Source organism: Lepisosteus platostomus, chromosome 2, assembly GCF_059453375.1.
Source record: "Lepisosteus platostomus isolate fLepPlt1 chromosome 2, fLepPlt1.hap1, whole genome shotgun sequence".
Taxonomy (NCBI): domain Eukaryota; kingdom Metazoa; phylum Chordata; class Actinopteri; order Semionotiformes; family Lepisosteidae; genus Lepisosteus; species Lepisosteus platostomus.
The window spans coordinates 66,802,319-67,030,512 of NC_142612.1; the positions used below are offsets into that span (position 1 = coordinate 66,802,319).

General features: G+C 39.0%; 5 protein-coding genes and 1 long non-coding RNA gene across 14 annotated transcripts; 5 read left to right on the top strand and 1 right to left on the bottom strand.

Annotated features, from left to right (window-relative positions):
• The first annotated feature begins 370 nt into the window (after positions 1–370).
• On the top strand, positions 371–115,447 carry LOC148676840 (TRAF2 and NCK-interacting protein kinase-like). Of its 8 annotated transcripts, XM_088614120.1 has the most exons (35): positions 376–446; positions 638–704; positions 15,498–15,563; positions 53,686–53,742; positions 56,877–57,002; positions 63,838–63,948; positions 64,088–64,178; positions 65,728–65,858; positions 69,417–69,471; positions 72,160–72,238; positions 72,941–73,116; positions 75,134–75,200; positions 76,639–76,837; positions 84,001–84,117; positions 86,667–86,753; positions 89,741–89,941; positions 90,473–90,811; positions 96,517–96,681; positions 97,578–97,823; positions 98,276–98,379; positions 98,696–98,847; positions 100,161–100,255; positions 101,718–101,741; positions 103,597–103,775; positions 104,111–104,222; positions 105,920–106,087; positions 106,645–106,747; positions 107,190–107,360; positions 107,893–108,036; positions 108,383–108,517; positions 108,775–108,875; positions 109,535–109,684; positions 110,211–110,370; positions 112,939–113,078; positions 114,828–115,447. In XM_088614120.1, the coding sequence occupies exons 1-35, from the start codon at positions 424–426 to the stop codon at positions 114,909–114,911; spliced, it is 4,425 nt and encodes a 1,474-aa protein (XP_088470246.1). In that variant the 5' UTR covers positions 376–423; the 3' UTR covers positions 114,912–115,447. The 8 variants fall into 8 exon arrangements, with proteins under 8 accessions (XP_088470256.1, XP_088470278.1, XP_088470264.1 ...); XM_088614130.1 differs by lacking the exon at positions 101,718–101,741 and having other exon boundaries at positions 371–446; XM_088614152.1 differs by lacking the exon at positions 90,473–90,811 and having other exon boundaries at positions 371–446.
• Positions 115,448–120,589: 5,142 nt separating this feature from the next.
• On the top strand, positions 120,590–130,921 carry slc2a2 (solute carrier family 2 member 2). Its single transcript, XM_088614191.1, has 11 exons — positions 120,590–120,828; positions 122,332–122,427; positions 122,942–123,129; positions 123,449–123,573; positions 124,066–124,181; positions 125,270–125,432; positions 126,266–126,453; positions 126,564–126,668; positions 127,677–127,778; positions 128,025–128,228; positions 129,427–130,921. Exons 1-11 carry the CDS (start codon positions 120,814–120,816, stop codon positions 129,628–129,630), a joined length of 1,506 nt encoding a protein of 501 aa, XP_088470317.1. The 5' UTR covers positions 120,590–120,813; the 3' UTR covers positions 129,631–130,921.
• Positions 130,922–136,825: 5,904 nt separating this feature from the next.
• Positions 136,826–144,220, top strand: LOC148676842 (eukaryotic translation initiation factor 5A-1). 2 transcript variants are annotated; one of them, XM_088614205.1, is made up of 5 exons: positions 136,826–136,847; positions 140,201–140,389; positions 141,024–141,128; positions 141,997–142,128; positions 143,265–144,220. In XM_088614205.1, exons 2-5 carry the CDS (start codon positions 140,222–140,224, stop codon positions 143,325–143,327), a joined length of 468 nt encoding a protein of 155 aa, XP_088470331.1. In that variant the 5' UTR covers positions 136,826–136,847; positions 140,201–140,221; the 3' UTR covers positions 143,328–144,220. The 2 variants fall into 2 exon arrangements, with proteins under 2 accessions (XP_088470331.1, XP_088470341.1); XM_088614215.1 differs by lacking the exon at positions 136,826–136,847 and adding an exon at positions 138,430–138,451.
• A 13,104-nt stretch (positions 144,221–157,324) lies between these two features.
• On the top strand, positions 157,325–160,808 carry rpl22l1 (ribosomal protein L22-like 1). Its single transcript, XM_088614254.1, has 4 exons — positions 157,325–157,416; positions 159,226–159,330; positions 160,067–160,188; positions 160,556–160,808. The coding sequence occupies exons 1-4, from the start codon at positions 157,408–157,410 to the stop codon at positions 160,698–160,700; spliced, it is 381 nt and encodes a 126-aa protein (XP_088470380.1). The 5' UTR covers positions 157,325–157,407; the 3' UTR covers positions 160,701–160,808.
• A 1,013-nt stretch (positions 160,809–161,821) lies between these two features.
• LOC148676844 (uncharacterized) lies at positions 161,822–165,730 on the top strand. Its single transcript, XM_088614240.1, has one exon. It carries the CDS (start codon positions 163,408–163,410, stop codon positions 165,226–165,228), a length of 1,821 nt encoding a protein of 606 aa, XP_088470366.1. The 5' UTR covers positions 161,822–163,407; the 3' UTR covers positions 165,229–165,730.
• Positions 165,731–177,405: 11,675 nt separating this feature from the next.
• LOC148676845 (uncharacterized) lies at positions 177,406–205,800 on the bottom strand. Its single transcript, XR_015928731.1, has 3 exons — positions 205,610–205,800; positions 179,408–179,483; positions 177,406–177,719 (listed from the first exon to the last, which is right to left on the bottom strand). It is a non-coding gene; the product is annotated as an uncharacterized LOC148676845 (long non-coding RNA).
• Positions 205,801–228,194: the final 22,394 nt, after the last annotated feature.

Here is a 228,194-nt window from a genome sequence, read left to right on the forward strand (position 1 = left end):
AAGACTATGTTTGAATGCAAGAATCGTTTCATTAAGGCGGTGCGGTTTACAGTCCAACTGAAATATTTTAGCGCTCAATTCAGTCTTTTAGTTAGCACATCAGCGGCATATAGAAAGGAGTTAGACCCTGACAGATCAGTTAATAATATTTAACAGCATCCCGGACTGTTTCGTTATTGTATGCTTGCAGCTCTGCAGTTACCTGTTATCAGAAAATCTTGCTTGTTAAAACAGTGCCCTGCTTTGAAAATACTCGCTCAGAAGGAAAGAATGGGCGGCTGGAAACAATCCGACCGCCCCTTCTCTCTGACCACTCCCGGGAAGCCTCTGATTGACAGTATTTTGCAGATCTGCTATCTGTGCGTTCGCTCTGTTTTGTTGTAGCTTACGGTTCGTGTGGACGCCGTGTATACGGTGCTAAGCATGTCCTCATTACATTCATCAAGGTATCACCTCTAGCACTGTGCTGCTTGTACATATTATCCGTATTTCCTGATATCAGCAGGGATTTTTATTTTACATTTTTTTTTTTTTAAGGAAAACGGTCGGGACCTTGCGTTTGCCACAAACTTAGCAGGACACCGCACAGAAAGGATTTTGTCTCCTTTCATTTATCTTTCTTGTTTAATTTCATTAGTGAAATAAACATGGCGAGCGATTCTCCAGCCAGAAGCTTGGATGAAATAGACCTTTCAGCTTTGAGGGTAAGTTTGTATAAGTATTGGATGTTAATTGTCAGTGAATTTTTTGCTATCGAGACGGCGAAGAAAATGGGGTTGATGAGAACGCTTTGCACCTGATCAAGCTCTTGTGAATAATACGCACAGCCAGAGATGACACCAACTTGAACTGATGTAACGGGCGACGATGTCCTCACAATTTATCACAATTGCACCTTTGCTTTTAATGTAGTACGAGCTTGGAGTAAAATGAAACATATTTCTCGCTGAATTAATATTTAAATGCTGCTGAGTACCTTTTATACAATAGGGTTTTCAGACTGCTGGATTGTACTCGTCCACATAAAGAAACACACACCCCAGAAATGCTGTGCTTGTGTTTTCTCCCTATATAGCCCTATTTGACAGACATTACAAAAAAAAAAACAGCCAAGTGCAGTACATTCAAGCGGATCACGGAGAGTTGTGAAAATCCTTTTTAAAAACAATTTTCTGAATTCTAGTCAGAGTGGACATAGAATAAAAATCCAAAATTCTTATGTAATCCGGGGTTTTTATTTGCTGTAACACTGCAGAACATTTAACAGAAAACCACGGCTAATAAAAGACAAGAAAATCCCACCTTTTTTATGTCACAATTGTGATTTGTGGTGATGTCAAATTATAATGCCTTTACGAAGGGAAATTATAAAATGTTTAACACCCAATAATAGCGGCATGAGATGTAGTTTAGAGCCTCTCAGTTTTACAGCGGATCACCTAATATACCATATTTGTTTGCCAACCAAACATATACAGTATATCTTCATGTACTGTACGATGTTTTTAGTATTTCACGGTTTGGAGCGTTTTTCAGTTTAATACCCAGCTTCATGCTGCCAGCATTAGAGCGAAAATGATAACTGAATATGGCTCGGTTTGTGCACAATGCTAGATGTTTGGTGGCGATTCTTTTGTCTCAATTTTTCTATTAATATACTGTATGGTAACGCTGTGGGCTTTGCTGCTAGCTTCTGTTTTTGCCTATCGCGAGGTGTATTTGTTACCTTATTGTCACCATTTGTGTCAAGTTGAACGTGTCCAACTAAATCCTGTGGAGTGCTCATTTTCAAAATGAGTTATTATGCGATGTAACCTTACCTGCTTTAATGTGGTTTTGATTCGTTAGTGCCTTAAGTTAATTTATGCAAAATATCATCATTATAAACAGTGCTAAAACAGATCATCTTAACAATGTTAATCCTGCAGCATTTTTTAAATTTAATTTAAGGGCACATAAAGACATGGGACATATCTTTGAGATATATACTGTAACATATTGTGGGATATTGCCTCCCATTTTAATTTTCACGAGTTTTTTAATTCTCTGTAAAATGCTGATAGATTCATCCGTATTACCTACAATGCTTACTCACTGAAAAAATATTTTTTCCATTTATGATTTAGACGTTTCCCTTATTTCATGGTTCATAATCAAATACATATATTTAAGATTACCCGGAATGTAGAGTTTCAACAATGTTATGTATTTTGATATTGGAATGTCTATTAGCAGCTTTGCAGAGATGGACTACATTTTGAATTTTGAGTTCTACTTGAACCATACAGCCTAAAATCCAGGGAACAGAATGGTTATTTATAATAGGCAAATCATTTAGCAATCACGTGTCCTACATATACACGAATGAAGATGTAATTGAGTGTAACTTGCATAAGTGTGTTTTCTGTTATTCAAGAAGGCAGTCCTCCTGTGTGCAGTACTGTATGTAACAATGTATTTCTACACCATGTGAGCTACATATGTGATACCTCTGCACAAGCAAAAAATTCACTTTTGATTGCTGCAGAATATTTGTTTCACAAAGTCTTCATTTGTAATAGTGCTACAGGTCTGAACTCACTTTGGTATGGGAAATGTAGGAAACCTTTTTTTAAATAAAAACAAAAAACAGGACCAGTGATGTGTGTTGAGTTGTTTAGGGGATTTAAGATGCTGTACAGGAGGTAATGGCTGGATGCAATAGCTGCCTGTGTGCACTTGTACAAATGTTGTAGATTTTTTTGCTTCTTATCTGTTATAGCTTCACTGCAAATGGCACTCAGTTATTGTCTATTGGCACTGCACCTATACCGTGAACAGTATATGTTTTATATTCCCACAGCAATAGGGAGGTGTAACTGGTAGGGCTCAATAAAACTTTGCTCACTGCAAAATAGACCAGGGATACATTGTAAAAACAGATAACACTGATAACCATTAATGACTTTACTCTGATACTTGGAGGCCTTTTCAGAAACACAATCCAAATAATATATCATTGGAAATACAAGTCTTGCCTTTTATGGAAAATGAAGCACGCTATTAAGAGTTGTAATTAGCCAATTAGCTGTGATATGAAAAACTGTCTTTGAATTATACAGATGGCTAGCTGTTCATATGTCTCTCCCATGAGATTTCATACCCAAGCCTATTAAGGGTGTAAGATGATTTTCTTGTACTTTAACACTGTGGTATGGATTTCATGCTTTTTTAGCTGATTTATAGAGTATTTGCCAAATTAAACAGTAAAAAATGCTTCAAGGAGGGAATGTTTGACAAAGTAAAAGTCATTCATTTCTTGTTCCTATTGTTGTGGTTCCACTTATTTGTTTCTCCATGTAAATATTCCCCAATATCATAATACTGCACATATACTGGACTGATAGATGAGGCTTTGAGGATGGAGCGCTAGATGTCAATGTTCCTATTATGTGTAGAACACAGGTCTAACCTTTTCTTGCTAGATATCCACAAATCTAAAACAACTGAGAAGGCTGGATTGTGGAAGAAAGAGTTAACAGAATGCACTGTAGTAGGGCAAGTAGGGGTTGCCATTATTCTGGAGATTTCAATTATTCTGGAGATTTTGTCTCTGCAAGTGCCTCTTCTACAGTGTTATTTCTACTGAAGGCCAGTCATTCTCCCCTTCCACCTCCTTAATCATGCTGCTGACTCTGCTCTGCACCTGGCACTTCTTTGTGAGAACCAATTAAAATTGCTGGTGTCTTATTTGAGGGGCAGGAACAATTTCCAAGTTGTATTTGGCTGTGTTTTTGAATAGTTTAGATATGAAGAGTTTGTTTGTTGAATATTATAAAAGCACAATTAAAACAAGTGCAAGTTTTGTTAAACACGCAGGTGTTTTGGACATTTATCTGAAACGGTTGACCACAATTTCCAAGCAGTTGCATTTCATGATCTCTTGGTGTTGGGTTGTTTTGCTGCCATTTTTTTCCATGGGTTCTGTTTTAGCCTCAAGTGCCCATAAGGCATCCTGATGGGGGGGGGGGGGAAAACCAAATTGTCTCTGCAATGTGTAATGGCATATCGTATGTTGAATTGTATATACTGTAGGTTATTTTGTAAATGTGTGGGCTGTGTTTTTTGTCTGAATGTAACCAGCTTCCATTTATCAATCTTGGTAACTAATGAACCAAACAGTTCAGCTGTTTTACTTTTTATCTTTGTTTACTTAAACTGTTTACTGTACAACTGTTGGGAAAAACACTGAGTAGCCTAACTACACCACAGAAGTGTGGAGTCTGTTGCAATAGTCCTTAACACAAGACTGAGCGTTTCAGGAATCCTGAAAAGTAAATTATCGCCCCTTGTTTTGGGCCAGATTAGTGGCTTTATGGTAGTTCACTTTGTTCAGTGCGTGTGAACAGAGTTTCCACCTTCATTTAATACTGTAGTCTCATAAAACCTTTATTTAGCAATGAGTCTATAAAATGTACTTAAGTCACAACATTTGATTTGAGCCAAGGCTTCATTCTGTATAGGTTTCCAGACAGGTTTTACGTAGTACAGCTGATCCTTAAATTGCTTAGTTTTATAAAATGTTTTTGCCCTTACTTCCAAAAGAGAAGGTCAATTACTAGTGTTATCTGCTCAAATATTAGAAATGAATTAATCGATTTTCTCCAGTTACTTGCTGAGTTATTGGAAGGACTTTGTGGGAAGACAGTGGCTAGCAATATCTTTTGTTCACACGGAGATTAATGAAGAAAAGCAGTCGCCTTTTATTTGTGGTTGTTTCTCATTAATTTTGAGTTGGTATATTTTGCATTCTTTCTGTGTTTAACTAGGTGACTAGAGAACTCTGCTCCCAGAAACCTCAGTCCAGCCAGTCTCTGAAAATAGGTCACCCAGAAGCTGAACGCTTGCACATGCTCAGACGATGAGCTGCCTGAGCATCCCACATTTACAACCATGAGCAGTGCATGTGCCTATCTGATGGTTGTGCCATTCCTTTTGAAGGATGAGCCAGATCACGAAGAGATCAAATTTGTTTAACCCAGTGGGATCTGGGAAAAGAGACAATCATTCTGTTCTGCCTTGGAGCTCCAACAGTAATGACCTGGAAGGTGCCCATTTATGCATAAGGGCATTTTGCTGGAGGAAATACAGTGAATGTGTTAAATTTAATAATAAATGTTGCATTCAGGAGGAAATAAATAGTGTTTTAAGTTTTTGAATGCTATGTGTATTGTATATAGTTCTGTAATTGTTCACTGGGTGTTTTGGGGACTGTTTAATTCCAGGGTGATATTTTGGCTACATTCAAATGTTTGGGCTTTTAGGAAATCTGAAGTGATAAACCTTTGCTTTAATATATAGAGGTTCTAACACTTTAGTATTTGACCATAGATAACCACTGCCTGTAATTCAAACATTGGCTTCAAAATAGGCATCTAGATGACAAATGACAAGTCTAGATGAACTTTACATGTCATCTCTAGTGTTTGGCCAGCTCAAGACAATACAAACTATAATGATAAATAACAGTAATAACACGACAATCAATCACATGGCTCCTCTCAGATATTCATGAATGGTTTTTGTAAACCATTTTCTTGCTTATGCAAACTACCCTGAGAGATTTGAATTCAGCATTCGCTGTGGCACTGTGGAAGAGAGGGAGGATGGACAGCAGTGTGTGTGGTGACCTGTTTACGTCTTGGACAAAACAAATCTTCCTTTCTGGTTTCTTTTTCTTTAGGTAAGATGACAAGAAGTCAGCCAGGCCTCTCAGATACTGCTGTTACATACTAAGTGGTGGAAAAGGTCAAAATATGAAGGCCTGGGTTCATGCAAAACAGGAAGAGAGACTGCCACAGAACAACTGATGTTAATAAGCTGAACAAGGGCTTTTATTCCCCTTTGAAATAAATTGGCACTTTCATTACTAAAGATGATGGTGATTTGGAATGAGATTGTGTACAGTGCATGACAAGGCAGCTAATCTACATTGCTTCATGAGGGAACTGAAAAATGAGCAAGAGAGGTTATACAGCGGCACCGAAGACCCTGCAGATGCACATCCATTCATTATTATCTTTACACCAATACTGACGGTACTCTATAGCTTTTTACATTCATTGGTACATAAGAAGGAGTAATGTCTTTAGCTGTGTAACTTAAATAAAATCCATGAATCACATCGTCACGTGAGAAACCGTTGCTATAGTATGAATATTCTGGCTGTTCGTGGTCTCATGTAAATTTGCATTAACTTTGCTGATGGCAGTCCTTTATAGTTCAGCTCCAGCTTGGTTTTTGCAGAGTTTCTTCAGAGGTTTGTGAACTGTGGTTTAGCAACTAGCTAGGCTTGCTAGGCTGCATGTTTTTTTTTTACTGCCGTTGAGAATAGGTGGGAGAAATGGCGAGCCACGACATAAGAGTCTGTGTGCCCAGTTTGTCTTGGAGCCCTTTGTTGTGAAGAGAGAGAATCTGAGAGCTATCGCTGAAGACTGAATGGAGTTTATACACAATAACGTTCATTAGCCATTCAAGACTTTTCGGGAGGAAGCGGTTGGTTGAGCTGTGGTAGAGACAAGCGGATTCTTTGCCCATCTTCCCCGTTCAGTTTGCAAAGCTTGAATTCTGCTTGTTCTCGCCTGAAGCACATTTTAATTGGCCCATTTTCTGCATGTAAATGGAAGAGTTTATTTAAATTGTGTATTTATTATTTGTTTCATTAGCAGTATCATCAGCAAAACTGTGCTTAGTTACAATCCAAGAACATTAGTTCACATTAAATCAAAAACACTTAGGTATAGTCTTTGTTTAAGTAGGAAGGATTACATATGAAATATGTACCTGCAATACATCTCTCACTTTTTAGTTTTAATCTTTCTGTCTGTACTGTGGAGAACTGCCTGAAAAATAGTTCTAAAGGCACATCTTGCTGTGCCAAACACTGTGTATAGTTCTAATCTGCAATTTGTTGGATGGTGATATTTTCACTGGGACTTTACTGCTGAAGGATTATTATTTTTTTGTGTGACCTAGAATGAAAAGGCCAGTCAGTTTGAGTAAATCTCTGAGCCACGTGACTGCTAAAACTCTGTTTTTGACATTTTAAAATACAACTATATATTCATGCAGTTATTTTACTATGGTGAGAGATCCATCTCCTCTTATTTCATAGGAATACAATTCTTAATGGTTCTTCCCTATGTAGGCCAGTGTTACAGAAGGATTGATTTTTCATAGGTCTGTTTGCAGTCAGACTCCTCATCAAACTGAGATAAATAATACTGTGCATTGATGTAAGGAGACCTATAGTAGCTAACAGTCACAAAAGGCTACGCTGTCATTTGGGTTTTGTAAAGTGATTGATTTCAGAATAGTGGCCTAGGATGGAATTTAGCCTTATTTTAATGTATGATGCTTTAATTTTTTGAACAAGGTTAGAATTGTTTCTAGATGCATTACAATTTAAGACAGTGGAATGATTGCTAATCTTAAAAAGATAGACACAGAACATAGTTGAAAATCTGGTGAAGGTGACTTTAACATGTATTTGGCTGTTTGTTGCATAGGAAGATGATATGGTATATGTTTCCGTTGAGAAATGATTCCATGCTGTCTTTTCCATGCTTTCCAATGGTGTTTGGTGACTTGTAATGAGCAAAGTTGACATTAACTGCCAGACAGGGAAAAAAGATGCATGACAGTTGAAATACTGTCATTTTGGGTTATTTTTCACAATATATATGGACAACATAGTGCACTAATAGGGAACCAAGCTGTGTTGAGTGGCTGAAGTTATACATTCTGCGTCTGTGTATGTGTATTCCTGGATGACGTTGGCTGTCAGGCAATTAGAGGCAAGGGAGAGAGGATTAATTCCAGCTGGAAAGAGCAGGCCATGCAGACGGAAATCCCTGTAGATATTAAGAGTGTTCTTTACTAATTCTGTCGGCCCCTTTCAGAATTAGGGCCTGGACAGGTGTTTGCACTGATTTATGCTTAAGTAATATTATATAATTATGTGACAACACGACAGTATTGTGTGGAAGTAAATCCTTGCATGTCTTTCATTGACTGATTTGTATTGAAAAAAGGATTTAGGACTTGAATTCAGATCCAAGCAATCTTTGTCATAATTTTAGGACCAAAAAAATTAGGACTCATGATATGTGTATAGTATACTTTAAATATCTGTATGGAAAAACCATATATCCATTATCAGAAAGCTTAATCCTGGAAAAGGGCTACAGACACCTAGGGCACACTTCATGGCTATATCCTGGACAATGTGACAGTCTATTGTAGGGCACACACATGCAGGAATGCTTCGGACCTGTCAACATAGCCAGCATGTATTTGGAAAGCTGAGGAAACTGGATTACCTGGGAGGGAGGAGTCATCATTTAAAAATATTAATTTCTTAAAAACTTTAACGAGACCCGTGAGAAATGACATTTCATATAGTCTGTCAGCACAGCAGCATCTGCTGTGGTACTGTCTGGGGCAGTGCATTATGGGATCCGAAATAAGTGTTGTTGTTGAATCCTGCCTCTGAAACAGGCCACTGGGCCACCTCCTCACCAGGAGGAACAGGCCTCCTGTACATCCAGTGCTCCAACTTAGACTTTCTAGGCCAATTTCTAAAGCTCTGATAGCAAGCCCAGTTTTCACACCCTAATGTCTGTCCATAAATTGCTCCACCTTAATCTTTTCTTTTATTTATGGCATTGGTATATTGGCAAAAGAGTTATTTAAAAAAAGTCCACAAGCAAGGCCTGTCTTTTGCAGAAAGTGCATCTGCGACTTTTTTTATTCTGGCATGGAAGCGAGAGAAATGCAGTGGGTATGACTGACCAGGCACAGCCCTCAAGGCAATACAGTATAAATTTCATATCGTCTTCGACCCTAAGGCTGTGCTTTATAATCTAAACTCTTACTCTCTGTCTAGTCTTCTGTTTGATCTGATGCTCTCTGTGGACCTTTTTATTTTCTTTTTGTCCAACTGGAATTTGGAATTTGTGAAATAAATGATTCTCATGAAGATAGAAAAAGGTAATTAATTCAATTAGCAGTGACATCATTTCTTCTCTAGTGAGGCAACAATTTATCTGTGCATGTCTTTATTTATTTTTCTAGCCTTGATCAACTAAAGAATAGTAGGAGTTTTTTTAATGAAGAGGTTGTGAATTTTTAGAGCTCCAGTTTTTGTTGTCTTAATTGAAAGTTTCCCTTTTTAGCTAGTTTTCTTTCACTGGTAGGTTGTTTTTAAAACTTCATATAACATTTTTCAGTCTCTTTATGTCAAGGCATAGAAGAACTGCGTCGTTATGTATGGATTTTTTTCTTGGCTTGTTTTGAAATTACACCCTTTATTCTCTCCAGACATTTTCCTTTCTGTTGTTTTGAAAATGGCCAATGCAAAGATGATTTGGCAGTCAGCATCGATACATTCTAAGGACCACCCCATGGGGTTTTCAGCTTTGAGGATAATAAAATATTGATCTCCTGAAACTGACACTTTCCTTGGCATCGGTTTCTGAACTTGTTGGATAAATAAGATAAATTGAGATAAATGAGAGATCAATCATAATTTTACCATATTGGGACGAATATTTGTGGTTTTAAAGTTGCTAAATCCTGTCATGGGAAATGAGGCACATTTGATTGGAAAAAATGATACAAAGGTGTATTACTGTACTTAATCTATTGCTCTATACAGTATATTTGTGTGGTTAGTAAACATTTTTGAAAGGAGGAGAGGAGCCTGTGAATGTGAAAAGTATTAGTGGTCTCTAGCAGTGAATGATTGTACAGAGCTTCCAATCATCAGCAGGACAGAGAATAAATTTAAGTTTTGTCCAAGTCTGTTAGGGATCAGGTGAATCCCTAAAGATGCACTTAATTCGGGAGGATTAAGAAGAATTCTTATTTATCAAAAAAATTTAAAAAATTAAGTCTGTCTTCTAATCTGTAACATTTATGAGCCATTGGTGATTTGCAGTGTGGCAGAGAACATGTTTTGGCCTTACCGTATTTCAAGCACTACAGTACATGGCTGCCATAAAGTAGATATCCTGTTGATGTAGGCCTTAGTAAGTGCAAGCTATTGTGGCTATAAAATAGAACAGCCTCAGGTGAAACCGAAACATTCTGTTCCCTGTGTCACCTCAGATACTCTACAATATATTGATATGCATGTTAAAACAAGCCATGAAGAGGTATAAATAGAAGGATGAAGTACTGTAGGTCAGGTGGGTAGCTGCGTCAGCATGCGTAGGCTGCAAATGAACAAGTACAGTAATAGGTTTATTCCATGCTGAAAAGAGAAGAAAGAAAACACAACGTTTCGGCTGTAGAGCCTTCTTTGGGTGTGACACCACAGCAGAAACGTTGTTTTCTTTCTTCTCTTTTCAGCATATTATAAACCTACTACTTGTTCCTAAATAGAAGGATATTTGTGAGGAGCATTTACATTATGCTACAGGGAAACATGATGTATTGTCAATCTGCCAACCTCCCTTATATAAGTCACTGTTTCATTTCTTGTCCAGAACAACATTTTACCATCTTGGATACATTCTTAAAGCTACCAGGAACTGGATGATAAAGTATTTATACTTCTCAAATTATTTATTGGTACACATTGTTCTAATTGAAAGCCTGACCAAGAACATGATGACTGAGGACAAGATGTGTAGCTCTTTTGTTTAAAAAATGTAAGTTTATTAATTTGTTTATCTTATATTCTGTCACTACTGGACACTTTTGTGAATGATATTGGTGTGGTCCCTTAACAGAAAGTAGTGGGAAATATCTGCTGTTGGTCTATTGGTATTCTCTTATAACTTTTGCAAACTGTGTTGGTTGTATTTTTGAGTAAACTGAAGGCATGTGGCCTCCTTTGGTTTGTAATTTAACCATTTTGTAGTGGATGAAATCTGCTCTGATTTTAACGTGGGTATCAGTTTTTTTATGCCTATTTAGCGAAGTCGTATAGTTCTGAGATGCTGATCTATTTGAATAGATTCAAATTTCACTAAATCTGTCTCTGTGTGTTGTTAAATGGTATTCCATTCTATCCAAAACAACGTGTTTCAAATGCCAGCTTCAGTCAGTCAAACAAAGATTTAAGTAGTAATGAAGGTATTGAGCACTAAGCTGTTTCACAGATATTACACAGACATGACACATCAGATGGGATGTCTTTGACTCCAGAAGTGCTTTAAGTCATCCAAAATGTTACATCAGTCTTTCACACCCTTCAGGATCCCCTTTTTCCAAAGTTTGCGGGTTCTTCTTGTCCTGTTCAGTGACAGCTGTTGCAGACCACCTACAAAGGGAACTGTTTTCAGACATACATCACTCTCTAACAATGAAAAAAATTAACATCTTGCTTAATGCTGAACCATCCACAGGATCGGAGAGAGAGAGCTGGGATTCTCCACCCATTAATTTGTAAAATGTAGGAAGGAGGAATGAGATGCCAATAAATGGGATTTTTCCCCACAACAACTGAAGTTCCTATGTAAATCAATCATGACAGATTCATAATCATGTAGCAACTGACCTATTAGACGAAATGACACCCAAGCCTATTTACATACCGAATATCTGTATTGGGACGGTTTTTCTCAAGTCTTTCAATTAAAATGATTGTGTCCTACAGAGTGAGTTTTCAGAATACGTCAACAAACTGTTTCTGAAGGATTTACCTGGTTCTCGCTAGTGGTTTTTGTGGAATTCATGCTGGAAAATCTCCTTGCTCATTTGAAATGTCAGGGGTCAAAGAATCACAAGCATAATATGACATTTTGAGAGTAGTAATGCAAACTGGTCTGTCTGGATTTTGATTTGGACCTTGATAGACAATTCAGAACATGATCTTGTAATTTAATATACAGCCCTGTTCAGTGAGAGATGATATAAAATGTAATTTTATAAAATCTATTGAGCGGAGAGGTGCAGTACACTGCTCCTTCTAGAAATGTTTCAGTATGGTTTCTGATGGAAACTTAAAAACACTTTGCAACATGGTGCTGAAATCTCAGTGGCTGCACTTTTTATGTTCCCTGGTGCTTTGTAAGCAGTAAAAGCATTAATTTGTTTCTGTCATGGGTCATTATTCATATATTCTGATTTTCATTTTATACACCTACTCTAATGTTGGTTTTCTTATTTTGAGACAGAACAATACACTTTTGACTCAAAAATTGAATAAAAAACATTGCTATAAAAGCATGAAAATCACATTTTCTAAGGAGAAGGGCTAATTTAAAGTGATTTTTAAAGTAAATCCACAAAACTTACATAATACGTTATATCTATAATGAACCATGCAGATTGCTCACCTGATGTTCTGTTTTTTAGTGAGATATGCAAACTTCTTTGTGATTTGTAGTGATTATAGACTTTGATTTTGAAAATAGGCAAGCATTGAGTGAAAAGGTTGTATGCGTGTTACTTGAATGCCAACTATTATTCAAATAGCTTAGCAACTGCAGGCAGAGGAATCCAGAGTCATTTTTGTGGTTTTTCTCCAAACCCCTGTGTTCAGTCTTGCATTTATGATGGCACCATGATGGCATGTAGATTAGACACCCTGGATCTCTGGCACAGAACAATAATAGCTCGGGCTCTGTTACTCATCTCCAAAATTACGGGGGTGCAGGAGACATTTCATTTTGTTGTAGGGCCTTATTGAATTTTCTTTAAAAAAAACGTTGCTAGCTTTTCATTCAGTTTAAACTGTTCCGCAAAACGCAGTGTCTGCTTCATGAATGGATGTGTTCACATCCGAGAAATGACACTTGTAATCTTCATTATTTGGATGTAGATAGCAGGGAATTTTGGGGCAATAACTTCACAGCTCGTTTGCATTATTTTCATCTACTTCCTACTGTCACTGCTTGAGATGCCTTGCCATTTTTCTTCTCTCTTTGAAACTTAACCTGCATTAGAGGCTACACCCTGACAAAGCAGTCTCTTTGAATTTTCTGGTTTATTTTTAATTGGAGTGATCATCTTCCTTCCAAAGTACAGGCGGGGATTGTCTGTCTCTTCAATCCTCCCTCAAAAATGTAGTGTGAACGAGTGCGACCGCGTGCTGTTACTGGTCACTTCTGCCCTTGCTAAATCTGATCTAAGAAATTCCCGCTGTCATAAGAGAGCAAAGTTCCCTTTCAACTGTGGTTAGTGTTTGGAGTGTTTATTTTTCACAGTATTTCCAGATGCATTTGTGCTTACCGTATTTTTTGTCTTATGTGGGATTACAGTACTGTGCATGGTGTACACTCCACCTAGATGGGCAGAATTCAGAACGTGCGGCTGACACCCAGGTTATTGTGATCAGATCGGTGTTGTCCAACTGTAGGGAAGAACCTGCTTTTAATCTAAGAAAAGAATATACTTGGTTATCTGTGAGGGTGTTGTGTTAAATTTTTTCAAAGAATTCCTGGGATGGTCACCTTATAGGTGCATAGTGTTTTATTTTTTCCTCAAGTCAGGCTCCCCTCCCTGTGGATGTTGGATTACTCTGTGTGCAGTAGTGCACGGCGGGGGTACAGTGTCCTTCTGAGTGGTGGAAGCTGGCTGGCTGGGCATTAATTGACCACAAACCCCCTCGCTGTTGCTGTGATTTCTGTGCATCATTGTTCAACTCCCGGCTTCTCGCACTCCCTGAGAAGTGTTCCCCCAGCCAATCAGCGGTGCTCAGGGGATGCTCGCTGATATCGCACATCCTCACATGCTGATATGGGGGTGGTTTGTCATGGATGTTACTGTCACAGCCTCCAGAAGATCACATGGTGCAAGAGCAGTTTTCAATAAAATAACGTATTAAATCCTTCTTATATGCTACTATAATATACTGCTAGTATATTGTACTTCTAAAGGCCAATGAGGACATTGCATTTTCAGTTCTACCTGAAATGTCAAGTAAAGGTGTGTTTTTCTTATGCTTTAATTTTAGATGGCATGGTGCTTTCATGTTTGATATGACACTGGGGCTTTGCATTCCTAGTTTGTGCATTTTTAAATATAGCTACCTGAACACAAGTTTTCATGCTTTTTGAAAGTTGTTTATTTCCATTTCCTATACAAAATAACTCTACACAGATACATTAAGTAAGATCAGATTTATTGTCCCCTGAGAATTTTTTGTGTGGACACACTGCACTTCTGTACATTTTAATGTAAAGCACCTCCCCCCCCCCCAAAAAAAAAAAAGTGTGAGCTCTGTAATGAATGTGTGGTTTAACAAAGTTTAAACGAAAGCCTCAGTTTCCTTTCATTTTCTCTTTTTTTCCATTGTGTTCTGTTTTGTGATGCATTTTTGGAAATGCTCCAGCTTGCTCAATAGAAGTGTGCCTTTCTAGTTGTCTTATAATATGAAATAAACTGTATAGCAGAACTTGAATACATGCACTCACAAAACCTTGTCTTCTGTTCGGACTCACCAAAAGAGTCAAACAATGTTAGTGCATTTAATTAAAACAATAGAATTAACAAAAGGAAGTTATATTAAACCTAGTACAAATACCCTAGTAATTGTACATGAGACAATTGAAATAATATTGAGTGTAGTTTTGATCTTAAAGTTAAGAAAAATTAAATTGTTGCTCTGGAATTTGAACCAGATATTGTATATACCCATGCTTAAAGCAACTTTAACCAGTGTCCTACACTGACAGACTAACAGAACTGAATCTGTTTTGGTTTTGGTTATGAACAGAGAGGATTATGGATAGGATCTGATTCAAGTTTCTTCAGAATCAAAAGCTGAGATTCTTGTGTCACTATTTGCTTCTGCCAGCCAAAGAAGCTGGATGATCTGAATGGCCCGTTTTGTTTACAACCTATCTTATCTGCTAACAACAATCCCTGGTTGTGTGCAAATGGAGAATTAAGTAGGATTCCTGGAGGATTCTATCCTGTGGAACATGGACAAGACTGTGCTTGTATGAAGTGTGATATGTAACCTGGTTTTACCTGTTTGTGGCTCTCCGATATACCTGTAGAGCAGATGTTAGTTTTCATGTTCTATTTTTGAGTAACATGGCAAATGAGGTTAACTTTGCTCAAGCCACAGGACGTTACTGTCTGCATGGTCTGCATTTTGTAATTCACTTCCTCTAACGTAATGCTGCAAGAGCTGTAAGTGATGTCTAAGATAAATATTCTCTTTCAAATTTATGTAAAGAAGCAAATTGCCATATAAAGTTTACAGTAAAAAAAAAGAAATAAAGAAACACTCACGTGGAGATGCTCATAGATGACAATAAAAACAGAATCCGATTTCTAAAATTTCTGTTTCATTGCTGTAATACTATACTACTGTAGACTTATTACAGACTTTCTTAAGACAATTATAAATCAAAGATCTGCTGGTTATTTTGAAAAGATATTTATAATATTTCTTCCCAATGATGAAAAAATTAGCAAGAACATTCTACACTATTTCACTTTTTTTAATTCAGTGCTTTCCTTCTTATCCTAATTTTTCATTTTTTTTTTTTTTACAGGACCCTGCAGGAATTTTTGAACTGGTTGAACTCGTTGGAAATGGCACATATGGGCAGGTGTACAAGGTAAAGCCTCTGATCTTTGCTCCTTTATGCTTTGGAATGCCGTCATGAAAATTTAATGTAGTGTGAACAAATGTTCACTTCTGATCTTACCTTTCCTGGATCTATCCAGGGCCAGAATGTCCAGATTTCAATAGGGAACAGCAGCCAGACAGACAATTTTGTATTTCAAAAGGAAACTTTTCTCCTGAGTGCTGCCGAGTTCTTCAAAGAGTTCCCATCCCATAGGGGTCATCTTAAACATTTACCACTCAGTGCTGGAGGTGCTGAGCTGTGGAAAAATAGATTCAAAGTGAAAAGGTTGGTGTTTGTCAGTTCTGGAAATGAATAGCCACTGTTAGACTGCCTGTGGTTTAGCTGTAGAAAACCGAGATCACTATGTTTGAATGGTTTACATTTCATTCATCACACCATTTTAGTTTTAATAAGTTTTACAGACTTGGAGCCATATAAGAAACGTAGAATAACTGCTTCCTTTGAGCCTCCAGGGTTTAGATGGTTGTCTCTTTTGGGGAAAAAACAGTTTTTGTGTGCTTATGTTTCTTGAATACTTCACGATTTGTTGCAGTTGCTTTTTTAATGTGTTGTATCTCAATATAGACTGATTTCTTAAATTCTTTTACATATTCTTTTAATTTGATATATTTTAAGAGTATTCGATTTCAGTGTCTCTTCTTGGAAGATTGGAATCCTTTTGCGTTTATAAACTGGACCTTATTGATTTAAAATCCATCCCATTATCTGAAAACAAAACACACAGTCATAACGCATGATCTTACCAGAGTATGTAAAAGGCAAGAAACAGATGTGGCATTAAACATTACTCTTCCTGCTTTCTTGGTGTATTAATAATTTAGCTTCACAAATTTACAGAAGCATTCAGCTGAGAAGATGGGTTTTAGCACTATCTCTTAGGGAGCTGACACTTTGAAAGCATAAGCTGCTTTTTTTTACAACCCTGTGGGAATTGTCCACTGGAATGGAAATCCATGGCTTTCAATCTTGTATTTGAATGGAGACTGAGGGGTGGAAGAAATGAACAACTGAGACTTGTCATAGCTAAGTCCAAAAGATCGGTCTTTTTGTGCATATTACTTGAAACCTGCTTCTCTCCTGTGTGCGCGTGTTCCTTCAAATCAAATATATTGGCAGACTAATGAAATTGGCTGCTTTCTCTTTTTTGCTCAGTCCAAGTGCATGTCAAAAGAGAAACATACACTCTGCCCTCTGGACCAGAGTTTTCAAGTAAGTGTCTTAGTAATGTGACCAGGGACACTGTCCTGTTGGAGGTGAGGCAAGGCCCTGACTTAACTTGGTTATGGGAGATCATGTGGAACTTTTCAAAAGAAAACGGTGTTAACCCCACTGTCCTGGTTCAAATGCACTTCTGAGCTTGAACAATCTGGCTTTCCTTAAATTCTCCATTCATTCAATTGGAGAAGCAATTTCTCTCTTCTCTACCTGGTGTGGTGTGGTAGAGCTCTTGGCACTTAATGGCTTCATTTCAGTGGGGGATGACTTGCATTCCCTCTCGTGTGTAAAGTACTTTGGCTTGGAAATCACTGCACAAATGCAAGCAATTCCTAATAATAATTATTAATTTAACAAGCTACGCAGTGCAACTAGACTGAAAGACAGTCATGTTTTTTTCGTACTTTTTAGTAACAGTTTGACAAATTTTGAAAGATTATAGATGTTGCACATATCAACATAAAGGGATAAACTTTGGAATAGGAAAGCAGACAGAATCTGGGTGTCCAGGTCCCTTAATTCCTACTGGGCCAGATGCCGTCCAATTATTAAGGGTTATAAATGTTTGCAGTCTCAGTGGCTTAGGATGTACTTCTACTGTACAGGATATAACAGATTAGGATGTTTCTTTTTATGAATGCAGAAATTCCGAGTTGTTATTCCTCCCACTTTAATTAAGTGCATTTACAACTTGGGTTAGTACATTATCCATGATCAATTTTAATGCATTTCTAGTGTTTGAGGGAGTGAACTAAAGGATTTTACAAACTGATATTGAGATATTATATACTGATTGTTTGCAGTTCCTGGAATAATTAAAATTCACACACATAGTGACAAGTTGACATCCGTTATTATAAATCAGGAAATGTAGTCAGGAAGAAGGGCATTAGTGCTCTCTACAAATGGATCCACAATTCATCTCGTTCTTGACAGTTTTGTTACTGAAAACCACCCTGTACTTTTTTTGTAAAACCAGTAGGCAAGAGAAGCATGCTATTCTTTTAGGTACATTAACAGGAAGGCAAACGCTGTGTCTCAAAGATGACAGTATCTTATTCGATTTCATTTGCAAGTCAGTAGTGCTGCAGGTGTCTGGAACAAAAAAGCAGCTTCTCTGTCACTTGCAACGGCAGCGTCTCAATGAGTGATTTGCATAGGGAGCACATTCGATTTCAGAGCAATTTGTTATGGGAATCCAACTAATTCACTCCTTGAAATAACTCTTCCCAACCTCCAGTGTTTTTTTTTAATTCATTCTTTTCAGTCTTAGCTAGCAGTGCTAGAGCTCTCTCCTTTTATGTGGAGAGCAAAAAAAAAAACTGGAAAAGAGGACCAGCATGGGGACAGGCTGTGAGACCGAATGCTTTACATTAGTGGTAACGTTGTTTAAATCCATTTACCTCTTCAAGAGTGTGTGTAAAAGCTGCACTCGGCTTATCCCACAGACCATTTTTCCACGAGGAGAAAACAGGCCAGCTTCTCTGACAGGTAAAATTATAATTGGGTCACTGGAACAAATAATGTCAATTTCTTCACTCCCATTTGGCATTATAGCTGGAATGTGTCCCATCAGTGCCCACGCATATCCCAACATTATGCACGTCTTAGTAGTTGCTGCGCTCTGCATTTAGGATTTGACTCAATTTCCTGTGCTGTAACAATGTTAGAGGTTGTGCACACAAAACGGAAAACTTCATTTGCTTGATATTGATTTTTTTTTTCTGAGAATCAAACCTGTAAATTTACCCCCATATAAAACATTAAAATCAGGAGCTCCGTGTAAATAAAATATTTGTAATGGCTACTTCAAATCATGTCTAGGTGTGAACAGATAAACTGTTTTTTTTTTTTAACACAGGGAGTAACTACTGTACGTACTGTAACTGTTACTTTTCGCTCAAATATTATTATTTATACATTTATCCAGAATTGATTAAACTATGTTGTGAACCTTCAGATTTCTCTGTCCAGTCCATCCCTGTCTCCCTAATTTATTTTAGGATGCAGAGTTGAAAGAAGAAGATACTCTTAGTAAAAAAATAAAAAGCTTAGGAGCCTCTGTCAAGCTCACTCAGGATAACACAGAGTAAATAATCTGCAACAGTAGCGTGCTTTCCATTCACCGTTTTAAATTTGCCAGGCCTGTAAACAGAGTAATTCCATGGATTTTTAACAAGATGTGCTTTTAAAATAGTCAAAGGGAGCAGGGTGACCTCACACCGTCTTGTGAAGACGAGGGCCGATGTGTTGTCCACAGTCAAGTGTCACTGGAAATCGCACAACCTGGGATGTTGGAGTCGTCCACACTGTCGTCAGCGTCAGGGGGAGGGGAGCAGTATTCCCCCGGTGTGACCTGGCAGAAATAATTTGGTCTTTTATCACTTGTCTTCAGCACAGAAATGAGAACTGAGGCGCATAATTATATCAGACAATTAGCTAGTTAACCCCTGAGTTAAATCAAAAACCCAGGAGGGCAACCTCTCTTTCAGTCTTTGAGTATATTGGCTTTTGACTTCGATCATCAGGAAGCCAAGTTACTTTGCCAAGCCAGGATTTGATTTTTGACGATCTGTGGTGTCTTACAAAGTGACGTACACAAAGAACAAGGAAAGTTTTGAACCTGTTTCTGCATGAAAAGAAATGTCTAGTTCTGTGCTATTGCATGAATTACACAAAAGAAGGCAGATTAATGGAAATATGTTTGTGTAATTAAGTTTAGGTTAATTGTTCTTGCTCTTGCTCGTTTCTGTTCAAAGGCCTTTATCATAAGATATGCGCTTGCCTACTTCAGGAGAAATGTTTTGCCACACACTTTCAAGAGATTGAACTTGGACTTGTCTTGATCGTAGCAGAATTCTCAACTTTGTCAAAACAGAGAAGCTATTGTGTTTCCATAGATTATTAGAGCTTTAAGATAATTGAAGACAACTTTGCCAGTCACACAATACAGTATATACTGTAGATGGATGAGAGGAAGCCTGTATGGTTGTAGGCTGGGTTAGCTCAGTGGCTCAGTCATTTTTCTGTGAGCCCTCTAGTATGTTTGCTCAAAGTGGTGAAACTGGGTAAGGCTGTACTGTACAGGACACGCAGGTGGCAGAATGTGACGGGCACTAGAAACTTTCTTTCTAGTGAAGAGTGGCCAAGTTCTGCTATCAGGGTAGCGTGTGGCAACACAGAAATAGTGAATTTTGTCAAAACATTTTTCTCAAGATGTCAGCCTCATAACAAAACCTTACAGAACAACATTGTGCGCCTAAAATCAAAAGTTGCTTTTCAGTCTCCTGTATCTGAAATCATTCTCTTCCCACACTTTACCATGTAAAACATACAATTTCTATTCATGCCTCCTGAGAACATTTTCTGCACTTGTGTATAAAAAAAAATACACGTTTGGATGTCGTTTGTGTAGAAACCCAAAACTGTGTTTTGTTCCAATTCTGTTTTCAGTTAACCAGTAAAATAAGTGTGATTTTTGAAGCTATATTAGAACACACTGACCTATTTTTTGTTGTGCTATTTTTTAAAACCACGTGCCTTTCACCATGTACGTGTGGATGAGATGCAGATGTTTTAAACTTAAATAACATTGAACCTCTTTTTTCCATTTGTAATGTTTTAAAAAATAGGCCTTGTAGGACTATTAAGAAATTAATCTTTTAAACAGACACTTTTCTTGGTTCGTGAAGGCAAACATCAGCCTTCACAAGGTTTTTAGTTATTTGTAGATTAGTATTAATGAAATATTAAATTGAAATATATCTTTTGAATTTGGTATTAGTTTTGTACAAGGATAGGTCTAAATTGTACAGTCCAGTAAACATTTTAACAACGAACATGGGGTTCACAATCAGTTGTGGAAAAAACAGTATTTAATATTGGTTTATCTTTTAGAAGATCTTTCACCTTATAACTATCCATTGTAAATTCAATTGCTCTACATCTTTTCAATACATACTACATGTTGAAAATGTGACTATTATTTGATTCTTTGTTTTGTTGTTTGTAAAACACTTCATTTGGACCTTATTAATTAAATGTGCAGAAAAGAGTTTAAAATGCAGGACAGGGTAAATGGTCTTGAGCTGCTTGTCAGTTACAGTAGGTAAGAGATTGTGCTGGTCGAGATGGGTGTTGTTCTCTGGGAATTTGACTTTGTGAATCTGGTGTTGTGCTAGTTGAAAGGAACACCCATGAAGCACGTTGGAGATAAGATGATGTATGGAACAAGGTATTGATCTCAACTGTAATTCTGTTTATTACACCATTAGGAAGAAAGTTGTTTTGGAATGTGAGGGATATTTTTTCATCTTGACAACTTTATAATAATTCTCCTAGTGCAAGGACCTGTATTGTTTGGCAAGGGAGCAGATAAAAGGGAGTGTGAGATACATACATAGTGCAAGAAATTAAACCAGTGGTAAAAAAAAAACAAGAATGATGTAGGGTCCATATAAGCAAGTAAACCGGACTTGCTCAAAACCTATTCTCTGGAGTTAAACTTCAATCTTCAGTATAATAAAATACATACAGTAATACTGACAAGTTTTAAAAGCGTTTACTTTGTATTATGCTTTTACAAAAGCCTTGTAAAATCAGTATATAAGCAATAATAAAACAGGTGTAGTTGAAATTAGTCCCAAAGACCCTGGTTTTGGAAGCCAGATTACTTGGTTTGATTAGGATTTCCTTTGGATTACTTTTGGAAACTCTTGAAAACGCAATTCATGTACGTACCTCAGGCCCGATACGGTAAGTTGCTTACAGATACCCAAGCTGTATGCTGATATTTTCACCACAGTGAAGGCATAATAATGATAATTATCAATTATCAATATTTATCAATTATTAAAAATGAAATGAAGTAAACACAATTTTAGTAAAAAGGTCTTTCCATCACTTGAAATGGGCTGGATGTCTGGCTTCAAACAGGCTCAGTGTAATTGTGGCTAAAGTAGTTGAATTCTCTTTACTTCTTTATTGTTTAGTAGATGACGAACTAATAATCTAAAACCTAATGCTAACAACCACCTGCATGTGGATAGAATTGGAAATACCTAATTTTTATTATCCCTGTGGAACTGGACATTTTTATTATCCCTGCTGAACTTTGAATTGAAAACCATATCACACTTGACTCTTAGGTTTTATCAAACTTGCCCCATACCTTCACAGAATAACATGTGCAGGAGATGAACCATGACTGACCAGAACTGCAGGCAATTTTTGATTGCATAAACAGAGGAGAAACTACACAAGGTCAACCTATGGAAGCATGTTGGTGCAGTGACTGCTCTTTCCAGGATTGCAGATTGGCATTCCCACACTGGAACACAGTGATGTGTATGTGATAGTACGGTACATGTCAGGTTTTGTCATCTGAAATCTAAAGAAAAGGCAAGTAACAAATTTCAAGCAGTATTCTTGTGTTCTGGCTGATTTCTTGTAGTGTCATACCAATCAATGTAAAGTCCACTCATCTTTAAGGGGTGGTGGGTGCAGGCTGAGGTTGTATGAAATATGAAGCTGAAAGGGTGTAAAAACTGATAAGAGTAGGTGTGTTTGTGTGACTGCTTGTCCCTGGAGAATATGGCGTCTGCAGATTTATTTCTCCATTTTGTTCTCCTCAGATACTGCAGACTGTAACTTTTCCAGTCTGATTATAATCTAACCGCAGAGCTCTGAACCTAATATTCCACAGTCACATTTGTCATTTTGCCTTATGAATCTGTTCTATGGGTTTAAAAAGCTCAGTATATCACCACGGTTGAAAACATTGGGAGGGACTATGTTAAATTATGTATGTTCTCCTTCTGGGTGTTCGGTACATGAAGAGCTAGTTTTGCATGCAAAGGAGGAAATGTTTTACACCTGATGATTCCAGGATGTACATGAACTTAAAAGAATGTCTTAATTTGTTTCCTGAGTATTTGAAAACAATTACCCCATGTACACCAAAAGCACTTTGGAGGAATGAGGTTTCTGTACAGTTTTTATTTTCTTGTTTCATAACTAATTGTCTGAGAAAAAACATTTATTTCATTCCCTTAATTACCTATTCATAAGATTCTGATGAAGAAAATAATTACAATGTATGCAAAGTCCAATATATTCTTGTGTAATTTATGCATTTTTCAACTTTTCATTTTCATCATATCTGCAACACATGAGCGAAGAAGCATTTCATTTTCTGTTACACACTGAGAATACTTTTGGGGTTTTGGAGTATCCTGCTTTCTAGGCTTAGAATTGTACAGTCTTTCTGGACGGAAAGCAGCAACACTTAAGAATGCAGTACAAAATATTGCACAGTGAAAAATTTTACTTTAATAAAGTCAAGGACATTTCTAGAAAGACATGCAAAAGTAGTTTGAGATTTATTGCACCTTAAATATACTTTAGTTCCCGATAGAATGAAACATTTTCATACCTTGACTACATTTGATTTTTGTATTCAATTAGTAGCCTGGAGGTCATACCACATTTGCCCAGTTGCGTTTTGAAGTTAACTTGGTCTATTAGAATCCAATATTGTTAAAGGGGACCTGCAATGCTATTCTTATAATTCAGGGTTATACAAGAATCAGCATTGAGTGCATTTCAAAGAACAATAAAAGTAAAATGCACACAAGAACGTGTAAAATCTACAATTAACATCACAAAATAGACTAAATATCCAAGTTTGCGATTCAGAACAAGGCAACAAAATTTCCACTGACGTGTTGTGGTCCAATGACATTGTAAAGAAGCAGGCTTGTGAAGACATCTTTTAATACAATAGTAATATTGCTCTCGACGAGGTTTTGCCAACACATACAAATTACCTGTTAACTTTGCATGCAGATCACATTGGAACATTTCTGTGGTGAAATGTCTGCTGCACAACCTGTCCTTACTCACTCGTATATCACATTACTTTAGTCATTACAGTGACTAGTGAGCAGGAAGGGCCCCATCACATTGCAGTTTGCTCAAACGCTTGCTCTCGTCCATGGTGAGACCAGGGGTTTGCGACAACATGCCGACTTACAGTTCTTTTTACAAAGTTAATGATTTTGTGCTTAATTCCGAATTTTTAACATTTTTGTATAATTTCTATAAAGTCAGTGAATTTATTTTGTTACTTTGATTTAATAACCGGTCTGAGAAATTGGGACTGCAGATCCCCTTTAAACTACAAAGGTTAAAGATTAACTGAAGCATTAGAGCAGCATTTGGCCATTGTCATGTGCACTGGAGGTACACTTATATTAGGTACTGTATATGTAGGTTGAAGTGTTGCCTGTTGATTTTTAAGCAGTGTTGGCAGCTGATAGAAATATTATCAGAATGTTAGATGACTTCATGTTAGCCATTATTGGTGGGGAAAAATACCTTCAGAATTTCAGGAAACAAATATGCAATGGAACCAATAGGATCTTAAATACTAATGCTGGAAAATGTTAGTATCAACAATTCAGGGGTATGGCTGACGATTTTTGTACTGCTTAGAAGAACAGTGTCCCATTGGAGCTACTTCACAAAGAAGGCAGACAAGTGAAATTCTCAATTAAAACCTCTTACCCGGCTGGTATTATCATTACATCTACCTCTGTTCTGCTTGGGACTCTTTTCTGAATTTCTGAGATTCCAGCAGGGAGATAAAAATCAATACGTGGCTGTTTTTCCTCCTGGCAGTTTAAAGATATTCAAGCCCGTACATGTACAGCTCACTTCGCAGTAATAGCAGATGGTATTAACAAGAAGGGGGGAAAACTAAGCAACTGCATTTAACTGGCTGATTTGTTGCTGTTTTTTGTTTTGAATTGTAAGAGAAGATTTCCAGGAAGTCTTCAAGCCACTTCTACCTATCCTACCTGTTTACGATCAAGGAAAATCAACCAACTTTCGATACGTCAACAGAAAATTCCTCATTTTTTCAGTTTCATTTAATCCAGAATTTGAAATGTTTTCATTTTGCTCAAATCTGCCATTTAAACAATGAAGGTTATTTGAACTTTATAATACAAAACAAATTGTGACTTTAGTCAGATGTGAGCTTATGGTCTTTATAATGAGTCACATTGCATCCTCAAGCAAATAAGTGCTGAGCAAGAACTTTTAGAGCTTTAAAATAGGTTCGGATTCTTGGATAGACTTGCGAAAGAGGAGCGGAGTCATTTTACACAGTCATTTTACACTCCATAAATCTACAAAATATTTTAGAATCAATACGAAAAGCAGTGTTTTCTTTTCATCCTTTATGCAAGCAATAAAACAGCAGAATTATGAACTGCTATTTATAGATTACAAATCCAGGCGGACCACTTCAGGGGGATGTTATAGTCACTTTGTAAGGACTTTATAAAAATTAAGGTTTGTGTGCTGGGTTCCTCACACTAAAATATTAACTTCTGAATTGAGCAAATTTTATTTAGGAAGAATCCAACTACGGCCTCTCCAGATATATCAGGTTTAAACTGGGAAATCTGAAATGGATTAGAAACGTCAGCCTTGAGGTCTAGTTACCATTGTTAATTAGTTTTGAATAAAAATAGTTCTGCTTAGTTTTCAGTTGTTTTTATGCAGTAAATCTTTCCAAACTTCTTTATATCATATAAGTCAGATTTTCTCCAAGTCCTCTTTGGTGTCCTGCCTTTCCTTATTAAAATCCTAAATTCCTGTATAAGCCAAGTCTTTTTGTGAGCAGTGGAGTCTTTAAAAAGACTGTCCATTTACATTGGAGTCTCCTGTTGTAATGCCTTATGATGTGTGCTACTGTAAATGCTCAATTTCAGTTCCTCTCGCATCATGTTTTGTGAGATGATCTCGTCCTATCCTGCCTCTGGTTCAGTTGTTCCTGTGTTGTCTTGCTTGTTTACTGAAATTATTTTTCCACCTGAGCCCAAGTCCTGCTCCTCTCATTATCATCAGCGAGTTTCATTGCGTCCACTTGAATAAAACAAATATCCTGGGCACAGATTCCTTTAAAAAACTATTAAGGTTTCATACAAGCTCTTAAAATAGAAAATACTGTTATAACATGAATTATTTAAACGTCTCCCTCTGAATATTTGATAGGTTTCTGTGTTGGAGCTCTCTTTTGTAAGCTTCAAGACAGAGCTAGGGTGGGCTGTCTTAAAAGCAATAGATCCAGGACAGTTGACAAGTGATGTCAAGGTGTTCAATCAAGGGTGAGCTGCTATGATACAGAACATGTACTGTATCTGAAGAAACTGTAGCATTACATAAGAGGTGCCTTTCTTCAGTTTGTCGTCTCATTTCCCAAGAATCATCTTGCCATTTCTGCATTCTTGGCTTCCTGTGAGTCTGATTGATTTGTACTCTCATTTAGGACAGTATCTTTAATCAAGGTGTTTCAAAGCAAGTGATCAGAGGGTTAATTCATTGCCACATGTCTTATGATAGCAGTGCACATCCCAAGCACTTCTTTAATGTTCCCAGGGTACATGCTGTACAGTAGATGTTGCAAATTGTTTCCAACACGACCTAGTCTCTTCTTTAAAAGGGTGCTATTTGAGACTTATAAACCTTATTTGACCTCTTCCGTTTTATGTCCATGCATATTTGCATATTTGTTGGTCTAATTCAAACAAACCTGTCTGGACCAAGATTTTACCAGTACTGCGAAGGTTTAGCTGTTTCAACCTGTCATCATAAGTCCTGCACCTCCAGAATGCTGTGAGAAAGCCTAGTAGGCATGTACTGTACCTTATAGCAATTTTTCCATTAACAAAAGGAACAGAAGGCTTTTTTAAGGTGTGGTTTTACTAGTTAACTGCACAATTTATTAACCACTTGCCTTGTATCTGAACATTCCTGTTTACCGTGTCTGCATGGAAAGACCTGCCTGCTCCACTTCCTTTAGTTAGACATGGTGAAGTGGTATTGGGTAGCACACCAGCTAGCACCAGATGCCAGTAGGAGAAATTGAGTGTGCTTTGGGTGAGCTTGCGAACTGCTCTTCTTGGTGCATATTTCTTTTGCTCCAGTGTGTTCTGTTGTTACTTCATGTTTAATAGTAGTCAAATGACAGATTGACTACAAATGAAAACCGAGAGAGAGACATCTCCTGAATAATTACAATTACAATGTACAGTAGGTTCCCTTGTTTCATGTGGGTACCCTGAAGGCTCAGTGAACACCAGCAGCAGATATTTAAAACATTGGAGACAATGGAGCTTGGTAAAATGCCACTGCTAAATAAATGTTTTTATTCTTCTGATAACTTTGTGTGGTCTTTCAGAAATTGCCTGAACCCAGGAGTGAGGAATTGTGACAAGGAAACAAGCCAAAATTAAACAATTTCTCTCTTTTGCCACCAAAGCAATGAAAATGTGTTTACTGGCCCATTTACTCTATCTTCCCTTGTATTTTGTACATTTCAGTATATGAAAATGGTCAATTCAGTGTACATAAAACACCATATAAGACATTGCCTAAATATAAAAAATCTGCAAACCTCTGTTTTTCCCCAAAAAGGTTCTGCAGCAGATGGTATATATTCTGAAAATACATTTTAACTAACCGTTCACAATTTTTCTGTAATTGCAGCCTATTTTAGGTTTCATTTTGCTATGTAAAATTACCATTTGTGCCTCCAAAAAAAAGCTTCAATAAGTTTGCTTGTTTCTGTTCAATGTTTGTTGTTTCATATAAACCTATGACTAACACTATAACTTGTGAAATTACATCTGTGAGTAATACATCTGAGGAATTCTTATAATCAAGTTCAAACATGCAAATCATGTAAGATCATGCTAATGTTAAATCCTAACTTTGTGTTGTTGGGAAGAAGTGTGTCGCGTTTTCTTGAACATTGAACACAAAACAGTGCAATTTTTAATGTGACTTATCCAGTTTAAATCCATTGCAAAAACTAGTGCTTGGAGAAAACAATTCATGAAACAGTGTACATCATAGACTGAAAGTATTAGACAAAAGATGCTTGAGAAAAAATGTGACAGATTTTGGATTGTTACAAGCACTGATCTGTTTATTATTCTGAAGCCTTTAAGTTTAAATTCAGAATTTCAGCATGATAAACCATTTAAGAGATATTGGACATCACAGGTATAATTAAAATTGATAACTCTAATATGTTTTTTGTTTTGTCTGGTGTCCGAAAACTCCCAACAATGCAGATTTCAAAGAAGAATGGATCCAGGCTTTTGTGTGGTACTGTATGTTTATAACATTGTAATACAAATTGAAAATGTGAAAAAAGTATAAAAATGGAAGTCTTAAAAAATAAATGTGTATGGTATTTGCATGGGTATTTGAAAGCATACTGTACTTATATTGTTATGCAATTGCATAATTATTGCAAAACATTTTAAATAAAGTGCTTAAAGTAAATTTACCTTTTTCTGCACTGTTGTTACTTTCTCTGCTATTTCCCCAATAACACTACTTCTAGATTCCACAAAGTCTGCAGGATAATTATACCTGTGCAACATTTCTGTAATAACTTACAGTAGCTGCTCAAGATTTACAATATAACAAATACTTTAGGTTGTTTATAGTGTTTGTGCACAACAATGGCCTCTGTGCAAGCAATATCAATGTGGTATGAAACAGTGAAACCATTCTGTAAATAGTTTTGGAATGCCATTGGTGTCTGAAGCAAACCATTTTGTGTGTGATGGATGTTTTTTTGGATGATTATGTTCTTGACTTTTTGGAGGTACTTTCTATTTATATGGGTTTTTTTCATTCGGGGGAAATGCAGTACAATATTAACATATTCTATCAAATACAGAAAATACTGAATGTTTCAAATTTTGACTTGAGTTCTAATGTGACATGCTTCTGCATATCCTGTAGATAAGATTTAAAGAAAAGCTTGAAGTGTTTGAAATGTTGCTTGTCACAGATGCTTACAGACCTAAAAAGCCTTCTACTATAGTTTCTGTTTTTTGTATCCTATAGTGCATGGTCCATCATGAGCTTTGAGAATCACCTGTTGAATTATGATAACGTCTATCACATCTTCTCTTGTTTAAACTGAAAAATGTTTATTACTATACGACAAATCTTTCAGACCTGCTGCCATTTGGTTTTTTGTTCTTCTTGACTAGAGTGGTCTTTTTCTTTAAGATTTTCAGCATACGGATTGTACTGTATCTACTGTATCTCTTGTGCTGGGGATGTGAGAGAAGGGCAGGAGTGTCTCAACTGGTTCTGCTGTAGGGCTTGTCTCTTTAGGGGTCTCATCTGTGTCTCATGTCTTTCCTTTGTAGTGCTCATAATGGATTAGGGGTAGAATTAGGAATTGTTTTGAGACTGCAACTGTTTTTTGAAAGAAATGTCAGCAGTTACATCCAATGCCTTTTCCTGATTTTTCAAACAAAGACAGTGGTTTTACTGCCTTGCTTGGATTTTACTTGGTTATCTGCAGTTCATAGGCCCCCATAGGCCTGTGTTTTTTTTGTGCTGGAGATTTCTTATGAGACGGAACAGGAGACAAGCAGTCAGGTTCCCTGCTGTTCTTTCAAATGTAATTTTGCCGAATGAGTCACAAGCTTCTTGGCTTGTGTCGCTTTTAATCGCCTTTATTTGTTTTTCTCTTTGTAATTCAGTGCCACCTTTGAAATGAATATCAAAACTGCTGTTGTGCTTTCTGTGGTAAAAAGGGGGAATGAAACGTAAAAACAATATAAGGACATAGTAAAGCTATGGCCTTAAAGCTGAATGAAGTACTACGCACTTAATAGAATGTTGTTCACTGAGCAAACTCCTTATGTTTGCTAGAATGTCCTTCACTGTTAAACTGTATGCACTGTATGCTGCATTTTAGTTTTCTTGCATGGAAATAAATGCTTAGGTCCATTACAAGGATATAAATGGAAGATTTGATTTGTTTCTCATGCCATCTGTTTCGTGGTTTTCCATTAAGTTGAGAACATTTTCCTCACAATTCTATCTAGTGACGGGGACAGAACAAAAAGTGGTTTATCCTGCGCAAAAAGATAATGTTGAATGCTGAACTTTGTCCTAACAGTCTGTCCTTTCCACAAAGTAATCCTGTTAATCTCTGCACTTGAGGAGACCGTTAACAAAACTGAGGGTTTTACTTGCACTGAAAGTTTGCTTTAACTGTGACTGCAGAGGACATTATTTCTTGTTCTCCATCAAGCCCTCTTTTCATTTGAAGGTTCAATAACATTTTCAGATTTGGGACTGAGGATGTGTTCAAGGGGAACAGATGAGTTTCCTTGCTTCTGGGTTTTATGCAGTACAGCGTCTATTGAACACAGTACATGCTGTTTGCTCCACTAATCATGTGTATTTTGAGGACAAATGGGCTCTCTTAATTCTTGGTGTGATTTTCTTTATTTAAAAGGCAAGGAGGTTTTAAGAATATTATTATTTTGGATACAGAGACTTTTTGGAGTGGCGGCAGGAATTTGTATGGAAATATGTACTGTATGTTTGCAACTAAATTATCCAAATTTGACATTTTTATATCTATGTCCTGATGCTCCTATCTAAATTTAATGACCCAATAATAAAAGCTCAGTATTACAGGACACACTGCACAGATGAAGTCAAAACTGGTCTATAGTTGCTTAAGATTTTTAAGATCGTATTTCTGAGACTACCATAAAAGATGATAGCATGTCATTTTGTGATTTCGTTTCATACCATTATGCTCCAGAAATATTTAACTCTTGTCTTGTTTTTACTTTACATATAGGATCAAAGTTTGGATATAATGAAAAAAATAAAGATTTGGTGGCCAGCTTAGATGAGTCTTGGATACAAATCGGATGCCATGTTTACTGTAAAATGTCAATGTGTTACATAACCTGCCTTCTACCCAAGTCTTCATTCTTCCCAAATGTTCACTGGTAGTGGCCAATCTAATTGCTTAAGCAGTAAAATGTCAATCTTTGTCACGTATTGCAGCGTATTTTCATTTCTTTACTGTTTTGTTATGAATATCTACCGCTTTTATTGGGTTTTTTGCCTGTCAGCAGTTACCCAATAGAGAACAGGAAGGAGTGAGTGGGGGTGCATGTTGGCAGGAAAAAGTATAAAGGCAGGTTGTGCATGAATATGAAACATGGGAAGTAATTGGATAATGAGCTGAATGGATTAGAGAAAACAGATAAGCTTACTGTAGATCAGCTCCTGATTCCCAGGGGTTCCTTTCACTGATGTTGTAGTCCTCATCTGCTATTTCTTCTCTTTATTGAAAGTTTTGCTTTGGATGCAATATCTGAACTGCTCTGCATGTCTGTGTTTTTAATGGACTACATGCTTAATTTACTAAGTCTAAATGGTAATAAAGCAAGCCCCCAGTGTGCTCTTCCCTAACAGATGATAAACGCTGATGTTTACTCCAGCACAACCTTGAGCTAACAGCCTTTTTTGCATCCTTTTGCTATTAGCCTTTGAGATGTTCACGTATTAAGAACAACTGAGATATGTAGGTCTTAAAGATTGCATTTTAAAGTAGAGCATATGTTTATTAAAAAAAACATTTTGGTATGGTTTTTGTCCGTGTAGAAAATGCCACTGTGCACCGGACACATGATTCTAAATACTGTAGTTAATGTAAAGATTAAGTTGTGGTTACGAACAGGTCAAGGATGAAGTTTTTTTTTAAATGCTTAAACATAGCTGGTTAGTCATTCCAGTGCTGATAGGCATTGGGAACTCTGGTGGTCCAGTGGTTAAATGATACCATCAAGAGCAAACATGGGACACTGCTGTCTGTCTCACTTTGGGGTGACTATTCTTAACCTGGCTGTACTCTGCACTTCAGGTGGTAAGTAACACTGAGGATTATGAGGCTCTTAAACGAAGTAACTATTTCATTATTCATGCATAAATATATTCATTTTGTATTAAAAACAGTAGTTTCATAAAAATGAAGTTTGCAGTTAGGAGAAAAAAATCAGAACAGCTTGCTGGAAAACTGAGCTCCTTCATCTGCTTTGCCAGTATCTTTGTGTCTTCCCACGTGTTTATTACCTTTTTTTGTCATGGCATTTTAAAAAAATGTTTTTCATTCATCTGGTTTTAAATTGAAACATTTTTTTGAGTTCTTTGTTTATTGTTAAAACCGTGCCTTAGATAAGGTTAATTGCTGTAGTAATTCAATAAATTAAACATTCAGGGCTCGAGGAAAAAAATGGAAGGCTAATATTGCTGAAATGAAACACAGCGACTCATTAAAAAAAATAAATGTCGTGAATTGGATTCATTTGGAATAATTCTCCTTGATTTTCTGCCTAATGTTTTTCAATTTTTCCTTTTCCAATAGATTTGTAGTTTTGTTGCCAAGCAGTTGGCATTTATGCTGCTGTAATATATTTTTCAAAGTGTCTGAATTGTTTCATTTTTGCTTTATAAATTTGTGGAAGAGCAACAGTCTTGGTCCTGAACTCTTATGCTTACTAGATAAAGGAAATGATCTATAGAGTATTAATGATTAGATGAGTATTTTTGATTTCTCATGAACAATTCTTTCATGCCTAGAAACTGTGACTTTATTGTAGTCCTGATTAGAAGGTATTTGCTGAGCTGTCCTACAGTAGGTTCACAATACTCTATTGAATTAGAAGCCGTTGTTAAAAATCACTTAAATCTAAACATAAATCTAAAATTTCCTTGACCCTGTTCTGTTCTTGTATTTGATGGTATTACAGTATACAGTATATTAAGTAGAAGCTAATTTTATAGATGCTGTACTTTTATTGACAACATGAAATGGAGATGTATATTCTTGTCTCTCCTTTGTCTTGTGTAAGATAGATTTTAGATTAAGCACCGAGTCAAGTTAAGACAGTGCTGATCAGTCAACAGCTGGTGAAAGAAAAACACACCCAAATTCACAGTCATACTTCTGAGGAGTCCTCTTCTTCGCTACCTATCCTACTGACCCGTGAACTGTGTTATGTGGTACAAGATCAGCAGCAGCTGTGCCCAGTCCCATTCATCAGCCAGCTGTACATTTGGCAGCTATGAATCTGTGAACACCTACCCATTAACCCATTTCTTTACCCCCTCCCCTGGGGCATAATATTCTGGTTTACCTCCCAGCGGAGTGGGGAGAGGAACCTTGCCCTAGTTTGGGCATGAATGCATTCCCACGTGTCAATAATGGATTTAATGTGATGTGTAATACATAATATCTAATCAACAAGTGGCTGCAAGGTTTCGAAATAAGTCTGATTGTGTTTTCCTCTTATCTCTGAGACCACAGCTCGGAGATAATTGCAGCTCCCAAGACTGAGCTGCTTTGTATCTTCTGTGCAGCCTGTGAACAGTACCCACCTGCAGCATTGAAAAAAAAAGCACCCTGGTTCAGTTTTCTTTTTTTTTTTAGTTCTTCAATCATGTGCACTGAAATAGACATTTGCAGCCAGTTAATGCTGTGTCATTTATCTCTAGGATCCTGGGCAGACTGTGCATGTACTGTAATATGTGTAAAACTATTTTTTACTCTACCAGAAGCTTATCAGTGAAGGAAGCAGGGTATTACAACACCAATCCGTCTTTGCAGATGGGAGAGTGTGGTTTGGGGTCCTGTTCTTAGAGAAAGCGAAAGAGAGGGGGAGGGAGAGTGGAGAAACAAATGTAAAGAAAAAGTTGATGGTTAGGAACTGTGCTTTAAATAGCACACAGATAATATTAAGCAGCTGGGGCTCAATAAGACTTTGAAATCCTTAGACGCCTTGTTCGGTGGTTCCACCTTCCTGTTTTTTTTTTCCTTCCCCCTCAAACCTTCTCTTCTCATTACCAAGTGATGGGCTGGATCTTTTTAATTGGAATTGCCCCACTTCCAGATGCCACAGCCTCTGGGTGTCTGGCCTACCATCTGATGCCCCACGTCCTCGCTAATGCCCGCCACCGGATTATGACGCACTCCGCATGCAGCCTCCCGTTGTTCGGGCAGACTGTGAGCCGAGTCTGTCTCCCGCGTTACCCAGAGCAGGCCAGCTGGAGGTGGAGCAGCCTGCGAGTCTGTGTGCCGCTGCTGTCCTTTCATTTCCTTCTGCCGTGGGATTAGGAGAGAGGCAGTTCTCGGGGTGAAAGCATGCGAGCTTACAACTAGATCTACCGGAGTAGATCAAAGGTTACGGGGCCCCGGTGCTTTTGTGTTTAATACTGCAGAATGAACTCGTTTGGTTTTTAATTGCTGCTTTTCTGTGTAAAGTACATCCTTATATGGTTCTGTCCAAGGATGTGCTGAAATCTGCCTATTGATTTTATGTAGCTGCAGTACTCGGTCATTACTGTACAAAACATTGCCTGCTTGACAGCTGGTGTTGTGTACAGGAAGCGGAAGTGATCTTTGAGAACAGTTGGGAAAAGTAGGATTGGGTTTGGGAATTAAATTCTTGGAGCTTCATGCTGTAAGTACCAAAGGAGGGTTATAGAGCTTTCAATTTTCTTGAACCCTCTGTGCAGCAAAGCAATAAAACAAGATTTGTCATTTTGTTTCGTGCAAGAGAGATCTGAGAAGGCATGAACACTAAGTCTCAAGTTAACAAAGCAGTCGTGAACATCAGTTCATGAACCCTTGTCGTGTTTCACGGTGATGTCATTTTTAAGCACCTGTATCCATTTCACATGCTAGTTCAAAGTTAGTTCAAAGGCTTGCAACTCTGGTCTATATGTCTTTATCATTGTGAAATTAACAAGCTGCGATGAAGATGAATATTAAATTATGTGAACTCTCATGTGAAACCTCAGTACAATTATTTTTATTCAACCTTGAACCCATCTCTTGTAGAGACATAATTCACTGTTTATGCTTTAATAACTTCTGTTAGAAGCAAATGAAGCCAGGTGCAGTTTAAGTTAATGTGATATTGTTAGACTATTTACCGGTTGAGCTCTGGGAATAAAGCACTGAATTAGAAATGACTTTCCTTTGTTAACAAGCAGTTTTGATGAGATGGTTATAAGCTGCTTTGCTACTTGGTCATTCACACCAAACAATGTAAAGAAAAATCACAACCCTGAAGAAAGCTTAATTCTTTACCCTAAACTGAAAGAAAGTTGAGGAGCATGTTTTCACTTAGTTCTGCAATACTTTATAACTGTTTTGTATAGAAAATATCTTACTATGGTATGTTCTACAAAGAAGTCTTTTTGTTTCATATATCAACCTAGAAAAAGTAAAACTTAGCTGTTTGAAAACTAGTTTTTGCAAACAATTGTCTTATTTAGAATAATGAGCACTAATGTAAAAAGGTGTTCTCTGTTTTCTCTTTACACAGATTTCTTTTACACATTCTGACATACTGTAAGAACAAGAGTTATGGATTGGATAATGTCTTAAAAATAAAGAAATATAACTGTAATACCATGGTACAGAGCAAAATCATGTATACATATATAACTGAATTCCAAAAAACAAGGGTCAAATGTATTCATACAATACCTATAAGTATTCCATCATATTAAATAAAAAATTCTGTACTAACATTCTGCTTTTTGGAAGTACAGTAGTAGCGTCCGGAACTATACAGAGGCCTCCAAAGATTTCCTGTTTCCCTAGGGTATAAAAGGAAGTAACACGCACACACAAGACATTCTGCAGCATGTTAAGGTCAGAGAGCTCCCTGAAGACTGCAGGTGAATGGTCATGGACCTCTACAAATTAGAATGCACAGAAAGCTGAATCTGCCACTTCCGGGCACAGTGTCCATTATTAGAAAGTTGAAGCTGATCTGAAAATGATCATTCCCACCATGACAGTGATCCAAAGCATACTGCAGATCCTAATGCCTGACAGCAGGAGGCATCTTGTTTGAATTCTCCCTCAGAGGAGGGTGTATAAACTACTAATTACAGGAGGCTAAACAAAAGTGATCCTTGTGTTTTCTGGACTTGAGTTAATTAGTTATGACAATTATGATTTGTGCAGTGCTATGAATGTTAAAGTAACAGTAAATTAATTTTAGATTTCTTTAAAGCAATACATTATTCACTAATACAAATCTTTCAATGTTTTTTTGTCTGATTATGAATAATTTCTTGCGTGATTTGTTACCCTTCAGAAATGCATGAGCAGTTTACACACGTCTTAAATTAAGTGTATTTATATATATATTAATTATTTTGTAGAGTATTTGTTAATTGTAATGTTGGCTACTTTTTCGTTGACCTACATTTTCTTATTCACCTCAAGGAAAGACACTTAATGGCCTGTGTGCTTAACTCTGCCATTAAGTGTATTATTTAATTATGTCCTTTTGTTATTAAGTCATAATATATTTAATCATGAACATGTAAAAACATGAATTTGGTACTTGCAATGAAATAAGGTGTGTATGTTTCTGATTGAATCAGATGTATGTTTGGTAAATCTCCAGCAGTCACCTGAATAAATAGGTCACAGCCTTAGGGAAATTACTGCGAGCGCTATACTGTACCTGCCTCTGCTGAGGATCTGAACAAACACACAAGAATGCTGGGCAAAGTGGTACAAATGGCACAAATTCTAAACTAGCGATAAAAGGGGAAAATGTAATGGTATCCTTGAGTTCTTTGTAAGATTTGGGTCTGTCCTCAAACCACAGGATTTAGGAAATAGCTGTAGCTGCTCAAGTCCAGTTGGTTTGGATTACGGATGTTAAGCCATGCACTCTACTTACCCACGCGGGGGTGGGGTTAATATCATTAACAGATTAACTGTGCAACCAAAGTTTAAAGCAATCAAATTTGTCTCATGACAACCTCCTTGGCTTTTACAGCTCCCAACAGTGAATTTCATGGCTGACCATGGTTAGTTTGTGAAACTGTTGGTATCATTACAGTACTGGTCTACTACAGCATGCTTGGATGTTGCCACTTTCTCAAAGGATTTTCATCCCAAGGTTTTAATTTCTGATTTTATTAGTCAGAATGTTTCAACATTTCCATGTTTTTTTTTCCTAACATTACCTGAAGAGAGAGGTGCTAAAAATCTAAATGGCTTTGTGATTGCAGACTTAAACAGACTCTTGCTGTTTTGTGCCAAAGCCATTTTGTTGGTGCTGAGGAATTCGGTGTTAGTGATGAAATTGAACAGGCCAGACTTCAGAGCCTCTGAATCTCTGCTGTGCAGTAAATCCCCCCCCCAAATTATTGATCCCACCTTGTAAATAAAGTGACAGCATCTTTCCAGTGGCCTTGACTGTGTGAGAAGTGTGAGTGCTTGTGCTTATAATTCTGCAGTCTCGTGGGCGCATTTCTCTCCATCATGACTAAAACCAGGCATTTATTTAATTGTTACCCTTCAGAAATGCAGGACAAGAGGTTATAGTAATTAAAGCTGCCATTGTGTGTAGGCTTTATTCTGACACTGACATGAGCTTGTTTGGGTTCTATTTATAATTGTGCTTAAATACAGTTGCTGCCTCCTTTGAATATACAAAGAATCAGGGCTTATCAGGAATGTCTTAATCAGTGTGAAATGCAGGTACTATCTGTTCACAGCAACTTTACATATTTGAGCATTTTCAAATACATTTTGAAGCAACAAAAATAGTTCAAGTGATGAGTTTTATTTCCCAGATGTTTTCTGTAATAAATCCCATTTATGAAAATTTTTTAGCTGTTTTTGTGAAGAAAACATTACTTTCCACCATTGTTTTTTGAATAATCTGAAAGAAAAGAGGTGACAACTTGATTTTTACAGACTGCTAATATTTTTCATGGTATGACAACTGAAGCAAATGGTATTGTATTGGCCCATCTAAGCCTGAGGCAGTTAATTTAGAGATGACATCAAGAATCAAGCATACCTCTTTGTCATTCCTGTTTCCTGCATCAGTAACTTCAAAATTACCATGATTCATCTAAGATTTTACAATCGGGTTATCTTAAGTTTCCTGATCTTGGTTAAAATCTAATCGGACGGTAAGCACTTTTCTGGCTACCAATGTTGTATTGCATGACTGCTCGGCCTAAACATTTAACTTTTCAGACATTTTCTTCAAAATATGACGTGGAACTTAAAACAGTAAATGAGAAACATGCAGGTTAGAGATGTTAGTGTAGTAGGACATCTCTACCTATGTCTGCTGTTGGAGGAAACGTCTCCTACTGTACTTCTGATGGCCATGGATTTCATTGTGTGTCCTGTTGGATGCACCTGGAAAATAAAAGTGGACAAAAGAAACAGTGAGGAGGTCACTTATTTGGGTGCTGTTTTCTGTGGTACCTTACTGGCATTAATCAGTGGTCATCATTCAGAGACTGATGCAATCCTGCCATCCAGCAATAATATTTCTGTCTTAAAGGTGTATAAAGTAAAGAACCAGATCTTCCTGGGTTTTCCTCCGTGAGCACTGTGACGATCCAGCCTCCAAACGTTTAATTTCTCTAGCCGTTAACCATCCTATGTGACAAACATGCGCGCACACAGTGCGGGGGAGAGTCCTGTTGGCAACGTAAATTCCTGATTCTACATTTAATCAAATACCTGAAGGTTTGATATCTAATAAGTAAAAAAGCCAGCAGAGCAATTTTGTTCATTCTAATTTAGGGGGATTGTTGTCTGCATCACCAGCTTTGATCCCAAGAGGAGAGATTGACAGATACCTCACAGTGAATTGAAAGCACTTACAGGCCTCTGTTGAGGTTGTCATGGCAGGTGCTGTACTGCATGTGAGCGACCCCGAATTACAAACCTAGATGGAAGAGAAAGTCCTCAACCAGATCATTGTGAAGTGCGGTTCAGATTCTAGTATTTGGGTGAATCTGTTGGATGGGTGGGGTGTAGTTTTTTTAAGCACCAACAAGTTGGAACACTAATCTTGGTCCAGCAGTTACCTTAGAACGACATGCCTTGTTTTGTATTAGTTTGCAGCTCGTAACCTATTAGAAGCCTACATGCAGTGTCATTTAAAAGCCCCCTTTTATTTTTTTTCTCCTCCTGCATGGTAATTGCTTTGTAAGCTCGGCTGCCTTTTTCTATTAAAGACATTAAAGATTTTCAGCGAGTTGTGAATTCTTCTATCGATTCTTTTTTTTACCTTACTACTTCAGACACCCCCCCCCCCCCCCCAAACATAAGAGAGATTTATAAATCTTCCATTTTGCATTATGATAAACTGATTTAATTGTCATTGCATTTTTTGTTTCTTTACTTCTTTACCTTAAGCTTGTTTTGTGCCTTTTAATGTGTTCAAATATCATCCATATTACAGCTGAAAGGCATTATTGAATTTGCAAAAGCCATTTTTTTTGCTGATTTTAGCACTAATTTTCCACAGATTATTTTTTTAAAATAGCCAGGAATATCCTTTTTTTGTTAAAAGTCAGTGCAAGGCCGCCTTTTCTTTTTTGATTGGTGATTCTTAATGAAGAATCATTGTGGCCATAGTGTGATTAATCACACCCATTTGCCAGTTAGAATTGAATGCAGTGTACAGCAAAGAGAAATTATATTTATATGCTTGTGCATCTCTCCGCTTGGAAATAGAGTTAACAGGGAGGATTTTAACACCAGACTGAAAGGACTACAAGAAATGAAAATGCAGCTAATTTTTTTTACAGGTCTGAGCTCGGTTCAATTCAGTGCTACATGCATTTGCACGAACAGGGACGAATTGTGTGAGGAACATTTTATCACTTCTCCAAACTGTGGGAAAGTGAGAATGTGATTTTGAATTCCCTGTTGAAAATATTGAAGATCTACAGTGATTCTCTTTGTTCAAGACCAATGTACATTACAAACAGCTTTGCTCAGATGGAATCCAGTGTTGTAAGATAATACTGGAGTGTAGCCTTTTATGTCAGGATGTAATGCAAAATATGGTAATTAAAAAAAAAAATTCTTTGTCAGGAAACGGTTACATTTCTCAATTTCTTCACAGGCATAGTTTATCATGTGCTGTCTGGATTTCTATTGCAGAAAAATAATCTGGCAAAACAAGACATGTTTTTCTCTGGATTGGGTTGTTTTCTAAACAATTATGACAAGATCTACTTTACTTACTACATTAAAATTTCAGAGCCAAAATAATACCCCTTATTGAAATAGATTAGATACATTACTCTTAAAATATCAATATTTTTAATTGTTTAAAAAGTCTTGACAACTTGGTGTTCACCTTCAATCATTTTCAGTACTATTAATTAAAATTAAAAACAAACTGATATATTACCACAACTGTTGAACTATTTGCTTTCAGACTTGTCTATAAAAAACATAAACAGCATTATCTGAGCAAGTTTATACGGGAAATACTGGCATGATCACAGTATTGCAACCACAAACTCTAAAACTCCATACTCTCTGGCAGTAAGATTCATGAGCCAGGACTTAAGCCAAGATGTTAAGGTGTGCATACTGTATTTTTAGACATCTGCTAAATATAATTAAAAGGTAAGAATCTGTTCATAGAGTACTTACAGTAAGGGTTGTTTGCACTATACTGATTTTCATCTTGATTTTGGTAGACTCTTGCTTCACTTGCTTTGTCTTGATGTTTGTAGCCAGTTCCCATGATTTACTCTCTTGATATTTTCACTTGACCTTTTGTTGTATGGTTTGTGTTAGATGTCATGTTTGCATTTGATTCCCCCCCCCAAGGATAGTAATATCGTACACCCAGTTTGATTTATATCTCGGGTTTTAGGGTTAAGGTGTGACCTATTGGTTGCTCAGGGAGAGCATGACCCATGAATTCCAAAATGGTTGTATACCTCTTTAAAAAGCTATTTAAAAAAGACAATCCCCAGTGCTCCCATTTGGAGTGAACACTCTCATCAGATCATATTATATTGCTGTGCCTGTGTAGTACCGTGTGCTTCTAAGACATTCTGTAACCTCTCCTCTGGCAAGAGCCTGACAGTGCCAAGGTCTTAAACCATGAAGATCCCTCGTGAACATTCCCTGTGTTTCAGGAGGTTTTTAAACCTACTGTTCGGTATTTTCTTCCAAATAGTAAGAATTCAGTTTCATTAGGTAAAAAATAGCTGAAAATAGTGGGACTGCCAGAGTTACAGTTCTTCTACGTACATCACCTATGCTTAAAGAAGCTATAATCTGGTTGTTAGGTCATTTTGTTAATATCTATTTGTTAGGTCATTCTGATGCAGCTCCTTGAAACAAATCAGCTAATGTCATTTCGGCATTCAAAGTTGTTTGCTTGTTGTTTTTTTTTAAAGCATAAGCCTTTAAAGCAGTGTTTCCCAATCTAGGTCCTGGTGACCCTGTATCTGCTGATTTTCAGTCCTGCTGTAACTCCAGTTTTGCAATTGAACCCTTAATTTAACTCACAATTGATTTCTCTTCTTAAAGTTATTGTGTTAGGAATTTTTGCAGGTAAACTAAAAACATTTCCATCCCAAAAGGGTAAAAACAACTCAAAAGGGTCTCACTGGTATTTATGATTCATTGCTTTTATTTAGCTCTCTGTATGTCAAAAGCGCTTCACGTATGGGGGAGGGACCTGTTTCATCTACCACTGAAGTTTCTTGCCTAGCTGAGGGAGACATGGCACCCATTATATACCAGCAGCACCAGTTACACCACAGATCTGGTGGGGAAGTGAGGAAGTGCTTCATCAACTAAATTAAGGCAGAATGCAGTCAGATAGATACAGTACGTTTGTGATTGCTTTAAAGAAATTAAGAGTTAAATGAAATGGATACCAGCAGACACTGAGATCACAACAACCAGGATTGGAAAGCCCTGCTTGATCACATTCATTTTTTTGCCTTTTCAAACAATTGATTTTTTTTTTCAGCAGCCACCTTTTCTATTTGAGACACCTACAATGATTCTGTAACTTTCCTGTTTTTTGTTTTACTTCTTTACTGACGTGGTGGTTTTTTTGCATGTATGTGGAGGAGTTGCTTTGCTCATATATTGAATTTTCTGTGCAGCTCTGCAGGAAATCATGATTCATACTTAAGAGACTGCGTGGACATGGATGTACTATATTTTTTGTACCTTGTGTCTGCGAGGTAAATGCTGGCCTCGCTGGTGTTTCAGAAGCCCTGCAAATCTCTGAATTTATTTTCTGATCTCCTGGTTCTGGCTGTGTGCAGGATTGAACAACAGACCTTCAGCAGATCACGACAAAGCACCGTAGTCAATTAACCTATTGCCATGATTGTGGTCAACCATTGACACCTCATAATTTTAGCTTTTAACACCATCCTGAATTCTTTTTTTTTTCCAGGTGTTTTGACTAAGAAAACAATCTCTTTTACAGGATTGTCTCTGAGAAGCAGCTGAAGGGATTCTTATTTTTAACAGGAAGCTTTTCTCTTTAGATTGAGATAGCTAATTTTAATAAAACAAGTATATTAGTGTGAAAAATACCAAATTATGATTTATGATTATAAGACATACAGAGCTCCTAAAATCAATGCCATTATTACACTTATCCCATTTAGATTATATAACTGTGGTCAAAATCTTTCAAGAACTTTTGTACAAGTACCTTGTGAAGGTATAATTTTGATGACCACCATAAACATTTTACATGTGTCTTATATCTTGGGCCAACATATATACAGTATGTACTGTAAATTTGCCCAGAATATTATGCTTTGTGTACATTGTAATTTTTGTATCATCCGATCACCTCGGGTAATGAGTAGGCAAGACATTAATAACATACTGAAATATTACTGTACTTGATGCTTACAGTACATGTTCTCATACTGTACATCACTCAGGTTTGCAAAAATTATTTTGAAAATGCTCTGGGGAAAGTTTGCAAATATAGTTTTTTTTTAAATTTCAGTATATACAGTAGTGTGGTTTGAAGAAAAAAAAGTAATTTGCTTTTTGCCCATTACTTAAATTACCATGTGGAGCAGATTAAAATTTACAGCAGTCAGGAGTTACAAACAATGGAAGGAATGCAGGCTTCAGAGCTGCCTATTGAGAATTAAGATGATTGTCCCAGTTTTCCCAAAATGTTATATTGCTGTAATTTCCCTTTACATACAGTACATAGTCTGCTACTGGATTGTCAACAAAAAAGTCCCAGCTGTAGTACATTTCCATTTTATGTTCTTAGTTTTGTCTTGAAAGACCTACCAGTGAACACAATGAATGTTTCTTGTAAAACTGTAACGGAAAGTTGGTGGAAGAGTATTTGTATTAGCATTTTGAACTGGTATACGACCTACAAAAAATTGTGAGCTACTGTATGTAATAATCTGTACGCTGGTTACTCTTTACAGACAGTGAAATAATCGTTGCTAAGATACAGTACGGAACTGCCATTCATTTTAATTTTGTTCTATCCTCTACCTAATTGAATTGGTATGCAGACTGATAGGGACCAAACAGATTTCTTGATTGTGACGGTCATTGGGTAACATACTTTAGTTTGTTTGACGCATTTTTGTCTTTCTTCAAGGGGAAGAGTTTTTTCTGAAGCATTTTAAACATCACTTGATTACTCGTTAGATTTCTTTTACACATTAAAACAGTGTCTGTGTTGGCTCAGTGTCTTCCAGATTTATGTACTGTATATCTAATGAAACAGGAGCTCAAAATCATCATACAGCAAAATGAGCTACAGATTGTAGGAATTTTGTAAATGAGAAATTCCCCTTTTTTGTCATAATAGTGTACCCATAATAGCAAATTCATACTTGCCATAAATCACTGAATTTCAGAAAACAAGAAGGTCACATTTATTCACATCCCCCTTAAATAGCATTTAACAAAAACAAATGTTTTTTATAAGATTGACAAATGCTATGAAGATCACTGTATTACAACTTTAGAATTTTTCAAGACATCCAATCTGTACATTTTTCTGTTATGTGATGTTTATTGTTCATATTTCATCAGCAATATGAATTAATGTGGAGGGCTATGTGCTTCAAAACAGTTTCTTTGTCAGATCTCATTTAAATTTAATTGGATAGAAGCTGGAGACTTCTACCAAAATAAGGTATGAGTTTGCCGATATCCAGCATGCCTCTTTTTGTTATCCCTGTTATCTCCGTAAAAGTATTAATTAGCAGAAACATGCGATGGAAGGGTGACCTATTTGCTTGCCCTGGAAAACGGTTCTGTTTTTATCTCGTTACCACCAGTACAACCCATTTAAATCCTGCGGGTCTGTGAATTATGAATGAAGAGCTCAGAAATGGTTCTTTTTTACAGATGACAAATGGTCTTGGACCAAATAAAAAAGCTCTCTGACCCTCACTTTCCTCTCACGGCCAGTTGCACCTGCGTGTCGAGAAGTGCAGAAAGTTCTGGATACTGACATGCTCCTTTGATAAAGACACCTGGGCCGCGAGGTTACCTCCACATAAATAGGGGGGATATTTGGGTTTCAGGTTCCATTTGTAATGCGCACGTTCTGACAGCCTCACCATGCAGCACAAACGGGAAAAGCACACATGCAATTATAGATAAACACTGCACTGCCATGCAGAAATTGTGGATGGTGTAAGCTGGCGCTAGGCGTCGGTGGTGCGTCTTTCTGTTGAGTTGTGAATGGAATCGTGTGGCCGGGAGCCGTGCTTGCAGAGGAGTGACTAATGGAGACATCAGTTGAGTTTGTGCTGGCAATTAGGTCAAAGGGATGGACCTCCGATTTGCTCTGGGGCTTTATGCGCGACGCTCGGTTTTCAGTACGGCGCTCATTGCTGTGGTTAATATTGATGGCTTGTAAACACTCTCTCAGCTGCTTTTTAATTCTGCTTTGTGCTCTCTAGAGTTATCCACAAGGGTCCCTCTTCACAAAATAAAAAGCCCTTGTGCATGTCTCTTCAGAGCTGCCTGCTCAATTTGGAATACTTAAATGTATGCATTTATTTCAAGAGCACACCAGTGCATGACACTGTAACAAAAATACTTAAATGGTGATACTAGTAGACAAAGGCAGTCTTTTATTAGTATTAGAAATTGATTGCTTGTATATATTTTTATTCAATTTTTCAACTTACTATCATTTGTGGAGTCCTTATTGTAAAAAACTTTTAACTGGTATCAGTAGAGCATATTAACAGCTCAAAGACATTTCTTTAAAGATGAGTAATTCATTGTCCACTTAGTGTTCCTTGCCTTTATTCTTATTTTTTAATTTAGAAATTTACAAAACATTATTTCTGTATTATACAGCATGCACACATTAAATTGCATTGAACCCATTTTGATAAAACACATTCCGTTGAAGCAGTGATTGTGGGTTGTGGCAATGATACATTTCTGTTACCGTTTTCCAAATAAAGCAGAGACTCATTGAATAATTTGACAGAGGTGGGCAATAACAGGGTGCCTGAGGTTCTTGTTGATGTGCCCAGCAGTCTATATGGCTGAACAAGCTTGCCCTGTTCCTACCCCAGTGGTGGGTGTGTCCCCTTTGACAGAGATGCATTCTGGGTGTCCATCGATATGTAGGTCAAGCTGACATTTTTACTCCGATCCCAGGAAAAGCTTGTTTTAAAGTGTGGTGGATAATTCCATTTGGCCAGACATTCTTTCAGGAATGAGAATCCAGCCTGTGCTGACCTACTTTGTACTGAGATCCTGTTCCTGATGGGCTGGACTAATATGTTCTGGCTCCGTTTTAATTATCCAAATAGCAATGTCTTGATGCTTAAACCCTTTGGGTGGTAAATCTGCTTTAGTGGTGTGCAGTTAATGGTCTATAACACAATATATCCTGTTTTCTTCTTTGTATGTTGTATATTTGGAGAAAAAAAATCAAAAACCTACATGCACTTCTATATTTTTATTTGTATTTCAAAAAACGTTTGATATCTTGAACACTGCATATTAAGTGTTCAATTTTCATGGGTTTTTGTTGATGGATAATGCAGTTCACGTGGTTTTCTTTGTGTAAATAGCTGTGTACTGTACACTTCCAAACTAATTAAACTTCTGGGTTTATGTAACTGTCTTCTAAAGGCAATGGATTAAAATGGCATTTTTCCCCGATGACAAACGGTCCCTGCGAAGTGTAGTTTGTATCCTTGGTTGAGCACATGCATGTCATTGACGCAACAAATTTTTGTTTCTTTGTCACATGGCCACTGTTTACAGCCAGGAAACAGCAATGTTTAACACTGGAGGTGGTTCCCGATTTCTTTTGAGTCATTGCCACTGCGACAGGAAACGGAGATGTTTCTGGGGTATAACTGTGAGCAGCATTGCTAGATGGCACTTTAACAGGTGCATGCCTCAATCTTCCATTCAGCATGTTATATCTGTAGCTTCTCAAACCTGGCTTCCCATGCCCGTACTACTGTATCTCCTTAATTGTGATTTTGGAAGCATTGGTGGTGGTGGAGGGGATCCCCATTACCTGTAAAGCGCTTTGAGTGGAGTGTCCAGAAAAGCGCTATATAAGTGTAAGCAATTATTATTATTATTATTATTATTATTATTATTATTATTATTATTATTATTATTGACTCCTGGAAAGTCTTGAATAAAGTTCTTAATTTTCGAATGTTAAAAAGTACACTGTATGAGGCCTCAGTGCATGCTGATTGAACTGGAAATTCAGTCTTGACAACAAAGGGATGTCTTTTCATTTCCTGATACTGGGTATTTCAAGTTCCTTTCTGGTGAAATTAAGTTGCTATTATTAATCACCGCCTTGGGACTGGGGCACCACAGTTAAAAAAAAATCTAAAATGCAGTGTCTGTTAGTACAGCCCCCAGTATTTTCTGCCTGTTCATTTTCATCATGACTTCTGAATAGACACGCAGTGAATTGCTTGATATTTTATTACTTAAATAGACAGCCTCAAATGTCTAATTCCTCTGCTTTGTTCATTGTAAACTTGTCCTAGGTCACACTGTAACAGTTACTGTCACTCTAGTAGTCCATGCATTTCACTTAAATCACAGTTTATGAGACTGGGCTTTTGAAGTGGAGCACGTTCCTTTCTATGCAGTGGTTGTCTTACGTGTGAACACAAGTGTTCAGGGTAGTTACTCAGTACACACTGCATTTGAAGTCAGAGGTGCATAGCAATCTTCGTGGGCTACAGACCAGGACGATGGAATGAAGATCCTTCAAGAGCTACTGCAGAGCTAGGGAAAATGTAAAATTGAATGAATGAATTGGGTAACTAAAAGCTCAAAAACAAAAAATATTCTGCAGTCCTCCAGGATTGGTGATCATAAGCAGAGCAGCCTTGCATTCTTAAGGTGAATCTATAAGGTGTTAATAGACCACGGAGTCTGAAATAAGGTTCAACAGCCTGTATAATCCATTATCTACCAAGAAGCGTTTCCTGTAGATGTAGCTGATTTAATTACTGTATCAACAGAACTGTGTTAGTGTTCAAACCCACTAAGACAATTCTGTCAGTGCACACTGCTCAAGAATGAATCTGGACTTTTTTGGCTATCAGACCCCAGTGTTTTTCCATCCTTTCTGTTCTGTCTTGTAGTGTTGCCAGACCCATTACAGGTTTTATGCGAGTGGCGGGGTTTTTTATCAACCGTCTCTAGCACTTTAATAAGCTATGTTAATATCTACAACACAAAGCCGTAATGCATTGCAGTAAAACCACCAAACGAATCCTACATCGCTTGCAGTTTGGATACAATAGCAAAACATTCAGCTTGATAAGATCACTGCTTCTATTTTACCGGTTGCTGTAACACATGGAAAGAACGTAAAACTACCATACTGTCACTCATAAAAATGCTGCAGCTTGTGAGTTAGAGGAATGTGTGTCACACATGTAACGGCTCAACCCTTTTAAATTCAACTGTAGTAGAGAGTTAAAAGGAAATTAATGGGAATCATGGGACTCGTGATACTTGTGTGTAGGCAAGGACTACAGTCTCTTGCATTTCAAAGAATAAAATCATACGTGTTTTATCTAGCACCCTTAAGTAAAGAATGCTATGGTATTTAGGTCCTACAGCTGCGCTTATGGTTCTAAAAATGCTTTTTTTGAAGCTCTGCACATTAACTTTAGATAGGATTTTATGTACTAGACTATATACAGTAGGGAATAGTGATGAAAAGAGCCAGCAAGGGCCCATTACTGAGGGGAGATCCATTTATCTCATTATTAATACATTTTCTCATACTGATGTACTGCCATGGAGCAGAGCTAATCCTCTTTATCATGTCAGCCACATACACCCACTGTCATATTCCATTTTCACTGCAGCCTACTGGTTGGGCTAGTTATTCATTAACTCTGTAATGGCCTATTTAGCTTATCTTTTTTTAAAAACTGTGTTGCCCTCACAGTTGAGATTTCAGAACATGGAAACACGTCTCTCTACTCAGTGAGCTGCTGTGTGGGAGGTGGCTGTTGAAGAGGAGGAAAAAAGAAGAATCTAGCATCTGAACATGCCTGTGTTTCTTCCCCTTTCAAATGTGTGCCATTCAAGTGTCTTCCATACTTTCATTTTGTGTGTTTATGGTCTTTCTTTTTGGAATTTTATATAGAAAAGAAGGCAGTGTTGTCAATGGAATCTGCCTGTCTAACATTTCTGCACCAGAGGAGAAAAGCCACCTGTACATTAATTGTTGACAGTATTTACTTCAAAATAAGAGTTAAGCAAATCTTTAAATCTTTTTCTCCTGTTCATTCGTTTAAAAATGAGTAACAAAATTAATTAGGCAACAACTAAAGCATCTGTCTGAGCCAAGGTTAGATCCAAGGCATCTGTGTTGTACTGTGAGAATGCATTAATCCCTCAAAGACTCCCATCTGCACTGTGTTAAATATATGAATGGAGTTTGCAGGCCACACTCAGCTTTTCACTGGGTTGGTTTGTTAAGGATAAATGGTTTAGAGAGCCTCTCATTCATTTTGTGCATGAGTTGTGTACACCTCTCCTGTTTTGAGGTATTTATCTCAGGCAATATTTAAACAACTCCGAAATTCGAGGTTGTGCTTTCAGTCACCTCATCAGGTGTCTTACACTGCCCTGACCTTGTGTTGAATGTTGTTCTCCTACCCACCAACGTGACATACTGTAGACATGCAAGATCTATTGTTTGTTTCTGTTTCCGGTTCGGCGCGGTACCCCTGTGATGTAGTATGCATAGCCTATTTGTGACTGCTCTGCTAACCTGCAATAGCAGCTACAGTACCATTAGTTTCTTTTTAGAGGACAGCTGTATTGAGAAGTGTACAGTAAATGTTCTCTTAGATACATGTATGTGACTGGTCATTTACAGGGATGACTCTTAAATATGAAGCAGCCTTTTCATCAGTGTCACTTGCTGCATTTTTCCTGGTTTGTTGGGAAGTGGTTGGATCACACCTGTTATTGCTAAAAAAAAATGGTTAACACTGTGGATCACTATGGATGTGTTCAATGTTTAATTTTCAGTCTTGTGTTAAATCACTTCCTCTTAGCTCAGCTGAAGACGGTACAATGTTAGTCAAGAATCTACACACTAGGTAAATACATTTTAAAGAGCAGAATTTTACAGGTGTACACTGTTTTCAGAGGAGTTACGGTCTGCACTAGTTTTGGTTCCTCTTGGAAGGTAAAGTTGACCTATGATTACCTTTAGAAAAGTGCTATATTTTACCAGCTTCCTGTGTGTGTGAAGTTCTCATTTGCTAATTGTTTTGATCTATGCATGCTCAACTAATGCTTATGTCAAAAGCATTAATAGCACAAGCTTATTTTCCTATATTCCAGACTAGTTGTAGACGTCATTAGTTTGTGAGATCTATTGCAAAATCTGGTAAGTCTTAAAATGCAACCGCAAAACCCAAACTGCATCATCTTTTAGCTACTGTTTTCAGCAGCCAAAGAGCTGTCATCCAAGATGCCCAGACACTGCTGTTTTACACCATTTACAGACTCAGGAGTGTGAGGAAACTGTGGTTAGGCCTCTGTAACTGTGGTCTCTGTCTCTTGCACACTGTTCACATGCTTCTGTGTTTATTACTTGTCCCTGACTGCCACAGTGCATTGTGTCATTTGTTGCTCAGCTTTGTGAGTCAAGAGTGCCTATTGTTCAGGGAATTGCACAGTTTTTTTTAAATGGTTTTACAGTGTTTGTGCTCTAATTCTCCTATTGCAACAGAGGTCTTGTGACTTTAAGTCCTAATGGTCAGCAGATTGATCCTTGCAAAATGTTTTAAAGACCCGTGAAAAGTTTTTGGACAGGGGCCCAAGAGAAATTAGGGTCTGTTGTCTGAGTTGCTCTTTTGTGATCCTTTGAAATTGATCAGATTTCTGATAAGGCATTAGAATTAATTCAAGTTTTTATGTTAACCTAAGCCTTTAACAAAATCAAGAAAATAGTACAAAATTCATGCATGGGTGTTTTTACAACCAATCATAAAGCAACCAAACTTGGTCTTTTAATTACATTTTAGGGTTTTCTTTGTCTTACAGGAAGTGATAGCACTATATCATACACGCCATAGTGCTATAAATATTCATTTGACAAGATCTGCAAAGGTCATAAACTATGGTTTATGGTCCACTATGGTTTAGGACTGTATTAATGATAACCACCATTTAGTAAAAGCGCTGCTCTCTGCAGCGACATCACAAGTGAAGTTGCAGATAATATGTTTAATATGTATGGCACAGGAACACTGTCATAAACTCATAAAAGTCACGAACCAGTCTGCTCGGAAATGTGAACAACTTGTGTGTACTGTAGATGCAAATTAAAGAGGTTAAATGCACCGTAGGTTCGTGCTCTGACTTCTTTCATCTCAGTAAACCCTGGTATTGTAGATTTAGATGTGTTCCTAATTTTTTTCCGTTTTGGAGCCTGCTCTGAGAATACTAATCCTATTAAAACAGCATGTGAAATGAACAAATGTTCCAAGTTGTACTGAACTGCGTGGTTCAATGTACTTGAAATCTTGAAAGCTGCAAAAATCCTTATGGCCCTTTTTGCCGTTAGTTCCCGATATGTTTACATTAAGACAACAGTCAGTGCAGGCGACATTTGAGAGATACCAAAAGTACAGCAACAATTGCCCTAAAGCAAAAGGAATCATCACCAAAATAATGGAATTTATAGATAACCAACCATTTTCGGTTTTTGGAGATGTAGGATTCTGCCCCTTGATATCTCACCTATGCCTTTCCTGGTCGGAAATACTTTTCAGGTTATGGCATTTGGTCATCTTAGATAAAAGAACTGTTAGACTGCAGCTTGTTACTTCACGTGAGTTGGCTGCAACAGTTGTGGTCTTACTTGTTCATAAAACAATTTTAGCCGTTACCATCTTTTGCGTCTTTGGCTGAATAGTAACACCCTAACCACCCACCCCCGGATCGTATCAGTATCGGCCGATCCTGCTGACAGAAAAGCAGAGATCAATATGGGACTCACAAAACATTGATAGGTCCATCTCGACATATAAGTGTAATTCTCCTTTTCATCACAGCCGAGTTTGATAATGTGTTTCTCTTTTATAAATATATGCATGTATAAGTAACAATTACACATACTCAAGGAGTTGAATTAGCACCATGCCAAATTTGATCTGTCTTTACCGGTTATCTGTGTCTTGTTTTGTATCCACAAAGTCTCACTTAACCTTATGATTTTTTTCCTTTTTATTTTGAATTAATTGAATCCATTGATGGTTATTAATTTATGAAATGCCCCATTAGCCTGGTAAATGAGGTATGAAAGCACATTTTTTACAGCTAATATAGTTCTTACTTTTACATAGGTACTGTACACCCAGTGAAATTGTAATTTAAGTTGAGGACTGCTTTAAAAAAATGAGTCATATGGAGCTACAGTAGATGAGGGAATTTAGGTTTATGATAATATTAATTTGCTACTATTAATTTTAATTTTGTCACAGTAGTGAAACGTGGCCATACGAGAACAAAGTAAAAAATCATCTAAGTTGTACAGATCGTTAATTAGCTGTGGAGTTTTAGCAAAATACCCAGACTGAACTGGAAGCTGTTCTAAAGTGTAGTGTCCTTCAAGGATGTTTTGGACATGTAGCACTGCTATAGTGTCTTACAGATTACAACTTTCATGCATTAGGAATGGCTTTCTTTCACTTTTGACATTTATCAGATGTGTTCCTTAATATAATAAGTTTTGGAGGCTTTGTAAAAAGTTCTGTAGTGTGTTTTTTCCAGGTAGTTATTACCTTCATTGCAAAAGCAAAAAACTGGAAATGTCATTCATCAAGTGCTTTGTAATCAATTAGTTTGAACTGAGTTCAGAGAAACTTACCACAATGCTCAGCAATACTGAAATGCTATGGTATTTCCATTGGATACAATATTTTTAGGTTAAGGCTCCTATCACATACACCAGCACTCAGTGGCAAACTAAGACACTGAGGCCTAATTCAAGCAGTATTGTGTGCATACACAGTGCTGAAAACAGGACTGCAATGTTTGAGAGAGCTACCTGAATTCTGTGTACTTTCACTTTAAATCTTGAGGTAAAAATAATGTATATAAATACTTTTTATTGTGCAAATCCATTTTCACCATGAGAAGGTGTTTTATATAATCAAAAAATGTAAATACCAGGCAATTATTTTGTCCAATTGTATTAATTGATACAGCACCTCTTTAATGTACTGCAGTATATATATATAAGCCCTAGGTGGTAATATGCAAACAGAGTTGACAAAATAATTATCTTATCTGCAGTGCTTAATATGCTGTCATGATCCCATAAAAAATGTTTCTTAAACAAACTTGTTTACTTGACTTGCTTGAGGGAGACTTTTTTTAAATTCCTAGAGTTTGATTGAGATGTATTTAACCTGTGGCTTTTGTTCTCTGCTCCAGTCTTGCCAGCGTATTAAGAATTCTTTATTACTCATTGCATTGAACCAAGTGGTAAAATAATTGAATGATGAACAGAATCGCACAGTAACGTCCTGTAGTTCATAATTGTTCTGTTAATGCGAGAAAGATTCTCTAGAACATGTCCAGATTTTGGAGGTAGTTGTATAACTATATCATTTAGGTGGGTAGCTGCGTCAGCATGCGTAGGCTGCAAAGGAACAAGTAATAGGTTTATTCCATGCTGAAAAAAAGAAGAAAGAGAACTCAACGTTTCGGCCGTGGAGCCTTCTTCAGGTGTCACACACGGCCGAAACGTTGTGTTCTCTTTCTTCTTTTTTTCAGCATGGAATAAACCTACTATATAATTTATATATTTAGGTCACGTTAAGTGCAGATTGTTGAATTGTTTTTGGAATTATTGTTAATAACTAATAACAATGCAGCCATTTTATGCTGGTAAAAAGAGAGTTGAAAAGAATACTGTACTGTAGAATATATTTACACCCCAGCGGCCCCTAATAGCCCTATTTCTTAACCACTGATTTTCATACTACTGTAACGCCTTACCAGGGTATCACCTAAGATTAATATTGGCTTCATTAAACTAATATTGCCACAGAAGTCTGTGGTTCATGTGCTGACTAAAACATATTATGACCTATGTAAATAGAATTGGCTCCCTGTGAAATCTGAAATTTTAATTTTTAAGTTTTCCTAGGTACATAGCAGATAGTAAACAGTCCAGTTCCAGGTCAGACTCTTAATCTGAAATTCTTCTGATTCGTGTCTTCCTGTCCTATGTAAGACTAACCTCCACAGAGTGGAAATCTTTTTTTAGTGTAGCATTTAATTTTCTTTTAGTGTTGTTTTTCTTCAGTCATTTTATTGTGCTTTATTTTCCTTCAATGTTGTTTTACACGTAGTACAGCACTTTTGAATTTTCCAAAAATCGCACGTATATATTTATGTTTTAGAGGAATCAAATGGAAAAAGAGTTTTCCATATTAAAAAAAAAAGTCCAGAATGAAGAGAGCAATTACAGTAGCAGTGAATGCTCAATAGAAACAGGAGGTTCCCTATATCAGGACAATAGCAGTGTGCACATGAGTGAAATAATTGTTTAGATGGCTGAATCATTTTCTGTGTTTTTAATGGATGCTTTCAATAACTCTGTCCCTTCTCCTGCCCCTGCAGGGTCGTCATGTCAAGACCGGCCAGCTTGCTGCTATCAAGGTCATGGACGTCACAGGGGTAAGGCTGCTTTCCTCTCCTCCACAGTCAGGCTCCTTATCATTTAAGTCGTGCTGATTATTAAAAGGATTGTTTTCTGTAATGGAGGAAAGTCTTGATTATACAGAGCCAGAGAGCTACATTAACTATACACCATGTCTTACACATTTGGTTCATTTTTCAAAGGTTTAGTGCATTGCAGCAAAAATGAGTTACCAGCTAATTTCACCATTATTATTTGAAATCCTGTTTATTATTGTACATGGTCTAACTTAGATTTCAGGATTCACCCATAGTAGGGGAAAAAAACTATCACATGAATACAGGGAAGAGGCAAAAAACAAAACCAACATGGTTTTAATTGAAACTAAGCCATGATTCAACAGAATACCTTCATGTTTTTGAGCCTGTAACATTTGTGGAACATTATTGCCTTTCTTGTGTGCTCTGAATGAACAGAGTTATGGCAAAGTATGAGGGGTTTTCACCTTCCCTTGTATACTTTCCTCAATGTCACACAAAGCAATTCCTAATTTAAATAGCGCTTTGTGGATGAATGATGAACCCCTGCTGATTTCTGCCTTTTTTTTCTGCCTTGCATTTAGGGAAAAAAACACCATGTTTTATTTATATGTGAATCTTCTTCCTTGAATACACAAGCATGCCAAATTTAAAACATTCTATATGGTGTGTCCCCCAGTCTCCTTCATGAAATCCCCTCTATTCTAGACAAGGTTATTGCCCAGCAATGCTTTTTCACAGCCTTGTTAATAACTGCCATAATTTTAATTTGAGAATACCTCAAAAAATAAAGGTTAAAGAAGTCTCACATGTTACCCTTTTCAAAATATTTATCTGGTATTCAGTTACATGTTTGGTTGCATAGGTTATATAGTAGTTTTCCATTTTCAGTTGCCTGAGTTAAATTGGTGTCTGTAATCAGATCTTGACTACTGCTCAGATTTTGACCACCATCAGTTTCTTTTAGACATTTCTTCACTGACACTTTCTTTTTTACCTGTCTAATAAACAAAATGTGAAGAAAGCTCCGATATCTCCTACAGAATGTCTCTACAGTGAGCAGGAGCCATTATGGAGCCCTGATAATAACCTCTTTCACTCGCATTTTTCACATCATGTGATGATGGCAAGTTGTGACCATTTCAAGCATTCAACCCGCCAGATGGGTTTTCTCTCTTCTGCAGACACTTTTCAATAATTTATGTCTTTTTCATGAGTGCCTCTTTAGAATATCATTTCTGAGTGACAAGTTTGAGCTCCTTTTTCCTTTCTGTCATATTAGTTTAAATGCCACGAGCCGTTCTTAAGCTCATTGTAGAGTCAGCTACGTCCTCAGACTTGGACACTTACTTGCATCCCGGCTTCTATTGGTGCTTTCACACTTGCCAGTAATTTTCCATGACATTTAACGTGCCAGCACATCACGACCATTCTTACAGTCTATATTCTGATAGTGGTTTTATGAAAGAGCTGTCATGATGTTTTAATGGGGCAATGTGGATGTATCTATTTTTATTCCCCCTCCCCCGATATTTTCTTTTTACTGCTTTTTTAAAACTTTTTCACAGATTGCTGGATCCAGCAGCTAGCTTTTTGTAGCTTATTGGAAGTGACTCTTATTATTCTTATGGTCTAGTAGGCATGCAGTGATTAATATGTTTGATTTCCTTCTAGCTTCTCTCCCTGCTAATTAGCTCCATTGAATTTTTAGAGAGGTGTAAGTCTTTCATGTAATTTTCTTTGGTTTTGTTTTTCCCCTCCACTAATGCCATTTTAAAATTTTAAATGCTGCTGGTCATCTACAATCAGCCATTTCTTCACTGTTGAGTCTGCGCTGTTCTGTGTGCTGTTCAGCAAAATGTGTCTAGTCTGTAGAAATGACAAGAAATACTGTGTAGTATGTGACCTGCCAGCTGCCCGTGATCTTACTGTTAAAGCAAATCTAGACTGTTATTTATTGGGTTTTTAAAGATCCTTCCCGATTTCTGTCTGGGTGGCAGGTTTTGCTAATTAGATCTGTAAGCTCTCCTTTGGTTACTGGCCCCTTTTATAAACACTGCTGCTTGGGAAGGAGGAAAGATTTGCAGTATTCTTTTTTTCCAGTATCGAGTAGTTAAAACAAGCTGCAGACTGCCAGCAATAGAATGGATTTGTTCATAGGAATGGCTATTTTCTATCCAGTCACCTATGCCACGTGTAGGGAAAGAGGCAGTCATGCAGTTTCCTTAATTGCTGTAAAGCAGAAAATGAAAGCTTCAGATGTAGTTAAGCCCTGCATTTAATCTGTATCAAGGGACAGTCTTGTGTGACTGGAGACCACAAGAGCAAAATATGCCAAGGCTAATGGCTGTGTAATTTAGAAATGCTGCACTTTAACCCCCAGGACAAATACAGACACTGTCTCAAGATTGTAAACATCAGCTTTGTGAAATTTATAAAACGGAGCCAATGAAATTTATTTGAAAGCACGATTTCAGAAAACCATAGCACATTATTTCTTTACTCTCTTACCTGGCGTTGTGCCATGTCTCTTCTCCACATTATTTTAGTGTTACCTTTGATGTACTCCAAAATGCATTCTAATATCAGTAAACCAGTTTTCCCTCCCATTACATTACATTTCAGTGGCTCACACTTCAGAAAAATCTAACTGACCATCATGACACTTTGTGCCTTGACCTCAATATATATTCGCCTCATGATACTGGAAGTGTAGTGTTTCATTGGCTGCATTGCGCATGAAGACTTGGTGTCATTTCAAGTCTATACAGCCAGCATATCTTTCAATATTAAATGTGTTACCAATATTAGTTATTAAAACATTCCATTTGGTTTGTCAATGTTTTAGTCGTTGAATGGTATCTTTTACCGGTTTTTAAGCAATTAAAGCAAGGTGACACTCCCTAAAGCAATGCTTTCAATCACATTTCCCAGTTTTGATATTTTGTAAGAGTAATCCATTTTCCTGAGTTTTAAAAAAGATGGAAGATTTAAAGAATTTGGCAGCAGGTATGCTTCATGCGAAAAACAAGAATCTGCCCAAATCTGATGCAAATGTACAGCTGCAATCTGTTTAGCTCAGAAGAGAAATTGCTATAGGAGCCCCCATACTAATCTCACTTTTCTACTGGCAGGATGAAGAGGAGGAGATCAAACAAGAAATTAACATGCTTAAAAAATATTCACATCATCGGAACATCGCCACCTACTATGGTGCTTTTATCAAGAAGAACCCTCCAGGAATTGATGACCAGCTTTGGGTATGTACAGTTTTTTTTAAGTGGCTGATTTTATTCTTTTAATTTCTCTGAATACCAGTGTAAATCGACAAAAAAAAAGGTGAAAGTAATTTGTTGGCTATGGCTGAACCTTGTGTAGTTACTGAAGCACAGAGAGAAGGGGGAGAGGATTATGCGTATTTAGATAACGCAAGCCATACCATTTCAAATCTTCCCTGATATCCCTTAATGGTATCTTTTTAAGAAAAAGGACGTGGCTGATTACAAATAACAAGCAGCTTGATCTGGGAATCGGCGAAAGGAGTTACAGTGTGCTGTTATGAACTAACATGAGCCCGCCACGCAGAGGAGATGAATGATTCAGCCCCAGTTAAACGTGAGGATTAGATGTGATTCAAGCAAATAAATGAACAGCTTTGTTTCGGACACATCTGCAGTGAGAAACACGCGAGATCACGCATTGTAGTAAGCATCAACATCAGTCATTGTATGATAGATATTTTTGATATTGTTAAAAACCTATTATAAGCTCTTGAAACCCTCTGCTTTTTCCCTCCTCTGCTTGGGTTACAACATCAAATTCCAACTGTGCACAAGAGAACCGAATGACAAGAAATGATGATTCTTAAACCCTCCCAAGCGTGTATGAGTGATGTAGGCTTTTAAAACCATACAAGCTGCATCTTCAGGTCACAGTGAATGAGAATCACAAATCTGAAATAAAAGAAGGAGGTTTGTAGTGTCTGGGTATGTGGTAGATATCCATTGTTTGCCTTGTTCACTGGACAGAGAGGAGTTTTGGGGGAGGGAATGGCTGATTTGTGTTAGGTAGCAAATGCATTTTGCTGTGATGAGGTTGTGCAAGGTCTTCGGCATGGAATTTATTTGGAATGTTACTAAATATTGATCCAATAATCTGCTCAGACTAGGAACCCATCAATTTTAAAAGAGCTGCATGGTGTGCTTTCAATTACATTTCACATAGTTAATGCAAATGCACAGAATCCTTCCTGGATATACTCCTGCACTGGCTTACAGGATTTAAAACTTCTGTCCCAGAGAAGAAGCAAGTTGATGTATTCTAAGGCTCCCATATATACACCTGCCTGTTGTAAGTGCTGTCATATCCCTATCCGGAGATAAACCCAGAGCTATTCATTGTACTTTTCACTGGCTGTCGGTAGAAATTGAGGGCAGTCCTGATAATCGGCAAGTAATTCCTTTTTTGTTTATCAGCGGTCAGAGCTGGGCTGATAGCAAGGTGAAGAGAAAAGGAGCTCCTTCAATATAGATAAGGATCAAGGGGAAATAAAGCTCACTTGTGACACATGTCAGTGCCAAAAGGCTTCCACTGAATGGAGAGACCTTTCAGATGAAGGGCGATGTTTCATTCAGAGTACAGGCCAGCAGACTTCAACTTCTTGTCTCTTGGTGCATCCATTTTTCTTTCAGTCCATTACAGACATTTGTTGTAGTGTAAAACCGGGATAGTGTTAGAAAAAAAATCATACTGATACACTAGAGGTCCTTAGTAAAGTTTGGTATGTGGGTTTGCAGTATTTCAAAAGAAGATATGTTTGCCTTTCCTAATCATTTCTGTGCCATACAGTTTTCCTTCCTCTGAGCCCATTATTTAAAGAAGTGTAAAATCTGAAAAATGCTGGGTGAAAAATATAAAATACAACTTAAGATTCTAAAGTAACTTTGTAGCTCTTTGCTTTTTCAATCCTGTTTTTTAGGCATACTGTTGTAGTTTAATGGTTCTACAGTATTGCTTGTTACTGAGTTCTGGGTGTAAGTTCTCTGAAAAGAAAACACTTAAATATATTCTCTTGTGTGTTTGGAGTCCTCAGAAACATTGATATCTTGCTCTGTGTTAAGACTAGTTTGCAGTTGAACTACTTCAGTGCCTACATCTCTAATTGTTTTTTTAAAGTTACAGAAATAGTTGTGATGCATTGTAACACATGAAATGTTATGTTTGTTTTAAACTTGTTCAATATCATGTGTACATTTATGACTTCACTTCGCTCACTCATTGTGGCCCAGGAGACTTTGCTATTTGCCAATTTCTGAACTTAGCTGACGGTAAGAGCAGAACAGCTATGATCTGAAGGAAGAAATGCACAAATTATTACACATTTACAAATGCACATTTTTTCATGACACAATTAAGCTGTTTCCCAAAATAGTCCCCAAGTGAGGAATAAAAGATGTGTAATAGTCAGCAGTCTTCTCTAATATCACAGTTGATCTTTTGTGCTTATTACAGCTCGAATTGTGTTATGTTATGAGTAATGTGTAGGGTAGTCTGGACAGACAATATGACCTGTGTCTCATTTTTTTTTCCTCTTCTGGTAAAGGTTCAGAACAGTGCTCTGCATTCAGATGTCGTAAATTTGAACTTTGACACTTTCTTTTATGGACTTGCTTGAAGGCACAAAATAATGACAGACTTTTAGCTTTCAAATAGTTCGTGCTTATCTATCAGGAAGGACCGCGGAAGGAGTATGTCTGATAATTGCTAAATAATCTGAGTTTTGTCCCCAGTAGTATGCTGACCTATTCGTTTTCCTAATTTATATGATAAGCAATACTGTATGTGGACATTGTATTGAAATGATCAAATAGACATTTCTTTCAGCTGTTATCAGTGTTGGTGAGCATAATTCGGTGCAATAACAATGATGATCAGCCCACTCAAAGACGTACTGTAAAATCAATATTGTGATTTTTAAGTTTCATTGTGTATTATCTTTACAAAAGCATCTCTTACAGTGTGCAGTCCCAAGAACTAAGTGTTGTAACTTCTGAGCCAAGTTTTAGCGTTTGTATTTGGATTTCCCTATGTGAAATTTACTAAAAGTAAAGATTAAATGGAGGTGTACCCCTGCAATGTTACTAATGATGGGAGATTCAGCCGAAAAAATGTTATGGTTCAAGACACCTGCCAACAGCTCTTTTCAGCAAACCCTTTAGAAGTTTTGAATGTTTTGTGTGGGTTTACTGAAAAACTTTGGCTAGCCATTGAGATCAAGACTAAAACCAGTAAAGTAAAACATCTCAATCCACCACTGTAGTCCTTCAGGTTATCAAATGTAGCAGTTTGTTGTTTTCAATGAGAGACACCTATGATTCTATTAGTACTATTATCACTTCCGTGAGACACACAGAGCGTCCTAAATTGGAAAAAGTATATTCTTTTGAGACGTGTTGTCTGAGTTAGTTCATATAGTTGATGAAAAACTGAGACTTGAGCAGGTTTTTTTTTTAAAAAGGAAAGTTCTTGAACCAATACAGTAGTTAAGAACGCATTTTCCCATATAAAAACATTGCTAATTAGAAACCAGGCAATTAGCATGACTGGATTTCTTACCGATTTATATAGCATGGAAATTTGATCAAAAGCCTAAATCGTAGTCCTGTAGTAATTGTATGTTGTCTGCTAGTTTATGCACAAAATAAGGTGTGTTCAGTAAGTGGTTGTTTTCTTTTTCTGTGAGCTACAGTATACTGTATTGTCAGCTTTCACATTCCTAAGGACCTTGTTTTCTGTTTCCTGGTAGCAATAATTCCTGTCTCTCTACAGAGTTTCAGTTTGCATCTCAGAACAATGCTAATAAAGGTTAGTTTGGAATGTGTGCTCTTTTAGCACACCACTTCGCCCCAGGACATTATCTAATCATTCTGTTTTTGTCAGAGAACCGGTTTTAGCAGCAACATCCATACTAACGGTGTTCCAAAATAAAGGTACTAAACTGACTAATTATCTTTTAGAGCACTGGAAATTCAAAACTAATAGCTCTATTGGTCTGTTTTGGAATATAAATGAGCATGTCCCCCTCCCTCAAATTAAAAAGCTTTGTTTTTCTCTTTTGAGATCAGAGGATCTGGCATTCCAAATAGCCTACAGTATGCAATTTTTTTGTTAAATTTGTTTAATTTTGTTAAATTAAAGGCATTTGGATTTTCAAGTAACTGTTAGTACAAGCATTGCTAGTGTATATATGGTGGAAAGTGTTGTTCTGTATTGCCTGGACTCTCTGTATGTGTTGGATTAATTCAAAATCTTTTTTTTTTCTTTTCGTTTCTCATTTTTCCATCTTCAAAGCAGCTTATATTGCTAATGCAAACTTCAGTATACAAAGCAGCATATTCAAGCGTTTGCAACATATTGCCTTTTCTGCCTCTCTTAAATTTATTTACATGTAGACACCAAGTGCTGCTACGTGTGCCCTGCTTATAAATTTTGAATGCCAGATTTTTTTAAGTACATCCTGTGACTCCTAAGCAAATGGAATTTAATAATGAAATATCCATGAGTTATTTATCAGGGCCCGTTGTCACAGTTAGTTTCTTGGGCTGACAAAAAAAAACAATTGCTCAATTGTCTGATTACCACTTGGAAAAATGCATAAAATTCTCTCCGAAAATATTTCCCAGTATCTAATCTGACCTCACTAAAAAGAAATGAAAAGAAGCTTTTTAAAAAAAATCCAGTTGGGTTAGTTAGTGGTGTTGACATTGTGGTCCAGTACATGAATTAACCTACAGTGAATATTATGAAATCAAACTTAAGTATATGAAGACCAGAACTATTTGTCATTTGGGGAGGGGAATGTAGTAGCTCTGCACTGCATAGAATAGTTTTCCCAAGCTATACAAAATGGGCTTTGTGATTGCCTAGCAATGCATATTAAGAAAGGCAGTTGGCCCCTGTGACTCAGTAAATCATTGAGAGTCTTAAAGAAGTCTGGTACTCTTCCATTTAAATGAAAAAAGAAAGACTGTAGATTGTGATATTGGGGAAAAAATAGCAGCATTGTGTCAGCCACTGCACTGAGGAGAAGAATCTGCCAAATGATTATGAAATGTTTTCAAGGCTTTTAGTTCCAGCTGCTGGTCAGAGGTGTGGATATAAAAGCAGGATTAAGGTTTGATTATAATGTATCTTCAACAGAAACACTCCAGTGATTGGTACATTTCACAACTTTAAAAAAAAAAACAGATAAGTTTCTACAAAAACAATTCCTCGTCACCACACAGCAGCAACCCTGTTTTTAATGTTTTATACAGATCAGACTGACCCACAATTTGCATATATGTGATATAATTTAATTGAAATTAACAATTTCTACAAACATTTGCATTTAGTTTTAATCATCTTGCTGATTGTTTGGAAACAAATACCTGTAGGTTTACTGGCATTTTGCTGTGAATATATATATATATCGGAGAGACATTACACATACTCAAATACAACTTTTCCTCTAAGGCCACATGATAGCATTTTAATGTATAAAAAAGGTGAACTAAATTCTTGGAATAAAACCTTAAACCATTGCAGTTCTGGTTCAAATCTGAGATTACTGTATCATGCAGTGAATCTGAACAGTTCGCTATCTTTCCATACACAGAAAAGTAGCCCATTTATTAAATGGGATTAAACCAATTTATAAATAACTGTCAGGGCAGTACGACTGTGCCATCTCTGGCTCCTCTTTAATTGATGTCCTCTTTCAGTCTCGTTGAGAATAATACAATTCTTGTCATGTGTGACCTTTTAAGGATGAAATAAACGTGGTAATCTTTTTTTTTAGAGATTGATGTGTGGCCCTCTGTCAGATTTATTCAATTTTGCCTGATCAAAGGTGACTTCGAGTTCCTGGCAAGTTGCATGTGGGAAGACAGAAGAAAATTGTGCAAATGGATGCACATTGTTGGGTCAGAATGCTGTTAGGCTAGTGAACTGTAGGTCAGTCCTGTGATTTGAAATCCATGAATTATAAGGGGTACTGTGAACAGTGTGGATTAGGAGCACGTTCTACTGCTGTTTTAGTTTGGGAGGCCTTTGCTTTCTAACCTCTTTATTAATCTCCGAAAGAACAACGGAACTGTGGCATCTTGATTACAGGGATCACCAGCTGGTATTTACTGTACTGAGAAAGAATAGTATCTGGAGGTTAGCCAAGAGAGTGGGAATACAGTCGAGAAAGATTGTCAGAGCAGCAGGATTCCATCTTGTTGCTTTTTCCTTCTTTGCCCAAAGACTGTGGCCTTGGCTACGAGTTATTCTTGAGGAAACAAACGATGAGATGTGTGGGATTGTTTCTGACTGTTTGTGGGACAGGTCATTAGAGTTCACCTTTACTAACCAGGCATAGCCCAACTAAATGTTTTAGGACTGACATCCATTTTCTGACGGCCTTACCCTGTACAGGGCTGCGGGGAGTCACAACCGCTAAGCAATGGGTGCAAGGCAGATCACACTCAGTGCATTGCAGGGCATACAGAGACAGATGTACAGCAGTGCACACTCACACCAGGGCCAATCTTCCCAGAAGCCAGCAAGTCATATCTGTGTGTCTTTGGACTGTGGGAGGAAAGCAGAGCACTCGGAGGAAACCCACACGAACATGAGGAAAACATACACATTCCTTGCAGAAAGCTAAACACTGCCCTTAAACAGATCTGTCAGGTTAGAATGAGTACAGTGTATTTTAGCTTACTCATTTTCTTATAAAATTTGGATTGTAACAATTTCAGGTACCAGCAGTGTTTTTGTTTCCTTTTCAGGCTGCTCAAGCTGTGTTTACAAATCTTCATTTCATGGGACCCTGAGTTTTAAGTCTTATCATTAACATTTCTTTCTTCTGATACGTTTCAGTCTTGGAATTCTACTTAAGTCTTGCTGTTTGTCATGGCTCTCAGTATTCTGCTTGTATCTGTTTTTAAACACCATGGTGTGAGGTTATTGTGACATACCGTTTGAGACTATCTACTGTACTGGTCGCCCCAGTATTCTACAGATGCATTTGAGTAGTAATGCTCTTCCTGTTGTGTTTACCGTGTACAGCTCGTGATGGAGTTCTGTGGTGCGGGCTCTGTAACCGATCTCATCAAGAACACCAAGGGGAACTCTCTAAAGGAGGAATGGACCGCCTACATTTGCAGAGAAATCCTGAGGGTAAGGAAAGGCAAAGGGACGTATTCAAGTTGCAGTCTTTCAAGATACTTGTAATTTAAAGAAAATATCCCCACCTCCCATCCTGTTCCCCCTTCTGTCTGTGCTCACTGACGCATCGCTACTCATCTCTCTCTTATAGGGTCTGACTCACCTTCACCAGCACAAAGTCATCCATCGGGATATAAAAGGGCAGAACGTCCTGTTGACGGAAAACGCAGAGGTGAAACTAGGTGAGAGGCCGGCTTTCTCTGAAATGAGCTGCCAGTAAATGTAAACCGCTTTCATTAAATTGTTGGAATGTCAAATCTGAATGGTCTCGTGAGGTACTCTGCTGTATATCTCTTTGAGGGAAGGGTTTACTCCTGAAGACAAAAAAGAACTTTGAGAACAAATGTCCATTGAAGCTTTCCAAGATGATGTCCTCATGACATTGTTGAAATGAAACGCGCCCAATAAACGAACTCTTGGTTTAACACCTGATTAAAAAGCGTGCCTTATTAATGTATTAACTGGGTAGCTCAGCATGACTCAGAATTTTGTCAGTGGCCTTGCTGGTAAATACTGTACATTAAACTTTCCAGCTAAACAAGAATGTTTGTCTTGTGTTGTTACTGTATTTAAGATCAGATACCTTCTCATCTTCGTCTTCAAGGCTGTTGCACTATTTCTATTTCTCTCCAACTGTTGTCTGTGGCTTCTAAATTCCAAATGCTTTAAAAGCAGCTTCTTAATATTTCTGCGAATTAATTTTTAACCTTTTTTGGAATGAGATTAAACTGGAATTTATATTACTAATAAAGATACTATAGAGAATTGTACTTATTTTCGCATCAGAATAACATTTCTGACGTACATACTAATGCTTATCATTTTCACTAGTCTGTAAAACACACAGAGTGAAACTGTGTTATAAAAAATATGTAAAAATATCGGAGGTCAGTATGAGTGCAGTATGAATGTTATTGTCAGGATGCAAATTTAAGAAATTTAAGTATTTTTTTTAAAAAAACACCTTTTTCATTTTAATATAGCAGTTTACCTACTAGGCAGTGCAATTCCTGATGTTAATAAACATTAGTTATTGTGGTATTTAAAACATCTGTCACAGTTTTAACAGAAAATGTTGTGTACTACTTAAGTAAAATATCTGATTGGCTTCGCATTTTAGGTCAGAAATGAGTCTGTCTCGGTGCAAGACTGATAGCAGTGCTTTATAATCTGTAATCAGTTTTAATGGAAAAGGCTGTTATGTTTGCAACTTAATTTTTTGCTTACAACTGTCAGACCATCGTTTTTTTGTATCATTACACAGGAAATGTGATGACTGCAAAACAGTGTTGTTCGACAGGAAACACGACAGCTCAATGAAGCTCGTTAATTCTGCAGAGCAAGTTGATGGAGCTGATGCTTGACAGCGTAATCAGTTGCAGAATTCTTTTTAAGCCTGGAAAAGTCAGTTTTAGTTTAGTTTCTTCTTGAAAAATACAAACAGCAAAAGTAATTGGGCCATTCAGTTTTCATTGCCCTGCCTAAAGCTGAGACTTCAGTTGTTTTTAGGTATGGGAACTGCAGCTATCTGACATACTTGAGTTACCATGGAAACATAGCCTTCAGTCACAAACTATTGGCTACAACTAGGCCTTGTTAGATGTAATGCCTCCACTTTGCCTGTGGCTGTTGAAAATAAAAGGTTGATATCTTCCTGTCCTGTTACTATTCTGGACCATTGTGGTGTTTTCAGAGCTTTTTTTACATTATCTGCACTGATTTTGTCTCCAGTTGATTTTGGGGTCAGTGCACAGCTGGACAGAACAGTTGGTCGGAGAAACACTTTCATCGGGACCCCATACTGGATGGCTCCTGAAGTCATTGCATGTGATGAAAACCCTGACGCCACTTATGATTTTAAGGTAACTTTTAATTCAGCTAGACGTTGTTTACGTCATCTGTTTCAGAAGAAAGACGTCTGTAGAATTTTGAGGGACCTTCTCAGAAAGCCACAAACAAATTGTACATATTGCCATGAATCATTCGTTTTTATAAGGAAAGGCCTCACAAGATCATGACCACACTTTTTCAACATCCCAAATGGTAACATCAAAAATGCAATCGTAAGGTACACAAATCTCCTTTTTCCCATCACATATCACAGCAGTGGTGTGTCAGTGTGAAAGAGGAAGCATGGCTTTTGAACAATTTCACAGCTGACCCTGGCTACATTTCAAGTGCATTTTTCCAAAAGAGGTCTTTACCAGTACTTGAGAACTGCAGTCTGAGTGCCTGCTAATAGATAAGTGACACTTCAGACCTCACTTTGAATATTTTGATAACTCTCCCTGCTTTCATATTTCCTCAATGAGCATATTGCTGATGAGCTGATAAATAGAAGCTTTTGCATATACCAGGCTTAAAGTTGGAGTTGGGTGCCCATTATTAGTCTCCCATATTGTCTGGGGGGAAGGTCATAGGTCCATTTCCTTCATTCCAACCGTGGAGCAAAGTATGTGTAAAAGAGCTTGAGGGATGTGATTATCAGTACAAAGGGGTCTTTTTCTTTTAATGTTTCTGAGCAATTTTGAACCTTAATTCCATCTAAATTAATGTGTTCTTTCCATTGTTTCTTTCATGCGTTGTTATATAATATTTAATTCATATCCCTGATGCTAATATCACTGCTATGAACTGACTGGAAAATTTAACCTTGAGGGTGCTCAATTGAATATACTTTCAGCTTTTTGTCAGGGTTTGTTGAACTGCTGAAAATGTTAATGTCTGGTAAAAGACAGGTATTATAATATCAGAGCCTACAGTCACAAAGGTCATAAATGAAATGCATGTGTGTGTTCAGGAGGGAAGAAAAGTTCATTAGGTGTTTGCAGGGGTTTCACATCACACTCGGCTCAGAACTTAATGCAGTCATACTCTTGGATGTCTAAAACTGACATCAGCCATAGAAATCTTAAGAGTTATGCTACCTTAGATACTCTTTTTAAAGGTAATATAAGTGCCTTATTAAATGTAAAATGCCATTTTCAAATTCACTTTCTGCATATATTACCCCACACACATACTCCCAGCTCTTTAATTTATTCATACCAAATGAGATCAGATCCCAGAATTAAATGTTTAATGGCTTGGACTGCCATTAATTGAAATTAAAAAAAAGTCAAAGCAGGCCTTCTGTCTGCTTATCTGGTCAGGTTTTATTTGATTTTTCTGTTGTGGAAATGTAGAGGTTTTCCACTCCCTGATACCCAGCTGTGTGTTGCTGTCTGAAAACTGGGATTTCAATCCACTGTGAACAATCATCGAATATGTGTTGTGTCCTGTTGCAACACTGGTGTTAAAATTCTTTTTTTCTGTTGACTGACGTCCACTGCCAACCACATTGTACGAGCGTGTTTGTGCTCAGCCTTCAGAAAACTTGAAAGAGACGTTCCTTTTTCCCTTGGACAAGCCGCTAAAGAGCTATTTTAACAGGTCTCACAGCTGGAAGCGGGAACCTACCATATTCCTGTGGTCTGTTATCTGTAATAGAGTGTCTTCCATACTGCTACTGATCTCACTGACCATTTTAATAAGACAGCCCAACAGGGAAGCTCAGGGCTTAGACACATGACAGGTCCACTTCTTGAGCTGCCATGAATCACCCTTCACTTCCACCAGCCCAGCTGCAGAAATTGCACGAGCTGCAAATTTCTGAAGTTACCAAGTGAATCACTGTGGGCTGAGATTACCTGAGTTTCTGTTCACCAAACTATAAAATCCTTGGGGTTCATTTACACTGAATGATGCCATGAACAACAATAGATGATCATTATTTCTGTCTTACACATAGCGACGGCTAGTACAACTTCCCAAGGAAGATTTTTGTATTGATATTGAGTTGGTTTGGTTGTTTTGCCTGTGTTTGCTTCCATATTTATATTTAATGTGCTGGACAACATGTGCTTTTGCTCGAGAAACATTGGAAGCTGGAACACTAAAATTTAGTCCTGGTTTGTCACCAGTAAAATTCGAATTCACAGCCTGGAGAATTAACAACTGCGAAAACTTTGAAATAAATTTGAATATGTATTCACGGTTTACGTCAAGCACATTTAATCTAGTGCAGGTGTTCTAAAATTGTTTTACTGTATCAGCCAGATAAATACAACTCGATAAACCTGTTACTAATTGCTGCTAGAAAATGCTGTGCAAAATGGTGATCAGTACTTCTTTCTTTTTTACCAGTGAAGGTATTTATGGAAACAAATTCCATTGCTCCAGTTGAGGATTTTTACGCCCTCATGAGTAATTTTTTAAACCTGCTTCTAAGCAGAAAGTTTCCTTATTCCTCCCTATTTTTTTTATTATCTTTGAAAGATTCACATTTTTCTTGTTTGATACAGATTAACAGAATTCTTCACTGCTCGGTTTGTCTTATTTTCCACATTCCGTAATGCAGTTATTTAATAGGTCATACAGTAGGTCTAAAGGGAATAAAACAAGTCCTTAATGGAGATGTTTAGACACTTGGAAACCATTGGCATCAATCTTGCACTGCATACTGTATGTATCTAATTGATATGCAGGTCCTGTGTATATGATTCATTAAAATTATCCCCGAGAGAGATCGTATGTGCTCAGACCCTACAAGTTGTTGAAGATGGCCTAGCAATCACAGCGTGAAAGAGTGTTAAATTACTGAATGGTCTCAAACAAATAAATAGTGAAGCCCAGCTGGAGTAAACAGACAATATACTCTTCTGGGGTGCTACGTGTTGGACACTTGATTTTAATGCTAATAAATTACTCAATGGAGACTCGGCCGTGGTTACACTTGAGCAGACGTTTCCTTCTCTAGCAAGCTTTCTGTAGGGCATCTAGCTGTCATCTGTTGAGAATCAAATTAGTAAAGCAGTGCCTTCCTATTTAGTTGATTGTTAAGGTGAAAAGCAATTGAATTTAGCAAAGACATAGGTTTTTTGAGGTGGTATCCAATTTAAAACAAGACCAATTTTTCATTGAGTGCAATGAAGGTTAGATGAATGAAATACAGTAACACTCCTCTAAATGTCAAAATTGAACTTTGAAATTTGAAAAAATACACTTCTTTGATCGCACAGGCTGCCCAGGAGGTTAATCTTGTACAGAAAAGATTAAATTATCTGCAGTGTCAGAAATATGCCTGTTAAATACAGAAACATTCTCTGTTCCTTTTTTACCCTGTTGATATGGGGGTGGGTTTAAACTTGGCAGTTCTTGTAGTTCTTGGTTAGTAGCATGATGAATGTTTGTACAGGCTCTAAACAATATTTAATGTCATCGCACCTCGCACATCAGTGAAGTCACTGAAGGCCAAGCGAAAAGATCTGCAAACCTTACTTCTTTCTGTTTATAAAAACACATTGAAACAGCTAGTAGTATGATTAACTGCCAGGAATAAACACACCCTTAAAGAGTGCTCTTTTCTGTTTCCCTTCCAGAGTGACCTGTGGTCGTTAGGAATTACAGCCATAGAGATGGCAGAAGGAGCCCCACGTGAGTACATTCTCACAGTTTTTAGACTTTTACTTTTTTATACCTTTATTCGGGTATGTGAAAGAAAGGGGCAGTCCTACCTCGCATAACGGAGAGCAGTAAGAAATAAATATATTACTGAGAGATCGGCAGTTACAAAGATGATAGATCTGCTTGAGTAATTTTATCCATGCTAAAACAGTCACAAATTAATGTCTAGATCCTGGTATTTCTTGACTTAGTACCTGCTTTGCTACTAATAAAGAAACAGGGTTGCAGAGGCTGGTTGTAGAATTCTGGTGGAGTGAGAGGCAGCCCTGACAGCTACTCAGTGTAAAAGTTGATTGGGTGATCTCGATAACGTGGGGCTTCTTTGAGTAGGCTGACAAGGAAATGTGTAAGTGTCTCAGGCGGTGAGGTACAGAACCAGACCATCCAGCACTATTGATACTGAAAAGAAAAAACAGTGTCTTAGCTTGACTGACAGCTACCGATTTGCTATGGGGTTTTTTCCCTTGAGTTCCCCTGTGTGAATTTCTCAACAGCTTTACTTTCCAGTGCACATACTGTAGCTAAAGGACTGTTTGCCTGTGCTGCCAAAGGAAGTGCACAGGCTGAGATATCTTGCGTTCTAGTGTTGGGGTCTCTTGGTCCGGTGTTGAAAAATGGCAGCATGCAGGAACAGCAGTTATAAGTGGGCCTGCATAAAGGGGGACAGTTGTATCATTATGTCGAGGAGTTATAGAAAGCTACAAAATATGCTGAACAGTTACCCCAAAGGATGTGTTTTGAGCGGGCTTTAATGTCTCTTATTCAGAAACCTGTACCATTGAAAAATAAGTGTAGGACCTCTGTCTGAAACCAGGGCAATTATTTGTAGTTTTGTTTTCGACAGTTACATTAAGTATTAGTTCTAGACTGACCACATTGTGAATATCACTGGTGTTATGTAATATTTTTTTCCTAAGAAAAGCTTATGTCTTTCTCCCTTACCCGTTCTATAGTCTTAGTGAATGGTCTGAGGGGTATTGTACAGCTCACTGTCTTGCCAGCTGGAGATGAATTTGTTTCATATTCAGAAAGCTTGGTTAGTTATTATTCTTAAAGTTAGTTTGTCATGCTTTAATTTAAACTTGAATCCATTTATAGCACTTTAGAGAAACTTATTGGAACATCCTGAAGGGAGCCTCCTGTTTAAGGGCACGACAGTGCCTCACTGGGAATTTGAATCTACAGCCGTTCAGTTAAAATCCAGAGCCCTGTCCAAAATGACTGTGGTTACTTGCAGATGGGAAGATTTCTGTTAATTAACTCAGTGCAGCTCAGAAACAAACGTGTTTTTGCATTAGCACAGCCAGATAGATGCTCTCAATGTGGTATCATCTTTGGAACTGTTACCTTCTGTCACACCAAGAACTCCTGTTCCATTAGGCGAATGGTGATACCTGTTGATCCTAAAAGCTGACACCTTTGCAAGAACTCTGGAAACGCTTAATAAGCAACCTCAGCTTTCACTGTAGACCAGTTGATTTTCGCTGAATAAATACCTGCAAATTAAAAATCTAAATTTAGACCTACTTTCTTAAACCTAAAAATGGTTGAGATTCGAAATGAAAGTTTTTGAAATGGCAAAAGCAGTGTTGGGGAACAGTTAAAAAGATGTGCATTTGTCGATCCTGAAATAGCAGATAGAAGCTTTGTTAGATATTGAAATTTGTCTATAATTACAGCTGCAAATTGATTTAATTAGGCTGTCTGTGTTTGGTCTACACTCTGTAAGCCCTGTTATTTTTTTCATCACTTAGAATTTAAAGAAAAAAGAGTCAGTGGAAGCCTATTGTCTTGAAGTAGGACGAGCTGTGTTTTATGTGAATATTATTTCAGTAATGTGTCCTTAAAATAAATGTAGGAAGGTAATAAGTGCAAAAAGAGCATAATATGACCATGAGTCATCGTGGTATCCTGTGGCCCCCAGAAGTGAGGAGAATGCTAAACTAGTACAGCCGAACCTATGGTCCAGAAATAATCACTCTTCTCTGCAGAGTAGTCCCTCAGGCAGTTTTTTTCTTTTGTTCTTTCTTCATAATTTCTTTTTCTGATATTTCTATAGTACTATCTCCAGGAGGTTAGACAGTAGGCAATAGGAGATAAGGGGGAACTGTGGCTGAAACAAAGTGTGTTTTGTTTGTAGAAGAAGGTGATTAAAGGGGCTGGATCTGGGGACGTGCTGAATACACATCTTTCAGGAATGCTAGCTGGTGAACTTTTTGCAGGACTAGTTCATAATGTCAGATCATCAGGATGACTGCAAATGAGAGGAGGTCATTCAGGACATCATGCTAGGCTCTGTATTAGTCATATCACCAGTATTGGTCATCCGCTCTCCCCTAGAACAGAACAATATAGAATAGATTGCATGTCTTTGGGGGATCTGAGAAAATTAGAGCACAGAGTACACATGAGGAGAGAATACAGTGCCTTCACATCACACATCACAATGTTCCCCCAACAAAAATGCATTAAAATGCAGCATCATTTGAGGTGTACTTGTAATGGGCTTATTTATTAATACGTCTGCCATATTAATAAGTGGTGGATTTTGTATAGTTGGAGATGGCAAGATTTGATTATTGGGTTGAATTTTGAAAATCTCTCTATGCAAAACTGTAGGGTGCTCTTTTCAATGTTTCTGATTTTTTTCCCCAACAGCTCTGTGTGACATGCATCCGATGAGAGCTTTATTCCTTATCCCAAGGAACCCCGCCCCAAGGCTGAAATCAAAGAAGTGGTGAGTTTCTACCACTTCTACACCTCTTCTCACCAAACAGACTGAATGAATCAAGATGAATGAGTTCACCAGCCATTCATTGTGTTAAATTGCTCCTTGATTTGTGTTTTTTTTGTATCAGTCTCCAGTACCTCAAACAGTCCTGCTGTGGCGGCTGGGATGATTCTGAATTTTATAGAGTTGCGATTTTGATGAAAGAAAAGGACCCCAGAATTCAAGTCCTACATTGAAGTGATTGTCAGTACTGCCAGTGCACTTTCTGTTTGGAAAGGTCTTGTGTAGAAGATGACATACTGTACATCTGCAATGTTTTGAGATTTGCAGAGTCTAAATGTACATTTAATAATAGTTGGTAGTGTGTCTTTGTTTTGATACCTTCCAAAAGAATAGAAAAGAAATCAGTTAAAGTAGAAACCATGCTGGTGTGCTTCTGAATATATCGGGAAAACTTAAAATGTTCAAGCGCACAAGATAACTGGGTGTCCGTTTTATGTTTTTTTTTTTAACAGATAAGTCTCCGACTGCATGTTAAACAGTCAAGATTAATCGAAACACTGCCATTTAATGAACCAGAAATCTCCACTGCGCAGTATCTTAACCGTTACCTAAAAAATAGAAAGAGGGCAGGCAGACCAAGGAACAGGGAAGGCTAATTGAAGACGCAGAGGCGCTCGTTTTTAACTAGCGTTGCTCCTGGTCCAGGTCGAAGAAGTTCCAGTCGTTCATCGAGAGCTGTCTGGTGAAGAACCACGGGCAGAGGCCCAGCACAGAGCAGCTGCTGAAACACCCCTTCATCCGCGACCAGACCAACGAGAGGCAGGTCCGCATCCAGCTGAAGGACCACATCGACCGCACCAAGAAAAAACGGGGGGAGAAGGGTGAGCCCCCGAATCCTAGCCTCATCACCCCGTTCTCTTGCAGGGGCTGTGGCCAGTGGCTCAGCCAAAGCACCCAAACTGGGCCCTCCTTTCATTTCACGATGACTAGCACCATAATCGTCAGCCGGAGCTGAAATGATCAAATTGATCTGTGTGGGTAATGCAGGAAGACGTTATTACGAACTGTGATATTCTTGGTGGGGCAGGTTTCAGTGTTTATGCCAGTCTTGCACTATTTTAAGTGCTTAACACCATGTCTTTGTTAATAGACTTCTTACAAAAGAGATTTAGCTTTTTTGTGGATGTAGCAGATAGTATAATTGCTTTGCACACCTGTTGATCGCAGAGTTCCTGGGAACTAGCTCTAAAGCTATATTTGGGCTTCATCGTGATTTTGGCAAGACTTTACGAATTGAAAATGGATTGTGTGAAGGGAAAACGTAATTTACATGTCAGAAATGTGCAGGACTTTCTGCATTCCTGCAATAAATTGAAACCGCACGTAAAATTACTTTTTTGGCAACTACTTGAGTGCACTCAGAGTAGTCTAATTAAAAATGGTGGCCCCAATTTATTTTTTTTAATGATGCATTCAACACGTCAGGCTCGCATGTTCCAGAAACATTGAATCATATGTGGTGTGCTCCTTAAATACTTACTCTTCTGTTGTATTTATTTCAGCCATTTTTGACACTGCAGATCTCGGTTCTCTTGTAAACAGTAGCTGACTTTGGAATTTCTGGTATAGACAGGTGTGCTTTCTGCTCCATACCGTTTCCTCACTGGTCTCCTCCTAGGTAAACTGCTGTTTTCTCAGTAGGACAAACTACAAAACCAACATAAGATTATTCTTGTTGGGTTTCACAGTTAAATCAAAAAGGGTGTGAAATTCGCAGTCTTTTTCCATTTAAGTTGCTAGCTTCCATGTTTGGGAATATCAGACAATTTGTGTTATTGTCTATTCTTTGCTAGTTTATTTCTAAATTATTTCTTCTAAAATTTAAAGACTGAAAAAGCAGTTGCTCCTTGTAAAATTAAAATTATGGTTATTGATGGTTAAAATTCAGATGGCTTAGGTATAAACTAGGCTTAACTGAATTTTAAACTAATTTTGAACATGAAGCCAATATTACCACAGTGCAATGAGTTTTTGGTTATGTGTTGATTTACAGTAGGTCAAAGTCCAGAAACATTTACTGTTTTGTGTCATGAAATGCAGAATTAAAGCAAGGTCTCATTAATACCAATTTTAATTGACATCCTGATTAATGCGTTATATTCTTACAGATTATTTGAGATATAGAGGGAATCTTGTAAGCAGTCATTCTTATCCTGAAATATCTTTATATATTTTTTTGCAAAACAATTTGTGGTACTGCACATCTAGGAACCTGGGTCATTTGCAGCTTATAAAACTTTTAATCCATTATACAAATCCAGAAAGACTCAAAAGAAATGTGTTGTTACACTGCCACAGTTCTGTTAAAGCTAAATTTAGCTACTTCAATTGATATTGAGTTAAAGTAAGTTGAATCTTAAAACAGGACAAGATAAATACTGTTAAATGGTTTGATTATACATTTTAGTGTTCTCTGTGGCAGTAATGGACAATTGGAACACTTCCAAAGAAGGGCTTGCTTGAGTCTGACATTTTTCTAGCTTTGTGTTGCTTTTTTAAGCAATAGTTATGGTGAAGGCTGAAATCCCCCTAAAAATTGAAGAAATTCAGTGAGTGTTTCTTTTTTCCTTATACGTTTGATTTGTGAAGTAGCTTATATGCATTTCATTTCTTTGTATGTAAATACTCCTTGGAGTTGTATTGTTTGCTTTAAAAATTGCACTTTTTTCCTTTTGAAAAACATGGCATCAAAGACTTTGAGTCTGCATGTAGCCCAAGCCCGTTGACTACTGCTCACTGGATTTCACCATAAGAGTCTACAACAGTCTCCTTTTGTCCAGAGACTAAAAAATGTAATATAATGCTCAAGGTGTGCGTTTCCTTCTGCCTTTGTTTCAGATGAGACTGAGTATGAGTACAGTGGGAGCGAGGAAGAGGAGGAGGAGAATGAAATGGGAGAACCCAGGTAAGGTCGTCTGTACACCTTCACTTTCCTCACATCTTAAATTGGCGAATCAAGATGACAAGACTGTATACTTAGCTAATTGTGACAGGGTAGGTAATGATGAACCTAAAAAGTCCACAATCATTACAGCTTCTATAAATTGTTATTGTATTTTTCATCTGGCTTGCTCACAGTGCTGAAGGAACCTACTTCATGGGTGGTCAAGATAATTGGGGTGGCCTCCAATGCAAAAAAGAATAATAATACTTCATGCCTAAACTCAACCTTAATATTCCATTGTTTGCATTTGCTGGGTATTGGTAGGTTTGATGTGTCTTAACACTGAAACGTTTTCCATATTGTCTTTACACAGATAATAGCTAGAGGTTCAGTGTGTTGGCTTCTGTGGCAGGGTCTGTTTCCATATTTGGAAAAATGTGTGCATCTTAAGCAGTTAACACCTCTGCCAAGGAAGGAGGACAATATTGGGTATAAACAAGGGTAATTGCTGTCTCCTGCTTTTGAACATGAAGGGAAACAGGAAATGACAGGGTGCGTTCAGGTCAGGCTCTCGTTGTACATCCACCAATAATATCACATTGCTGTAAGGAGACAACAAGCCAAGCTTGTGGCTGCAATTCTTTGTTGTTTGTTTTTTACTCTGGAAACACTTTGGTCCAGACATGACTCTCATGATTTTCTTCTTTGAAAAAGATCTGAATTGGCATCACTGTGGATAGTTGTCTCTTGGACAATCTCTGTAGACAATCCAGGTACTGTTTCAGAAGGCAGAGCGAGAGAATTGGAGTATAAATCTTGCAAGCTGAGTCTTTATTTAATATTCGTTGCTTTTGCCCACGGGACATCACTGAGCTAGTAAACCTGAGAAGATCAATTTCGCCTTGACAATTTTTCATTATTATTACCACTGCTATTATTTTCTGTTTGAAGAGAAGAGAGTTGGTTAAGTGTGGAGTTAGAGGTATTATCTTAGTGTGGAGCAGTGGTGAGAGCTCTGGATTTCACTCAGAATTTAAATCCACAATCCTGCTATATGAACTGCTGCTATTACACCTTTGAGTAAGGTATTTCATGAACATTACTGCAGTAAATGCCCCGCTGTGCAAATTAGTACTCTCTAGGTCATCATTGTAAAGGAGTGTTTATTCTCAATTGATGCATCTTGTTAAATAATAGAGGATTAAAAATATCACAGAGCAATAGACATGAGTTTTTTATGTCAGCAGTAGCTCCACAAAGGACAATGCAAACTTGAATAATCTGAGTTTCTTAAGGCAGGTAGTTTGTGTAAGGGTAAACTGAGTCACCTTTTAAAACCCCTATGGTTTCGAAGCTAGGTGCACTCTTCGCACAGCTAAGCTTGGCACTAACTGGAGAGCCCACATGGAGGCCTCCATCACAACAGGCGAGTTGAGACCATTTTCCTCCCTCTTTGTAGCTCCCTCATCAACATCCCTGGTGAATCCACATTGAGGAGGGACTTCCTGCGCCTTCAGCTAGCCAATAAGGAGCGCTCAGAGGCCCTGCGAAGACAGCAGCTGGAGCAGCAGCAGAATGAGGAGCACAAGCGCCAACTGCTGGCTGAAAGACAGAAGCGCATTGAGGAGCAGAAGGAACAGAGGCGAAGGCTGGAAGAGGTAAGGAGTCACTTTACTATACAATAGCTGGTACAGTCTTGCTGTGCATCATAATCATTTTTCCAGGGTCTGAAAAGGAAACATAGTTTTACCCAGTATAATTTAACTTTTATTGCATCTGGGAACACTATACTGTAAAACAGGCGCTTTCCTTCAGATGAGACATAAAACTGAGGTCCCCACAACTATGTGGTCACTAAAAATCCCAGGGTGATTCTCAAAAAGAGTAAAGGTGTTCCCCCGGCATCCTGGCCAAATTTCCCATCCGCCCTAATCATGGCCTCCTAATAATCCCCATCTATGAGTTGGCTTCATCACTCTGCTCTCCTCCCCACTGATAGCTGGTCTGTGGTGAGCATTCTGGCACACTATGGCTGCCGTCACATCATCCAGGTGGGGCTGCACACTGGTGGTGGTGAAGGGGAGTCCCCATTACCTGTAAGGCACTTTGAGTGGAGTGTCCAGAAAAGCACAGTTCTAAGTGTAAGCAGTTATTTTTATTAGGCCCAATTTCTATAATCATGCAAAGCATAGTGCTGATGTTAAGTCATTATATCCAACACATTTCAGGACCATGCTCAGATGCTTGATGTGGGCAAAAGAATGGCTTTACTGTACAGAAGCCTATGTAAATATTAACACTGCCTTCAAAGGCCATGTAAAAGTCTATACAAAAGTTGATACAACAAAGGACAATAGTTCATCATAGTTTTTTGTAATGATAGACAATTATCATCCTTTTGAACATATTTTACCAAGGTTATGACTGCATTCACAGTTTTTGTCGAGAAGCAATTTTATTCAAAATCTCTAGTAACTCCAGCGAGTGGATCGCTCAGACAGATAATATGGGCTATTTGATTTGATTTGATTCTCTGTGTTTTGTTTTCTTTGAACTTAGTTCAAATTCAAACAGGAATTATAAACAGGATTTCACAGCAATTATGAAATCACTATTTACACTTGTAGGATCCATAATAATAAATAAATCCATAATAAAGTAATGAAATATTTACTGGATTTAATGGATACCTTTTTATTGTATTATTTGAAGTATGCTACTTCAGGGCATCAATATAACCCTTCAGAAGGTGAAGATCGAGTTGCCATCTCGCAGCATTTCAGTCAGAGCGGCAGAAATCTTTCCCCGTCGTGTCTTGGCTGTCTGCAGTAATAAATTACTGTTGAGAAAATGATTAATTCGTAAACTGTTATCATCTGTAGTTTCTTGATCATTGTAAAAATAATCCTATCACCCAGGAAGAAATTGAACTTCATAAAACGAGTAGCACTGACAACACGCCTACTGAACCACTGCAGTTGGCTGAAATTCCATTCACGAGAGAGATATGTTCTCTCTTCGTCTTGTACCCTAGCCTGCTGAGATTGACTCCAGCTTCACTGTGCCTTTTCACTGGGATGAAGTGGCTTTAGGATAATGTATGTACATACCATAGTGCTCCAACATTAATGAATACAAATACCTCAGCCCCCCCCCCAAAAAAAAAACACACATTTGATTAACATAGTCAAGAACATATGCACTGCCAGCTCTTACAATATGTGCTGGACAGTTTTTCATTTTCTTTTATGTTTTTTTTTGCCTTTTGTAGTCTTTTATGTTGCACTTCAAGGCAGCATTAATATTTCAGGAAGGCTCTGTGAGGTCAGGCCAGATTTTACCCACATCAGCAACAGCATCTGAGCTTTGCAACTAATCAGTGATGACGTAACGTTTGTGCTTCAGTTTGTGCTATGAAGGAAATGTCCCCATGTCACACCCCCCACCTTAATTCTTAGGAGGTAACTCTTGGTGGTAAAGGTGCATTGCTGATGTGCTTGAGAGGTTGTACACTGACCACAGTGTACAGAAGGTTCTTCGTTTTTAGGTGTTTTTTTTTTTTTAGGAGAAAGGTGTCTTTTGAATAGTAAATGCCAGTAGTTTCAAAATCTGGAGCGCAATATCTCTGGCCAGAGCATGGGCAATTTGCCACTTGTTCCACAAAGAGTGACGTCTGTTTGCACTGTGATGAAGTCCCTCCTGGCAGTGGAAGCCAGGATTAAGTAAACCCAGCCAACTATATGGGGTCAGCAATACAGCTTTGCTCCGATTACCAACTGTGCTTTCATAGTAACTTTCCCATACTTGCATACTTCTGAATGGATTGATTTTGTCTCATTCTGAGAGCAGAGAGTGCAGAAAATGTCATAAATTGTACACTGCTGTGTCATTGTTTTGAACTGAAGTGTAAAACCCGATTACATGTTTAGTTTTGTTTCAGGGGGAAGGAAAGAGGAAATTATTTTTTTTTTCAATTAGTTCTTAGCAGAGCCCCAGTTTCTATAGTAAAATGCCTCCTGCTGTAGTTTGTACATGAACGTAATGGAAACCTGCCTTAAATGGGAACTTTTAAACAGCTGTTTTTTTACAAATGAAAGCAGCGTAAGTGAAGCTAATTTGAAATTTAAAAATGAGAAACAGTGGAAGTGGAAAAAGTTAGTAACATTTCTTTTATGTATTTTTACACAGTATCTCAATATCACAGTGTAAATTTTCATGCTCAAAATGTAATATTAGGAATGTTCTTCAGAACTTCAGGCTTCCCTGTTGCAATATGCAAAAACATGTTCTAACTGTTACTTTCTAATTAAAACGTGTATTATTAACTTTTATTAAAACTGTTCAAGTACAAAGCTCTTGTTTTGTTGAAACATGCATGCAATTGTGTGAGAGCTTGGCAAACCTGGAGTTTGTCTGTGTTTCTTACTTATTAAAATAAGTGTGCATGTAAATATGTGGGCGAAATGTGTCAAGGATGACTAAGTACATCTCCCAGCTATTGTGAAGAGGCAGCCATTTGCTCTAATACAGAAGTGTTTGACTCTTGGTTTACTCCTAACATTGGCACTGTGTTTTTCTGTGTCTTGCTGTGCTTTGTGGTTAGAACACTCTGTACTGACATGACAGCTTCAAAACAATTATTTTTTTAGCCAAAGCACTGATTTCTAAATTTAAACTCTTTCTGGTTTCAATTATAGAATTTTATCTACTGGACTAACAGCCCATGCAGGCTGTAGTTTTGTCTTGATTCCAGGATAGGCTCCAAGTTGCTATGATTTTGTGCAGGACTGAGCTTTTTTTCATTTTGGGTGGAATGTTATGTACTTAGTAAAAATGCTGCATGAAAGAAAAAATGTGGTACTATCTGCTTTTAGATTGGCATAAATGCATTTGTCAAATTACTGTATTCAGGCCCTTGCACAGTTTTCACGTTTTGTTGCTCTAAATCTTGTAATCATGACACTTTGAAATAGCAATTATTGTTATATTGTTACATACACAGTCTAGTCTACACGTTCAAAGCAAAAAGCAAAAATGAAATCTAAATAGATCATATGAAAGGAAAGTGGATTTCTTTAAACAAACCCTGTGGTATGGCAAACCTATAAAGTTACCTTAAGAAGCCTTACAGGTGAGTCACCCCCGTTTTGTGGCATAATAGTGGTTCATGTGATTTCACACTAGAAATACCTGTTTTAGGTTCTGTGAGGTTCCTTGGACAGATAGTGAACTTCAGGGAAGGCTTCAACCATGAAGACTAAGGAGTTTTCGAAGCAAGTCAGGGATGAAGAAATTAAAGTGCGAAAATATCAAAGTCTCTGCATATCTCTATGAGCACAGTCTACTCAGTTGTCAATAAATGGAAGGTGTATCGTACCCCCTTAAAACTGCCTAGATCAGGCTCTCTCTCCAAACTGAGCAGCCAAGCTAGGAGGAAGCTGGTTTGGGATGCCAATGACAGATCTGAGCCACAGAGTTCAATGGCTGAGACAGCGCAAAATGTGCAACAGACGACAATATCCCGACCACTTCAAAAATCTTGCCACTGTAGCAAGGGGGCAAACTCGCTTTGTATCCCACATTGTTTAAGTGTTACTGCAGTGCATGGCCGAGGACTTGTAGTCGGATAAGATCAAATTAGAACTTCTGGTATAATTGCAAAGCTTTTCGTCTGATGCAAGACAAACACAGCACAACACCCAACCAATGTCATCCCTACGGCTGAGCATTGTAGTGACAGCATCAAGGCATCAGGGGTACGCTTCTCCTCAGAAGGGGTTGAAAATCTTGTTAGAACTGAAGGAAAAAATAACGGAACAAAGCGCAGGCAAATACTAGAAGAAAACCTGTTTCAGCGTGGTAGACTTCAAACTGGCCCAGTCAAAGTCCTCACTTGAATCCTTCTTAGAATTTGTGGAAAGACTTGAAAACTGCTATTCATAAGCGATTACCAAGCAGCCTGAGAGAGCTTGAGCAAATCTGCTAAGAAGACTGGGCAACAATTGCTCTAAGTTAGTGTGCAAAGAAGGTAGGGAGTACTGCTAACTGTGCTTCCACTAAATACAGAGTTCTTGGATCTGAATACTTATGCCATCAATGCATTTAGGGTATATATGTGTATATATTTTTTTCTTTAAGAAATGCCTTGATTTACCTTGAATTACCTTGCTTTTGATTAACTTTTCTTGGGTTCCAAGATTCATGATGTTGCTCCATACGCGGAGATTTTACTTTCCTTTTTGTACTGTAGCAGATGTGATGTTAATGTTATACATTAACATAACTTATTATATGAGACGATGAATAATTCAGTTCATTGCCTAATAAAATTAAGCCAAAACATGCTAGAAACGGTCCGCTCAACCATAAATAAAAAGATAAATAAAATATTTAAAGCCTGAAAATTAATCTGTATAAATTGTATGTGACACTTTTATTGAGATATTGTTTTATTAATTTGTTCAGTTGTGTTCTTTTATGTAAGTATTTTTTCAGCAGAATGTATGTTTCAAGCTTTCCAATGTGCTTAGTTCACAACAGAAATCCGTACACCCTGTGGTATAGGATGTGCTTTCATAGGAAACCTGTGGCTTTTCTCACCTGATCAACTAACGTCGCTGCAGACAGAACGAACCTTCTGTCATAGATTTATACTGCGTGACACTTTCATTCTGTCGTGTCACGCCAGCAGAGGGACCGAAACAAAGGTCTTCAGCTATGCAAATAAAAAAAAAATGCTTCCTGCAAAAGCGCTCCTTTTTGATTCATAATTGCAGAATAATTTGACTCCTGAAGTGCAATAATGAACGTTCCGGACAGGAATTACATTTTGTATAGATACTGTAAATGCAAGGCTTTAAAAGGCTTTAATTACTTAAGCTGTTGGTTTCTATAATCATCAAACTGTCATGTGGAAATCACTACACAAGATTTGCAATATTAGATGCTTTAAAACACTGCAGAACAAAATACAAAAACTCCCGGACGTCTTATGGGTATTGATCACAAATGGGGAAAATGTGAAATGGGTGATTTAAAGAAATGGTGCTTATGAATTTGTTTTCAGAATTTGTAACTCGTCACTTGTCACTTGTGCCATCGACTTAGCCCAGTGCGACACCAAGATGATTGCAGTCCATTAAAATGTGATGGAATTACAAAGGAAAAGGCTGTCCTGAACCTCCCAATCCAAGAAAAAAAAATGTACCTATATTTGCTCTCAATGAAGATTTTGAGTTCACCATTTCGTTTTTGTACCCTAACATTTCCAAATCTTTTTTTAATGAAGGATCAGCTTTTCATTTTTATTATTAAAATTATTGTTGTCCTCAATGAAGTATGTTTATTATTATTATTATTATTATTATTATTATTATTATTATTATTATTAATAATAATGATAATGATAATGATAATAATAATATTATCATTATCATTAGTGAAAAGGCTTTGCATGATAAGAGGCAGTTTTATTATTGCTTTTAATCTTTGGTCCATCTTTTAAGAGCCAACAAGAAGGTCCCCCAGTATGTTATACTCTTGTACTTCCATGCTGTTGTGTTGGGCATTGTATGGGTGACACCTCTTTGTTACTGTCAAGGCAGTCAGTTACCCTTTCAAAACTTTGCTCAGCTGTTTAGTCTCAGAGCTCGGGCACCTGCTTTGCCAGTGCTGTTGCAGCTGGAATTCTTTGCATAGGGAAGGTGCATGATAAGAATTGGCTGTGTTCCCAGCTGAATGCACCACCTGGAACAACACATTTCATATTCTCTAGTTCCTTTGTATTCAAGGTTCCTCCGATTTCTTTATGTCGGGGGTATCATCATTTATGTTAGTAAACCCAGCACCAAAAAAGCCAGCTATCAGTCATACAATGCAGAAAACTATCATATACAATACTGCCATCTAGTGGAAAACAATCACAGCGTAGTTGTGTAGTCGTTCGAATTATGCACCTGCTAAACAGTGTGCCCAACGTGGTGTAAACATTTACCTTGAAAGCAAAATATTTAAAAAAAAACATTGTTTTACATGTTTCGCTACTTAAGTATTGGAATGTTTAGACACAGTATACTGTTCCTTAATTACAGCTACCATTCCTTGAAATTTTTATCATCTGACAGCACATCAGCCTCATAAAAAACACACTGTAAAGTACTTCTATTGTAAAACCGAGAGTTCACTTCATTGTTTTGTTCGGTATCTTCTGTGTGGAGGGAGACAAGGCAGATGAATTCGTAAAGATTTTCTATGAACACAAAGTAGAATACTGTTCCACAATCCTGCTTGTTTTTTTTTTAGTTTTCTCATGTTTTTTTTGTTGTTGTTGATGCGGTATACCAAGGGATTGGAAAATCAAGGGCTTTGACTTTAAAAAAACTTGTTAAATACATTATTATATAAATCTTCAGCATTAGGAATGGTTGATATGTACATTTTTAAGTGTCAGAATTCTGGCTCAAGCACAGCTAGTGAAATATCTCTTGGCAAAGTCTGCTTGAATTCATAACTCTTCATTTTTTTTAACCACGTTCCAAACATTTTTTAATAGTTTAAAAATCTGTTTGGGAGTTTCACCTTTAACTGAGGCCTAGTGCCTGCGTGACGTGAGCATTTTATTAATTGGACACCCTTTTTTCCCCAACATTAACGCTTTTCACATTTTTATACAATCACGTGAAAAGAGAATTGAAACAGAGAATTTAGTTGCCGAAAGCGGCTAGGCGGATACAGTACGTTTTACGGCTCAAGAGAGGGGACATGTCGATGGACCGACGGGTGTGTTGTGTTGCGCGCTGACCTTTGACCTGTCGTTGGGCAGCAACAACGCCGGGAGCGCGAGATCCGCAAACAGCAGGAGCGGGAGCAGCGGCGGCGGTACGAGGAGATGGAGCAGCTGCGACGGGAGGAGGAGAGGAGGCAGGCGGAGAGGGAGCAGGTAACGCCCAGCTCGCCCCCCCCCCCCCCCAGGAGCCCGCGCGCGCGCTCCGTGTGGGCGCGCGACCCCTGCCGTTGACTTACCCCGGCTTTCTTTCACGTGCCAGTCACGTGCAGGCTGAGGCGAGGCGAGTGATCAGAAGCCGGAGTTGACCTTTTAGTGGCGAAGACACTTTTAGCCAATGTCCGCCTGGAATTTCCTCCCCTTAAACATTTTGTTATATCTCAGTTTGAACTGCTCCACGTTTTGAAAATACCTATATCCTAAAAAATACCTAGGTCCTGACGTTGGGCATTTTTGTTGGTGAGCAACGTATTACTGCGCGAAGGCAAACACATCAGTAGACTGAGGAGAATGTCATTTTAACACATCTGAACTCATTTTAAGGGAAAGAAACTTCGCTTCTGTCCAGGTGTGGCAGCGTCTGAGTGACGGGTGAAATTTAGTTTTGACCCCTTGCTCCGGGTGCCGCAGAAGAGAAGCAATCTCTATCTTATGAAAATGAAAAGGCGAAACAACATGTCTAATCTCTTGTAAAAGACCTCTAAAAGGTCTCTCTAGCCCATCCCACACAATCCTCTTCTCTAGCTCCTTATGTTACAGTAATACTTCATGATCTGCTCCCTTTAGCTGTAGGGTTTTAAGAGTTTGTGCCAGCTTTCTATAAATAGCCAGCCAACATCCACCGACTCAAGATCTCAGAAGACAGGGTTTCTTACACATTTATGTGATGTGTTAGTGTGCTTTTAATTCTTCTTGTGTGTCCAAAAACAACACAACAATGTTGTGTTTTAAATTCCTAACAACAAAATACAGACTTAAAAGTGAAGACATTTAGGGTTTTCATTAAGAATGATTTTTTTTTTGTCATTAGGTGTTCCTAGAGCAGGCAATAGGGAAGAAATATTTGTACGCTTTAGGAATAGTGTGGAGTTTGCCCGAGGAAATGTACTGTATTATTTTTTGTTCTGGACTCAGTTTAAATGATAAGTTGGAAGACAAAAAAAAAACAGAATTCATCTTCCCTTCTCGTGTATTTGACTTGATAAGCCCCTTTTTGGGTTTTTTTATTCTTAGCTTTGAGTTCCTGTCCTGCACTGCACTGTATATTGAAGAAAACCATTTCTGGGCTGGAGCTGGGGACTGCTTTAATAATCTCTCTTCAGGCAGTGAGGGCATGGAGGTCATGTTGCCTAGGCCAGTGAGCAGTGCTGCAGGAGCGAGGGAGGGTTGTGGACACTGAGGATCAGTGATTACCAAGTGTCCAGGAAGGCCCACGCATTCACAGCTCAGTTTATTACTTTCTCCAGAGGTGAACAGGTTGAGAAAGCCGTCTGTCACAGTCAGCTCAAGCTATCTCATTCTCGCAGAGAGCAGGTCCATATCCCTGAATGCTAAAAATGTAGCAGATGTGATGAGCACTTCAAATGCTTCAGCTCCTTGTCAAAGCGTAATGTGTTGTGTGTGCTAGTGCTTCACATATATTTGTTTAAATACATGTTACTGGGAATCAGAAAGTTGAGATAACTTGTTCGGTTTCTGCTTGTTATTGTTTTGCTTTAGTTACTGTGAATACAGTACATTTTGGTCTGTATCTTCACTGTCTATTGCTAATTAGATTTCCAGCACTACAGCTGCACATGTAAGTGCTATAATGAATCGGAGGACAGGAAGGAATGCAAATTCGATCAGTGGTATCACTTTCTCGGTCAGTAAGTCAGTACAAGGGATAGAACTGCTGCTATCTAATATCTCCACCATCTCCTCTGTTACTTTGCATGAATTTGATGGATAAGATGGAATCTGTGAATTATTAGCACATCACACACTGAAAAAGGAGCTAAGGGCATTGAATTAGTACTTTATTGGCAGGGAGAAAAAAAGACTAAATAAATCCTGATAATATCATGTAAAATGTTGTGAAGTCAGCATCATAGTGAATAATTGAAGCAATTCCAGTTAAAACTTGATAAAGCAACTAGAGCTCTGGATATTTTGCAGTGTGGTGTATTTTCTTCCCTTTCCAGGGCTACTGTACATTAGTATAATGTGTGCTGTGACAGGGCTAGTAAGGACTGGCAATGTAGGCAGAACTACAAAGGTCAGTGAAACAAATAAGATTCGAGCAGTCCAGTTAATCATAAAGAGGAAATACTACAGCCGTGTTATAATGTGTGAGAAAGCGTTGGTAGTCTATGATTATAACTGTATGTCATATATTTGTTTAGTGGTGGTCTTTGTACATTTTTCTTCTTTTAAGTTTTTTTTTTAAATTGAAATTGCTCCTTATTGGTTTATAAAAGATGTTCAAACTGTTCCCGCTTCCCTTCCCAAACACTGGCAAGAGGCCCGTTGCTGTGTTATTCAACATTTCTCTCTCTCTCTCCCTTTCTCACTGTCTCTCCCCGGCTTCCAAGATACATCACGGAACAAATTAAAAGTACTCAACGTGGCCATTTTTTTTCCTCTTTCCACCTGGGTCGGTCTTACGTGTGTGAATCACTGCCTCTCTTTCTTTCCCTTCTCCTGCTTGCTGACTGCGCCTCCAGGAGTATATCAGGCGTCAGCTGGAGGAGGAGCAGAGGCAGTTAGAGATCCTGCAGCAGCAGCTACTGCAGGAACAGGCTCTTCTTCTGGTAAAGGAGTGGGCTCTGGCCTTTCCCCAGCTCCCTTGCTCTGCTGTGTGTCGTGCTGTGCTGTCCCGTGGTCTGCATGCCTCTTCATGTTCCAGTGATGTTTCCACTGTGGTAGGACCAGAGACAGCAAAGGCTGATTGGATAATTGATCAGTTATTGGATTGATCGGTGACTGGCCTAAAGGTTACGAAAGACTTAGGAAAATTTCTTGGAAGTAGATAATTGTGTAGGCGATTAAGATTATTTATTCCTTCATGAGAGGTGAAAACTATTTAGGGGGGCTGAAACAGTGTCTCTCTCATCCATTGCATGCTGTTGAAAGAATGTTAGTTTAGAAATTACTTTTACAGAACAAATGTAACTCTTTAATTATAACTTGTTTGTCTAACTCTATATATTGTAAATGTACAAATTGAGTTCAGTATACAGCGTACAAATGTGTACTCTGTATTTGTAGGATATATATACTGTACTTGGCTAGTTGTGCAAGAGTATGTGTGGATGGTAAACTTTCTTTTAAGTAAAATGAGCCTTTGCTGTTGCAACTGCTTCTAGATATAGTTCCATAAGAAACTGTATGGCTAGAGTTTGTAACAATTTTTGAATGCATGACCTTTTATATACAAATGCAACCATTTTTAATTCTGAAATCACTATATAAATTAAGAGTTCTCCATGCAGTGCTCGAGAGTCAAAATCACTCCTCACCTACCCATCCATGAGATGATATAGTGTTGCATTCTCTAATAGCATTGTGGTACTTTGACCTACTGTACAGTGAGTCTTCATGATAAGACTAAACTGTATATAGACCCAGTTTTGGAAGGAGTGTCTAATTGTTTCCTTCAGCCTACAAGGTTTTTTATAACTTTAGTACTCCAGTTACTTACCTGTAATACCTTTTGTTTTGCATCAATTTTGTTCCGAATAACCTAGCGCCATGTTATGAATAAGATATTACCTTTCTTTTAATTATTTCCTGTGTTAATTCTAGAATCAGTCTATGACTTGGAGATACATAAAAATGACTTGGAATGCAAATATTCCAGACTTAATTCTGCTTGTCTGTGTTTGAGTCAGCAGCATGCAGTCAGCTGCCTAAAGGACCCATCAGATTTATTTTTCATCCCCTCTATAAATGATTCTGTTGGGTCACAGTACTGTATAAATACAAATTGATACAGATTTAGGATTAAGCTCTTTTTCTATGCTAAAGTTTTCAATTCATGAGCTTTCCCACCCTGTGAATCAGGGGCCAGTTTCTCTTACGTGTCATTTTTGCAGCTTTTTCCTGAACTCTTTACGGCTTCTTATCCTTTGTCAGAATACGAATAGTAAAAATAAGTCTCTGAAATGAGTTTTCATAAATAGTTAAGATCAAATTTGCTTACTTGATTCCTGGTTTCTACTTCTTTCTAAAAGGAACACCTTCACTGGAATTCTTGAAATCTTTTTCATTGACGTTATTCGTTTTTTCTTTCAGACAATATTGGGTTTATCTCAGTGAAACACATTGCGCTACATTTATCAGGGCAAATGTGGCCGATTGTGAGTAATTGCTTTCAGGGTCACAGTGAACATAAGAAAGGTTACAAATGAGGAAAGGCCATTTGGCCCCAGTTGCTTGTCTCATTGCTAGCAGCTAATTGATCCAAAGTTCTCATCCATTCTTTCTCTCTTGAAAGAAGTCAGGATATCGGCTTCAACAACATGGCTGGGTGCGCGATGGCACCATTAACTGTGCTGAGACACTTGCATGTGCTAAGAGCCTTCAGAGCCTCCAGTCTTTTTTGTCCCGATTCTCTTTACATTCTGGTCCATTTTAAAGCTGTGCTATCCATTTATATATTCTGAGAGGCATTAGAAATGCCACATGAGTATTAGAATGCCTGTCGGTGAGTACTGACAGTATCATTTAGTTTTTGAAAAGCTAAGAGATTATCATACTGTTTGGGGAAAAACACACTTTGTATTTATTAAACAAGACAACTGCAATATGATTTAGGGTGGAAGCAGTCAGTACTCCAACCATCTCGGGTCAACTCCGTTTTTAACAGGAATTACCGCCGTTACCCGGTCACGTTTCCCCCACTGCTCTTCAGATATCTTGATCCTTTCCAGGTAGCAGACTGTTCACTCACAGCGACAAGTGGTGGTAAAATTGTGTTTTAATTAACAGAGTAGCAGCACAATGAACAAGAGACATGCTAAATTATTATTCTTCAGAGGTATTAATTGTACTGCTGTTTAGGTTCACTAAATATAACGCAGATTCTGACAAAATGTTGCGTTTTAGTCATCTGCTGGCAGCAGAGCTATTAAAGATGCACCATTAAGGATAATATGGTTATGTGGAGTATATGTCTGTGCTGGATTTTATTTTTACTTTTTGAGCTATATACACATATTTGCCAATATCTTTACTAGCGCTGTCTAGAGTTTGTGTGCAAAATATCTATATTCTACTGTAGTCCATTCAAGAAGTAACAGTGACTTTTATCCTTCTGAAAATGACAGTGTAACCTGCTGGTATTATGCTATGAGAATCACACTCCCTCCAATTGCCCATATGCTACAACCATTATCCACCCCTAGCTCCAACGCTACTTATTTAATTATCAGATTGCTGAGGTCAGAAGATACTCAAGTCTAATTACAATTGTGATCAATTTTGCTTTAGTGATAATATAGTTTGACATTTCACTGATCCCTTATTCATTTGCTTCCACAGTTTAAAAATGCAGCTTTTCTTACACAAGACTTCTTTATAGTATAGTTGGATAAACAAAAGGAGGAGCAGGTCTGTAATGAAGGTTAGAGCCAAGTGCACGAGTAGTTCGTTTCCACTCTGGAATGCGCCATCATCATCCTTACTTGACTTCCTGGGCTGACTCCCTCATTTGTAAATCTTTTCACTGTGTTGCTGCGGCTCTACGTTTTTGTCGGGGGTGTAGTAGTACTACTGCTTCTCTCCCTCCTCTCCGCAGGAGTACAAACGGAAGCAGCTTGAGGAACAGAGGCAGGCGGAGCGCTTGCAGAGGCAGCTCCAGCAGGAGAGGGCTTACCTGGTTTCTCTGCAGCAGCAGCAACAGCAGCAACAGCAGGAGGCTAGGGCTGGAGAGAAGAAACAGCTCTACCACTACAAGGACTCTGTGAACCCCTCGGACAAACCAGCATGGGCCAAAGAGGTAGGGAGAGGAGTAGAAACCTTAGTTTCTTACAGTAATGGCACAAAATTTCTCTCTCAGGATTTGTGTGAAGACCCATTGGGATGGGGAAATCTTGTATATTTTAACCCCCACCTAGACGCTACCTGTTGCTGGTTCTTCTCAGAACAACTTCTCAGATTAGCCAAAGCCGTCACTTGTTAAAGCGTTCTGTGTGGGCTACACTGCTTCTGGACAGAGTTTGGGTACCTTTTGGAAACGACGAGGATCGTGGCGTTCAACACGATCCAACTGGAGCAAATAGCGCAAAGATTAATGAAAGGTTTAGATGGATCTTTTCAAGTATTGAACTTTTATTCTTCCTCACAAATGTGTAAATTGATTACATGTGCACAGATAGAGACGGTTGATGGGTACAGTCATTTCAGTGGACGTGGAAGCTGTATGCCGTACAATCTGTGTTCAGTCGGAGCACGGTGCAATGGTGCTTGTTTGCTGTAATCTGCTTTGACATTAACCTTTTCGTAACTGCTTTTGTAATCCCATTTCCAGGTTATGAAACGGTCTCAAAGTCACTCCCCTCGCCTCCCATCTAAGACCCATCAAACTCCCAACCTCCGCCAAGTGCAAGATGCTCATGCACCTCCACTCCATCCACCTAACCCGATTTCCTCCAGCAGATCTGAGGCGGTTAAGCAAGCGAGCTGCCTGCCCCAGAACATACCCAAAATTCAGATCTCGGTCATGACAACCGAAGAGGAGAGACTTAAACAACAGGTTGACTTACATGTCAAAGAGCTGAAAGAACAAAGAGCTGAGGCCAGAGGACGGAGCCCCAGCAGGAAAGCTGCAAGTCAGGTCTTTCCCCAGGACTTCAAGCCTTGCAGAAGGGTAAATTCTAACTCCCCTTGTAAAAGAATAGAGGTTGAGATTGATGGTGAAGATGAAAACTGGAGAGAGGAGTTAAGTAAGCCTCAGAAGTGTCCGAGTCTCGGCAACCTAGAAGAACCGTGGGACCTGGGGCCCTTTGGCTCATGGCAATTTAAGCTCTCGAGCTCAGCCCCTGAAAACTCATTAAGGCACATGTTTACCCCAAGAGAAAGGCGTTCTTATTCAGAGTCTTCCAATAAGTTTTTAAAGGTGCCTGTGGGACTCCTTCCCAGAAAGAGGAATTCCTTTTCTTCACTGGAAAACTGTAATGCTGGTTCCCCGGAGGCTTTTCTCTCTGCTTCTGCCCAAGAGCACACCTTAAAAGGTTTGCTGAGCCATCTGCCAAAGCAGAGCTTGTTGGCCCAGGGTGGTAGCAGTGCATTAAACGTACGCCAAAAGTGGGCCGCAGAGTTAAAAAACATGGGAAGAAAAACGTATGATGTTTCCATGCAGCACTTGCAGTGGATGGGTCTGTCTCCTAGGTCGTCCCCTGCACCTTCCCCCGAGTCTTCTCATTCCAGTTCTCCCCGCAGCTCCCGATCTTGTTCTCCAGGAAACTCTCCTTTCAAATCCCCGCACCTTCTGCCAGCTATTGACATCGGGCAATAGGCAGCAGTCACTGGCCTACTGTGAAGTCTTTAACTTCACGTCTTCCGTTTTTTTTTTAAGTCACTTCCATTTCCTTATAGATAGAAAACCATGTATTGCTATCGTACGTGCGACAAGATCTTGATGAGGTATTTTACCCATTTTACGTTGTGTATGTAACCTACACATAAATCGATAGATATGCATCTTTTATGGAGTAAGTTCACACATATGCATGTATAGTATTTCTACACAGTGTCTTCCATTGAACGCTTAAGCAGTGTACCAAAATGTCACTGCAATCCAGTGGTGCTGCCTCTCAGACCCTCAGTCTGTGTGCACATCCTGGTATGAACGAATGTCCTGTCCAGTGTGTAGTTCCCCTTTGATGCTCTGCGCCTCTGGGATGGGGTGCTGGTTACCACAGCCCTTAACAGGATCAAGCAGCTTTCTGGTAAAGGACTGCTTAAATTTGTTCTATAAATATTAAAAAGACAAGAAATAGTAATATTCAGTAAGTCTTTATTCTGCACACAGTTCATGTTTGTTATTACAAATAAAAAGAGCCTCTAATGTAGCTATTGTGTTGTTAATGGAACTGTGTTACTTTGGCTGGAATAAATCTTAATTGAAAAGCCAAGTTAACCAATTGAAATTTCAGGAATATAATATTGCACTGTCCAATGAAATGAATTGTTTTAACTGTTGTCTTTTGATAGTCAAAGATAACGGTTTCATGTCAGATATCTTTAAACAATAGTGTTTTCCTTCATCTTTCTCATTGACAACAAAAACATTGTTGCCAGCCATTCTTTGATGAGGCATAGTTTGAGTTATCTGCCTAATTCACTGAGAATTACTGCTCAAAACACTCTATAGGGGGAAATATGTATCAGTAACATTTTGTGGAAAAGTTGAAACCATTGCCCTTTCTGAAAATGTACTCCAGTTATTTCTCTTGTCCAAGACTTGAAATTAATGAGTGACAAAAATATATGTGAAGATTTTAATCTAAGAACACGTTGAGGTAAATCAGATGTAGCATAGCAGACATAGTGCGGGCACTGTAGTCATATGTGTGAACTTGCTACATTGTAGTATTTAGCATTTAGAAGTAACTGCATACACTTTAATGTTGCAATTGTAAATACATTAAGGATTCAGAACTGATTTAAGTGAACTTTATCTTAAATAGTTTTTTATTCTTGTAAAGACTCATTTAGCCTGCAGTATACCAACAGAAGCTTTCTTCACTCAGGATGCAAAGTTTTGCTAGTGTTATACAGTATGTTCCTGACTGGAGTGCAGCACTCTGCAAATTTCTCCGTTTCAGTGGACCACTTTTACATCATCTCCAAAGCCCTTAAGTGTCAGTAAAGCAACTCCCCCTTTCCTTTTTGCCAAGTGTTTCTCATTGCTTTATTTGAGAAGCTTAAAAATGAACATCCACAAATGCCCTGAATTCATTCTCAGCTGGCCAGTTTGATCATTTTTGCTGAGCCTGTCCCGTTTTTAAGACTTTTCAAGGCCCTGATTGAATAGCATTTTCTCCTCATCCATCTCCAATGTCCTGGCCTACCATTCCAACTTTTCCGGCTTGTAATTGTACTCAACCTATTAGTCACGGCCCACTTAAACGGAGTTCTCCCATTCACTGGCTGTGAACATCCTGCCTTAAATCTTGGAGAAGCTGTCGATCTTCCAGCCAGCCCATCCAGAAAATTCAGCCTGAGAAGTCGGTGACCGGATTACAGCGACATGTTGGATGGCAAAAGGTTTTGTCATTTATCCACAGCAATGCTGTACCGCAAAATCTTCAAACTGGTGGGGAATTGGCCTTTCTGGAAATGCGAGGCAGCAAGCAGGCAGTTGAACACAAGGCTTTAGGGTTTGCGAAGCATGTAAAAAGTTCAAACTACGTGTTATACAAAACTAACATAGAATTAACCCTGAATGCATTTAGTGTCTTGATGCAATTATAAGGGTTCAGCAAACAGAAGGATTACGAACAAAGTGGTAGACGTCCTCTGTGCTTTTAATTACAGGGGTTTTAATACTTCACTTGTAGCATACAGAGAGAATGGGCAGAGTGGAGTCATTTCAGAATCCCGTGTGCCAGTGGCAGAATTGAACTTCCCTTACAGACCGTTTAGGGACAAGTCTGCTGTATTTTATTCCCAGGCTTGTCCTACTGGCCTATTCCAGGCCAGCACAGCAATAGCTGCACATTCTGCACCGCTCCATGCAAATAGTGCCGTTGGAAATGCTGGGTTGCAGGCTCAAAGACAGTCAGCCACCTGCTGATAATGTCTGCTTTTGGCCTGTGATGTCCATCCATGTGATTTCTATCACCTGGTTTTATTGGCTGAAGGGTGATGTCACCTGCATTTGTTTTCTACCCATAAGAAATTATCACTGTCCTTTCCTCTCCAGTCCCTTCCTCCACTCAAACTCTCTGTCAGCTGTGCACTGGAGCACATGTAAATCAGTTTGCTAGAACCTGGAAAGAATTGCATTGTTTAAATAGATTTTAACTAACCGTAGAAGTGCATGTGGCATGATACTGTTCATGCTATACAGCATAAAGTAACCAAGAAGATTCTGCTTTTGTTTTAGTCTTTATGATATGTGGATCATAGAACAATGATGATTGGTATTGTCATCAATTATCCCAGTTGATGGACTTTCCCTTAACCCATGACCCCTGATCACAATAGGTGTAGAATATAATTCTATAAAAGACAACACCTGATATATTTATATACCACATACACCAGGAGACTCCAGTCTCTGACAGGTGTTAAATAGGGTAGCTTCGTTTTTATTTCCAATATAAACGTTTTGAGTTTAGAGAATGTAGTGCCATCTTGTCGCTGCATCCCTCATGAGTTGGCCTGTATTATAAAATTGCTTATAAAGCAACAGTGGTTGCACTTCCACAAAAACCAAAGCAGAACTAGAAGCCCATTAATTCTTTAAGACCAAGAAGACATTTCAGTCATGAAATCCTCACATGCTCGATCAGTTGCCTCCTTGCTGTCACGTCCCCGCTGCTCACAAAACTCCACGGTTCACTCAGATCGTCTATATAATGTATTGTTCTTGGATGGGGAAAATGCATTGATTCCTGCTTAACAGCCAACAATAACCCACGCCACAATCAATTTGTGAAGAAATACCATTTTAACTCTTGGCCCGGTTTCCTTTTTTCCCCCCTCTGAAAATCTTTCTTTCAGATCTTGCTGTCCGGTAATTCCTCTGGTGGGGCAATAACAGTCTTTTCTTTTCCCGGAGCAGGCTCTTGAGGAAGTTTCTCCGGATGTGACCTGATACAGGAGTATTACGGTTCCACTGACTTTATAACTGCAACGAAAGGGTTAAGGTTAAAGTTGGGAGTGTAGGAAGGCATTGGGATGTCAGCTTAATCTAGTCAGGTACATGGTTAAAATCTGATGTTTTGGTTTGAGCATTAGTTCAGCCCAACAGCATCGTGTACTCCTGTATCTTGTACCTTTCCAGAAGGAGATACTTGCTCATGTGAATTACTAATGGCAGCCTTTTTCTTTCAGTAGGTAATGGGCTTTTCTTTGTAAACTGCGGGTGCATTTCAATGATTGCTTTTCTTTAAGGGTGGTGTTTTGCTCTAGCTTAGTTGTTGCATAAACCTATTTGATCATCGTGCAATTACCAACCAACTGGGTGGCTTGCTAGAAAAAGGGGTTGATAGTGTTGTGACTTTCTTATTTTGTCTTAACATAGGACTTTTTTTCTGTATTCACTGACTTTCACTGTGTCATTAACGTTTCCCTGTGAATTTTAGATTTCTAATTTAGATAGTCTGACATGTAAACAGAAAGAACATTTTCCTAAGGCATGACTGAGTTCCCGAGGTTGTGTTTTCTAGGGTGCATATGAGAAGGTGTTTCTATCCAAGGTCCTTTTTTTGAACCTGGCAATTTGTAGAGTAAAAGGAAAAGGTTTTTCAGGCTGCCCATTCCAAGGTTGCTCTTTAGCACTGACATACTGTATAGATTCATTTCAAATCTCTAAGGAGTGCAGTTTATAGTCCTAACTTATTCCTGGGGGCAATATGTAGATGATAGAAAAGATATGAGGTGAAGTCACTAAGGACTTCCTCAGATGTTTCCTTCCCTTTTTCTACCTAGCCTTGGGAATACTAAGAGAAAGATGGTGGCAAGAAAAGCAGCATTTTTATCCCATCACTTTCTTCTAGTCTTCTGAAAGGTGTTTTGACTGAGTGATTCAATCTATAGATGGGCTGACTTAAGAGTTTGCTCTTCTTTATTTGGTTTGTGGGGCTTCTGCGGGTACTTACAAGTGAACAAGGTGGCTGGCCCTTGGCTGGTTTCTGTACAGACTGCTCTTCCAGCACAATGAGGGACACAATGCTCAAAAACTGCATAAAACATTTCTATTGAGAGGAAATACTCATTGAACATAAAAGGGACCTGCTTTGCCTTCAAAGCCTTGATTTATGTTTGGCTAACTTTGAAAATGGAAGCAGCTCTGTTGAAGTCAAAAGGCAGTAATTGAAGATTAGAGCTGCTTTCTTTTCCTTTTCATCTGTAATAGGGTATCACAGCTTTTACTTTGCAAAGAAGTTCAATAATGTTACAGACTGAAAATGTCCTGCAAATAATGTATTGATAGTGTAACAATAAGAAATGTGGGAAACTAACTTTCTTTGCCAAGATTTGCAAATGTTTATTTTAGAAATCCACTCATGCTTTTACAATAACCCTCTAATATTTGAAAAGCATTTTAAAAATCTCTTTCATATCTTTCCTTATATAAGGCATATATTTTTCTAATACGTTAGCAGACATTTTCATTTCACATAGAAATTACTTTTTATAGTACCTGCAGGCACTTAAGAATTTCCAGATGTCAAACAGATGTTGGTTCAGTTTGCTGTGCATTAGGCACTCTGATGGTCACTGTTGTACTGGGAAAGCTGTCTGTCTGGAAGGAGGGGGGGGCAGGTCAATGGGGGTGGGAATGGGTGAGGTTTGTGTCATGCACCTGGTCTAATAGGCTTCCTGACTGGGAATTTGCAGGTGGAAGAACGCTCAAAGCTGAACCGGCAGAGCTCTCCAGGGATGCAGCACAAAGTAACCAACAGGATCTCTGACCCCTCTCTGCCACCCCGCTCTGAATCTTTCAGCAGCAGTGGAATCCAGCCTGCCAGAACCCCACCTATGCATCGTCCGGTGGAGCCTCAGGTACCCCAGGATTGTGCACTGTGGAGAAAGCTAAGCTTCCTTATCTGTGCAAATCTCTGCCTTCTTACCTTGAAGAATTTGCAAATGCATTTCAAATCACAATGAACGTAAAATGTCAGAGTAACATGTAAAAATCTCCAATTTACAAGACAAAATAGACAATTTCCAGGTATGTACAGCGCCATGTTCTGCGATTCAGAAGGAGGCAACAGGACTTCCAGTGACTTGTTGCTGCCTTATTACATTGTAAAAAGGCATTGTGAATACATCTCTTTTAATCCAATAGAAATATTGCTCTCGACTTTGAGACGGTTTAGCAGACAAGTACTACTTGTTAACTCTGCATGCTGATCAGATTGGAACATTACTGAGGTGAAATATCTGCTGCACAACTTGTACTTATTTCCCGGTACATCACATTACATTAGTCATCACAGTGACTAGTGAGCAGGAAGGGCCAGTTTAAGTCACAATTCGTGCAATCCTCGCTTTCACTCGTGGTAACATGGTGACCATACAGGACTTTCACAAAGGTCATGATTTGGTGCTTAACTCCAAATTAAGACAATTTAGTTACCAAGATATGATTACCAGTCCTTGAAATTGGGACTGCAGTTGCCCTTTAATGGATGTGAATTCTATAATGCAACACATATTGGTAAAAAAAAATTATCAGTAATATAGAAAAAAAACTTTCATAACTACAACACTTGCACACGTTTTTCTCTGTTGTCATTCCTTGGGTGCATCTCATGTCATGGAAAGTTCAGTCCCAGGAGGTCAGAAGCTGATTAGAACAGCATATTGTACTGTAGGTCATTTACTTGCCATGTGACTGTGATTGATGTGCTCCAGGACATTGTCAGTTTTATTCAGTTTCTCCCTCCCTGGTGCAGATGGCACACCTGGTCCCCGTGAAATCCCACGGATCGTCCATGACAGGCTCCCAGTCCCTGCACGACCAGTCAGCTAAGGGCGTCTCCGCCTTCCAGGAGGGTATAGTCTCCCACCGGCCAGAGATGCCTCGGCAGAACTCGGACCCCACCTCTGAGACACCCCCCCTGCCTCCACGCATCGCCAGCCGGGAAGACAAGTTCGACCGCAGCTCCTGGCTCAGGCAGGAGGAAGACATTCCACCGAAGGTCAGAGGGCAGGGGACTGCGCAGGCTTAAGCTTTCTTGTAGTCAGCGTTCTTAAAAAAATCTATGATAAAACAGGTATGTGTAAAGTGCAGTAGTCATGTGGTACTATGTACCCGAGTGTGGATGTGAACGCAGAGATGAACTGCTGAGGGCAGTCGGGCAGTACCCAGCAGCCCATATACTGTATGAGTTTAAGATCACATGTAACGGCATATAAACATTAATGAAACCCCAAAAGAATACAGGTTATCTTTAAACAAAAATGAAAAGTGAATGTGTGCACTGAACCAGCAGATGTGTATTAACTATTTAAATACTTAGGTCAGCCACCTGAAACACTGAAAAGAGCCATGAAGGGCTGTATTAATTTGCAAGACAGTTTCTAAAAAAACGTATCAGTTTGTGCCTGCGCTTCAGATTTGTTCTTCTGTCTTTATGGGGGGTGTTTGCAGGTGCCCCAGAGAACAACATCCATCTCTCCGGCGCTGGTGAGGAAGAACTCTCCTGGTAACGGAGGTAGCCAGGGAACCAGAGCCGGGTCACTCATCCATGCCAGGTAACGGAAAAAAGGGGCAGACTGGTTACTTAAATTACAGAACAAAAGAGGTGAAAAACCCAGTTTAAAAAAAAAAAAGAATTTAGAAAGAGCTAATGTACTGTACAATAATGCTCTGCAAGCAGATTCGTTATTAATATTTGAAACTATTCATAAATATTCATCACTTCTTTTCTGAGGCTGACCGAACAGCTGTTGTTTTCGTAACCTTCAATCTGGCGTATGGAAAATCTCAATAAAAAGAAGGCGGGCGTGCTGTGAGGCTTTTTGTTTGCCCCGTTATTAAGCCACAGCCCGTGCGCGTGTGTTTATTCAGTAACCCGGACTTGCGGAAGGCCGAGGTTGCCCTGGAGACAGTGCTGCAGAGAACCAGCAGCGGCAGCTCCTCCAGCTCCAGCACCCCCAGCTCCCAGGGGGGCTCACAGCCGGGGTCCCAGGCTGGCTCCAGCGAGAGGAACCGCATCGGAGGTAAGGGGTCCCCGCACAGACGGGCCTGCGCGGGGGGGCACTGCTGCCAGGGGTGTCCGCTGGGGCAGTTTCTTGTTTGACGTGCTAATGTTGGGCCCGTAAGATAACTGTACTGAGGCCTTTTCCGTTCCACCCCTTCCGGTGCATAGTTACATCCCAGCGTTTACGAAAAGAAAGGCAATGTTGCACATCTCTAAAGTTTCTTATTAATTTATCTGCTGAAATACATATACACATTTTCCAGCAGTATCCTTTCTAAATGTATAGAACACTTGTCAAGTTCAATATGTAGTTAGTTTACTTTCAAGAGGGAAGAAATAAATGTTTCTCATCAACTCCATAGGCCTCTGTGGAGTGTTTTTTTTTAAATAATTGTCTAAGAACTCACAGTTCTTCACAGTTCCTTGGGAACTACGCTACAGCTTCTCACAACTGACGATAGTGTTACATCAGTATTTTTTTTCTAATGTGGATTTGAATCTTTGTGATGCGGTGACTGCAAAAGACCTGATGAAAACAAGACTCTTGAGCTCCAGCTGGCTTGAGCCCCTCCCTTTCTCGTCGCACGATCGTGTGGCTGTCAAGTGCACCCCGAACATCACCTCTGAGGCGTCAGCATACAGATGTCTTGATTTTGGTGTCTGCTTTCCATCAAACCACTCAATTTTTTTCAGTGACAAACTGGCACGAAGTCTTCTCAGCAGGCAGTGTGAAATCTAGGTCGTTGCACATTGGGTGGCGACATGAATGGCAGTGTACCCTGTATATTTCTGTTGTGTTATCAAAGGAAAAAGCTCAACTGTTCTGTTCTCCCCTTGAGCTCAATGGGATGCTCTTGTGGGAAAAGGGATGGATAAAGGAATATATTTATAATATTATAAGCTTTCTTCCCTAAGCATGAAATATTACCTGGGGAAGCTTTCCTTTAAATTTTGTGATGGAGCGTGTGAGAAATTGCCGGTGTAGATCATAGTTTTTCACAGATTCAGTGATCCATACAAAACGGTTGCTAGCTTCTGATCTGCCTCTATGGCAACCTTTGTAGCAGCTGCCTAAGTAAACATGGCGGCTCTGCATCATTGGCTGCTCGGAGGGATATAAGCACATTTTTTAATGGCTATATTTAATTTTTGCTGAAACAAGGTGCTGGAAAAAAGCAACAAGAAAGAACCAGTATGTTGATGAGTAGGACTCACAAACCACCCACTTTCTAAAGGCCTGGATAACAGTCCGAGGGCATACTGTACCAGAGTTCTGTAAAATCAGGAACTTTTTTCATTTTTTCATTCTTCCTGTCGTTGTTTCTTTGACAGGATCAAATAAGCCCGAAGGAACCCCTGCGGTGACTCATGAGTCCTCCAAGGGGAAACCAGAGGAGCGGGAGGTGACCAGGCCGAGCAGACCTGCTGTGAGTCAGTCCAGAATATCCCAAAGCGAGCTTCCCCATGGTCACTCTCAAACCCACCCCCTGACAGGCCTATTGGGGATCAGCAGGGGCTAAGCGCTAATTTAACAGCTGAAAACGACATTTCTGACATCCATCCACATTACTCATCAGGTTTGACAAATAGATGTGCTTTTTCACAGCTCCAAAAGATGCAAAGTGCAGTTTCATCACCGAGTCTTAACTTCATTTTGCTAAACCCATTTGTTATCAACTGTCTTTGTTTAACATTTAGCATTCTGGTTGTTTGTTTGCTGCTTGTAACGGGTCTACATGCTTACTAGATACATTTATGTAAGGGTTGTGTGCTTGACAAAAAGAAAATATGCACAAGTAGATTTTATCTAAGTAAGCTGATAGAAGAACAGAATTAAGTATTGTGTGAGTGCCTGTAGAAAAGATTAAAAGACAACTACGACAGGGAAATGACTGCCAAGGTTATTGGGGATCCCTATCTATAAGAACACAGCACGTCATTCAGCTTCATTTTGACATTGGTTAAAGAGAAGAATTCAAACTCTGAAATTAAAGTCCAACATGTTATCAGGCTGTTAGAAGACATTCTAAAAGTTTTCTCTGAGGAAAGTACATGTACTTATTACTCCTTTATCTGTTTTGCTAATGCCCCCAAGGGCACTACAACATAGGAGATTTTTGTTGATTTGGTCTTGTGTTTGTTTCAGATCTTTTAGAGTATTTTTTGCCGTTATTGATGAGAGATCCATATGATAACTTTTTCAAATGGCATAATTTATATATTTCTATTCATTGAATGTATTAGTAGAAATTTAGATTCTGGTAATTGAAACTGTGAATCCCAATGTGTATCTCTTTCTAGACAATGCTTGAAAAACATTTGCTGATAAAGTTTCTCTGTTAGTAAGCAGGTGCATATGCGCACTGCAAAGCATTTATACGGTAAAGCTAGGTGAATAGTAGCATTCTTTTACCGCATTGTGGTCTGTATGTCCTTTTAGAGTTGAAATATGTTTCCTGTCCTGCTTTTTTTAAGGAAAAATACTTTGTGTTATTAGTTGCCAAAATACACACTGAGTTTGTAGAATATAGGGTGGTGAACTCTAGCTGCAGCACAGGATACTGTACAAACCGACAACAGGAGACACTTTTTTACACAAAGGGATGTGGGAGTTTGGTACAAGCCAGCTATCAATGTTATTGAAATTCATACTTTCTTTCCAGAAACCGGTTTGAGTGTCAGTTTATTCTTAACAGTGACTCTACCACAGTCTCATGTTGTAGGCGTGTGGTGTTGAAGAGGGCAAGCAAGGCCATACCTTAGAAGTAAATAGGATTCTGGCCGGTAGCTGTGAACTAACCCGTCTTCATTTTCTCTCTCACCGGCTCCCTTTTCTTCTGCCTTTGCTGTCCTCCATTTCCTCTACCGCTGACTCCTTCCTTCTCTCAGAGCTATAAGAAAGCCATAGATGAGGTTAGTGTCACATTTCCTCTTCATTTCTGTCTCTCTCTGGCGCTGCTCAGGGTGCTAGGTGGAATGCCACAGCATTTGAAGATCAAAAGGGGGCGAGTCTTGTTTCCTTCTTACATGGTCAGATGCTCAGACAGAAGTGAAGTAGTTTGGATTTTGATCCAGCGTACATACAGTATGAACCATGTTATTTGCTAGCCTTTCAATTTACTGCACTTGCCTGCACAGCCAATTTCTCAGAAAGTGTGGCATGAGAAGGCCACAAGTGTCCCTTTTAGGTGTGGCCAACAGTAGTTATCCGTTCTTCAAAAAAAACTGTCTAAAGTACTGTATATACTGTACATTGTGCTTACCATCTGTACAAGCTTAGTAACAGGTCTTTTCATGTTCAGAATTTTTGTTTTACTATAGTTCTCTTTTCAGAATTTAACCAATTGACAAGTATTTTAGCTGTGCATATAGTTTTATGTTTTATGAAACGTCTGAAGTCTTTGAAAAATGCTTCCAGTTGGAAGGCTGTTCTTTCCAAAGACAGTCCCTCGGGTGAACTCTAAAGCCCCTCAGCAGAACAGAAAAAGAGTGGAGTTTTATAGGTTTTTCAATGGGTTTCTTTCTCCCTGACTCCCTCCCACCCGATGACTGTGCTGGTCACTAGGAGGAGATGGTAAGACTGGTGCTCGGAGAGAGTCTGATCACCCCCTTGCATGCTGTGTGATAGAATGAGTCGCCCCTGCAGAAGAGCCCCTCCAGTCAGAGGCTTGGTGCCTGCAGTATTCTCTTGTGCTCCTGCTCTTGTGCCCTTTGTGCTCTGCAGTGCATGATAAACATGAACTCCCCTCCCCTGGAAATAAAACTACAGATTCTCATGAAGAAGAACACTTTTTATTACAAAGAGGAAGAAAAATCTGGGTCTTGCATAAGCAGTTTGTTCACAGAATCATCACTGGTCATGAAAGATGGTGTGAACCTCTTTAGGAGGAACTTATTGACATGACAGTGATTTCTCTCTATTATGATATTGGTGGTACACAGTAAGGAGAAAGCAAGTAGAATAATATTGTGTTTTCTGGACCTTTAACCTACAATTGTGGACTGAATCTTCTGGGTAACATGGTGCTGGCTGTCATTTAACTGTATACTCATCCTTATTTCTTATGTATTATTATTACGCATCAGGCATTGTAATTGCATGTCATATATTTGACTGTATACCATACATCATTAATTTGTTGTTCTCAAGTCAAGGCAAATATAGGACTCCACCAACATTTCAACGTCCTTAATCTGTTTTAATGGAAACTTCATTTTGCACCTCCTATAAAATCCTAAAACGAAGAATATTAAATAAAATAAAAACCAGAAATGCACAATCCACATAGCTGTGTTCCATTAAGACCTAGGAAATTGTAGTCTTCCTTTTAATGAATTTAATCAAATGATAACTATTGTTTGAAGGAAATAGTAAGCTTGAGGCAAAATAAAGGCTAAAAACATGGGGAAATCAATGAGGATTTTTTCATTAGTTTTCACTAATGGTGTCTTTTACTTTCCCTGAAACATCTGACAGACTTAAGTTGTTACTTAAGTAATAATTAATTTGCCCTCAAATTAATTACTGCCTGTACTTAAAGTTGTATTGTATTGATCTTGATTCTCCTTTATCAAAACCTTAATCCCCTTGGTGTCTTTTCCCAAACTCTTTGTTATCCCAAAGACACTCTGCATTGCACACAACTTATAAATCAACGACTGTTCGGTGTGCCCAGTCCAACCAATATAAGAAACACATGTGGATGTACATTGACCACATCTAACGTCCTCCCTCCGGCCTTCTCCTTCTCTGTCCTTTTCCTCGTAGGACCTGACTGCCCTGGCTAAGGAGCTGCGGGAGTTGCGCATTGACGAGACAAACCGCCCGCCCATCAAAGTGACCGATTACTCCTCCTCCAGCGAGGAATCGGAGAGCAGCGAGGAAGAGGATGCTGACAATGAGACTCACGATGGCACTGTTCCAGTCAGCGACATTCCCCGGATAATGTAAGAGCTCACTGGAATTTGATTTGCAAATGGAAAATGACATGAATGTTCTTTAGTGTCTTTAATCGAGGCGAGTCTTCTTTTAAGGCTTCACTTTGCCTTTCCTAGGCCTCTAGGTCTTTGGAACCAGTGCAGGACCTCTGTCTGTACTATCAGCTGGGGGCAGCCAAGACTCAGCCTGGGTTCAGGTCTTACCTCACATACCAGCATTTTCAGAGAGCTCAATAACAGGATGCCCTGCAATTGTATAAAGGGGGACCTACAAACATGGAGTGTCAGGCCTCCTCCATACAAATGGACAAATGTGGCTGACGTCTGTCTTTCTCCCTGAACAGGCCTTCTGCAGTGCACAGCAGCAGCGACTCTTATATGATGGGAAGCCATGAAGATGCTCATGGAGACAACTACGGCAACGGTTCCAAGGATGACACCTTGATGATGAGAGAGGTAAGATCATCCACAAGGTTGGCAATGTTTCTGCCATGGGAGCTGCAAGTAATAGACATTGAGCTGGATCTGAGCTTGGAGCACGGCCCCAGCCTCCTTAGAGTCACATCCGCATTGCAAGTAGCGTAAATAAAAGATGTGCCTCAGGCTGGTAATGTAAAGACACATGGCACGTTTTTGGATTCATTGTCCTCAGTGAATGGTAAGAGTCCTACCAGATGAACAACTTGTTCTCATTGTGTTATCTTACCATCTGTGTTTTTCTTCAGTGGAGAAAGAAAAATCACAGTGGAAGATGTAATCACAAGCTTCTTTTGTTAATTGCAGCAGTTTATTTAACAAGATTGAGCGGGTTTGGCCCCATACACAATCCTTAATTCCGTCTCTCTTGCAATTTTTTTTTTAAAGTTAATTGCAGCACTTTCTCCATGTTAACCTGAACAATTCATTTATAGAGGTCATTTAATCAGCCAGCCCCACAGAGAAAGAATATTCCAAACATGTTAGTAAATTTGACCTAATACGGGGTCCTGTAGTGCTGAATGCCCACAGTACAGTTAGGATTTCTGGACACATGGATTGAGCCATCAAGACTACTGTAAGTAGTACTATAAACTATATGTGCAACTGTCTTTTAACTCTAATAATGGGTAGGAAATTGTACTTATGAATTCAGTCTTTTCAAAATGTATTGAATAGCTGCTTCATCCTGGTGTGGTGAAGATTAAAAGACTTCAAACAGGAAGTGCCAGTAACGGGTGCCTTCAAATCTTGCCTGTGACTAACAAGAAAAAAATAGAATCATTGCCTTAATTGTGGAGATTCCCTCATAAATGTTCATGTAATTTAAATTCAGGATTTAATGAAATTAGGATGGAAAAGTAGAAAATTCTGTGCAAAACGAAAACAAAGCAGCTGAAAAGACCTTTTCCATTTTAGGCCCAAGCAAGAAATGTTTTGGGGAGGAAATTTTTGAAAGTGTCTCATGTGGCAATTCTGGTTATGAGTCAAGTGAGATCAAAGAAAGGTTATTGAATGTAGTAGATTTCTGTGTAGATGAGTTATAAATCAAAATAACCAAGTTATTTCAAGTTGTCATTTATGTATATACGGTACAGTATTCTGTTGTGTTCTATATCTGCTAAAAGAAATAGCTTTCAAACCTTTAAATCAAACCATCTTTTCGTCTCTTTGTGAGACCCACTCATTGTCCATCACTAGCTGGGGTTGAAGGGCTTGTAAATTATTCTGCGTTTTTTGTGTGCTTTGCTGTTTTTATTTGAGTTTTCATGCATCTCTTCCCATTATTTCTGTGAACCCCTTTCTGCACATGCTCACAGTGATGTATGAAATCTGCATTTTACCATTGGTATACAGCTACCAGTTGAATTCTCTATGACATTTCTTGTCAGGCACTACTGTAACTCTTTTGCATATGAATTAATTCAGTTGGTCAACACAAGTCTTGTGGGAACTAACTTTGTGACCCTCATTAAGAAGCTAGGGCAGAAAATCAGGGGTGGTATCCTCTGTGAGCATGCTCATTAGGACTGGCTCCCAGGCCTGCTTTGTCCCACCTGCTTCCTTTAATATCTCCGTCTCACCATCACAGAGCTTGCCTGTGAGGTTCTGCATGGCCGGGGTAGGGTGTGCTGGATCTTGGTGTAGAATAGCGCTTTCCTGTATTCTTTCTGCAGACGTTGGGCGATAGAAAACATTCTGGCCATACCGATAGCAATGGCTTTGCGGGCCACATCAATCTGCCCGATCTGGTGCAGCAAAGCCACTCCCCCTCGGGTACACCCTCCGAGGCCCTGGGACGGGTTTCAAGTCTGCATGCACAAGATCTGGATTCCATCGCAGAAGTAGGTGATGGTAAAGCCGTCTGACAGAACCCCCTTCCATCTTCTCCTGTCTTCTTTGTCGTGACTGTGGGGTGATTTATTTTTTTTCTGCGTTTGCTTCTTGCATTTGGATGTTGGTTTACGTATTGGTGTTTTTGGTTTGTTTGTGTTTTTGTAGCCACAGCGAGCTAGAGCAAAAATCTTTTGTTTTTTAAAGCTTTCAACTTCCTTAACTCTCTGTGGTCCAATTTCATGATGTTGTGTTACATACTGCATTTTACCTTGTACGTCAAGAGTGCATATATATATATATGGCGAATTAATCGTATTAAGCTATTTCCCTGTTGTCTGGATATATCTTGGGGAAGGAGCCACATAGATCTACAAGTACTGACAGCGTCCTTTCTATTCAGTCCTTTCATTGCATTGTTCAGTATTAAAAAAAAAAATGAGGGTTTTTCCAGGAGCAGGATTGGAAAGACGGTTGAAACGATTTTAGATTGTAATCCTGATTTTAAAAAACTAAATGAGGGTCAAGGAAGAAAATGTCTTAACCCCGGACACACTGTGTTTGACAGTATGGACTCGGCAGTGGGTCGAAAGCCTCGTTTACCCCGTTTGTGGACCCGCGGGTTTATCAGACATCTCCCACCGATGATGACGACGAGAATTCGGCAGCAGGTAAGTCTGCGCCGGACAGAAACCAGGGACGGCGAATGCACAAATTAGCATGGAGCTGTTCTGTCACCCACCACAGAGGAACAGACAACATTCCAGTTAATAGCAATTTGATCTGTTTCAGATTTTAAAATATGCTTTTGGCTTTTGAACAAATGGTGCTGTTGAAGTGGAAAACCAGCATGTCTAAGCAGAAGTGACATCAGAAAGGAAGTGTAGTTGTCTCTCACATTAGATGTAACAGCTTGTAGAAGCCTTATCTTTTATCCTTGAGCAATCATATCAATGTTTGAAGACCTATGCCCTGGAAAAATATTGACTATTTGTTCAGGTTTTATCTTACATAACACTTGTGTATTAGTTTGTCAGGAATAATGTGTAGTTACTTGAATATGTGTAGTTCTCCTGGAATTAGCTCTGTAATTGCGTACTATGAACTTGACAGCTCTGTTTGCCAACGAGCTGCTCCGACAGGAGCAGGCCAAGCTGAATGAAGCTCGGAAGATCTCGGTGGTGAATGTGAACCCCACCAACATTCGGCCGCACAGCGACACCCCAGAGATCAGGAAGTACAAGAAGCGTTTCAGCTCGGAGATCCTGTGTGCAGCTCTGTGGGGTGAGTTTAGTCACTGGACCACCAGACTCAGATTTGCTTGATAGCACCCAGTCATGTGTGAGAAAAGGTGTACCGCTTCAATAAGCGTTCCAGTTTTCAATCGCTGTGAAACTTGGAGAAGCCGTCTTTTAAATAAAAGCTGGGAATGTTTCAGGAAGCGAAGTTTACCTTGCAAAACAAAGTGCATTCACAATAGAAAGTAGCCAAATATATCTTCTTTTTATGTACTACAATTTTGTTTAATCGGTTTCAATATATTGGTTCTATTTGGAAAGTGTATCTTCTTGTAAGAAAGTAAGACTTGAGCTTCAGTGAGAAAACCTAAAAACTATGCTGCTTTTTCCCTAATTTTATTAACACTTGTGGCTTGTTCCAAGCACCTATGTTGTTTCATCTTTTAAAACGTGTGATTAGAAGCCTGGCTCTGGAGATCGCCATGTTTACGAAACGGCATGGTTGCCGTTCCTCAGTGGCTGCCCATAGTGCCCTCTGGTGGAAGCGTTCTGTAGCAGCATGTGTTTGTTTGTCTCAGGGGTGAACCTGCTAGTGGGCACTGAGAACGGACTGATGCTGCTGGACAGGAGTGGACAGGGAAAGGTCTACAGCCTTATCAACAGGAGGCGCTTTCAGCAGATGGATGTTTTGGAGGGGCTCAATGTCCTGGTGACTATATCTGGTATGCTAATAGTCCGCATTAAAATCCAATTAAACCCTCCCTCAGGCTTCTCAGTTTGCCCTTTATTCAGATTAGTTATAACTATTAAAGACAGCAGTCTCTAGTATGACAGCACACTTAGAGTTGTATGTTTTCATTGTTGCGTGATAAAAGAGGAACATGAAAAGATTACTGATTAGTCTTGTATTATAATAACGAGTGTAAGATTGTGATTTTTGTATTTGGTGTTAGTTATGTATTTGATGATTTTTAACAGTTTCTTTTTTTGGAAATGATGAATTCCACTCTGAATTCTAAAAGCAGATGCACACCATTGACCACTAATATGTGGTACTGTTCTTCATAGGAAAGAAGAACAAGTTGAGGGTGTATTACCTGTCATGGCTCAGGAACCGGATTTTGCACAATGACCCGGAAGTGGAAAAGAAGCAGGGCTGGATCACCGTGGGGGAGCTGGAGGGCTGTGTTCACTACAAAGTCGGTACGTCTTTGAGCTACGCATTGTCAACAATAAAATCCAACAAGGACTAATAGAGTAACAGGAACAAAGACTGTTTTTTTTCTTTATAATCCAAAAGCTGGATAGGGTTTTGTTATAGCTGACAGATCTTCAGAAATACCAGTATCTCGTGCCAGCTAGTATTGGTGCTGGCTTGTTTAAAGACTGAAATGCAGCTGTTGTCCTGCAAATCCAAGAGCTGCTTTTGAAGTAACTTGTCTGCTGACTCTTTATTCCAGTAAAATACGAAAGAATCAAGTTCTTGGTGATTGCTCTGAAGAACTCGGTGGAGATTTATGCTTGGGCTCCGAAACCCTACCATAAATTCATGGCTTTCAAGGTATGAACACATTTACAGAACCCCGCGGCCTGTATGGTGTCCCCAGATCCCTTCTGAGAAACTCTCTATCAAAGGGAAGCAAAATAAAATACGTTGGCAGTTTTGTACTTTAATACATGATGAACAACAAGAGTCTTAAGTGAAATAATAGAAATCTGTTCTGATTTGGGTGTTTTGCAGTATTTGTCATATTAATAGAGTTTCCAGATAGTGTAAGATACTTCTAACTAGCATACTGGTAATATGAAAACCATAAAACATTGTCATTCAGTGCTTGTATATTTATCAAATAAAAATGTGAACATACAGTGCATGTTTCTGAATGCACCATGTCATCTCATTTAGACATTCTGAACATCTAGTTTTAACTGGGCCTTCTGGTTTTTAATTAAGCTTCCACAAAGAAGCTTAGCGAAAACAGTCAACAGATTTTTTACTTTCAGCACTGCCATTCTGTGTCATAAGCAACTCATTTTCTTGTGTTCTCTAGTGAGTAAACGTTTTTCATCTGACTGAATGTGGCAGAGCTATTAAAAGGTATTGTTGCTGAGGGCAAACTAATAGTGAGGAGACAGACCTGCTTTTTGGCACTTCAGGATATGTTTTGGAAGTGGCCTTCATGTGACTTGATAGCTCACGCTGTCAGTGTTTCTTTCAAGTCTTTTACAGACCTGCAACACAAGCCCCAACTTGTTGACTTAACTGTTGAAGAAGGGCAGCGGTTAAAGGTTATCTATGGGTCCAGCGTTGGTTTTCACGTGATTGATGTGGATTCAGGGAATCCCTATGATGTCTACATCCCATCCCATGTAAGTTAAGATGACGGAACGGATCACTATACCATAATATGGTCCAAGTGTTTTAAAGTAGAGTCAGCAAAGGTAAACTTTCTGAATTTCTTTGGCTGCTTTGGATGTTTTATTCTCAAGTGTTACAGCTATGTTGTCAGCGCATTGACAGTGTCATACTTCCACGAAAAGAACATAAAAGTAGATTTCTGCTTTTCAGTTCTAAACTTAGAAAATGGACAAAAAGAGATACAAGAGCAGATGTCATGTACATGTTTCTCCCCGATCTACGACCTTTGACAAACCTAAATCAAAATTGAAGACTTTTTGACAGCAAAACAAAGCAACCGGAAAGTTCACTCTTCAGGCATCTGTGTGGTTTCCAAACGTACATTGTCGTGGCTTTTGAGTGGGAGATCATATTGTTGCAGCAGTTTCTCCACAGCAGCAGCTCTGGCCTAGGGGTTGGTGTACCAGTGACACCTGGTTTCTGTTGTGCATCGAGATCTGTTCTACAGAGGCTTATCTGCAATGTTCCCTCCCCCAGATTCAGAGCAGTATCACTCCACATGCCATTGTGATCCTTCCCAAGACAGACGGAATGGAGATGCTTCTGTGTTATGAAGATGAGGGGGTCTATGTGAACACTTACGGCAGAATCACAAAAGACGTGGTGCTACAATGGGGAGAGATGCCCACCTCTGTTGGTAGGTTTAATAAGCTCATTCTGCTTTCAGCCGGTTGGCTTTCTGAATCAACCGGTAGGTGCAATTCTTTATCCTCAGACAGACACCCCAAAACACACTGGGGTGCTTAAAGCCTTCCGGTTTGGAGTCAAACCAATTAAAAGGTGAATATCACCGCCACCACCCACCCTAGCCTATAGGCTTTTTGTTATTGTCCTTTATTTTATTTCTGTTTGTTTGATTGTTGATTTTATTTTTTTGCTTTCAACTTTGGTTCAACAGAATAATAAGATAATTAAACTCCACTCCAGCCTCCCATAGTAGAAGTAAATAATTGTTTTTGTTTTACAATGTTTTTTTTCTTGCTTCAGGATGAAGATCTCTTGCTTGAAGAGTCTAGTGGTCACAAATCCAGGCTTTCCTGTCTTGCTTAACCATTTTAACCATTACAATCCTATAAATGTTTTCTATGTCCTTGAAGGAAGCTACCATTGTTTTCAGTAATTCAGTAATGAGGAGGCACTGGCATTTTTGGTTCTTGCAGTTGGCCTTGCCTGTGTGGAGACTATAGAAAAAGTGTGTTTTGAGCCTTTGGAATCAGGAGGTTTTAAAATTTTAATAGATTAGGAAAAAAATTAATTGCAGGTGGCATGGCCAACCTGAGGGTTCTGGAATTGATTTTGGTTGATTTTGCATGATCTCACCGGCTTTGTGTGGGTTTTTACCAGGTGCCTCTACTTTCCAAAAATATGTTGTTAGGTTTGACTGGCTACGTCTAAGCTGTCTTAGTCTGTAGCCCTGCTAGACTCAGTCCTGTCTTGTAGCCTACAGTATGCTTCTGGTAGATGCTTATTACTGATGCTGGATAGATGGAAAACGGATTTGTGGTTTTGTAAAAAAAATGTTTGCATCTTATTTTAGTGACAAATGGGTAAAGCAAAGTTAATATAGAGAAACCTGAAAGTTAGAAAAGGCAAGCAGGAATAAAATACTACAATGAATGGGATTGGTGCAGTAGTGCTCAGCATACATTCCAAACAAGCTCAGTAAATGAAAAGCTGATCTCTAAATGGAATTTTTAATGCATTTCTGTATTAATTACTACTATTTTTTCATGCCGACAATGTAGCTAGAGGCCTCGCTGATTTGTTTTTCAGTAGTTAGCTAGATACTAAGCAGGTGTTATGTGAAAGGCCAGCCCACTAGAGTGCTTAGCTGTGCTTCATTATGCAGCACTTTTGTTGACTTTGGTCGTTTCAAAAGAGAATTTTTAATTTTCAGCCCTGTTGGGGGTTTAGCTAATGATGAGGCTCATTAATTATTAAATGGGAGCTGTCAGCTGCTTTTGATAGATTGTCCAGCATATATCGTAAAACATCACAAGTCATTCTTCTTCCTTGCACTTGTGTCAGACTTTCAGTGTCTCTTAACATTCTTTATTCAATTAATTCGGTGACTGATTTGCATCCAAATTCATCCTCTTTTGCATAAATAATTAAAGGTCTAAAAGTCCTGCAGAACTGTGTCAATAATTGAGTTTGCCTAAAACTGCAAGTAGGGTCAGTAGTCGTTGTGGTCATGAAATGGTTCAGCTCTAGCTACAGTACCTAGGTGTACTGCCTAGTTCATACTAACTGCCTGGCAGTGTAAATGAATGCTTTAAGATATCTTTCTGCCAGCTTCCTGAAGACTTTTAAGTTTCCTGAGGGAAATTATGACACACTCAATATTCAGCAGTAATGGCTTGAAATGAAGATTGATGCAGGGTCTGAACACATATCATGAGCAAGAATTTAGAATACAAGGGAAAGAAGTCAGGTGTCATTTATATTAGAATTCAACACTAGTTTTAATGAAGGAAAGCAAGTAAGAGGGTGCTATCTTTGTTTTTTGTCTTGTCTTTCAAACTTAATTGATCTTTTGTGTCTTTTTATTTTGTTACGTTTTAATCAGTCGGGTTAGGATTACTAAGCTTTACCCTTCCAAGGTAGGGAATCCCAAAGGTGGCGAGTAGCCATAGACCTAATGCTACCCCCTTATCTGAGTTAGTTGTAAAGCCCAGCCTTTTAATCTGAAACCGTGTAGATTTAGCTTCTGATACAAAAAAGTGTCAGTGCTTCTGCCTTCACCCAGAATTAACTTGTACAACATTCTATTACCATTTACTAGCATTTTAGTAGATAACACCTAACAGGGACGTAGTGGGTTTCTCTTTGGACCCAGATAATCTTGTGGACCTGAAAAAAACAGGTAATTATTTTTCTTATTACTATGTGACAGTACTTTGCAGTTGATTGCCGGAAGTCTACGCATCTCTCTTCTGAAGACACGGGTGGGGAAAAAAATTTCAGGTTCAACAAACAAGTTCCTAAACACACACTCAAAAGAACAGCTACAGAACGCGTGGGGAAACTTTTTTTTTTGGCATTAGAAACTGCTGCAATAATCACCTCCTTGTGCAGGTTGCTTTGCTGAGCCGAATCTTCGCGCTTCCTGGTTTTGCGTTTCTCTTGGACGTCAGAAGTCGTTGACGAGGGGCAGGTCCAGGCCTGCAGGCCTCTGAGTAAGGCCTCTCCTTCTTTCTTCCAGCCTACATCCATTCCAACCAGATCATGGGCTGGGGAGAGAAGGCCATTGAGATCCGCTCCGTGGAGACGGGACACCTCGACGGAGTTTTCATGCACAAGCGAGCTCAGCGATTGAAGTTCCTCTGCGAAAGAAACGACAAGGTAACGGGATGAACGCATCTCGTCTCTCTCCCTTAGACAGCTAGGGTCCCAGGAGGGGTCCCAGAAAGGATTCGCTCGCGGTTTTTCAGTTATTCTCAAGGTCTTGGTAATGGGACCTGCTACTGCGCATCTTTGCATATAACAAGGTTTTCTGCCAGAAACGGGTGGTGGCGTTAATAACTGGGTACTTTTTCACATGATATGCCAAATTTTTAATTATTGACATGGTAGGACACAATAATTCATCATCTAATGCGAATCATTATTGTATATCAACACTGCTTATGAAATTATTTGTCTATTCAAACACTTTATCATTGTAAATGGTACCACGGAGCAGTGAAATTTCGTACATGTGTAGACATGGGGTTCATTTTCCTGATGACAACACCACTACACACCAGAGGGCACTAACTTTGTGTGACAAATACTTATGTCAGTGGTGGCCTGTCTACATGGAAGGAAGTGGTAATTAATATCACTAATAATTTCTCCACATGTAGTGCTTTTAATCTCTAAGGATTCCAAAGCACTTGAGGAGAGATACACTTCATCCACCACTGAAGTGCAGCAGCTACTTGGCTGGTGTTTGGCACTAATTATGAACTAGCAGCCTCAATACACAGCAGATCAGGTGGAAAATCGAGACATTCCTACACTAATTCAGCTTAGGCAGAACTTCCAAATGGCAGGGCATAGTACTAGGAAGCCAGGACACTTGGGTTAACGTTAACGTTAACATCACCTCATACAGTACAGTGCTACTAACAGGTCACCTACACTGCCTGCAGCAACATCCTGATTTTCCTTGGTCTCCTATCCCCTTGTTAGACCCAGTCATGCTTGGCATCTGAAATCGGATGAGATTAGGCAACAATGTGGTAACAATACAGCTGCATGAAACTGTTCAGTTTCCACTGTCATTGCCCATGAGCACATGTTCCCTGCAATTTTATTGCTCAGCAGTACACAATTTTCAGTGTTGTTGGAATAGACAAATTTTAAAAGTATTCCTTACTTTTGTGCACTCAGTTAACATTTTGGTACACCTCCGCACAGATAAGAAATGTATTTTTTTAGATGCTTGTGTCCTTGATGACAGTCTGCGCCATTTACCTTTTGGACCGCACTGCATTTTTCATCACAGTAACCATTTCCCTTTCTGCATAAGTATCATCTAAAGAAATAAACATTGTCCAGTACTGTGCAGACATTTTTGAGGCCAGTAAACGTTTTGTACAATTGGATAACCTATAGTGAAATGGGAATGTATTCTTCCCATTGTATTTTGTGACTGAACAGTTGCATCAGGGTTCGTAAATGTTTGCATTCAGCATATACTCCAGACATACCTTATATCCATTCTAAAAATAAATCTACAGCATTGCTGCCTAGTACTGATCTCATCCAGTCTCCACAGCTAAGCAAGGTTGAACGTAGGGTTTCCAAGGAAATGCCTAATGACTTAATTTCTCTCTTGTGTTCCACAATCTGGCTTCCCTAAAGTTGCCCCTTAGTTGACTTGCTGCAGTAATCTTTCACTGCCCTGCTGGAACTGCTGCAGAGGGGGGTGGTTAGTGCATAGTGGATACCAAGCACCACCCAGTAGTGGGCTGCACTTCTGTAGTGATCGAAGTGGGTTCCCTCCTGTATGTCAAGTGCTTTGGGGTCCTTGGGGATGAAAAGCAAGAAACGGATCCTTTGCGCACAATTCTAACTCCCTGCAACACTTCTTTTTTTTCTCGGCAGGTGTTCTTTGCCTCCGTTCGATCTGGAGGCAGCAGTCAAGTCTTCTTTATGACCCTCAATAGAAACTCTATGATGAACTGGTAACAGACGTTTTACTAGCATCCAAATGGTGAATTCTGATCGTCTCAGCATTACATTTGTAGACTTAAGGTAAATTTTAAATAATAAGTTAAAGGAGGAAAAGAAAAAGCAAGCGAACAAATGAACAACAAAAAGACTTTGGCCGCGAGTGTTGGATTCCTGCACCAGAAGGGAAGAAAGAAAACCCTTGTGTGGCGATTTCGTGTTGGTGTTGCACCATCTTGAAGACTCGTGAAAGTGGGAGATGGCGTATCGCACCATGAACAACGTCCAAAGGGGAAAAGAGAACAGTAGTGCCTCTGTGTTGTGGCTGAGGGCATTACGGAGGTCTCCTGAAAAGATCTTTGTCAGTCGCTTTGTACTTTATCATCCGTTTTTTTATCTTTCCCTTATTATATTTTTTTGGGTGATTGAATGGGAGTTTGTGAGGGGACAGGGTTTTATTCTTTGGACCAGGGAGATTGCAGAAACGTCTGCCTGCTGGAGTTTAGACATGTTTAACACTCTACCTTTGCAAATATAACAAGACAAATATCTTTTTTTAAAAAAAAAAAAAGCAAAGCAGTGAAAAGTGTAAATGAAATGCTTCTGTGTCAGGATAAACAGTAAAGCCAGGCAGTTATCTCTTCTCTTTTTCCTGGTGTTTAACAAAGTGTGCTCTCCATATCGCAGAGTTGGTTAGGACTGTCCTTGCCAAATGTAGCTACCTCACTAGCTACTGAGGAGAGATAAAGCTCGGTGCCATACCCACTGAACTGTTGAAATCAATAACTACCAGCTAGCAACCCTGTGCACTCAGCAGAGCAGAGCCCCTAAAACAGCGACAAAGGAGCTGAATACCCCATCAGAATAGACCTAACTAAGAATTGCTTAATAGACCTAACTAAGGATTGGTTAAACAGTGTGCTAAGGGTGTCAGTGGGCTAAACTTCACATTATCTAGTTTTACAAGCAATCCTTTTATCAGCAAGAGGTACTGAAGTCACCAATAACCTTTGGCCAAAGGTTGGCACACATCACTGGCAGTGCCACGCTCAGATGCTGAAAGCAAGCAGTCAAGCTGAGAAGAATGGCTGCCGTTCTGTGCAGGGTGCCTGTTCTTTGGTGCCAGCTGTGACCAAGTTTGCCACTTGGGAAGTTTTGGAACCCCCTAAGTGCACTCAGTGTACTGAGTGAAACTTGTATTTTTATGGATCTGTAAATGTACATTCTGTGTTCTGGAGGGTATATGTTGCAATACATATTCCTGTTTCCAAACCGTTGCACTGAAACGGTGTTGGGAGAAATGTTCACATTTTTAAGCGTTTCATTTGTTTTCTGGACAAGAAGCTATAAGCATGGCTGCCTGCAAATTAAGGGTGTTGTTGCAAAAAATAAAAATATATGTGTGTTGCGCTTCCTCTTATTAACCTACCTCGTTTTTTTGGGGGGAGGGGGGTGTGATTGTTTTTTATTTCTTCTCTGTTCTGTTTGACATTCTTAATTCACTGTGTTCACCACCTTGGAAATTAACGCCAAAATACTCAAAGATGTTACGTAAAAAAACAGTATTCAGAGAAATTTTATAAATCATAGGGAAATAACTGCCAAATTGCTGCCAAATTTAAAATGCAAGTCTGTGACAAGGAGTGATAGTGAACTGATGGAATGATCATTTTTTTATGTAAGAGCCAAATCGAGATGAAAAAGGCAGGGCGAATTTCCCTTGACTTGTAAATGTCCGTCTTTCAACATTTAGAAAGACTGGAAACTGCTGTATCGGAGAAAATAACATTCTCTGAATCTACCTTTGTCTCTGTAATAAGCTATTCTGGTCATGGTGTGCTTTTTTTCTTTTTTTTTCTAGCCTAGACTCAAGTTTGTTTTTTGTTACATGTCTGTGTAGGTTTTTGATCAAATGGGAATGTTCATTTTCTTGGATTGGAGTGACTGTATTATTTTACTGCCTACAATATTGGTGGAGGAAATCTCCAGGTCTTTATGCAAGGAGGTTTCTTCTGAAAGTGTGAGTGACTTCATACAGTACATTATCAGTCGGTGAAAACCGCAACAGAAAAAGCACTGAAATGCAGTCAATCCTGAACTCCCAAGCTCTATGTACATCTTTTGTATAGTTGAGTGTAAAAGTTCATTGTACAGTAGTTGTATGAATAACATTTATTTTTGTCTTCACAGAACTTTTTTGGCACTCCTGCTATTAAGACGTCTAATTGTACATTGCATTGCATGATATTAAATGAGGGGTGTAACAGGCCATTTTGATAGACACTTGATAACTTATTTTTTTGTTCTGCTTAATAGTTTTTTTAGTTACTTAGTCATGAACACTGAATTTGATTTTCTCCTCTCTGGGATACAAACTTTATGTAAAACTACTGCAGACACATTTTCCCCAAAACAACAAAGACATACGTATATTTCAAACTGGATTGATTTACTCAGTTGAAAAAGATTTTAACAGACGATGGACTGATTCCTCTTTTGTATGTTTTTCCAATTTTGACACACATTGTTGTTGTCACATCTAAAATATTTGCAGTCTATTTCATCAATCAGTCCCTGAAAAAAAACATGTTCTTTAACAGCAGGAATCGTTTTTAAAAGGGAACAGGATAATGCATTTGCCTTGTGCCTTGGAAACAAGCCAGAAAAGTAGCAACACACATGGCACTGGCACCCACTTTTCACAACTGAAATACCTGAATGTTCACAACCAGCCCTTTTCCACCTCAAGAGCTGTGCCATTGTCTTCGAAATAATTCTCCATTGTGCATTTACTGTATCAGTAGCCTAAGAATCTGGGAGAAGCTCTTTTCCCCTTGTGAATGGCCCTGTTAGAGCAGGTATGATTCAATGAGATAATCTCTTCTTATAAATTATGGGATACGTGATAATTTCCTTGCTAACCACTCTAGGTAAAAATAAGTGTGTGTGTATATATTGAAATATACACACATGTACAGGACATGCTTTTATTTTTTTGATCGGAAAATGTGTGCACTGTATTTTTTGAAACAAGAAATGTTTTCTTTTTTTCTGTGAATTGGTGGGTCTCCATTGATATGTGTAAGAACTTAACATAAAGAATGTTCAGATGGAGTAAAATGCTAGACTTTTTAAATATATTAGAACTGGTATTTTATTTTCATTTTATTTGGAAAAGGATGTTTTAGCATTATTTTCTTCATATCTGTATAATAGGAGGGGAAACTAGTTAGAAAGCTTTTTGATCTAGGGATTAATAGGTCACATGTAATGTTTGCACATCATAATGATTTATTTTTAAGAAGAGAATAAGTAATTTTAAAGGAAAATGACTCTTAGGGGTATTAGGTCTCGAACAGGGTTTTAGCAATAAGCTGTACTGCTGAATTGATTTTTTTTCTGGAAATATTTTAGCGTGTTTACTTGTTCAGATCGGAAAGCTGGTGTAGAGAGAAAAGGAATACTCACTTTCTTCTTTTTTCCTGATACTGATACCTAGACTGGGGTTTTATGGGCTTGGACTGGAACACATTAAAAGACTTCCTTATTTACAGTTTGACTCTTCATCTGTGACTTCCCGAGTACCGTCACGAGTTTGTTTTAAAATGAAAAGCATTAGTAATGTCCTGTTTTTAAAAAAAATAAATGAAATTAGCACCTGATTTTGGTTTGTCTTCATTCCTGAAAATGATTTTGCTTCGGGGTTGTGTCCTGTGCTGTTTTTGTCCACATACACAAAGTTATGTGCCATTGCAAGTTTTGAATACCTGTTTTTTGTAACATATTTAAAATTAGAGCACAAATGAGATCTGAGCAGGGCAGCACAGTAACACTGCTCTGCAGGGCTGTGGCCCTGGGCTCTATTCCTGGGGTGCTACTGTAGCTGGGTGCAGTTAATGTTTTCCCCGTGTTTGTGTGAGATTCCTCAAGGTGCTCTGGTTTCCCTCCCACAGTCCAAAGGTTAAGTGATTTGGGGGGAAAATTGGCCCTGGTGCAAGTGTGTGCCCTAAGATGGACTGGCTTCGTGTTCGGGGTGTCTTCTGCCTTGCGCCAATTGCTTGCCAATATGGGCTCCGGCTCCCCTAAGTACAGATAACATTTTACTGCACTTAATCCATCAGTGAAATCCACCGATCTTTATCTCATCACACTTTGATGTCGCACGGGTGCATTTGTCAGTCGTTTACAATACATGTATAGTATTTGGTGCGGAACAAGTAAAAGGTTTTATTCCACGCTGAAAAGAGAAGAAAGGAAACAACGTTTCGGCTGTGGAGCCTTCTTCGGGCGTGTATTTGGTATTCGTATAGTAATATGGGTATTAGTATTTCTAATTTCCTGTTTCTACTAATCATTTTTAAAATGGCTCCATTAAGCATTTTCAGAAACAATACCATTTGCAAGCTGCACTTTTCCATGAAGGCTGCACTGATAATGGTAGTGACTACATTCTGTCAATGATAAGTTATCACTTTCCAGAGTGTACGATATATGATAAAATCTGAGATTCTGTTAGCGATACATTAGGAATTTCAGAGTTCATAACCACTTAATGGAAGTAGAGGATGTGATTCCTTATTTGTAATTAATTGACTAATCACCACAGTTTGTTTATTTCCATACACGTACATACAAATTTACCTTAATAACATTAATTCCTAATAGGCACATGTCTAATCACAAAATGTGTGATTGCATGTTCTCTCGCTGGCCAAATCAAAAAGGTCATTTGGGATAATTACCAGGTTTTCTTAATCGTAGTACTGTGTACAATTGCCATATTTGCCTTACGGAAATCATATCACACTAGAGATGTTGAGTGTTCTCAATGAAGCCAAGAGCTTTGAATCACATAATCCATTTCTGAAGCCACACAGTCGCACAAAGAGATTTAATTAACTGGTAATGTCTCTTTTCGTTAAGTTTCATTCTGAAACTAATGGTAAAGCACAAGCTCAAATGGAACTAAGCATTTTCTTCCTTCAGCTTCAGTCAAGCAATAATACTGCACAAATTTGCATGTCCTTCAGATTTTCGTACGTAAGAAAGCCTGCCTCAGCACTTGAGCAATCTTTTCTTATTTGATAGAACATCGTGCTCAGTATAACTTTCAGACTTTGATCTCTGCTTAATGATCATTTGTATTACAACGTGTGGACTGTAATATCTTCTTTTTCCTCTGTATTAGTCAACGACTTGCTATTCCAATACATGTACTTTATACTGTAACTCAGAAGAACCTATTTGCTGCATAGGGACTGTATACAGTATGTAACATCAGACAGGCCATTTAGTTCGTTGTGGTGTGTTATATTCAATGCCCATGATGAGCCTCTGTTGTTAGAATGAGCATGCTAACATGCACTTACAGTACATGGGAAAAATGACATTTACACTATAGGTAGAAACTATTTTACCCAGTAAATTAAAAAATGTTAACAACGTAGACAGGTTTAGAGGAGGAAACTGAAGCGTCGGTAGCAAGCACCCTTCTTCCTCTGAAACAAGACACAACAGGTTAAAGGGACAATGAAAAAATACAAATGCCTTGAAAATGGGAAAATATTTTATCAAATGAAGTGAAAACGTCACTGAAATCATTTCTGGGTTAGAAAAAAAGGCACAGTTCAACCGTTGAAGTACTTGATAAGAACTAGAGGCGTTGAGACCTATTTTAGTGGGTTTAAGCACATTCAGAAGAGCTTTCTGGACGGGCCATGGAAAATGGATTCCCAGATTGATTGTGCTCTCCCGAGAAGGTGAAGGCGGCAGCATGCTGTTGGAGCATGATCACCTGGATTGATTATTATCCAGAGGTGCTTGGGGAATCAGTGACTAACTCACTTGTGTGTATGAACCTTGGAACTGCTGTTGGAGTATTCCTACACTGGGAAGGGGCTAAGACAGTACAAGAGAAGAGATGGAATGTGTAAAGGTAATAGAGATTTATTTCAAATGACCAAGATGTATTTTTCTTATTATTAATTTTAATGTATTTAATATATATATACTGTATATATGTGTGTCAGCTTGGCTTGATATTGGAGACATTGATTTACAGGTGTACATTAGGAGAAATCCATTATTATTTTGTGCACTGAGATCTTTAAACTTGTTTTAAATAATGTGGATTTAAGACTAATTGTATTTTTATTATCAGTAGCATTGAATGAAAACGTTACCAAGGTTCTTACTCATTCATTTGTTACATTTTCAATTATTTTACTTCGAGGTGTTTTCTTTGACGACCTGTGTGCGGCTTGATATTCCATCATTCAGTAATGAATAACTACTTTTTTAAAAATATTTCTTAATTATAACTCGGAGTTTATTTTAAAATGTCCACGAAAAGGACTTGGTTCGTATAATTGTGTATAACTTGAATAATTAGTTATATAAAATATAAGAAAATACTTTTCTCTACGAACCAAAAAAAATGGTTAGCACTTTATTAGTAATATAAACAAATGCATTTAATGGGAAAATGAATACAAATTAGACTAATACAGTCTATAGGCACCATCGAGTTCTACAGACTTGAATGTAAATCTTTTCATGATGGGTATGACATTGTACAAACATGGAAAACAATAAGAAATGACATTTAAATAATGCACTCGTTAAGGGCCGTTTATAATAATAATTGTATTGCTTACACTTACATAGCGCTTTACAGGTAATGGAGATCCCCTCCACCACCACCAATGTGCAGCATCCGATGCTAGTTTAAAACTAACTATAAACCATATGGTGCGGTATGTGAAGAAGTCGTAGTCACCCTTGAGTCGAATGTAAAAGATATTAGCTGCACTTACCGCCTGCTGTAGCCTCCTTGGGTTTAAATTATCCCCGCACTTGTTGACTTCAACCTGACCTGAATCAGGCTTAACGTTTGGCACCTTCGTGTTTCTGCTCGTAAATGCAGCAGACCTATCGACTCCTTACATAAATAGCAAACATGCATTTTGATAGAATTCGGACTGCATGCGGGTCTTTCTCTGCACGGGTCGGGGCTCGTATTATCTGTTGGACTGCTTCATTAAACGTATCAGACCATGTGTCTGTGTATGAATATTAAAGGGAGACATCCTGAAATGTACCAATGACTAAGGAAATGAGACTCAGGCCATATGGAGTAGAACAACACTTTTTTTCTTAGACTGAAGTGGATTCAGTATAGTGTACTTCGCAGATGCCCAGGTTTATTTCCATGGCACTTTGCAGTGCATCTCGTTACGAACACTCACGTTAGAAAAATAAAAATGAAAGATATTCGTGGGGGAAAAAAACTAAACCTATCGTACGTTTTAAATATTTTCGGACGCTATTTTAAGTTGACTTTTATTTTCTCCAAAAAAACAAAACAAAACAAAACGCTGTTACTTTTAACATGTGCTGCGGTATATTCCTTAAATTGTGTAACCCTTCTCTCTTGTAGCAAATATCTGGCACTTTGATTTTGGCGGTCTTCACAGCAGCATTGGGGTCTCTACAGTACGGATACAGCCTGGGGGTCATTAACGCTCCGCAGAAGGTATACAGGTTATTAAAACAAGGCTAAAAACATTGCAGTCGTCCTCGGTTTCTGACAATAAAATATGTCGATTTAGTAATGAAGTCTAAAATACCCTTTAATGCAAAAAAATAGTGTAATCCACTAAAATTAATTTCCCTTAAAACGTATTTTAAGTATGGCAGTTTCTAAATGAAATTCTATGAAGCAGTGCCTTGGATATTTTAAGGAAAGGGATAACAACTGGAAATCTTTATTTGAGAAGGTTTTGATTATTCGTGGTTGCTGTGATTACAGCTAATATTTTGCTCAGAAGCAGTGGAGTTTTTTATGACACACAAAAATAGCCCTTATCAGTTGAAAGAGCTGCCTACAAGTTGATTGTTCATTTTTATTATTGTTTAAATCGTGTGCTACCAGGAGTTAGCCGATAGACACCTTCACAAAGCTTTTCCAGAAGCCTTTACAGATCACTTTTGGCTGAGGAAAGATGAAAAGATGAAAAAAAGCACCTCTTACTGTTTGTCCTTTGCAGATCATTGAAAGGCATTATGGACGTACTCTGGGTGTGCTACTGAATGAATCTTTCTTTTCCAATGGGAGTGGAATTGAAGATCCGCATCCTTCCGTAAGGATGTACTGGTCCCTTTCTGTGTCTATATTTTCCATCGGAGGTGTGTTCTCCTCCTTCCTGGTCGGATGGGCTGGAGATGTACGAGGGAGGTGAGAAGACTGAGCCTCGCAGATTCCCTGTCAGTTTGTTCTTATTGGCCATCGATAACCCACCAACACCAAGCTCACTGGAGACTTTTTATTGTCAGAACTAGGGGAACATGGACAATCCCCTAATGCACATTCCTTCAGTCCCGTTCTAAGCTCAGTGTGTCCCCTACAAGTTCAATTTGAACTTTGATGTTTGCTATTCGCATCACAATGACTTTACAATAGCATTTTATTCGTAGGAAGCTCTGCTGTAATGAAAATGTGAGGTTTGAGTGCAAGAATGTATCAGTGATGTTCCTGGTGCTTGTTCGTCCCCCAGAATAACAGGGATGCTAGCTGTGAACATCCTTGCTGTGGTTGGAGGTCTGCTGATGGGCCTAGCTAAAATGGGGCCAGGACATATCATGGTCATTGCTGGGAGAGCAGTCATGGGCTTTTACTGTGGTAATTTGTGTTTATCACTTATGTACAATACTGCGCACAAGCTTCAGAGCTGGTCCTCTACTTGTTAGCTTTTTCCCCCGAATAAGAACTGTAAGACCTATTCACACATAGCCATCACCTCGCATTGAATCCAGAATGATTTTGAGCTACCGTAGGATGTTAACGTTTGATTAGCAATTCACCTTTGCATGGTAACTGTTGGCTACCCTGAAGAGAAATAATAACAATGAATAATGTATTGTAAAAGTGTATTTGTGTTGTAATATTCAGATTATTGGGAACAACTATGATAAATAATTATGAATGTTATTATAGCTGTATATGTAAACTCTATGATATAAGTATAAGGAATTAGGATGTTACACTGGCTATATAAGACCACATTCAAATAGCACATTACCTACATTTTCAATCACCGGTAATTTGCCAGAGCTTCTAAAAGTGGGGAAATGCGTTAATATTGTACCATAACATTGCACTGGTGCATTTTAGGATTGTCATCTGGGCTTGTTCCGATGTATATTGGAGAGATTGCTCCAACAGCATATCGAGGCGCACTGGGGACGTTACACCAGCTGGCTATTGTGAGTGGAATTTTGATAAGCCAGGTATGTGTTTAAATGCTTGGTATTGATCTTTTTTTGTGTAAAAAAATGCAGGTGTAAAAATGTAGTTAAAGATTTCATAATTTGTCATTTTAGTATTGGCTTTTCTGGACATGGTTTTAGATGCTTGCTGGTTTGTTCTTTTTGTGTGTTTTTTTTAACTTAGAATAAAACAAATGCATTCTTTTTCTCCAACGAATTAGTCCAAAATAACCTGAATGTATGAACACAAGAACATAGGCTACATATAAGAACATAGTAGCCAGTAGAAGTTGATTAATTGATCTGAGGAGCTCATCCAGCAATTTATTTTAAAACGTCAGCCTCATGATAATATGGAATACACTTAGATAATTAAAATACCTTGTCATAAAGGTAGCATGGTAAATACAGGTCAAGTCCATACCAGAGCTCATTATGTTATGTTGTAACATTAAGTAAACTAGAGACCACATAACCCCCATCCACTGATGGGACACCAGTCTGTTGCTGGAATTACCTTCAGTTATATAATTGGGTGGACTTTGCAAGTGGGGTAAAGTACCTCACTCAGGGGTATAACAACAGCAATTACAACAGGGGCTTGAACCCATGAAGCACCACTTATGGGTCCAAAGGCAAACCCACTACACAACCCCTACAGGAAGCAAGGTACTTGCAGATAAAGGTTGATTTCAAATTCCTATGTACCTGCATGCAAAAGGGACTGTGTCCTAAAAGCGAATTTCACATTAGCAAACTTCACTTTATCTCCCAGCTTACTTTTAATATTTCAGATTCTCCTGCCTTTTCAAAATGTGTTCGTGTGATGTCTCTAGGAATGCACTTAAAAAAACAACCCCTACCGAGAACTCGTACCTGTAATAAACTGATCTCTTTTTTACCTTATTGAAAAACAGTGAATAGAAAAGCTGAGCTAAAAAGTAGTCTACATGCTAGTAATAATTAATAATGTTAATATGCGGAGATTGATGTTCCCTTCATTGTGTGTATGAACAGTGGCTTTCGTTTGTTGCTGGCTACTGAAAACTGCATGACGTTGCCCTTAGTTATCCGGCTGCCAGTGACTTGCTCTTGTTGCGTGTACGTAGGTCATTGGTCTGGATTTCCTGCTGGGCAACACCACAATGTGGCCACTTCTCCTGGGCTTGTCCGGAGCACCAGCCATCCTCCAGAGCTTTCTGCTGCCCTTCTGTCCGGAGAGCCCCCGTTATCTCTACATCAAAGCGGGCAAAGAAGAGGAGGCTCAGAAATGTATGCTATCGTTTGAGGGCCCATGTGATGAGCTTGTCTTTAAGATAAGATAAGATCACTTTATGGGCCATATCCAATTTCTTGCATTAGAAATTTGTCTTTTCGCATACCCCAACTTGCTCTCCATGGGACACACAGACAGGGAGAGAAGCTTGGGGTCAGAGCGCAGGGTCAGCCATTCATACAGCACCCCTGGAGCAGTTGGGGTTAAGGGCCTTGCTCAGGGGCCCAACAGAGTAGGATTCCTCTGCCGGCCACGGGATACGAACCGTCAACCTTCCGGCCACAGGCGCAGATCCTCAGCCACAGAGCCGCCCCCACATTAACGTTTATGTTAAGAACCGTAGCACATGGTTATTACACATGCAAACCCCTCAAAGAAAACTGCTTGGAAATGTTTTGGCATCTGCCCTCTTTTGGCTTAGCTTCACAGTAAAAAAAAGTCTTTCCACGTTAGGTGACAATGGAGGATTCGTTCGTGAGCGAAATGAAAACAGTGTTAAGCATAAGCAGCCTGATTATTAGTGCAGGCAATCCATGCTTGATTTCCACTGATCCATTTGCCGTGTTGGGTGTCCCTGCCTTGTCATTTATTCTGAAATCAGTGTTCCCATTTGACCCCTGCCTTTGTAGCCTTCTTGTTATAATCGTTTGAATTATTAAGGCGTTTTGTGTAAGTGTGTTACTCCCATCTGACTGGAGGTCACAGACCTATTTCACCATGGGAATGTACTGCTGCATGAAAGAGTGACACTTTGACCTGTCCCATCAACACAGCGTCCTGTCATTAATGTTCAGCAGTCTTCTGTCGTCCTGTTTTAAAACTCATGTAGGTCTGAAAAGGCTCAGAGGAGAATATGACACCACCAAAGACATGGCGGAGATGAAGAAGGAAAAGGAAGAAGCCAAGAAGGAGAAGAAGGTCTCCATCCTACAGCTCCTTCGCTCCAGCAGGTATCGGCAGCCCCTGTTTGTGGCCTTCATGATGCACATTTCCCAGCAGTTCTCCGGAGTCAACGCGGTGAGTTAACAGCATGATCTTGCAAAACCAAGAGCCTTCTGATCTTACGGATCGTTTTCTGTGTCTTCGGGTTCATGTGGAATAACAAGATTTCTTACTTCTCCTCTCAGATTTTTTACTATTCAACCAGTATTTTCGAAAAAGCCGGTGTCACCCAGCCCGTTTACGCTACAATCGGAGTTGGCATTATAAACACCATTTTCACCTTGGTGTCGGTAAGTCGCCATCGCATATAAATCAATAGGAAAAAGTTTTATATCTCCTCCATTTGATGTAATCTTTAGTGTAAAAAGCTTAGGCCATTAATCTATTTATTAGCTCTGGGGCTCCTAATATTTTTGTCAGCCTTCCACCATATTCGTGAGAGATGTACAGTAGCACATTTAAATCCCATGTCTGGCCAAAACAAACTGTTTCCCCAGCGGAATGGTTCTGTATCTTATCATGAAAGTAAGGCAAAATGAATCTGCAAAATCAAGGACAGGCAGCACAAAGAGCAAAGGCTAATCAGTCACCTGCTCTGCGTGCAACATGAATCCAGAGTATTTGTCCAGTTCACTAATAACTGTAACTGTAACTGCGAATTGAAAATTGGATTCTTTAATAAAAAGTTAAAAGGTAAACAGGAAATCCCACAAAGTACATGTCAGATCTAACGTATCATTAATCATCTAGCCATTGAATTTTATTTGTAACTTGATCTTTTCAGGACCATGTCTAGCTTGCCACTCAGAACTGTTGCTGTGGGCGTTCACCTCAGTTACAGGGTTCATTTCAAAAGTAGCGAGTCACCAAAAATTATGACTAAGGGCGGCTTCTTTTAACAAATAATTGTGAGATCATTTGCCCAAAACACTGCACCCAGTGTGTTTTTCGAAGATTAAGGAACTGGCTAATTTTTAACACCTTTATGTGCTGGTTGCTAAAATGGAAAATTGAGGGGTTTGCCAAGCTCCCACTTACCTGCTGAGACTAATGCTGACATGCCATATTCAAAACAAAGGAAATAGTTGCGAGTGAATTAGAATTAAAGTATTGAGTGTATGATCAATTGGGTGCTTACAATCCACCTAAACTAAATTAATTCTGCTGACACTTAGTATTTAGTTAAAAGCAAAAAAATAGAAAAATAAGATCTACATTGAACAAGTTTGGTCTTAAAAGGACAATGGCTTCCTCATGCCACTTGTGCAACAACACTCGTGCTCTGATTTTTATTTCAGGTGATGCTGGTGGACAGAGCAGGTAGACGCACACTGTGTCTAATTGGATTGGCAGGAATGTGTATTTGCACTGTGATTATGACAGTTGGACTGGTTTACCTGGTGAGTTGTATTTCTTGGTTTTTGCTTCTTCCTGGTAAGATCTCACATGTTGCAAGGAAAGGTTTCTGCAAAACAAGACAACATTCTTTCAAAAAAAGACCCACAAAGATTCCTCTCACATAGTGCATTACAGTTCACACCATCGAATGGTATTGCTGTTTAGGGTACAAGCTGTGCACTTACTTTTCTTCTTAATGGAAGTGTGTGTGTTGTTATTCTAACAGATTCAGTCTTGTTTGTTCTCAGGACACATATGCCTGGATGAGCTATGTAAGCATGACGGGCATCTTCCTGTTTGTGTGCTTCTTTGAAATTGGGCCGGGCCCTATCCCCTGGTTCATCGTAGCGGAGCTCTTCAGTCAGGGCCCTCGTCCTGCTGCCATTGCCTTAGCTTGCTGCTGCAACTGGACCAGCAATTTCATCATTGGGATGAGCTTTCCATACATAGAGGTGAGCTGGGATGAGCTTCCCATACAGTGCATATACTGGAGGTGAGCTGGGATGAGCTCAGCATGGGATGAGGAAGCAGAAAATCTGTGGAAAATAGAGGGTGTAGGATTGTGTCTCAGAACCCTGTGATGTTAATTAACATGAATAGCATTTTTCATGTGTGGAAGTGATTTGAAATGACGTACAGGGTTGGATGAGCTCATGCACCTCAGCAAATGTAATACTGTGTAATATAGAGATTTTCTGTATTTATTTGTAAAGAAAGTTCTTAAAAATACAAAATGGGGTGAGCTTCCCAAACAGTAGATAGAGATGAGCTGGGATGAGCTTCCTGTATATACAGTACAGGCAGAGAGGTCTTTTTTAGCACTGCCATACTTTTCTTTATGAAAATAAAGATGTTTCTTTATACTGAAAGTTCCACATTTATAAACAGAGAAGTAACCATGTGAAGAAATGAAAAAAGAAAATCAACTTTAAGATGTTATCTAGTCCTCTTGCTGTTTACCGAGTAGATTCTGTGTCAGAAGGTCTCTGGGGCTGATCTCCCAGCCCTCTCCTCTATCTGTCATTCACGTGCTTTGCCTAAAGCAAAATCCATCAGTGAAGATCCTTCACATCCCTTGTTTAATAATTTCCAGTTACTCGCATCAGAACGCAGATACCGACTCCCCTACACCAAAACCAAAAAGAATTAAGTTCTCATTCATACCTGTAGCCATATCCTCACTTAACTCTTGACCTTCGATGTAAATATGTATGTATATTGTTGTTCCTGTCTTTTTTGTTCTGTTTGTCTGTACACCAACACTGCTGCTGTAAAACAACTTGGTGATAATAAAGACTCTCTCTCTCTCTCCCTCTCTCTCTCTCCCTCTCCCTCTCTCCCTCTCCCTCTCCCTCTCCAAGAGGGTGTCTTACATTACGCTGCGCCCGTTTCCCTTCTGAACCGTCAGTAGCTGCTTAGTTTGATTTACCAACAGGCTTTTTTGATATAGACATAGAAACCTCTAGTGGCAGTGAATAGAAATTCACGTCAATGTACAGAATGTTCACAGCCCTGGGTTTCCACTGGCTAATTATTGGTGAAGATCCAGCTTCACTGGCTTAAATGTTGAGTTGAATTGTGTGATCAAGACAACTGTGTGATGTGTGATCACTGTGTGATAACTTACCATCTCTTCTCTGTACATCCCAGGCTCTGTGTGGGAACTACGTCTTCATTATCTTCACTGTGCTGCTGTTTTGCTTTACCGTGTTCACGTACTGTCGAGTCCCAGAAACAAAAGGAAAGACTTTTGAGGAAATCTCAGCTGAATTCCGACGAAGGCGACACACAGCACCGGCTGGCCTTAAAACCGCAACGGAAATGGAGTATCTGGCAGGATCGACAGATGCATAACATTCTCCAACAAAAAAAGAAGGCATCAGAGAGCTGTGCTGCAAGATGACTGTTACACAGAGCTGTGCTGGACACAATGGGACAGACAAACTGAGAGGACATCACCTTATAAATGTTTACAGTGGATAAAAATAGAGTAAAAAGTAAAAGTGAAGTCACTGTACGTAACTGTCAGTTACGATATAGACCATGGGAATCCAAAGTAAAGCAAATAACTGCACAATATAAACATGGTCAAGCAATAGGAGAACTAGAAGATATACAGTACTTTGCCGTTTGCTGTAATTGAGTAGCAGGTCACTGAAGTAGTGCTTATGTAGTACAGCACAGTGCTTCCTTGTGCTGTTCCACATAGATTACACTTGGCAGTGGTGCATGCATTACTGGTTGCAGCTATAGTGGGCATACAGGGAAATATTTGCGTTTTCGCAGCCTGTGTTACATTGTGTCCAAGACATCACCTTGTCATTTGTTGTGCCTACGATAAGACATGTCCTCCCTCGGCAGTCAGTAACATGCATGGCCACAGACTGCTGTTGAATGGACAAAAGATTCAGATATAAACCGTGATAGAAAATAGAACAGCCAGTGCTTAGAGCCTTTGTACTTTAGATCAGTCAATTTTCAGATGCATTGTTTACAAACGGGATCACAACCCCACCAGATCTCCACGACGGACACTTCAGGAAGCGGTGGTCTAGCATACAAGCAGATATCACTACTGTAAATCACCCAGGCAGCAGTGTTGTGACAACACTGTATTAATGTTACACTTTGTTTGAGACAACATTGTGGTATTATGCTGTGTAAACACAAGCCTGTAGATGTTACATACTTTGGAGATAAAATGGATGACTTCCTGATAAAATTATTACTACCATAACATATAGAAATATCACTATATTTACACTGAATTTGATCGGGATCAGGCTGGGGATATAAAAGTTCTGTACCTTAACTATTATAGCTACCAAAGAGGTATAATAGTGCAACAAAACCTGGTCACAGAAGACAAGATGTTATAATATTTTTATCTATATTCATTTATACTCATGTAGACATGAAAAGGTGAATGGAACTGCTCGATTTCCCAGTCTGTTTCCTTTCCTGCTTTTCAGAACACTGGAGATTTGTTTAATGTGCAGGTAGTGTACATGGTCCACAAGAATGTAACAGTATTAAGTAGTTTTTTATTAAATGTTTTATGTGCAGTATTAGAAACATGTCCACACTGAAAACTATATGTAATTATGTGATACTACAATTATAAATACATAAGGTATATGACTAACATAGTCATGTCTCTTTTTGAGCTACTTGTGTATACACAACTACGAAGATTGTGTTCAAGTATTGAGTCACCCTCAAGCAAAAAGTGTCATTCAGCCCAGTGCACAGGTCAAAACAATCCCCCAAACTGGACCACTCTCAAGATTCCAAATGCTTTATTAATCTTTAATTTTTAATTTTTCTTACTTTACTTATGAGGCAAACTATCCCGATATTTCAGTTCAAAGCCTTCTTCAAAGACTAAGGCGAAAGGGTATTGTTTCATGTTTAAGTCATGTCATTTACAGGTATAACTTATATACTGTAGATATAGCCACAACTAAATTTAATAATGGATTTAAAAAACACTTTTATAGTTAATACAGTTTAATTTTCTTATTAATGAGCTTTGAATTGAAACTGTGTGTTAACTTTTGTTTTTTTTTACAACACACTTAGAATTTTTAACACTGAGATTTATATGAAAGCATGGTGGTCCAAAATAATTTACCAACATTGACTGGCACATGAGATAGACATGAAACCACATCAAGACTACTAACTGTTACAGTAGGTCTGTCTGTAGTTGTGTCTACATATGCTGTAAATGCTGGGCTAGTGTGCAATGACGCGAGGAGAACTGTGTGAACAGAATTACACCTAGATCCTCAGATCTGATACAATAGAACACATGCTGACGTTGTACAGCAGTGTTCAATGTGGCCAGCAGCAACAACAGTAACACTTTTAGGCAGCTGAATGGTTTTTCGTCTCAATGTGTGTTTTTGCATTACTCAGCCTGGCTTTGCATAATCATTATCTTCACTTTAGTGACAAAGAAGCACATTTTGTTCACTGATTACATGTATAATGAAGAAGTATTTAATGAAATTCACATAAACTATCATGTCTATTATACCAAAATAAAAGTATTTCCAGTGCCTTCAAAATACCTACATTTTTCCTAACTTTAAGCAAATGCTTTTTGTGTAAACAAATCAAACGGTGTAGGTTAGTGGAATTCAATTTGTACTGTAAAACGATTTAAACACCACGCATTACACTATTCTAACTAAAAGCACACTGTGACACATTCGGTTGTTCAGCTTTAATGATATATACCCATATCTTGCAAGGACTAAGTGCCTTTCCAGGAATTCCTTTCTTTGCATTAATGTTTCATGTTCAGTCAGCAGCAGCCAGTGACAAGCAAATACAAGCACAGCTGTCACAAGCCCTAATGTTCGTTAATTGCATGTTTTTATAACTTATGTATCCTGAAAATACAGCATAACAAAGACATATAGAAAGACACATACCAGTTAAGCATCTGTAATGCACATACAGTAAGGACCAGTTATTCTCCTTACCATTTATTGAAATCAATCCATCCTTCCCTTTTCTAGCATCTTAGTCCAATTCAGGTTCATGGGGTAGCCGGTGCCGAACCTGGCAAGCAACGGGCACAAGGCAGGGAACACCAGTCTGTCCCAGATTGATGTTGATGACGATGATGAGGATGATGATGCTTGTGATTGATTGATTGATTGATTGATTGATCGATCGGTGTACAGTGTGTAGCAAAAGCATTAGCAGGCCCTGCACACACAGGAAGACAGGGAAGAAAGCAAGAAAGAGATGGAGGAGCCAGTGGACAGCTTCAGCTACACTCCCAGCTTGTTTTGTCGCAGCCTTGAGAATAATGAAAGCGTACTGTAGCTCAGCTGGAATATCTGCTGTGTTTGAGGCAATGTCTTCAAATTTCTACAAGCAAGTCTGTTTCGGTATTACAAACTGTCCCAGAGTATAGTAAGACTTTTTTTTCCCCACGCAAGAATTTTCTAATGATGCAATGTAAGAGGAAGAAAAGAATTATCATTCAGAAGGGGCAGACATGAGCTGACTGATCAGGCTCTGAAACATTATAGGCATACACCTTGCGAGCTAATGGAAGGCACAGAGGCTGACGTGGCTGATTGTGAAAACCTGTCAAAATGTTTGACTGTTTCCCAGTCAGGTGAGAATCTTGACATTCCTAGATGAAATTCTCATAATTTGCATAACCTTGGACCAACCCTTGAGGCTTTAGTTATGATTGTTAGTTATGCGTTTATCTTGTTCCCATAGATGCTGAAACAGATGAAAAGTGACCATTTTCCCCTCCATCTGGCGCCAAGGCATAGGGGAATTGTTATATAACCAGTTTCTAAATGTTTTTGATCTTAAAAGCTCAGACATAAACAGTATCTTTACACAAAGGAAGCAAACCTGTCAAAGCTTTCAGACACAGAAGAACAGTGAGACATGTGGGCTTTTGCTATTCTGTAATTCTGTATTTTGGATATGAATTAATAACAAGCATAAAAAAGATCATTTAGTTGCTCAAACTTATTTATTTTAATTTTAAATACTACTTATTGTAAGGTGTAGCTTTGACCATTTCTGTTGATCCAGACTAATAATGTACTGTATTTAACCTTAATACAATGTGTTCTCAATCAGAGTGTGTTTTGTGGGTTTATTGTAAAATATGAAAAGGAATCACATAAAACTATCTAGTCAAGAATGCTTAAAAAAACATATTGGACTGTGAGATTAAGAAACATTGCCATTGCATATTTAGAAATTGCAGTTTTAAAAATACTGTTTATATTAATAAAAAGTTATTGAATTCCTGCTGCTTGTTCCCAGTCACTTTAATTAATGTATTGTTGCATAAACATCAGTATTGTTAAGGGCTGTTTTTGTTCAGACTAGGATATCAGAAGAGTGGGTAGATGTTTATCTTAAAATTATTAACCTAAGGTTAATCAGACCTTAGTAGGTACAGTATGCTTGTTTAGAAGCTTCAGTAAGAGCATCAGTGAAGAATAAACACAATTCCATTTGATATTATTACACGATAATATAATGAATATACTGTATTTGCAGTATTTATAGTACACACTGAAAACAAACTAAAAAGGTAAAGTGAAAATGAATTAAATAGGACATTACAATCAAGTGAAAATGTAATTAAGTAGAAAATTACAATCAGGTATTTCAGTGGTATTTTGTGAACAATCTTGGGATATATTTTAATTAATTCATAGGACAGGTTTCGATATTTTCAGTTGTGTCAACAGTAATAGGATTTTTGAGAACAGAATTCTCTTAATATTTTAAGAGTTCTAAAAAACTGATATCAGAAGGTAGGAGTTCTGCAGCACCTAGCAACTTGTAGCCAGAGGAGAATTTGAACTTCAGCAACCAACTGTTTGGACAAATAAAAAGGAGGACTTTATACTGGTATCTGTTAATTTTTAACTGGTTGGAAAATGACTTGTAAACATATTTTTCAGCTCTGGACTCTAATTTTGTATCTAAAAGCCTGACAAGACTGTACTTTATGTTAATGGAGTGTATTTACTGAACTTTATGTTTCATTTTAAAGTGTCTGACTCCCTCAAATTAGAATACAGTACCATATTATTAAATTCCAAATCTGTGAGCTGATGATTCACCGGAAACTGAAAAGCTGAAAGGCATGCACAATCCACACTTGCCAGCGATTGCCTCATCACCTGAAGAGAACTGTGTGTGAAAAAAACATCAAACTGAGGAACAGTGCAACCTCATCAGAAAGTATTCAGTCAGATTGAGACACTGCAAGTCTACAACTGTAGAAGTGTTAAATCTGTTAAGAAACAAAAACAAACCTCTCACTTTTTACAGACTGGAAAACAGTAACATTAAGAATATTGCATGCTTTTCAGAAACAAGAAACAAAAAGTAACAGAAAACAAAGGCAGTTAGCAACGGTTGATGCTATAAACATCCCCCCCACGAGGCAGAAAAACCTCAATTTCATCTCAAAACATCCCAAAAGAGAATGCAAGCACAGAACTTGACGTTTCAGGTGCATGCTTTTAAATCAATCTCTGCCAAATTCTTAGCTGCGCATTTTTAAATAACATACTTGTTCTTTTAACAGTTTAAGGTTTTTCATGTTTTGGACTTGAAAACTACGTCAATTAATAAAATTCTAAACCCTGCTTCTCTTCAACAGCAAGGTAGAGAAAATAAAGGCAGCTCAACTGAGAACACGAGAATGACGCATCTTTCACACATTCAAGGGGTCTGTTATTAAAATGGCTTCCGTATGGTCCTTTTTAACATAGTCTGGCTCACAGTCACCAAAACACCTCCGCACCGCCCTCTAGGGGTGCAAGTAAATTCTGCAACCTTGGACAACGAATCAAGGGGGAAATTAAGATGATTCTCAGAATCACTGATTAAATCTGTAGGAAAGGCGATACGATTGTATTGATAGAAGTATCTTACTAAAATCATAATGATTTTACTACAATACAAAATGTGCTACATGTTTATGAAGTGTTGGAGAAAGTTTGTAGAAGTTATCCATTCATGCTGTAAATGTTTCTAACCACTTCTTCCAATTCAGGATGAAGGGAGAGCTGGAGCCTATACCAGCGCACAACGGGCACAAGGCAGGGTGCACCCAGAGGACAATTCATCTACCAGTATGTTTTTGAACTCTTAGAGGACACAAGAGCACCTAGATGAAACCCACAAAACCTCCACACACTTAGTACCCGAGACCCAGATTTGAACCCAGGGCCCCAGCGCTGCAAGGTGTCAGTTTACCACTGTGCTGCCCGGAACTAATCTATTACAATTCAAAAGTTATCTGCGCAAGCAACAACTTTTTAAAGTTAAGAAGTTATGGAAATACAGTATCATTTTAAAATGCACCAGTTATTGTAATGTCCGAAATGCATGTATACTCACTAAATAAAGTCATGCATTACTAAGGTAATTTCTCCAGTTTATTCATTCTAAAAAGTGACCTCTTAGACACTTGGAACTGTAATAGATTATGTTTAAAAGTAACTTTTCCCACCATTTAAGGACATGTATGCATAAAGATGAAATATTTTTTTACAGTATATAGAGAGATTATGTACTGCGTGAATATTACAAGGAATTGCTGTGATGTGCGTTTGTCAAGAAACGCTGATGCAAAGTAAGCTAGGTCATTTAAATGTACATATTCGTCGGGTTCAGCTTTCAACTCACAACTTAATAGATATAAAATATATATTTTTCAGAAAATTGTCAGCATTCTTTTGCTCAATATATTATAATACTTTCTTTCTTTAATGACCTTGGAGATATGACGAGAATTGATAAGATACAGCCTTATCAGTAAGACTGCGAATTTAAAAGCTTACTACATTTAGGTATTGTGCAAATATTGATTTGAGTGCAGTGCCATCTATTGGACACATTGCGCATTACTGACAACCTAGAAGTACACGAAAGCTGCAGCGGAGTGATTAGTCTTGTTTACAGTGTCAATATGCTGTCCTAGAATTTGCTGCTGCTTATGAGGTTAACTGGTGTTAGAAGCCGGGTCATTAGCAATTTGTGAACATGCCATACCCATGTCATAAGCAATGCATTTTGTCACGCAGTAAGATTTAAAAATAATGATCAGCCATTACGCATTCTGCGCCGCTCTTGTTAAAAAAACATACTGCTTTCATAAAAAAATATGATAATTCCCTGTTTTCATCTCGTGCAGATTTACACGGTGAGAACATAAGAAGCCGTATAATTACAACGATCGTTTTATTATTTCCTTAAGGAGTTTGCCTATTTCCCAACTTCTTTTGTTGATTAACGGACCTGTACGCAGGGCCTAGGAAAGACCGCATCTTTATAAACGAAATGGCCTTTGCAGACGTTTTGATTATAGTAATAACAATACAATGGAAATGTAATACTCCTGTCTCTCAGAAAAGTTTGTATTGCCCTGAGGTAGGTGGAATGTGCACAACACTTCATAGACAACTATTGCGACGCTCCCTGAGGGCTCAGTAGTTGGAAAAGAGCACAAGAGTTAACAAAGTGCCTCAGTGCTCATCAGATTTTACATAAACATGGTAAGTGTATTTTATAATATAAACGTACATAGATTAATAACCTTTTCATCTATGTAAAGTATTCAATTGCTTTAAAAAGGAGTGCGCAGCTGAACGAGTTACATGAGTCCGAACGGCTTCCTCTCTCTATAACCTTTCTTTATTATATGATTTCACTCATATAATGGTTTATTGACCAGCGCGCAGCTCTTACGCTGTTAAGAGTTAGCTAAAAGGCTAATTTACATATGTAGTTTATTGTATTTTTTTAAAGCATATTCCACAAATGGTTCTGTGTAATATTCTTAGTCTTATCTTTTTCTTTATAGACTTCGGTTTTGGTATGTGAAGACAACAATGCAAAATATAAATATTAGACCAGAATACACGGGCAATTGAAACACTAAAAGGTGCTGCTTTTTCTTGTTTCTAAGTATTAAATCATTAATAAATAATTCCAGTAAAGATTGCTCCTGACCTCAAAGCCTCAAAGTGTCTGTTTCCGAATTTAAATTACTTTTCTCGAATTGTATGAAATCGATTAAAATGTTATTAATGAGTGAAGATATCATCATGCGCTGCCTCTATATATGCCTGGATGAATAAAAGCCTCACTGAGGATTTTCCACAAAATTTGGTATTTTTCCATCTTCATCCAACTTGCAACCTGTTCCATATCATGTCGTGGTTTTGTTTTCTTGTTCTTTGGAATCGGTGACCCGTTGTCAATATCCTGTTTTATTGTCGTTTCAAACTCTTCAGTTTTACAGTTGTTTTGCAGACCTACCTGTTTTCTCATTCGATTTTCTCACTTTTGTTTTTCTACGAATACAGGTGTACGGTACGTGCTGGTTTCCATTTAATAAAACACCCTGCTGTATATAGTAAAACGTATATTGTTCCACTGTCAAAGAGAGGGTGTTCAAATTCATAGTAACAAAGGTGAACTGGGCTGAACTACACACAATACAATAGTATTTCTAATGGTAGCATATAATTCTTGGTCGGAACGGGGGTTTGTGTCAAACAGCAGTCTGGGCGATTCTTGCTCACAGCCTGTCCAGGGCCGTCTCACGAAGTGTAACATTCTCACATCCTATCCGGCCACTCTAAATGTGTAAAATTAGACATTTTTTAACTTGTGAAAAAATAACGCTTTTTTACAGTTAGTCAAATCCGGCTATAATAACCCGAAGATCTGCATTTGTGTGTATAATTTGTTAGCCACATGTATATACAATTATGATCACATTCAGCTTGGTTTTGTGTTTAAATTGGGTGTCCATCCTGAGATGGACTTCTTTCAGTGTGGTCCAACAACCAGAAAAAGGTTCAAAAGCTTTTCAGAAAAATAAACCCTTCAAAATAGATCATCCTTTTTTCCTCTCAGTGCGTTATAAACACGATTGACGTGACTGAAATAAACTCACTACCAAGAGCGAGGCCCCTCAGCCTCCTCCCCCCTCCCCTCCCGACTGGAGGGGTATTGTCCTGACGTCACAGGCGGCATTTAAACCGGAAGCTGCGGGGTGTCTGGGAAATTCTTTGCTGATCCCGCCCCCCCGCGAGGTTGCCGCAGTAAAATTGGGCGCGCCTGCGCAGTCACGTTCCCTTTTTGTTGGAAGGTAAGGGCTGGCATGGCATGCGCTCCTCTCCGCAGTAAAAATTAAAAGAAACTTTTAGCCCCTTTTGACTGCGATTTGGTGAAGTAGAGTCCCTTAGCCGAGCCTAGGCAAGCCTGGAGCGAGGCGGCGAGGGTAGGACGTGGAGTATTTGGTAGCGGCGCGGCTGCACGGCGGTAGGGTGTGGATTCGGTTTAATTTCTCCTGGCTGCCTCGGATGAAAAGGAGAGGCATGAGGCCCTGGCGCGCATTCGCCCTCAAGCACACGGGCTCACGCCGAAAAAAGGCAGCACAGGCTCGGCTGCCTTCTCAACGTGTTGTCGGGCTGCGGGAAGTCCTTCGGTGCTGAAGTTCGGGGTTAGCCGCGTTGACGTTTCGAGACGGCGCTTGCTCCGTCGCGCCCGGGAGTCAATGAAAGAGTGGTTTCGGAGCGGTGGGGGGGTCCCTGCCTGACCCGTATGTTTCATGCTGCACGAATGTGCCGTGTTGGCTCGCTCTTCCCGCGGCGTTAAGCGAAGAATCGTTGTTGCTTTTACATGGGGAGTTTTTTTTTGTGTTGTGTGTGTGTGAGAGAGAGATTTCTGGTCTTACGTGTGTTACAGTTTAAAAAACCGGGGGTACAGGGCGAGGAGAAGGGGGCTAGGCATGCAGCGCCATTTTCCACTACCAACCGCGGCTTAAACTTCCATCAAAGTTTGTTTCACAACCGTAGACCGTGCGGTGGCGGATATTCCTCGTTTTCCGAGGATTGTACCGGGCTAGTTGAAATCGGAGCGGACTTACGGGGTGGCTTTTGGCCTAGCTGCATGCTTCCATTAATCTGACTTTGGGCGTACCGTCAGAAATTTTTATTTTGGGCTGGTGCATGGCTCGGTTTGTCCGGGGTCTTTGCCGATGGCAAGACTTTCACGGGCGACTGCGACGAGGCCGGCCGGTGGGCCTCCCCGTGAGAGTGTGGTCTGGATACCATGATGCTGCAGGTTAGCAGCTAGCGGGTGAAACTTCAGTTTCCGCTTCCCGATCGAAGCACGGCCAAACAGAGACACGTGGACAGGGCGTGGGGTTGCGCCGGGAGATTGATCAGGGGGGCGGCGGTGCCCGAGTCGGGCAGTTTTCAATCACGACCTCGTGTCTGCTGCTCTTGAAAACTTCGGGATGGTTTTCTTCCTCCGGCCTTAACGCCCCTTCCGCCCCCGGTGTTAGTTTCCCAGACGCCGATCTCTCTTTGGTCTCCCGTGTTGGTTGGGCTCATCGAGCAGCGCTTTCCCTCTGACCCCGGCCCTCCTTAGTTTGGCGTCCCTGTTTTTATTTGCGTTGTCGTAGTTTCGGTGTTTTTCTTCTAAATTATTTTGGTTCCGCCCAATCGTAGGCTGATGCTTTGAACGTAACAATATCCATATAACGACGTGCCAAGGCGGTTGCGATGTTATTCAGGGTATACAGATGTATCATATGGAATACGGTTTAGCGCGTATTCCGTGTTTCCAATCTAACAAAACGAGGCAGCCACGCAGGCTGTTGAATATTGCTGAGTATTTTGTCATGTGCTTAGACACTTGTTGCTCATTGCGGCTTCACCAATGTATTGTAAGAGTCATCCCCTTGGATTTTGCACAGAGGGTTGAAGCATTTTGTAAATTAAACTCGTTTAACGTTGAGACGTAGATGGCAACACATTTGCCGAGGGTGGCAGGAAATTAATCTTCAAGCAGTTGTGATCTCTGATGTGGTGATGCTTGCGTCTCTTTCCAGTACCCCTAGAATCAAACCACCATGGCCGATCCCGATATTGATTTCACAAGTGGTGATGCTGGGGCTTCCTCCACCATCCCCATGCAGTGCAGTGCTCTGCGCAAGAACGGGTTTGTGGTGCTGAAAGGACGTCCCTGCAAGATTGTGGAAATGTCAACTTCCAAGACTGGCAAGCACGGCCATGCCAAGGTAATCCGTCATACTCTTGCTGCGTGCCTTGAAACTGCAGCAGGCACAGTGTAACCAATTGCTTTCTGGGTTGAGACCATCGGCATGTCTTTATTCCTCTTCCAGTGTTTTCCTAATCAGCCCCATCAACCTGTAACAGTTACAGACGCTAAAGCTTTAATCGGTTTAATCCTCTCTTGCGCCTTTGTGTTATTTTGGTTTTGTGCAGTTATGCAACTTGTCCTGTGTAATTGTACAAATTCTTGTGATGCGTGCAATTTGAGTTTGTTTTTTTTAAAGGAGAGATTTCTTCGAGCTAGGTCTGCTCCATTTTTGCATCATGGTGTTTTTTTTTGTGTGCTTCTGTTGTCATTTGCGACTTGGATCAAATTAGAGGGAGCTGATGGAAAGTAGTAATAGGTTTTTATATTAAATATTAATATTGGGTGCCACCTTGGCCGGATATGGTTCAAGTATGAAGCTGCATCAGTACAAAAGATGGTTTGTCTGTTAATTCTTATCCTGACTCCTAAAGAATGCTTCGCAGCGAAAATATTTTCTTTCTACGTTACTGCATTTAAATTAACCTTTACTTTTCCTAACAGTGAATATAGTAGATTAATGGAAAAACTTAATCATTGCTGTTCTCATATAGGTTCACATGATTGGAATCGACATATTTACTGGCAAGAAATATGAAGATATCTGTCCATCTACCCACAACATGGATGTCCCTAACATCAAGAGAAATGACTTTCAGGTGAGCCTGTTACATGGCTAATAAATGGCATCTAGTTAATAGCTTGGCAGTACCTAATGTTATTTTTTGTGCTGTAACAGATAAGCCTTTGCCAAGTATACCAATGACCTTTGGCTGGGTTTCAGCACTGTGCCTAAAATGGTGGCATTTGGTTGTTGTTTTTATAGTTATGCTGGTAATTTAGCTAGAATCATTTTTGTGCAAGAAGAATGGAAATTAAAAGCAGGCGAATAGACATCTTTTCTCAATCTTGTTGATTGGCAGGTTGTCAAAATTGGGTTTTAAATGCATTTCCATGTATGAGAAATCCGAAATTTGTAGGGATCCCCCTTAGTGAAACTGTTTTTGTGCAAGATTAATAGATCAGAAAAAGCCCAGGGTCAATGAAGATTTGTGCTGCAGCGTGTAGCACATCAAAAGATTCAAAGCTGTGTAAAGTGAGAGGAAAATACTTTTTCTAGATTGGTTTTGTACCTGAATGAGTTGCTTCCTCAGTTTAAAACCTAACTCCATTTTAATCCCCTTTTACACCTTTGTGGTATTTTGGTTCTGTACATTTATAGGTACTATTGTACAACTTGTCCTGCAGGAGATGAGGTTAGGTTTTTTTTTGCAAACTAATGTCTTTGCTTCCGTGTTTTTAATTAGTCTTTGTGTCCGTTTCTGGCTCAGCTCTGCTGCTCACAACACAACCTGCTGACTCCTAAGAGCTGTCAGTAGAGAGAATGTTCACTTCAAAGATTTAGACATTGTGTACTGTTTTCTTTCAATTGCTAAATAAGCAGGGTAAAGAGGCAAATTCTGGCAAATCAGACCTCTGGGAGAGCATTTTAAGTGCTGTGTTCTTAGATCTCCTTTTCCTTTACAGCTGATTGGCATTACAGATGGCTTCCTTTCCCTGCTGATGGACAATGGTGAAGTCCGTGAGGATCTCAGACTGCCAGAGGGTGACCTGGGCAAAGAAATTGAAAGCAAATATGAAGCCGGTGAAGAGATGCTGGTAAGGTGTAGTTTTAGCCCAGGGTCAATGTGCTGTAGTTTAAGTGACCTCATTAAAGTTGCATGATGTACTCTTGTACATTTTAAAAATGGCAATGTTAGTGCCATATTTAGAAAGAAATATCTCACCGGTTGACTTAATGCTGAGATCACTCGTTGAAGGCTTTATAATGTTAAGAAAATATCTTCGCTTGTTGTGTATGAGAAGGCGGGAGTCTTCTCATCCCTGAGGTAGGTGCCACAGCTGAATAACTTTTGAACAGAGATGAACAAGGTGCATTTTCTGTAGGTAGAATGGTATAGAGCGATTTCCATCTTTCTAGTTGTTTATATACACAATGAATTGTAGCTTTGCAAACTTTAGTACCGACAGTACAAGTAAAGGGTTTATTCCATGCTGAAAAGAGGAGAGAGAAAACGCGTTTTGGTTGTGAAGCCTTCTTCAGGTGCATGACGCCCACCTGAAGTACTGAACTTAAACCATTTAGCCGTTGCTTTGCCCTGAATGAGTTACTAAAGTTTAAACTGACTAACCCTGAATAAAATTTAAGAGCACCAAATGTAAGCTTTATAATGTTTAACCATTTGGTTAGCAAATGTCTTTCTTGTATTTTTTAGTAACCCAGCAAAGTGAACTTCTGAGTAATATTAGCTAGGTAGTTGGCTTCACGTTCACAAGATTCTGGCCATGCCACACACAGGAAGTGTGTAGTTGAGAACCTTGGATCTTGTAAAACCTAAATCTTTCATTAAGATTTTGTATATACCACCGGTAATTTAAAGAATAGCGGTTGGTTACAATTTTTGTAGACTAAACTGCTCTTAACATTTCTTTGGATGTTTGTAAAGCTGATATCCTAAAACAGGATACTAGTTTCTTCATTCTCCAGTTACTTTTATTTGTGTTTTTGCAGGCAATAATGACTTGGATTGTTCCTGCCCCCCATGTTTAAGTATTCACTTTCTGGGTTACTGTTGGGTTTTCTGTGACTTGTGAATTTAAGGGTTTCAAAAGCTGTCGATCTTTTTTTAAGGTGAAGAGCACCGGGGTAAATTGCTCAATGCAATGGATGGACATCTTCCTACTATAGGGCAAATGTTGATTGGGAAGTTAATTGTTTTCTTTTCCTCCTCCAGATCTCAGTGCTGTCAGCTATGGGAGAAGAATCTGCTGTTGCCATCAAGCCCATGACCAAGTAAATAGGAAGAGACTGGCTGCTCAGGCTGAGACCTACCACAAATCTTAAATTTTGGTTCTAATTGTCACCAAAGCTATGGCCTTCACAAACAACCTCAATTGTTTTCAGTTCTTTTTTTCCAAAACCGTGCTGGACTTTTACAACTATCTTGTAGGCTGATTGGCATTGTGCCAGATCACTGAGGTTTTGTTTTCTTTTTTTTTAAAACAAAATTACGTTTTTTGCCTTCTAGGTGTCAGTCTTACCATTTACATTCCTAAATGTTTAAAATTATGGGATCCAATTTTGTAATCTGATTAGGATTTTTTTAGTGTATTTGGTGTGCATTCTTCCCCTCAGGTGAAGTATGAATTTTGAATTATACAAAGATGTTTTATGACGGATGCCCAGAATGACTTCCCGCCCCCCCTCTCTGGAGGCTGTACTGTTATCAACATACAAAGTGTTGGTACCACCTTATGTTGGTGCGGAGATGTTAATGCCCTAGAGCTGATGCATCTTGAGAGAATTTCTGGATATCGGTAGTTAGCACTTAAGAGCAGGCCTTGGGTACAACCACACTTTTATACCCTACAAAACAAACTTCAGTGATTTATTTTTTTCCTTAATGCCAGTCTGCCTTAACTTGCAGCCAAGTAAGACCTGGTGGCCATGCGCAGTTATTACCTCCGTAAAAAAATGCCAACTTGTTGGCAGTCATTGGCAACTTTAATAAAAACAGTGTCAAAGCCTGTACATGTCTCAACTAGGTAGGCTTTTTTGAATGTTGTGCTGACGCCTTGTGGCGTGATAGAGGGACTCTACCTGGGGGAGTGGTGTTAAGTTACAAATCTTTTTCACTCGAGGCCTTTGTCACCAGACTGGAGTTAAAAAAATAAAAATAAAAAAACAGAAGCTTTTCAGTTCTTTATTTCTTTTATTGTATTTATCCTGCAGTGATATTAAAATGAGTGAAGTATTCCTCCCCACCACCTCCAGCCTGTCTTTTTTTTCTGCCCAGAATTGTATGTAAGCATGCCGGCTGTCATTCCATTTTTGGTTTGCATGCATTAATAGGGACCTTAATTTGAATGTTTATTAGAGCCTGTTATGACACATAGGCTTTATCATTCCAGGAAAGCTCCTTAGGTTTTTTTTTTAATTAGGGGACTGTGGGAAAGCAGGTTGGAAATTATGAATTGGATCTGCAATTGCATTTCTCCACTGTGTAATTGAAGTGCAGCAGCCAAACTGCTTAGGCCCTTGTTTTAAACGGGTATTTCTCCATACATTATATTTAAGGGAAAAATGGGAGATTAAATCAGGAGCAGGTCCTTTTATTTTTTGTAGGAAAGCAGTTTTTTCCAGAGTCTATAATTTACAATCTGTAGTGTCTAAACATAGGGTTCTTTTTGTATGTTTTTTTTTCTATTTTGTGCCTGTAGTTCAGATTTGTTTCAAAGGTTTCACATTAGACAGTTTCTTGTCAATGTTTTAGACTGAGGAGTAGACTAGCTGAATAAGCTGGCTGTGCTGCACTGCTTTTATCCAAGTTGACACCACTATATGGTGCAGCAAGTTGGCTTTTGAGGTGCAGCAACCATGAAATGCTTTGTCTTCCACGAGCCAGGTTTTACTTGTAAATCAAGTTAAATTTGCCTTGCTGAAGCAGATGTGATTATCAGATGTTCAGCCTGCTTATAATAGTGCAAATGCTTTTAAACCTCGTTACCTTTTTTGGCCTTAAAACCGTTAAGTGTTGAGGAGAGAATATGGTATTGGCCTTTTAACAAAACCCCAGTGAACTTTGGCTTATAGTAAAATGCTTGTTTCCACTCGTTAACATTTTTGCTAATGTAGCAATTTAATGTCTTGACCATTCTATTGGCCATGCATTTTTGTTGCTGTATTATATGTATATCGCACAATTGAGGTCTCTTAAACTGCTAAATCATCCAATTTTAAGGTTTTGTTAATACCAGGAGATGCTGGGGGAATGGGGTCTCAAAAATATAAAATTTGATTTTAGAGGTAATTGGTTTGACCTAATTGTTAAACCAGTAGGTAGTCCAAACCCCTTAATCATATCACCCTATCTTCCCACTAATCCCTCAATCTGTAGTTAAAAAAATTCAGGTTAGTTTGAAAAAACCTTGAGTACCTCCCCTAAATGTCAAGTCAAAACACAGAAGGCTGTTAGTATTTAGTTTCAGTGTTGTATTATATTGTGAGCACTTCATTAGTAATTTTGGAGTTGCCCATTGTAGATTAGATTTAGATTTATCTAACTGCTGTTGTTAAAAAGAAATCTCAATGGTTTCAGAGCTACAGATCTGAAAAATGAGTGGGTATCTCAAACTGAATGGTTGTGTAATATCTGATTTTCCTTTCTATTCTGTACAGAGGAAACCAGGTGATTTACATGCTGCATTTTTCAAAATTTTCTATATAATACAGTATTCAAATGTGTTTTGAGTAGAACATAAATGTTTCTGAATAGTTCATGTTATGGGAGGCTTTGTTCATGTTAGGGTTTCTTTTGGAAAAACCTTTGTAATTCCTTGTGAACCACATTAATCTTTCTTTGGCATTCATGTGTGTTAACATCTGCAACTCTTCTCAAAGGTGATATGACAGACTGACCTTGTTAACATGAGTTTAATTTTTAGAAATTCAAGTATCGATTTTGTCTACCAAGCCTTTTGAAGGGCCTGTTGTATTAACAAAGCCGGTGAAGAGAGGAAGTACTTACTGTTGTCTTTTATGATTTAGAAGTGGAAGTAATTGACCCTTAGCTTTGAGACTCATTTTAAACACTCATTGACACATTAGTATTAAATGCTAATGTGTGGAAGAAACTTGTGGTGCTTATGTTGAATATTGTTTGGAACTTTTTAGTTAAGGTAACTGGTTATTAAAGAGCAAAGCACAAGCTTAGAGATACTGACATTTGAAACTTGGTCTGAGCAAGGTTTCTTAAATGTTTTTTTTCCCCTATAACTTAATCTTTCAATATGAATTGTAGTTTGGTAGCTGAGTAGACCTTCAGTGCACAGGTCTTTCAGACTTTGGGTAACAAGAATGGCACCAATTTTATTTAGTTTTATTTCTTGAGAAAAACCCCAAATACATGGGCTTAGACATGCCATCAGTGACATTTTTAAAATGAAAAGCCTCAGCTACTAAGACTGCTTGCTAATTTTTCTTAGTCATGGTGAATGCAACTCTTTTGAAAATACCTTTAAACATGAACTGATAGAAAACAAGGTTTTTCTTTTGTCAAATCACTTGCTCATCTTGATTCTGTTGTGTCTTCATGGGTTGTTGTCCCTCAGACTTGATGATACCACTGTAAATTAGTCTCAATATAAGCCAGATTTGTTAAAACTTGGAAGAACTTGCCTTATCTTCTTAAATGTAATTTAATGTTGAATAGGTTTTTTAACATTTATTTTAAAACTAGTTTAAACAAAGGGGTTTCAAGAAATGAGCAGTATCTTATTTGGTGTTGGACACTCATTTATTTTAAGCAGGTGGTGCTTATTGCAAGTACCAGACTTAACTGCTTAAAATACAAACTGCAAAATGTTTTGTTAAATCATTTTATTGAAAAAGGCTGTTTTCATTCTGAATGTGCAAGTTATCTTGGGTTTCCAGATTGACTTTAAATTTTGCTGTAACTAAGACAGTTGAGCTCAGTGGAAATTATATAACAGTCACGCCAAATAAGGTTCTAAGGCTTATTTGTGTGAGTCTTTCAACACAATTGTATGATTGAGCTTTCTGGGAGCTGATGGAGTGGACTTCATTTGGGGATCTGTTACTTGGAGGTTTTGGTAGTTTATTCAAATGCTAGGGTTTTTGTTGAAAGCAAAGAAATGGATTGTATGCAATAAGTTTAGAAGTCAAAATTGCTCTTTGGTTTAAGTTAAAAAATGCTCCCAGAAAATCGTATGTAGTTCTTGCATTGTAGCTTTCAACTAGTTCAATTAGTTGTAGCAATGTTTTGCAACTGTTAATTATTGCAGAAAAGCATAAATCCCAGACAGCTCAATAGCAAAGTAGATTTAACCAGTATTTCGATCTGAATTTTCAAATGGAAAGAGGTACAAGCAGATGGCAAAGTTCATAATGCCTATTTGTATGTACTGTGTTGGGGGGTGGCAGTACTGTTTAAATTTTGGTGTGACTGCTATCAGATAAATGCTCATTAAAGTTATAATAAATATCTGGTGAAGTATATATATATAGAAAGAGACTAATTAGCAATAAAGATAACAAAACATAGCGTATGCTCTTCTGTTTTATTAATATGTTGACACCCATGTTGCTTGAGTGTTTTTAATGTTGGTGTATCCCTGATGAAAATTAGATTTTAACCTCACCTATTTTATGCATATATATACACAAGGTTATTCCATGAAGTCTAAACATTTTAGTATGTATGGTTTTCCATGTATTCTCATAATTTAAATGCATAAATTCATGTCAGTTATTTAAATTGTACTTGGTTCTCAAATGAGACCATTCCTGGATGGGTCATTAGTTTTTACATTTTCCATTTCTAAAATTCTAGGAAAATGAATAAAACTTAGGTGACCTCTTTCCGTTGGCTAAAACAATAGTCTGTAAAGGTTTTGAGGAAATGTTACAAGTTTCCTGAACATCTGAATGCTATATGTAATACAGAAGAGTAATCCAGAAAGAAAGATGAGCTAAAATTGCTTTGTGGTGTACTTTAGGCATTGCATCTTCACTTAATTTGATCTAAATTCCACATTGCTTTTTAGTCTTTTAGATCTTTATGGAAAATATCACAACCTGAAATGAGTCAGGTAAAAAGCCAATTAAGGTGCCACGTCATGATTGCATAAAGTTTCAGTTATTAACATGGAAAAATTGGAAGTCTAGTAGCATCTGTTGGGGGGGGGGAAAACAAATCATATTACCTTGCTCGTCTTCATGTCTTAAGTGTCCCAAATGAAACTTTCTCGACTGTTTGAGAGCAGATTGTTGCATGGCTAGAAAATTGTCCAGTTGTGCAAATGCCAGAATAAATACATATTAAAAAGACTTACCAGAGGAAAATTTTTTGGTTATTTGGATCTTAGCATATTAACTGAAATGGTGATGGATTTCTGTCAGTCTGAATACTCTTGCAGAACTCTTCTGCAGTCTTCAAAAATGATTTTTCTAAAACCTTTAATCCAGATAAAGGAAATGTTAAGCACGCACTATGACTTGTAACAATCATAAAATTTGTAAATGTAAATGGATAATAGTCCTTAACGCATTTTAAATATATAATACAAAATAATGTGGTAAAAAATGCAAATGCATGCATAATGAGAGAATAAGAATGCACCTTTGTAAATACTTTGACATTTACCTTTAAGGGAAGTATACAATTTAGTTGGTTCCCGTTAAACTTAAAGCATTTGTGAGTACTGTTGGGTGTGATGGATAGGAGAGGCAGTAAAACAACCATTTTAAATTTGCTAGATGACTAATTTTATACCACGCCTTTCTACTTCAATGCTATTCATCTAACATTGAGAATGGGAGTTAAAGATTTGGAGTTTAAAATGGAGATTCTTACCTTAAAAGACTGAGGTAAGCAGGCCATGAGATCACAAATGGAGGCTTTTTTTTCCATTTTTCAAAATAGGTATTCCTTTCCAAATGCTGAGTATTTTATGGACTGCATTTTAACTTTATATCTCGTAGATGGTGAGTCTTACTTGTGAATGTAAACTGGACATCTGCAAATTAGTGCAGATAATCAACAGTCCTATTGCTGGGATGTTAATTTGTGAAGAAATGTCCAGTGGGAATTGATCTGAATCAACTAGTTTTTCAAATATGTACATCTAGACTTTCAAATTTGAGTACGTTTCTACCAAGCAAACAGCCTGAAACACATGTATGAAAATGAGTCGAATGCAGAACTCGGGTGCCATTAAGTATCCAAACAAATGTATTTAAACTTTTTTTTTCCCCCAGTTACGGGGAAGCCAGCAAGCCCTCCGGTTTTGTTTTGTTTTTTTAAATGTGAAACCATGTTGACTGACAACACGAAGCTGCCATACCAAAAAAGGATGAAGTAGTGTGAATTTGAGGGAGGCGGCGGTACAGTGTGTAGGCCTGGAGCAGCCCTCATTCCAGTCGTTAGATTCCAGCTGGCCTCGGGCAGTCAGCCAAGAATGTTGTATGAGCAACTGAGTGTATTGACCAGAGGGGAGTCAGGAGCACAGAACAGTTAAGATGGGGTGTGGACTAGAGTTCATTACAAGCCTAGGAGGAAGAAAACAACTTTTACTAAGTTCTAATCTCCAAGTTGTTGTCTACTGTTATTACTGCCTTAAAAATATTTTTAAACGAGTGTATTTGAAACTGCAGATCCTTAAAAACAAAACCTGCTTGCTGGACAAAATGTATTTATAGGAAGAGATATACAGCATCTTGGCTGCCTCTGGTGAAAAGAGAAACTTGACCGAGGTGGTGCAGGATTCGTGGTACTCGGTATTGAAACCCTGTTGCTGTTAATACAGCTGTGAGACACAAACTTTTCAACTGTCAAATTAACAGTGATATGCCTTCTGAGTTATATGCATGTTATGCTCACTGATAAAATCCAGTTGGTTTTCACACAGGACTTGTGTAAGTGAGGCATGTCATCGCTGTGTACAACAATCTTTGGAAGAAGGGTCCAGTGGGAATTGATCTGACTAAGCTAGCTTTTCCAAGTGTGTATATCTAGCCTTTCAAATTTGAGAACTGTTCTACTTGATCAAACAGTCATTTATCCATGGAGTGTCTCTATTGCTAATGTGAATGTTATGAGCAAGATGGGATCAGGCTCCTTTCACAGATGTCCTAATGCATTGGATACCAATCTCATAAAAGGCTACTACGGACTGACGCACCATCTCACGTCACGTGTTAAAGATGTGTGCTGTCTCAATAGGAAAACTGGCCTCAGATTGTATTCCCCCCATCCACCTCATTTCTACCCCACCTTGGCTGTGCTTTATACTTCCATCTGGAAGTCCATATCTAAAACATCATTTTATTTAAAAGCTTTACATAAAGGTAAATGTATGACAGCGAGATCACTCATTTGTGCAGCTTGCAGGCTCTTTTGTCACATTCGTGGTGTAGGCAGTATGTGAAACGGGGTGACAGAGGTGAGGCAAGCACACGCGGACGTGAGAAATTCCCTGGAGTTACTGTAGACTAAGACCAGGGAGTCATGAGGAACGAGGGATAATACAGGAGAAAATCCTGTTCTCAAAAGAAATGACAGATGGGGTTGGGAGTATACCGTTTTAAAATGATAAAAGAGGGTTTGTTCTCCAGGCAAGTTTGAAACGTGTGTGGGTGGAACATGTTTTTGTGTGTGTGTTCAGGGTGGTTCTGCTCATTACTGATCTGCTCTGTAATACTACATAGGACAACAAGACCGTGCTGTATAAAAAGTAAAGAAATCCAATTCAAAATACTGCAGCGCGAGGGGGTTGACGAGGATGCAGACAGGAATTCAGGCTCTTTTTAGAATTCTTTTTAGTCTTTATTGCCGGCACAGCAGCAACGACAGCGTAGTCAGGGTATAACAGACTAGGGTCAGTTGGGGTATAGGTACAAAAGGATGTAAACCGGGAATAACTGTCAGCCAAGCAGCTCAGAACAATGTACAACCGCACCAGATGGTCAACCCGCACTGGCCAGTAGCCCCCAATTCCCCCTTTGGCTCCTCCTCACATCCTGCCCTTCACCGCGCACCTCAGCCAGGCACTCTGCGGCCGCAACGCCAAGCGAGGGCACCTCACTGCCCACACCCGAGACGTCCGATGTCCCGCCAACATTGAATAACCCAGCAAGGCCGCAGTCGTTCACTGTGTCGGGATGGAGTCTGGTGGTCGGTCCCCCCGGGCCGGAGGAATCTGGACCTGGCTGCTCCCTGGGCTCCTCTGCGCCCTCCTGTTCCAGTGCCCCCTCACGAGCCCCGAAGGGAGCCAGGCGGTCCCGGTGCAGGACCGCCACCCTCCCCCGCTTCCACAACCTCCACAACCTCCCCGGGTCCCTCCCACGCTAGTGCTAGCTTCTAGCTGAGGCCCTTGCGGCGCTGCAGGTAGTAGACCCGGACAAGATCCCCCAGAATGAAGATCGTAGTACCGCTTCTATTGTACCCCCACCTGAGTCAGGTGGCTTCAGGCGAAGCTGTGTGCTTGCAGAATCCGCTGCTGCAGGTCCCACTCGTAATCCGGCCCATTTGGCTGCGCCAGCTCTCCTCCGGGCGGTGAACCGAATGCCAGATCCACCGGGGTACGGAGCACCCGGTGGACTCCTGCACGGCGGTCCGGTATGCCCAGAGCGCGAGAGATAAGCGACGGTCCCAGTCGACGTCCGATGAAAACGGATGCAGCGGGGTGGTCCGCGTTTTCTTAATCCCCAGGGGCTGGCACACCCCCGCCAACACCTGGGACTCGAAGTTATGCCCCTGATCGCTATGGAGCTCCTCCGGCACCCCCAGCCTGGCGATTAATCCCTCCAACAGGGCCTCGGCCGTGGTGCTCGTGCTCTGATCCGGGAGGGTATAAGCCTCAGGCCACTTTGTAAAATAGTCCACCACCACCAGGACGTAGCGGCTGCCCGCCTCAGTGTACTGAAACGGGGCCCTGTCTGTCCACCCCCACCCGCTTCATGGACGCCCCCACCTGGTGCTGCTGGAGGGCACTTGGGAGGGCAATTCTGAGCCACGCAGACCGCACACGTCTGGCAGAAACGCTTCACGTCCCCGTGGCAGAGATTCCAATAGAAGTGGCCCTGGAGTCGCGGCAGGGTTTTCGCGGAGCCAAAATGCCCCGCGCCCAGCAGGCCATGCACTGCCCGGAGAACCGCCCCGCAGCCCACCAGCTGCCACCTGACCTCGCCGCTGGACGGTAGCCACCACCCCCAGAGCAGCACCCTGTCCCGCACCTCCAAGGCCTCCCACAGAGCACAGAGAGCCTTCACGGACTTGGGGTGAGGGGCGAGCTCCTCCCGTGCCTTCCAGCGGAGCACCAGCCCAATGTCGGGGTCCGCCCCCTGCTGCTGCGCCAGGTCCACACCAAACGGTCCGCTCAGGGACGTGGCTGCGGCGCTCACTTCCGCTTCCTCCTCACGCTCCTCCCTGCTGTTGCACAGTGAACCCGCCCCGGCCGGTAGCCCTCAGTCCCTCTTTGGCTCCTCCTCACGTCCTGCCCTTCACCGCGCACCTCAGCCGGGCGCTCTTCGGCTGCAACGCCAGGCGACGGCGCCACAATACTTTATTCATCACCATGGGAGCAATTTAAGGGGGCAATAAAAGGAGGATATAATTATTACATTTTCTCTTTTTTAAAATGAAACCTTTTAATGTTTAATTTACACTAGATGTATATTGATATACTCTATCAAATAAGATGCTCCACTGGTTTCAGAGAACATTCAGTGATTGTTTGGCGAAGTCTCGTGTTTATTACCTCTCATTCAAACTGAAACAGTAACCGGATTTTCCTTACCGATGATCACTAAGACGATGGCTGTAATACACACTCAACCTCAGCAGAACGCCACACACGAAGACGACAGCAGAATTAGCGGAACCTTATATATACATACTGTCTGTCTGTCTCTCTGTCTCACACACACACACGGGTTAAGCAACAATTACATAGGCTGGCGAACGCTACTGTGCCACGGCGGACACACAAAAAACAACCAGTGCCTACCTCTGTTGTGAGGTTTTGGCCTTCTAGACCGCTTGGAACTGGATATGGCGATTATCTCGTCACTGTCTGAGAGTCGGCAAATTCCCATTCAAATAACAGCTAGTTCGCAAGGGTCTCTCATATGAGGACTTTGTCTTCAGCTAAAGAAAAGCTGCAAGAGGTCATTTTCATTTGTTGCTTTTAGCAGTTCTGTGTATTCGTATGCCTGCTTTTAGATTGTTCAGAAGTTTTACGAGTTACTCTGAAGTTAATATTTTATTGCAAAACACAGTGAACACAACACAAAACGCAAGATTCAAAATACCTTGAGCTCTGTGCAGTTGGCCCCCCTACAGACAGCACAAACGAAGAAACTCACCGCAATCGTTAGTGCCGCGTTTGTGCCGGTTTGTGTCGCTGTAAGTAGCGTTTGTGCTGCTTTCGTTTCCGAGATATAGCGCCTTGGTTTTTCGGGTAATCACGTGACTATCTTCAAGGAAGTTTACAGGTACCAACAAAATCGGTACCAGAACTTCTTATTGTGATAAAAACAATGGGGGGCAATTTGTTTTCCGAAAACAACCAAACAAATTGTCTGGTCGGGTAGGGTGGATGTTTCAATATATTTCAAAATAGCGCCTTCTTTTCCTGACTGTGACGTACAGAACAGCAAAGTCACGACCACCAGATCGTTTCAGTTGTGATCTTTTGATCAGTTGACCCCAGACTTTGCAGTCTTTACGCGAATAAACAGTCTTACATTTAAGGAGGAGTTACTATGTTAGTTCATTGGGTGAGGTGTTTTCTTTTCATTTTTAACCATGTTCTCGAAAATGTACTGTCTGTGTACTCCTTTCATTGGTGAAGAGACAACAGTTTCCACATTACCGCTGGTACAACACGAGAGCCCATATTCACATTTTTAGGTATTGGATTCAAGATCGATATAATTTAAAACTAAAAAACAAAATTGAAAGCACGAGCATAATAATATAATGATCATAGACATTTCCATTCATTTTTTAAGTACAAAGCAGAAGGTGTTTCCCCTACCTTAAATATACGATTAAAATTGTTCAAATACCATGTAAGCATTACAGAAAGCAGCGGAGACAGTTATATTGCAAATATAAATGTATTTATTTCGAAGAGTACGGGACATTGTGAATCAATAAAGATGTTAATAAAAATAAGCCGATGTAGTGATTTTGCAAATAAGTAAAGCATTTTAAAAATAGATTATCTTGGACAGTAAACAAGCCGATCCACCTGGCGCTGCTAGCTTGAACAGCTCTCAGACCCGTGATTGGCTAAACCCCCGAACAGTTCGGGCCGCGATTGGGTGAGGAGTGAGAATCGAGACTCTGATTGGGTAAAGAGCCACAGCGGAAGTTCCGAGAACATGTAGATACACAAGTGATGGATGTTCTTCTTGCTCCAAATACTGTCGCCCCGGTTAACTGTCACGCTGGATACACAATAACACATCCATTGGTTTCCAATTACTAATCATTCTAAGAGAAATCGCACTGAGGTCAAAACTGAATAGCAGACAAAGAATATCATGGCATCCACAGCGCGTTCATGACTCCGATAGCATGTCACGATAAAAGTGCGGGCATCACGAGCACATCGCCATACCCATTGCGACTGGCAATGACTGATATATTAAGTCCATATATCACGATATGACATACCCTGACAAAACGCCCCGCCCCTATGTCGCGACATGGAGCCGCATATCACGATATGACAAATGCCGGCAAAAACGCCCTGCCCCCATGTCGCGACATGGAGCCCGCATATCGCGATATGGCGTACCCTCCCCCCACCCCGACAAAACACCCACTCCCATGTCGCGACATGAAAGGCCCTATATCGCGATGTGACATGCCAGCCAAAACGCCCACCCACATGTCGTGACATGGTGTCAATATATCGCGATATTGCGTGCCCCCGACAAAACGCCCACTCCCATGTCGCGACATGGAGTCCATATATCCCGACCCTGGGTATATCATGTCCTGATATGAGACCTTTGTTGCGACAGCGGTGCCAGGGTGGCATGGGAGCAAGGCGCCAGTCGTGATATACACTGCCGCGATATACATGGGGTCAGAGTTATGCGTTTGGCAACAGCGTGTCACGGTAGGGAAAGAAAGGAAAACGTGCCTTAGAAAATAAAAACCATAGATCTTACAATCACGGTGATTTTACATACATTACAACCACAGGTTTATGTCATAGATGGTTAACTTGTTGACATGCATCATGTCTTGGTGTTATTCACATCTAAGGAGGCTCATATGTTTATGGATATTGACTGTCTTTAAAATGCTAAGGGTACGAGCTAAACTGTAACAGAGCGCTTGAACTCGGCAGACTGCGTCACTGCATGGTCACGTTATCACCGGAAAATGAGACCGGTTTGGTTTCCCTACGACATTGTAGGAGGCTAAGTGAGTCTCGACCCCGAAAAACAAAGCGCTATATCTCGGAAACGAAACCAGCACAAACCGGCACAAACGTAGCATTAACGAATGAGGTGGGTTCAATCGTTTGTGCTGTCTGTAGGGGGCCAACTTCACGGAACTTTTACCTTGCCTTGAAATATAGCGGACTTGAGCATAACATACCAGAAGAACGTGCACGCGCGTATGGGTTTCAGAAGTTGGAGTAAATACATCGCCTCAAGGGTAATATCGAGTGAGGCGCCATGAGAATAAAAACTGCGAAGACATTAAAATATTAAGTTCTGAAGATCTTGTTTGATCCTTCATGATGCTTTTAAACTTGTATGAAACCCACGAAATTAGTATTCTATTTTCGATGCCAAAAGACACCTAATTTGATATTCGTGACTTCCCACAAGACTTAACATTAAATTGTTATAGTCGCATTACAGTGGTAACCAATTAATCGTACCTTTAATTACAAGAATTGTCTGCTAATAAAAGCGTCAGATACTTTGGATGTATTTTAGCTCTGTAAATGTCGTTCACTTAAAATATTGCACGGCATTTAGAGGCGATCTGAATAGTTATCTATAAAATGCACACTTGCATCTATCCGTCAATATTATCTAAATGTTATTCATGCATTCCAAAACTTTTAATTTGTTTACAGGAGAAATTTTAGAACCTCTTCGTGCTTAACTCCTACAGGTCGAGCATGTATCGAGCTGCTACAAGCAAACGCGTGCACTGCCCCTTGCTTTCCAGAAACACTTGTATCCGGGAAGCCAGGCTGTACTCCTTAAAACCCAAGATGCCTGTAGCATCTCATGTGTCTTATTTGTTTCGGGACTGGTCTGGTCATCTACAGGCGGCTTTTTGAAAAACGTAGATATATGCATTTGTTTTGCCATGTTGGCTAATAAACCAAAAACATCCCGCTAAATAGCTCTAAGGGGCTGACGACAAAGATAGCCAATTAGGTTACGGCTATGCATGCACCGCCCCTACTAGGTTTACATAATTTTCTTATTGGTCCGGTAGCTACGCCCCTGGTCCAATGTATTTCACGTCTGTATCTGTGCAGGAAGTGCGACAGATAAAGAAAATACACTACTATTGTCCCTAGAGCTTTTGTTTCTTTCATTGCTGAAGTAAGTCTTTCACGGTGTGTTTCAGAAACAGGTACTGTGGTTGATATAAACACTTAATTTATGTCATTCAATGCAAACATGTGAAGAGCTGCACACCAAACGCAGAAACAAGGGGTCATCCCACCCTGAAGATGTTTTAATTGAAAGCATTTTCATTGATTGCTAGATGAAATCAGACTGAAGCTAAGCATTGCAGCATAAAAAATGTCACAATTCCTCTGAGCTGAGCTTCATACCGTAAGCACATGGCTTTATCCAGCATCTCTCAATGTATCTATAACGATACATCTTAAATATAGAAACACACATGGTTTATCCAGGATAAATTCAACGTTAAGTGCAAATCAGCAGTCTGGGAAATGGTTTCAGGTTGAACATATAGTGCTGTCTTCGTACATTATCAACGGCAAGTACCTGGAGAGCAAATAAAAAAGAAACTTGCAGCAAGAGTAAATTATTTGTAGATTTTTTAAACAATAACCTATTAATAAAATTATGGGAAGAAAATAACTTATTCGTTATTTATCTGTATTGCCCTGCAAAAACCTGCTGCATAATAAAATCACTCAATGAAAATTTAGCTACAGTTCAAATTTGGTACTTAATATTTAAATTAGAGAATAAGACCTCTAGCTTAACACATTTATACAATGTTTCAACCTCCCTTTTACTGGCATACAGACACATGGCACCGGGAACGTCATCTCCCCCACAAGGTTCACGCGAAGGAACGTCACTTCCTTTTGCAGCTCAGCTAGGGCAATATGTCGCCGGTGAGTACGAAGAGCTCCTTTGCTTTAAAGAAGTGAACTGGCTTTCTTTCATTAGATAGATGGAAATGAGTGTCTTCTAGCAGCTCATTTAAATATACTACTAGAAAGCGAGTGAAGCTTCCGAATTTCAAAACAGTTCTGCTTGCAGTATTTGTTAAAAATTAAGCAGCGAAGTGCCGGTGAATGACACTTCTCCCCAGCCCTGTTCAACACGTGTACAATCACATCTGTACTCTACACTGTCCTGAACAATTTAATAAAATTAGGTTGTACATAAATCCATATGAATGGATTTTACTGTACTCTTCATTCTTATACAATCCCTGATTTTGATCAATATATACATGTCGTGTATATTAAGTCGATCCTAAGATTCAAGTTTCCTCGTTTAGATTAATAATCGATTGTACAACAAATCTACCTTAATCTTATGCTTTAGTTATGTTAAGCAGATGTAGATAATGCCGAATTGTGTTTACTAAATATCTTTAAATAAACAAACATTTTGCATATTTTAATTGCTGCGTTTCCAGAATTTTTATTTGTAATTTAACTTAGCAGAAATCTAATTTCCCAAATCATCCGACACCTTCCTCATTGTTTAACTGTTTACTGCTTCTGCTGTTCCATAACTGAACATGTTTGAAGTGTTTTGTCTTTTGTTATCAATTTTTTCGTTTCTACTTCACTCTTATTAGTTATACACGCTGAGTTTTGTGTTAAAATCACACATCTGGACTCGTTTTTTAGCCATAATCGAGCTTTTGAGCCACATGTGCAGCAGTTCAATTCTAATTAGCTCAGATATGTACTAATCTGTATGTGCCAATGCAGAAAGTCTAGCTGTCATGAGTATAGTAATACCCCACTTGAAAAGGTTGTCAAGGTTTGCCTTACAAAATCTCACTTTCTGTCGATCACTTAATTAACCATTGTCTCAGAATCCCTGCGCTGGCTCCCTGTTGGCATTCACAAAGACCGAAGTTGCTGTTGCCATTGAAGGCCATAAAGGGGATCTCTCCCTGACCTCTTGAGAACTTACACCTATGACCACACTCCCTTGTCCTCTGAGGCCCTGTCTCCTCAACGTGACCACAAGCTAGGAGTGACGGAGATTTCTTACCATGCAAAAAGACTGTGGAATGCTGGGTTCTAAAATGAGCAAAGTTTTAGTCTCTCTTTTTCATTCTTATAATGTACTTGTCAAAACTTACTTTCCTATAATTGTTAATGTAAATGTCTGTTTCTGTATTTTTAAGACACCTTTTTGCTTGAGATAATTTTTAATGAAAGGCAATTTACTGTTATTTTTATTATTATTTTGCGATGTCCTGCAGTGCTGAAATTTTCCATGAGCTGTTTTTCACTTGTTTACCTCGACACACGTAGGTGGCAAAGGCCGTGACAGCTGAAGAAGGCTTTACTGCCAAAACATTGTCTCTTTTCATTTCAGTATGGAATAAACCTTTACTTCTTCCTCTGTCAGTAAAGCAGACTGATCTGGTTTATTCCGTCGTCATGTCTATATTGCATCGATCCTTCAGGTTCCGCATAATTGTTCATAACTAATTGGACTACAGATCTCCCTTAACCTGATTAACTCATGCTTTAGTAATTCTAAGCAGAAGGAGAGTTTGCAGCATTTTGTTTTCTAAACGCACCAGAACATAAACATGTCACGTGTTCTTCATTGCTGTATTTATATCAATTGTTTGTGATGTAACTTAGCTAAAATCTTAATTCAAATCATTTGACTATAGTGACTTACATTGAGGCTAATTCACACCTTTGTGCTTTTTGTTACCTTAGAAAAGACAAAATGTCACCAGGAAGGACAAAAAGAGGCCTTCCTGGAAATTCACGCTCGACCTCACTCACCCGGTAGAGGATGGGATCCTGGACTCTGGAAACTTTGTAAGTGGAACTGTGAGAGGCTCGGAAATGAAAATATCCAGATATAACACCTGTTCTTATATCTGAATTTAAGTACATTAAAAATGTAATTGTCTTTGTCTAATGTTGCATTGGAAATAAATGTGACCTAGACTAAAGAGCTTATTTGCACTGTTAAAACCGACGGTGGGCGGCCTTTGCAGACGATAGTACTTAATGTAGAGGCGGTGGAGAGTTTTACATATCTGGGAGCTATATTGACCAGAGGCTGAGTTACACTGCGAACGCCGACAATGTTTTTAAGAAAGCAAATCAGAGTCAATTTTTAATTCTAAGACTCTAGAACTGTCCAGATTTTCCAGAATTGTGAAAATCACAGCTCAAATAATTGGGAAACAGCAGCCTGAGCCTCAGTGATTTATATCAAGGAATATCACAGCTGATTCCACTGCATCATCAATACATAATGGTCCCATCAGGGAGACAGTGTAGTTAACATCTTAAACTGTGGGTTGTGTGCCTGTTCTGTATTTGCTTTGTTTGACTGATGGCCCACAGTGAAAGACGAGGACTGTGGTTGTTACTAGTCAAGACAAGAGCTTCCGCAGTCCAGACTGATGCCGATAGTGTTGTGTGTTGATTGCTGACACTTTGCTTTTTGTGTTGCTAATTGTGTGTCCTGACTAGGGTTCTCTTCCCTAGTGGTGGGCTAGGGTTCCCTTCCCTAGTATTCCATGATTCTGTTCTTTTTAAATAGGAGACATTTCTGAAGGAGAAGGTCAAAGTCAATGGCAAAACAGGAAACCTGGGCAACACTGTCCAAATTACCCGTCTGAAGAATAAGATCAGTGTCACGTCCGAGAAACAGTTCTCCAAGAGGTGCGTTTTGGCATGTGTGTGCTATAGGTAGCAGGTTTGCCAAGTTTATTATATCTTTGTTTAGAAAACAGTGATCTAGATTTCCTACCTGATGCAAAGAGTAAAATCCTGAGCAGAATTCCTGCGGTTGAAAATCTATATTATTTTATTTTATAGGTTTTTAGCCATATAATTGGTATATGGCAAATTCAATTTGAAGGAGCAATTATCTGCTCTCTTCCAAGTCGGACTGCATTATTAAGGTGCTGAAAAAGAATCAAATGATACAAGAAACATTTAAAGTTCCCGACCCAAGAAGCCAATTGAAACCTAAAAACGTTGGCCTTTGAGATTGAAGTCAAGTATGTTCTGGTTTTGCCCTTTTCAGGTATCTGAAATACCTAACCAAAAAATATCTCAAGAAAAACAACCTGCGCGACTGGCTGCGTGTGATTGCCTCGGACAAGGAGAGCTACGAGCTGCGCTACTTCCAGATCAGCCAGGATGAGGAGGAGTCAGAAGCTGACGAGTGAAAATCCGCCAGAAATTGACCTTTTACTCATGTGTACAAAATGGCAGCGTCATCTGTATTTATGCATATGTTGAGTAATTTATTAGGGAATAAATGTACACGAAATATAGCCTTCTGTGTTTGGCTTTTTATTTTTTATTAGACTGGCCGAAAGTTTTTTTTTTTAATCCATGAAAAGAAATGTCATTGTTATCGGTGTGCGTGTGGCGCCCCCTGTCTTGGGCTGTGCGTTTAAATCCCCTGACTAAACCAAGTTAACCGGTCTGTTTTTCTTTCTGTAGAGCAACTTACATACAGTACATGTAACCTTCGAGAACCGATAAAGACCGCCCAGAAAATTATTAGTATTTTAAATTCAGCAGCATTGACTTTCAAGCTGTTACTGGAACAGTTTACATGTTTACATGTTACATGTACATATTTAGCTATTTAGTGCCACTACTTGTCGATATTTTCAATTTACCGTCTTCCTACGTCGAGTGGTTGGTGAAAATAGGTTTATTTCACCTTTAGGATGTTCACTCACTGTTACGTCTCAGCTTCGGTGACTGTAATTCTCCCAATGTGCAGTAATTAATTTCCTTACGTGTTGAAAAAGTCCAAACTGAGCAGGTGTTACTCCGGTTCGTGGGAAGTTTTCCCTTTGTTACATGTGTTTCTTGTCAAAATAAACTTCAGACAACTTTGTTGACTCAAAATACGTAGGGGATAGGTTTAGTTTCTTGCAACTTTCATCGAAGCATTATTGTACAGATCACTGATGTTTAAAATAAAAAAAACGTTATAATACTTTTCCAACTGCTCATACCAAATATACCTTCGACTTGAAATAAAAGTATTGTGGAGTGAAACAGATAAATGTATGCTATTTTAATGGGACATTCTAAAGAGGTTATAAAAATCAAAATCAAGACTTTTTTATATACTGTAGTACAACATTTCGAGCAAAGTTTTGTTTCTTGTAATACTGTTTCACATACACTTGAACATATTTAGTAAGATTGTACTGAAGGTTTTTTTTATGAAAGTGATATACAGTATTGTTAGCATTTAAATTCAGGTCTTTAAAAGAAAAACGTTTATTTGTGATTGTGTATTCAATGAATGGCACTACACATTTCATCATAATTCAGCCTATTCGTTGTGTATTAATAGCGTCCCGCGATGTTTTCTGTAGAAATTCTTGTTTACAGCAGACGAATACAATCGCATAGATCGGTTTCAGTTTCACAAACTTAAAAAAATTAAGATTTTCATTTGCAGACATGGTACTTCAAAAGCTTCTTCGAGACGGTGCTGGAATTCCGTCAGGCGTCTGTCAAAGAGTGAAAACGTCATATTTCTTTGTTCTTTGAAATGGGTCTGTCGTTTGTAAGGTGGCAATCAGCGTTCGAAGGGGTATAAGGAGATGAGCACATCAGAACCATTTGCTACTTCTTTTTATAGAGTGATTGGTTCCATCATAGCGCTTGTTTTCCGATCTTTTGTGTAACTGGTTACAATAGTTGGCTATCAATTCGAATCTATTCAAAGGTCAAAGGACGAGTGTCACTTTATCAATCATTTTCGAATGACTGTCGAGAACTGCAGGCGTGTAATGTCAGAGTGTTGCATATTTGAATTCATAAATCATTTCGAATAAGCGTTTTAAGGCTGGAGCAAAATAAGTTAAATATCTCTGACATCCGCAATACATTGTAAGCAGTAAACGGGTTTTTCATGTATTAATATATTGGAAATATTTTATTTACAAAATGCTTAAAACTGAAGTCTACAGTGTAGCAACTTACGTATTGTGTGTTTATACATAATACACAATGTTTCTGTTTATTTGTATTGCAGCGGACGGTTTCTTGTCCTACTTGAAGCATCTGACTTCTACGTGCATCTGATACACGCTTGGAGTCAGATTGATATTTTATACGGTTGACAGTTGATGGCGAAAAAAACTTTGGTAGGGGACACCCTTACTTCTATCCTCAATTTTCCTTGTTTGTAGGAAAATAATACTTTTTAAAATCTGTATTGATTGGAATAGTGTTGACTTCTCCTCGGGCACGTGCATACGTACCTTCGATTCCATATTTTTTTCCCCATATTTCGTCATGTATGTTATAATTTTTACCTTACATCCTTTATTCACTAGATTGGGCGCCCGGATCAAGCGCTTTATTGTATTTTTACATGGACCGGCTTGCTAATAAATTTAGAAATTGCAGTAATCACTTTATTTCCGTATAGAATGGCAAAGCACTAACGTTAATCTCTCGTGTGGATGATTGTCCAAATCAGCCATGACAGATACACAGTATATTGGCTGATAACATATCGATATAGATTAGATAAAAAGCTGAAGATTATAAAAATTCAAGGCAATACAACTAGGTTAAATACTGATAGTTAAATACAAGTTAGAAAGATAGGCTTTTATTTTTTTTTGTAGAGCACTAGAATTAAGGCTTTTAACTTCTGATGATTTTATCTTAATCCAATCCTTCATAACTTTCATCACGTCAGTACTTTCATCATTTCAGACAGTATGAGAAATGTGCAAGTTCCCCATCAACCAATGAATGCGCAGAGAGGTGTTGACCCCGCCCCCTGCTGCTCTTCCCCTGCAGCTGGGTAGATAAATAGGCAAAACACCTGAGTCCTTGAGGGCAGCTGGCTGCAACTGGAGGGGACAGGCCAAAACAAAGGGTGAAACCATGCCGAGTTCTGCTGAGAGGACTGACAGACAGAGCCTGCTGTGGACCGAGGCGGACAGGATGCGCATCAAGGAACGTTTCCAGGCCAGCCTGGCTGGGTTGATGGAGTTGGAGCTTTTGAAGTCACAGCATCAGGAGATGGTGGAAGCAGCTCTGGGGATTTCGGGGGCGCTGCACAGCCGGAGCCCAGAGCCGGAATCGGAGGCGGTGTGGTGGCAGCAGCAGTCCGCGAGGCCGCCCTCAAAAACCGACGGCTCCTATCGGTACCAGCTGCTGGAGGGGGGCTCCAGTCTGAAGCTGACACGGAGCCTTTCTCAGGATGTGCTGGGTGGACCGGAGACCCCCGGATGGCAGCCTCTCCAATCCAGCCTATCCTCAGAACACCTGCTGGAGCTGAGCGCAGAGGGCGGCGCCGCACTGAGGGGAGACCTGGGAAGGCAGCTGGACTCCAAGTCCCGGGCCAGTTCTGGTTTCTGTGACGACGACGGCTCCCTCTCGAACTCGTGCGCCTCGCTCTGCAGCGAGGCCTCCTCTGGCTCGGAGTGGTGGGAGGAGGGCAGATTCGGCAGGAGAGATCTGACCCTGAAGCAGCGGTCTGTGCCGCTGAGGGGCAGGGGAAGAGAGGGCAAGGGAAGAGACACGCCCGCAGACTCCTGGATGCCTTCCTCTCCACGTGATCTGAGCCCCATCAGTGGGTTCCTGTCAATCGCTGATCTTTGTCCCCAGTCTTACTGGCAAGCTGTATCGTCTATATTGCAGCCTCAGATGGTACTGGAACGCCGATACCGCCTGGATCTGGTCTCACACAAAACCAAAGAGGCTTATTACTATCCCAGCCCTCTGCATGCTGTGGCATTACAGAGCCCTCTGTACTCACCACCACAGAGCAGCCAGGCTTCGATGCAGCAGTCTCCCACAGACCAGCTCAATGAAGAGAGCAGCAGGCACAGCTCTTTGGGTTCTGCAGACCTGCAGCCGAACGGGACAACGTGTTGTACACCCAGTTCCGAGTTATGCTCTCCGCCTGCTTCTGCTTCAGATTCCAGGTACTCTTCCCAGCTGCCGATCCCTTTCTCAGAGCAGCGCAGGCTGGATAAGTTCATCTCCAAGCTGGTAACTAGATGGCACCCCTGTTCTGAAGCATCCAGACTGATTGCAAGTGTCAGTGAACTTCAGCAGCTCAGGAGCAGCTCCCCTTCATCTGTTGCCTGTCAGAACAGCTGTGGAGAAGGGGCTTCTTTGAGTTCGGGGTCTTCTTACAGCATCTGTGGGATTCAAACACTCCGCATGAAAAAAAGAAGGCATTCAGCTTTTGCCTACGTTAACGATGACAGCAGACAAAGTGGACTCTTCATTTCCGATGTTCCCAGAAAAAGAGCTGATTTGGAAGAGGGTACCAGGTTGGATGGCAGCGCAGGCCACTGGAACCCCAACTCTGGATGCAAAGCAGAGCTCCGTGGGAGCAAACACCTGTGTCGGAGTGAAGGTCAAAATGTTTTGGACTCCCCCTGCTCGTGCAGAGATCTGAAGCAGAAATCGGTGTCTGTCGTGGATGTTCCCTTTCTGAGACACGGCACAGATTTCCCAGAGATCTCAAGGCGGAGTGGCAGCAGCTGCTACCCAAGCCAACCCAAACGTTCTATGAACCGTTTTGGCTGTGCCTTCACCTCGGACTCTCTGCCACCCGGTCTCGGCTCAGGTCAATTAAACCTCGAGGCCGACGGCCTCCATGGCGCAAGTCAGTCTGCATTCTCGCCTCGGCCAGAAGAGATCAGAGCCGTGACTGGCTCTCAGCCACATCTGGGGCACAGGGCCCTGTAGGTCTCCTAGGCGGAGTGCCACGGAGCTCCATTCTCCAGAGAGCTAAGGTTGGAGATGCGGAATTCCATGAGTCACTTTACACACAAGAAAAGTGCCTTCAGAAAGTAAGCGCCGTACACACAGATTTTAAATACTGACCCAAAAAGTATTGGACACGGACACGGGAGAGCCTCTGATGAACTGCATGTTATACTATACGAATGGGGGGTTTATTTAATTTGAACAATTTTACCTGTTTGAAATAATTTGTACACACTTGTGTCTGAACACACCGAAAGTTTTCGTAGCACGAGTGATATTGTATTATTGTAAAACACCTTTTTAACCGAAAATATGTATTTTCAGGATGTTTTTAATGATGCAAACACATGCTGATTGAATACTTATTTTTTGCTTATACCTTACAAAGGTCATTTGAATCCTGACTTAGATACCTGTGCATGCTGTTTTTTTAACTTTGGAATAATTTGCATTTTATCCATTTCTTGTATTTTATAATTTTAATAAAGGCCGTGAAAAAAGTGAAATTGTCCTGTTGTATTTTGAAAGGAATTCAGACAAGGTGTACCAGTGTACAGTCCAACCTTTCATTTTCACTTTTTACACAAGATCATTGACAAATACTAGCATAATTGTATGTTTTCAATTTGAAATGTTTTCTAGCTAGCTTTTTTTACTGGTAAATACAAAATACATGCTGTGTTTCAGGCGTTCAGATGTTTTGCAGCGAGGGAATCGATGTAACAGCTGTTGACATTTTATTGCGACTAAATCAATGAGGAAATGCAAGATTAGAGGTTCCATTTAATGGCTGGTTGAGTATTATAGCCGACAGCAAGTAATCATTGAGTCTTATATCAATGTGATAGCAGTAGTATTTCCCCTTTCAGTTTCCGATCTTCAGGGTTTCTTTTTATTTCTTAAAACGTCTTAGAAAGATTTCGAGGAGTGATTTCGTTAATTTATGGCTTCATGTACAATTAAAAGCACTTTGTTAAAAATATATTTTGTGCCAAAACAGCCATAAGTGCAACACACACAGTTAAGAGTACCTTGTTAATTTAAAATAGCCCTCTGTTGCTATGGCTACCTTCCCCTCTGAAACTTACTTGAACACATCTGTCGTGATTCCTTCTGAAGTGTTTTACATCCCTTGTCTAGACCGAGCTTCAGGCTTTTCAGAGCTGCACTGGATATACACTTCAAGAAACATCAGTGGGCCACTGAGTTCATGTACATCTCATTTCCGTTATTTGGACAAGATTTTTTCCCCTTTTTTTGCTTGTGTGAAGAATGTAGTTTTATTTTTAACTAAACTACTCCTGCAAGTGCCATCAGAGGTCAATAAAAATAGAAAATGTTCATTATGATACTGTAGGTTTCACCGTGATAAAAATAAATTTATATTTTTAAAGTTTACAACTCTAATATATTGTGTTCAAATGAGTCTGCCACCAATTAAAATTTCTGTAGAAAACTCTATTTCCATGGAATAGACAGCAGCTTTTTACAAAAATTAACTAAAAATATTGATGATTTTATATCCAAAAACCATTTATATATCATGAGGGTGCACCCTCATAATGATGGATAGAGTCTTGGATGCTTTTCTTAACTGATTTATTTTTTGTGATGAAATACAAGCTGACATTGGACGACCAATCTTCTTTCATATTTGGAATACCAGAAAGAAAGAACTGATACAAAAAAAGACTTAAATTATTCAGGTCCACTTCTCGCCCCCCAAACCTGAGAGGTGTGTAGGTCAGATTAATATGCTGTGATTCACCTACAGTCTTAAACAGTGACACATTTTCCTTACTGCCTCACCAGTCAATCCTGGCGACTTCTTCAGAATGAACAGTGAAATACAAACCAGACAACATGAGTGGAAACGACATGGAAGAGCATTAAACCCAAAGGGTTGCGGGAGTATGGAGCAAGCTACCACCATGCTGCTAAAGCCAATACCCTGAGTTCTTTCAAGAAAGATCTCGATAGATCCAAGGATCTATTAGCTACTGACTACCAAACAAGCTACAGAAGCAGAATGGCCTTCTCTCATTTGTAGCTTTCCTTATGTCCAGTCATTAGTCAGTTCTGAAATCCAGTTCACAGCTGAAGAATGTACAGGGTCTCTGGGGACATGCTGTCACTGAAATGGTCCATTCATTTCCATGCCAGCTCACAGGGTAGAATGTGACCTGCAGGACTGAAGAATCTGTTCGCTAGTCTAATTTCTATTTTTCACTCTTTGCTCATGCACTCCGTTTTCCTATTCCAGATCAGTCTCATGCCTTTCATCTGCATTAGCCAGCCTGTATTGTTGTCACTGGAGTGTGGTGCTGCAGAGCTACAAGACACATTGACAGTGAAAATTATTAGACAGACCAGGGGTTCGCAGATCTGGATACATGTCTGTCACAATGGAAAAAAAATATGTGGAAATTCCTGTATCTGCACTTAGCTGAACTGTGGCATCCTTCCTGGTACATGTGGACAGATTTATCACTTTAATTACTCATCAGGCCAGTATCAGACCAGACAGAAGGTAGAAGCCTGTCTTTTCATTTTCCAGTTGCTCAGAATGGCCAACAACGTTTTCGATGGAAGACCAAGAAGGATCTTTCAAGGGATTAGACAAAAGTGGTCCTTGAATTCATTTTCTGTTGGTAGCATAGAAGTGAGGGCTGAATAGCACCTGTATCTCAGAGCTAGGGAGGGGATGTTGCTTTCCAGAATTGATCCATCCATCTTTTACTTGCTCCTTCCAATTCAGGGGCTTCGATCTCGACATGCAATAGACGCAAGGCAGGACAGAGACACAACCTCAGGCACACACACTCACAATTTTCCCTGAAGTCAGTTAACCTGTGAAGGACACTGGAGTGGAGGAAAGCCATGTGAATGTGGGGAGAATGTAAATAACTCTACGCAGACAGCACCCCAGGTCTGGAGTTTAGATAGATAGATAAGACTTTATTGATCCCGAAGGGAAATTGAGGTGATACAGCAGCCCAGCCCAAGACAAGCAAAAACAGACATCAGAATAGACTAAAACTTAAAATAAGTACAGCAATACAAAATAAAATAAATAGAGTTAGGTGTGTGCAAAATATGCTAAGACTCACTGTAAAACAATAAAATATGTGCAAAATGTGCATAGGTACATACAGATTGCAAGTACCAAAGTATAAACAGTATATTAATGCAGTGTCCAAAAAGTACATTAGTGCAACATGCTGTCCATAGACAATTAATAATTATAATTATTAATTATCTATGAGCAGATGAAGGTCTAGCAGTCCTAGCCTAGGGCAGTGTTATGCACTGTGTTTAACACAGTGTTTAACCCAGGGCAGCAGTGCTAACTGAGTCACTGTTCTGCCCTCCAGAATGTATTGTTAGGAATAATCCTTCCAATCACAATATATAGCTTACGGCCCTGAATTGAGTTTCTCATAGGTCAAAGACTGAGAGTGGCTGTGTTGTGTTGTGTGACCAGCTTGTGCTGTTCTGGGGACAGTCTCGTGCACACATAACGGCCCGTGCCTGGACTTCTCCTGCTGCTCCACTCTTTTGCCCAGGAGTTCTGCCATCTTCAGGAGTTTGGATTTTAGCAGTGGCTTTGAAAGTGGTCACTTAAGGGATCATGTGCCAGCCTTCAGTAAATGAGAAGGTCTTCCTTTTCTGCTGTTGTCAACCCACGTATGCTGATACCCACTCTTCATGTCTACTAACCGCATTAGTCCTGTCCAATTTCTCCTATTAACTTTGTTGTGAGTCTAAAATCAATCACATGAAGCAATGAGAAAACGTTGAGATGTTCCAAAGACAGATTTGTAGGTCAAAACTTGACTCTGTAGGTCAAAATGAAATTCATTTTGTCTTGTGAGTTCTGAAGGATAAGCAGTGATTTAGCTCTCAGTTTCACTGGTTGGGAAAGAAACCTTTGAATGTTAATTGGAGAGTTCTGGCCTGTACTCTTTGCTAGAAGCTTTTATTGCTTAATCAATGTTGATGGGGAGATATGCAGCCCTTGTAAGAAAGCAGACATAAATGTAAACTGCTTGCTATAGATGTAGATAAAATAACTCTATGATGTTTTACAAGTTTACATTTTATTAGTTCTGTAAATCTCTTTGTTTTCAGGGGGAAATGTGCTCCACAATGTTGTGGAGAGGTGTAGGTGTAAAGCTGAGGTTAGTCTATTAATCTGCAATTAATGCAAATTCACCCCAAGTCACTATAATGGAGATAAGCAGCTGTTTAATGGTGTCATGGTGATTACACCTAAAGTGAAATACGAAATGAAATACACTTGGCAGATGCAAAACGCTTGAGAAAAGTTACAAACACTGGTATTTCAGCTTAAACAGTTGCTACTGTATTTGCACAGCGTATTTAATCATATGAACACTTCTTATATTGTCACTTCATGCAGTATTTTTGTTGAAAAGGGTCTGATAAAAATGTTTTTAGAACTCTAAGGTAATAAGTGCAGTGTCATGATATCGTTTGTAAATAAAAACATTTTTATTGTGCTTATTTGAAACAACAACAACAACAACAACAACAACAACAACAACTCTCCAAGTAGTTTGCCAGTAGTCCGCCATCGAGGACTGTCAGGAACCTCAGTGATAACATCAATCACCCTTTGAATCGCCCTTGATGTTGTTATGTGTTTGAAGGATGCTGATTGGATCAAACTGAGTCGCGCGAGCATTGAACGGGGAGCAGAAGAGACCGGCGGTTTAAAGAGGCTCGTAAGAACTCCGTAGTACCTGACTTTTAAGGCTTTTAAGTAGTTGCCAAAACCGATTTAATTGTGTTTTTTTATGGTACTGTAGTCTGTTGTACCTTTTAATTTTATAAATATAAATCTACATGAAAAGGGAAATGTTACACGATTACGCTGTAGATATACGGAATTATTATTATTGTTATTATTATTACTTATTACGTAGTGCCACCAGGTGTCAGTATAGTCTTGATATTGCTAATAGATCACTAATTCCTTCTGTTATTTAAACGATTTCCTGTTTTCGCTAATTGCTTTATAAAAATTGTTTCTAGTGTTGTATTGCCATGAGCGTATGTTCTTAAAATACCAAAATGAGATAATTCGGCTATCTAAATGAAAAGGCAAATAATTAATATCCATTAACAATTTTCATCGTTATATGAATGCAATTTTTCATTTTAAGCTCTGATTTTGTTTAAAATTTTATAAAATGTTACTACTTAGAATAATCCTGAATTGAGGAAACAGTTTTTCTTTACGTTAGATAACGATACTTTAAATTCTCGTCTTCCTTAGATCTCCCATTACTTTTTGAAAAAAGATTCCTGCGACAGACGGAAAACAATATGAGAATATACTGTATTTGCCAAACAGGTTCATCGTTAGTCGAATGAGCTACATTTCTTTGCAGTTTCTCAAAACCTGAACGAGCACGTATGATCAGTGAACGATGTTGTGGTTGGGTAGTTATCTTGTTAAAGAGAAACCATATTTCCACTTCATTTTGAAGTACTGTAGTATGAATTTTTACTGCATTTAGATTAAGGCAAATTTTTCATCTCTAATCTTTTACACTAAAGCTACCCGCCACTTTTACTGCATCTTCTGAGACCCTTCACACTTCAGAATGATCCAGAATTAAGACGGAAACCTGATAGATGCTTATTCTGTCTGGGCTTTGCCTACTCTTGTCAGTTTCCCTGCTGAAACAGTAAATTTCTCCTTCCAGCTTTTTAATGGGACTTAATATTACTGGGCCAGAGTGCCGAAGAAGTGTTGTGAAGTTGATATCTGCATTAAGATTTTATTTCATTGCCTTTTGAAACCATTTGCTCACTGCTCTATGATAAAGGAGAGAGGAATGTGTTGTTGATATAGAATTTAAATCGGCTGATTTTTTAAAACATTTTAAAACATTTTCTTGCTGCTGTCTCATTATGTGCTTTTCATGATTTCCGGGACTTCAGCTGTATGTCATGGAGACTGGAAAAGAGATCAGACATTTAACCCCGGTGATAGATATGGCCTTGGTGTGTGGGAAGCACATTGTTCTCCATCCCACAGTGTAGAAGTGAGCCTGTCTTATGATTATTAACATGTGCTACCATAAGAGATCTCAGAGATATGCTTGTTTTTTTATATCGAAACCATTTTTACCTCCTACATGTCTCCTCTGTTACACCACAAGGCTCCAACCATTTGCTGAGACTCGAGCTTTTGTTCAGATAGCCTTGATTACACAATATTTGAAGAATCGGAGCAGAAGGGATCTGGGCACCTTCCTGGTCTTACTCAATGGAGTTTATAAACATTACTCCTCACCTGTAGTACAGAAGGTGGACAAAAAGGGAACATGTGCTTTTGAATTGTTCTGCTCTTAAAACAAACTCCACAAAAACAGACTGGGCTACACAGCATACCCAGCTCAGATGTGCACTGTGTATCAAACATTATACATCTTCGTACGTTTTGGTACATGCGAATGGTAGTATGTGTTGTTAATTGTAATAATCATTTGATTTGCTGAAAGGAAGAATGTTAAGCATTTTAAAACTATGAAACTAATTTATGATACAACTCAGACATGCTTTAGACTATAAAAAACGTCTGTTGAACGAAATTGCATGGACTGACTTTGTGCCATCTCTTTAATTATTATAATTTCTTATCAGTAAAAGGGTTCCTGGCAGACACTATTATCCAGGACGGCTTTCAATATTATGGAGCAACATAATAAAAGAAACACAATCACAATGCATGAGTCCCATTATGTCTCCTCCTTTAATTGCGACACCGCTTGAATGAAACAATTTGAAACACCCTGAAAACTGTAAAAAAAAACTATAAAATGTAAAAAACATACACAGATAAGCAAAGTGCCGGGTCAGCAGCAAAGCCGCCCCTTCCCACTTTTTTATAATCCAATACTCTTCAGAAAATCATTGCAATTACCAGGATTTGTAGTACGTAAGGACTGAGTTGTTTAAGAAAACACTTTGAAGAACAGGGGCTGAACAAACAGGCTTCGGAAGTGGTGAGAGACAGCAGAGTCCTGATGATAAGTGGTAGCTTTTTCCAGCACAGCAAGGGATGATGAAGAACATTGTGAGGCACTGAATTGTTGCTCAGTGTTGCAGAATCAGTAACAGTTGATTGCAATAGGGTGGAACTGGAAACAGAAGATGCTGAGTAGCTCGGGAGCAGACAGTAGCGCTTTGGTTTGCAGTGGCTGGATCCTGACAGCAGGAGGCAGTGCAGGTGCCTAGGCAGCATGTTTCAGTCTCCAAAGACTTAGAATCTGTATTCCTTGCCTGCAGGTGAGCAAGAACAGCTCGCATCTGGACTCCGTATCATATGAAACCAGTTAAGCGAAGATGGGATTGATGAGCAAAGGCCAAGTTTGGATAAAGCTGGAACAGGTTTTGCTTGGCTTCATGCTGCTTAGCTCTTTTGTGTCTCGAGACAGAAAGACAGATGAAGGAAAATACCAGAAAGAGTTTACTGCGTAATGCCATAAATTATAAAAAGAAAATTAAATTGAAAGGTGTTGACCTGTACAGACTGTTTAGTAGAGCTAATGATTTCTTTATATTACTGATGGCGCTATTTGAAAGCATAGTCGGTGTACACTGTGTATATCCTTTTATCTCTGTAAATCAAGAGTTTCATAGCATTTATTGATTTATTGTTGTATCCTGGTTTGAAGAACAAAGTATCTTCAATCTGCAGTGTTTTTTCAAGAGACATTTGAAGTCTGCACAGGATTTCTGAACTTGAAACAAATGTCTTACTATTGAACTAAGACTAAGCATTTTACCCATAAAAAGTTCTTGAGTACCAACCCAAACAAATTACACTCTGATTTATACAATTGAACTGTTAAAATTCTTTGGACAAGAATGTATTTAAATGCTTATTCGCTGTGAACATGTGCAATTCTCTGAATAGTCTCAAATTGACTGTCAAGCCTTAAGTTTATCTTTCAACTGAAAGGATTAACTTGTATTGATTGTATTGTCTTATGATGGTGGTATTTAAATGACATATCCAGTCTTACAGTGTAGAAAGATTGACAGTAATCATTGGAATTGTTCTTATATTGTTGCATTATTCTTTTCTTAATGCATTGCAAAAGAATCACCAGGTGATTCGGGCGTTTGAGGGACGTTTGAACCTTTGATGACACCTGAAGGATTGAGTGTGGTGTTGATGGAGCACTCAACCGTTTTGTTTCAGAAACGCTTTGAAGGTTGTGGTTCCCGTCCTTCTCTGTTCGCCCTTCTTCTTGAGGGTGGGCTCCAAGGGAAAAAGAAGTCTTGGAGTAACTTCACGGCTGTGTCAGCGGTATTTTGCATGGGTGGGCACTGACCACCTACAGTCCAGAGGGCGGCTGCTGGGAAGATGTTTGACCTTGGATTCTAGCTTTTGCTGTCACTGGTAGTTATTAGAGCTGGTCACAGGGGAAATCAGAAGCACGTCTGAATGAGATTGAAAGGACCCCTGATGGCAATTTAGAATGTACACTTTTCACCCAGTGCTCCTGATGTTTGAGAGCAGAAGTTAATTTCTCATTGGGCTTGTTCACATCCTTCTGCAGGCTGTGATTGAACTCCACACGTGGCTGTTGTCCATCGCTGTTTCTCCTCTTGCCCAGATGTGTGAACCTGTTGAGGTTAAGACGCTCGTCTGTAACGAATCTGCGGTCTAGCACACAAGACGCTTTCAGGTTCGCAATCATGGGCTTTGTTATTTAGATGATTTACACGATTCTGTTTAGCAACAGAAGAGGCGCAAGATAACACAGAAGATAAAACAGCCACGGGGCTTATAACACAATGGCTGCCTCTGCAGCAGAACATTCCAAGTGTCATGAACTCATATGACTTCCCTACTGTGATGGGTGCTTAACCCTGCATGCATAAAATTAAAAAAGGCAGAGGATTACATGTAATATTTGCAGTGCTGGCTTTAACCAGAGGCTTGAAGACACAGATGTGCCATGACTGTACCTCCGGTTCCTTTGAAGTCATGGGATTTCATATGAGGGAAGATTCAACAAGCGGGTCCAATATATGGACTCACCATGTTTAATAAAATGTAACTTATGGAAGGATTAAACTCATATCCTTGGCATTCCATTGCGTGCAATGATGGACCCTAGATTGTTCGTTTTCCCTTTGTTTTATCCCCACATTTCTGGGGCGGAACTTGGTTGGATATTTGAAGTGCTGTAGACAGAGGTAATGTGGCCTTCAGCACAACTAAAAGGATTAGCTTGTGTTCTGGGGAGGCAGTAGAATAATTGAGTGATTTATATTGTAGACTGCCTGCCATTGTTTTTCTAGACTGTGTAACCAGCAGCATCCCTTTTCTTCTCAAACATACCAGGTTGGCTTACAGTGCCATTAGTTCCCAAAAGGGACTGCAGTTGATTACCGGATAATGACAACAAAAATTAGGCCACTACTGTGCATGTGTCTTGCAGCACAATGAATGTAAAAAACGGTTGTGGAATTTCTGCACACAACATTGCTATAAGATGAAAAGCTAGTATTATTGTGGAAAATACTAATTTTGACTAATTGGCAGTAATTATTTTAAAAACAACAGAAAAAGCCAACAAAAGAAAACTGCGATTAAAGCATATTTCGGTGCTGTTCAGCTGGTGTCAACATTAGTAAGACAGTGCAGTTATTATAATTAAACAATTGACTGACCCATATTAAATGATGTAATGAAACATAAGTAATGTAAACATGAAAGGAACATTACACAGATATAGCATACATAATGGGCCCTATTATTTAGTTTCAGACAATGAAGAGAAAGCTTATATCTGTGTAATTTATCTGACATCTTACTGGCATGCTTTATGAAATCCATTCTTTCCGCCTGTATCAGATTTAGCATTGTAGTATCAAGGGTATGCTACACAATGTGACTGTGAATACTAATATTCTTGTAGTGATAAAGTGATAAAGATTAAAGCCAATAAAAATCAATTAGGTAAATCCTTTTCAGTTTGTAGATTTTTCTGATGCGCCTGTGAACACAATGGAGACTCATTGTACTTAAAATATTATGGAAAGAGTATACAGAAGGTACAGTACCAATTGAATTGCTTACCGGACAGGATCAGAACCTCCTTTTTATTCTGTTTTTGATTCTGGATTTTTATTGGTGTTTCAGTCTATGTTGTTCTTTTTAAACTTAAAAGTTGAAAATGTCCCTTAGGTGTAAATTGAGAGGCAGATACACTGAAGTTTATTTTCTTTTGGACAGGGGTGTTTATTTTGTGATGGAAAATAACAGATGGTAACTTTTAAGAGCTTACAGTTTTCTGTCTCGCAAAATGTCTTGATTTTCGATACTGGTGCAGATCCTTATGATACTACGGAGACAGAGCTGCCATGGCAACACCAATTCTTGTGCATCTTTTGAGCAGGAGTAATAGATTTGTGTTGACATGAGGCGATCAAGGATCAGCTGTTTACGGAAGAAAACTGTTTATCCTGCTTAATTTTGAAACTCCAGCGTCCATGAAGATACAAAGGGTGTGTAGAAGTCACTAAAAAGGGGATTGTGCATTTTTTCTTTTCTTTTGTCACAACTGCTGAAGTATTTTTTAAATAGTAGTATCCTCATAGATAATGAAGATCACTTTTTAATTGATCAAAAATTCTGTTTTCCATATGAACACTGGATTAATCTATATGTAGATGTTTTTTTCTCTGATGTAGCTAATGTGATTTGTGAACTTCGAAATAAGTTAACCTAAACTAAACACTGATACACAGATATTCACTCCCACTGCTGGTTACAGCTGCTGGTTACACACAGCTGACTCTGACTACAGAGGGCTGTTCTCAGTGGAAAGAAATGAAGAAAAACCTCAAACAACATCAAATTTAGACGTATCATTTTGTTAATCATGGGAGTAGTATGTACTACACGTTGCACACATTTCATGATTAAATGTTCCGCCTTTATGATTTGTTCAACAGAAATGTACAAGGTCTTATCAGCACAGCTTATCCTTGGCCTGGGTATTTTGATACTGAGTAAGCCACATTTTAAAAATGTTTTATCTTTTTTTCTAAAAGTAGCACTGCAATAATTCCTAGCAAGACTGACGGGAATCTTACAGTCATTTTTTTGGTCATTTTTCTTCTACAACAGATAAGACTACCTCCTGTGGTAACAGCATGTTTTTTCTTCTTTAAAGCTAAGACTTCACCTTAATAAAAAATCATGTTTATTTTTGTACATTTTACATATTCAACAAATGACGCTTATTTGCTCATCACATTATTGTTCATTTCCAGTGCTGAGCTGCTTAAAACAAATGAAAACATCATGTTGTGCTGCCAACAAAGATCACAGACAATTCCACAGACAGTCTCTGATTTCATTAGAAGACTGCTCAAGAGAGCCATTCTTCATTTTCTTTTGTCTTTAATTTACAGGTCCAAGGGCTGGGGGCAATCTTCAAACTTTTCAACTCTTCAACTTTCTTTTGATTGGCACTACTTAGCAAGACTAATATTGACACCCAGCTTGCAGGTCATAAAGGTCGCTGGGATTCCTAATGTTTCAAAAAGTATCATGTTATATGGCAAAAGATCAGGAACCATAGAGGTACATTGTTGGGGCTTATAATGTTCAATTGATCCTGTCCACTGCATGTTGTTTGTATCTGAACATTCTGTGCTCTCAACGCACATTCCATGTTCTGGTGCCTACTCAAACAGAAGAATTTATCAAAATACTCCTCTGCTGTCACCCTCCCACCCCCTCATCCCCAAACACACACACATACCTCTGTTTAACAAGAAAACAACTAAAGGTTGTGAACCAGATGGCCCCTTCGCTGACTGACAGAGTTCTCGGTGAAAGTTGTTGTTTTTTTTTCTCGGACATGGGTTATTAAATCCAGATGATTTTGTTCAAGATTTTAGAGGCAAAGATGCACTCACACCAGGCTCACACTTTCACCTTTCAGGTAAACAAAAGAAGTAAGGTTACGGTGTCAATTTTAGTTTTAAACTGCAGGTCCAGTATTATTGGGGAATTACAAGTGTATACATATAGTCCATAAAAATAGCAGAACACAGAATCGGTTGGCTCCATCCTATAAGCAACATACTCCAAAATATGATTTTATGTTTTACAGATAACAGATTACAGCGGGATGGGTGGTACTGTACCTGTACGTGGCTCATTGGTTATCATTGCTGCCTCGCAGTGCTGAGGGCCTGGGTCCAGTTCCAGGCCTGGGATGCTGTCTGTGTGGAGTTTGTATGTACTCAGTTTCCTCTGGAAGCTCCAGGTTCCTCCAAAAACATACTGGTCAGTTACTTGGCTTATGGTGTGAGATGGGAGCATCTGTGTTTGTGTCTGCCCTGTGATGGCTTGGCGTCCCGCCTTGTTGCTTGTCTGGATAGACTTCAACCGACCTGCAACCCTGAATCATAAGAAGCACTTAGAAAATGGATGAATGGATTAAAGATAATATACGTGTCCTTGTAAGACATGTTGGATATTACATTTAATTAAATATCAGAAAGCAACAGTGTTATAAGAACACTGAGTAGCTTGTTCCAGACTCCCCCAGCCCTTTGTGCAAAGTAATGCCTCCTGCTGTCTTCATTAACAGACAGGTCAAGTTTGGTCTGCCCCTTAATTTCAATTTGCACCCTCTGGTTCATGTTTCCACGTTAATTCTGAAGGAATCTACAGTGCTGATTTTGTGACTGTCTCCAAGGGGTTTTGAACACTTGAATTGTAAAGTGCTTTAAGAAGATTGCTTTTGTAAAAAATACTATATAAACTGTAGTTCAATATTGTAATTGAGTTTGTTCATTACGTAAGAGATCTAGCTCTTTTATTCTGTCAATGTAGGACATTTCTTTGAATTGGGGAATGTACCTAATTGCTCTTCTCAAGACAGATTCCAGAGCTGCAATAGTTTTTTTATAACTTAGTAGCCAAAATATCATGTATTTTATATACGGTAGCAATTACATTATTTTATATAGCAATTCTATTATTTTATATAGCAATTCTATTATTTTATATATACAACAAATATCAATATATTTGATAAATATGATAACATATTTGAAATGGGATCACACTACTGCATTGTACATTTTTAATATGATATCTCTTAATTTACAGTAAATTTTGCACTTTTAACCATATCTCCTGACATTCTGTTTCTCTTTTTTATGGCCTCACCACATTGTGTATAAGACGACAGTATTTTGTCAACATGAAGTTTGTTCAAGCTTTGCTTCAAGCTCAGTCTTTCCTACTTCATATTTATAGTGTGTTTTTTACTACCTGCATGTAGTAAACTGCATGTACTAATCTACATTAAAGGTCACCCACCAGGTATTTGAATTCTAAATCCTTTTGTATTTTCTTTCAAGATTGTGAAGTTTTTGTTATCTTTTCTGCTTTGCTATCATTTGCAGATTTGACTAGATTACAAGTTATCTAGATTATTAGCATGAATCAGGAACATCAATGGTCCTTAAAGAGTTCCCTCTGGCACTCTGGTAATGACATTACCCCAGTTTGAGCTTTCATCCCTTATCTATACTCTAAGCTTTCTATTAGCCAGTTCATGATACTTGTAGATGCTGGCCTCACAGCAGCGCATTGGAATTGGGAGTTAATGTTATTTGTATTGGAACACTTTTATTAATACTCAGTTTTTTTAATGCTGTATTTGGACAAAGTACCCACATTTGAAGCCTAAATGTAAATACCAATAAAAAATAAGTTCACACTGTAAAATAACTACCACTGATAAATCAAACTTAGCAAATAATGAATCAGAATCATTCAAATTTCCTTGATGTAACAGCAATGTTTAAAACTGGCAAAAAATCTATTCATTGCCTTTGTGGGTAATTCTCTCAAAAGGAAACTTTTTAGTGTCTGTTTTCTCGCGTTTTTGTTTTTAAATTGGAGTTCAGATTGTAATTGCAGTCCATGTATTACAAGGCACTTAAAACCACAGAGTGAAAAAGTGATCACAGATGGATCAAGAAAATATGATAGCATATAATTTTTTCATAAGGGATAAATCCCAGGCATTTTTAGCTCTGCTCAAATCTAATTCTTTGCATTCCCCCGCATCACCTGTTTTTCCAAATTAGAGGTTGGTTCCTGCATTCTGGCCTCAGGACATTCCATCCCCACTCCAAAGAGGCATTTCCTGAAGAGAGATTCAAAATGAAATTCAATATTTTCATTTTTTTTCCATTTCGTTGTGTATTTTTATAATCTTTTGGACTTCTTACCCTCTACACTGTTGCTGTGCTTATAACCGTCTGTATGTTTTTAGTACTTTTTGGCACAGTTTTGATCGAGACCCTGTATTTCATTTCCATCTGCTTTAGTGTGTTTTGAAAAGAAGTTGCTTATTTTTTAACCAAATCGGACAACCTTCCTGAGCTATATCAGTGAGACTAGCTCTCCTATGAGGAAGGTCCGTAAGGCACCGTGTTCCAGCTGTTCCTCTGATTCTTTTACTTCCCTGGCGAATTGGATATTCTCTTTTATCAGCAGCGCTTGACCATATACATCCCTTGAGCCACTTACAAGCTGCTGTGCAGGAGCAAAAGACAGAACAGACATGGACCAGAAGAAAACAAGGGATTAGCTATTTGTGTGACAAGCATTTTCTCTCCAGAGGAGCATGCCTTTCTATATTAACTGGTCTGAAACCTTACTGTCCTGTTGAATGAGTTTATATTTAAACACAAATAAAATCTGTCATTGGTTTTGCTGCCTTGAATTTGGGATTTATTTAATATCCAGTGGTTTCCTCTTTGGTACCACTTAAAGTAGTAGTATGAGCAGTTTTCAAATTCAGAATTGAATGTATCTGAATTGCTTAAAAAGTATAGAAATAAAAAAAAATGCATGCTGGGTTGTTAAAATTCCATGGATCCATTGGTCTACCATGGCTTTGGCACTTGCTGTTCTTCTTCACGAATGTGTAATTGTCACAATCCCACAGACTTAACTTTGATACTTTCCCTTAACCTTCCCTGATGGGTGTCTTTGAGAGGCCAAGGACAACATCTGGGGCTGTGCTTTTATCTCATAAATCAGCAGTGGGACAGGGAGGCTTACATGGTGGACCAGAGAACCTTTAATGAGCCTGTGAGGTAAAAAAACACTTCGATTGAAAGCAGATGAGAGGGAGTCTTTGTTGTGACTCAGGGAGGCTATGCACTTAGGGAGAGAAAGCAGGATCACTCTCTCTCTCACAATCGGCACAATTTGTCCGCAGCGCATCGCCTCAGTGTATCCCACAAGGCCAAGCCTCACTCTCTCTCTCGCCACCGGCACAATTTGTCCGCAGCGCATCGCCTCAATGTATCCCAGAAGGCCAAGCCTCACTCTCTCTCTCGCCACTGGCACAATTTGTCCACAGCGCCTCGCCTCAGTGTATCCCACAAGGCCAAGCCTCACTCTCTCTCGCCTCAGGCACAATTTGTCCACAGCGCCTCGCCTCAGTGTATCCCACAAGGCCAAGCCTCACTCTCTCTCGCCTCCGGCACAATTTGTCCACAGCGCATCGCCTCAGTGTATCCCACAAAGCCAAGCCTCACTCTCTCTCTTGCCACTGGCACAATTTGTCCACAGCGCCTCGCCTCAGTGTATCCCACAAGGCCAAGCCTCTCTCTCTCTCACAATCGGCACAATTTGTCCACAGCGCATCGCCTCGGTGTATCCCACAAAGCCAAGCATCTGCCTTTTTTAACCTTTAGAGGTGCTCTGCTTCCACTGATGTTCCGATTGTAGTGTGGCACTTCCTTCCTAGATCTGAACGCCCTTTGCTTTGCTTTGTTCACAGCTGTTTCTATCTTGTTTTAGTGGAAATAAACTTTTGTACCACAAGGCAGTTTAAAAAAAACAACGAATGGGTGCATGAAGAAATATCACTTAGAAACATTTGCAGTGTACATTTTTATGGGTGGAGACACAAAAAAATATTTTTATCTAGAAATTTGATTCTAAGATTAAAAGTTTCTAGGCTAAGAAACCATGGTAGGAATAGTGGGTAAGAGACAGTCTCATCTCATCCCTCTCACTCTTAGTCGGTTGAGTTTACAAGCCAATCCGTCTGCACAGGTGGGAAAGTAGCATTGTAAAAAATCACAAGTGAAGGCAGCTGCAGGATGACCAATGGAGGGTCATTGGTTCACAGAACAAGGGATAAGCTGGAACACAGGAACTAAGTGTGATCCCCAGTTTACACATCATTTTAAAAAAAGATAACGCAAAAAAAGATAAGTTTACACAACAGAATTTAAACCACTAGTTGTACACATTTTCTGCTGTAAACTAGTGCTCTGAATGGCCATTTCAATTTGACAGTTCTTAATATCCACAGATTAAGGGCTGTGATTAAAATAGTTTGTAGCCGAGTACTCATGGTGAGCTGAAAAACTAAAGTGAGCTATGATTGGAAGTGTTTATTTATTACTTTTTTGGTTATTTATCACAATGTATAGTTCTTTTTAAAATAAAATCCAACAAAACAAAACCAAAAATACCATGTCTAAGCAAAGGGGGAATACCTTTCCAGAAAGGAATGTACGAGCCTATACTCCTGTTTACCAAAAGCAAAATAACATTTTCTACAAGAAGCTCATAAAACCAGCTGAGCAGGTTTTGTTTTCTTTAATAAAGATCCTAAATGCATTGAAGACAGGTCAGGCTTCATATTACCAATGTTAGGCTGTAAAATTATATTAAATATTGTTTAGCACATAGCAAAATTTGTAATATTAGAACATGATCAGTTTTCACTTACATAACAAATTGTGTGTGGCATTCCAAATACCAACTTTTGTCCAGACCAGTTTGGACTGCCTTTTCTGAGTGAATAAAAGCTACCTCATTGCAGAAAAACCAAGCCTCGTTCCACCACATCTGTTTAACTTATGCCTTGTTTTCACAAGTCAGAGTAAAGTTAAGAAAATATAACTCCTCAGTACAGTATGCTAAGGTTGAAGGTCACGGTTCTTTGGGGAATTGTAGCAGTTTGTTCTGGCTTTTGTATGTGAATGAATTTGCCATTAGTGATCAATTATTTGCAGAACATTTCATAATAATAGAGTACGAAAGGTTTGATTTGTATTAAAATATTCATCAGCTTAATGAGTTTATATCTATAATGTGTGTTCAATAAAATGTCAGTGCACATGCCATGAGAAAACATTTTCATTTTTCAGCAAATAACTTTGTAAGTTCTTCTGATGTTCAGGTTGCTTGCGATATATTTCCTATCTATTTTTCAGTTCGTTGTGTATTATGTTGAGTTTTTGAAAGTACTGTATTTATGCTGGGTGGCATGGAGGCCCATTGGTTTGCCCTGCTGCCTTGAAGCTTGCTGGGATAGGATGTGGCTCCCCTGTGACAGAAAGATTAGAAAATGGATGGCTGTTTTTCGATATCCATTAGAAATGATTTCTGGAGTGTTCATTTACTGAAGGAAAACACTAGTGAGAGAGAAAGTTGAATTTCAAGTAAGAGGTAATATAAGTTCTGTTGTGTACATTTGCATCTTAATCGTGCAAAGTAAATTAACCAGTCAGGAGATCCATTTCTTTTAAGAGCATTAGAATGAAAGAAAGATTACCAGTTAGAGGAATCGATTCAGCCCGTGTAACTTGTTTACTCATAGCTAATTAATGCGAAGATCTCATCCTGACATTTCTTGAAGGGAGCCAGGGTATCAGCTTCTACAGTATGACTGGATAGGTGTTTCTAGACTTCCACAACCTTTTAAATAAAAAGTGCCTCCTGTTATCTGTTTTAAATGTAGCCTCTACATTTACACTTAAGTAGTCCATTGCATAAACACTGAGTAATTTGGCTACTGAAGTCAGGTCTCCTTTGTAGTCTTTTCTGTTCTAGACTAAAAAAAGATTCAGTTCTTTTAGCCTGTCAGATTATGACGCTCCATTAAGCCTAGGAATCTATCTAAGTAGCTCTTTTTGGACGGATTCCAGAACAGCAATATTTTTTTTTTTACTCTGGGCTTCCTTTGGATTTTAAAGGAATAAACAATGGAGTATGGAAATATTCAAAATCCTGACAAAAATATTCCAGGGCTGTTGGAACCGTTATACCCCTGAAATCAACCTAACTATAGCCACCTTAATTACTGGACCAGCTTCACCAGGGCAGTTATTTTTCAGCAACTGGGGTAAGAAAAGAAATATGCCTTTTGTCTTCTGTTCTGAAGCCCTGACACTGGATACCTCTATCAAAAACAAGGTCAAAGTTAGCGGTTCAGCTTCCCCGTGGATTAGCCTCCTGTACTCCGTCTCTTCCTTCTGGTAAACAACTGGTGGGAGTGCAGAATTCCCTGAACAGCTAAGCTGGAGCTGATTGTCAAACAGAAAACAAAAGCATTTTCGCCATGTTGTGGATTAAAAAAAAATCTCGCCAGCAGTTCTTGCCCTGGAATCTGAAGACAAAATAACAAGCAGAACATCTTGACTAAAGGATAGGGGCTTTCATACGCAGGGACAAGATTACGTCTTGAAAGATGCATTTCCACTGTAATGCTGGATGACTCTCAGGCATCTAAAATTGTATTCATGGTTTAGCTTAGGTATCGGGAAAAGGCTGTGTCACACAATGACACATAAGGCTACAATTTCTAATCACAGTATACTGTATACATATTTTTATCAAGACCAACTCATGCTAAATCAACCACAACCAACTCTTTCAAACCCTTCTCTGCTTTGCTCCTGACCTAAGGGAGGTTAGCAATTCGGAGGTTAGTGAAAGGTGTATAACCTCCTGTATTGTATGTGACAGACCAGCACTGTGAATCCAAAGCACAGTTCGTTTGAAAAGCTTAAAGAGGAAATCTGATATCAACAATTAATTCTGATCCCTCAAAGCTGTGCAATTAACATTGCTGGAGACCCTGTGATTAATAATGCAGTGTGCTCAGGAATAAAATATAAAAAATTGACTTTAATTAATGTCTCAGAGACCATTTGTGGTGTCAACCCCTGCAAATCAAAGAGAAGTCCATGAATGCTTTCCTAATAACCCCCTGAAGGACCGCAGTTCTTTTGTAGCTGGTTAACTAGAATTGTAACAGTGCAACAATTAGACATTAACATATTATATTAATGACACACTTACCCACAATTATGTTAAACTGACATGCTTTATTAACACTGAACCATTACCATTTTTAGGGAAGTTTGAATTATATCTAAAACATAACATAATTAATATTTGATCTCCTTAGCAGACACTCTTAGGGAATTCAATGGCAACACTGTTAACTTCACTTTCTCAGTAGATGGCACTGTGTTCACTTGTGGGAATGTTGTTAGATAAAGATAATTATGATTTTTTTTAAATGGTGATGACATTATTTTAATTTTGGTCTTTGCTCATGGAATGGGAGATGTTCCTCCCGTGTTAGAGAGGCAGCGGAGACAAATCGTGCAAATAAGAGTAATTCCAGGTCCAAACTGAGATGTTGTAGCACTGTTTCAATTTCCTTAAAAGAGAACTGTAGGTCTAATTTCTCAGAGCAGTTATTAGATCTCTGTAACAAAATAAATTAATTGACAGTATAGACAAAAACGGACACATTTCGAATTAAGCGCAAAGTCTCCATGTTGTCGCAAACCTCTGGTCTCGCCGGTAGTGAGAGGGAGAGTTTGTGTGAATCGCAATGTTATGCAGTCCTTCCTGCTCACTAGTCACTGTAATGACTGATGTAATGTGATGTACGAGTGAATAACCGCAGAAATGTTCCAATGTGATCTGCATGCAGAAGTAAACAACTAGTTCAGGTGGGTAGCTGTGTCAGCATGTGTAGGCTGCGAAGGAACAAGTAATATTTGTTACTCCGAGTCTCGGAGACCGCTTCAGAGAACACGTCGGGGCTGTGAAGATTAAAGATCTCTCCAAGCCCATTGTTTCTCATTTCACCTCTGACGGCGACGACCACTCTAATCTCTCCGTCTGTGTTCTCAAAGACGGTTTTCCCAACTCATACATCAGAAAGACCACCGAAACCAAAATTATCCTGCAGCTAGGATCACACATTCTCCCTTCTCTTAACGACAGACTACTGTTCTTCTAAATTTTCTCCATTCATTGGAAGTTTCATTTCACACCTCTCTACACCTATTCTGACTTCACACCTCTTGATTGGCCTCTCTTTCTGTCCCCTGTTCCCGCCTCTCACTCCTCCTCCCTCCCAGCCTTTGTTCTCCCGCTACATTACCTTGCCTACTGCCCTGTCTCTCTCACACCTGAAGAAGGCTCCCCGGCCGAAACGTTGTGTTTTCTTTTTTCTTTTTTTCAGCATGGAATAAACCTATTACGAGTTAACAAGTAAGTAATATTTGTTGGCAAAACCATCTCAAGAGATGTATTCACAAGCCTGCTTCTTTGGTATGTAATAAGGCCACTTCACATCACAGGACGTTTTGTTGCCTTGTTCTTAATCGCAGAATATGGTGCTGCACATACCTGGAAAATGTGTCTATTTTTTTAGATAAATTGGAGGTTTAACAAGTTATTGTGAATGTTTTACATGTATTGTGGTGTGAAATGCACTCATCAATGCTGATTCTTTCTAGCTCCCAAATATAAAATAGAGTTGCAGTTCCTCTTTAATCACTCCTTCTTTCGGGGTAATGTGTGAACAGTGTGGCAGTAGAATGAATTCACCTGTCACGATCGGAATCCCTCCTCTTAAGGGCACTCCAGCCCTTTCGTATTTTAGTTGGTTACGTGCACCTGCCCCCTGTTTAGTCCATCTTTATTTAAGCCTGGCACTCTCGCTATTCCTGGCTCAGCATCGGGAGACGGGCACCCGGAAGCCCACCTACCAGCGGGTCCAGGAGAGACCCGACGGCTTAGGCTTCATCACGGTGTCCTGACCATCTAAGTCCGGGGCTCGGAGCGCCTGGCCCCGTTACCCTCGTTTTATTCCCAATACCTGTTCTGGAGCCCGTTCTGGGTTTTTAACTGTGTTTGTTTCATCTTTGATGGATCCCCCGGTTTTGGACTTTGGACTGCGCCCCGGATTCCATTGGACTGCCTGAACTAGTTTGCCATCGAGCACCGGATCACCTTAGTCACGTCCCCCTGTCTGTCAACCCGTCCTGATCCTCTTCATCTCCTCCTCTGATGTCCTTCTCCACTTACTTGTGATTACTTGGATTACTTGGATTATAACGTCTGCATAGGGTCCTGAACTGTACACTTTGCGGGAGCCTGGGCCGGCTCCTGCTACATCACCATTAATGATTTTAAAATGAGCAGGCCTGTTTGAACAATTATTTAGACAATTCCATTGTGCATTATGAAGCTATGCAATAGGCATACATAAGATTGGGACCACGGTGAACTTTTCCACATGATAGATATGGTACTCATTAGAGAGCTATATGTCAGATCAGTGCGACCATCTTTTGTCTATGTGATGCTTTGAAAATGTGGAAGGACAGATGCATGAAGCTGTTTAGTGTTTACTATGATCATATACAGTACGAAAATCCTATTTCATTATTCTGTGCATAAAGAAATATAACTTTGTAAAGCACTTAGACTTACAGCTCGCACAGGAAAGTAAAAAAACTAGATGGATCAGAGTAACAATTAGCATTATCATCTTACAAACAACAAAGCCATGTTTTTTTCTGTCAGGTTTCTCCATTGCCTTGGATATTTGCTGTTTCTTGCAATACCTACAGTCCATCCAAAATGTTACCACCTGCTCTGGTCAGCAAGAGCATGTTCTGAGGACAACAAACAATGAGCTGTGAGCAATGCTATAAATACATGTAGCACATGTAGCATCAGTGCAGGAAAGGACAAATAGAATTCCTCAAGGAAAAAAAAGACACAGCTTTTCCTATGTAGAGATAAGGAGATAATCAGAAATATGAGGGGAAGAGTTAAGGTGGGGAAAAAAGAAAAGAGCATGTGAGATTGGAGTAAAAAGTGTGACAGTTAACTGCTACTTGTTCCTTTTGAAGCAAGCATGCTGACACAACTCCAAACACCTAACCATTTCTGTGCAGAGATGCTTCTTTATTCAACGGGCATTTACTGTTAGGGGAGTGGCATTTGGATTGGAAGAAAAAAAAAAAGAGGTTTAAATGTGCACTGAGACTAATGGCATTAGCTACTGTTCTTATCCGCTGATGTTCTGCCCAAGGAACAGCAAATGAGAAAAACAGACTCGGAGCCAGTGACAGAAAGAGGAGCTTCTATTTAATGTTCCCTTCCTTCAGAAATGATTTCAGTCCATGGGTGCATGGAATACATCCTCTGGACAGAACCACAGTAGAGGGAACCACTGCATGTTACAAACAGATAAGAGAATCTGACCATTTTCATCACTATTATTATCCATCAAACTGTTTGAATTTTAGTTTGCTTTGTGACTGTTATTATAATCTACATTCTTCTTCTTCATTTTATTTTTTTCCCCCCAATCCTGATTTTCAGCTTACATATTGGGTAATAAAGTACTTTATTACTTTATTAATAAAACTCTTTTGCTTTAACCCTTTAAAGAAACAAGCAGTACTTTACCCAGCCCCCTTTTGATTTTCTTGGGCCCAGTTTCCTTGGCAGCATTTGTAGTTTATTTCCACTACAACAAAGGCATCCTGTGATTACAACTAGGAAAAGCAGTGCTTGATGAAGTGAGAACTGCACAACTTTAGAGGCGGTGGCATATTTCTGACAAAACAGTGCCTAGGTCCTTGGACAACACAAAAATATTTAAGGTAGAGTCTATAGACCCTGGCGTTGATAAGCACAACAGCAGGGTTTATAGTGAACACTCATGGTTTCTCTGAGTTTGTGTTTCTCTGTCAGAGCTCTGCTACAGCTGCCATTTCTTTCTGTACTCTTCCACTTCTCACATGTTGCTGCACAACTTAATAACACCTATAATGTGGGCAGTAGCCATAATGTTAACTTCCTTGAGCACGTGCATTTGCTTTGCTCTATATGGCCTAGTTATAGAGGAGTATACACTGTATCTATATATATGATGCACAAAATTTGGGATGAATATGGCAATCCTGTAAGAAATGTCTTGGCTGATCTTTTGATCTATTCAGCATAATTTCAGTGCCTTTTGGAGGGCTGTTTTGTTCTGTTGTGTTCACTGCTAAAGAGGGCATGGTGACACAACTCCTATTGAGTTCCCTGGAGTGAGTAACTGCCATATGACATGTCTTTTCTGGGCCTCGTTGTTGCCATAACATGCGAGCAAGTGGACCTTGATTTGTATATGAACCTTGGAAATGTTACAGTACAGTCATGCAGAAAACGGCGGAGGTCTTAAATTCTGATTTAGATATATAGATATAAATAGCCGCAGTTTTTAACATTTGCTTTAAAGGTCAAGAAAGAATCCATCGGGCCAAACGTTGATCAACACTTGCGGTTATTTCTCGATTCTGCTACACATTTCTAAAATATTCGGAGACGTCAAGACCCTTCTATTTATTTTATACATTTCACTGAAATTTTCACAGGAAGAATTTATGACTTCCTGCTTGCTGAGAGGGGCTTTGCTTAGAATCCAATGTGCTCTGAAAGGTCAAAAAGATCTCTGTTGTTTCTTTGAGAATCAGGTCAAAGTATTGTTCTGCTGCCATTCAAATGCATCATTTGAAAATCGCTGGACTTAGTTCTTTAAATCATGTCTGCTGGGCTTTGTAGATACAACAAAACTGATCATAATATTTTGAGAAGAACAAGCTGGCCAAATGGAAATTTCCATGCAGCTGGTGTACAGATTAAAACTCTGCAGCCCAGCCTGTGATGAATGAAAAACAAGCAATCGAGAGCCCAAACAATCATGCTACACTTCATCATATTTACACAAGGTTTTAAAGTTTGTTTTTTACAAACCTGGGATTGTTTGACACATAAGGGTCATTTTCTCTTGTTACTGTGATGTGTGGTCAAGCCTCAATTCACATGGGGACTCACAACCCCCCCCACCCTCTTTCAAATTTGCTGCATGGGTGCTTGAGACAATATTGTAATAAGGGGGTGGCTGTAAGGAACTTCATTAGTTCCTTGTCTCTTTCTTGCTGTGAGAAAATTCTTTATTTAAGCAGTTTATATCTGTGTTATTTTCATGCTGTTTCATATTGTTTGCTTTCTTGTCTTAATTGCGTGATTCTCTGATGTTGTTTTTCATTAAATTGTTGTTTCATAATAAACTTTTCTCATGAAGTAGCTGGGGAATGTACAGAGAAAACAAATTAGATTGAGATGGTTCTAATTTTGAAACATTAAGCTTACTGTACTGTTCACATGTTTAACCTTTTCCTCTATCTGGTTCACAAGGTTATTGCATTAGTTTTTTTTGCTACTCATACATCTGTGGCTGAGAGGCAACATCAGAACATGCAGTATATGGGAACTACTCATGTACAGTGTTTAAAACTTTAAAAACCTAGTTGTCCAAGAAAATAACTGTGCCAATTCTTTTAGAACATCTCAATCTTTGTCATAGCACAACTCTGTACATTAATCAGTTTTTCATCTTACATTAAAATGCTTCACAGTTCACAATAACTCTTCTTATATGAAGAAAAATACCCAAACCCAGATGGAAATCACAATATATGTGCTCCGAGTACACAGATGATGAGGGGGTGTTACTTAAAGTGAACAAAGCAAGAAAAAATAAAATAACTCAACAATTCCAGGAGGATTCCAAGTGTCCAAAGCATTGAAGGCTCTTGTTCAGTGTGCAGTATGAGCACAGTATTCCAGGCATCTATAACATTAGCTTGACATTTTTTTTGTTCTCTATATGAAACAATTTGTACAGTATGTTTTAACTACATAAGGCATAACTATGCGTGTAACATACTGTAGCATTTGGTTTGAATCTGGACTATGCAGTACTGTGGCTAGGAATTCCTTAGGTTTTGGTACAGAATTGGTTAAGTTCTGCTGTGGGGGCTCTGGACCTCATGGAATGAAAAATGGTGGATTGCTGGACAGCAGATTAGACTGGAAGATCTGCCCTGTTCTCATCCCTCTCCCGTTGGTGTAATGTTATAACCACAGTGCATAATTGATGGAAAACGTTGCTATTCTATATCCAGGCCATTCGGTGAGGTTATAAAAAGATGAAGACTATCTCCAGATCTAAAACAAAATGAAAACAATGAGCTAACATATTCCACCACACAAGACCAGAGTCTTGCTCTTGAAAGGGGCATTTCAGAATCTTTTATTCAAACGCTCTTATCCCTCATCATCAGTTAGATTAAAATCTTAATCTATTCTTCATAACCTTGCCCCCCTGTGGTTTCTCGCTGGGAGACATGATCAATAAGACAGTTGGAGCAGGCTGGCATCAGATCCTTATCTTCAAAGACCCATCATGAATACTCTCAATCTAACAACAGAGCTGTGTACAAACTGATTTGACTGGGAGGAAGCAGAACCAATTGATTCACTACAGACTCTTCATAGATACGGTGAGGTCAATGAGAGAGCATCAGTGGTAGCGTGTACAAGCCCAAATTGAATATCAAGTTCAAAATCCCAGGGTAAAATGAGTCCTAAAGGCATAAAAGCTGACTGAATAGTTCTTTGATTAATTTAAAACTTAATTATTTACGGTATATCTGGGGGTAATATTGAAGTAAAATATTATGTTTGAGAAGGGATTGGATTTAATGTGAGTCATAGGATTGTGACATGAAAATAAGAGCAGATGATAAAGACCTGATTTCGAGACTGGATTTGAATAGTGTGGCCTTGGATTGTCTTTTAAATTTATTCACATAATTTTACTTAATTTAAGATGCAAAACTGTAAAAAGGCTCAATTTAATCTGGAAGCAGGTGGTTTTTTCTTATTGTTTTCACATCTTTTTTACAGGCAGATATTCAAAATGCAGCATGTAATTTGAAAGAATATCAGTTTTTTTGTCAAATGTGAGGTTGATTTATCAGTGGGTTAGCCAGACGATATACTCTCCTGTTATTTGAATGATGTCCTGACATGCAGTCTCGTTAATGGCCTTCCTCAAGAAGCTAGACCTTTTATAGCAATAAAGTATAGGTGTGAATTTCTTTGCATTTCTTGCATTGTATATACATTGTTAAAACACACTCAAACATATGTGTAAAAATCCACCTGTTTTACGTGTAAGTTAGTATCATCAAAAGTACAAGAAATTGTCTCAGATCTAAGCAGGTTTAAGATCAGGTACCCTGGGGAAGGTCTTATAGATGTTTTGTGTCTCAGCATGAGAATTTAAGATACGGATAACTCTAAGCTACATTCTGTCAATCTACCCAGAGGAACAGACCACAGGTGTTTAAGGTTTTTTTTTGCCCTTGGGCGTATTTTATCACAGACCAAATGTACACATTGCTGTGAATACTGACAGGGACAAGATATATTGACCTAAATTATTCTAGAGTGATTAAAGACTGAGTGAATAGGAGTATGTGCTTTCTTTTGTTCACTTAGTCACACACTACATATACGACTCCGTCATGGCAAAGCACCGGCACACACAAGCATTTCCCTAAGTGTTTGTGTATGGGGGCCTTTCAGAGTGCTACGAATATAGTCCAGCCCTGTGTTTCCAGGATAGGTTCTGGGGTGCAGTGACCTTTTATCAGAAGTAAGTGGCTTTGTAGTAACGGGAGGGTTCCTGACACAGTACTGATCTCATCTTCTTCACATTCATTCTGCTGAACACAAAACATCCTGGAGGAGATCCTAGCATTCAAGCATGACATCACACATGTGACTCAGTCATGTCACAACAGATTTGTATCTGCCATTCTTTTTTTGTGATTAATGTGTTCGCTGAGCAGAAGAAAACTGACACACACCTGTATCCTAGCAATGTAAAGCTTTTCCAAAATGATTATAATTAAAACTGAAGTGCTACATGAAATCTTATTTCCAGGATGTATGGAAAAATGAAAGGATGTAGTATGTGCCAGGATCACCTGTAGAATTGACAAGAAAATCAGGAGAATGGTTCATTTCCCTCTGTTTTGCCACAGATCTGCACGAGACTTTTGAATCACAGCTGTAAAACTGCTTCAGAATATGGATAACTGCAAGAGCTTGTGTGCTAATTATTTATTATGTTAATTTTTAAACTTGCTGTTTTAAAATGTAAATTGCATTTGATAAAGATGCCAGCTAAATTAATTCAGAATAATTCTATAAACAAATCGGCATGTAAGCAGTACGTCTTGCGCAATATTGAGAAGCTTAGCGAACAGACCCATAACGGGTTTTTTTATTCAGAACCTGGTAGCAGAACCTGGTAGCCTGGTAGCATTTGATAGATCATTTGTAATGTTTAGCCTTATGCATAAGTCGCAGGAATTCATCTGGCACTTTAAGAACAAAGTTACATACTGGGCAGTCACAGTTGTTTACAGTATAATATGGTTTCATGTGAGATATAAAAATGATACCATTCCTCTAAAGGGAGACACAATGGCATGGAAGTGTAGCAGTTAGTGCCGCTTCCTTGCAGCCCTTGATTCTGGGTTTGATTCTGAACTAGGGAGCATTCTGTGTGGAGTTTGCAAGTTTCCCAGTGTTCCCTTGTGTTTTTCACCAGACGCTCTGCTATCCTCCTATCTGCTGGCTAGGTTCAGTGTGCCTTTAACCTTCCCTTAGTGCTTGCATGTGGGCATCCCATGTTCTGAGACGCAGTGACTTTTTATCAGAAGTTTCCGGTCTTGGGAGGATTCCTGACACAGTGTTATTAGGTGCCTATGTCCTGGAAATGAGGACATCTAATACTTCAGGAAAATATAAACTGGTTTCTAAAAATTGGATTTAAAATGGTATTCCTCTGCTTGAGCTTTATTCCTTTGCTGACCACTGCTGCTTTAACAAGTAATTTGAATTTATTGCATTCTGCACACCATGTGTAAATAAATACATCAACGTAATGTGGTGCAAGAAAAGGGGTCTAATAACCAAGAAAGCAGAGGCAGAAAGCAATAGGAGATAACTCTTCGAGTTATTTTTGGAAAAATTGGTCTGTCAGTGCGGCCTGAGTAATTTGTTTGGGTTGTCGAGGCAAGGCAGCTGAAAGAGCGATAGATCATTTTTATGTATGAATTTACCAACATTGAGATTGTGCTGTTCAGTCACATTCCACCTGCAAGGGAGCGCTGTGTCTGCAATGGGATGAAACCTAATACATTTAGGTGGCGTTTGTTCAACAATGTTGCCTTCCTCTCTCTTTCTTTCTATTCTGATCGTTGCACCAGAAAGAATTATTTGTCCACTCAATCTTACAAGGACTGTTCAGGGGGAAGTGTAGTGACCACATTTTTAGCATCATCCTAAAACAGGTATGAGATGTGCTCAGAAAGCATCTCTTTCTAAACACAGGTTTCTTAACAGACACACCCATATACACAAACAGTACAATCATAGTTACTGTAGACTGCTGATGGAATTAAGAATGATCACCACCGGTGCTTTAAGAATTTGATCCGTCTTTCCTGTATAACAGTGATTCTTGTTGAAAATATTGTAAACGGTGAGGACTCCATGGTTGAAATTATACTAGTTAACTTCTTAATTAATCATTTAATCAATTAATCCAATTAATCAATTTTCACTGATTTCCGGAAATCTGTGGGATTCAGAGAACAGCTGGATTGATAATCATGATTTCTAATCCAATAGAAAAATATGATTTTTTTCTTCATAAAATCACATTGTCACTTTGTTATTTCAGGCCCTGTATGTGGGGATGTGTGTAACTGAGCAGCAGGGAAGATTAGAGTGTGATTTGCAGGATGTGTTTGAGAGATGGTTTACAATTACTTTCAAAGGTGGGAAGCTTATGCTTCATTTGTGTAATAATCAGAACAGGCAACATACTAGTTTTCATGAAACATACAGTAAGTAGGAGTTTCACATGCAGGTCTGGTCTCAATATTAGAGAACACAGAGTTTAACTGGTGTAACAGCAGGAACACAATACAGCAAAAATACGACACATTGTAGGACAGTGCAGGACTCCTCATGACTGCACAAGTGAGTCAAAATGTGAGATCAGTTTGAATGCGCAGTGGGGTTTCTGTACCTTGGCCTGTTTCCACTAGTGTAATGTTATCACACAGTTAGCCATTCTTGTTAAGTTAAGGTCCTGTTAAGATAGCTGTCCTCCTTGGCACTGGACTCTGTGAAGGTGGGTTTCACTTTCAGTGCAGTAAAATATGACTTCAAAGGGGATTAGTTGGATGGGAACATGTTTATTTTAAAATGTAATAATTGAGGCCAGCATCAGTCAAAGGTAACATTTCAGAGGGAAAAAATTACATTGGAACCCCCTTTCTAAAAATGACAGGGAGGGGGGTGAGTAATTTGGGGATCCCTTTGTATTAAACTTGCTCTTTTCACATGCAGTAAGGGGGACCTACTCAACATTTGAAGGGGAGAGCAGGGAATCCTCGTGATCCACTGGGTCACGAGGATTCAAGATCCAGCAAACCTGTGAGTCAATACACCTCGTATGGCTTTAGTTAGATCCGTCCGTCTATTTTCTTACTGCTTCTTGCAATTCAGGGTCACTGGGAAGCTGGAGCCCATCTCCGCAAACAACAGGTGCAAGGCGGGGTACACCCGGGACAGCACACAGTCCATTGCAGGACTTTAGCAAGATTTCGAATTAATTTTTAATGTTGTATTCGACATGAGTGCCTCCCTTTTAACATTTTATTAGTTATCTATTTATAACAATACTTTATTAGACACTTGTTGCTCTCAAAATGTGCCTAATAAAACTATGTTTTAAACAAAGCGTATCATGGTTTTCAGTCCTGTAGAGAAAGAAGAATAAATGTTTTGTAACCCACCCTACCGATATGGTGTCATGCTAATAATATTTAGCTCAGTGACCACAGGGGCAGATAGCACGTGGAAACTTTATTTAATGGAAGGGGTGCCCCAGGTTATCATTAATAAAGTATGTGTGTGCATATGTATATATAATAGGACCTAGTTATGGGTGTTAAAATGTGATGGTTTTACAAGATTACAATGAGATTCTCGGAATACTTGTTGATTAGTCAGGAGCTTGACCTTGGAGGCAGTTATTGGACAAAATCCATTCCCTTCCCCACCTTAACAGGAATGTAAGTTCAGAAACTGCTGTTGGCAAGGCTCATATTAATGTACTGTACATGATGCGGCCCCCCAAGCTGATATTTAGCATAAATGTTTTCAGGGCTCCTAAACTAAATTTGCACAGCACTGAAACAAACCTCTGCCTTCACACCCATCCCACAGAGTCTGTGGAAATCCAGTTCCTAGTTAAGGCTTGTTGTGAATTTTGTGGGAGTTATGGGAGTGGGAACTAGAAGATAGGTTCTAGATGGAATCTGAAGGAGTAGACAGCTGTAGAACAAATAATCCAATGTCTTTATTGGTGAGGTTGATTTCTCAGGACAAAAGCAAGCTGTTCCAGATGGAAAAGCTGCTTTCAACTGGGACAGGATACCTTTTGTTTTCATTTCTGGAAATGCTTTTGTTGCAGATAAAGGGATGCCATCTAAGAGTGAAAGGACTCGTATTACAGTTCGAGAAAAACCGTGACATGCTGCTTGTTATCCTAAGATATTATATCCCATGTCTGGAAAGGCATGACATGATCAGAATGTTTATTGCTGGTAAATTTATCATTTTTTTACAGGTTTCATGTTTTAGCCAACATTTCACTCAGGACTAGGCTTTTACCTGGAAGTTAGTACAACACTTGTAACTGCTTTATACTGTATGTCATGCCATATTATTTGGTTAGATATTATTTAAGAAAATATCATGCTTACAAGAATGCCTGTGGACTGACTTTATTACTTTAAATTCTGATATGCTGGTTCTAATAACAGGAAAGAACTTAAGAAACCACATTTTATGAAGCCAGGCATGCTCAGTCTTCTGTTTGTGTTTTACACAGTTGTCAAATGAAACAAAAACTCTGAGAGGAAGTTTGACCTTTTTTCATCTTCTTCATGTGTCTTTTTCCTCTTCTGACCTTCACATTTTTTACAGAACCGAATTCAAAGATTGGAGGTTATTTTATGAATATGAAGGAATGCTGTAAGGAGACAGTGGAGTTTGGCATCTTTCTATCTGGAGGGTTAAATTAACATCAATATTAAGTTTTGTGGATGTAGCAGAGCTTTGTTATTAACAGGAGGTTTGATATTATTCCTTTGAGAAACACAGGGTCTTTGGAGTGACTCAGATGCTAACAAGATTTGCTAATCCTTCTAATCTGGTATCATCTGCAAACATAATTAGTTTATTTCCTATATCACAGTCTAAATCGTTGATACATTAGTGAGGCCAGCAGGGGCCGCTCACCCTGCGGTCCATGTGGGTCCTAATGCCCCAGTATACTGACGGGGACACTATACTGTAAACAAGCGCCGTCTTTCGGATGAGACGGAAAACCGAGGTCCTGACTCTCTGTGGTCATTAAAAATCCCAGGGTGTTTCTCGAAAAGAGTAGTGGTGTTACCCCAGTGTCCTGGTCAAATTTCCTATTGGCCTTTATCAGTCATGGCTTCCTAATTATCCCCATCTATGAATTGGCTTCATCACCTTGTTCTCCTCTCCTCCGATGGCTGATGTGTGGTGAACGTACTGGCGCACTATGGCTGCCGTCGCATCATCCAGGTGGGGGCTGCACATTGGTTGTGGAGGAGGGGATCCCCATTACCTGTAAAGTGCTTTAAGTGGGGTTTCCAAAAAAAGTGCTATATAAGTGTAAGGAATTATTATTATTCTGTTCTCTCTCTCTTTCTGCCTCTTTCTCAATGTCCTGGCCAAATTTCCCATGCCTCCTAATAATCCCCTTCCATGAATTGGCTACATTACTTTGTTCTCCTCCCCCCCCCCTCCCACTCCGACGGCAGGTGGAGCGACGCGCCGGTTGGACTATTTCTCGGTCGCAGTTAATGGCAACGTCAGCTCAAAGATTTGGTTCAAACCACCAAATGGAGACGGGCATGCCGACAAGCGGACCCTGCTGAAGCGGGGTTAACGCTAGGAAAGAGAGAGAGAGCCTAAATCGTTGATACAAATGATAAGAATGTCTTAGTGGAGATTAAAACAAAAGCCCAGGATGAGGTCAAACCCTAATCTTGTCCACTTTCCCTTTCCTACGTACAAATATCAACCTGACTTGCAAGGGTTCATTTCCAACTCTTTTTTTTGTCCTCACAGCAGCCCCCTAGTTTGCCCATCATTAAGGGAGGAGCAATTTCTGATATCCTCCATCTTATGGGCAGTTTGTGGTTCTCCTCAGCTAGATGAGATATCCCAGTTAAGATCACTATTCAAATTACATCTCTCCTCTACTTTACTTAGAGTTTGACTGAAGTACTGAATAAAGATTTGAGAGGAGAACAGGGACCAGTTCAGATCAATCACCAGCTTGACAGTATAAATGCAGGACACTGGCACACAAGACAAGCTGTTTAAAGCTGAATATATTTCTGCAATCTCATCACTGGGGTTTGCCTATATCTTTCTACTCACCATTTGTAATTCTCTTTCTTTTCTTGGGCTAATATTTCTGTCCCCCCTGTTGTCAAGTCTCATGAGACACTGTGATGTAACTGTCCACCCAATTAGGTATCTACTCTCACCCAGATATCTCCTGCCAAAACAAGCTAACAAGGCTAACAAAGCAGAAACTGCAAACCGCTAACAAAAAAAAACACGTTGTGCTGCCAAGGAGGAAAATATAATATATCTAAGAAAATAACATTTTATTTTTCAAAGGAAGTTCAATTCATGAGATTTGGCATATTGAAGCATAATATGCAGTCAAGGCTAAAAATGTTTTTAACAATTGAGCATGACAGGACGTTGGTGTTTTGTGTTTAGTTATAAGTGTGAGATAAAGCCACTGACTTCATCTCCTAACCTTACAATCTGTGTACAGAGCATATATGCATTATAGTTCTTTGTCTTAACGTCAATTATGGTTATGATATAAACAAATACTGCTCACTTTTATGTTGTGGTAAGCATTTCCTTATATTTCAAAGCAGAATGAAATTGTATTCACTGGTCATTATGACAATTGTGGCTGTCCTGTTAAGCAGGATACACCCTGGATGGACACCAGTGCTTCACAAGCCAAACAGGCACTAACACAGACACACACTCACATGTACACCACAGACAATTTTACCAGAGGAAAATTAAACTACCAGTGTGTCAGTATGTTTTTGGACTGTGGGAGTAAAATGGAGCACCTGAGGAAACCCATGTGAACAAAGGGAGAGAACATGCAAACTCTTTGCGGATACCACCCCAGGCCCTGAATTGAACATAGGGCCCCAGTGCTGCAAAGCAGCAAATGCTAACCAAAGTGTTAAAAATCCCCAAATGGTTTTTGTGCCAGTTGTTACCTTAAAAGTTGTCACATCAATTCATTGCAAAAGTTGTATAAGCTTGCCTGAGGTAGAAACAATAAGTTAGACATTACCTCATATTTGTGGGTAGTGCTGTTCTTAGCTCCATGAGTTTCCTGCTTGTGAGTAGGGGGTGTAACCCCGGCGTCCTGGCCAAATTTCCCCCTGGCCTTTGTCAATCATGGTCTCTTAATAATCCCCATCTATGAATATGCTCCATCACTATGTTCTCTGTTCTCTATCTCACTGATAGCTGATGTGTGGCGAGTGTACTGGTGCACTATGGCTGCCGTCGCATCATCCAGGTGGATGCTGCACATCTGTGGTGATAGAGGGGAGTCCCCATTACCTGTAAGGCGCTTTGAATGGTGTGTGCAGAAAAGCGCTATATAAGTGTAAGGAATTATTATTTGCTTGTATTGTGTAAGCACCACTGCTCGGTAGACTGTTGTCTGTCAGGTGGTACCACAGCATGAAAACACAGATCCCCAGGTACAGAAAGTTTTTATCCCTGAGTGGTACGTGACATGAATGACTAAAGGTAGCTTAATGCCAACAAACTGACTACTATCGACTGTTGAATGATATATTTTTGTGCATTGCATACATACATACACTGTTACATACTATTGTATATCTTAAAATCTATATTGTAGGTTGTATTGAATTGTGTACTGGAAGGTCCTGGCTTTGCACTACTCACCTACTGTATTTATTTATTGCTGTCTTCACCTGTCCGTACACCGAGAGAACAAGAGCGACTTAGAATTCCAATGTACTTGTTACAAATGACAAATAAACTGAACTTGAACTCAATTCATATTCAAAATAATTTGTCTAGCAGTGTAAGAATGATACCCTTTTGAGCAAATGTCTTTTTTCTTATTGATCTTGGTATCAACATACTGTATTTGTGATCTAACTTTAAAAACATTAAGAACTTTAGTGATAAAATCCAATATAGCTTCCTTTTCTTGGGCAAAAATGCATTTTTATTCTTTCATTTATGTTTGCACCTGTTTAGTCTGTAATACAGCTTAACCGTATTCCAGGGAGTCCTGGCTCGCACAACTACATATCGCTGTGAATCTGTGCCCCAAGAGATAATGTCGGCATCTTCCATAACAATCTAACAGCCAATTCTGGTCAGCACTACGGTCCTGACTGGCGATCTGACTGACTCCCAGCATGTCCTGCCTGGTAGCCAGCACATTTCGAAAACTGCGGGAAGCCTGAATTGGTTCCTGTATGCTTATAAAAGAAGTGGACAATTAAATCATCTAGATCCTATAGCTCCATTTTTGTACCAACAATTGCCGTTTCTAGAAATTAATGGTGAAAAAATGGCTGCCTGTCATCAGTTTCACGTGAGTCGTGTTTTTTACAGATACGCCATTATGAAAGTCTGCAGCAAGTGACCTGCTTGTTTCCTGATTTGAACTGTCCGAACAGAAAATAAAAATCCCCTATCTGTTCCAACAAGTAGCGTAATTCATGAAAAACCAACGCGATTATTTTTAGGAGCCACTCTGAGGTCTCCCACATGTTTTCCCATGAAGGTTTCAAGGCAAGAAGCAGCTGTGGTGTTGTAATACTGTCCATGTATCAACACTTGAAGGTGTGACATTGGTAAGGAGTGTTAGTACTCTGTCAGATACAACAGAGTTATTCACAAACAGACTGCAACCCACACAGCACTGCCTGGAAGCAGATGTTTAATACTTTATTTTAGACCTAGTTGTATCATAGTTGTTCTGGGTAAAGCCTTAAACCAATAGGCCATGGGAGTCAATAGCTTACCCTTTTAAACTTTCAGTGCTGTTGCACTGAGTTCAGTAGTTTGGCCAATACACAGTTACACTGCAGTTCCATGCTCGGTCAGCTTTGGCTAGGGAATACATCTTTCTCTTGTTTCAGGTTTATTTGTATTTCACAGTCTTGTTTTAATTAGGAATTTCTCTATTGATTTAGGTTGCTGTGTTTCTTTTTGTATCTGATTGAAAGCATGTTAGGATTTTAAACTACACTGTTTTAACTTATGTTTCCATAGTTTTTAAGAAAAACGTAGTGAATCATGTTTTTTTTTCCCCCCTTGAAATACGATTAGGATGACTAAAGTCACAAAAATGTATTTGAGAATAGTTTATCAGGTGGATTTCACTAAACATGCGGTAATGTAAATTGTTAAAGCTAATTTCCCAAGAATTTAAAGATAAATATACTTTTGTCAGTTAATTGTTATGATTATTTTATGGTTACCTTGTGTTTCCTGTCTAGGTTTTTCAAAAAGATTTATTTAAATGTATTTTATACACTATTTATACATTCAGATATACTGTAAGTGAAAAATTCCCATTGGTCTTTAGGATGGTAGTATTGAAAACCCATGGATTGCACTAGTTTATACTGATAGTCATTTGAGATATTATAATATAATGGAGGCAAAAGCCATTTAAAATGTTATAACGGTAGCTCCATAAGGTGCACTATTAGATGGATTAGTTGTTAGTCTGCCCAGGTGCTCAAAGTTTCTCTTTATCAATTAGCTCAAGTGCTCTCAGGTGTGTTATTGCCTGACTAGTTCCCCTGGTGCTCATGCAGGTCTTGAATACACCAGGGCTTTCAAAAAGTACGGTACACTACCTGGCTATTTTCAGCAAAAGAGAGTCAACAGTTGCAAGAATTACAAAAGCTTTTTGTCCTCATATCGGAGCACCATGTAGTACAAAAAAGAGACCCCTCTAAACAGGATTTCCTTTTGTATATTTGCTTGGGATTGCTGATATCTGATAGGTTTGATTTGCAAGAAATACTTTGGATTTGAAAAATCTGGATCAGAGTGTCAAGTGCTCTTTTATCTTGTTGCTGCTGCCATTCTGGACTGTAATCTGTCGGAACACAAACAATCTATTTGGAATAAGGAATCAGCCAAAAGAGATGCAAATGTTCTTGTGATTGTGATTTCTTTATTCATATGGGGTGTTCTGTTTTTCTGTTGCACCTTTGTTGTAAACTCATTTTAAGTTTAGCTGACCTGTCCCTAATATCCTTTTTTTCTGATATAGCACAGAGACAAAATTTCCATGTCTGCTCATTATAATGTAATAGTGAATTAAAAGGTACCCTGACTGCCTGACTGTTATGTTGCTCCAAGGTGAGGTGCCATACATCTTCTGATTTCCAGTAAGGCTACAGGAGTTAGCATTCATTATTTTAGCCTGGTCGTTTTAATTTATTGCATGAAAAATGACTGTGCATAAGTTTGGTTTCCTATTTTATTGTGCAGAACCCATTGCTCACCAGCTTCCACCCAGTACATGACCTTGTTCAAAAATGCCTTTGGATCAAGCTTGTGTCCTGTCATTAGGACCCTCCTTGAAGAACAGCATTTAGAACAACGACACCGCCTATGTTCTCCAGGGGACAGCCCTTGAGACATTCTAGGTGGTACGACTTCTTTTGCCTGAGGTCTTGGATGCTAAAGCCCTGTTTGTGGAGAATGGAGGAGGCAGGAATCCTATCAGGCCTGAAGGACACTTCATGTACAGTAACTTCACCCTATCGATATAGACCCTGCGTTTTTCATTACTCATTCTGGAAAGAGGACAAGAGGTGGACTTGGAAACCCATTTCTGTGTTGGAATCCATCACACAAGGTTACATCTGACAGACCGGTGAGTTTTTTGCCTTGCGATACTACGGTGTGAGTTCTTATCTGGCAGGACCTGTGAGGTGCAGTCACTTTTCCCCACTCCTTAGCCTTCAGAGGTAATAAATTGTATGAAAAGACACACAGACACTAGAGCTGCGTCTGGAAAGGTTCTGACTTTCAACCAGCCGCCTTTGGCTGCCCATGTTTGAACAAGTCAACCCCCCAGAGAAAAAGGCTTCACAAAAGTCCAAGTAATGCTCTCAGACATTCAACTAAACCAATGAGAACCAAAACATGTCTTTTGCTAATTTATGGACATAAGGTTTGTTTTTGGAAGAGGTGACTCAAATCAGATATTTATTTTTTCTACCAAAGGGCTTGTTGTTTCAGAATCCATGAGGTGGCCATCAATAGGAAAGAAAGGGGATGAGTGGTGCATAGATGCTGTCTATGGGAAGTGAAATCCAGTGTAAACATTGAACAGGAATGCAAGCAAATTAGTTTCATTGATCCCTTATTACTGCAAGCATTTAACATTCTGGCAAATTGTGTCATGTACCATATAAGCATATGGGTATTATGATGAATGAACATGTTTCAAATTAAATTGGTAATTTTTGGTGTTACTCTGTTTCACCACAGAGCAACTAGCTGGCAATGTAAAATATGAAATTAGTTTGGCCAAATACAGTATCTGTCATTTTAAAAGCCTGGTCTATAAGCAGCTCAAGATGTTATCTTAGCAAAATACTTTTTTTTTCATGATGTGTTTCTCTGCAGCATTTTAACCCACTATATTTGCTGTGAATTTTGTTTGCACAGAAATAATTCAAGATGATAGTAAAGATAACATTTTCTGTTGACGTTTTGGTTGTGGCATTAACAGTGTAATTTGAAAGCCGATTTGTTGTCGCTGGTATTTTATGACGGACTTTTTCTAATTCGCATTGATTTAGCTTTAGATTGTCATGTCCTTTGAACTCTAATGGGTCTCTGTCTAAGCAAAAAATGATTTAGTATTGATTCAGGTAACTTTTGATGCACTGTTCAATCTTATAATCTGTTTTTCGTCATGGAATACACACAACCACTCTGAGGGAAAATGCAGGTTATAGAAGCAGTGACACAGCAAAAACCAACATATTAACTGATGCTTTCCTGGGATCCATGACAGATTAGCAATCCTATACACAGGCGGGCTAAAATACACTTTTTTAGTCTCAAACAGGGAAAACTATGAGGGGACCTGATTCAAGTGCCTTTACACAAATGGTTGTGAGAGTGTGGAACAATCAAAGAGGGATATGGTAGGAAGGTAGGAAGGAAGGAAGGCTCTTGGAAAAACAATTTTCTTTTAAGAAGTAGGTCACCTATACATTATTTCTGTATGGTTTATGTGAATCTAATGGTTTCCTAATAGCTGGTTCTGTAATGACATGATAACACTCCACAGTGAGGTGTACTATGCTAATATCAAAGAAAGTGTCTGCTTCCAATACTTGTCTTTTAGCTTCATTTTGGTTATTTATATACTTTGCAATCAATATTTATCATATACAGATATACATTATTGAATAGATAATACATTATTAAACAATAACCACAAATCACTATTTTGTAATAGGTTTTTTGAGGTTAGCACTTTGTGGTTTTCTTACGTGTTTTGCCCGGGTGTATTTTGTTTTTAAGAGATGGTCACTGATAAGAGGGTGGTGACGTTCAGAGTTCATTCTTTTGTTTGCTGAAAATCATCTCAGAATTTGTGTGTGCAAACCATAACAAAACGTTGAGGCCTAATATGGAATTTCTCTCCACAAAATAGTTTTTCCACTAAAATGTAGATGACCACAGGGGGATGGGTGTTTACTGTTCGAGACTAGAACATTGTGTTTCTCAAAACCATACACCAGAAGGCAGGGACTCCCTGATGTAACTTAACAGGTGTTGGTATTATGCTTAATACAATGCATTATTGATGTGAAAAACAGCAAGAGCATTTTCCCTCAGAACCTACAATAAAGTCAGTATGTAGGCTGTTCATAGTACCTCATCTGAGCTTCTACTTTTCTTGCTTTACTCTCCCCCCAGGACATGTCTCTAATGTGGACACCTATCTGTACACAGGGAGGCATGGTAACGCAGTGGTGACCATTGCTGGCTCATAGCTTCAGCACCCAGGCTTCAATTCCGGACCTGAGGTGCTGTCTGTGTGGAATTTGTATGTTCTCCCAGTGTTTGTGTGGGCTTTTTTCTCGGTACTTCAGTTTTCTCCCTCATTTATTTTTCTATGTAGTTATCTAAAGTTTTCACCATCAGTATTTTAGATTTAAGTTTCTCAGTGGAGCACTTTGGTGGAACAGACACCTTTAAACTAATGTAGTTAATATCAGACTGGTACCACTGAAGCAATGAAAGAACTCTTTGTAATTTATGCTTCACAGAAGCTGCCAGTTTGAGACTGTATGTGTGCTGGGATTCTTACATTCTACACTTGATATAAGCATGGTATTTAGTCAGTGGGGAAAAAAACAATAACGCTGTGATTTGTGTTTTTTTTCTTTCATCTAACTCTAGTGTCTGTAAAAGAGCTTCAATTCTAGAATCTGTACTAAAACGACCTTAGTTTTTTCCTGAGGGGAAAAGCTTATCTTTCTCTTGAAGGCCATGGTAACATGCAGATGTTTGGGCTTTTTCTTCAAAGGTCTCACCATACTCTCTGGCATGCAAAGATGTTTTTTTATTCATTTTATAGCCTTCCAAGGTCTTTTCCCATAATCGTTCATGTCTGTTGACAATGTAGCCTTTTGTTTAGCTTTTCACAAGAGAGTCTTTTTCACAAGACTTCTTTCTACTCAGACCAGGGGATGACAATCGACTTATCTAGTAGGAAACAATTGAGGTGTTATAATCTAGTTTGAAGAGATCCACATGTCTTTGGTTTTCTGAAGGAAACAGAATTAGAAATAAACCCATCGCTATTTCTTTGTCTATCTAACATGCCTGCAGTTTTTGCATGTTGATCTTGTAATTCTGAATTATAAAACAATGTGACTGGATTTGTTTAACTGTTCATCCTTTCCTGAAGAGTGAATCAAATGAAATAAAGTGTTTTAGACATTGTAAATTCGTTTCTTTTATTATTTTACTCAAAATGATGAGGTAAAACAAGTCAGGTAAAAAATGAAAGTTCAATACCTTATCCAGCACTGCTCCTCTTATAAGGTCCTTGTGTGTCTCAGGAACTATCCGATCATCATTTTTCTTATTCTTTCTTGTTCTGTGCCTCTTCAGCAGTTTCACGCCAGGCCCCTGTCACTCTGTATGCTGGGTCTATTTTTGAATTTGATTGATGCTCTCCAGAGGAAGGCAGTGGCAGGGCGGTGACAGTTCTGACACCTTCCATTATCCGCTTGGCTGCCAAAACTAACAAGTGAGAAATATATATAGTACAGTATATGTATGCAAGTATTCTGTTGCCTTATCCAGTGTGAATGTGTTGTATTTGAATGATAGTCAACTCCCTTCAGCCCAGTGCTTCTTAACCTGTGGGTCCTGGATTTTTTTTTAATTTCCTCTGAGCTCTTGACCGCTGAGGCAAATTGATCAAATTGATCCCTTCAGTTCATCTTTTTGCTTCACTGGACATTTTCAACTTGTTCCCGCCCTCAGACTTTGTTTTCTAACGTGCTCTGCTACAGGTGTGTGGCTGCAAAAACACGTGGCAGGCAAGCTTGCTTGTGCAGTGGTAGCTGCACTATTTCACTATTTCTGTCTGAACAGTCCTTCCTAGGGACTGCTTTGCTTCATAGTGTCCGGGCTCAGGGTGTGTGACATTTTCTCACAAATTCTCTTTGTTAAGCAGCATGGTTATTACTTGCATCCTATACATGTGAAAGAGGGTAGATTTGAAATTGGTATGGGAATGATAGCAATTACTTCCCCCACCCAGCTTAAGAGCTGAAAGAAGGTCTTAAAAATAAACTGTAGATCACTCAACCAAATTGAAAAAATTAACTTTTTGTACTGAAACCCAGAAGACACAGCCGTTCCTCAGGATCAAGGTTTGGCAGAGTGATTTATGGTATGAGAAAACTGTTATTAAATTGGCAGAATTTTTAACCAGACTGAATTATTAAATTGTTCAGACAGAAATAGCTCCCACTAAATAACAGCTGGCTATCACATTGAAATGCAGCGGTATCTGTGTTACATAGACTATTTCTACCAGGTATTGCAGTGTTTTCTGAAATATAAAAAAACAACTCTTGAGACTCATCCTGTTCAGTGAATGTGTCTGTATAAGTCACATTATGGTAAATTGTGACACTACCACATAAGGGCAGTTCTTAATGGATGTTATTTAAATAAAAAAAGGAAAAACTTCAAAGTGGATTGGGTTTGATCTCACCTTATCTTTTCTAATCTGTTTTTATCGTTCATTTATACAGTATGTTATACTCTTTTGTAACCAACCATGGTCTCTAGAGAGCTCTGCTCTGACTTACCTTTTTGCTATCCCTGTGGGTAGATGTCTCAGGCGACTGTTATTTTTGATGCACACTTTGTGCATAGAGGTGAAGGAGTCCTTGCTTGTTTGCCTCCAGATCTGTTTTTGGAGGGAAATTCTCAAAGACAAATTGTTTGCCTACTTTGTCTTTTCGTAGACTGCTGCTTTCCAGAACGGTTTTGTTTTGTTCTTAAAATGAAATGGTTCCTTCTTTTTTTTTTGGTGGGGGAGGTTATACCTATAGATGGATTTCAGAGTTTTCATTTTCATCTTTTTATTTCAGATTTGCGGTTTTAACCTTTTACATCTGCTGTTGTTGCATCCAGAACCCAACAGACAGACTTGGGTGAGATTGGACTTGTAGTGTTTTATGTCTGCTACTTTTTATTTTTAAGCCTATTCAATATATTTCAGGATTTAGAACATGTGGAATTTAGACCAAGAGAAAATGAACATTGGTTTCTCTACTGTATGTTTCAGTGTATAAGAGTTCACTTAATGTTAAGGGGTGGTTTGAAAGGGAGATTTCTCCAAAGCAAGACTTTTGTCTCTAGAGATGTTTTAGACCAGTTGGGGGAACCCTTCTCTTTGGACCAGGCTTTTCAAACGATTGCCCCACTTTGATGACAGGGACACTGTGCTGTCCTTCAGATCAGACAATAAACCATGGTTCTGACTCCTTATTCATTTAAGACACTATTGCTCTGTTATAGTTCAGGTGGGTAGCTGCGTCAGCATGCATAGGCTGCAGTGGAACAAGTAATAGGTTTATTCCATGCTGAAAAGAGTAGAAAGGAAACACAATGTTTCGGCTGTGGAGCCTTCTTCAGGTGTTGTAGTGGGACTGCAGGTGCACCACTCAGGTAGGGGCTGTACGTGAGTGCTGGATGAAGTGATTTCCCTCCTGTATGTAATGCACTTTGAGAATGTGTTGATGAGTGCTAGAAATATTCAAGAAAATATGTATTTTTTTTTAATATTGCTTTGTTTGTGCTGTGTGGGCACAGTGTGACTGAACACCGTTATTTTTGAAGCTTGGATTTGCTGATTTTATACCAAACTGGAGTCCTTAGTGCTTCTTAATAGGAAAGAAGGTGTTTCAAACTGACTCCAGTCAATATTCTAGCATAAAAAGATCAGCCCTAAATCTAGCTGTTTAATTGTACAGTGAGTGACGCAGATGTTTAATGAAGATATCATTCATCTAAGCAAGACATATTAAATTGGCCATTTTGTGCTCCTACACTGAGCATCCAAAACTTCTCACTTATAGCAGCAAGAAATTCACAAAGTTATTGTTAGGAACACTTTGATATATATTTTTTTTTATTTGGTGCGCTGACATTTTATTGAACAGAGATAGTAGAGGGAAATTCATTATGCTGGTTAACATTAGTCATTAGCATGGAGCCTATTGTGAAAGTCTCCATCTGCAATGCATGCTTTGTACTTGTTTGCAGATACTGCCCCATGGGATTCTGTCCCGTTCTTCTCATGCAGTAGATCCAAGTCCCTCTTCTCTGTCCCCGTCACTATACTGGGGCATTAGGACCCACATGGACCGCAGGGTGAGCGCCCCCTGCTGGCCCCACTAACACCTCTTCCAGCAGCAACCTTGGTTTTTCCCAGGAGGTCTCCCATCCAGGTCCTGACCAGGCTCACACCTGCTTAGCTTCAGTGGTTTGCCAGTTGTGAGTTGCAGGGTGATATGGCTGCTGTTTATACAGTATACTGTTACTCTACCGTCTTGCAAGGAAGCAACTGTTATACGAGCAGTTTGACGATGTGCATGATCCTGCAGGAATGCTGTTACATAACGATGAGCCCTTGAGAAGGACAACAAGTCATGTTTCAGCATTAAGTTGAGTTCTTATACAGAGCACCAGCTGTGGCCATGAAGCATCCTAATGTGTAACCATCAGATTAGTGGCTTAGGATGTCACAACTGGAACATATCATAAGCATTCAGCAGATCCAAAATTCAGACTGGACTGCAGTGAATGCCATGTCAACTGTTGAGCTGACATGACCCCTCACGAGCATCGATGGGCTGTCCTCTGTCAATGCCTGTGGGAGTGCCACAGAGAATCTGTCCATCCATTTTCTAACTGCTTTTGTTAGACCCAGAGCCGATACTGGCAAGCAAAGGGCACAAAGCAGGGCACAACCTGGATGGGGCACCAGTCCATTGCAGGGCACACACACTGTTTTCCCGGAAGCCAATTAACCTACCAGTATGTCTTTCGACTGTGGCTTTTTTTTACCCGCACCCGCCCGTCCCAATCTGAAATGGTTTATTTTGAACCCGACCCCGCCCGACCCGAGTGTAAACCCACACCCACCCGTGGGTGTGAGTCAACCCACGTATCACCAGCGGGAGGAAACCCCCGCAAACGTGCAGGAAGTGTCCTGTGCCGCCACAGAGATCTCCATATCGATTCTTTGCCAGGACTAGTCTGAATTCCCTCCACCACAATTGCTGATCTTGTTGATATTGTTAAACAAGGGAGCACTTGGTAGTATGACTTGTTTTGTATTTTTGGAAGTGTATAGTTTTTCCAGCCTTGTGCTCCTGGATGCTATATCTATACAAAAGCACTCCTTTAACAGAATGCCAAGGAGTAATACAAATTAAAAACGTCTTCACTAAGCTGATCTGACAGAGTTTTTCTTTATTTAAACAGCTTAAGTACCCTGAGGTTTGCGATTAGCTGAAAATCCATACAGAAACACACCCAGAATTAATTTTGCAATGCAGAGTCTGTTCTGACTGCACACCACAGCCCATATTTTATTCGTGTCTTTCCAGAGCTTTCCCTTCCTCACTGTGTCTCAGGACATCATGCTGTGCTCCATCTGCAGAGAATTCAAACGGCACAACATAACATAACTGATGCACTGAAACCAAAGGCACAGTTTTAACTACCCAGGGATACTGTATGTGGTAGTTTAAAATATTTTAAATACAAAATTGTGGTCAAGTGTGCAGTTCCACATCATTTCAGAGAGCGTTCCTGGGAGCATCACTTCATGGGAAAAGTAGTCACAGGGGCCTTTTTACTGTCATGATAAGTGCAGAGTCATGGGGGGGTCACCTGGGTGAGCTGAAAAGTGAGCAAAGCTGTCAAATATGAATTTTTTAATGGCTTTTTTCCATATTTTACCAGTTACATCTGGAGAATAATTGCAGCCTTTATGTAACAAAAAGGGAAGAAAGCATGATCTTTGGTGAAGTATATTGGATGCTACACATCGCAGTATTCACATTGGCTCTTAAAGAGCTTGCTGCAATTCAAGAAGATTTATTTTAATGAATGAATGTTGATCATTCCTCAATAATTAATGTAATTTATTACATGGATCAGAAGATAAAGTGATGTATTCGGTTTGTGCTATTCTTACTTTTTAATATGCATTTACAGGTCAGATCCTATGATATAGGAGGTTAGTTTTAAAACTCAGGCATATACACCCTTCCAGATACAATTTAAGTAATATATGTAGTAATTAGACTCTGTTTCGCATGGAGGAATGGATCTATAACAAATTTAATCTTTTATTCAATGGTTGCTTTGCTGGCAGTGGCAGAAAGATTCATACCAGCTCTTTAAATTATTCAGTCTATGCTTAGGCAGTGGATCATTTTTACTCGATGACATAGAATGAATAATGAAGATACTCTTCAAATGCTCAATGCATTATGTCTCTAGTCTAAAGCAAGGTCTGTTCCCATTAAATTTAAGAATTTGCGTGTTGACGATTCATATTTATTTATAAAGCATTCAAGAATACAAAATCATGTCTCTGGATAAAGAATTATTCTATTTATTTATTCATACCATATCCCATGCAGGCTTAGGAGCACAATTAGGTGGACCGCATGATTTGCATTTATTCTTAGATTATAATTAAATTGCATTGTTTTGCATAAATGACTCGAGGTTCAGACATGCTTGGGTCACCTGAATATAATTAATATAGTTGGAGCAACCACTTACTGCCTGCTGCAGTCTGTTCTTAGGCAGTGTTACTGAGTCACACTAAAATGCTCTGTAGCGGCTGCAATTGTAAATGAGCACTGTGCTGAGCAATTCACATCTGTACGCAAGAACATCATTGAGGTCTTTAGCCATTACCAGCCCTTTCTTGGTTGCAATACAAGAGGCTCTATGATCCAAGGCATTAACACCAAGACATAAAAAAAAACATTATTTTGTGATGTAAATATTCTGCCTCCCAGGATAAGCCTTAAAGAGTGCCGGCTTTAAGTTGATCAGACTTGCTTTGCGTCTCCACGGATGTGGATTGAGATTTGAGAGAATGGTTGTGGCGGTTCTTCTTGTAAGCACTGCATGTTTTGACAGTCCTCATGTGGGTACACCAGTGTCTTCCCTGTTCACTAACGGTTCATTGTATGTTCCAGCAGCTGAGCTGTTCTCATTAACAGCTTGGCCCCTTGTACGGTTCTGTACAGTTTCACCTTTGGTCACTTTCCAGAACAAAGCATAATAAAGCATGAGCCTTTCTGCGCACGAAGCCTTTTGCTTAGTCTAACTCATTATATATCAATTTCTTTTGCTCATATTTTCCATTTTAGATAGACTTTTGATTATTTGTTATTCCAGCAAGTGATGGCGTCTTGAGGCACACAGTGCAATACTAAAAAATAAAGGAAGCCCTTGATAATTCCCAACATTACTCACCAGTAAAGCTCTGAAGTGTTTTTGTTTACAAAATATAACCACAGATGCATCTTGCAACTTTAGCAGTATTTTTATAGATGTTTTTGTTACTCAGCTTAATTTTGTTATACCTAAAAAGCATAAGGTTCTGAATCTGATATTTATTTTTGGTTTTCACAGAACTCCACAGAAAAACAATTAGTCCAGCAGTCAGGCTCTTGGCAAAGAACTCTGGTCCAATTAGGAGCAATTAGCTGGTCAACTCGCTTTTATGAAGTCAGTGTTCACATAAAGAGATCTCCACTACTGCCCTCTAGAGGCAGGGAATAATTGCCTTTGTGGGGTTCTTCATTTGTGAAGGTCCAAGTTTTTAATAACATCTACTTTTAATAGCGGTGGTATACTATTATATATATATACTGTGTAGAGCTTGTTAAAATGACTCATTCAACAGTTTTATTTAATGAGACCATGCATCAATTTTCCCACTCAGACTGTGACATTAAAATTGAAGTCTATGAAACCGGATGGGTTTGTTATACTGTACATCTATTCTGTTAGCTCCATTTTCAATGACTATTTTGTGATGGGATGTCAGGTTCTGCAGGATATATTTTTCATTATTCTTAAACCTTTATTTTACAAGAAATATGGTACTGAATTTGGAATCTTTTGCAAATTTATGAGGTTTGATCTTAGAGCACATGAGGTAAACCGCTGTCTATCATTATTTCTTCTGACTCCGTCATTTTTTTAAACGATTTTTCACTATATGTAGCAGCTGCAACTTCAGATAATATTGAAATGACAAGAACTAAAGACTGGAATTGTCCATTTACGAAACATCCCAGACTGCTTTGACTAACCAGCTTTTATCTCTCGCTCACTAGCTGTGAGGAGTCCTTGTTTGTGATTTCATTTCCTGTGTATGCAGAGTGAGGGGTAATTTCCTGTCAGTCAGTTGTAATTCAATAAAGCCTATTGCTCACAGCCTGGATACATAAGATTAGGGGCATTTGCTAGTCCACTTGATTGTGTGGAGTGTGGTGCTGGGTCACTTGTTTATGATGTCTATATAAATATATTTTAGAGCAGTGCTTTGCGCAAATGTCACACTGGATATTAAGACTCACTGTTGGCTTGAGCTCTGTATGTCACAAAGGAAAAATGATCCAAGAAAAACAGATGAATACGTACTGTACTTTACAGAGCTCCCACAGCTTTCTAGGATGATCCTGCTACAGAATGGCAAGGTCATTCTAGGGCCTATCGCTCTCACTACGGTACTTTCAGATAGTACAGTTTGCTCCACGGCCGAAACGTTGTGTTCTCTTTCTTCTTTTTTTCAGCATGGAATAAACCTATTACTTGTTCCTTTGCAGTTTATAGTATGTTGTACATACCTTTATATATGTTTTAGCATACAGAAAATTAATGTAAAGTTTGTGATTGCATACCCACCAGCATGATAGGTAATTTGGCTGGCATGCTGTCAAATATTCTATTTTTCATATTTTAAAGTAAGCCCCATCTTCAGTATAACAAATGTTTCTTGTAATTAGACCAAACAAAGTTTAGATGAGTAATTTTATAATCTCTCTGATAGGCTCTCAGAGCTATTGTATACATTTCTTTCATATGAAACCTTTTATTTATAGGGTTTCCCACCTGTCTTCATTTTTTAAAGTTTGTTTTTATTCTCACAGGTTATTCCCCAGTCCTTCATAATTTCATTTCCTGCCTGAGGACGAGTGTATCTCAGAACCACTGGCCGCTTGTGGAGATTTCTGATATTGTCTAGCTTTTTTAATTCTAGATAGCCTAGTTTTATTTTTTATGAAGCCTTCATTATGCTTAGGTTCTTTGTGCAGGCTGTTTCCAGTTGAATGTTAATAAGTGCGTAATAGTTAGTCATTCATTAAAAAGGTAAACAGGTTCCTTACCAACCTTTCTACAGTGCTTGCCCAAGTTTGTCTCGCAGATAATGCAGAAGACAGTGTTCCTAATCTTGTCTAGTTTCCATGGTGTGAAGGTCAGCCTACAGCAAAATTTCCAAATGTGCATTTGTTAAATATGTTTTAAAAGTGCTCTTTTGTGCAAATGTCTTAGTTCCTACAGCATTCAGCTGTGTTCTTCTTTTGTAATTAATGTCTTTGGATGCACTGTGGAGAACTCCCACTCACTGAGGCAGTCCTCTGCCTTAGACTTTGTTGATTCCCCCCATCATTAGAGCTTAAATGTGACTGTTAAAATTGAAGATCAGACTGCCTACGTAAATCATCCCAGTGCTGCTGAAAATACCTTTTGAAGGCAACATGTCTTATCTGATGGTTGCCCACACCACGGCCTTCCATTTTGCTCTTAATTATTGAAAACAATGTTGCAGAACTCTGAATCATTCCTCTTGAAATGGTCAGGGGTTGGCATTTTCTGGCAGAAATTCCAGTTCTAATTGATGGCTCTTAAAGCAAACATGCTACCTCATCACCAATATCTGGACTTGTTAACAAGACAGAAACCCGCTCCTTTATCTATGTGTACCCCCCAGGGGCTGTGAACATTGCACTACGCAGAATTCTGACATTTACTTGCAACGAGAAGCATTCCATTCTTTTTTGTATTATTGATAAGCAGTGATTCATATGGGTCGGATAAGACAGCCCTTTAACACAGCTCCCAAAGCATTTATGGGATGCAGCATAAGAATACAGGAAGTAAACTTCTCAGTAAATGTAAGTGGAGGTGTTCAACTTTCACCTGAAACACTTAAGCTCTACCCCAGAACCCATACGCCTATGCCACAAGCCCACAAGCAACTGTGACTTGCCCCTTCCCACTTGTGGCAACCCAATTGACTAGTAAGCCTGCCCAGATCAATTTATGAACATAGGGCAGCAATGCTAGTATTTAGAAATGTTTAAACACTTTCACTAATAGAATAATGTTCTACTCCCTTTTTAGCATTCCTGCCAGACAGCAAAGCTGTAGACCGTTGTCTGTCATTGGCACCTGGCCACACTTTCCATTTAATCTGAATAGAATATCAGATAGGCGACAAGGAAGGGAGGCCATTCAGCCCAATAAGCACATTTCACTCAATTTCTCTGTAGTCCCACAGATGGTACTGGTTCTACTGGGAACCCCTCCCTGGAATATGAATTGTGCTTGAACCCCACCCTGGAAATGGACAAATTAGAGTAGTCAATCTCAGACCTAAACTGCATGACTGTGGAGACAGAAGAAACCAGTAAATACCAATGTGAAATTAAAATAAAACATGCATATTCAATACAGACAGCAGCTTTTGGCTGGAATCAAGCCTAGGAGCTGTGAGACAGCTAAGATAACCTCCCTGACACTGTGTCACCCTAATGGCATCAAGCTCATTGCAGTTCTAGGAACTCTTTATTGAACATTTGTTTTCTTTTCTGTTTGCATGTAGTGTTTGATGAGATTTATTGGAATGCCATAACGGCAAATGCAGTTATTCTCATATAGCTGTTTTCACTGCTTATCTGTTTCCAGCTGTTTTGCAGTAAAAAAATGTATCTTGAAACAGGTTTCCTGTTTTTGGTATTTTGTGCGACAGATCACAGACAGTTCTGCTGATGCATTAGTGATTTGTACAGCAGAATTAGCACAGTGGGAACAGCGCACATTGCCTAGGGCTTTAGCGCTGGGGGAAGGGGGCTCGTTTGGATCTGACTGGAAATCCTCCCACCTTTCATTAGCAGTTCCTCAGCTCTCCCATCCTTCACATCGGTTCCTGTGCACTCGCTGCTCTGCACAGGAAAAGCTCACATGTGTTGAGCGCATTCCCCATACAGAGGATGAACATTCCCTTAGCACATGCCTTTTATATTCCTGTGCAGAATCCACCCAGCACATCCAGGGAATTCAAACAACCTCTGTGAAGTCGAAAAGCTTATTTGTGTTTTTCATCTGTGCATCAACTGAATCAATGCGCTGGTGCTGTGAAGATACTTTAATTCCTGAAAGCTAGTGTTCCAACATAAATAGGCATACTAGGGTTCTCTTAGGTTATGCACTTTTAATGTGCAGACTAACGACGTATTACTTGCCGGTGAAATAAAGAAACCCAGATAGCGAAATTCAGCAAGATCAGCTTTGAGTGGTTGATCTTGGCCAGAAGTTGATAAACTAAATTTGCCGCATGAATACAATGGAAAACAAAACCTCAGAATCCAGGAACCTTTGGTAAGTATGCTTTAGCCAAGAAAAGTGCACAACATAAAAGAACAAGTTTGTTTTTAAAATTAAAACTAAAATCAATTCCAGAGGCCGGTTGGTCATATTGACACATAAAGGGGAAATGAACCCATATTTATAATTAAGAAGGTAGGTATTCAGTACTTTAGGTGTTTTACGCACCCAAACACATGAAATTTGTTCTACAATACAAAAAAGTATTTTTAATATAGATTGAATACTGATCAGTTCGAATGCCTACAATGTTCGGCTTTGGTCAGCAAAAGAGGTAATTGACAAAAATGCGTGAAATATGGCAAACAGTGTAGCTGTTTTGTTTTTTCTAAAATTCTTTGTATCTTCTGACACCAGTGAGCACCAAATTACAGGGACATCAAAAAAGATCTGGACGCATCTGTGCCGTTTCAAGTGCCAACCAAGCGAGATATCAGATGAAAAGGGGAAATTACACATGTTTTTACAACTTTGCCAGCTGGTAAGAGTTTAGGACTGGAATGAGACACAGATGTGAGGCCTTCTCCACAGTGGGATGGGACTGTCTCATGATTGCACTCTATCTGTGACTCCTGACACACACTTTTCACACCTACATCTGCTTCAGACACACTAAGCTTTCGGCGCTAAAATCATCCTGTGTGTAATCGATACTTGAAACCATATCTACTGAATAACTAGAAAAATATTTGGTTTCATGAATATGTTAGATGTTATAGTTATGTGTGCATTTAAATTGTTGGGGATGATATGCAATCCGTAGTTGAATTTTTAAATTGCTTGGCAAATTATTCTTTGGAATTGAAAACATAAGGTTAAAGGTGAGAGGAGACCTTTCAGTGCATCTTCCTTGTGTTCTAGGTAGTAGCTTAGTGATCCAAGAATTGTATCAATCTCTCTTTGGTAAAGTTAGATTTATCACCTACAGTATGCTTACTTTTCTGTACATTTCTAATCCAGTTTCATCATGGTTTTACAAACAAAAATGCTTATTTTTGTAGACTACAATCCCTGGCTAGAAACATCGTGCAGAATTTTAGTATGCTGATAAGTCTGAACAATGTGGCCTTAGTCTAATTCTAAGGAATGCACTCTACACACAATAAATAGTCATTGGGAAATGGTTGATAAGGCTTAGATTTTTCTAGATTTGGCTAGCTAAAAAAATAAAGTACAAATAGGGCATGCACATTTACTTCAGATGATGTTGCATTTAAGTAGATGTACTAGTAGATCAGGGACAAACAAATATGTTTATAATTCTCATTTAATTCTCAAGGTGCTGTCACATTTCCACTTTTAGTGGACAATAATAAAGTTAATCGAATCTAATTTGCCTGCGAAGCAGTACAGAATGCTTACTGTGTGTCACCCAGGTGGGTGTTGCATTTCAGTGGCGGGTGAATACATACTGTCTATGTAAAGTGATTTGGGACCATTTTGGAAAACAGTATACAAACGCAAGGAATTCTTTTTAGTTCAAATCTTTTTGGTGGCCATTTCAGAAGTGGCATCAAATATTCCCTTTATATTTTATTAAAAGGGATTTAATGTGTCACAGGAAAGAAAAGGGAAAATGTGGAGAAACCTGGACCTCAAAGTGTATTAGAAACGATATGTATTAAAGGCTGAGGAGTGTGAGTTACGACTGGGGAAGCACGTGAATTCTAGCAGCATCACATATCATGGGATTTTGTTTTATTTTGCATGCTTTTTTAAATGGATCTGACAAGTTTAGATATTTGTTTTAGAAAACTGTCAAAATATCAAAATTAGTGCCTGTCACGTTTTGTGAAGTTGGTGTAAAGTCCTGCTTCTCCTTCAAATTTGTAGACTTCTTGTTCTGTCCATCTCATTACATTCCAATCCTTGCTGAGATCTCGAAGTCCCAAAGTCCCATAAGTCCAGATTTTTACCTGTAAGTCATACCCTATTTTGTAGATGTCACTGGTTTCACATTCTTTGTCCTTTTTCGGATGGTAAAGAAAGGTGCGAATGTGTCTCTCTCAAGATGTGCTGCGATAGCTTTCCTCACCAGACAGGGATTGGTTCAGTCTTTATATGCCACTTTGGATCTCATAATTGACAGGATGTGAGCAGAGGCAGCCTGTGCCTGACTGGCCATATTCTACATTTTCTCCAGGAGAGTGGCTCGTTCAAAGACTTGTCATACAATCCATCCATTACTGAGCTTCTCAGCAGGAAAGACATGCAAAAGCAGCAACAACAACAACAACAACAACAACAACAACAACAACAACAACAACAACAACAACAACAAAAAAAAAAAAAAAACACCTAAACTTCTTTTGGGAGGAGTGAAGAATGTTCTGATTCAGTTTTAAAATGAGCTAGATGCAGATCGCCTTCACATTCCAGAACCCTTCCCTTGGACTGAAATTCAGTAAGTGGAGTGAAAGCAAAACAACATGCTACACACAATATTGGTGCTTTGGCTTCAGCAGGGCTTTTCTTTTCCCACTGTAACCTGATCCCTAAACATGTGTTTCATATTCTGCTTTACATAGTACATAATAAATGCATTGTGTTGCCCTTTCAATGAATAAGACACAGCCCTTTGCTGTTTGTTACCCAAGAAGAAAGCAGCTCATTAGTGCTGTCTGTGACTCAATCTTGCCTAAAGACATTGTTCACACATGAAGCATGTACTAGTGAGCCCTGGCTATATTCTCCCATATTCTATCTGTTAAGACCTCATTTGCTTTCTAACTAGTACAGGTTTTTACCTTTAAAAGCAATTGCAGCAACAGAAGTGATAATCAACACAACTTGAACTGCAAAGCAATAAGGACTATAACTTAATATGTGTTTTTTTTTACACAATGTCTCATTCAGTGTGATAACGGATAGTATACAGTATTATCTGCCGGTGTTATTAACAATTTTAGTTGACACATGTTTTCTTCCCTAGTCTTCTACAGCTATAAATTAGCAGGTAGCCATATTTACAGTAAATAAGCAAGAGAACGCAGTAAAAAGAAAGGGTGTTTTTCTTATTAATGCCTGTGTGAGACATCGGCAGAACAGGCAGAGTCGAAAGCAGAGGATATAAATCAAACTGCAGAGTTTTTCCCCTGAGAGCAGGTTTTTTCTGTCTGTAGCTGCAGCCTGGTGCCACCTGGCCTGTCAGTTACAGCCACTGTTTGCTAACCTGAAAGCACTGGGCTCTTGTCACAATAAAAAAGGGTGTTCAGACAGTTTAAATTTGCAAACCTGCAAACTGGGACTGCATGTCAATAGTCTCTCACAGATCCTGGGCACAATTGTATTTTGTTTTCCATCTCCAGAACATGTTGTACAGTACATTAACATGCTGCATTGCTATTAAAAGACTCATTAATGCCAGTGGGATTTTACTAGGAACTAACCAGGCAATGTAGTGAAACAATAATTGTTTAGATACTTTTAATATACTATTTGGTTCTAGGGTAGAATACCTAGTATTTTTATTTTATTTTATATTAGATCAGGAAAATCCAAAAAACACAAATAATAATGAACTTCTTTTAAAACAGTATGATTTGATCTTTTGATTTCCTAGAAAAATCCTGACCTGATTTTGTTCTGGACATGGAGTGCTATTTGCATGGAGTTTGTACTGTATGTTCTCCTTGTGCTTGTGTGGGTTATGGTTTCCTTTAACAGTCCAAAGACATATTGGTGGGTTAATTGGCTTCAGGGAAAAAGTGTGGTTGTGCGTATTTTGTGGTGGATGGGGGTACCCTGCCTTGTGTTTATTGCCTGCTGGGAGGAGCTCGTGCTCCTCTGTGACCCTGAAATTGATGGAGTGGATAGAAAGTGGATGGATGGATTTAGGGCTAAGGTTGTCAAATGGGAAAATAACCCATAATGTTTACATAGTACGTAGCTTTTCTTCATTTACTAATTTATTTTTGGGTGGTGTGGATTCAACATGGAAAAGTTTATTCATACAATTTAACTTTTCAAAAAGTAGTACTGGTTTAAAATATTTATTAATTAACCTTGTTTTGTACTTCACATGGATGTGTTAACTCCAGGGCAGAGAGAGGCTCCTTTGCTGGGTGAGGAATTTGTATTCCTATTTTTATCGGTGTCATTACCAAACCTCTTCTGTTTCAGAGTTAAAGCTATCACAGTTGAGTCTGTGCTGGACAGTGTTACCCAAATTCAATACCTTGCCTTTTTGTCAACAAACACTTGAGGCTTCCTGTAGTCAGCTAGGCTGTTACCATAGCAACTCTTGTGTTTCATCATGAAACAAGCTTGGCCTTATTTCTGGTGCAAAGGGTGATAAAAACTGAATCATATTTCACTGTACTTTCAGGGGAGATGTGTTTAAGATTAGGAAATTTAAAAAGTGTTCATAAGTGATTTTTAATGATCTTGCTATAAAATTCTTTTTGACTAGAAATCGTCACCTAACCCGATTGAAGATTTACACTGACTGAGCAAATTATTTGTACAAAATTGAAGTACAATGCCCAATTCCATACTGAAATTAAGATTATTAAGATTCAGAATTCCAGACTAAAAAACATTTTGTCACATTTTCAAAGATCCTCACATAACTACCTCCTTCCTTCGCAAGCTATGTGGAATATTCTAAATGGATTAGTTAGGACAAAGGCTTTAAAGCACTGTCCCTGATATGCTCTTGCCTAAGAGCCTAACATTAAAAAGCAGGGGTGCTGGTTTGTTCAAGAATATATTGGAGATATAACTTGATTTGGCCGAGTGGATGGGTGGCAGGTGAAAAGTCAAGGTTCAGTCGGCAGAACTCATGTCTTGAGCTAATGTATGTCTTTAATGCGTGGGACTCCTTGTCTTGGCCTTGACATTCAAGGTGTCCAAACGTTTATGATAGCTTGCAGATGTATGAGATTGTGTTTTAAAATGTCTCTGCAATTGCACGGCCCATGTTAAACAGTTTCGTTTTCTGGCCCATCTCACTGCTTAATTGTTTCAAATTATACATGATAGATTTCAAGCATAGTGCTACTGCTGTTTTTTTAAGTAGTTCTGTGGTTAGGTATTCTACCCTCCATTATTTGCATTATAATCTGCTGTGGAGAAAAAAGGAAATTGAGGGTTAGCAAAAAAACATCTAAATGGCCTCTTAATAGTGTTGTTTTTTTTCTTTTCTACCTGTATCTCAAGCAGGATTATTAATTCACCATCACACAACTCTCTCACATTTAGAGGATATCAGATCTGCTACACTGAGAAAGGAGGGGACCAGAGATGTTGCAGTGCCCTGGAATTCCATGTCACAGAAATGGCACAGAAATTTAGTAAGCTTGTAGGATCTGAAAACTAAAGTTCAGAAGCTAAACCACTGATAAGAATTATTGAACTGTATCACTTCCAAGAAATGGCTGCAAATCACCTATAGGATTCAACGAAACCTCTCTGGGCTTACACAGGAGTATTACAGGTTTTCCTATATTAAAATAACTTGATGTGCTGCTTCTGCTTATTCTCCAAACAGACTATACTGGTAGCAGGGTTCTCGCAGGAACAGGGCTCAATTTGTATTCCCTCTGTACAACTGAATGAGTACAGAGAATAGTGTGACCTCTTCAGCAATGTAAATATTTAATTGTATCCTGTTTCCAATAAATCTTTGAGCATAATTACCTCGAGGCTTACAATATGCACTATACGAAAGATATTATTCAAGGGAAAAAAGCATGTAATTGACACTGTAATTGAGTTTTTCTTTTTCAGAATAAATTCATTTTAATTTTCCAGAATGCCCAGCGCTCCTGTGTACAGAGGACTTCAGAGTGTAAAAGATCTCTCCTTTTGGAAGACTTCATCTGAATGAAAGCTATGGAACAACTAAAAATCTCAAGTAATTACCCTGTAGGGCTGCAAGAAGTCGCAGCGTAGATCAGCAGATGGTTTGAAAATGAGTCTTAGTTTGTTACAAAAAAAGCAATTTCTGGAGAACAAAGAGTAAAACACAAAAGTGCATTTTCTTGTATTTATCCATACCCACGCATTTACAAATAAAAACACATTCAAAGACAAGCAAAATATTGGGAAGCACAGTGTGTTCCATTGCAAAAAGTTAAGTTTTAATTAGATGAGTACTCTGCCTTCTCTTTCTGAGCAGTTGAACCATTTTTGTAAAATATAAAACATCCTTGTTATATGTTAAAAGCAATAACTAGGGATGGTATGGGTGAACAATGGTGTACGCATACAGTATATATGGTTATACAGTATATTATGCCATATAACTAATTATGCATAATTTTCTGAAACCTCAATAATGCTGGAACAAACTGATGTAGTCAAATACCAGTTTTTGTGGGGCAGAATAGTTGTATTTTGTGTTTTATAGAAGTCTAAAGAAAGGGAGAAATGTATGTTTCAGAGTTTAAATAAGGTTTGTATCAACCTTGAAAGATCTATGATTATACTGTATTCCACTATGATGAGAAGGTCCATAGAAATGTCTGGGAAAAACCTGATAGGCTTCGTGCTTTCAATGAGTTTTAAATTTAATTTACTTTGAAATTAGGCAGCATTCTCCTGCCCTGGAGATGATTCTAAAGGGCTCTCAGCCACCTTGTCACAGTCATTCAGGCTGAACAACAGCCTATACTTTTACAGCCACAGGGTAAAGTGCTGAGTAGCTAAAACCACACATCTAATCCATTTTGGAGACAACCCCCCATTCAATTAATGTCACTACTTTCCATGTTATTAATTAGTTTATATTTGATTAATAGGGCTGCATGATTAAGAATTTTCAATAGAGTGGTCTTAAGCTTCATTGTGTCTGCATGTAGGCAAACATGAAGCTAAACACTCAGTGAAGGATAGCAGATCTGCATATAAAAGTGCACCTGCTACCTGCAGTTACAGGACATGAGTGGGCATGGAAACACTATTTTCCCAACTAAACTTTAGCTTTTTACCCAGAGGTAAGGAATCATAAAGAGCATTTTATCCTCTTGCACTGTTAGTCTACTGTATATCTAAATATGTACAGATCAGCAGCTGTTTATTTTAAACTCTTGTTATTCTGTACGCTGTTGAAGATCACAGTAGTTATTTTCACAAAAATTAATTATGCGTCCATTTTCAGTCTGCATATCCTGGTGAGAATTGCAGCAAAAATGATGATCATCATAAATGAGAGCCTTTATGTAATGTTTATCCATAAAACAAAATATAATGTCACTTTTAAGGAACAAATGGCAGTTTTGTGCTGGATATGATCAGTATATATTTTGGCATCTCTGTGCTTGTGCATATCAATTTCAGTGTATGAAACAGTATGTGGGCAAGCCTGTTGGTTTTCCTTAGAGTCTCATTGTATAGCAGAATGATTGCAGCTCTTAAGAGAAGAGTAGTGCCAAAAATATTTTTTCCTTAAGAATTCATGCTGCCTCTCAAGAGTGACTCAGCTTATGACAAAGGACTGTCATCATCTCATAGCATATCAATGCATCATACGTGTGATTTCATTTAAGGTGCTTATTGTCAGTCAGAATGGATATAGACTGACATTTTTGTTTTATTTTTGTTATTATTCCATTAAGCCTCAAGGAACCCCCGTTTTTAATGGAGCCTCTCCTTACAGAGAGTAAGCAAAGCTTAGGTTACAAACTAATCGCAATTTAGTATCAAAATAATACCTTTGAGAGTAGATGGGATTATTCATTCATTAAAAATGTATTAAGAGCTAATTAAATTGCATTCACCCTGAAGTTCTCTAAACATTCTTTATGAAAAAGGGTCTGTGGAAATAGTGTACTCTATGTATTATGTGTGATCATTTGAAAAGCTTTTTTAACCTTTTTAAAGCCCCACACACCTATTCGTGCTTAATTAATTAATTCTAGTGCACACCTAGAAGTGGTATCATTAACAGGCCTATGATTATGATATCACTGGAATGCTTCAAAGGATACTTATGCCATCACGGGGGGAATTGTGACTTGTAAATTAGTGCTGCTGTCTCCCAACTCTTGGGTGGGATGCCTTCTGTATGAAGTTTCCTGTTTGTGTGGCATTTTGCTGAATGCTTCAGTATCCTCCCATCTCCCAGAGACATACTGTCCAGGCTACTTGGTTACCCATGTGCTTGTGTGTGTGTCTCTGTCCTGTGATGGACCGCTGTCCCATTCTGGGTGTTTTTATACCATATTTGAGTTGTGAATTTTTCAACAGATGAAATTTCTGTTTCTAAAAAAGCCAATTAAATTACAGTATGTTCCCCGAATGGATGAGTAAGAGAATCTCATGAGAGTTCCATAACGTTTCTTTCGAGCTCTCAGGCTATTAAAAGGACAAAAAAGTCTGAATTGAAAGAGAACTGAAAGATTTTCTTTGTACAAGTTATTCACTGTATTTGACATATTTGTTACTATTACTGTATACAGTATGTCATTTAAATAACCATAGTCTTCACTTTTGACTTGTATCAAAGCGAGTCAATGAATGTTTTTTTTCTTTGCTGAAAATACATTTTAATCAATGCTCAGTTGTACAAAAGATAAAATTACTAGGTGTAAATACAACACCTTATTTTCTGTCACAGATGATTTGATCCCTCCATACCATACACTTATTTTTTAAAATAAAAACCCTCAAGCATTTCGGAGTTCTAAGAATGACTCAGTAATTGCAGTCTTTCAAATGTTAGTATCTATAGCATCTTGCTATGAAAATGACAATCTGTCAGATTGTTGTCGAATGTTTTTTTTTTTGTACTGTGTTGCTGTAAAACCCATGTATCTAGAAATTAAAGTGATCTAGCTGGAGGCATTCCACTGTAGCAGTGCTCCACACCTCAGTTCTGTCGCATAGCTTGTTTAAATATATATTATTTATAAAAGCACGTCTGTGTTATTGCTTTGGCTTCCCAGGAAATTAAGTGGAAGCAGGCACATACAAGATTCTTATTTTTAGTTTGTTTCTGTAATTGTCATTAGCTGTCTAGCTATGCAGTTGATGCTGGTTCCTCAGGATCCTGTATGGGGGAAAAAAAATGAATGTGAGTCTCAGAACTGAAGAACGAGCTGTTAGCAACAAACTGAGCCTCCTCTTACTTGTAACATCTGGATTTTCTTATGTAGTACGATTTTAGTTGATAGTTTCACCTGTTCTGTTTTCTCAAAAAGGCAGAATGTAATATTTATGAATATGATAGGGTTACCAGCCGATATTATCCTTTCAGGACTGCAAGAATAAAGAAAACACAACACATTTTAAGGAAGTGAAATATAAAGTGCATCTTGAACTTTATCTTCACCTCACAAACACTCTCAAGCACAAGGCAGCCTTGTCTCTAGGTCTTCCACCACACTGAGTTAAATTCCATTTCCATGAAATTGATTGATGGTGCTGCTCGTACTCCCACCAGGAAGTCATCAGAGGCCCTTTTCATCACCAAGCAGTCACCTTTTATTAAAGGTCACTTGGATCTCCCCTCTTTCAGATCCCTGCAAGCACCCACAAGAGACAAACATCTCTGCAGAATAAGGCGCTTATCCAGATGTGACACCTTTTCTGCTTTAGCTGTGCAGCTGCAGGTGCTGCTAATGAGAGGTATATGAGACAGGCCACCTAAAAGGAGCAAATGTGTTGGCAGTACTGGGGTAAAGGTGGCAGCTCAATGGTTCCAATTAATGGCATTTTCAGTTTTAATTAGGCTAAAAACTCAACTATTACTGCTGGAATTACAGTACACTCATCCTGGCACCTCTGGCATGCAAATTGGCTTCCTGAATAATTAACTTCCACACACATTATTTCACATTTTGTGAAGCATCATCTATTTCAGATAGAACTTAGATTTAAGATAGTTCATTTGTCTTTATGAGATTTTGTGTCATAATATTTGCCTTACATAATTATGAATCTTGAAATCTTCATGAGCTAGACTTTTTATGTGATTTTATGTTTTTTCCATGTTCATGTTTAGATTTATATATACTGTATATACTACTATGTTTAGATTTATATACTACTATACTATAAAGTATACTATACTTTTAATTTCCATTTGCATTTTTTGATTCGTGGAGTCCTATGATCTAGTTTTTGCTGACAAGAGAAATCTTGTCATATACATATTATGTTAGTGGAGGATATTTATCATCACAAAGAAGGATAGAAATGCTCTAGTTGTATAGTCACTACATATGTTTTATTAATCATTTTCAAAGCAAAATGTTAACAAATCTACAGCAAATGAACAATACCATGTCAACAGTGAACTTATAGGATGAATGTACCTTAACTCACCTTCTTGCAGAAGGTTTATAACAGATGTGACTGACCCCCAAACCAGCAGGTTTCACAGCTTACCCTCAACTTTTAAAACAATATGACAGTTAAGCAGGTGATTTGTTCATAGACATGTGAAATCATGTGAAATGAAACCATCAAGACCCTGTAGCTCTCAAGAACGACAGCTGGCCAGTCCTATTTAACCAAACCAGTTCAAACTCAAATGTATCCCAGGCGTTTTCCAAATTGAATAGTATTACTACTACAAAGATTGTTTAATATTTTACATCTTATCCATCATGTCAAGATGTTTCAAAGCACTTTGCCATGGAGGTGAAAAGCCAATAGTACGGAGGTAGAAAGAACATCTATAACATATAGGAAAAAAAATGTATACAGATCACATAAGGTATTATTTGCAAATATGTTTTCATTTTATGTACATAAAAAGCAACCTTAAATTCTATTCACAGCAACTCCTATACTTGCAAAAACACTGCCTAAGAGGGGGTTTCTTAACAGCAGAGCTTCTAAACTTGTTTAGGTACAAATTCACATGTTACAAAATGATGAGCTCTTGTGGAAGTCCTTGATGTTATTCACATAAATTTGTTGTTAAAACCTAAACAAATTCTTTGTGAAACTCCACTCAAAATATTTAAAAGACTGAAGGCAGTAAATTCCCAATTTGTGGTTAATAAGGACAACAATATGAATTCATGTAGAATATGAGTATATCTTTATTTCACTGTTCATAGTTCATACGTAGCTCATCATATATAGTAAACCAGGTGTAATCATGTGTAATTATTTTGGAATTACCAAACATTATAAATTTAATCATTAATACAGACGTCAAACTTGTGATATCCATCGACTTACAAAGAGAGAGAGAGATCGATTTTAAATTTAAAGTCCTTCTAATATACATATACACAAAAGACAGAGGTCCTGTGTGAACATACACATACTGCACAATATGTGTATTTTCAAATGTTAAATTTGCGCATAATGAACATTTACAGAAGCAAAAAAAATAACGTCACAATTATTTAATCATCTCAGAGTCTCATCCTGACATGTTCTGCTTGTACCTGACAGTTCACAGTTAAACACGTCTTCTGACTGCCCCCCCCTCCCATAACTCCAGTTTACACAGAGCTAGCAAAGGACCAGTGTGAGCTCAGGTCAGGGGAGCATCGTGCACCTGGCTCCCAGGTTGGTGCATTCCACTGTGTAACTCAAAGGACTAAATGAAAGCTGACATGGAGTTTCGCTATACTGTCATGTTTAAAGGAAACCAGTTATGAACCTCAGGCCCTCTGGACATGCAGGCTGAATTAGACCCCAGCATCCATGTCCATGTTTGTTTTTGGTGCAAGAAAAAATACAGACCAAAGCTTTATCAGGAGTGTGGATGTTCCCTTCCTCATGAGTGCAGTGCTGTACCTGTAGATCATGTCTTATAGGAACACCAGGAGCACTGTGATTTTGCACTGTCCTTCATCATCTCTGGAGGAAGCATACATAGTGCATGAACCATTCATAGGTCTGGCTGGAAACTACTGTACATAAAATCTTGACGTCTTACACCCTACACGGTATCGGAAAGTAGAAATGAAATGTAACTGAAATGCTGTTTTAGGTGCATGTTTTAATAGGATTCTGTGCATTTCTGATTAATGTACTGTATGTACAGTACATAAATTCAACTTTTAACATTACAATGATATCAATTATATTTAATAGTAAGGAAGAGGAAATATGTTCAGTTGCAAAGGCAACTAATATTATAATTCTCAGTCTGTGCTAATGAGAGAAGAACTGAACCATTTGATTGGAAAGTAAAAGATCAATTATACATTTGGGACTAGATTAATCATTGCCAGGAAAAACATTCAAGATATGAGGACAGCTGTTTGTTTAAGTGCACATTTTTCATCCTGAATTATACGGGCTGTCAGAAGGAAACTATACAATGCTCTTGTGCAAAATAATTCGAGGTTGCATTGTTTGCTTATGAACAAACCATTAACCTTTTTAATTTTAAGACTGGTCTACTTACATACAGAATTATCCCCCAGACAGACAAGGGAAGCTCCTGTTTAAACCT

What these genes read in the sequence shown, in the direction of transcription:
- LOC148676840 (XM_088614120.1), top strand. Translation starts at nt 424, where the DNA reads ATGTCCTCATTACATTCATCAAG. An exon ending in AGGAAGACATTCCACCGAAG is followed by an intron (nt 97,824 to 98,275) that starts GTCAGAGGGCAG and finishes GGGTGTTTGCAG; the next exon opens with GTGCCCCAGAGAACAACATC. An exon ending in ATGTCTACATCCCATCCCAT is followed by an intron (nt 109,685 to 110,210) that starts GTAAGTTAAGAT and finishes TCCCTCCCCCAG; the next exon opens with ATTCAGAGCAGTATCACTCC.
- rpl22l1 (XM_088614254.1), top strand. An exon ending in TCCTGGACTCTGGAAACTTT is followed by an intron (nt 159,331 to 160,066) that starts GTAAGTGGAACT and finishes CTTTTTAAATAG; the next exon opens with GAGACATTTCTGAAGGAGAA. An exon ending in GAGAAACAGTTCTCCAAGAG is followed by an intron (nt 160,189 to 160,555) that starts GTGCGTTTTGGC and finishes TGCCCTTTTCAG; the next exon opens with GTATCTGAAATACCTAACCA.
- LOC148676844 (XM_088614240.1), top strand. Translation starts at nt 163,408, where the DNA reads ATGCCGAGTTCTGCTGAGAGGACTGACAGACAGAGCCTGCTGTGGACC.
- LOC148676842 (XM_088614205.1), top strand. Translation starts at nt 140,222, where the DNA reads ATGGCCGATCCCGATATTGATTTCACAAGTGGTGATGCTGGGGCTTCC. An exon ending in GCAAGCACGGCCATGCCAAG is followed by an intron (nt 140,390 to 141,023) that starts GTAATCCGTCAT and finishes GTTCTCATATAG; the next exon opens with GTTCACATGATTGGAATCGA. An exon ending in TCAAGAGAAATGACTTTCAG is followed by an intron (nt 141,129 to 141,996) that starts GTGAGCCTGTTA and finishes TTTCCTTTACAG; the next exon opens with CTGATTGGCATTACAGATGG.
- slc2a2 (XM_088614191.1), top strand. An exon ending in AGTCATGGGCTTTTACTGTG is followed by an intron (nt 123,574 to 124,065) that starts GTAATTTGTGTT and finishes GGTGCATTTTAG; the next exon opens with GATTGTCATCTGGGCTTGTT. An exon ending in AGTTCTCCGGAGTCAACGCG is followed by an intron (nt 126,454 to 126,563) that starts GTGAGTTAACAG and finishes TTCTCCTCTCAG; the next exon opens with ATTTTTTACTATTCAACCAG.